Source organism: Pleurodeles waltl, chromosome 3_1 (assembly GCF_031143425.1).
Source record: "Pleurodeles waltl isolate 20211129_DDA chromosome 3_1, aPleWal1.hap1.20221129, whole genome shotgun sequence".
NCBI classification, from domain to species: Eukaryota; Metazoa; Chordata; class Amphibia; order Caudata; family Salamandridae; genus Pleurodeles; species Pleurodeles waltl.
Genome location: NC_090440.1, coordinates 1,901,476,715 through 1,901,765,072, shown reverse-complemented (window position 1 = coordinate 1,901,765,072; position 288,358 = coordinate 1,901,476,715). Strand labels below are relative to the sequence as shown.

At 45.6% G+C, this 288,358-nt stretch overlaps 1 protein-coding gene and 1 long non-coding RNA gene across 3 annotated transcripts; both read left to right on the top strand.

Moving 5' to 3' along the window:
• The first annotated feature begins 155,690 nt into the window (after positions 1-155,690).
• On the top strand, positions 155,691-284,287 carry LOC138285732 (uncharacterized). 2 transcript variants are annotated; one of them, XR_011201635.1, is made up of 9 exons: positions 155,691-155,817; positions 160,394-160,467; positions 160,659-160,703; positions 161,456-161,529; positions 161,755-161,808; positions 161,904-162,034; positions 241,657-241,743; positions 279,530-279,595; positions 280,689-284,287. It is a non-coding gene; the product is annotated as an uncharacterized lncRNA (long non-coding RNA). The 2 variants fall into 2 exon arrangements; XR_011201636.1 differs by lacking the exon at positions 161,456-161,529.
• Positions 198,217-202,170, top strand: FZD7 (frizzled class receptor 7). The gene has a single exon (XM_069226048.1). The coding sequence runs from the start codon at positions 198,948-198,950 to the stop codon at positions 200,592-200,594; it is 1,647 nt and encodes a 548-aa protein (XP_069082149.1). The 5' UTR covers positions 198,217-198,947; the 3' UTR covers positions 200,595-202,170.
• Positions 284,288-288,358: the final 4,071 nt, after the last annotated feature.

Genomic DNA, 288,358 nt, shown 5'->3' with positions numbered 1-288,358 from the left:
ATTGGTGACTCTGGTTACCCCAACCTGTCGTGGCTACTGACCCCAGTGAGGAATCCCCGGACCAGGGCAGAGGAACGGTACAATGAGGCCCATGGGCGGACTAGGAGGGTGATCGAGCGGACCTTCGGCCTCCTGAAGGCCAGGTTTAGGTGCCTGCATATGACAGGTGGATCCCTAATGTACTCACCGAAGAAGGTGTGCCATATCATCATGGCCTTCTGTATGCTTCACAACCTGGCTTTGCGACGCCAGGTGCCTTTCCTGCAGGAGGATGGTCCAGATGGTGGTGTTGTGGCAGCTGTGGAGCCTGTGGAGAGTGAAGAGGAGGAAGACGACGGGGACGACACAGACAACAGGGACACAGTGATACAACAGTATTTTCAATAGCACACAGGTACGAATCAACACCGGCATTTTACATGTACTTACAGTCTCCTGCCTCTCTACTGTTTGTGTTTCCCCCCAGTTTATGTTAACTGAGTTGTGACTTTCCTTCCGTTTTCAGAGATGTGGGCCCCACTGCGTGACCTCTGCTTTGTTTCCCCATGGACTACAGCTGTGTGACAGTGGTATGTTGTCATCACAATGTAACTGTACATTTTGGCACCGTTATGTCTAATACATTTGTTCAAAATACAAGCAGACTCCAGATATTTTTAGTGCAATAAGTGATTTTATTAAAGTGCTAAATTTAGGGACATGGTTGAAAAACGGTGATGGGTGATGGTGGAGTAATGTCCATGGCAGAGTCCAGTTTTCAGTCTCACAGGTGCATTGTCCATATGCCTGTGGAAGGATGGAGCAGGGGCAGTTTAAGGTTGGACAGGGTGACAATGTGGGACAGTGGGATGACATCAGGGGGTATCCTTTTCTGGCGGGGTTCTTGGCATCCTACTCTGTCTTCTTCTGAGATCTCAGGCCCCGCTTGCGGGGTGGTTCTTCTTCTGCAGGAGGTGGGGTTCTGGTGGCCTGTCGTTGTGTGGGGGCCTCCTGTCCACTAGCGCCGGCAGAGGTGGTAGCCTGGTCTTGGTCCATGCTAGTGACAGGGGCCCTTTGTGGTGCCACATGGTCCCGCAATGTGGTGACTATCTGGTTAAGAGCCACGACGATGGTCCCCATTGCGGAACTAATGTTTCTCAGTTCTTCCCTGAACCCCATGTACTGTTCCTCCTGCAGTACCTTGATCTCCTGGAACCTGGCCAGTACCGTAGCCATTGTCTCCTGGGAGCGGTGGTATGCTCCCATGATGGAGGAGAGGGCCTCGTGGAGAGTGGGTTCCCTGGGCCTGTCCCCCCCCTGTCGCACAGCAGCCCTCCCAGTTCCCCTGTTTCCCTGGGCCTCTGTCCCCTGGACTGTGTGCCCACTACCACTGCCCCCAGGTCCCTGTTGTTGTTGGGGTGGTGGGTCAACCTGGGTGCCCTGTAGTGGTGGACACACCGCTGATTGACGTGTCCTGGAGACAGAGGCATGGGCCCGCTGGGTGTGAGCTGTGATGGTGTTCCCAGAGGGGGTTAGGTCTGCTGTAGCCTGTGGCTGTCTGAGGGGAACCGACTGTCCTGAGGTCCCCGATGGGCCGGGCTGGTCATCTGGGTCCAGGGAGACAGAGCTGCTGTCATCACTGGGGGCCTCTTCTGGGGGTGGGATGGACATTTCTGGACCCTCCTGGGTGGTGTGGTGGCGTTCGGGTCCTGCAGGGGTATAAGAGTATGGTTATTGCTTCTGTGTGTGCCATTTCGTGAAATGGGTGGGTGGCCGTGTACCCCAGTGCTGGCATTCCCTTGTGGGGGCTGTTGTGACGGTGGCTTGTGGGGGAGATGGGTATGTGCAGTGGGCATGCTTTGGTGATGGGTGTCCATGCTTTGTGGACGCATGCAGGGCTAGGTGTTGGGATGGGTGGGTTGTGATGGTGAGCCATTTGCAAGGAGTTGGTGTGATTGGGGTGGGGGTGAGGGTGGGGGTATGATTTGGCATGCAGGTGGGGTGGGGGGAATGAAGTAGTGAAGATTTGACTTACCAAAGTCCATTCCTCCGCCTACTCCTGCGAGGCCCTCAGGATGCAGGATGTGCAAGACTTTCTCCTCCCATGCTGTAAATTCTGGGGGAGTAGGTGGGGGTCCGCCGCCAGTCTTCTGCACCGCGATGTTGTGCCTTGATACCATGGAACGCACCTTCCCCCGTAGGTCGTTCCACCGCTTCCTGATGTCGTCCCGATTTCGTGGATGCTGTCCCACAGCGTTGACCCTGTCCACTATTCTTTGCCATAGCTCCATCTTCCTGGCAATGGTGGTGTGCTGCACCTGTGTCCCGAAGAGCTGGGGCTCTACCCGAACTGTTTCCTCCACCATGACCCTGAGTTCTGCGTCAGAGAACCTGGGGTGTCTTTGGGGTGCCATGGGGTGGTGTGGATGAGGTGTGGGGTGGGGTATGTGTTGTAGTTTGTGGTGAGTGTGTTGGTGTGTGGTGTTTTGTGCGTGGATATTGTGTGGGTGATGTAGTGATTTGCCTCTGTGTGATGGTCTACTCTATTCTGTGCTGTCTCTCTCTGGCCTTCAGTCGCAATTGTGGTCGTAAGGGTTTGTGGGTGATGTGGGTGTGTGTTTTATATTGTATTGGGTGTGTGGGAGTGGTGTGTGTATGTGTATCAGGTGTGTGTATTTTGAATTGTCCAATGTGGTAGTGTTTTGTAAAGGTGTGTGTATTTTGACCGCGGCGGTGTGTACCGCCAATGGAATACCGCGGTTAAAAGACCGCTGCGGGGATTTGTGGGTCGGAATGGAATGGGCGTATTTCTGTTGGCGTGACAGTGGAGGTTTGGTCATCGCCAGTTTTTCGCTGGCCGTTGTTGTGGCGGACTTTTGTTGATGTCGGGTTTTTGGCGGTTTGCCAGTTGCGGGTCAGAATGACCGTGGCGGTTTACCGCGGCGGTGTTATGGCGGTCTTCTGACCGGCGGTAAGCGCCTTTTACCGCCAAGGTCAGAATGACCCCCTATGTTCATCTCCAAGTCCAACAAATACTACTTTACACTTCTATCCGCCATGATGGAATACACCCTAAATTAGCATCGGAGAACCCTCCTCATGGGGGTCTAATTTTATGCGTGGCATAAATCTAATCCATGGCCCCTCCAAAACACGGTGTGTTCTATATCATGGTTACCTCCTCCTACAGTTATCAATACCGTTAATTCAGTACCTTTCCCAATTCTATGTTGGGACGGTAGGCTTCGGATTATGCTTTTTCTTCCTTTATTGACAACACACAGCAGCCAATAGGAAACAGTAAAAACAGTAAAGCAATACTACATTTCCCAAGAGTCTCACAGCCTCGCTATGATCCCCAATCAGGGCCAGCCATCCACTATATATATCTCAGTCTCTAAAGTCCGTCCTCTTTCTTTTCAGAGATAAGTACTGTTATTGATTTACTATTTATGTGTTCTTTACGGCACGGCTCTTTGCCTTCAGGCGCCCCTTTTTTCTGTTCCGATTTCTAGTGCTATCCCCGTTTCCCTTGCGTCCGGCCTTACTTCGGCTGAGTATTGCTTTGCCAGTGAGGAGCTTCAGGGGAGGCCGTGCTACGATTGGGGAGTGTTCCTCTCTCTGCTGCAGTGATCGCACATGTGCACAGCTTGTTTTTTTATTTTTCGAGTCCTGTGGACGCACGTTACACCGGCAGAGAGAAGACATGTCTTCAGCTATCCGCGCCTCCTGTCCTATGCCCGAGAGGGCTGTGATGACTCTTAAAGAACCTTGCTCTAGGGGATTAGTGCCGGACTCCTACGCATTCAGGAATTTTACTTTGTATAACAGTAAGGGCCTGTTTGACCCTTTTGGCACCTGGGTTCTCCCCCCACACAATTAATTCCAGTGCAATACCGGGACCCCTACCCTGTTTAAGTGTTTACACTTCAGAAATATGGCCCAATTTGCTGAAGAAGACCAATAGGGGGAATATGCTGGATATTTTGACCAGCATATGGAAGAGCGCCTTGTGGAAGCTCTTGACTTTCACGTGCAGGACTCAGTAAATAAGGCATTAGTGAAGGTCTTATGTCCTTTTTGCACAGCCTATATTTAATTTTGGGATCAGACGCTTTGGCGCAGGCTCGGGAAACCCCACCCCAGTTGAGGTCAATACAAATGGGCCTGGCCGGTCAAATTTTGACCCCTTTGAGCAATCCATTAACTTGGTAATGAACAATCATGAGTATGATGCCTTTCAGAGTCAGAGCACTGCTCCTTTTTTGCAATCAACTTAAATACAACCGATGAGTCCTCAGTTTTGGATTCTGAATAGAATTAAGGTTCTGAAAAGCAAAAAGGCAAGCGTAAAATGCAAAACGCGACACACAGAGAAGTCATCCTCTCCTCCCACTCCTAGTAAGAACCTTCTTTTTGATCCAGATTATATTGTGCACCCCAGGTCCTCAGAGTGGACTCCTCATCAGGAAGTGGCAACATACGTGCAATCACGACTTAGAGTGTGCTTCGAGAAAGATATTCATAATACTTTACGATCAGAATGCCCTCGCCCTGCGCTTGCAGGAAAAGTTGCAGAGAACCCAGAATTAGACCTGCACAAGGTGACCTTCCTCTAAAAATACACAAAGGATCTGAAAAAAGTTATTGACAGATCCTGGCGTGTGTGCCAAGACAAATTATTGGACATTTCGTGCCCCCTTACCAAAATCCTCCATTTGGCAGTGCAAGCCAAAGAAAAACAGGAACCTATTGAGCCAGACATTTTGTTGGAATGGGCCCAACGGGCCATATGTCTTTTAGGGAACGCTAATTGTTCTATCTCCACAGAGTGACGGAATCGCTTCTGTTACGTATTGAACCGAAATTGCAGAATTAGCCCCATCTGATGCTGGCCCAGCTGCGAAGGATATTTTGTTTTTGCGACAATGGATAAAGCCCAGACTTAAATTAAAAAAGTTTTCAACAGTGGCCTTTTTCACCGGGCTGGGTACTTCATGGGTCGAGCGTCTGCCCGATTTGTATCCCAGACCTCTCGTCTATACCAGAGAGGCAGAGGAGACTCTGGTTATCAAACCAGTACCAACTTCTATCCAGCCAGAGGCCGCGGCTACAGAGGACGCAATCCCAGTGGACCTCACAAAGGAGGATACTACAACCAAGGTTCCTCTCAGACAGGTAACAATTATTCCTTCCGGGGAAGTTATTTTGGGGGGAAGAGTGAGTATGTTTGCTCAAAAATGGTAATTGATTACACAAGATGCATGGGTACTAGACACAATAGCAGGTTATCGTCTAGAATTGTATTTGACTCCCCATCAGATTCCCCCTCCTCTCAGTTTCTCCCATCAAGAGAGGGTCTTTATGGATCAGGAAATAGAGGCCTTTCTTCAAAAATGTGCAATTGTCCCTTCTCAACCCCACCCCAGAGGGTTTATCAGTACGATCTTTCTGGTTCACAAGAAGGAAGGAGGCTCCCTCTTGGTACTCAATCTGCTGCATTTCAACGCTTAGATTGTCTACTGACATTTCAAAATGGAAAGCATTCATCTTCCCTGGGACCTCTTGTTAAAAGGGGACTGGATGGTCCGCTTGGACCTCAGAGATGCGTATATGACCATTCCTGTTTTGCCCCCGATCGCAGATTTCTTCAGTTATTTTGGAAAAATCAATGTTACAAGTTTTCAGCCCTTCCATTTGGTCTTTTCTCCTCCCCTTGGTGTTTTACCAAGGTCATGCACCCAGTTATGTAATGACTCAGAGAAAAGGGTGTACATCTGAAAGTTTATCTCTACGACATCAATTCAACTCCTCCAGGATCTGGGGTTCATTATCAACATGGATAAATCCCAGTTGGAACCGGTTCAGAATATAGACTTCCTGGGCTTCAAGCTAGATTCCTTATTGACTCAATTAAAGCTCACTTTAACCAAGAGACTAACTATCAAGAAGGAATTGAAGAGAGCTTTATCTGTTCCTTTGATTTCCTTGAGGGTACTTGCCTGATTGGTAGGCCTCCTAGCATCGTCTATTCAGGCCACTTTTCTAGGTCCGTTACACTTTCAAGCTCTACAGAGGTTAAAATTCTTCACCTTCACAGAGGTCTGACGTATTCAGAACTGATTGTTCTGTCACAGAAAGCTTGGACGGAACTTCAATGTTGGCTGACTCACATGGATGCTTGGAATGGCAAGGCGATATTCGCCTCGGTTCAGGAGGTAGTCATAGAGTCAGATGCCAGCAGATAGGGCTGGGGAGCCAGATGCGGACTGATGGAGACTGGGGGGACGGTGATCCCTGGACAAACTTCAACTGCACATCAATTGCTTGGAGCTTCTGGCGGGCTCCTTTGCAGGAAAGACCTTGTCCCCATTCAAATCAAAATGTTGTATCCTTTTGGACAACATATCAGCGGTAAGGTACATCAACAAGTTGGGGGGGACACTGTCTCAGATGCTAGCGGAAATTACGAAAGATTTTGCCATTTCTGTCTAGAACATCAGATTTCTGTGACAGCAGAATATATCCCGGGCAAAGTGAATGTAGTGGCGGATTGGAATTCAAGATATCTCAGGGATGTCAGCAATTGGCGTCTTCATCTCAGAGTATTTCGGTTTCTGAATCATCTTTGGGGCCCGTGCACGGTAGACCTGTTTGCATCCCACCTGAATGCACAACTTCCATGCTTCTACACTTGGAGGCCAGATCTGAGCGCTCTCAGCTCAGATGCGTTTCTCCAACCCTGGATGGGAGAATTGAACTATGATTTTCCTCCTTTCTCCATGATGCATTGAGTTCTGTTCCAGGTCCTTGTCAGAAGGCAGAGTTGGGTCTGGTGACCCTGTGCTGGAAAGCTCAGTCATGGTTTCTGGTGGCGCTGGCCCTATGCTGTGCCGCCCCGGTTCGAATCCTCCTGTCTGGAATCTCTTATTGGAGCTGATGGGGTGTCCACATCCGCTGATTTTGGAGGACCAATTGTCACTCATGGCTTGGAGGATTTCAGGGTTTAGAGCAAAGCACAGGGATTTCGGAAGACACTAGATTTTTCCTTTCTTAATCCTTGGCACCTAGTACACATAAGAGATATGCCTCTGCCTGGAGGCGATGGTTGGATTGGTGCGGTCAGAGGGGTGTGGATCCCTTGGGGGCCTCAGTGCAGATGATAGCGAAAGTTGTATCTAATTTAGCAGCACAAGGTTTAGCTTGCCGAACAATTAACAACTTTCGGTCAGCTATTCCAGCTGAACACCCTAAAATAGACGGTAAATCAGTGGAAGAGCATCTGTTCATTTGCAAACTCCTGCATGGTGTTCGTATGCTTCGACCACCTCTACCAAAGTATTCATCTCTTTGGGATGTCAATTTAATTTCAAAAGTTTTGGTGGCCTGGCCGGACAATGAAGGTCTTTCAAGAAAGCAACTATCAGCAAAATTAACCATGTTACTTTGTTTAATATCATGCTGGAGAGTCTCTGACATCAAGGCTTGGACATGGCAGGTAGAGTTTTTACTCCTACTGGATTCTATTTTTTTATTTTTAAACGTATGAAATCAAATTCTAAATGTATTGGTTATCCAAGTTTTAGAGACAATTGTAAATTGTCTGTGGTGAATTGTTTAGAGGTATACAAGATGTTACTCAAGATCAAGCTGACCAATTACTGATTTCCTTGCAAAAGCCATTTGGTCCTGTTTCATCAGCAACTCTGGCGAGATGGGTCAGGTGATTGTTGCAAGAAGCGGGCATAGATATTTCTATTTTTGTGCTCATTTGGTACGGGGAGTTATGGCTTCCAAAGCTTTTAATTCAGGGTCAAGTTTGGAAGATATCATGACAGCTGCAGACTGGTCATCAGACTCTACTTTTAAATTGTTCTATCACAAACCAATTGTAGATGTTGCTTCTGGAGTTATCGCTCAACTTTAAACTAGCATAATCCCAAGTCTCCGGTCCTGACATAGAATCAAAAAATTTCTAGCTGGCACGACAATAATTTTCAATTCTATTAAGGACACTGAGGGGAGGATTATCCCACCCTAGGTATGAGTAAAATAACAAAATACTTTGTCATCTGATTGAAATCTATGTATATCCACCCGCTATTTTCAGACATGATGTACTGGTCTAGGATGTTACTGCTTTCTTATCTTTTGCCGATGAGAAAACTACTTAAAAGAACTACAGAGGATGTCTTCTTCAGACATGGAGGATGAAGAATCGATTCTATTTGCACCGGTTGTGTGGTTTCAGCTCCCTTTAATCAAAAGGACATGGTTTGGTTCTGGATTACAATGTTCATGGCGATTGGTTTGTTAATCAGTTATCCTTGGCATAGATGTGCAAAGAAAGAGGACGGACTATAGACCTAGATATATATAGTGGATGGCTGGCCCTGATTAGGGGTCATAGCGAGGCTGTGAGACTCTTGGGAAATGTAGTGTTGTTTTACTGTTTTTACTGTTTCTTGTTGACTGCTGTGTGTTTCATTAAAAGAAAAAGCATAAGCCTCGCCTCCGTGTCCTTAATATAATTGAAAATTCCTTGTTGCGCCAGCTAGGAAATTTTTGATTCTCTGCTGTTTAGCCCCTCTCTCACTGTGCTCAATCTCATTGTGAACGGTTGTTTCCTCATTTTCCTTAACTCATCTACATTCTCTGCTCTCATCCTATAATAAGATTTTTCCAATATAAACCACTTGAAATCGGTACTCATTTTCATAGTCTTCTTATTCATAAGGTATTCCCAATAAACTTTAGCTTCTTGATTTAGTTCCTCAGGAATTTTTCAGCATCATCCAAGGCAGTGTTTTCTTTTAGAGTTTTTTTCTAATTCCTCAATCTCTCACTTTTCAACAATCACTACTTCCTGTGCTGTCTCAGTAATCAATAACATCCAGTCTCTGCTACACCAATTTGTTATGAAGGTTCGTTTCTAAATAAACTTTCTATTTTCTATAAATAATCCTGGTTCATTTCTAACCTGAAGGCCCTACCTGGATAGTTCCTGATTTCACATATTCGATTAAGAAATCCACATACAGCTCAGGTCTTATCATTTTTTTCTTTAAATTCAGTATTTTATTTCGTTTATCACTATCATTTGAGATGATGGTAATTTTACTTCCATTCCTCCCGTGGGTGCCAATAAGTATGTTCAGTTGGTCCTCACTAAACCCAAATGTTTTGAAAGCTTCCATACATGCAGTCCATTCCAGGTGTATCTCTCCAACCAAATGGTTGTATCGAACTTTAAATAATAACAGACAGAGGGCCCGTCACTACAAGGGGATGTAGCACTGTATTTTACCAAACAAAAAATTAAGAATTCCCCTTAGGTACACACTGTAAACGCATCACTTCTCCCAAACACACACATACATACCCCCTGATTAATGCCTTAGTACAGTGACCAGTACCACAGCACCATATAAATCACATATTTGTAGACATGGGATATAAAAATTCTCTTTTTAATTTAGCAATTTCATTAACAAATCAGTATTTCTGCCTGACCCCAACAATCCAGATTATATAAAATACAAAAACAAAATTCAAAATCCTGAATCCTTCCCCCCACAACGCACATTATTTTCATAAAATCATAAAACAAATCCCCACAGAAAATATAATAACCGGGAGACCCACATAAGACTACAAACCATTGTCTATAGACATGTACTGATTCACATAATCGTTCTGCATACTAAACGATCATTGTATCTATATTTCAGAATGGTTGCAGCATGCTACAGCGGATCCAGTATTACATATACGTTGACACGTTTTGGTGGCCTTCACAGTTTTATTGCCACCTTCTTCAGGACAGTAATATGATTTCCCATAAGCATTAAAATTATCTGTTAAAAACCATAAGGTAAGAGCATATTATCATCCCCACATCCTCCTCAACACATCTCCTCTCAATATGACATGCTTGGATAATATAACACATAAACATATAAATTATACCAAGTATTAACATATTACTGAAGGCTGTAGTTATACACCAATAATATCCCATGTATTTGTGGTACTGGTCCAGATGCACAATCATTATCCAACTGCTAATCACACACTTCTCATAAAACCAACCAGTCTTCTTCATTTATCCAACCCATTAATCAGACCATCTCATCATTGTTCACTTCTTATCTCGAGTCTTCCTTTAGCACAAGCACACTGGAACACCAGAAGCAACACTTCTGTTTTTTTGTACCATATTGTTAGCGAAAAATGTGTCCTGTCGTCCAAAGTGGAAGCGAGGATGCATTTTGAGCTAACATATAGTGCCACGTACTGGTTTTGCATTTCCCATAATCATGCATACTTTTTTCAAACTTTCACACAATTACTCAAAAGCAAAATGCGAACTTCGCACGCCCCATACGTACTCTGACAGATTCCATAGCCAAGCAGCTGCCATTTACACCAGTGAGAGCTAATCTTATGTCTTCCCTCGCCACAACCACATCCTAAGTCAAAAAGGCCCACAATCGTTGTGTGACTTATTCATAGCCCTTCATGAGACAAAAACTGCCAATTAAATGTGCAACCGAATCCTACCCTCGGCTATCCCACATCTGTCCATGTGGCACAATACTTGGCCTTTCTTAGATCACACCCGCCTCGTACTCCAGTGAGGTCTCCTCTTTTTCTCCCCAGCATACAACTCGCCAGTGCCCTGTGCAGCTCAGTCCTACCCCTTTAAAGCATACAACATTCCAGTACCTCTGTGCAGCCTAATTCTACCCTTTCATAGCATAAAATAGCCTTACATACCCTTATTACGCCCCCTACTAGCATGCACCTCCTAAAAACACCTGTGCAACGCATATGCGTCATGGCATATAACATCCCAAAAATCTGGTGGGCGCCATATATGAATGTTGAGTCTTCATTATTGTCTTTATTTTTGTGCTACCAGAATATTGTGGCAAAATTCTCGAGGATCAAAATGACAATAAGATAAGTATGTAAACTTTACTCAACATAAATGTACCTTGGTGGCATATGCATATATATCTTCAAGGGATGGAGATATGAAATTAGTAATAGTACATCTATACTTACCAATGTATGCTTACATCGAAGATATTTTAGTTACTGATGTTTTTGCCACAATGTAAAAAAACAATATTCTGACATACAGTTGCCCCATGTCTCTGAATTCTACCCTTTGACAGCATAAATCATCCCACTCCATCTGTGGTGCCTAATCCTACACCACTCAGCATCTAATTACCCAGTACCTTTGTGCACCCTTTACCTGACCCTTTGTAGCATACAATACTGCAAAACAACTGTGTGGCCTAATCCCACCCCTTCCTTGTTTACAACACCCCACTGCTCCTGCCATTCCTTCTAGCATACAATGTCTCAAAGCCCTCCTGCATAGCTTAACAATACCCTTGTAGGAAGTTGGCTCTGTATGTGCTATTTCAAAGTAAGGAATAGCATGCACAGAGTCCAAGGGTTCCCCTTAGAGGTAAAATAGTGGTAAAAAGAGATAATACTAATGCTCTATTTTGTGGTAGTGTGGTCGAGCAGTAGGCTTATCCAAGGAGTAGTGTTAAGCATTTGTTGTACATACACATAGACAATAAATGAGGTACACACACTCAGAGACAAATCCAGCCAATAGGTTTTTATATAGAAAAATATCTTTTCTTAGTTTATTTTAAGAACCACAGGTTCAAATTCTACATGTAATATCTCATTCGAAAGGTATTGCAGGTAAGTACTTTAGGAACTTCAAATCATCAAAATTGCATGTATACTTTTCAAGTTATTGACAAATAGCTGTTTTAAAAGTGGACACTTAGTGCAATTTTCACAGTTCCTAGGGGAGGTAAGTTTTGGTTAGTTTTACCAGGTAAGTAAGACACTTACAGGGTTCAGTTCTTGGTCCAAGGTAGCCCACCGTTGGGGGTTCAGAGCAACCCCAAAGTCACCACACCAGCAGCTCAGGGCCGGTCAGGTGCAGAGTTCAAAGTGGTGCCCAAAACACATAGGCTAGAATGGAGAGAAGGGGGTGCCCCGGTTCCGGTCTGCTTGCAGGTAAGTACCCGCGTCTTCGGAGGGCAGACCAGGGGGGGTTTTGTAGGGCACCGGGGGGGACACAAGTCCACACAGAAATTTCACCCTCAGCAGCGCGGGGGCGGCCGGGTGCAGTGTCGAAGCAGGCGTCGGGTTCGCAGTGTTAGTCTATGAGAGATCTCGGGATCTCTTCAGCGCTGCAGGCAGGCAAGGGGGGGGTTCCTCGGGGAAACCTCCACTTGGGCAAGGGAGAGGGACTCCTGGGGGTCACTTCTCCAGTGAAAGTCCGGTCCTTCAGGTCCTGGGGGCTGCGGGTGCAGGGTCTCTCCCAGGCGTCGGGACTTTAGGTTCAAAGAGTCGCGGTCAGGGGAAGCCTCGGGATTCCCTCTGCAGGCGGCGCTGTGGGGGCTCAGGGGGGACAGGTTTTGGTACTCACAGTATCAGAGTAGTCCGGGGGTCCCTCCTGAGGTGTCGGATCTCCACCAGCCGAGTCGGAGTCGCCGGGTGCAGTGTTGCAAGTCTCACGCTTCTTGCGGGGAGCTTGCAGGGTTCTTTAAAGCTGCTGGAAACAAAGTTGCAGCTTTTCTTGGAGCAGGTCCGCTGTCCTCGGGAGTTTCTTGTCTTTTCGAAGTAGGGGCAGTCCTCAGAGGATGTCGAGGTCGCTGGTCCCTTTGGAAGGCGTCGCTGGAGCAGGATCTTTGGAAGGCAGGAGACAGGCCGGTGAGTTTCTGGAGCCAAGGCAGTTGTCGTCTTCTGGTCTTCCGCTGCAGGGGTTTTCAGCTGGGCAGTCCTTCTTCTTGTAGTTGCAGGAATCTAATTTTCTAGGGTTCAGGGTAGCCCTTAAATACTAAATTTAAGGGCGTGTTTAGGTCTGGGGGGTTAGTAGCCAATGGCTACTAGCCCTGAGGGTGGGTACACCCTCTTTGTGCCTCCTCCCAAGGGGAGGGGGTCACAATCCTAACCCTATTGGGGGAATCCTCCATCTGCAAGATGGAGGATTTCTAAAAGTTAGAGTCACCTCAGCTCAGGACACCTTAGGGGCTGTCCTGACTGGCCAGTGACTCCTCCTTGTTATTCTCATTATTTTCTCCGGCCTTGCCGCCAAAAGTGGGGCCTGGCCGGAGGGGGCGGGCAACTCCACTAGCTGGAGTGTCCTGCTGGGTTGGCACAAAGGAGGTGAGCCTTTGAGGCTCACCGCCAGGTGTGACAATTCCTGCCTGGGAGAGGTGTTAGCATCTCCACCCAGTTCAGGCTTTGTTACTGGCCTCAGAGTGACAAAGGCACTCTCCCCATGGGGCCAGCAACATGTCTCGGTTTGTGGCAGGCTGCTAAAACTAGTCAGCCTACACAGATAGTCGGTTAAGTTTCAGGGGGCACCTCTAAGGTGCCCTCTGTGGTGTATTTTACAATAAAATGTACACTGGCATCAGTGTGCATTTATTGTGCTGAGAAGTTTGATACCAAACTTCCCAGTTTTCAGTGTAGCCATTATGGTGCTGTGGAGTTCGTGTTTGACAGACTCCCAGACCATATACTCTTATGGCTACCCTGCACTTACAATGTCTAAGGTTTTATTTAGACACTGTAGGGGTACCATGCTCATGCACTGGTACCCTCACCTATGGTATAGTGCACCCTGCCTTAGGGCTGTAAGGCCTGCTAGAGGGGTGTCTTACCTATACTGCATAGGCAGTGAGAGGCTGGCATGGCACCCTGAGGGGAGTGCCATGTCGACTTACTCGTTTTGTCCTCACTAGCACACACAAGCTGGCAAGCAGTGTGTCTGTGCTGAGTGAGAGGTCTCCAGGGTGGCATAAGACATGCTGCAGCCCTTAGAGACCTTCCTTGGCATCAGGGCCCTTGGTACTAGAAGTACCAGTTACAAGGGACTTATCTGGATGCCAGGGTCTGCCAATTGTGGATACAAAAGTACAGGTTAGGGAAAGAACACTGGTGCTGGGGCCTGGTTAGCAGGCCTCAGCACACTTTCAATTGTAAACATAGCATCAGCAAAGGCAAAAAGTCAGGGGGCAACCATGCCAAGGAGGCATTTCCTTACACAACCCCCCCCCAAACGAAAGAGGATGAGACTAACCTTTCCCAAGAGAGTCTTCATTTTCTAAGTGGAAGAACCTGGAAAGGCCATCTGCATTGGCATGGGCAGTCCCAGGTCTGTGTTCCACTATAAAGTCCATTCCCTGTAGGGAGATGGACCACCTCAACAGTTTAGGATTTTCACCTTTCATTTGCATCAGCCATTTGAGAGGTCTGTGGTCAGTTTGAACTAGGAAGTGAGTCCCAAAGAGGTATGGTCTCAGCTTCTTCAGGGACCAAACCACAGCAAAGGCCTCCCTCTCAATGGCACTCCAACGCTGCTCCCTGGGGAGTAACCTCCTGCTAATGAAAGCAACAGGCTGGTCAAGGCCATCATCATTTGTTTGGGACAAAACTGCCCCTATCCCATGTTCAGAGGCATCAGTCTGCACAATGAACTGCTTAGAATAATCTGGAGCTTTTAGAACTGGTGCTGAGCACATTGCCTGTTTCAGGGTGTCAAAGGCCTGTTGGCATTCCACAGTCCAGTTTACTTTCTTGGGCATTTTCTTGGAGGTGAGTTCAGTGAGGGCTGTCACAATGGATCCATATCCCTTCACAAACCTCCTGTAATACCCAGTCAAGCCAAGGAATGCCCTGACTTGAGTCTGGGTTTTTGGAGCTACCCAGTCCAGAATAGTCTGGATCTTGGGTTGGAGTGGCTGAACTTGGCCTCCACCTACAAGGTGTCCCAAGTAAACCACAGTTCCCTGCCCTATCTGGCATTTGGATGCCTTGATAGAGAGGCCTGCAGATTGCAGAGCCTTCAAAACCTTCCTCAGGTGGACCAGGTGATCCTGCCAGGTGGAGCTAAAGACAGCAATATCATCAAGATAAGCTGTGCTAAAGGACTCCAAGCCAGCAAGGACTTGATTCACCAACCTTTGGAAGGTGGCAGGGGCATTCTTTAAACCAAAGGGCATAACAGTAAACTGATAATGCCCATCAGGTGTGGAGAATGCTGTCTTTTCTTTGGCTCCAGGTGCCATTTTTATTTGCCAGTACCCTGCTGTCAAGTCAAAGGTACTTAGAAATTTGGCAGCACCTAATTTATCAATGAGCTCATCAGCTCTTGGAATTGGATGGGCATCTGTCTTGGTGACAGAATTGAGCCCTCTGTAGTCCACACAAAACCTCATCTCTTTCTTTCCATCTTTGGTGTGAGGTTTGGGGACTAAGACCACTGGGCTAGCCCAGGGGCTGTCAGAGCGCTCAATTACTCCCAATTCCAGCATCTTGTGGACTTCCACCTTGATGCTTTCCTTAACATGGTCAGACTGTCTAAAGATTTTGTTCTTGACAGGCATGCTGCCTCCTGTGTCCACATCATGGGTACACAGGTGTGTCTGACCAGGGGTTAAGGAGAAGAGTTCAGGAAACTGTTGTAGGACTCTCCTACAATCAGCTTGCTGTTGGCCAGAGAGGGTGTCTGAGTAGATCACTCCATCTACTGTACCATCTTTTGGGTCTGATGACAGAAGATCAGGGAGAGGTTCACTCTCTGCCTCCTGATCCTCATCTGTTACCATCAACAGATTGACATCAGCCCTGTCGTGGAAGAGCTTAAGGCGGTTTACATGGATCACCCTCTTGGGGCTCCTGCTTGTGCCCAGGTCCACCAAGTAGGTGACCTGACTCTTCCTCTCTAGTACTGGGTAAGGGCCACTCCATTTGTCCTGGAGTGCCCTGGGAGCCACAGGCTCCAGAACCCAGACTTTCTGCCCTGGTTGGAACTCAACCAGTGCAGCCTTTTGGTCATACCAAAACTTCTGGAGCTGTTGGCTGGCCTCAAGGTTTTTGGTTGCCTTTTCCATGTACTCTGCCATTCTAGAGCGAAGGCCAAGTACATAGTCCACTATGTCCTGTTTAGGCTCATGGAGAGGTCTCTCCCAGCCTTCTTTAACAAGGGCAAGTGGTCCCCTTACAGGATGACCAAACAGAAGTTCAAAGGGTGAGAATCCTACTCCCTTCTGTGGCACCTCTCTGTAAGCGAAAAGCAGACATGGCAAGAGGACATCCCATCTCCTTTTGAGCTTTTCTGGGAGCCCCATGATCATGCCTTTTAATGTCTTGTTGAATCTCTCAACCAAGCCATTAGTTTGTGGGTGGTATGGTGTAGTGAATTTATAAGTCACTCCACACTCATTCCACATGTGCTTTAGGTATGCTGACATGAAGTTGGTACCTCTGTCAGACACCACCTCCTTAGGGAAACCCACTCTGGTAAAGATACCAATGAGGGCCTTGGCTACTGCAGGGGCAGTAGTCGACCTAAGGGGAATAGCTTCAGGATACCTGGTAGCATGATCCACTACTACCAGGATATACATATTTCCTGAGGCTGTGGGAGGTTCCAGTGGACCAACTATGTCCACACCCACTCTTTCAAAGGGAACCCCCACCACTGGAAGTGGAATGAGGGGGGCCTTTGGATGCCCACCTGTCTTACCACTGGCTTGACAGGTGGGGCAGGAGAGGCAAAACTCCTTAACCATGTTGGACATATTGGGCCAGTAGAAGTGGTTGACTAACCTCTCCCACGTCTTGGTTTGTCCCAAATGTCCAGCAAGGGGAATGTCATGGGCCAATGTTAGGATGAACCCTCTGAACAGCTGAGGCACTACCACTCTCCTAGTGGCACCAGGTTTGGGGTCTCTGGCCTCAGTGTACAGGAGTCCATCCTCCCAATAGACCCTATGCGTTCCATTTTTCTTGCCTTTGGACTCTTCAGCAGCTTGCTGCCTAAGGCCTTCAAGAGAGGGACAGGTTTCTTGTCCCTTACACAGCTCCTCCCTGGAGGGTCCCCCTGGGCCTAAGAGCTCAACCTGGTAAGGTTCAAGCTCCAAAGGCTCAGTTCCCTCAGAGGGCAGAACTTCTTCCTGAGAAGAGAGGTTCCCTTTCTTTTGCTGTGTTGCAGTTGGTTTCCCAACTGACTTTCCTGTTCTCTTGGTAGGCTGGGCCATTTTTCCAGACTCCAGCTCTACTTGTTCACCCCGTGCCTTGCATTGTGCTCTTGTTTTCACACACACCAGTTCAGGGATACCCAGCATTGCTGCATGGGTTTTTAGTTCTACCTCAGCCCATGCTGAGGACTCCAGGTCATTTCCAAGCAGACAGTCCACTGGGATATTTGAGGAGACCACCACCTGTTTCAGGCCATTGACCCCTCCCCATTCTAAAGTAACCATTGCCATGGGATGTACTTTTCTCTGATTGTCAGCGTTGGTGACTGTGTAAGTTTTTCCAGTCAGGTATTGGCCAGGGGAAACCAGTTTCTCTGTCACCATGGTGACACTGGCACCTGTATCCCTCAGGCCCTCTATTCTAGTCCCATTAATTAAGAGTTGCTGTCTGTATTTTTGCATGTTAGGCGGCCAGACAGCTAGTGTGGCTAAATCCACCCCACCCTCAGAAACTAGAGTAGCTTCAGTGTGGACCCTGATTTGCTCTGGGCACACTGTTGATCCCACTTGGAGACTAGCCATACCAGTGTTACCTGGATGGGAGTTTGGAGTGGAACCTTTCTTGGGACAGGCCTTGTCTCCAGTTTGGTGTCCATGCTGTTTACAGCTATGACACCAGGCCTTTTTGGGATCAAAGTTTTTACCCTTGTACCCATTGTTTTGTGAAGAGGCTCTGGGCCCACCCTCCTGTGCAGGTTTTTGGGGGCCTGTAGAAGACTCTTTACTATTTTTAGTTTTGGTTGTCTCATCACCCTTCCCCTGGGGAGTCTTTGTGACCCCTTTCTTTTGGTCACCCCCTGTTGAAGTCTTGGACACCCTTGTCTTGACCCAATGGTCCGCCTTCTTTCCCAATTCTTGGGGAGAAATTGGTCCTAGGTCTACCAGATGCTGATGCAGTTTATCATTGAAACAATTACTTAACAGGTGTTCTTTCACAAATAAATTGTACAGCCCATCATAATTACTTACACCACTGCCTTGAATCCAACCATCTAGTGTTTTCACTGAGTAGTCAACAAAGTCAACCCAGGTCTGGCTCGAGGATTTTTGAGCCCCCCTGAACCTAATCCTGTACTCCTCAGTGGAGAATCCAAAGCCCTCAATCAGGGTACCCTTCATGAGGTCATAAGATTCTGCATCTTGTCCCGAGAGTGTGAGGAGTCTATCCCTACACTTTCCTGTGAACATTTCCCAAAGGAGAGCACCCCAGTGAGATCTGTTCACTTTTCTGGTTACACAAGCCCTCTCAAAAGCTGTGAACCATTTGGTGATGTGATCACCATCTTCATATTTAGTTACAATCCCTTTAGGGATTTTCAACATGTCAGGAGAATCTCTGACCCTATTTATGTTGCTGCCACCATTGATGGGTCCTAGGCCCATCTCTTGTCTTTCCCTCTCTATGGCTAGGATCTGTCTTTCCAAAGCCAATCTTTTGGCCATCCTGGCTAACTGGATGTCCTCTTCACTGGGGTTATCCTCAGTGATTTCAGAGGTGTTGGTCTCTCCTGTGAGGGAACCAGCATCTCTGACTATTATTTTTGGAGTCAGGGTTTGAGGGACCCTGTTCTCCCTAGATAGGACTGGTAGGGGGGAATTGTCCTCCAAGTCACTATCCTCTTCCTCTGAGTTGCCACCCTCAGAGGGGTTGGCCTTTTCAAACTCTGCCAAAAGCTCCTGGAGCTGTATTTTGGTAGGTTTGGGGCCCATTGTTATTTTCTTTATTTTACAGAGTGACCTTAGCTCCCTCATCTTAAGATGGAGGTAAGGTGTGGTGTCGAGTTCCACCACAGTCACATCTGTGCTAGACATTTTGCTTCTAAAAGTTGGAATACTTTTTAAGAATCTACAACTGGTTCTAGAATCTAATTCAAACTTTTACAAACTTTTAAACTCTAAAAGAAATGCTAAACAGGATCTAACACAAGGCCCTAGCAGGTCTTTTAAGAATTTAGAAAACTTTTCAAATTGCAAAAATCAATTTCTAATGACAATTTTGGAATTTGTCGTGTGATCAGGTATTGGCTGAGTAGTCCAGCAAATGCAAAGTCTTGTACCCCACCGCTGATCCACCAATGTAGGAAGTTGGCTCTGTATGTGCTATTTCAAAGTAAGGAATAGCATGCACAGAGTCCAAGGGTTCCCCTTAGAGGTAAAATAGTGGTAAAAAGAGATAATACTAATGCTCTATTTTGTGGTAGTGTGGTCGAGCAGTAGGCTTATCCAAGGAGTAGTGTTAAGCATTTGTTGTACATACACATAGACAATAAATGAGGTACACACACTCAGAGACAAATCCAGCCAATAGGTTTTTATATAGAAAAATATCTTTTCTTAGTTTATTTTAAGAACCACAGGTTCAAATTCTACATGTAATATCTCATTCGAAAGGTATTGCAGGTAAGTACTTTAGGAACTTCAAATCATCAAAATTGCATGTATACTTTTCAAGTTATTGACAAATAGCTGTTTTAAAAGTGGACACTTAGTGCAATTTTCACAGTTCCTAGGGGAGGTAAGTTTTGGTTAGTTTTACCAGGTAAGTAAGACACTTACAGGGTTCAGTTCTTGGTCCAAGGTAGCCCACCGTTGGGGGTTCAGAGCAACCCCAAAGTCACCACACCAGCAGCTCAGGGCCGGTCAGGTGCAGAGTTCAAAGTGGTGCCCAAAACACATAGGCTAGAATGGAGAGAAGGGGGTGCCCCGGTTCCGGTCTGCTTGCAGGTAAGTACCCGCGTCTTCGGAGGGCAGACCAGGGGGGGTTTTGTAGGGCACCGGGGGGGACACAAGTCCACACAGAAATTTCACCCTCAGCAGCGCGGGGGCGGCCGGGTGCAGTGTCGAAGCAGGCGTCGGGTTCGCAGTGTTAGTCTATGAGAGATCTCGGGATCTCTTCAGCGCTGCAGGCAGGCAAGGGGGGGGTTCCTCGGGGAAACCTCCACTTGGGCAAGGGAGAGGGACTCCTGGGGGTCACTTCTCCAGTGAAAGTCCGGTCCTTCAGGTCCTGGGGGCTGCGGGTGCAGGGTCTCTCCCAGGCGTCGGGACTTTAGGTTCAAAGAGTCGCGGTCAGGGGAAGCCTCGGGATTCCCTCTGCAGGCGGCGCTGTGGGGGCTCAGGGGGGACAGGTTTTGGTACTCACAGTATCAGAGTAGTCCGGGGGTCCCTCCTGAGGTGTCGGATCTCCACCAGCCGAGTCGGAGTCGCCGGGTGCAGTGTTGCAAGTCTCACGCTTCTTGCGGGGAGCTTGCAGGGTTCTTTAAAGCTGCTGGAAACAAAGTTGCAGCTTTTCTTGGAGCAGGTCCGCTGTCCTCGGGAGTTTCTTGTCTTTTCGAAGTAGGGGCAGTCCTCAGAGGATGTCGAGGTCGCTGGTCCCTTTGGAAGGCGTCGCTGGAGCAGGATCTTTGGAAGGCAGGAGACAGGCCGGTGAGTTTCTGGAGCCAAGGCAGTTGTCGTCTTCTGGTCTTCCGCTGCAGGGGTTTTCAGCTGGGCAGTCCTTCTTCTTGTAGTTGCAGGAATCTAATTTTCTAGGGTTCAGGGTAGCCCTTAAATACTAAATTTAAGGGCGTGTTTAGGTCTGGGGGGTTAGTAGCCAATGGCTACTAGCCCTGAGGGTGGGTACACCCTCTTTGTGCCTCCTCCCAAGGGGAGGGGGTCACAATCCTAACCCTATTGGGGGAATCCTCCATCTGCAAGATGGAGGATTTCTAAAAGTTAGAGTCACCTCAGCTCAGGACACCTTAGGGGCTGTCCTGACTGGCCAGTGACTCCTCCTTGTTATTCTCATTATTTTCTCCGGCCTTGCCGCCAAAAGTGGGGCCTGGCCGGAGGGGGCGGGCAACTCCACTAGCTGGAGTGTCCTGCTGGGTTGGCACAAAGGAGGTGAGCCTTTGAGGCTCACCGCCAGGTGTGACAATTCCTGCCTGGGAGAGGTGTTAGCATCTCCACCCAGTTCAGGCTTTGTTACTGGCCTCAGAGTGACAAAGGCACTCTCCCCATGGGGCCAGCAACATGTCTCGGTTTGTGGCAGGCTGCTAAAACTAGTCAGCCTACACAGATAGTCGGTTAAGTTTCAGGGGGCACCTCTAAGGTGCCCTCTGTGGTGTATTTTACAATAAAATGTACACTGGCATCAGTGTGCATTTATTGTGCTGAGAAGTTTGATACCAAACTTCCCAGTTTTCAGTGTAGCCATTATGGTGCTGTGGAGTTCGTGTTTGACAGACTCCCAGACCATATACTCTTATGGCTACCCTGCACTTACAATGTCTAAGGTTTTATTTAGACACTGTAGGGGTACCATGCTCATGCACTGGTACCCTCACCTATGGTATAGTGCACCCTGCCTTAGGGCTGTAAGGCCTGCTAGAGGGGTGTCTTACCTATACTGCATAGGCAGTGAGAGGCTGGCATGGCACCCTGAGGGGAGTGCCATGTCGACTTACTCGTTTTGTCCTCACTAGCACACACAAGCTGGCAAGCAGTGTGTCTGTGCTGAGTGAGAGGTCTCCAGGGTGGCATAAGACATGCTGCAGCCCTTAGAGACCTTCCTTGGCATCAGGGCCCTTGGTACTAGAAGTACCAGTTACAAGGGACTTATCTGGATGCCAGGGTCTGCCAATTGTGGATACAAAAGTACAGGTTAGGGAAAGAACACTGGTGCTGGGGCCTGGTTAGCAGGCCTCAGCACACTTTCAATTGTAAACATAGCATCAGCAAAGGCAAAAAGTCAGGGGGCAACCATGCCAAGGAGGCATTTCCTTACAACCCTCCCTAGCATACAACGTCCCAGTACTCCTGCGTGGCCTTGTACTAACCCCCTAGCTCCGCACGTCCCAATACACCTGTGAAGACCATTCTCTCCTGACTCAACACTGCCCAATAACACTGAGCAAAAAAGGTGCCACATGACACTGTCCTAGGGACCACTACACTCAACATGCCATATTCTGAGCTGGCAAAGGGTCGTCGAAGCTCACACGGCTGATGCATGTTAGAGCTCAACCATTCCCCAGAGGGTTTCTTTGTGGCTGTGTTCCTACCAAGTGTATAGCCTGATGTGTCACCGTGGGGGGCTATGTGTTGCTACAAAGCACCTGTCATCTAGCAAGTGGGTACCATTCCTCTGCGTGGTGTCTGTTGTGGGTATTCAGCTGTTGCATAAGGGCAACGTTTGGGCTAGCTTGGCACGTGTGCCTCCTAGTGGTTGTCTGCTCAGAACCGGAAAGGTTGACCACATATCCTTCCTAAAACTGCCTACTTACTTTTATTCCCTTTCACCGTGGCCCTGGTTGAAATGATGCAAAACGTTAAGTATGTTCTGGTGTCAGATGATGTCCATCACACACTTTTCTGTTGCCATAATTGCACCACTTACTACCCATCTGGAGTATCACTGCATAAACGATCCACATAGAAAAAGAATGATTAACAGCAGTGCGGGTTTAGTCGCTCGTGTGCCAGTGGTGGGGGGGAAGGGGAGGGGGGGGTGATTGTTTTGCGCACGTTGCTCTGTGTCTGAGGAATGCTACTTTGGTACACTGACAGAATGCATGGACTTTCCACGCCATGCTGTGGAAGCTACCAATTAATGCAAATAAGAGGGGTGAAGGCAGCTCTCAAGAGATGAATGCACAACACCAGTAATGGTGCAAGAGTTTAGCCGACACAACGTCTACCCTGCTTGCGTGGTGGAGTGTGGAAGTGTGGAAGCTGCTGGATTTTTCAGTTGTACGGTTTAGTCACTATGCTGATGTCACAGTAATACAGTATGTGTATGTGTGAGGGAGTGCGCACATACGTGTGCATGCATGTGTGTGAGTATGCACACAAACTGTTCTCAACTTTCATACAGTCTATGCTTGTATTCTGTGCAATGGGTTAAGCAATAGTGTCATTCAGAGCCCTTGATTGTGCTAGGTGATGTGTACCTCACACGCCTAGTCCGCCACATTCACTTCAGTGAAAAGGCACTGCCAGAGTGGCACTGATCATGAAGGTATGTCAACCTTGCATATTTTCTAGGCCGACATCTTACATACCGAGTTAGATTGACATATCCATGGCATTCGTGCATGCATGTTCTGTAGTAATGTAAATAACAAGCATTGGTAAATCCAATCGATCTGGTGTTGGCTGCCACCCTTTTGATTTGTAAATTCTTGCTTTGTTTTGTAATGGTTTTTGTAAACCATTGTTGTGGGAGCTACTGGCCCTTGGAAAATGTTAAAAACTGGAAATAGCAAAAATATATAAAGAACAGTAGGCCATAATTCACAGTAAAGTTAGCTAAAGGCTGAAGTTGGATGACCTACTACCCCATGCTGAATGTTGTTGTAGATGGAATAAAAACATGAATGACACAATAACAGGCTTATGTATGAAGAGAGCTGGCTGAAAGACCTTATAAATATATTATACATAATTTTACTAAAATCGAAAGTCTTGGCTACCCCCGACCTAAAAGGTGATAATGGCATCCTACATCCTCAAAGTTGTCTTACTATGAAGTTGAGCTGGTTCTCTATTTGCGACATTGAATTTACGATTCCTATGTTAAAGTACCCTTGTGGATGGTGTATAATGGGGGAACTGACAGAACTGAAACGTGTGTTGTAGACAATAAAAGCGGTGCTCAAACAGGTAGTTTGAAATTGCATGGGGCACTTCATTTTATTTCATGGAGGCACACACAAGCACAGTTGAGATTTTATGCTGCTCGAAAGTAACTCGAAATATACGAGAAGGGGTGATAAACTCCTGGAATTGAAAAAAGAGAAGCATTGGTGATACACAAGCTACATAGCTTGACGTCTCATGACATAAATCTGGAGAAAGGGAGAACTAGACATGCCTAGCTCTCCCAACTGGTTCTGCGATATGGCTGAATTGGAGCAGAAAATGCTCGGATGGTAGGAAGACAAATGGAAAATAGAGAACATGTTATTTTTCGTTCTCCTGAATTGAATTTTGGAACAGATATTTTGGACAGTGAACCATGGCCTCTCTGCAGGCCAAATGTACTATTTTTGTACCGGTGACAAACTCGGTCATTCACTAAATTTGCGGCTTTACAACTGTTAGAATGCATAGTACTATTGACTTAACTGATTTTAGGAGTCAGTCGAGCTTTACTGACTCCCAAAACAAGTTTTGAAATAAATATGAAATCACAATTATTTGAAATGGGCATTATTAGTTGCGTCCTTTCCAAGTTGCAAATTTGTAACTTATCTATTAATGGTTTGCGACTGAAATTCCAGTTGCCAGCAGTTGAAAATCCCAAATTGGCATAGTCACCTAATCGCAAAAGGGAAGAGCCCTACCTCTTTATGAATTGGGATCAAGGTTTCATGGGGAGCAGGCAGTGGGCCCCTGGACATATTCTCAATGAAACTTTAAAAACAAATTGTTTTTTAATAAGAAGCAGCCCTGAATTATTTAAGGAAAATGGGCTGCTGTAAAAAAGTTTCCTTTATTTTACAAACAATAACAAACATGGTGGTCTGCTAAGCACTGCAGGCCACCATCCCCTTAATTTGGAGCAATCGAATAGAGTTGCAATTTATGATTTACCTAATGAATATTAATTAGGTATGTTGGATTGTGACTGAATCCGAATTCTTATTTTGCAAGCCAACACATAAGTACATAGGATCATTGGCAAAATAAGTTCACAGGACCAAAGAGACTCCTCACAAAATTGCAACTGCTTTTTTGCTCCTAGCTTTAGTACATCTTGCCCTTTGATTCAAGTCTATATGTAACTTTGTTGGAATATGTGAACTAATGAATGGTAGAAGTGCACAGATAATTAAAGAAAATTTGTGAAGGCAGTTGTTTATGAGGCTTTGGAGCTCAGGTTTACACACTGCCTGCTTCACGGAGTTGTCCAACTGATGCAACTAGAGTACTATGTTTATGTCATTTATAAATAACTCTTCTGTGTTTGGTCATATTTGTTTTTTCCTTGCTTTATTGGCTTTTATTCATATCGTTTTTTTGGCTGATGGCAAAACAAAATTGCAATTGGGATAGTTCTCCATTTATTTAACTGACAAATTTACACTCACACTTTAATGTCTATATGTATTAGGGTGTGTACATAGAAACAAAACTCTCACCTGTGAATATTAGCATTGTAGTCCTGCACATCCACACATCTACACATTGGAGCTATTTAAGCTTCAGTGGATAACGTTATTCCTTTTTAGGTCTCGTCTGTGCCAACGCATACACTGCACGCACTCTTGCTTGCAAGAGGTATTATATATGACAAAGGATGTGCAGCCCGCCCATGGCTTAACACTTGTTGGCTTCATTGTCACTCTTATTTGCTGCCTTCTAATTGGCTAGCGTGTGCTGGCTTCACTTACTCTTTTTTTGGCTCGAGAATGGATCAAGTACTTGCTTCAGCTTGATTACTGTCTTCACTAATTACACTATGATTGACGTACTACTTTTAATTTTTCTTCTTGCTTGTCGTTGTTGTTGAACCTCTTGCCATTGGTAAATACGTTTTACTATCCCACACCCTTCAAAGAAGCCCTTTTCTTCTTTGAAATGGATATTTGTGACAACAGATGCTACCTGCTTTTATTGTGACCACATATATTATACCTGCTTCCAAATGTATTTTTACTGACATAAACACGAGTGCAATTGATTTCATTATGTTATAGTTTTTTTTGCCAAATGTCATATTTTCACTTTTTCACGCATGGGGAGATTAACTGAAATGCTCAGAATTACAGTGATGTTGTTCTGAGACATAATAAACATTGGCAAAGCCAATAGGTCTCGCCTTTGAGACCATTGACTCTGCCGTTGCCTATTGTTCATGCTGTACAGCATGGGCATTGCGGACTTTGGCTTTGATTTGCACCTATGCTGTATAGCAGTGTGGCTGCAGTGCAGCGCGGCTAAAACCGAATAATAAAAAAGGACTACGATGCATCCAACGCTATTGCATTTTAAAAAAACACTCTAGCTGCGCCATAGCACATTTAAAAATAGTTCAACCCACACTGTAAAGCATCTGCGTCTCTGTGCAGTATAACTAATAAACATCACCTCAGCCAATAGCTCTCGGAGGTGAGACCTACTGGCTTTTTCAATGCTTGTTTAAACTGCTTATGCTGTCAGTTTGCAAATCTGTTGACATACCAGCCATGGGGAGCTTAAAAATACACTAAAAGAATATCAAATGTATAATTTTTTTCTTAATTTTTTTAAATAGTTAGAGGCAGGGGAAACAGGTTGTGTCCTTGCTCAGAGAGTACATAAAAATGAGTAAAAAGGGAAAACTGGGACCCTTATACATGAACCATGAAGGGGTATTTACCTTATAAATTGATAGCTGCTCCTACCTTCATGCAGGGAAGTGCCACCACTCCCTTGCCATCCACATCTTTTTGCAGTATTATCACCACAGCTGGCAACATCCCGGTGGTGCTCTTCCGCCATGCCTTTTTTACTCCCACGAGAGGGGTAGCCCTCCGCTGTCCCTGGTGCATCACGCAGTGCAGAGATTTTCCATGCATAAAGAAGAGTATAGCCATGCCATGGAGCAGAGACCTTACCTGGTACATCTCTGTAAACGTTTCACTTTAATTTGGAGGTACAGGGATTGTAGTGCAGGCACTGTAGTGGTGAGAACACCCTACCAAGCGTATCAATTCCAGGAGTGACCAGAGAAGCAGGTGCTTGGCTCCAAGGTACTCATACACCTCTCACCAAGATATAAGGGATAGTGTAGTATATGTATTGAGTCGGAGAGTACTCTCTCTGATGCGACCGCATTCCACATTCCTTAGAATGTTTGCTTTTGTATATCTGGTGAGAGGCAGTTATTCTTCTGAACCTCTCACCGGATGACTGCCGCAGCCGTCGCTCCTGTTATCTACTTCTTGCAAAGGAATCCTGAATAAACACCTCTTCAAATACCGGCGCCTGCAGAACATTTTCATTTATCTTCGCACCAGTACTACAGATAGGTTGAGTCACGCCCCTCATTATTACATAGTCCTTCAATAGCGGCTCAGAAGGTCCTCTTGGGTAATTATGAGGATACCCGAGAGGGATGGGTTCCATTAAGTCTACTGCAGATTTGCTGAAGTGGCTCTGAGGGAGACAGACCCTTCCTTGTCCGAAGTAGAACATTTGCTACTGCATGGACCTCTGGTTAGCAGTGTGTCATCATTCTGACTTCAAATTCAGCCTAGATCGCCAATGCCTGCAGACCAAATGTCATTGATTTGGAAGCCACAAAAGGTAGGTAGTGCCCATGGGTCAGGAGGATTGGCCATGTGCATGGGACACCCAGGATAAGGACCATCGTCCCACTGGATTATACAAGGTGTTAATATTCTAGGCAAAGGAATTATTTCACTGTTCTTCCTTCAAAAGGTAGCTTCATTTCTACAATGCCTATCTCACTATTGGGTTCAGTAGTTAGTTATGCCAGGTCTTTGTCAATTAGAGTAAGTATGATTTTCACTTCCTCCGTGTAAAGGTTAAGGAATACCCATGTTTGTCCCGTAATGTAGCAATGTATCAATTTCATTACTTGGGTCCATAATGTGTTTGTATATTGCTTTGTCTTGAATGATCGTTTAAGCTGCACGTATTAGGTCCTGTGTTGGTGAGTTTCAAAAATGGTAATAATTATGAAGCTATAGTGCTCTCATACATTTATAGAGGAGGTTTGGGAGGATTTCTTATATTTTTGCCTACTGCTCATCAACCTCTAAACCCTGTAGCATTCATACTTGAATATTCCCTAGATGCTATTATAGCACATGGCTGAGTGACCCTTATGGGTTCCTTAAACTAAAGAATTCAAGCTACTTAGGTAAGTTAATAATCCAGCTTTAGATGATATCCTATATTTTCGTTTAAATTACATATGGCTGCATTTCACATGGTGTTATGGTGTGAAAACAAAATCTTATTAAAAAAAAAATATTAAAATTTCCATAAAATTTGTACCAACATAACAGGTATTATGCAATGAAATAGTTCACATATTCAATGTGCCATTGAAAGTCTTGCTTAAAAAACTGCAGCTTCAATTCCTGGATTAATGTTCTACCTCTCCCAAAGCAATTAGGTTCAACTAATTTCCAACTGCTTTAAGAATGTTCATACTTGTTTTTATAACTGATAATTTCATTACTCTGAGCCTTTCTTCCTCGTTCCTCGTTCGAGTCCTTAATTTTGAGGAGCCCGGCTACTCCAACACACTTTTCTCTCCTAGTCCTACCTCTCTTATCCTGAAAAAGAAGAATATGTCTTATTCCTCCACTCCCAGAAATCGTGTAATAGTCAAGTCACTTTCTGAACCCAAAATGCCACGGTGGGAGGGTGTGCCGCTTTTAATGACTGGAGTGAGTAAGAAAGATTTGGAGCATTGGAATCACCTGTAGGTAATTAAAACATTCTTTCTTTATCTACTTCGTGGATCCAGTCCTTAATTTTGACGCATAAGCACGTTTTCATAATTTCTGGAAATACAGAAAAAACAGAATAAATGGGCAGAATAGAAATTTATTCAGTTCAACGGAATACCAACAGTTACGAATTCACTGCTGCTGAAAATACTTTTGCTGCAAAATCCCCAGAGCCCTCAGTACCACACTGAATCCTATAATGTTTCACAAGCATTAAAGGTTCAGCCGCCCTGAACGTCCGCCCAAGAAGTGGCCGTGCCTCTAGTTGATGTTTCTTGAAACCCTCTCTTTCTACCTTAGGCCGAGCAAAGTAAACCTTTTTCTGAATAAGCACAAGCATTTAAAAATCCTTACATTCGGAGGTCTTTGAGCTAGACCTCCCAATTCCGCCAATATCCTTCCAATTGTAATTGATACCAGGAAAAAAAAGCTACCAACTCGAAAACCACAAGGAAACTGACTGTGGTGGTTCAAACCTCTGTTTCTGAATGGAATCTAATACCAAGAATATATCCCAATATGGAACCTGTTTCTTCAGTGCTGCTCTGGTTCGAGGAACATCCCTCAATGTTCTAAAAACGTAAACTTCCAACTCGCCTGCTCTATCCCATGCATCTCTGTAACCTCTAACCACTAACCATGGGGTCGTAAGGTTTCTTACTGACAAAGCCAACGAAACCCCTAGCTATAGGAAATCTAGAATTGTTACCTCACTACAAGATAAAGGGTCACAATCATTATTTAAACACCATTTCTGGAAAGAAGACCAATGATGAGCATAGGCTCAAAGGGTAGAATGTCTCACGGAATATTAAACTGCCAAGTCTAGCTCTATGGAGAAATGTTTTTTCTGCTAGCCTAGCCTCTCTACTTCCAGCCCATCGACTTTAGAGGAGAAAGAAATTCCCTGGTCACCACATGGGATAGTAAAGGAGGCAATAAAAGAGGCAGAATACACTCTTGACTCTCCCTCGTGTGATGTAGAAGAGGGAAGCAGGGTGGGCTGGGCCAAAAGAGAACTACCAGCACCACCCTTGTGTTTCCCTCTTTGTGTTCATCAGTACTTCTGTGATCAAAGGAAACAGTGAAAATGCATAAAGCAGTTTCCTCTTCCATGACCATTCACTTCCCAAGCCCTACTGTTTCGAATCTTTTTGTTTTTTGACAAAGAGATCCACCCCTGGATAACGCATTGTTACACACATCCTTTTGAAAGTCCCTGGACGTAGACAGAATTCCTACAACTACAGAAAAAACAATCTCGGCATGCCCCCTACCACCTCCTTGTTAAGAATCGCAGTTAAAGAGGTCATTTTGTTCTTCCCAGCGACAAATCAGAACAGCTAGGGCTACTAGAGAATGTGAGCGGGAGCTCCTCTAGTATGTTTAAATAACTCTTGGTTGTCAGAGTGTCTGTACTGACCACTACATAGGTATTTGGAATCTTGATTGCAAGGATGGCCAGCCTGCCCACCTCCCGCTCCTTCCAGTTCAAAGAAAGCAGCTGGTCCAGATGTTACCATCTGCCCTGTATAATTTCTGAGTCCACTATGGCCCCCCAGCTAAATTCACTGGCATTGGTTGTTATCAAATTTACTGGCGGATAAAGGAGGAGAATAACCCTTGTTAGGTTGGCTCGCGTCAACCATCAAACCAGCTCCTCCCGCATTTCTTGCATCAACAAGACTGGTGACTGAAGACCTACAACTTTTGGATCCCAATGAACAACACATGGTGACCCAAGGTCCCACAGCTTACCTTGCCCAGTGAACAACAGCTACAGTTGCTGTCATGTCCCCTTGGACTTATTGCAATATTTTGATTTTAGAGACTCTTGAGTCAACATGGGTTGAATATTTATTTAGATTTTTAGAAACTCTGCCTTTTGGAAGAGAGACTAATCCCTTTCTGGTCTGAAGTCTTGATCCAATGAATTCAAAGTATTACACTGTGTTCAGGAACAACTTCTCCCAATTTATCAGATACCCATGTTTCTGAAAGAGAGTAATTACTTGACCCAGTTGAATGGGCATCACACAACCATTTGTCCTGGTCAAGGGCAATTCCTTTTTTGTGTAACAAGGTTACCAGTGATGCTTTTACTCAGTGCTTTAAATGGAAATATAGAGTTGCAGATACTCGCAGACATAATGGCAGAACACAGAATTGAAAATATTTGTTCTGTACTTAAAAACGGAGATATTTCTAGTGATCGTCTAAAATAGGAGCATAGAGGTAGGCATCGTGAGGGCCTAGTTTCACAATGAACTTCTTTAGCTAGACTAGGGGAATAATCTTCTGCAGACAATTCATCCTGAAATGGATTGCTACTACCCATTTGTTCCTCCTTTTTTTGTTCAACATTGGATGATTGCCTACTAATATGTTCTGCAGCGGAAAAAGTATTGTGTAAGTGTCTTGCCATTATTAATATCTTGGGACTGGAACAATAGCTTTTTTTGCTAATAGATCTGCCATAGAGCTTCTGCTGTGCCCAGGTTCCTTAGGGCAGTGTAGGAATCAATACTGGATCTGGGGGCCTGGATGCAAATTTGATTGCATAACCTTGGCATACAATATTCAACACCCACAGACTTGAAACGTCGTCCATCCAAATCTGAAGAGTCTTGGCTACATCCTCCATAAGGACCCTCTAACCCTGCTTCTGACATATAGGCCTTCATTACGAGTCTGGTGATCTCATGACTGCCAGACTCGCAGTGGCAGTCCCACCGCCAACAGGCTGGTGGTCAAGAGTGCCACATTATGAGTGTGAGCCAACCCACCACATCCCCGCTGATACCGCCAGGGTGGTTCGACCCGCCGGGCTGGAGAATAGCATCTCCTACCCGATGGTCCATTGAAGACTGCCGGCAGTATTGGGAGTTGGCTTTCCACCAGGGTTTCCGCAGCAGTATCATCGCCACGAAAACCCTGGCAGAAAGGCTACCAGTGATAGGAAATTTCTTCCCTGTCACCGGCAGATGACTCCCCCCACTCTCCCACCAAGCCCAATACCCTCCACCCTCCTCCATACCAGAACCCCCTACCCTTCCAGTACATCGCCTTCCAGCCCCTCCCTGCATACACGCAAACGCACACAGACACCCACACATACCCCGCATACACGCATTCACTCACATGCATCCATACACGCATTCACTCACATGCATCCATACACGCACTCACTCACATGCATCCATACACGCACTCACTCACATGCATCCATACACGCATTCACTTCAACATTCATACACTCGTTAACTTCAACGTTCATACACATGTTCACTTCAACATTCATACATGCATGCACTTCAACATTCATACACACATGCACTTCAACATTCATACACGCATTCACTTCAACATTTATACAAGCATTCAACCACACATATACACACCCATACACACATGAATACACACTTACATTTACACACGCAGACAACACCCACTCACACATGCCCACACAACACTCCTCACCCTCTCAACCGCCTCCCTTGTCAGACGCCTGACTTGCCTGGTGAGGAGGTCATCCGGCATGGAATGGGCACTTCCACCGCCAGCAGTGCCCCACCATTAGGACACAGCCAGGCCGTATTACAGGTTGTAATACGGCTGGTGGAGTCCTCTAGACGGGGCCAGTAGTGGAACCACCCATGCGCCCCCGACCGCCAGCACGACTACTGCAGGATTTCTGCCCAAGATGTGACAGAAATCCTGCAGTACTCGCAATAGGGTGGTCGGAAGACCTCCAGCACTGGTGGTCTTCTGGCGCCCGCCGCTTTGATGGTCTTGTAAAAAGACTGCCAAAGTCCTAATGAGGGCCATAGTTTGGAGACCTAGCTTTTGACCAGCAGGTGGTGAATTTTAAGAGCCCTTCTTGGCTGAACCTCAAGGCTAAAAACACTTTCTGTTTTTGCTTGCTTACAATTCTAGTATGATGCAAAAATTGATGAAAATGTCTGATTATCCCCATTGTTGGGAAATGCATGTTTTCTAACATTGAAATGGCCACCATAGCACCCAACTTTTCTCCACACAACATTTCTCCATAAAAAGGAATTTTCAACACTGCAACTTTCTATGGTTTATCCACTTTCCATTCTCTCATCCATAATTGTCATCTGACCAGAACTACCCCTCCAGCAACCAAATAACATGAATTAAGCCCATCACGTTAAACATCAGAAATGTATCAAGATTGTTGCTCCATGCTAGCTAAAAAATTTGAACAATTCTCTCCTTCTTGCATTGTTTTCACTAGTGTTTCAAAGCCCTTATCCAAAGACTGGACACTGATAGCAAAATGTATGGCTAAGTCTTTTCAAGCAACACTTGCATCTTCTCATCTACGACATCGGAAGGAGAAGAATCCTCTGGACTCACCAAATTCTTTCCAGACAGAGTTGCCAGCTTTGTATTCTTCCATAATATATAACATTTGCATATATCTTGGGAAGCCGGATGTTCAAGCCCCCCCAAACCACCCCACCCCCACTCCTCAAGATCAAGGACTTCACATTTTCATATAAATGGAAAGCTGACCCAGATTGATTGTCACACCAAGGAAAGAGTTTTGAAACACTCTGGTCTTCAAAATCAACAGAAGGGAAATCCAAATTATTCCTCTAATCAGTCAAAATGTCATCTACTTTTCTGCTACTAACATATTTGCCTTTAAAAGAAGGTTCTGGATGAGGAGAAGAGGAACAAGAAGAAGAGGAATCAGCTTCATCTTTGCCTCAGATTTTTTCTTCTTTGACCTTTCAACTGTCAAGGCTTCCTCTACAACCTGCTTCACCGTCCTCTCAATAGTAGATTTACTGCATGCTTTCTCTGATGTGCCAAGTGAATGGACCTCCTACTGATTGATCTTCTAGATCTGTCACTGTCGTCATCATCAGACAAAGATAAGGCCACCAGCTATTTTTTCCTCCAACGCTCTTCCATTCCATCGTTCTAATGTGTACAAAGAAGCACCAATCCTCAGAGAAAATCATTAAATACCTTCCTGTAGGTCACATGAGCTACTAAAGAATCTCCAACTGGATTTGCTATCACCAATAAACACAGTTCATACATACATTGAAATAAAAATAATTCCTACTGGTTTGCATGTAAGTGGATCTGTAACGTAAAATGCATTAGGTGGGATCTTGCACTACTCACTCATGGACGACCCTCTCCTCATTCAACTGAGCAAGACACCTGTCATCCTGGATGCATATTGGATAGGCAGGGAAAAGCAAAAATGTCTCCCAAACATTTCAAGCCATGGAAGCCCCATCTGGAAGCTTCAGTTTTACATTGCTCCTATAAATTTACTGGGTTAAAGCTGACCTGAATTGCAGGATCGGTTCGCCTCCTGTCTGCCCTTAGTGCCTCACACTGCAATGGCAAGCAGAGGGACTCTCCAGTTGAGGGACCACTTGCACCACCTCAAAAACTTGCAGAATCTTTAATTCAGATTTTCCTAGCTTTAGTAAAGGAAAGTCTAGATTTTATTAAAGAAACGGAGGCGAGTATTATGCTTCCTTTTCTTGCTTTATTTTAAATAGCAGCCAAGATAACCAAACAAACTACATATCCCATGAAACATAGAGAAAGATGTCAATGATGAAGTCATAAAGAACAACCAATAGAAAACGTTCAATCACAATAATTATCTTAACTGCGAACAACAAGTCCTCTTTTCTTGCAGGAGCAGATCAAAGTGGACGGAATAAAGGAATAATGATCAAAATAATGGAAAAGGCCATTAATAACGTGAAAAAGTCTTTAGCAAAGTCCAGGGAAGAAGGAGGAGACGGCTTCAGGTGGTTATCACAACATCCGGAAAGCGTTGACCGATGATCATGGGAGAAACCAGAAGAAAGATCTTCCAGAGGAAGGGTGTTCGACACAGAATCAGCATCTTCAAGCAGAAGCGATTGGTGCAGGGGAAGCCGGCACTGAAAAAGAAAGGGTGGGTTAATAAAAGCGGTGGGATAATACTCGCCTCCGTTTCTTTAATAAAATCTAGACTTTGCTTTACTAAAGCTAGGAAAATCTGAATTTTATTACAAGAACGGAGGCTCCTATTATGCTTGTTTAAAGCATATTAACAACAGAATCAGCCATCGAAGAAATAGGTTTGCAATAAAACGTCTTAAAAGTGGAAACATTAGACCAATCTGCCGATCTAAGAATGTCTTCCAATCGAGCTCCAGCCAAAAGAGCTTTAGAAGCCATAGCACCTCTGGTAGAATGTGCTCCAAAAGAAGCAGTGTCAATACCCGCAAGGGCCATAACCCACCTAACCCAACGAGCAAGGGTAGGAGAGGAAACGGGTTTATGAGGTTTAGAAAATGAAATCAGCAACTGGGGAGAAGAGGACGTTCTTAAATCTGCAGTTCTATCAATGTAAACTTTTAAACATTTAGCAACACAGAGTTTAGGATGCAAAGGAAAGTATGGGTAATGAATCACAGAAATGTTAGTCTTAGTTCTTCTATAAATCCTAAAAGACACATTAGAAGGGGAAAACTGGACAGAGGAGACGTCCAAAGCTCTAACATCAGAAACACGTTTCAAATAAACTAAGCATAACAACATAGTTAACTTTGCAGACAGACACTTCAAAGAAAGCGATTCATTATCAAGCCAAGAATTGAATAAATCCAAAACCAAATTCACATCCCATAAATGTGTGTATTTAGACGTCGGAGGGTTAGAAAATCTTACTCCCTTCAAAAGACAGCACACCAAAGGATGTTCCCCAACAGGTTTTCCATCAATTCGGATATGTTTGGCAGAAATGGCAGATCTATAAGTATTTACCGTTCTATATGCTTTCCCTTGGGAGGCTAGAGATGCTAAAAAATTAACGATTAAAGTCACATCGGCTGAAAAGGGATCCGAATTCCTATCCAAACACCAGCCACACCAGACCAACCAGGCAGACCTGTAAACTTTAGATGTTCCTGGGGCCCACGAATGGCGGATATACTGGGCAGCTTCCTCCGAAATTCCGGGGGTTCTCCAGGCTGACCCGAAATCTTCCATGCTACAAGAGTTAGAGTTTGGTTGAGAACCATATCGTGAGGACGACCCTCTGGATCGAGAAGGAGCTCTGGAAACGAAGGAATCAGGACCGGACGATCTATCGATAATTCCAGAACCGAAGGGAACCAAGGCTGTGTCTGCCAAAAGGGGGTCACTAATACCAGGGAGGCTCGTTGACGACGAACCTGGGCCAGGACTCTGGCTATCATCGCAAAAGGAGGAAAGGCATAATTCAGATCGAGAGACCAGTCCTGGAGAAAAGCATCCGTAGCGAGAGCTTGAGGATCCGGTCTCCAGCTGTAAAACTTTGGGAGGTGTGAATTTAACCGTGAAGCGAACAGATCTATTGACATGGCACCGAACTTTGAAGTAAGACTGTTGAACACTGAAGGATGAAGCTGCCAATCGCTGGAATCTTTTAGGTAGCGTGAACACCAATCCGCTATTGTATTCATTTTCCCTGGTAGATATTGAGCCGTGACCGATAATTTCCGAGGGAGACAAAACTCCCAAAAGCTTTTGGCTAGATCCGCAAGGGGCTTGGATTTCGTTCCTCCCAGATGATTGATATACTTTACTGCGGAAATGTTGTCCATCTTTAAAAGAATAGAACAACTTACCTTGTCCTTTGCGAACGTCTTCAGAGCAAAGGAGCCTGCAAGCATCTCTAAACAATTTATGTGCAAGACCGACTCCCTCTCTGACCATACGCCTCCAGTCGAGACATTGCCACATCTTGCGCCCCAACCTGTCCGACTTGCATCGGATTCTAATACTAGATCTGGGACCGAAGAGAAAATAGCTCTTCCGTTCCAGGCTTCTAAATGATCGAGCCACCACTGTATCTCTGCACGAGAGTCTTGATCCAACAGGTCTATATCCGAATACTGAAGACCCCTGTGGAGATGGTGAATCTTTAACCTTTGAAGAGCCCTGTAATGTAACGGACCTGGAAATATGGCCTGAATGGATGAGGCCAAGAGACCTACAATTCTCGCTAGAGACCGAAGAGAAAGATGGGAGAGGCTGAGGATCTGTCGTAATTCGTGTTTTATTCGAGTCACCTTCTGATGCGGCAGAGATAGAGATGTAGTTTGAGAATCTATGAGGAAACCCAGAAATTCTACTTGAGTGGAGGGAACCAGAGAAGACTTTTCCATGTTTACCAGAAAACCAAGGGATTGTAACAGATGAAGGGAAATATGTAAGTGATGCAACAGGGTATCCTTGTTCTGAGCCATTATGAGAAAATCGTCTAGATAGATGATTAATCTTATGCCCTGGGCCCTTAAAAAAGCTACCACCGGCTTCATTACCTTTGTGAAGCACCAAGGAGCCGAAGCGAGCCCGAATGGAAGAGCTTTGAACTGGAAAACTGAACCTTCCCATTGAAACTGAAGGAATTTCCTGTAAAAGGGATGGATCGGAATCGCAAAATAAGCATCTTGAAGATCCAGGCGAACAAACCAATCGCCCTCTAACAAAATGTCCCTGAGATGGAGGATCGTTTCCATTTTGAAATGGTTGTAAACAACGTAGTTGTTGAACAATTTTAGGTTTATCACTGGCCGAAACTTTTTGTTTTTCTTTTGGACCAAAAATATGGTACTGAGAAAACCGGAGGGATGAAAGCATGTTTGTTCTATCACATTTTTTGAAATCAAAGTTAAAATTTCCAAATTCATCAGGCGAGATTGTTCTTGAGAAAATCTTAGAGGAGGAGGTGGGGAAGATTGGCTGGGAATCTGATAGAGATCTATGCAATACCCCTGAATGGTTTGAAGAACCCAAGGGTCCGCTGTAATTCGATACCAATTTGAAAGAAAATGGGCTAACCGACCTCCCACCGGAAGATGGCCAAAATGTAAAACTCTTACCTGAGACTTGTCCCCCTCTCTGGCGGTAACCTCTGGTCCTGAAACCTCTCCCTCTTTGAGGATAGAATTGAGGTCTGAACTCTGGGGAGTAGAAGGAGGAGCCTCGGAAACTGCCACCACGGTAGGTGAAGCGGCCGGTAAAGCGGCTCCTTCCTTTACCGGCCCTGCCAAAAACCCTAGAGTTGAAGATCTTCTTCATTGAGACTTGAGCTTTATCCAGTGTTGTAAAAGTAGAAACATATCTACTGAGCTCTTTAATGAACAAGTCCCCAAAAAGAAGACCGTTAGCCTGAAATCCTTCCTCTCTGGATGCCAAACTGCCCAATTTAGGTTCAATTTTGAGCAAAAGACTCTTTCGTCTCTCCTGGGAAATGGCAGTGTTCGCATTTCCTAATAAACAAATTGCCCGTTGGGCCCAGTTGGACAAGGCTTCCGGATCAATTTGTGTACCCTCCAGCCTGGCATCTTCCGCTAAATCCAGAATTCTGGTTAAAGGGCCAACCAAATCTAAAAGTTTGTCCTGACACACGGACCACGCACGGTCAACCCCTTTTTTCGGATCTTTTCCAAACTTAGAGAAAAATAAAAGCATATTAGGATCTATCACAGGTGTGGAAGTTATGCTGTGCGGAAGGGAGGGGCGGGGACATTCTGATCGCAATTTATTTCTTGTAGCTTTGTCCAAAGAATGTCTTAAATGACACAAAACGTATTCCGCCACATGATCAGAAGGGAACCATTCGGTGGAATTTGGGTGGTGTATCAAAGTGGGATCAAACATTGGTTCCCCCAGAGCATCGAGAACAGTATAATCATAAACACGAGAAGAACTCGAATCAAATGGAAACATTTTCTGCCTTTTCTCCAAAGGCCCTTGCCAGAGATCATCAGGATCCTGGATATCATCATACTCCCCATCATTATAATCCATGTCGTCATCAGTATCCCTCAACTGCGTTACTTTAAGAGGAGAGGGATCCGTTTCCACCGTATTAAGCTCCTTACGGGGGGAAGGACCAGCCGCCTGGGGAGAGTCATCAGCGCTTGATTTCGCTTGAGCTTTAGAAAAAGTGCGCTTTTTGCCCTTGACAGTTTCAGAAATATCAGAATTCTGAGCGGACAATTTTTTAAAAGATGATTCCAATTTTTTGGACATCTGTAACATAGATGTAGATACAGCCTGTTGAACCGTATTCTGAATAAAAGAATTCAAATCTGCACGCAAATTGTCCAAGTCAACCCTACTGGAGCTATCATCTACCTTTTTAGCCATTACTAGCTAAGAAAATAAAGAACTAGCTAATAAATAAATGAAGATGCCAGGCAGGAAGTCCACAAATTGAAAGAGAATGCTAAAAAATATTCAAAGGGAAAAAAGCAGTGAAGAAAGGGTTAAGTTTCAAAAGCTTGAAGTAAAAGGGGGCGTGGAGAGGAAGACACTCTCAGAGGAGAAATGAGGCGTGTCCGGTCTCGAAATTCCCCGAGCCGGAACAGACGGAAGAAACCTCTTCAAATCCGCTGAATAACGCAGTAGACAGAAGAGGCAGAAACTCTCCAATGAAGGGAGAGTTTCCCGTGACCACAGGACTGCCGAGCTGCTCCGAGGTAAGCACTGAAGTGAAAAACGCTTACCTCAGGAGAGCGAGGCGGGAGAGCCGAACGTTCGGCTCAGCCGCGAAGCGTGACGCGAGCGCTAAGAAAAAACGGCATTTATAAACGTTTTAGGCAATAAAGGGAAATGTTTAAAAGGCATACATTTTTTAACAAAGATATATAAATAAACGAGTGATGATTATAAATAATTCAAAGTATTAGAATTATAACAATACACAAAAGATAAATGTAAGGTGAGGTAAAAGAACTTATCTTGACTGCGAGCAGCAAGAAAAGAGGACTTGTTGTTCGCAGTTAAGATAATTATTGTGATTGAACGTTTTCTATTGGTTGTTCTTTATGACTTCATCATTGACATCTTTCTCTATGTTTCATGGGATATGTAGTTTGTTTGGTTATCTTGGCTGCTATTTAAAATAAAGCAAGAAAAGGAAGCATAATAGGAGCCTCCGTTCTTGTAATAAAATCCAAACGAGATGTCAATAGACTGGGGAAAAATTAAATGTAATGCTGGTGTCCCTCCCCATGCTCCTCCCAACTGCTAGCATAGCCTCTTAGGAAAACAGACTAACAAATCAGGATTTGGTAAGTGGAGCTCTATATTCAGAGGGCGTTCTCCTTTTTTTCCCAAATAAGAGAGGTAGGACTAGGGAAGTGTAGTCTGCTGGCATCTTCCCTGCCAACAATAAGAGCTCCACTGTGCCCCTGAATTTCAGAAAAAACATACCAGAAACGACTCTCTTACCCCCTTAAAGTGGATTATTCAGATCAATTATTCATTTTTTTTATTAAAATACCGCTCTTCATGCACTCTCTCTATGCTAAAACAGAAATAGAAATGGTAACATCTGGAGCACTCAATCACATAGATAACAACAACTGACAAAGCTAAGACGTCTAGCTTTTAAGTGCTGGATCGTGCAAACACAGCCACACACAAATCTGCACAACCTATTTGTCCTGTGCCTCTGTGCAAGCTGTCTCTTTCTGTAACTTATATGTTTGAGTTTTGTTTTTATTCCCCAAAATTGTGGTGCTGTTTATTTCTTCCCTATGCTTGTGTTGCTGCATGCCACCAGCACCTCAAGCTTGGGGAAAAGTAAACCAATCAGTGGCGGCACCAGAATTCCAACAGCTACGTTCTGTGACTCAGAAATTATGAGGAAAACATTTTTCTCATTTTTGAATTTTAATGTCCATATTGCTGGCACAGTATTTTGTTATATCGCATAATGATTGATGGGTGGTATTTCTCCTGTCACATGAGATGAAATGGGCACTGTATGTTCTGGGACATAGGATGTATGGCAGTTGGCTCTTCAATGCATATATGACCTCGCTGGCCAACATTGTCAGATTATGCGGCCTCAACGTAATTTCCTACGCAGGCGACACCCAACTCACCCTTTCACTGACTGATGACCCCTTCACCAACAGAACCAACTTCCACAAATACATAACAAGCATCACTGATTGGGTGAAGAACAACTGCCTGCAGCTGAACACAGACAAGACGGAAGTACTAATCTTTGGCAACAGCAGCAACACATGGAACAGCTTCTAGTGGGCATTAGACCTGCGACACGCACCCACTCCCTCCGACCATGCCCGAAACCTCGGAATCATCATTGACAACACGTTAATCATGAAATCACAGATCAATGCCATCTCCTCCGATTGCTTCCTCACTTTGTGCATGCTACGTAAGATCTTCAAGTGGCTACCCCTATACATGAGATGCACCATGACACATGCCCTCATCACCAGCTGTCTGGACAACGGCAACATCTTCTACGTAGAAATCCCCACACACCTTCTACTGTATAGAGACTTCAGACCACACAGAACACCTCAGCTGACTCATCCTCAGCCTTCCCCGATGAATCCACATCACACCCCGCCTCAGGCAACTCCATTGGCTCCCCGTACAAAAAAGATGCCAATTCAAGGTGCTGACCAATGCAGAGAAGGCTTTACACAACCAAGGACCTGTGTACATTAACCACCACCTGAACTTCCATCAATCCTCGAGAAGACTACCCTCTGCCTCCCTTTCAATTGTGCAAACTCCTGCATTTACCGAAGAAGTAGAGGACGCCCCTTCTCTCAAGTCGCAGCAAAAAATCTGGAACAGCATCCCCACACACCTCTGGACCATCACCTCACTTCCGGAATTACAAAAGGCCCTCAAGATCTGACTGTTTGAATACGCCTCAGTGACCTGCAAGCACCTGGATAACCTATTGGGTGATTAGTCCCGCGTTATAAATCCTGATTGATTGATTGATGGACATGATTCTTCCTGAGTTGAAGCAAGATTGACTGCACTTCTAAGTTCTGAGTGAATAATATAGTTACCTTATGAATAACATAACCTTATGAATAATATAAATCAAAACCATTGGATATAGTGAACAGAGAATACTGATGGTGGTTCTGTAAATATATATTTCTGCCTCAGCGGAAAAATGTTAAATGTTATTGGATTAGATGTTGAAGTAAATAACACTTTGATGAGCTCCCTTTGGAAACCATCTCTAAAAACGACTTCACCTTAGTCTGTATAGTTAGTAATACATGCTTGAAAAACCTATATATGGTCAATTTTTTTCCATGATTTCTGAAGCTCACTCACTATGCCTTTATCACTTATGACTGCTTTTGCTACTTATCTGAACACACAAATAGTTTAACGTAGAACCCTAAATGGCCAAGGATATGCCCAGACATGGTTCCCTTGATCACTGTGCAAGAGGATCCAAGCTATACCTCACTGACGAGACCTAATAAGTCTGAAAATGGTCTGGGTTGCTTGTGTTCTGTTGTGGAGGGTGTTGGGTTGAAAAAAAGAATTTAAAAAAGCCAGCCTCAGACAGGTGGGGATGACAGGGAAAGCTGGCAGAGCAGGGAAGCAACACCAAGAGTGTGGAGGATGGAAATGTGAGGGAGGCAGTAGCCCACACAGTACAGAGCAGGAAAACATGCACTCTCGTGGAGTGCTAAAACCAACAGAAAAAGGTAGTGCTCCGAACTTGACGAGTGGAAGGATACAAGCTATCCAGTCAAAACAATGGTAAAGAAGCAATTGTCCAAAGGAGGGGCACTCACAAGAAAAGGACTGAAAACCACTGAGAGTATCAAGAAAAACAACCAATGGTGAGCAATGGGCTGACACAAATCCCATTGTAAGTATTTGTACTGTTTGCAACACGTCTTTAACAGACAACAGTGGGTGAGGCCTACGAAAAGGTGTGTTATAGCACTTAATTATTTACAAAATGAAACACTGCATATGCAGAGCTTGTACGTTTTCTCAAATTCTTTTAATTTGAAGACTTTTGACAGCAATTGTATGCACACAGCCTTATACAGGAAATGCCTGTCTTGCCAAATTAGCATGGCGCAACAGCCAAACTCCATTACAGATGCATAATAATTGTATTACCTATTTCCTTTGCTCAGACATTCAAAATGTCTATAATTCTACTAGGAATACCCAGTCCTCTTCTATTTCCAAATGATTTTGGCATGAATGTCAACCTCATCTAAAAAGGAAGACTTTTTTTAGTTTAAGTTATTCATTTAGTGGTCTGGGTTGGTGCCTGTCTCCGGGACAGAAACACCTGATTGAGTAAAGAAGATAAAAGACCTCTTGACGCAGACAATGGACAAAGAGATACATTTTCATTTTTACTACACACTTACAAATGAGAGTTAAAATCATACAAAAAGCAACCAAAAAAAGACACGGAGCATTTACCTTTGGCGCAAGTAGGATCATTCAGTGAATTAAATGCTTGTGTCCATGATATGAGTTTATCCAGCAGCTCACATGCATATACCCTGGCAGATTCACAGGCATCTCCTCAGGAAAGTTGAAAAACTTGGATCCAGTGAGCTAAGACAATAATACACTGTTATCACTGTGTTTGTAGTACTCTGATGCTGCAAACTGTGGGTCAGTATAACACTTAAGGTTCCCAAGAAGATCTTCAAATGGCTCCCCATCGACATTCACAGAACAGTCACTCAAGCAGCGGCATCTGCCGCAAATCACAAGGGGGGGCAGGAGAAATAAAATAATAATAAAAAAATTTTAAAAAAACTTACCTTTGCTGCTGCCCCCACCAACCACCTCACTTCTCTTTTCTCCTGATGGTGTCCCAGCAATCACTGGGACACCAGCACAGGCTCCCCCACTCAATCCTGGTTCTGCTCTCATGCTATGCCTAGCATGAGAGCAGCACCAGGATTGGTCTGAGTGGCTTGTTCTGCAGCAGTTTCTCAACGTAGTTGGAGAAAGCAAAGTGTCCATGTCAGTTTGGCCGGCCTAAGGCGGCCTGCATGCTGGGCTACAGGCAAAGCACTCCATGCAGAATCCAACGCTCTACCGACCAGAAGACTCCAGACCTTGCAACCGACAGGCTCACCCTCAGACTCCCACCCCAAACTCACAGATCTCCATTGACTTACAGTCCACAAACAAGCACTCCTATAACTCCTCACCCACAGATACAAATCTTACACAGCATTGGCCCACTTACCTCAACAACTACATGAACTTAAACAAACCCACCACATACATACCAATATTTCAAATCTGGGAAATGGGAGATTTTGAAAAAAAAAACATGGGGGAAATTAATTTTCGCAGTTGGCTTATATTGAAGCAGAGGCAATTTCAGCCAGAAGAGAGAACAAATAAGCAATTTTCTGCTTCAAAAATTGGGAGTCTGAATCAGGTCTGTTGGCATGCATCCTACCAGACACCTCCCCTCAGTAGGACTCCTATTTACACACACCCTGTGCAAACGCAGAACCAGATCCGACTGTCGTGCCTTTTCCTAGCTCACTCCTAAAGCCTAAAGTGACCTGCCTGGTACATTAGAGCCTCCTTCTTGGTTCTTGAATTAGGCAAGAAACTGAAGACCTGGCTCTACACCTAGCCCGACCCTGGCTCGGCCCATCCAACTCCTGCTTCAGCGCCAGGATGACTTCCCGGGTGACTTGTGTGCTATACAAAGACACATAACATAACATATGAATAGCACATTATTACTATGTGAACTGCTGCTTACCTCTGAAGGTAAATGGTGTTTATTGTGCAAGGCATGCACATGCTGAAATCGCGCAACAAAAAAAAGTTCAACCTCTAACTCCCTACAGAACTAGAATAGCATTCAATAGCTTTCTGCAACACATTTTAGAATGACAGAAACTTTGGGTAATGTTCGTAAGACATCGATCTCGGGAGCTTTATATTACTGTCAATATCAATGCTAGGGTTGTGTGGATAAATATGGTGAATTTAAAGTTGTGCAAAAAACAAATATTGATTTTAAGACTTGTAAAATGTTTGATGCAGCTTGCCTACTATGATAATAAGGAGAGCTGTGGTGAGCTTTGGAACTATCGGTATATTATATGCAAGTGTAGCGCACAAGTGTGTTTTAGAAGTATTTTTTACGCACATTCTAAAAAGAATTGTGTAGAAAAACAAATCAAAAACAACTTTTGGCGGCTGATACAGCGCTAATGCCTCCGATGCCTAGAGGGCGGCTCCCCGAGTGTCACTTGTCACTTTCAAACAAAACCGCTAGAGGCCAAAAATAAATCTTTTGTTGCTGACGCTAAATAACTGAAAATGCAGCTAGAAAAGTTCCATTAGGGTCCGGCTTTCAGCAAAGCAGAGAGAAGACAAAGCCGGGCTCCGCCCCCCTGCTCTGACCTCTGACCCAGGTTTGAGATGTCACTGCCTTCCAGGCCTCCACTCACTGAAGCCTGGGCGCAGGCCCTTCCTTTGGGGTTCTTCAGGGGGAAACCAGTTTAGGATCTGAAACAGGGAGAGTTCGCCGATTAATATTCATGAAAAGGCCTTTTGTGCCTTGCTGCTTTTTGTCATGGAAGATAAGGTTGAGAGGGAGGAATATTTTAACATGTATACTGCCACCATCCCGAATAGCACCTTTCGGTTTATGGGAATGTACAGGACAGATCGTTTTGAAGATTTTTCTTCGCACACTGGAGAGATAGTGAGGCGGTCCTCTGCACGCACGCTTCCTTATTTCACACAAAACAGCATTAACATTGTGTGTCCAATTTTCCAGCACTGATGTGCGTATCTGAAGTGCCGCCCTAGGAGCCCTTCTCTGGGGCCCTCCTTCTAGCGTCAACGCCGAGAATCACTTTATACAACCAGAGCCCAGGTCTCCATAGATCTGCATGACTGCATATCTGCATATGGATATATCTTCATGACCAGAGTAAAATCTGGTGTTCCCACATAACTTTCTGAAAATGATGCAGCCCAAATACAATTAAATAAAACGTGTGGTTGAGCCTGTTTCGTGTGATGCGCCCTGTGCCATTTCTGCAACTGGGGATGTTAATTCTGCACCCGGAGAGTTAACGTTAGTGGAGGTCCTGAGGACTCCAGGGGTGCAGAACTAACAGGGTTTACGGGTTGTATCATGAGATTAACTGGGATTACGATCTGAGTCCTGAAAATCCACTGGGTAATGAGGGATTAATGGGTGAATTGGTAACTTCAGGTCTGATACCCTGGTTATTCCTGTTTCTCCCTTGCAGTTTTCACCAGAGATTTTGTGTGTTTACAGAATCGAAGGCCCTCATTTATGGGGAATTGTCTCAGGGCAGCGCAGCCCTACGCTGCCCTACTTCAAATTGAAAGAGCAGGAATGCTCTGTATTTATTCAATACAATGCATTCCTGTCCTTTCCCCCTGCGCTGGTGCGTTTTCGGCAACCTTGCACCATTGCAGGCACCCTTGCACCATGGTGTAAGGGTGGCTGTGCTCTCGGCAGAATGTTTAAGAGCAGGAAGGGGCACGCTCCTGCACAGAAACAATCCATAGAGGTGCTTTACTCTCTCTGTGTGTGCTGCATAATGTAGCACATTTAGAAAGAGGAAGAAAAAACGAGGAGAAATAAAGATATTTTGTTCTCGTTACACCTGCCCAAGGGAGGTTTAAGATTATGACACATTCCCAGGTTTACAACTCCTTGTAAATCCAGAAATTCACCAAAGCCCATGGGAGTTGTATGGGAACACCCACCGCAACGCCCATGGAACGCCTCCCTTACGCAGTGTAAAGTGACTCTGTGATTTGCCCTGCGTTGCCTTACTCAAGATTTATGAGGCCACTCGAAACCACGCAATGTGGCTTTGTGTGGCTTTATAAATCTGACTCAGAGCCTTGCTTTGGAGTGGCATGGACAACTCTGACCACATCATCAAATTTTTTCTTATACTTTCAGCCATGCTGCATTGCATCTGCACTGCTGCATGACATGCCTAAACAAAATGGTCAAAGCCAATAGCTCTCTCATAGGTGTGAGGTACTGGCTTTGCCAATGCTTGCTTTGTAATGGTTGCAATGTTATTCCTAGGCCTGATCACCCTCTGAAGGCTGCAGTGAGGCCTTGCCACGCTTACTAACTCTTTTTGGCACACTCCATCAACACCAGGTCTAGCCGCACCCGTTCGCAGAGGATCCATATTTAAAGTGCAAGCCATTTTTGCACCATAAGCCACGTTTTAACAACACTTGATGCATTAGATTTATTGTGCAGTTTCAGGATTTTTATTAAAATCATTTTATTTCGAGTTCAGTTAGCACAAGCACAACAAACAGAATGAATTGCAAGTGTATGTGAGCTCATATCTGTTATGTTATCAGTGTTTTTATAGCACACTAGTTACTTGTGAGGGTATCCAGGCACTATATACACCCTGGGGGCGTACTCAAAAAGGCAGGTTGTCAGCTTCTTGTGAAAGTCAAGAGGAGAGAAGGAGGCTTTGATGTGTTGTGGGACGTCATTCCAGGCTTTAGAGGCCAGCTATGAGAAGGCGTAGTCCCATGATCTGCTTTTGTATATGGCTTGTATGTGTGCTAATGATATATCGATAGAGCAAAGGTGTCCGGAAGGTTGGTGGAAGTGAATAAGGCTGTTTAGGTAGGTAGAGCCAGTGTTGTGGAGAGCTACTGGAAATTGGAGGTCTGTTGGAGGAGTTTAAAGTGTACGCGCTTGTGTATTGGATGATCTGCATTCACCTTGTGGGCTGATTAGTAATCCCTGTGTATCAAGGGTATCCAGAGTCTAGACTGCTGGTGATGAGGGCTTGGTTGTTTGCTTTCCTGCTGTTGTCAGGTATCCACTTGAAGATTTTGTTCAGCATCCCTAGTGTGTTGAAGCCGGCCCGGACCACTGCATTGCCGTGGGTGCTCCTGTCCAGTTTTTTTGTCTGAGTTTTCCCATTTGTGAGCAGGTAGAAGGGTGAGCCCAAGGTCTGTGGGCCATCAGGTGGAGTCCGATGGCGAGGTGTTCTTCCTGAAGACTACCACCTTCATCTTGTCCAAGTTCAATTGGAAGAAATTGGATTTCATCCAGGTAGCTACCTCTGTCATGCATGTGGCAAACTTGTCCTTGGTGTTTGGTTTGAGAGGGACAGTATCAATTACATGTTGTTGGGGGTAAGAGAGGATGTTTATGTTGTGAGCTTGTATGATGATGGCCAGAAGGGTCTTTTAGATGTTAAAGAGAGCTCTTGGCTGAGCAAGGAGCCCTGCAGAACTCCGCAAATAAGATGTCATGCTTCAGATGTGTAGTAGACCATTTTGACAGTTTGGGTTCTTCCAGTCTAGAAGAAGTTTTGGTCTAGAATTTTAAACGGGAGGAACACAATATGACAGAGCTAAGTGAACACAGAGAGGGAAGGATTTACAATTCTTAACTCCACATCTAAGTACATTGAAGATATAGATATCATCAAGATGGGTATATGTGGAATAGGGTATAGAAAATCTTTGTCCATTTATATCTGGGTCACAATATTGTGACCAGTTGATTTTCTGGCTTCAAAAACACTCCTGCACTGATGCAAGTTCGGTCGGGACTACTAATTAGCATAATGATGGCATCATGGCACATTACATCACATGACTTCCTGGCCACTAATAACATCAGATTAGGCCTGGTGACAAGATAGAAAGAAGTGCCCTTTAAGGTCTGTGGCCACCCTTAACTTCATTCACATGTGATTTTACCTGCAACCATACTAGGGCAGTGCATTATTGTTGGTAATAAGCTTCCTGATCAGGCAACTAACTTTGACCTCTTAACCAGTTCAATCACAGCTTCATTAATAGTTGTAGAATGGCTGCAATAAATTAATGGGATCAATTGATTGGAGCACTGAAAACTGTAAGCTACTTCCCAAATCAAGTATGGGTGTCAAATATGCAAATGCACGTTGCTACAAAATTTCTCACAAAATGGCCATCTTGAAAAACTAATAAGAATACATACATTTTTGCCTGGACATCTGAGCATGTCAAATAGAAAATACAAAGGGGTGTAAAAATACAGAATTAAACAAAGCTTGGCTGTCAGGAGCATCAACACGAAATGCAGTACTTTTGGTCACAGTAGGAGAGGCAGGGGCGTATCTTTGGGGTGTGTGTGGGGTGGTACACCCCGCTAATATATGTATTTTTCTGATAAGTAATTGAGTACAGGTGCTTTCAGTCGGGTATTGTGAGATTTCAGTTGGATTTCAGCAGGAATTTTTACATACACACAGACAAAAACACTCACTCTCTGCTTTGTAAGTCCTACAAAATAATGGCTATTTTGCAAAATATTGTTTTCTCTCTTAGTATTCCTACCAATCTGCATTCCTCTCCTTTTCCGGTGCCCCTTAGGCCCCTTTCACGCACCCTGCTTGTTGAACAAAATGGTTTTACACATTATATGCCAGTCTGATTGCCAGAAAATCTAAAGCTTACACCCCTTCAATTTTACTGACCAAGCTACGCCCCTGAGGAGATCGTTAGTCCGGGGAGAAGTGGGGTAGGGGGTGTGGATCAAGGTGATGCACATAGCCTTTAGGTACATATAGGGTCCTTTACATTTAGTTATTCAGAACATTTTATATTTTGAATATAGAGTTCATATTTTTTTTAATATTGAATGCATATTTCAGTAACATTCTTTCATATTTCTGAGATGGAAGCTAAAATTGTGAATGTATGCTGTACCTTTCCTAAACCTAGATGGTGACCACAGAGTGAAAATCACATTTCACACTTACCCTGATGGTCCTTGCTTCACAATGGCTATTTTTGTCTGCTTATGTCTCACTCAGTTTGAAGACTTGTTGTTGGAAATTGCCCTCTTTGCAGGTTTACCCCCAAACCTTTTGCCCTTTTCCTATTTTCTGACCCTCTTCTTGTTGGCTTTAGGACTCTGGCCACTTTACCACTGATACATAATAATAATTATTATTATTACAAAACATATTTTAGACGTATATAAATTGGCTTACATTTTTTGTTACAGTGGCCCTCATTACGAGTGTGGTGGTCTTAAGACGCTGCCGCAGTGGTGGTTCGACCGCCACATTAGGACCGCGGCGGAACCGCCACGGGGCGATCGCCACCACCGCCAGGTTGCCACCAGTCAATAGCCTGGCAGTCTCGGCGGTCGTAATCTGCCAGGGCAGTGCTGCCCTCCGGATTACAAGTCCCCTTTCCTCCAGCCTTTGCATGGCGGTTGGGCCGTCATGCAAAGGCTGGTGGAAATGGTGTTGGAGGCCTCATGGGGGCCCCTGCACTGCTCATGCACTTGGCATGGGCAGTGCAGGGGCCCCCATGGACAGCCCTGTCATGCTTTTCACTGCCCGAATTACGGACAATAAAAAGCGTGACGGGCACTGTCGCACACAATGCACTGTAACATTTCCGCCAGCTCGATTACAAACCAGCGTCAATATTGTGGTGAGCTTCCCGCTGGGCCGGCGGGAAACTCGTAATAAGGCCCGCAGAGAGATGGCTGCATAGGCGGTCATCCCAACGCAGGATGTTACCGGTAGCCTCCGCCGCCCGCCAAAGTCCTAATGAACCCCAGAATATCTAAAAACGACTATAAAATAACTGCAAAATTTAAGACTGGTAGGAATTGCTCTGATTTTAGATTTTCTAGGGTTAGGCAAGATGAAACCCAGAGATGGCACAGTAGCAAGATTTGCTGTTGCAGATAATGAAATGGCTTCCTTGCCACACCAAATTAATGCTTAACTTTAAATCTTGTCTCAAAAAGAGCTACCTCATATATACCAATCACAGTTAAGTACAGGCATCATGGAGACTCTTGGGGGGCAAACCAATAAGCCCCTGGTGGGCACTGGGGACAAAGCAGGGGGCAGCAGCCAGGACGGCCAGCACACAACAAGGCAAGTAGCTCCAAGGGCAGTTCCTCCTGGTAGCACCCCAGTGCCTAGGGACCCCAAAGTCATGGAGCAGCTGGCAGAAGGACAACAAGCAGAAAAGCAATTCAGATGAGTCCTTTGTGCCACCCAGCAGAGAGCAGGGCAACAAAAGAAGAGCAGTCCAGATGGTCCTTATCAGCTCAGCAGTCCTTCTGGCAGAAATTCAGTCCCAGTTCCCAAACGTGCTATAAAAACATGGGGCTACAGCCCCTGTACTTATACTCAAAATGTCTTTGATCTAGGGGGCACTTCAAAAGAACATTAGAAGTGCACAATACCCCCCTTCAACCACAGCCCTGGTTCAAGACATCAGTAGGGGGTAAACAAGCCCTTTGGTTTAGGGCAGGACACAGCCTATACAAAAGTAAGTGTGCCCAGCCTCCCTCTCTCCCAGCCCAGGTAGACCACTCAGTATGCGGATGTAATCCTGTTACACCTCCACCCTCCTGTGTCATGGCTGTCTGGAAAGTATGCACAAAGCCCAACTGTCAATCTACCTTAGATGTGGATTGAAGTCAGGTTACAAAGCACAGGGAAATGTCCACTTTCTAATAGTAGCATTTCCACAATAATAATAATAAATCCACCTACACCAATAAGCAGGGTTTCTCCAAACATATCAAGCATGCCCAGGCTACTCCTCACAGATCGGAAATTACCACATATACATATATAGGGAAATACCCAACGTAAATGTATGAAAGGAGCAGCACTCGCAGTAGTAAAAAATGAAATAGGCTGTTTGTCACTACTAGGACATGTAACACATAAAAATAAATGTCCTACCTTTTACATGCACATCACCCTGCCCGTAGGGCTATCTAGGGCCTACTTTAGGGGTGATGTAGGCGTAGTATAAAAAAGGAGTTTTGTGGCCTTGGCAATTAGTTTGACTTGCCAAGTCAATGTGGCAGTAAACTGTGCATGCAGGCCCTGCAGTGGCAGGCCTGAGAGAAGTTTGAAAGGCTACTTCTGTGGGTGGCGCAATCTGCGCTGCAGGTCCACTAGTCGCATTTAATGTTCACCCCCCTGGGTATATGGTATACCATGTTACATGGGGCTTACAAGTAAATTAAATAAGACAAACAGGTGTAAACCAATTATACCAAGTTTTAGGGGGAGTGCACATGCTCTGCTATGGTTTGTATACATTAAAGCTCCTTAGTGCAGAACTTTAAAAAAATATTGTCTGGACGGAGAGACTGTCATTTAAATAACACTCATTGATATTGAAAAACAATTATGTAAATCATTGGTATGAGGGGTGGTAAGCAAATAGGGAATTCACTAACAAATCAGAAAATTAATTTTACTCAGTGCTCTAGAGCATGTCCTCTTGGTAAGGTCCCGCATGTGGTTGGCCACCCCTGATGCCACCCGAAAGGGCTGCTGCATGGTTTCTTCTGACTTTTGTATTCTCATGTATCACAGCCACGTATTCACCTCTGTCTGATTCCAAAAGAGAGTGGGCCTGGTAGCCTTCATCTTTCTAAATTCTTTATCATAATCTCTTCAGGCCAAACCCCCAAACTCATCATGCGCACACACTATGCCATTGTGATAACGAGCCAGGTGTGCCCCCATTGTAGGGAATTTTGCCCAATGATTGCATGGACCATTATGAAACACTTGACCCAATTTATCAACGTTTCCTCCACCTTCTTTTCGTAAGGCCAAAGCGCGCAGTCCATTGAATGCGCACGTTCTTTATACCACATACTCTACTTCCTGTTGCGAGTAACCAAATTTAGCTCACATACTTCCACATAACTTCCTTTCCATATCTTTTCTTTCAGCTCTATTGACACATTCCTGCCCAATTGGTCATGTTTAGAATGCACATCCCCCAAGGCCATGCTCGACAGAGGTGCAACTGTACCTGCTGGCATAGAGTCCTGTATGGTGAGTGGTGCCCCCACTGTTGGCTGCACAGCCTGTGACACACTTACTGCACTCTGCACCCCATCAGCTGGTGTTATCTGTGCAACCTGCGTGGCTACTGCAAACCCATCACTAGATATACTGTGGGTGTGAGAATGGCCCCAGCTTGCTGACCCTGCACACTGTGCACGCCAGCTCCATCCAACTTCGCCACCAACCTCGTGGCTCTCTCAACATTATTGCTCTCTGAGACTCCTGCTAGTGCGCCCTCTGTAAGGGTCATGGATAGCATCCCTACCTTTGACAACAATGGTAGTACACTGGATAGATTAGCCACCAAATCAGGCCACCCCTGCTTACCCCTGGCATCACCCCAATTGCCATATAACTATTGCTAGTCTGTAAAATGCTATTGTTCACCGTAGGTACCACCACTGCTGCCACACCCTGCCCTGACTCAACTGGGCCAACAACCAGAGTACCAGGTGGCCCCAAGTTGCCCTCACCACAGCTAGCCTTCTTCAAACTCTGCCTCGGTACAGGTGAAATCGCCAAGTTAGGAGGGAAACCTGGCCTTCTAGGTCTCTATGCCGGTGCAGCGTGTTAAGGTGCCTGCACACTCAATTGGGCAGGCAGGCGCAGTAGCACCAGTAGCTCGTCCATTGTGTCTATCCTGCACATCAAATGATCCATGCCCACTCCTGAATGTGGACACTTGGCGTCATACCTAGAACCTCCAGGCATGTTGTCCAAATAATGGCACCCCACAACACCAGTTACAGAAATGCTAACAATAGTAGCACACCCCACTCAGACACACTTCCCCACAGTAGCAGCGCTCCACGCTCTTTTTAAAATCACCAAACTTCAACTATCCAACATAAGTTCCCTGTGTTCTGCCTCACGGCAACAACCAAATGCCACGAACCAAAAATTCTGCTACCAGTCCTAGTGATCGGAGGGTCCATTCACTGCTGTCATCCTCACTCAGTATCCTTTGTTTATGCAAACATTTATGCTAGGCATTTTAACCAAGTGAGCCACGGTACCTCTGGCTTAGACAAAGCAACAAACAGCCCAAGGCTGTTGCGTGATCCCAAAACCTGATATTTTGACGATAATAATGCTTATGCACCTACGAAGCTGCCATCAGAGCACCAAGAGAGCTTATAAGTCAGATGGCAAAACAAGTAAAGCTCCTGAAGGGCAAGCAGCAAAGAGTATAAAGCTGTTGACGATTGTCTGCAGTCCCAGGTGCCAATGTATGCAAGGCAGGCAGCAGGGAACAAAGAGGTTTGCTCCCCTGTTGTTGCCCCTTTCAACAGGGGGCCCGTGTGCCACCTCCTTCCTCCGTCCCCACCAGAAAATTAATTGGTTTTGATATCAGAACTGATCACAGGACCCTTTGTGATATTTGTTAAAAGTAAAAGGGTAGACTGAGTGTCAGGTAGGATAACTACATAGTTTATTCCTTTTCATGAGTATGATTTTGTAATAAAATACATTCCAGAATTAGAAAATGGCGTAACTGATACTCTTTCAAGGTTAGTCCCTACAGAGGTTAATGAACAAGAAGAGTATGACCAAATTGATGAGGAAACAGAATGTGTGTGTGAGGTAGAATGCAATATTATTTCAGAAGAAAAGTGGCAAGAGGAGTTGAAATCTGATACTTCTTGAAGTGCTGCAACTGGTACGGAAGGGGTGGAATAATAGTAAACAAGGGTCAAATTGTTGAAAGGTGTATTGGTGTGTAAAGAATGAATTATCTACATGCAACAATCTCCTATTTAGGGGAAGTAGGCTTATTCCACCATTTAAACTCAGGGAAAAAATTATAGCTTTGGCATATGAGTCTCATCAAGGTATATCAAAAACAAAAGAAAAAGTGCGATCAACATATTGGTGGCCAGGAATGGACACTTAGGTGGAAAGGGTTATATGTGAGTGTTTACGGTGTGCACTGAGTGAGAAATCAAAGAAAACTAGGGTACAGCCTATGTTAATCGGAGAACGTCCAACAGGTCCATGGAAGGAAATTGCATTATACATTTTAGGTCTGGTTCATGGGAATGAACAACAAATGTATGTAATTGTGGTGACTGACAAGTTTTCAAGATGGCCAGAAATGTGTTTGGCAAGTGCAATAGAAACTAGGCAGGTTACTACATTTTTAAGAGATCTCATAGCAAGGGAAGGATAACCAGATGCATTACTCACAGATGATGGTGTTCAACTACTATCCAAAGGAATGTAGGAGTTTCTTGAGAAAAGAGGAATAAAGCACAAGAAATGTGTACTATATCACCCATTGATGAATGGTATGGTTGAGTGGCCTAACAGAGTACTCAAAGAAGTCATTATGCTGGCAAAGTCAAATTAATTATACTGGAAAATGGAAGTGGGCAAAAAATTTAATGTAAAGATTCGCAGCACATAGCACAATGGGAAAAACTCAGTTTGAACTATTTCGGGGAAGGTATCACAACACTCTATAGAACATCCTTGGGTTAATATGTATGAGTTGAAGTTAAGTAACAGTAAGATTGAAGATGATTGGTTTGAAAGAGAAGCAGAAAAGGTAATAAACAGAAAAACGTGTTTTAGCAAAAGAAAAGCAGTAAAGAAATCGGAGTTTTTGTTGGGAGATTTTACAGTGATTAACCGCACTGAAAAAAGTGTTGACTATCCAAAATTCCCAAAGCTGATCCAAGTAATTAAGACTTTTAACAACGCTGTTTTGAATTGTTATGGAGAGGAGGTGGAGTTGTATCTGCTATGTAGCCTAATAATAAGTCTCAGCCAAGTGTGATGTGTAGAAGACTTTTCCATCTTAACATCATTCCTCTTACTGTAACTGCGGTGCAAGTTAAATTGCATTGTGAGTGCACGTTCACATGCTTTTTGTCAAATTGTGAAATGGCTTTTGTGGTGCTTTCAACCTTGGCTAGCGTGTCATCAAGATAGTGTTTCCAGATTAGTGAACTCGACAAGTTACTGCCGGGTACTTGAAGAGTCTTACTACGGCTATTAGCTCTTTTGATATGATATGATATGGGATACTTACAAAGGACAAACATAGACCCGATAGTCTCTTGGAGCTAACAGCAAGACAAAATGCTAGAATGGTTATGTAATGGAAAGTTAGTTATCAAACAGACATGCATTCAGCTGTTTTCTGAAATGGAGCTGAGAGGGGATAGACTTGAGAGAGAGTGGCAGACAACCATGGGACCAAGGTGTTGAAGGACTTTCCACCAAAATATTTTTTGGAACATGAAACCTCTCAGAATGAGGGGTGCGAAGGAGGTAAAAATGAGATCTTACCTGATTTTTACCCTGGATCCGCCATCCCAGTGAGACCTGAAACTGAAGCCAAAGACACCATTTTTGTAAGACAGGCATATGACCTGGAAATAGAGACAGAAAAAGGACAAGGTCAGGAACCCAACACAAGGCTAAAAGGAAGCCTTGACGAACCTACTGGTGTGACCAGGAAGGAGTCGTCGTCGTCATCCGATACTGGGCACCAACCTGGTTTAGAGAATGCCTTTGGAGCCAATTTCTGTAGGCCTAACCCCCACGACGCGACGGGAGCCAGGATAGAAGATATCGGACGTTCATGTGTGCTGATCAGTAGCAATGCAGCAGACAGCTGTTTGGAGTGACAGGAGAGCCACCGGCAGGACGCTTTACAACCCACAGAGCTCCCAGAGTTTGTGAGCACCTCCGGTTTCCATTGGGACAGAGGGAGGGAGCTGTCACTGGGAAGGGTTGGGGCTTATGATAAGAGGCACCCTCCTAAAATTGAGGTCACCACACCAGGGGAAAAGCACCTAAAAGTTAATGCGGTTTTCCAATCAACCTAACGTACCAGTTTCGAGAGACATGATACACTAAATCGGCATCTCCTTCGGAAAGAGGGTCTAACTTTTCAGTTTCTTATTTTTTTGTCTTTGTTTGGCCACTCTTTATATTTGAAAACAAATCTGGGGAGAATATGGAATGTTTGTTTTTTGTTTCACTTATATGCTTTGCTGTTCTCACCCAGTAAGCCCACCCAGAGTCAAGAGAGTACCTCAGAGTCCACAACACCACAAGTTAATATTAACGTACATGGTTTAAGGAAACTATACTGTGACTTACTTGAACCAGAATTTACCTGATGTTTCCTTTTGTTGAGGGTGCCAGTGGCCAGAACTCTGTATATACCTAAAAGGGAAGAAGAAAGAAGAAGATAAAAGAACAGAAAAATAAATCACCTCTCTACATATATCTGCTTAAAATAAGCTAATGATACCAAACAATCCCCTGATGGAGTCGTAATTAGCATGCCAAGTGGCACAACCATTAATGGGAGTGAGGGAGATGAATGAATGAATTGAATGTGCTAGGGTATACTTGGTAATTTTGGATTTCTGGAAGTTAGGGAAGGAGCCAAAAAGCCATTTGGGAACAAGACATAAGGTTTTAAATCTAATTCTTTTATGGATGGGTAAACAGTGCAGGTTGGCGAGACTCGAGGGAGCGGAGGATAAACAAGGCACTGAAGTAGGAGTCTGGCTGCTTGATTTTGATTTATCTGTAATTAATGCATTTGTTTGTTGCAAATACCTAGTAAAGGGTGTTACAATAATAAAGTCTGAGTCCAATTAAAGAAGCCATTGCATAGGGAAGGAAGAGAAAAGATATGCTTCAGTTTCCAAGGATGGAAAGTAGGCTCAAACACCGGTGGAGATTAGGACATACATCTTAAATGTAAGACTTAATTTGACTTCTAAACTTTTGACAATGGCCTTTATCTGGAGAAAGGGACCCAGCACCAAAGGCCAAAGTAAAGAAGACCATATTGAAGGGTTACAATCAGCCACTAGAATCTGTTTTGTTCATGTTTAATTTAAGGCAGTTGTCGCATATCCATATTTAATGGAGCATAAACAGTCTATCATTGATTCACTTTGAACAAACGTCTGTCCAACTGAAAGATCAGTTGGATATCATTTATGTAGATGTAAAAATCACAGTCAGATTTCCATAGTAGACAGGTCAAAGGTAGAATTTAGATGCTCAATAAATAGGGAGAAAGAATGGAACACTGAGTATTAAGGTAGACTGGAATGAATGCAAAATCATTTAAACACTGCACGTTGCTTAGGAAGGCATTTGGCTAGGTTGAATCCCTTGATACGGCACCAAACCAGCCTTGAGCTCAGGATAATATGGTCCACTGTATCAAAGATTGATGACAGATCCGATAAGCTCAAGGCAGATGGAATACTGCTATCAGCAGCCATTCGAAGATAGTCCTTGACATGGGTCAGAAATCATTGTTAGACTTAATAACTGACCTTGAGATGGTTTTTGGCATAGTATGCACTGAGTTGGGCTGAAGGGCATTTTGCACCCTCGCTACGAGAATGGAGTCATCAGTGTAAAGGAGCAGAAAAATAAATATTTTGAGACTGACGTTGAGAATTAGTGGATTGTATTGTTTTATTGTCTCCTCTAGTCGAGTCATCTCCTCTCTCGGCGTTCTAGAAGACTTGAAGGATGGTGCTGAGGGTATATTTGCCCTTACTAGGCTATTGTCAAAAAATTATTTTTAGAGTATTTCCCTTTTCTTGTGTTTTTTAGTATAGATGTGTGTAATGACACCCACGCCCTCCTGGAGTTGTGGAACTCATTACAATCACCGGCACATGCACCCAGCCTTGCCTTTAGGTCTCTATATAAGGTGGCAAGCAATCTTTTGTGTGGATGAAATGGAGCTTCAGTATGTCATGGAGGACATTGATTTTCTCCTACAATGCTGTGGTGGTAGTGGGGCTGCTTGGGTGTTGAAGATGGCTTTATCACGGGTGTTTTTGATTGTGGCAGCCCTTCTTGCTTGTTCATAGGAATGGCTATTTTATATAGGGACTAACTGTTTCGGCAATTGCCCTTTAACACTGTAATAATGCCTGTAGTTGTGACATCATTCGGTAATTGCGTGCGTTGTGACAATTTCAGGTTTCTTTGAGATTCAATTTCTGTACAGCTATATTTGTTCTTCAGAGACATCTTAGTAATGAGTTCACAATCCTGTGTGCGTGCAGTCTTGCTGGCAAGTATTTTGAGCACAGAGTAGAACTCTGCATTTTTTGATCTTAAGGTGCTGATGATTGCATTGTGAACAAGGCAGCTGTTGAGCTGACTAATAACCTTGGTTCTGAGTTATGCTGCTCGAAGAGGTTTGTTGGTTACTGCTGTTGAAGCCCTTACTTCTAGGTGATTGTGCTGGGCTCCTAAATAAACCACATTCTTGGCTCACATGGCTCTATGGTTTATTCTGAAGCCAGTTGTTGCTTTTTGTTGTGTGGTTGCTAGTTTACGTTTCTGGCCTTGGGCTCATTTATTTTTCTGCCCTGGGCCTATTTTCAACATGTTTAGAACAATGGTCTTAGTTATGGATGTTTGGCATGCTAGTGCTAGGTTTTCATCACATAATTGTTCAACATGCTTGTTGCAGGTCCTGCCATAATGCAATCTGACTGGCTAGCCCATTGTAGGATGTGGATTCGCTTAACAATTTTCAAGCTGTTTCTGCATACTATGATTTTTCTAACGTTCATGCTCAACCAGTTGTGTATCTTGTTCCTTATGATTTTTTTATTTTCTGATTCTGCATTTTTGGGACTCTGATTATGAAGAATATTCTCAAGTCATTGATTTCTAATTGCTTTGCTTTATCTTTCAATCTAACTGGCCATGGAAGTGTGTCACAGTTTAGGATCAATCTGATATCTTTAAGGTTTTAGTTTACTTTCCACATGGTGTTTCCCATGAGTCTGTTTCCTTCATGTCCGTTGTTAGATTCCTTGATGCAAATGACAAGCACTGCCCCAGTCGGGGTGGCACGGTGCTTAGGACCCGGGGCCTCCATGGCCCGGGCCCTACACGCCGGTCTAGCATTGTCCGGCCATGTACTTCCACCCTCTCGCCTTGCGAGGCGAGGGGGCGGAAGGAAGCTGGGAGTCGCGGGGGCGCGTCACTTTCGACCGCCGGCACCGCATCCATTGGGGGTATTTAAGTACCCCCCAGATCAGGCCTCAGACTTTTTCGTGGATGTAGTGTCGGTGGTTGGAGCAGCGATCAGCATCGTCACAAGGAATCGGACCTGGGTCGCTGCTCACCAGCATTGGGCGCCTGTGTCGCCCTGCAGCCCGGAGCAACCTTTATTTGGGGCTTTCCTTTGACACCCGTTTCGCCGCTCACCAGCCTTGGGCGCCCGTGTCGCCCCTGATCAGCCTTGGGCGCCGAATCGCCCCTGACCAGCTTTGGACACTGTGTCGCCTCTGACCAACTTGGGCGCCAGTGTCGCCTTGACCTGTCCCGATCGGCTTTGGAGAAAGCTTTCACCCTCCTCGGTAGGATCTCTGCAGCGGCCATTCATACTGTCAGAGGCTGTCTGGGACGTAGTGGCTACATTAGGGCCCCTGTGTTGGTTCTAGGCTTCAGCATTTACCTGTAACTCCTTGATCCATTAAAAGGGGCTAACACCACCTTGTGTAGGCCCTGTGTAGGTTAGGCTCCTGCACACATTGTTTTCATTAATGATAGAATAATAGTCACTAGTCCGTTTTTTATAAGTCATAGACATTCGTCTTGAGTCTCTCACTCAACCCTAGCATTCCATTACTGTACATCTCACTTGCCCCCCTAGTGCCATCCATGCTCTGCCTTCCTGACCTTGCGGACTGCTGAGATCATTTTAACAGCTCTTACCGACATTGGCTCCGGACCGGGCCTAGGAACTTGGACCAGGAATTGCGGATAAGTGTGGCCATTTAGGGGGAAAGTTGTGTTACTGTGGTGTATTTCAGTAGTGCATACATAATTGTCTGTGTAAGCGGATTTATAATTTTGATTTAAGGCTAACCTAGGGTATTACTTGCCTCTCTGGGTCCTGGCTTCTGGGAAAAGTAGGTTAGGTAAGAGGAAGGGCAAGGACCCTGAATTGTCCCAATTGTTGAAATTAGTTTTGTCAAAGTTGGGCAAGGGATGTTCCGAGAGCTCGGACCCTGAATCAGAGAGAGAAGAAGCCAGGGTTGTTGGTGACCATCCTAGGCAGTCTCATGTGCCTCCCGTACTGCTTTCTCACCAGTCAAGCACAGAGCTAAGAAACAATCCCATTCCCTTCCTGCAGAAGGGCTACCTGAGTTTGTGGAGCAACCCACACCCACTGTTCCGTCTGACGCTCCTATCCTCGCTGCTCTTGCTGAAATATCACAATCACTCGCCCCTAGCTGGAGTCCTCTAAGGGGTCCATCACCTCAAACTAATTTTAACCCCTCCTTGGTAGGGTGTCCGCCCAAGGAGCGGGTGTACCGCCAACAGATGCACAGGGGCTCAGTACCATCTTGGTAGATAGTAGGCAGGTGCTATCTGCCTTGTCCTCAGCTACTCCAGGGGGTACTGGATATCCCTTCCACCCCTGTCCCACCTACCACCCCCTGGGCTCCTTCTGATACCTTGAAGAATGCCATTGCTGACCTCAGGCGACAGATCAATGGCATAGTTGTGTTGCGTTTCATTGGGGCGGCAGGTCCTGGTATCAAGGGCTGATGTGCCATTCAGTCACAGGGCACGAAGGAGCCTCCCAAGATGCTAGCAAGATAGGTGGTGTTTGTGGTTCAGTGGGCATCAGGCAGGATATATTATTATCTTGGCCTGGGAAGCTAGCGCCACATGTGCCTTCGGATGTGAAAGACAGAATTTGGAAAGGGGAGTTTGTCAATATTTTCTCACTAATTAGGGCTAACAGAAGGAAGGTGGAAAAGAAAGAAAAGGATGGTAAAGGCACATCATCCAGGATTCCCGCCCTCCGTGTAGCCCCATCCCGCATTGCAGTAACATGTTGTCAGCCCGTAAACATCAGGAGGTAGTGGCAAAGAAGATTGAGAAGGAAAGGTTGTTAGGCAGAATAGCTGGCCTCTTCCTCTCGCCTCTGCTGGTGGAGTTTGTCTGCTTGCCACTTGGAGTGGTTCCCAAGAAGGAACCTGGACAATTTAGGCTGATTCATAACCTTTCGACCCCCTGGGGCTCCTCAGAGAATGAGGCAATCGATCCTCAGCTGTGTTCGGTCTGTTACGGTAAACCAGACTCTTGTGAGGCTGTGTAACCTTGGCGGGGGGCTCTCCTGGCAACGACTGACATAGAGTCTGCTTTTCAGCTTCTCTCAGTGCAAGCTGATCATTACCATTTGTTGGGCTTTCAATTTGCGGGCTTCTATTGTTATGATAAATGCATGCCAGTGGGTTGAAGTGTGTCTTGCACGTGCTTTGAACAATTTAGCTCCAGATTACAGTTGATTTTCACCATGCACACAGGCCATAAGCACATTATTCATTACCATGACGATTTCCTGGTAAGAGGCCGCAAAGATTCAGAGAGGTGTTTGTGGGCTTTAAGAGCGTTGAACTCCATGTTTGAGGATTTAGGTGTTCCCATAGCCCTGGAGAAAACTGCAGGCCCTTCAATGTGCCTCTCATTCCTTAGCATCAAGATAGATACAGTGGCTGGTGAGTGTTGTCCCCCTTTGTATAAGATAATGGCTTTAAGACAATCTATTGATACAGTATTAGTGCAGAAGAAGGAAACCTTGCATCAACTACAGGTTTTGGTGGGCCAGCTCAACTTCGCCCTAAGAATTATCCCCATGGCTCGCCCATTTTCACGGTCCATTGCTAGGGCAATGTCTGGCCCTAAAGAAAAGCATCATTACACCCGGCTTTCTCCTGAGGTCAAGAGGACCTACCGATCTGTGGCCTTCTCATCCCCTGTATAGTTCGACTTTGGGCCTTTTTACTGATGCAGCGGGCAGTGTGGGGTTTGGAGCTATATTGGGCGCTGACTGGTGCAGAGAGGACTGGCCGGCTGATTGGCATGACAGAAGCATCACAAAAAATGTGGCTTTCTTAGAATTATCACCTATTGTGGTTGCAGTGACGGTATGGGTGATGGTGTTCAAAGACAAATGATCTGACACAACAGTAGTTGAGGCCATGAACAGGCGGGGAGCCTCATGTAGGTTTGTCTTGAGTTTGCTGAAACATTTGATCCTGTTGTGTTTAAAGCTTAACATTACATTTCATGCCAGGCATGTTCCTGGAATTCATAACATTGCCGATGATGCCTTATCTTGCTGAATGATGCAGGAGTTCCAGGAGTTCCACCCTCAGGCAGCGGAGAAGATGATGGAGTTCACAACATATCTGTGTAGGATTGGAGTCCCGCCCTCTTGGAATTATTGGCAGAGTCACTAGCAAAACACACTCTGGGTCATATGAGAAGTTATTTAGTCAATTGTAGACAGTCCCCACAGTATAGACACTCAGGAGAGGTAAATTTGGGTTTTTGAGGTAAGTATTTATTAGTAATTTGAAATAAGAACTGATGAAAAGTCAGTACGACGTTTAGCGCCAGTTTCTTCTCTGGAGTGGTGAATATCTTCCTTCTAATCTGTGTCCCTTTTCTTCCTTTCCTCTAGGTGGCGTACCGGATCGTCCTCGTCAGGTCCCGGATGTGACATATAAGAAAAAGGGAACACATACCGCTGGTGAGTGGAACGGACGCCCTATACCACGTCTTCTACTTATATGTTTTACTGGGAAAAGGTTTAAGGAGGGGGGGGGGTTTTATGTGTGATATAGGTGCCAGTGAGGACTTCAGGGCTTGTGTATATTCCGTACTTTACCCTTTTGTGCTCTCCCGGTGCTCTCTAAAGTGCCCTTCTCTCCTCCCTCCCCTCACCCTGCCTTCCTCCCTTCCCCAGCGTTTCTCCCCTTTTATTGTGCCCCTCGGTTTGTCCAGAAGGACCGTACCTTGTAGAGCCACGACCCTCCAGGGTCGTGGCTGGCTCTGTGGAGGTCCTCTCGTCGGTCTGGGCTGGTCTCCCCTGCTTCCGGTCGGGCGCTGTTCCTCTGGGTTCGGGTTCCGCCGCTTCCAGGCCACTGGGGTCCTCCTCCGATGTCCTTGTCGCCGTCTCTCTCTTCCTCCTTCGGTTCGCCGCCGCCGCCGTCGTTCTCCTTCCTCTCTTCCTTCCCGGCTCCTCCCCTCTCGACCGGAGCTTCCGTCTTTTGGCCGCCTGGTGGCCAATCCGGAGCCTCCTCGTCACCGGAGGTTGCCGAGGCAACCTCAGGACGCTGGCCTCGTTGCGGACGCGTTTCCAGGGGAACCTGGGAACGCGGCCGTAGCGGTTCCGTTTCTGCCGGTTCCCCGCTGTTGCCCGGGGCGGCCCGGTCACACACCCTTCCCCAAGAACTGTCCTGTTCCAGGACAGGCGAAGACAGAGGAAATCGGGACAGATAATCAGCGGGGGCCTGGTGAGATCCAGGGACGTGCCGAACCTGAAAGGAGAATGGTTGCAGTTCAAGGAACCATCGCAGTATCCTGGAGTTAGAATCTTTATGCGCAGCCAGCCACGTAAGAGGAGCGTGATCCGTGAATAGTATAAACGGCTGCCCTAGGAGATAGTACTGCAAACAGTCAATGGCCCACTTGATAGCCAAGCACTCTCTCTCTATAATTGGATAGTTACGTTCCCGGGAAAACAGTTTTCTACTGATGTAGACCACCGGATGGTCAAGCCCCTCGCTATCTGGCTGAGTCAGAACCCCTCCAAGCCCAACATCCGATGCATCAGTGTAGAGGTGAAACGGCTTCGTAAAATCTGGGCAGTGTAGGATGGGATCGGAGGTTAAGGAAACTCTCAACTGTTCAAAACTCGCGTTTTGCGTCTCCGAAAAAGGCAAAAGTCGATTGGGATATCGTTTAGTGAGTAGGTCCGTAAGAGGTGCTGCTAAGGTGGAGTAATGTGGAATGAAGCGCCGATAATAGCCCACTAATCCTAAAAAGGAGCGTAATTCCTTTTTCGTGTGCGGAAGAGGGGCATGTAAAATGGCATCCACCTTCCCATTTTGAGGTTGTAGTGTACCCTGATTAATCCGATATCCCAAATAGGAGATGTCGGTTTTACCTATCACACATTTCTTGGGATTGGCCGTCAAACCAGCAGTTTGAAGGGCTTGGAATATTCTCTGTAGGTGTATTAAGTGGTCCTCCCATGTTTCACTAAATACGACTACATCATCTAGATACGCAGCGGAGAATGCAGGATAGGGTTTTAGAATCCTATCCATCAACCTCTGAAAGGTTGCAGGGGCTCCATGAAGCCCAAAAGGCAGTACTGTGAATTGATATAACCCGGACTGGGTAGAAAAAGCTGTTTTTTCTCTATCTGGAGGAGCTAAGGGAATCTGCCAATACCCTTTAGTTAGGTCGATAGTAGACATGTATTTTGCTTTCCCTAGTTTTTCGAGAACATCGTCCACCCTAGGGATGGGATAGGTGTCGAATAGGGAGTTTGAGTTCAGTTTGCGGAAATCTATGCAAAACCTGACGCTACCATCAGGCTTCGGTACTAGGACAACTGGTGAACACCAGGGACTAGTGGACGGTTCGATGACCCCTAGGGATAACATTGTTTTGATTTCTTCTTCGATTATGTGTTTTCTAGCTTCTGGAATACGATACGGGCGTTCTCTGGTGATCTGCCCGGAGCTTGTGCGTATTTTATGGTGAATTAAAAACGTCTTTCCTGGTTTCTCTGAAAAGAGTGGTTGCCATTGTTTTAAAACCTTAAGGGCTTGTTGCTTTTGCCCTTCAGGTAAAATATCGTCTACTATGGGTAGGGTACTTTCAGTATCGGGGTTGGTAGGGTAGAACTCGATATCTAGGGTCTTGTCGGGACACACAAACTGACCCATTTCTACGGAACGTTCAGGTTGTGCGGGGGTCTCCCATTTTTTTAGCAGGTTTACATGATATATTTGTGTTTTTATTGGACGGGAGGATATTTCGATAAGGTAGGTGACAGGGGAAACTGCTTTGATTACTCGATATGGGCCCTGCCATTTGGCCAGGAGTTTATGGTCGGAGGTGGGTCTCATTATTAGGACCTGGTCCTCGGGTTGGAAAACCCGTAGTTTACTTCCTTTGTCATAATAGGACTTTTGTGTTTGTTGGGCCTGTTCCAGGTTTGCGTGTACGTCGGTCCATAAGCTGTGTAGGTGGTTCCTCAATTTTTCCGCATATTCTAACAAAGGAGTCCCTGCTTCCTCAGCCTCGGCCTCCCAGGATTCTACCGCCATGTCTAAAAGGGACCGAGGTTGGCGTCCGAAGACCAACTCAAAGGGGCTATGCCCCGTGGATGCTTGCTCATGTGTCCGTATGGCGTACAACACTAGGGGTAACTTTTGATCCCAATCCTTCCCTGTCTCATTGATAGTCTTTCTCAGCAGGGTTTTAATGGTTCGATTATATCTTTCGACTAATCCGTCCGTTTGAGGATGGTAAACGGAGGTTCTGATCTGAGCTATCCCCAATGTTTTACACACTTGTTTCATTAAGGTGGACATAAAAGGGGTCCCCTGGTCCGTGAGGATTTCATGTGGAAACCCAAGACGAGAAAATACGTTAATCACAGCTTGGGCCACTGTCTTGGTTGTCATACTAGTCAGGGGAATGGCCTCTGGGTATCGTGTAGCATAATCTACAATGACTAAGATGTAGGTGTGTCCTTTTGACGAAGGAATCAAAGGTCCCACTAGATCCATCCCTATTCTTTTGAACGGGATATCGATGATGGGAAGGGGTAGGAGAGGCGCCTTCCTAGGCCGACTAGGTTCGGTTAACTGACAACGGGGACATTGGGCGCAATACCTACGTATGTGGGCGTACACTCCAGGCCAATAAAACCTTCTGAGCAAATATTCCTCGGTGTTTTCTCTCCCAAAGTGTCCTCCCCCTGGGTGATTATGAGCTAGTGTAAGAACATGTTCCCGATAGTGGGTAGGTACCAGAAGTTGGCGTTTACGTTCTCCCCGTCGTGTGGTAGTAACCCGATATAATAAGTTTTTTTGCACTATAAAGTAGGGACCCACCTCTTCTGTCTCCTCTGTTACTGCCGACCTCCAGGCATTGTTAAGGGAGGGGTCCTCTCTCTGTTGTTGGACAAAAGTACTAGGAACTTCATGAATTTCTGCCACTATCTCTCCATAGGTGTTGTCACCTTTCGTCTTCCGATAGTCCCCTTTTCCCTGTCGTTTCTCTCTTCGTGACAACTTTCTACGATATAGCGGACACTCAATATCACTCTCTGAAAAAGGTGCCTCTCCCCACCAATCCTTAGTTTGTTTGCTATCTCTGACGTAGTCTAATAGTTCTTGGAAGTGGATGTAGTCTGTCCCAATGATGCATTCCTCGATTAACCGGGGCATTATCCCCACTGGGAGGAAGTCCTGATAGGGTCCCCACCTGATCTGGAGTACCTGTATAGGATACTGGGCCTTGTCCCCGTGTATGCAACATATAGATACCCATTGTTTCTCTTCTATATCATTATTTATCAAGTCTTTCCTAATTACTGATTGGCTGCAGCCGGAGTCAACCAGGGCATATACACTTTTCCCGTCCACTTGTATCATCATTTTAAATTTTAGGGCGCCCTTCCCAGTACATAACACCCTTCGCCTTGTCATCCCTATCTCCATGGGTTCTCCCATTTCTTGTTTCTGGGGACACATACGTGCGATGTGTCCCCATTCACCACAACTATAACATTGGGGTCCCATGGTAGGCGGGCCTTCAGGAATCCTACGTGGTACTAGATAGTCGGGTGGACTTTTTACAAATGTCTTTGGGGACGGTAGAACTGGTTTAATGATACTTCGCGTGGGACAGTTTCTGACATCGGTGGATCGATGAAAAGCACAGGCCAGATCGATGGCCGTCTCAGTATCCACTTTTGGGTGTTGTCTTATCCAGTGTTTTGTGGATGGAGGTAGACCATCTAGATATTGTTCCAGTATAATGGTTTTGATGACTTCCTCCCGACTATCTCCAATATGGCCTAACCATTTTAATGCTAGATCCTTCACACGAAAATAAAAGGTTCTAGGGTCTTCGTTGGTGCCCCATTTGACTTTACGAAATCTCATCCTGTAATATTCTGTGTCGTGACCCACCCTTTCTAGTATACTTGTTTTTATGTCTTGATAGGGGTTGACACCACCTGGGTTAGCGGCTTGATATGCTGATTGTAAGAGCCCGGTGAGCAGGGGGGCCACATATTGTCCCCATTTATCTTCTGGCCATAGGGCGGAGGAGGCTACCCGTTCAAAGTTGGTGAAAAAGGATTCCGGATCCTCTCCCTCCTGATACTTCTGTAATACGGAACTAGGTACATTCGGATGTACCTTACTAGCGGCGATAGTCTCCGTTAGTTTTTTCATCGCACTTTCATGGACTAACTGGTTGTTCGCCAGTATGGTCGCCTGGCTCTTCAGCGCAGATTGTAAGGTTTCTCGGTCTTCTTTGGCCTCTCTCTGTTGGGCCTCCCATACTAGTTGTAAGTGTCTTTGCCCTTCCGCTAGTTGCTTAATCACGGTCTCTAACGATGGACTCTCACTCATTGTGTATACTGTCTGGACTGTTTTATGGAGAGGGATTAGAAACAAAATCCCACTTCTGACACCACTGTAGACAGTCCCCACAGTATAGACACTCAGGAGAGGTAAATTTGGGTTTTTGAGGTAAGTATTTATTAGTAATTTGAAATAAGAACTGATGAAAAGTCAGTACGACGTTTAGCGCCAGTTTCTTCTCTGGAGTGGTGAATATCTTCCTTCTAATCTGTGTCCCTTTTCTTCCTTTTCTCTAGGTGGCGTACCGGATCGTCCTCGTCAGGTCCCGGATGTGACATATAAGAAAAAGGGAACACATACCGCTGGTGAGTGGAACGGACGCCCTATACCACGTCTTCTACTTATATGTTTTACTGGGAAAAGGTTTAAGGAGGGGGGGGGGTTTTATGTGTGATATAGGTGCCAGTGAGGACTTCAGGGCTTGTGTATATTCCGTACTTTACCCTTTTGTGCTCTCCCGGTGCTCTCTAAAGTGCCCTTCTCTCCTCCCTCCCCTCACCCTGCCTTCCTCCCTTCCCCAGCGTTTCTCCCCTTTTATTGTGCCCCTCGGTTTGTCCAGAAGGACCGTACCTTGTAGAGCCACGACCCTCCAGGGTCGTGGCTGGCTCTGTGGAGGTCCTCTCGTCGGTCTGGGCTGGTCTCCCCTGCTTCCGGTCGGGCGCTGTTCCTCTGGGTTCGGGTTCCGCCGCTTCCAGGCCACTGGGGTCCTCCTCCGATGTCCTTGTCGCCGTCTCTCTCTTCCTCCTTCGGTTCGCCGCCGCCGCCGTCGTTCTCCTTCCTCTCTTCCTTCCCGGCTCCTCCCCTCTCGACCGGAGCTTCCGTCTTTTGGCCGCCTGGTGGCCAATCCGGAGCCTCCTCGTCACCGGAGGTTGCCGAGGCAACCTCAGGACGCTGGCCTCGTTGCGGACGCGTTTCCAGGGGAACCTGGGAACGCGGCCGTAGCGGTTCCGTTTCTGCCGGTTCCCCGCTGTTGCCCGGGGCGGCCCGGTCACATCAATATAGATTATTCCTGCGCACCCTCAAAGTGTCAGACATGTTTTCAACTGAGAGCATTTGCCTCTTTTTGGGTAACATTAGAAACCAGGGCAAACCAGTCTCTTGTGCGAGGGCTCATCTCGCAGCAATACGTTTTTTCACAAAATTACATTGCAAAGAGGTCCACTTAAATTCCTTCATCATTAGCAGAGCAGTGGCTGGCAGGACCCCCCTTGAAGGCTCTAAGAAGAACAACAGACGCCCCCTCACGGCCCACTTCTTAGGACTCCTGCTTTTTTTTTTTACCGCTATAAGGTCTGTGCTTCCCCATTGGAGGTGATGTTGTTTGCGGCAGCATTTATGGTAGCCTTTTATGGTGCTTTTCACTTGAGGGAATTAGTAGGATCGTCAAAGAGGGATTTTACAGGGGGCTGCAGTCGGCTGACGTCCGTAAAGGGCCTGACTGGTTAACGATTTGGTTATGGAAGGCGAAGACTGATCAAGAAAGAAAAGGGACAGCCATCAAACTTAGGGCTGCACATAGTTCTCCCTATGCCTAGTGGATCGCTTGGGGTCTTACTTGGCGGTCCGCCCAGCCACAGGTGCCCCAGCATTGTTCCTCCACATGGGTGGAGATTGCTTGTCGCGTTACCAGTTTTCTGCAGTTATGGCTGCAGGACTAGAGGCAGCTGGAGTTGAACCAGCGGGTTATTCGCCACTTTCATTTCAATTCAGGGCAGCTACTGTAGCGGCAGGTAATGGTATGTCTTCAGAGGAGGTGAAAACAATTGGCCGGTGGTCCTCCATGTGCTATAAATGTTACATTCGCCCTGAGTTACAATGACTGTGTTTCATTTGTTTACAACATACTCATGCTGTTTTCTTTTTGTTCAGTAGTATGCCGTCTCATGTGGTAAGGGTTCTCGGTCACTCCTTTGTCCGTCGAACAGCCTATGGGTTGCAACTGCTCCGGAAGCCTAAGCCGGTGCCCCTTCGTGACGTATCCTTCCAGTCGTGTGGGATTGGTGGCCTGCGTGTTACTCAGCTGCAGCAACTGGTCAAGATGGCAAAAGGGAGTGAAGGAATCCAGTTCCAGGACCTCATCATTATACATATTGGAGGCAATGACTTGGTTCGCATGGGGGGCAAAGCTCTCAGGGAGGCAATTTTAAAAACAATTGCTCAGTTGTCAAAGGAATTCCCAAAGGCAGCCATTGCATGGTCTCACATGGTACCAAGTCGCAACTGTAACTTGGGTCATGACATAAAATCGAGAACAATGAATGTGTCTATGCGATGCCTCAATTCTGAACTGGTGAGGTTGTGCCCTGGACTAGGGTGCTTATGGAATATCCCACACAGACTGTTAAACGGCGCAGACATGTTCGCTAAAGATGGGGTGCATTTATCCAACGGAGGGACAGACTTTTTCTTTGAGGATATTTGGGCCTTCTCACACAGTTTGTTTGGGGGTGGGGAGGGCGAAGACCACTGGGCTCCTGGTCACCCTCGTGGCATGAAATGAGATACTAAATTCACCCTAAGCAACAGAGGGGTCCCCTAGGCAGGGTGCCCTGGATAACACCAAAGGTAGGATCCTGCATTCCTGAACCAACCGGCGGATGTACACGCCAGCTTGGGGGGGCTACAGTGCCCAGATCGCTGGGGTGGGCACAGGCCTCCTGCTTCTGGCCATCCCGTTTCACCCCCATACCAAATTGGTGTTGAGGGGGTGGAACCCTGAGCACAAGGACTCGGGAGGGTTGGGAACCCCACCCCCCAATGGATACAGGTGAGGTACGGTTCACCTGTGTGGTCCAGTGGAATTCGGGAATGCGGGAGGATCCTTGGTGTTATGGGCGATATCATGATTAATTGCCGGATATAAATTTGCTTTGTACGATATGTTTAATTATCAGTTAAATAATTCTGCACAGTGTTGTTTAAAATTCTAGTGTCATTTGTAAATAAACTCTACCAATGTCAAAGTTAATCAGGATTTGTCAGTTTTCGTTTGGCGGGGGTTGGTCGGGTCCTATGATTCTGGGTGCTAGGAGTTATGGGTGCTACTGTTGTGAACATTTTTGTGTTTGAAGTTTGTGCATGAACAAAGGGGGGTTGTGTAATCTCGTTCCTGTTAGGTGTATGAGATATGATAATTCCTGGTGCTTTTGTAGGTCCTGGGCTGTGTCCCTTGCCTGGGTGTTATGACCCAAGCTGTCTGCATCCTCGCATAGTTTTCGCTCTGCTGTTCGTTCTGTATTTTAGTCTTTTCCTGTAATTTGTTGTTTGTCTTCTGTTGAGAATTGTTTGTTCCACGGGACCTGAATTATTTTCCGGAAAGTTGTAAATGTTGTCAACTGGCCTTGTTTGTTTTTGTAGGTCTTTGGTTTTCTGATCTGTGAGTGGGAATAGGTTTTGCCTTATACTCAAGGTCTGTATGAAACTTTGAAATACAGGTGTAGTTGATAATTAAGGGTAGACGTCCAATATATCATCCAGCAAGCCCTCTGTCAACATAAATAAGGGAGGGGCACAGGGCTAAAAGTGGACCGGTCCCTCTGGGTCTCAGTCCCGGTAGTAATTAAAAACAGGCATTAAAACGAATCCCTATTAGGCCCTATGTCCATGTCATTAACTTTCCAGGAAAAAACACTGATCGATTTTGGAACAATGAATATGAAAAACGTTAAGGTAAACAGCATCAGAGATTTAAATAATCTTTATGTTTTGCATGTTTTACTTGATTTTGAAATTCGTTTGCAATTTCCAGGATGAAGTGTGTCTGTATCTTTTTTTCGTGTAGCATATTACTTATCTTAGTGGAAATTTGTATCTGAGTCTCCTCCAGGTGTTTATAACGAGCCATGATTGGGAGCTTTTAAGCGGAGACTGAAGGTAGTGTGAGCTTCTCACAATGCCTGTTAGTGGTTCAGAAAGGTGTCCAGAATGCATGGTCATCCAATCCGTGGTCTCTCTGCAGAGTGCACAGGCAGTAGTCATGTATTCCAGTTGTCATTGATTCAGTACAAATGAGTATGAAGGAGGTACCCAGTTGTCAAAATGTGGACAAGGTAAAAGTAAAGAAAATGCAGTACTTAAAAGGTGAGTGGGTGCATTGTGTGTGGGTTAAAGTGAAGCAGATGCGAGGGAGTGCATTCAGGTGACAGTGAAAACAGCAGGCTGAGAGGAAGGAGATGATCTGTAAGATATGAATGAAGGAGATGCGGAGAGGAAAAAGGGAGGTTCATGTCTAATATAGAGTGAGTGATTGAGATATTTTCAATATTATTTACCACACAATCATTCTTGTTATTCATTTACCTTAAACAGCTAGCAACCATTGATAAAGTCAGTAGTCCTTACTGGTTTTAGTTTTATGTCTGTTGTTGTGTTCTACATGGGGGCACAATAATAGAAAGCCAAGAGCGACATCAAAATACTGGTTGAATGGCAACCTATAGAAATCACAGGCATTCAATCAGATGGGAAGTTTGTAACGCTTCATTTAATGGAAGGGTCGTCTATAATGTTTAACAGGAATGCATCTCATCCTTGTTTCTGAACCGAAGGTTAGAAGGATCAAGTCAAATCCGTGGTGGGATATCAGGTGTTAAGCAGAATTAAACATTAAACAAAACACTTGGCATTCACTGTGATTATGCAGTCGGTGTATACAATGTCAAGACTAGCTAATTTCTCAGCGTTACTCAAACTTACCCCAAGGCACCTTCCCAAGTTTAAAAGAAAGCCAGGGAAATGTTTCACAGAATTAACATTCCCAGGGGATAAAACCAGGAAAGTGGATTCATTGTTTGAAAGGTAGGAATGTAGTTACATTGGATTTACACATAGAGTGGACTGTGTGTGTGTGGGCATATCAAAATGCTGAAAAGCTTTTGGATTAATGTATTAGTCTTCTGATAAAAAAAAGACCATTCTGTAAATGATGTGGTGAGTAGAGAAAGAAAAAAAAAGGTGAGAAAAGAGAGGAAATGAGTCAAAGAAAGAGGGAGCTGGCGAAGATGGAAAAATCATGTTGTGGTAATTGAATGATATTGACTAATATAGGTAACACATAGCAAACTAAATTGTCAGTTTCTCATTCAATGCAGAAAACATCGATTTCTGGTGCATAACGCTGCCTTACACGTTCATAGGAGCTGAAACAGGTTGATGAGGGAATGCTGCACCCACAAGCTAAAAGTACTTTGGTATTTCTACTTTTAGGACCCGGATGCCCCGAGTAGGCCCCCACCCCAACAGCCATCAAACGTAAACCGACAAAGTCTGATTGTCTTTGGCATTGGGAGAATTTATTATCAAATGACACTTGTGTAATACACACTGTGAGGATTAATTAAATCATACTATAACTCATAAAAACACAACATATAACCTGTGAATCAAAAATGATTACACAATCATAATTTTTATAACAACCAACCAAGGATCCAGCTGTGTCCTGAACCATGGTTGGACCACACAGGTGATCCGTACTTCACCTGTAACCCTGGGGGTGGACGTTCCAACACCTCACCGTACCTTATCCTCATGCTCCAGGTTCTGCTCCCTTCCAAACACCAATCCGCTATGGGGGTGCTACAGGTTGGCCAGGAGCGGGAGTCCAGTGCCACCCCAGCGATCTGGGCACTCTAGCCCCCAAGCTAGTGTGTACATCCATTGGTTGGATCAGGACTGCAGGAGCCTACCTTCATTGTTATCCACGGTACCCTGCCTTGGGTAACCCTCTGTTGCTTAGGGTGCATTTAGTATCTCATGTCATGATGACATGCCATGTTGCCCTAGCTCGCCCCAACTCATTTCTAAGGGATAGGCGGAAATGACGGTCATTGCCCACAGCCGTCCACACCGCATTCACAAGAAAGGCTGAGGCCTACTCAGGAGGGTACTTAAATACCCCCCCCCCCAGGATTGCAGTGCCGGCTGGAAGTGATGTGCCTCCCACGTGACCCCCAAAATTCCAACTCTTCCGCCCCATGGGCTCGCGAGGCGAGAGGGCCGATGTTCATTGGCCAGCAACGTAGGACTAGCGCACAGGGACCAGGTCACGGTGGCCCGAGACCTAAACGCCACGCTTCCCCAATGGGTCTGCCCTCTGTCATAGAACCCATATGCCCCCAGTAAGTCCCCGCCCCAACACCCGTCAAACATAAACTGACAAAGTCTTATTGTCTTTGGCATTGGGAGAATTTATTATTAAATGACACTCGTTAAATACACATTGTGCAGGATTAACCCCCAGGGTCCCTGGGGTGAGCTGGTGTCGTCCACGCACACGGTTCCCGTGTGCCCTGGACAAGACCAGCTCGTCCTGCACCCAGCCCAGCCTCCCACCCACACCTCCCAGTCGAGGATGGAACGGGAATCCCTTCTCCTTCCACCCCCAACCACCCCCCCTCGGCAATCTGATGACATCAGCGTGCTCACAGCGGGCCAACATCATCAGACGCTGCCGAGGACGCACTGGATGCCATTTGCTTCCAGCGTGTCGACAGGAGAGGACTTCAAAAGGTAAGTCTTGCTCTTTTGGGGTGTTTTGTGGGGGTAACAGACACAGGGGGAAAGGAAAGAATTGTTCCTTTCCCCCTGTGCCTGTTTTCAGTGGATTCCTGCTCCACGATTGCGGGCCGTCCCCGTGGTTGTGGAACAGGAATCCCCACTAGGTACCAGGGATTTCCTTTGTGTTTTATTTTGGGGAGCGAACCCTTGGGCAAGGGTTGCTCCCCTAGGGGGGAAATTGCAAATCCTGTTTTGGCCCCCCCCCTAGGGCAGGTCGGCCGTTTTTTTGGCCGATCTGGCCTGGGGGGGGGGGGGGGGGGGGGGTGTTTGAAAACCACTAGACTACCAGGGATTGTAATTTTCCTATGTTTTTGGGCAGCTACCCCTTAGGCAAGGGTCGCTGCACCGGGGGCAATAATTTTTTATATGTTTTGGCCCCCCTGGGGCTAGACTGGCCATGCTTTTGGCCGATCTCGCATCTGGGGGAGTCAAAACCCATTAGGCGCCAGGGTTTGTGTGGTATGTGTGTGTGTTTTGTGTGTTTGGGGGCACCCCTTGGGCGAGGGTCGCCCCCCAAAGGGGGGAAAATTAGTATTGGCCATTGCTGACCCCCTTGGGGGCAGATGGGCCTGTTTTTTTAGGCCCATCTGCCCCCAAGGGGGGCAGAAACCACCAATACGCCAGGGATTTTTTTTCCCCCCTTTTTTTGTCTTGTGCTGGGGGTGCCCCCTTTTGCCCCCTTTGGCAAGGGTCACCCCCTAAAGGGGGCACAGAGCTGTTGGTCATTTCTGCCCCAGGCCAGTTTTTTTACTCCCATCTGCCCCCAAGGGGGGCAGAACCCACTTAGGCACCAGGGATCCTGTGTGTATGTGTGTTTTGTGTGTTGGGGGGTGACACCTTTGGCATGGGTCACCCCCCAAAGGGGGCATGTTACTGATAGCCATTTCTGCCCACCTTGGAGGCAGATCGGCCTATTTTTTTTTTAGGCCTTTCTGCCCTCAAGGGGGCAGAAGCCACCAAGACGTGAGGGATTTTTTTTTTTGCTCCCCTTAGTTTTTTTGTGCTGGGGGCGCCCCCTTTCATCCCTTTTGGCAAGGGTCACCCCCCCCCCCCAAACAGGGTACAGAGCTGTTGGCCATTTCTGCCCCCCTTGGGGGCAGATCGGCCTATTTTTTTAGGCCTTCAGAAGCCACTTAGGCACCAGGGACAATTTCTAAGTTCTTGGTGGTGAGGAGTTTGTCAACTGGTGAAGTATTTGTATTTGTGATTATAACAGTTTATTCCTTCTTTTTGTTCTAGTTCAAAGCTTTTGCTTCATTTGCTGTGGATCCTTGCAGTTTTGGCAGTAGTTGTCCTGCGGTTTGCACAGTTGCATGTTTTAGGTAAGGAAAAGCAATTTACTCCAAAGGAGTATTGTTGACATGCATGAATGACATGTTTGTAGGTACAAAATGCAGTATTGTGTGTGAAATTGTCCTGAGATTTGAGCACAATGATATTTGCGTTGTCATATGTCTAATTTGCTTTTTTCTTTTTAGTGGGATATCATTGGTGATTGCTGTGTCTGTGCAGAGTAGTTGCTGGTGAGTAGCTTTTTCAGGCAAGTGAGTATGGAATTAAATTGTATATGCTGTCAGAAAGCAGTACAGGATATGTGTAAAATTTCCAGGTCTACACTTGTAGGGATTCCAGTATTGACCCTCCTGATTGTCTGCCGACTTTTGGAGTTAGCGAAAAATTGTGTGGGAACTTGGTAGATGACTGTTTAACAAAGTTCACCATTTGTACGTAGATAATTTCTACACTGGAGTGCAGTTGTTCAAGGAGTTGTTTAGAGTGGACACTGTTGCTTGTGGCACAATCTGTTCTAACCGGAAAGGCTATCCAAGGGAGCTTGTCTGTAAACAACTTAAGAGGGGACAGTGCAGTGCCTTGCGGAATAATGAGCTGCTAGCTCTGAAATTTTCAGACAGGAGGGATGTGTACATGCTATCTACCATCCATGATGAGAGTACTTCCCCTATGACTGTTTGGGGTCAGGTTTCCAGAGTGCGCAAACCTGCATGCATTTTGGACTACAATAGGCAAATGGTTGGTGTTGATAGAGTAGATCAGGAGTTGGAACCTTACACTGCTCTTTGTAAGTCTTATGTGTAGTATAAAAAGTTGGCCCTACATTTATTTCATTTGGCAACGTTTAATGCTTTTATTGTGTTCAAGGATTGGTCACCTGAGTCAAGGATGAAATTTGGTAAATTTCAGGAGTCAGTGATAGAGAGCCTTATTGTGGTGGAACAGGCAAGAGTTCCTAGAGTAGCAGTGGTGGAGGATGTGGCTAGATTGAAAGATCGCCACTTTCCAGATCACATTCCTCCCACTCCAAAAAAAGACTTACCCACTAAGAAATGTAGAGTATGTGCCCGAAGAGGTATCCGGAGGGAGAGACGGATGTACTGCCCCGTTTGCCCTTCAAAGCCTGGGCTGTGTGTGGCCAACTGTTTTAGAAGTTACCACACCCAAAACAATTATTGGAAATACCGTGAGCATAAACTGCCTATTTTATATTTTCATATGTTCAGTTGCACGGTTGGCATTACTGTCATGTATTTAGTTGCAGCTTTTGTGTTTGTAGTTTTGTACTTATTTTATAATTAGTTAGTGGTTCTTTGTTGTTTATAAAGAAAAAAATTGATGGCGGTGTGGGTGGGGTGGCGCTTGGCTGGCGGTGTGTGTGGGGTGGTGCTTGGCTGGCAGTGTGCGTTGGGTGGCCCTTGGCTGTCGATGCACGTGGGGTGGCGCTTGGCTGGCATTGTGCGTGGGGTGGCACTTTGACTTGGCCAAACGTCAGTCCACACATTCCCATCAGCTAGTGTGACTGCTGTATCAGGCATGCGGGCATATGTAAGTGATGGGCTCTTGAGTGGCGCTGTCTGTCGATGCAAGGGTTGTAATTTGCTGGACCAGTGGCTGGCGGCGTGAATGGTCTTGTGCATGTCATGTATGAAAGGTGTGTGAATGGACTGTAAAACGGTTAGTGCCTTGACGCGGCTTTACAGCTCACGAGCTGTGAATCATTGGTTCAGTTTTTTGGCCTTTCAGTTATTAACAGTGCATTTCACTTTTGTGAAATCTCTTGTTAATAACATTTGATCTACAGAACCATCATTCACCCTCATGCCAAATCCAACCAGTATGTGGTGGTAAAAGTTACAAAACCTGCTCCGCTGTAATCAGGCGTTGCAGCACACTTGTGACACGCTAGGTGTCTCAGGTGGGACCCTGATGATGAAGCATGGCACCAACTTGGTTGGTGGGTGAGGGGTCTTTTTTCACATAACCTGTGTGTGTTTCCTTTCACAATTTTAGTCTTTGGCACATCACAGATGTACGCGGACACATCAAAATAATATATTACAAAACTCCCTGTGTTTGGGAGGAGGAGGCACCTATGTTTTTGGTCCTGGGTGCGGCCTTCATCTAGGGAAACCTACCAAATCCAGACATTATTTTAAACTAGATACCCCAAGGAGTCCAGGAGGTGTGGCTTGCGTGGATCACCCAACATTTTCTTACCCAGACTCCTCTGCAAACCTCAAAATGTGCTTAAAAAAGCATATTTTCCTGACTTTTCTTAGTAGGATCACTGCTCCAGCACAAAATTCCTGCTACCCAGCGTTCCCCCTCAGTCTCCCAAGTAAAATGACACCTCACTTGTGTGGGTCCCCAAAGCAGAGTCAGCCTAAAGATGTATAAAAGAAGAATATGTGCTTATCAACTCGCTGTGCTATCCCCTCAATCGCTACGAGTCTTTTGCCTTTTTCTGTTGCAGGCACCTGGCCCACCCACACAAATGAGGTATCATTTTTATCGGCAGACTTGGAGGAATGCTGGGTGGAAGGAAATTTGTGGCTCCTCTCAGATTCCAGAACTTTCTGTCACCGAAATGTGAGGAAAAAGTGTTTTCTTAGCCACATTTAGAGGCTTGCAAAGGATTCTGGGTAACAGAACCTGGTGAGAGCCCCACAAGTCACCCCATCTTGGATTCCCCTAAGACTCTAGTTTTTTTAAAATGCACAGGTTTGGTAGGTTTCCCTAGATGCCGGCTGAGCTAGAGGCCAAAATCCACAGGTAGGCACTTTGCAAAAAACACCTCTGTTTTCTGTGGAAAAATGTGATGTGTCCACGTTGTGTTTTGGGGCATTTCGTGTCTCAGGCGCTAGGCCTACCCACACAAGTGAGGTATCATTTTTATTGGGAGACTTGGTGGAACGCTGGGTAGAAGGAAATTTGTGTCTCCTCTCAGATTCCAGAACTTTCTGTCACCGAAATGTGAGGAAAAAGTGTTTTTTTAGCCACATTTAGAGGTTTGCAAAGGATTCTGGGTAACAGAACCTGGTGAGAGCCCCACAAGTCACCCCATCTTGGATTCCCCTAGGACTCTAGTTTTTTAAAAATGCACAGGTTTGGTAGGTTTCCCTAGGTGCCGGCTGAGCTAGAGACCAAAATCCACAGGTAGGCACTTTGCAAAAAACACCTCTGTTTTCTGTGGAAAAATGTGACGTGTCCACGTTGTGTTTTGGGGCATTTCCTGTCGCGGGCCCTAGGCCTACCCACACAAGTGAGATATCATTTTTATCTGGAGACTTGGGGGAACGCTGGGTGGAAGGAAATTTGTGGCTCATCTCAGATTCCAGAACTTTCTGTCACCGAAATGTGAGGGAAAAGTGTTCTTTTAGCCAAATTTAGAGGTTTGCAAAGGATTCTGGGTAACAGAACCTGGTGAGAGCCCCACAAGTCACCCCATCTTGGATTCCCGTAGGTCCCTAGTTTTAAAAAATGCACAGGTTTGGTGGGTTTCTATACGTGCCGGCTGAGCTAGGGGCCAAAATCCACAGGTAGGCACTTTACAGAAAACACCTCTGTTTTCTGTGGAAAAATGTGATGTGTCTTTGTTGTGTTTTGGGGGATTTCCTGTCACGGGCACTAGACCTATCCACACAAGTGAGGTATCATTTTTATCGAGAGACTTGGGAGAATGCTGGGTGGTAGGAAATTTGTGGCTCCTCTCAGATTCCAGAACTTTCAGTCACCGAAATGTGAGGAAAAGTGTTTTTTTAGCCGTACTTTGAGGTTTGCAAAGGATTCTGGGTAACAGAACCTGGTGAGAGCCCCACAAGTCACCCCATGTGGGATTCCCAAAGGTCTCTAGTTTTAAAAAATGCACAGGTTTGGTAGGTTTCCCTAGGTGCCGGCTGAGCTAGAGGCCAAAATCCACAGGAAGGCACTCTGCAAAAAACATCTCTGTTTTCTATGGAAAAATGTGATGTGTCCACATTGTGTTTTGGGGCATTTCCTTTCGCAGGCGCTAGGCCTACCCACACAAGTGAGGTATCATTTTTATCGGGAGACTTGGGGGAACTCTGGGTAGAAGGAAATGTGTGGCTCCTCTCAGATTCCAGAACTTTCTGTCACCGAAATGTGAGGAAAAAGTGTTTTTTTAGCCAAATTTAGAGGTTTGAAAAGGATTTTGTGTAACAGAACCTGGTGAGAGCCCCACAAGTCACCCCATGTGGGATTCCCAAAGGTCTCTAGTTTTCAAAAATGCATGGGTTTGGTAGGTTTCCCTAGGTGCCGGCTGAGCTACAGGCCAAAATCCACAGGTAGGCACTATGCAAAAAACACCTCTGTTTTCTGTGGAAAAATGTGATGTGTCCACGTTGTGTTTTGGGGCATTTCCTGTCGCGGGCGCTAGGCCTACCCACACAAGTGAGATATCATTTTTATCGGCAGACTTGGGGAAACGCTGGGTGGAAGGAAATTTGTGGCTCGTCTCAGATTCCAGAACTTTCTGTCACCGACATTTGAGGAAAAAGTGTTCTTTTAGCCAAATTTAGAGGTTTGCAAAGGATTCTGGGTAACAGAACCTGGTGAAAGCCCCAAGTCACCCCATCTTTGATTCCCCTAGGTCTCTAATTTTAAAAAATGTACAGGTTTGGTAGGTTTCCCTAGGTGCTGGCTGAGCTAGAGACCAAAATCCACAGGTAGGCACTTTGCAAAAAACACCTCGGTTTTCTGTGGAAAAATGTGACGTGTCCACGTTGTGTTTTTGGGGCATTTCCTGTCACTGGCACTATGCCTACCCACACAAGTGAGGTATCTTTTTTATCGGGAGACTTTGGAAAACGCTGGGTGGGAGGAAATTTGTGGCTCCTCTCAGATTCCAGAACTTTCTGTCACCGAAATGTGAGGAAAAGTGTTTTTTTAGCCACATTTTGAGGTTTGCAAAGGATTCTGGGTAACAGAACCAGGTGAGAGCCCCACAAGTCACCCCATCTTGGATTCCCCTAAGTCTCTAATTCTCAAAAATGCACAGGTTTGGTAGGTTTCCATAGGTGCTGGCTGAGCTAGAGGCCAAAATCCACAGGTAGGCAGTTTGCAAAAAACACCTCTGTTTTCTGTGGAAAAATGTGATGTGTCCACGTTGTGTTTTGGGGGATTTCCTGTCGCAGGTACTAGGCCTAACCACACAAGTGAGGTATCATTTTTATCGGGAGACTTGGGAGAGCGCTGGGTGGGAAGAAATTTGTGGCTCCTTCCAGAACTTTCTGTCACCAAAATGTGAGGAAAAGTGTTTTTTTAGCCACATTTTGAGGTTTGCAAAGGATTTTGTGTAACAGAACCTGGTGAGAGCCCCACAAGTCACCCCATCTTGGATTCCCCTAGGTCCCTAGTTTTCAAAAATGCACAGGTTTGGTGGGTTTCTATACGTGCCGGCTGAGCTAGAGGCCAAAATCCACAGGTAGGCACTTTACAGAAAACACCTCTGTTTTCTATGGAAAAATGTGATGTGTCCACATTGTGTTTTGGGGCATTTCCTTTCGCAGGCACTAGGCCTACCCACACAAGTGAGATATCATTTTTATCGGGAGACTTGGGGAAACACTGGGTGGAAGGAAATTTGTGGCTCGTCTCAGATTCCAGAACTTTCTGTCACCGACATTTGAGGAAAAAGTGTTCTTTTAGCCACATTTAGAGGTTTGAAAAGGATTTTGTGTAACAGAACCTGGTGAGAGCCCCACAAGTCACCCCATGTGGGATTCCCAAAGGTCTCTAGTTTTCAAAAATGCATGGGTTTGGTAGGTTTCCCTGGGTGCCGGCTGAGCTACAGGCCAAAATCCACAGGTAGGCACTATGCAAAAAACACCTCTGTTTTCTGTGGAAAAATGTGATGTGTCCACATTGTGTTTTGGGGCATTTCCTGTCGCGGGCGCTAGGCCTACCAACACAAGTGAGATATCATTTTTATCGGCAGACTTGGAGAAACGCTGGGAGGAAGGAAATTTGTGGCTCGTCTCAGATTCCAGAACTTTCTGTCACCGACATTTGAGGAAAAAGTGTTCTTTTAGCCAAATTTAGAGGTTTGCAAAGGATTCTGGGTAACAGAACCTGGGGAAAGCCCCCAAGTCACCCCATCTTGGATGCCCCTAGGTCTCTAGTTTTAAAAAATGTACAGGTTTGGTAGGTTTCCATAGGTGCTGGCTGAGCTAGAGGCCAAAATCCACAGGTAGGCACTTTGCAAAAAACACCTCTATTTTCTGTGGAAAAATGTGATGTGTCCACATTGTGTTTTGGGGGATTTCCTGTCGCAGGCACTAGGCCTAACCACACAAGTGAGGTATCATTTTTATCGGGAGACTTGGGAGAGCGCTGGGTGGGAAGAAATTTGTGGCTCCTTCCAGAACTTTCTGTCACCAAAATGTGAGGAAAAGTGTTTTTTTAGCCACATTTTGAGGTTTGCAAAGGATTCTGGGTAACAGAACCTGGTGAGAGCCCCACAAGTCACCCCATCTTGGATTCCCCTAGGTCTCTAATTTCCAAAGATGCACAGGTTTGGTAGGTTTCCCTAGGTGCCGGCTGAGCTAGAGGCCAAAATCCACAAAGGCACTTTGCAAAAAACATCTCTGTTTTCTATGGAAAAATGTGATGTGTCCACATTGTGTTTTGGGGCATTTCCTTTCGCAGGCGCTAGGCCTACCCACACAAGTGAGGTGTCATTTTTATCGGGAGGCTTGGGGGAACTCTGGGTAGAAGGAAATTTGTGGCTCCTCTCAGATTCCAGAACTTTCTGTCACCGAAATGTGAGGAAAAAGTGTTTTTTTAGCCAAATTTAGAGGTTTGAAAAGGATTTTGTGTAACAGAACCTGGTGAGAGCCCCACAAGTCACCCCATGTGGGATTCCCAAAGGTCTCTAGTTTTCAAAAATGCATGGGTTTGGTAGGTTTCCCTAGGTGCCGGCTGAGCTACAGGCCAAAATCCACAGGTAGGCACTATGCAAAAAACACCTCTGTTTTCTGTGGAAAAATGTGACGTGTCCACGTTGTGTTTTGGGACATTTCCTGTTGCGGGCCCTAGAGCTACCCACACAAGTGAGATATCATTTTTATCGGGAGACTTGGGGAATTGCTGGGTGGAAGGAAATTTGTGGCTCGTCTCAGATTCCAGAACTTTCTGTCACCGACATTTGGGGGAAAAGTGTTCTTTTAGCCAAATTTAGAGGTTTGCAAAGGATTCTGGGTAACAGAACCTGGTGAAAGCCCCCAAGTCACCCCATCTTGGATTCCCCTAGGTCTCTAGGTTTCAAAAATGTACAGGTTTGGTAGGTTTCCATAGGTGCTGGCTGAGCTAGAGGCCAAAATCCACAGGTAGGCACTTTGCAAAAAACACCTCTGTTTTCTGTGGAAAAATATGATGTGTCCACGTTGCATTTTGGGGGATTTCCTGTTGCAGGCACTAGGCCTACCCACACAAGTGAGGTATAATTTTTATCTGGAGACTTGGGAGAGTGCTGGGTGGGAAGAAATTTGTGGCTCCTTCCAGAACTTTCTGTCACCAAAATGTGAGGAAAAGTTTTTTTTAGCCACATTTTGAGGTTTGCAAAGGATTCTGGGTAACAGAACCTGGTGAAAGCCCCACAAGTCACCCCATCTTGGATTCCCCTAGGTCTCTAATTTCCAAAAATGCACAGGTTTGGTAGGTTTCCCTAGGTGCCGGCTGAGCTAGAGGCCAAAATCCACAAAGGCACTTTGCAAAAAACACAACTGTTTTCTTTGGGAAAATGTGATGTGTCCACGTTGTGTTTTGGGGCATTTCCTGTCGCAGGCGCTAGGCCTACCCACACAAGTGAGGTACCATTTTATCGGGAGACTTGGGGGAACATAGAATAGCAAAACAAGTGTTATTGCCCCTTGTCTTTCTCTACATTTTTTCCTTCCAAATATAAGAGAGTGTGTAAAAAAGACGTCTATTTGAGAAATGCCCTATAATTCACATGCTAGTATGGGCACCCCAGAATTCAGAGATGTGCAAATAACCACTGCTCCTCAACACCTTATCTTGTGCCCATTTTGGAAATACAAAGGTTTTCTTGATACCTATTTTTCACTCTATACATTTAAGCAAATTAATTGCTGTATTCCCGGTATAGAATGAAAACCCACTGCAAGGTGCAGCCCGTTTATAGGCTCTGGGTACCTAGGGTTCTTGATGAACCTACAAGCCCCATATATCCACGCAACAAGAAGAGTCCAGCAGACATAACTGTATATTGCTTCAAAAATCTGACATCGCAGGAAAAAGTTACATGAGTAAAACATAGAGAAAAATGGCAGTTTTTCCACCTTAATTTCAATATTCTTTTATTTCAGTTGGTATTTTCTGTAGGAAACCCTTGTAGGATCTACACAAATTACCCATTGCTAAATTCAGAACTTAGTCTACTTTTCAGAAATGTTTAGGTTTCTGGGATCCAGCATTGGTTGCACACCCATTTCTGTCACTGACTGGAAGGAGGCTAAAAGCACAAAAAATCATAAAAATGGGGTATGTCCCAGTAAAATGCCAAAATTGAGTTGAAAAATTGGGTTTTCTGATTGAAGTCTGCCTATTCCTCAAAGCTAGGAAGCTGGTGATTTTAGCACCACAACCCCTTTGTTGATGCCAGTTTCGGGGGGAAAAAAAACAAGCCTTCTTCTGCAGCCCTTTTTCCCATTTTTCTTTAAAAAAATACATTTTCACTGTATTTTGGCTAATTTCTTGGCCTCCTTCAGGGGAACCCACGAAATCTGGGTACCTCTAGAATCCCTAGGATGTTGGAAAAAAAGGACGCAAATTTGGCTTGGGTAGCTTATGTGGACAAAAAGTTATGAGAGCCTAAGCGCGCCCTGCCCCAAATAGCTAAAATAAGGCCTGGCACCTGAGGGGGGAAAAGGCCTGGCAGCAAAGGAGTTAATTAAATCATATTAGAACTCATAAAAACAGTACAAATAACCTGTAAATCAAAAATTATTAAGCAATCATAATTTTTATAACACCCAACCAAGGATCCGGCCATGTCCCGAACCACAGTTGGACCACACAGGTGAACCGTACCTCACCTGTATCCCGAGGGGGTGGGGACAGTTCCAACACCTCACTGTACCTTGTCCTCGTGCTCCAGGCCCCCCACACACCAATCCACTGTGGGAGTGCAACGGGATGGCCATGGCCACACCAGCAATCTGGGCACCCTAGCCCCATCAGTTGGTTCAGGACTGCAGGAGCCTACCTTTGTTGTTATCCAGGGTACCCTGCCTTGGGTATCCCTCTGTTGCTTAGGGTGCAGTTAGTATCTCGTGTCACGCCACAAGGGCGACCAGGGGCCCAGAGGTCCTTCGCCCTCCCCACACCTGAACAAACAGTGAACAAAGGCCCATATGTCCTTGATGAACGGGTCTGTGTCCACCTCCGATAAATGCACCCCGTCCTTATGGAACGTCTGTGCCTTTTAGCAGTTTATGCAGGATATTCCATAAATGCCCTGGTCCCTGGCACAACCTTGCCAGCTCAGAGTTCAGACGCTACACAGACACATTCATAATCCTAGCTCTTATCTTGTGGCCCCATTTACGCCGGGGTACCATGTGGGGCCATGCAATGGCAGTTTTTGGAAAGTCGTTGGACAGCTGAGCCACTTCTGCTAAGATTGTTTCTCTGATTGCCTTATGCCCAAGTCGAACCAGGTCAATTCCTCCAATATGTAGCACGATGAGGTCCGGGAAATGGAGTCCCTCACACCCTCTCACCATCTTGATGAGTTGTAGCTGAGTAACCCTCAGACCGCCGATCCCACATCACTAGAAGGACACATCACGAAGTGACTCCGGGTTAGGCCTACGGAGCAGTTGCAACCTGTAGGCTGCTCGCCGGATAAAGGAGTGTCTGAGCACCTACACCACATGTGGCACCATGCTACTGAAACGGAAGAAAACAGCGTGAGTGTGTCATAAAGGCCTGGGGCATAAACACAAAGAATGTAATATGTATCATTGCAACTCAGGCCAAATGTACTGCCTAAAGCAACCGGAGGGCCACCGGCCAATCGTTTTCACCTCCTCAGTGGACATGCCAGCACCTGCCACCACGGTAGCTGCCCCTATGCGAAAATAATGTGGCAAATAGCCCGCTGGGTCCACCCCAGATGCCTCTAATGCGGCAGCCATTACTACTGAAAATTGGTACTGAGACAGGCATTCTCTGACCCTGCGAATGAATAATGATGAGGCACCAGTGGCTGGGCGAACCGCCGGATATGACCCCAAGCGATCAAGTGGACATAACGGGGAACACTCTGTGGCCGTTAGTTTAATGGCCGACCCTCTCCCCTCCTGATCGGTATTGGACCTATGCAACCAAATCGTTAGCCACCCTGAACGAATGCGAAACATCATCCAACGACAGACCCCTGGTAAAATCACTCTTAGATGAACCCACTAACTCATCCACCCCGAATGCACCATAAAAGGCTATAGTGAATGCTGCCGCAAATAATGTCACTTCATATGAAGAAGTACAGACTTTATCAAGGCCGAACAAGAGGGTATCTAAAAGGGGAGCATGAGGGGATGTCTGCTGTCCTTCTGAGGGCCCTCCAGGCGGGCCCAGCCAGCCACTGCTATTTTAATGACAAAAGAGTTTAACTGGGCCTCTTTGCCATGTAATCCTGCGAAACAATGGATAGCAGCTAGATGAGCCCTTGCACAGGAAACTGGTTTGCCTAATTCCCTAAGGTGCCCCAGGAAGAGACAAATTGCCTCAGTTGAAAACCAGCCAGGCACATGAAGAGTACGCAAAAATTCTCTATATTCATGAAATGATCTTTCATAGGGCCTCCTAGTTTGACTCACTAAAGATGCTGCCACTAATTTGGAGAGGGCGGGACTCCAATCTGCCACAGATATGCTGGAAACTCTCATCTTCTCCACTGCTTTCTGTTGGAACCTCCGAAAATCCTGCATTGATGAGTGAGACAAAGCATCAGCTGCACTATTATGGACGCCGGGGACATGCCTTGCCTGGAATGTAATGTTGAGCTTCAAACATAATAAGACCAAATGTTTTAACAACCTAAGGACCAACCTACAAGAAGCTCCTTTCCTACTGATAGCCTCAACTACTGCCATGTTGTCAAACCAGAAGATTACTGATCTGTCTTTTAAAACCAGGGCCCATACTGTGACTGCCACGACAATGGGAAACAACTCCAAAAAGGTCACGTTCTTTGTAATGCCCTGATCATGCCACTTGGTTGGCCAATCCTCCCTGCACCAGTTGGGGCCCAATATAGCCCCAAGCCATACACTCCCAACAGCGTCAGTAAACGGACTTAAAGTCGCACTGGATACAGGGCGGGTAGGCCATAAGACTTCCCTGATAAAATGTTCCAGAAAGGATGCCCAGATATGCAGATTGTCCTTTACTTCAGAGGAAAGCCTTGTGTGGTGGTGTTTCTCCTTCAGGCCAGACATTGCCCTAGCAATGGACTGCTTGAAAGGGCGAACCATGGGGATAATTCTCAAGGTAAAGTTGAGCTTGCCCACCAAAACTTGAAGCTGATGCAAGGTGACTTTTCTCTGGGTTAAAATTGTGTCAATAGATTGTCTAAATGCCCTTATCTTATCTAGCACTCGGCACTCGCCTGCTGCAGTATCTATCTTGATGCCGAGAAACGTCAGGCAGGTCGCGGGAACCGTGTACAGGCAAAAGCCGGAAAGCAGATTCTATGTCTGTTTTCGCCAAGAGGGCCCCTGGCCAAGTCTGTGCAATCTCTCCAGAGCATGGTCAACTGTTGAATAATGAACTGAACATAGCTGGGGGGGTCAATTGCCTCATTGACCGAAGAACCACGGGGGCCGAAAGGTTATAGATCAGCCTGAACTGTCCCTGCTCTTTCTTGGGGGCTACTCCCAGGGGGGAGCACATACATTTGCCCAGTGGTGGGGGGGATGGAAGGGACCCGCTATTCTTCCCAACAACCTCTCTTTCTCTACCTTCTTAGCCACTACCCCCTGATGCCTCCGGGCTGACAAATTGCTGCGATGCAGGAAGGGGGCTACCTTAACGGCCAGGATCCTGAAACCAGAAGAAAAACCTTTGAACAATAACTCTGCTACATATTTTCGGGGGTACGTCCGCAACCATGGAAGGATTCCTGAAACCTGTATGGGTGTGGGAAACACATCCTGAGTTTGAAGGCTTACTCCCTTCTTTACCCTTCTCTTTGGGCTTCTTATTACATTTGAATTCTAGGTGGGATGCATGCCCGGAGAAGGAGCAATTATGTTTAAACTTGCAAGACCCCACCGAGCGAGAGCACACCTTCCTGTTGAATGCCCAGTAGGATCCCTTTTTGTTGCTTGACTGTTGGTCCCGAAAAGGCTGTTTCCCCGTTATCTTGCTGTTCATGCATTCCAACCAAACATTTACTTCAGTCTGGTCCCAGGCTATATCTGGGTCCTCGACTTTCACCCATCTAAAGTCCCTATTGTACTCCAGCCAAGCGTTACCCCCATAAAGGTGATGCGCTTTCAAGATCTCTTTGATGGTGCCAATTCTGATTTCTTTTCTATCATAGCATTCATGTAAACGTTAAAACCTAACAGCCAATTCGTAATACTTTCTTCCATCTTAGGTTTTTTGTCATTCAATGATGAACCCTTACCCTCCTTATCCTTCTGGTCCACTTCCCTTCTCTTTGCTCTAATCAGTAAGAAAATATCCAGAAATTCCCCCTTCCAGATCCTGTCTTTTACATCTGTAGGGACATGGGACACCAACTTCCCCCACGGGATAATAATATATCTTGCCCAGCGGCTCCCAACAAACATGCACTCCCTGTTGCGCTTGTAGTGTTCAGTGACCTTACCTGTTCCTGCTGCCGACGCGGCAGGAGACTTCGGACCCAGAGACGGGTTGCCACTCTGACGCTTATCCTTGGTACCCTTGCCCACTGCCCCAGTCAGAACCAATGCAGCCACGGCATTGATCTGCTGCTTGAGCTCAGTCAATGCATTCTGCACCATATCTGCAGGGGCACAGGGGGCGGTAGGTAAGACTGGGGCAGAAATGCCATCTATCAAAGACAGTAGCTGGGCTGCTGACATTAACACTTGTGCGATTGCACCGTGCGTCTGTGCCTGAGGAGTAGCCGTTATGGGAAGGGGTGTTACACTCTGAATTGGAGCGGCAGCTGGAACAACTGGCTGTGCAGCCGGGGGCACATGCATTTGACCCTGAGCTGGAAGGGGCGGTTGAACTGGGGGCGTGGAGGGCCCAGGCTGAGAAGGAAGTGACCCAGAAGCAACCCCAGGAGTGTTTGCAGACAGAGCTACTGTCGCCTGCCAGATATCCCCGAATATCGTTGTGAGACCCAGGGCGATGGTGTTGGTGCAACCCTGACCTCTGGCTGAGATGCTGCTAACGAGGGGCTACAAGGGGAGGGATTACTGTTGAACTGAAACCCCCCCAAAGTCCTGATGATGGAGACGGCGTGGGCGCCGCCATGGGTGGCACCGCTTCAGAGGTAACTACGGTGGGCTGCTCCGCCAAGCCCCGGGCCCTTCCCAATGAGGTAGGTGGGGCTTGTTTCTTAGCCTTGCGTTTGACTGGGGAAAAAGCAGCATGGGGGGACATGAGAGGGCCTGGGACAGTCCCCAGCCACGTCAGCCTCTTCCTTGTCTGATTCTGAATCTGCACTCTCCACCCCACCATCCCCTAACTTTGCAAGGACTAGTCTCAATAAGTGCGACAATTCGGTACCTTACTATTCCTCTTCCCCATCCTACCTCTACCTGAAGCCATGACCAGTCTAAGATCTGAGACACACTTCAATAAACAGGCAAACAATTTTAAAAACGATTTTTTTCTAAAAACAATTTTTCTCCAGGTGAGGTTTGAACCCTGGTCACAAGCAATGTTTACCCAAACAACTAACCACTTTACCAAGCCCAAAACAGCTAAACCGTAGACCAAGCACTACCGGAACACTTAACACTTTAAGGCCACCTCACCCCCCCAAATTCCTACACCAACCCAATTTCTAGAGCGCGTTCCTGGGCCCAGGCCAGGGACAACGAGTTTCGTGATTTCTGTAAATTGAACTGCACCGCCCAGTTGGGTCAAGGAAGGCAGGCCAGCGGCAAGTGAGGCAGTAATTCAGAAGCTAAAATTAACCTTTGCTCCAGTAGGCCTGTGAGGGACAGAATTAAAAAAAGGGGGGACTAGGATAGGTGAACACAGGCTCCCAGCCTTACATGCAGGTGGCCGAGTGAGCGTGGCGATACAGGCGGCCGGATAAGAACAGCGGGCCTCAAAGGATTTCCTGGGTCCCACCAGAATACAAGCGTGGCCTTGATGTTGTCCCCAGAGGGAAGACGGGGGCTCAGGACTTGGGCTCTGATTAACACTAAACAAACGGCGGGCCCCAGGACCTGCGTGGGCACCGCCAGAAAGCCCAAGCACTCGATGTTGCCCCGCGCGGGGTCTGACGAAGGCCTCAAGGTTCTGGAGAGTGGCGATGAAAAAACAACGGTCAGCGCCCACAGCCGTCTGCGCCGCATCCACAAGAATGGCTGAGGCCTAAATACCCCCCCCAGGATGCGCGCCGCCGGAAGTGACGCGCCTCCCGCGTGACCCCCAGAATTCCAACTCTTCCAATCCCCTGCCTCACGAGATGAGAGGGCAGAAGTCCATTGGCCAGCAACCCAGGACCAGTGCACAGGGCCTGGGCCATGGTGGCCCCAGGTCCTAAACGCTGCGCTTCCCTAATTGGGGGCGCACTGTGTCAGAGTGGAGAAAAATATAGAGACCACTAACACAAACTCAGATTTACAGAAAGAAGAAATTATTCAAAGTGAGAATTGTCATCACAAAAAGACATTATAAAACAAATGGAAAACAGCCGCCACTAGTTGTGCAGATAATTGCATCACAAATTGCGTGCAGGAGTGCCCCAAAAAATATTCACAAGGCCCATTCAATGACAGTCCAGTGTTTAACTGGTAAAGGAACTTTCCTCTTCAATCCACAAGTGGCTGGGTGTGGATAGATCTACACCTCAGCTGTACACATTGGCTGATCCTTCAGAGCAAGACATCTAGTAGGGGGCAAGTGGTGATACCAGTTGTAATCCACCACTGGTTCACACTGCTTAAAGGGGTGACTCAGAGGGTTTGTGGGGATGGATGAGAGTGGTGACAGTGGAGTGAAAGATCCCTGGGCATTCGAAGTTCACCCACATTGCCCTGAAACCTGACCTTCAGCATGCTTTGTCCCACCCACCCTGGTCTCTTTAACTTTAGGTTTAATCCTATTTGTTACTCCAATTTGTAGTGATAGCTATGGTTATGGTGGTTGAATTTACAATGGTGTTGTCAGTGTTGACTACGTAGTTAAATGATTTTGGTGTTTAAATGTGGCATATTGCTCTGTTTCACGGTTTTAATGTGTGCAGAGATTTTGAATGTCTATCCCCTCCTTCCTCTTTTGAACAAGTGACTTGTGGTCTTTGCTAAGTTGCAATTTGTTGGGATTGGTGATCTAGGCTGTCATACTGGTATTGGTTCCCTTGGCCTAGGCCAAGTGTTCGTAAAGGCAGGCAGGTGAGTTAGGTGTCCATGACCTAACTTTGAGAAGGGACAGGACCATTCCTCACTGGATGCAGAAGTTCCTTGATTAAAAGATGTTATTTTAGTTGTGGCTGTCATTCACAGTTGACAGTACTATTTTATTTTAAGCACACAAAGTGATGAGCACAAAAATGAATACCAATTTTTTGCATTTTTAATATGTAGTAAATGAAACCATAACTTTTCCAACTTATTCAACTCATGAATTTCTTTGGGGTTAGAGGTAGAGTGTCTTGTCTGCATTGTGCCCACCTTTGATAGGATCCGGAGGCCTCCAGACGGCCCACACTCCCCCCGCCAGGAATGCACGAGACGACAAGCTTTATTCGTTGGAAGAAGTATCTTTTATTTTCAAAAAGTCATCATATAAAATAACTCATAACTTCAACAAGCCAAACATCAAATAGCAAGTATAACAAGGTTAGTCAATAAAGAAAACATTTTTTATTTACATGTTACTGAGAAATTACTTGTGACCATAAGCAATCTGACAGGATCCCTTCCTGTCCTGAACCACCATATTGGACCACACAGGTGACCCGTGTCTCACCTGTATCCGTAGGAGGGAGGGTTACCCTGACTACCCTGTACCTTGTCCTCCAGTTTAGGGTTCCGCCCCCCCTCCAAACACCAATCAGCCCTGGGGTGTAATGGGGGGAGCCAAGAGCTGGAGCCCCATGTTCTCCCCCAGCGATCTGAGGTCTCTTACCCCCTGATCTGGTGTGTACATCCGCTGGTTGGCTCAGAACTTCAGGATCCTATCCCAGATGTCCTCCTGGGGGCCCCACCTTGGGGACCCCCTCCTTTTGTTTCTAGTCACATTTTTTATCTCAATTTCCGCCACAAGGGCGACCAGGGCCCCAAAGGTCCTTCGCCCTCCCCACCCAAAAAGAGGCTGCGGGCAAAACCCCACATGTAACGGATAAATTGATCGGTTCCCTCGTCAGACAAATGCACTTGGTCGTTGTGAAACATGTGCACGCCTTTCAGCAGTTTGTGGGGGATATTCCATCCTGGAAGGCCTGCTGCTGCCACTACCGTGGCTGAGCCAATTCTAAAGGAATGGGATGAGTATCCTTGCTGATCCACTCCGATTGATTTCAGGGACAATTTAAAGACTTCCGCAAACTGGTAGCGTGACAGGCAGTCTCCGCAGGGGTGAATAAAGAAGGCCGGAGACTCAGCCATAGCGCGCACCGCCATATAATTGTTTGTGATTAACACAGGGCATAAGGGGGAACCAGGTGCCTCACCGAGTGTGATGCGTGTTCCTTTCTTCAGCTGGTCGGTCTTTGATTTACGCAACATAATGTATAGCGCCCCCTTGCAAACCATTACGTCTTTCTGCTGTAGGCCCCCCAAGTGGTCACCCTTGGAAGAGCCTACCAACTTGCTGATGCGGAAAGCCCCGTAAAAGGCCAAAGTGAAGGCCGCCGCGTAAAGCGCCGCCTCGGCGGGTGAAGAGCAGACGGTGTGGAGCGCTCTTAAAATCCTTTCTAGCAAAGGAGGGGTGACGGGACGCCTGGCATCAGAGCTACCCGGAGATCCCTTGGCCCAACCCCTCAAGGCCTGTTTTATGATAAAAGTATTCAGAGGCCTCTCCAATTTAACTATTTTTGCGAAGAAACGTATCGCCGCCAAGTGGGCCTTCGCGCATGACACAGGACGCCCTAGGCTACGCAGATGTTTAAGGAACGTCCCCATTGCTGGCTCAGAAAATGTGTCTGCAATATGCAGAGCATGCAAGAATCGCCTGTAAAGTAAAAAACTGTTCTCGTAAGCTGTTTTTGTGCGTGGGGCCAAGGATGACGCTACTAAGTCTGGGAGGGAGGGGCACCAATCTTCCACAGAGATTCTGGGAACTCCGTCATCTTCTCCTTCGCCTGGGGGTGATACCGCAAAAAATCCTGCATTAATGAACGAGACAATGCGTCAGCTGCGTTGTTATGCACCCCAGGCACATGCTTCGTCTTGAACGTGATGTTGTGCTGAAGACAAGCCAGAATCAGGTGTTTCAAAAGGCGCAAAACCAAAGGGCATGAAGCCCCTTGGCGGTTGATAACATCCACCACCGAAAAGGTTCTCAGACCAGAAAATTACCACCCTGTTCCTGAACTCCTTTGCCCAGATGTTTACAGCGACCACGATTGGGAATAATTCTAAGAACGCTATATTCTTGGTCCAACCCCACCTGACCCAATCTCTAGGCCAGTCTGCCCTACACCATAATGGGCCCAAAATTGCGCCGAAGCCTATGCTACCCGCGGAGTCAGTGTATAGGCCCAGCGTAGGGCTGGGTATTGCTTTCTGCGGCCAAATGACCGACCCGTTGAATGTCCTAAGGAACAGATCCCACAACCTCAGATCGTCCCTAACCTCTCTAGACAGCCGGGTGTGGTGGTGTTTTTCTTTTAGCCCCGTCATTGAGCGAGCTATTGACCTAGAAAAGGGGCGACCCATGGGGATGATTCTTAGTGCAAAGTTCAGCTGACCACCAGTACCTGAAGCTGGTGCAGGGTCACCTTTTCTTGAGACAATATAGCCTTAATGGACTCCTTGAAAGCCAACAGTTTATCCAAAGGCAAGCGGCACTCCCCGGCCATGGAGTCAATTTCAATCCCTAGGAAAGTGATTCAAGTAGAAGGGCCGACCGTTTTCTCGGGGGCAAAAGGAACCCCAAATTCTTCGAACAAAGCGATTAAAGCTTGAAGGGCCCACCTGCACCTGTCAGAATTAGGGGGTCCCAGAATCAAGAAGTCGTCCAGGTAATGAATGACCTCCCGGTGTCCCGTACGTTGTGAGAATACCCACTGAAGAAAGGAGCTGAATTGCTCGAAATAACTGCAAGATATGCTGCAACCCATGGGCATGCATTGGTCGAAGTAATACTCCCCCCTGAATTGAAAACCCAGCAGGTGGTAGTCCTCGGGGTGCACGGGAAGCAGACGGAAGGCAGACTCAATGTCGGTTTTTGCTAACATAGACCCCCGGCCCAGCGCTCTCACTTTCTCAACCGCATTATCCACTGACGCGTAATGAACTGAACATAGCTGCGGATCGATGGCGTCGTTAACTGATGACCCCCGAGGGGCTGAAAGATTGTGGATCAATCTGAACTGACCTGCTTCCTTTTTTGGAACCACCCCCAACGGGGAACACACAAAACCAGATAGTGGAGGGCACCCAAAAGGACCAGCAAGCCTGCCCAGGGACCTCTCTTTCTCTATTTTTTTTGCAACTACCGAAGTGTTCTGTAAGGCAGATATTAGGTTCTTACAGTGATCTACCAGAGAAACATTAGGGGCGGGAATCCTGAAGCCAAAGGAAAAACCGTTAAGAAGTACCGAAGCCGCGTCAAAAGAAGGGTACGCCTGTAACCAAGGGCGTAACGCTTCTAACCTGACCGGGGAGGGGAGAGGAGAATTAATTTGATGGTTTACTGGGGTCCCGACCCCGCTCTTTAGATTTCTTAATACACTTGGATTCAGGATGGGAAGGGTGTCCACAAAAGGAACAGTTATGCTTGAATTTGCATGTTCCTGCGGGACGTGAACATGTCTTTCTGTTAAATGCCCAGCAAGACCCTTTCTTCTCACCGGACAACTGGGGCCGAAAGGGCTGCCTCCCTGGGACCTTGTTGTTAACACATTCGAGCCACACATTCACTTCTGTTTGATCCCACCCAATGGAGGGATCCTCTACTTTCGCCCAATGAAAATCCCTATCATACTCCAACCAGGCGGACCCCCCGTACGTGTGTTGAGCTTTCAATATCCTATTCAATATCCTATTGGCATAATAAATCAAAGAGGTGCCCAACTCTGGTTTTTTCTCCAACAGGATTGACATAAAAACGTTAAAGCCAAATAGCCAATTTGTGATGTTTTCTTCAATTCTTGGCTTTCTTTCACTATAGGAAGATGATTTATGTTCCTTCTCCTTCACTTCAATCTCCCTTCTTTTAGCCCTTATTAAAGAGAAAATGTCCGCAAAGTCTCCCTTCCATATTGTTTCCCTCGTTTCTGCGCTAACGTGGGCGGCCAGCTTACTTGGTCTGGATAATAACGAGTCTGTCGTCCCTTCCTTGGCCGGGATGTCCGGACTCGGAAGCTTGCTTGAGTTGGGCTGGACGTCCTGAACCGGTGGGGGTGATGAGAGACAAATGCTCGGTGCCGGGGCGACACACGGGCTATTGTTCGAGGACTGCAGCGGGTTTGAGGAGTGCGCTGCAACTAGGGAATCTACCTGGCGTTTTAAATCAGCTACTGTGTTTTGCCATGACACGTCCGCCCCCCATGGTGTAGTGGGTGGTGGGGTGGTGGTAGTCGGTGCGTTAATACCGGCCAATAGCTTAGAAACTTCCATTAGCGCCAGCCTGGATGGCTCTTGATCTTGCACCCGGGAATCGTGCAAGCCCACAGGCGGTGGACCCGACGGCACGGGAAAAGCTACCCCCTGATGAGGTGTGGGAGATGGCCCGGGCTGAACTGTAGGTGCTAAAGCCGCCAAGGAATTACGAATATCTACTAGGACCCCTTCTATACCCACGCCTGAGGGGGCCGTGGAGCCCGAGTTAAGAACTTGTGGCGTGGGGGGTGGCCCAGTGAGTGGGGCCGCGGCAGCGGGCACGATCAACTGTTCTGAGAGGCTAGTTGCTGCAGGGGGTGACAGAACGATGGTGGCCGGGACCGCTGCGGGGGGCGTTAGTATGATGGTGGCCGGCACCTGCGCTTTTGCATTCCTTCTACGTTTAACCGGGGGGAAAGCCGCGCTGGGGGCCACATGGGACCGTTTAGGGCGGGAACCCTTCTCCATGCCCCCATCTTTTTTAGGAGCCTCTATGGCCACACTGGATTCCTCGCTCCCCAATTTTTCCAAAACTAATCTCAGCAGCTGGGACAACTCTGGGTCGCGCTCCCTCCCTTTTTGGGTGCAGGCCTTCGTAAGTGGCATGGTGACCTGCTCTTATGGCTAGTACCAATTGTAAAGGACTGTCTAATTAACAGTATAACCCCACCCTATTTTTTTTTTTTTTTTTTGAGGGGGTACGACCTGAAAAGAAATCAAATGCAAAACAGTCAAACACAGGGATCCATAAGACACTCTCCCAAATGTCCACAAATTGAAACCACCTTAAGCCTGTGTGCCACCTCACATAAATCAATGACCTGAAGAAGCCACCAATATTGTTTAGTGCAACTGAAGGTACCTCTGTGGGCATCTATGCGCAACGTGCACGTTACAGAAAGGGTTCGATGTCAGCAGAGGCTACTCAGCTATGAAACTTGTGGGCCAAAGCACACTAAACTGCAATTCAAATTATCAGTATATCTACCCTTATTTTACAAGATCCCCGATAAAGACTAACCTACTGCCAAACTAATGGTAGAAAACAACATCTTGGGGGGGGTTGATATGAGATATTAACATTTCCGTCATGCAAGTGAATAAAGAGTGAATGCGAAAACACATTTTCAGAAATCAAATGAATCCACAAGCATAATTCCACCATATACAAGAATGTCACCCTTGAGAAACGCCCCAAGAAAACCACCGTGAAAATTAAATATGGCTCAAATGCAGACAAAGCACAGTGCACTGCCGTCCTTTAAAGTGCGCGCGTCATGTAAACTACAGCAAGAGATGAAATAACTTTAAACATGCATTCAAGGAGAAGACCTTCGATGAATACAAAGACAACACTGTTGGACGCGCGACTCCGCGCGCGCCGAGAATAAAGCTTTACGGCACGAAATTCCAATTAAAACAAAGCTTCCACGCAACAGAAACCAGATCAGTTTACTCATGAAATGTAAACACATAAAACCCTGTCGGCGCGAGCCTCAGCGTACTCAGAGGACACCAATAAAACAACACCCACATTAATGCGCGTTTACGAAACTAAAACACAGTTTGCGGCCGTTTAAATACTTACGCAAAACTTGCTATGCAGCCCAGGCACGGAAAGATGAAAACACCACGGAAGGACGAAAAAACAGCTTGCGGCGCTCTGGAAAGGGGGTTCCGTAAGAACTGCACAAGTAAGTCCAGAGGCAGGATCCAACACAAACGAAGCCGGAGAGGAGGTCTGTGAAACAAACGCGGGCCGCACGCCAGGTCCCGCCGCCGCACACAAGTAAAGAAGGTTTATCCTTCTTGGGGGGGCCTTTAAATAGCCCCCCACAAGTGCGCGGCGGCTGGAACCGGCGGACGGCCAACGTCGGCCCCACGACATGCCCCCTGTGGCATGACTTCCGCCCCAATGCCTTGCGAAGCGTCAGGGCGGAAATCCGGCCGACTCCTGCACCCCCGGGAGGGAGGAAAAGGAGGGGGGGGGAGTGCCCCAGGGCCTCTGAGGCCCCGTCCCCTAATGGGCCGCACCCCCCCACTATGGGGGTGCGCTCTACTCTACTAGACTACTCATGATTCCTTCAGGCAAAAGATTGTTAGCAACACTGTCGGGGATTCAGTAGTGAGCATGACATGCCCGTCTCTCTCCCAAACGAATCCTAAGGACATGAAATAGGGAATGAATATCTAACTACTCTTAGACAGCACTCACAACTTGTACGTTGAATGGTAAACCTGGTTCAGCAAAATACCCATCTGGCACCGGGTCTCCTCCCATCCAACTACAGCAAATCTTGCAAAAGCTACCAAAGTGTATAGAAACTATATCAAAATAAAGCGTACAAGGGTAGTGGCGGTGAAGGTGCCGCACCTCCGTAATGTAACAATTCGTATTCAGCAACAAAGTCAAGGAATTAAGAAACTGGTGCCAAGATGGTCGAGTGCCCAACTACCCCGTGGGCACTGAAAGTTGTGTACCGAGATACACAATGACAAATAGTGCAAGATGACCAAGGCACACAGAGGTGCAAAGTCCAGCAAAGTTTATAGGAAAAAGGTATCCCTGGTAGTATGAATCCAGAAGCGGAGAAATAAGCGCTGATTCCAAGTTGGTGTTGAACAGTGTCGTTTATTCACAGACAGAGTTTGTCGTAGGTAAGATTCGTCTTGCAGAAAAACAGCCAACACGTGTTTCGTCACACAAGTGACTTTATCAAGGCTGCAAAACATTAATCAATACACAATGGTATGTATAAATGTAAAAAAAGTCTGCGTTGTGTCAGCAAAAATGTTCTTAAGGAACTAAGATGTGCCCGTGATCCGCTTCTTATAAATGTGTGTATAGAACTATATCTGTCCATTGACAGGGTTGCACTGGGACAGTAAGCAGCCCTGGGCACCGAAATAAAAGTGTCCCCCTTTAGCGAATCAGGGAGCTAAAAATGTAGCCCGCTTATACAAATAGGGTAGTTTTGAGCTTGTTAGGACACAATGTGTAGGTAGTTTACAATGTATGCATGCGTTTATGCTTCCTACAGGCAGTGTTTGTGGTAATATCAGGGAAATGAACAGTAAAAAACGGCCAATCAGACTATAAAACAGGCTCACAAACCTCCAAATATCCGACCCCATACCCTGACCTATCAAACTATCCCCTCGGGCACTGCCTGATTGCCCTGCAGACCAGTCCGACCCTGTCTATTGATCAGATAGATACGTGAGCTCTGCCAGTGAGAAACATCATATTCACTTTCAAGAGGCGGTGTGGGGGTACTTCTCAACCGCCCTTTCCCTCAGAGTCGGGCTGAGCTTCGTTCATCCTTCACAGAGACCCACCCAAGCACAAGGCAGAACTCTTTTTCCCCAATTTCTCCTGGAATCGGGCGTGACCACACAACACCTCCACTCCCTGGAGATTAGACTGGAGCACCTCTTCACCTCTGACCTCTAATGCTGGACAAATGCCTGCCTGCTGTCCACACAGATGGCCAACAAACAACACACACTTAAATGGCATTGCCATGAACTAAATTGAGAAAACACCATTGAATGTTGCTTATTTGAATAACGTTTGCAGCAGCCTCATGGCGTCTATAACAACGGGATTTCAATGGCAAATCGTCTAATTTATCTGTCATCCCCAAGGCTGGGCTAGAGAAGTAAACTGAGCTCCCACCAGCTTGGGGTTTGATTCTGCCCTGATCTTGCCCCAGAAGCGAATTCCACAAGAACTCACAACGTCTGCCCGGCGCAGACACTTGGAAATAGTGCCTAGAAGTGAAGCTACCTTTTGGCCAATGTTGGCTCTGCAAGGCCCTTGACATGTTGTCCTCTAGATGGGAGGCTAGCTTGCCTGCTTCTCATAGAACAATAAAAAACATACATTATGATAAGTATGCTTTAGTCCCAGTTCAGATGACGGTGCACCTGTTACCAGGAGATTTTTTAACAAATTGTTTTCACTTGTGTTCGTAGGTGCAGAATGTGTAATAGCATCCGAAGGAGTCAAATGGGACCTCGGACCCACATCTCAGGGCTTGCCAAAAACGTATCATGCCCTGGAGTTGCCCCGACTTTCTACCGGCTTAGTGTGCCAGGCACGAGAAGGCGAGTCTGGCAAAAGCCAAGAACTAAACCTATGGGTTTAAGGCTATGTGACGTGGATGCTACAAGCCCGGGCAGAATGGCACAATGTTCTCATTACAGGAGCACACCGTTTACTTTCAGTAATGCCTTGTAGTATTATGCTGATGTGCGTAGAAAGCGTCCCTGGAGAGGGGAGTCCATGGGCTGGGTGAGAGGAGATGTTTGTACGCCCTGGGCTGGCAGAGTCATCGGCGCCTTTTGTGATGGTGATGTCGACCTATTAAAAGCGCGATAAGTATGCGGCTAATTAAGAACGGGATTATATTTCTAATTACCTCCGCAGGTGAGATTTGAGGCAGCTTTGCTGCAAACAATGGAGGGCATTAGGGCTCCCTTTGTAATGCAGTCATCAGCTTAAAGCCGCTCATGGGGCGCACACGGAGGTCCACAGAATGTGCCATTAAATGCCCTCAGCTGGGAGGGGGTTTGGGTTACAGAGGCTCACCGCCGTGGAGCGCAGGTAGAGGCCAGTGACTCATCTAGGAGAGAATTTTAGGAGTTGGAGACACACATGGGGCCACAGCTAAAACTAGAGGGGTCACCTACAAAAGTAATTTGAGTGCATGAAAGATGCTTAAATGTTTAAATCTGACTACCCTTATATATATGGATATGCATAAGTACACATACATACAAAATCAGATTTAAACATTTAAAGCGAAACAGTGCTGCTTTGTAGTGAAAGGTAGCTGGGCAAATTAATGTGTGTTGCAAGGTGCAGTTCATGTTTTATTTTCAGTCATTTCCTGTCGCATTCAACGGCTATGTTGACGTTGCATTGGGGGTGCCAGGAAAAACAGAGGTGGGGCACGGGCCCCATCTAGCAAATCTCTAGAAACTCCAGTGACCACTGCATTCTGCAAGATGGCTGGTGTCATCCGACTCAATTGTTGGCCTTTCACCTAAAAGTCGTGGGTTCTAAACCTGGCTTCAGCCCCATAATTAAGGACACGTATGCGGAAATCACCATTTCTCCTCCATGCTTAAATTTAGTATCACAGTGTGTGTGGTAACAAACACGTATACGTGTTCATCACGCGGCCCGGACGACGTTCCAGTCGCGTCCTTGTTTATGGATTGTAGCTTGTAAAATACAATACGGTTGCCACTGTTTGGGAGCTGGGAACTATGTTGTTCCCAGCTCTGACTTTGTTATCATACTACAAACTTTTGCGTGGCTACCAAATGGCCCCATGCCATTTGTGACACCTTCACTTAGTCCAGGCTTTTTACGCAACAGCACATTACACTTTGGTGCATCTTATTTTTTTTTACATGTAAATATAATGTGTGTGGCGTAAAAAACACACATCACGCAAATGTATGTTTTCCGAAAAGCCAGGATTTGCTGACGGTCATGATTAGGTGGTAACTTTACAGCCATGACTGTGTCTCCTTCAGTGCTTTTTTTATTTTTATTATTATTATTATTATTATTTTGTGGCTTTTAGGCTATTAACAGTTACGACACGTTTATGGTTAGAAAACGAGGCAACCCATGAAATAAAAAAAATAATGACTCCATGTCTCTTCCACGCCACGTGTGAACCTATCGTTAGTGCCACAGATGCGCCACAGATGCAGTGGTAGTGGAGAGCAGGGGTATGGGGGTGTAGTGTTTTCACACTATGTTGCGGCGCGCGGCTGCACGCGCACATAAATAAGAAACTGGAGGCGGTGTTGTGGTGCACGCGGGCCGGCCGACAGGTTACTCTCTCGCTCAGCGAATGAACGTCACGCCTACTGGCCCCCATTTATTATATCCCTTTGCCTCATGTGACCGGTGGGCCGCATACATTATGCACACTTCCAAGGGGAGGAGGGCTGGCCTCCTCTGCAAAAGAAGATCATTCAATGGTAGTGCTCGCGACCAGTTCAGTCACTGGCGTGACACTACATTCCTCCCTAAATTAAAGAAAATAACAAACAGGCATACAATGGAGACAGCACTACAAAACATACCATTATATCACCTTACATCAGATGATCTCGCAGATTCTGAGACGGAGCAGGATTACCTCACAGAGTATTCCTGGTGAGTGTGGATCTGTCAGTAACAGCATCTTTCCCCTGATCACTGAAGGGTATCCAACTCCCTTGGCTCCCTTTAGCGGGGTTGAAAACTTGCACAGGGGAGGAAGATGGTATTGGCAGGTGGCGGTTGGAGTCAGGTAGTGATTCCTGGTCATTGTCAGGCACAGGAACACTAGGTTCAGTCCTGACTGGGGGAGACTTAGGATAGAACCTCTTGAACGTGGAAATGTTCCTGGTGATTGTAGATGTCCCCCATTGAGCCACGATCATGGATCCACACCTGCGCACAACGGTCCAGGGACTCTGGTCAAATGGTAGGTGAAATTTTCTCCCTGGAGACTGGTCTTTGAGCAGTACGTTGTGTCCCACATGTAAGTCTGAGACCTTAGCACACTGCCGGCGACTAGCCTTTTGATTTACGGTGAGTCGCCTCTGGTGCACCTGGAGATAATCTATGGCTCCGGGTCTCCAATGACGATAATGGGGTACAGAGACAACTACCGCCCTCCCTAAGGAGACATGACCGGGGGCTTGACCAGTGGTGGAATGAGGAGTCTGTCTATAACTTTGCAGGAAGGAGTAGACAGCGTATTCAATGGATTACCCGCAGGCAGAGGCAATCTGGACAACCTTGATTAATGTGTGCATAAATCGTTCGACTTCCCCGTTCACCTGGGGCTATCTAGGTGTGATCTTTTTGTGTTGGATGCCTGTTGACTCAAAATAAGACGCTAGTTCATGGCTCTGGAAGGGAGGGCCATTATCAGTTCTTATTTCCAAAATTAGTCCATGAGTGTCCAGGATTTTTTAAATCTTGACATTACGACTTCGGCCCTCAAAGCTGAGATGACCTCTACTTCTGGAGTTGCCATTTTTCTGTACGCGGGGTGGCTTTTGAAGCGGTCCCGTTGAACAGCGGGAATAGGGGTTTGTGGTTGTGGTCACTACGAAATGTTAGCCGTATACATAGAGGTAAAAATGCTTGCATCCCCAGTGTACTGCAATTGCCTCTTTTTCAATCTGCAAGTACCTTTGTTCGGTGTCACTCAATAACCTGTTCGCAAATGCTACTGGTGACCACTCATGATTGTCTTGTCTCTGGAGCAGTACCCCTCCCAAACCCCTTGGACCGGCGTCAACAGTAATTTTCATTTTCCTTTGGGGGTCAAAATAGGGTAGGCTGGTGTCTCTGGAGAGGGCATCCTTGGTAGCTTCAAAAGCAGCTTGTTGATTAGGTCCCCAGCCCCAGGGTTCAGATGTTTTTGTCAAACTCCTGATGGGTTGAGTCAATGCAGAAAGGTCTTTAATAAAATGGCCACAATAATTTACCATCCCCAGGAAGCTTTGGACTTCTGTTACAGTCGTGGGGGAGGTGCCCTTTTGATGTCTTGCACTTTTTCTGGATCTGGTGCAACGCCATCTGCCGAGAACACATACCCCAAGAATTAGATTTTTTTTGTGAGAAATTCACACTTGAGGCAGTGGATGTTCAAACCAGATTCCTTGATCCGCTGGAGTACGCCTTTGAGCCTGGCATGATGCTCTGGGATGGTTGTAGCGTGTACTAGCATGTCATCACTGACATTGATAACTCCGGGAAGGTCCGCTAGGAGCTTGTGGATCACGTTTTGAAAAACTTCAGCAGCACTGGATATGCCAAAGTTTAGTCGCTTGTAGCGTCGCAGTCCTATGTGTGTTGAGAAGGTAGTGATATAACATCACTCTTCTGCAAGAACCAGTTGGTGATATCCTGAGAGTAGATCAAATTTGGAGAACCAACATGCTCCGCTCAGTTCACCAATCAAGACATCAATCATGGGGGTCAAATGTCTTTCGTGCTTGATGGCGACGTTGGGAAGGCACACTTCCCCTGGTTGCTTGGGCTTCTGCGCTACTGGGCCCGGTGACCCGTTCAACGATGCCGGCTGCTTCAAGTATGTCCGACTCTTTCTCCACCTGTGGCCTGAGGTGGAATGCAATGCGCCGGTGCCGGATTGCTACTGGTTGTATGGTCTCATCTATGTGTAGCCGTATTTCTTTGCGTTGCAAACAGCCTATACCATTAAATACATCTTGGAACTGATTGGGGATGTCCGCCACCGATTCTTGGTGCACTCCAAACGTAAATGTGACGACCCCTGGCGCTTCGGCCATCTGGCACCCTAACAGCATCCCATGTCCATCTTCTGCCACATACACTTGAGCATCAACAGACCGCGGTCCGTAGGTAATGGATGTCTTGAAACTGTCTTTTAGAGCAGGGGTCTGCTTTGTCCATATGTGTAAACTTTCACTCTTGCTGCCTTTAGGTCAAGGGCAGGAACCATCCGGCGGTAACATCTGATGCTAATATGTTTATGAATGCTCCTGTGCCAATTGAAGATTGAACGGCAGCCCCTACGGTGGACAGGGAGTGAATGGCGTGTTCCTCAGCGTCGTCATCGTCCATGTCACTGTCTCTTTCAGACATGCTTGTGGCAGCATTGACGGTGGCGTTTTCTGTTTGTGGGTTGCTCGATCGGCACACTTTCACAAAGTGATTGAGCTTTGCACAGCCTGCACACTTTTTTCCTTGTGCTGGGCAGTCGGTGGGTCGGTGCGGTGGCCCTCCACCGTACTTGCATTGTCTTGACGGTTATTTCTGGGCCTTGTTTTGTTGGGGGACTGCATCACGGTGATGATTGGTTCCTCTTTTACGGGTCTTTGGAGCGCAGCCTCCATATGGGATGCTCTGGCCTTTGATCATTTTTTTGTGCGCCCCATCGTAAGGATGTCGGGTAGAGATCTCCCAGACTCTTCTAGGATTCTGTCTCGTAGCATCACCGACGCACACCCCTGGATTATTTGACCTCTAATTTCTTCGGTCTCGTCTGCGAACGTGCAAGTACTGGCTAGATCCTTGAGTCTCATATAAAATGAGTCAATCGATTCTTCGACTTGTTGTCTGGCCTTCCGGAATATGAATTGTTCGTAATCTGTGTTATCCATGGGTTCAAAATGCATGCTGAGGGCTGCTATTAGGGTCAGGTGTGTCTTGGGGGTGGCCTCTGTAAGATTTTTTGAGATTTTGTAGATATCTTTTCCCCCTAGGTGCAAGGTCATGGCTCTCTTCTGGGCGTTCTCAAGTTTGGTGGCCTTCCACGATAAAAGGCTTGACTGTTGGGATGGTGGACATTTTGGATTAGTGTGAGCTGTGCATCATGCAGTCTTATCCCCAGTGTGTGAATTGGAGTATACAGTGCCTCACCTCCTCAGTATGTTCACCTGCAGCAGTGGTGAGGGAATAATTCCTATTGTGTCTTGATGTACTAGCATTTTCCCTTTTCTTCTGTGTAGGATTTGTTTGCCAGTCTTTATCTGCAGGTGGATGAGCGACACAGAGCTTCTTGTCTCTTATTTTCTTATTTATTTATTTATTTTTTGGAAGCTGCTGTGGCCGGCTTTAGAATCTGCTGATGCAGGTCCAAGCTTCTGCTTGGAGGCGTCGGCCCGGTTGCATTGTGACGAGTGTGTTAGGACTGGCTCCGTCTCAGCAGCTGGCAAGAAGACGGAGATGGGGACCTCGCAGTGTAGGACTCGGAAGGCGCCAGCAGGCCCTATCCCCAACACAGGTCATACACCACCGACAAGACAATTAATTCGTTGGAAGAAGTATTTATTTAAATACTTTTGTTTAAGATCATAATATCATTAAATCAACTTTACAATCATGCAAACATCTTATGCAAATTATTCTATTAATCGTTTTCACTGCACATCCTAAATCTACACAGATACGTATATATTTATTATTTTTGTAACCATACAATTTTTGACAGGATCCCTTCCTGTCCTGAACCTCCTTTGGACCACACAGGGACTGGTTGTCACCTGTATCCCTAGGGGGGGCGGTACCCCTGCTTACTCTGTTCCTTGCCCCCATGATCAGGGTTCCGCCCCCTCTCCAAACACCAATCAGCCAAGGGGTGTACCGGGGCGGCCCAGGGCATGAGCCCTGTGACCACCCCAGTAATCTGGGCTCCTTTCCCCCAATCTGGTGTGTCCATCCGCAGGTTGAGCCCAGGACTTCAGGATCCTATCTCTGTTGTTATACCGGGGCCCCACCCTTGGGGTCCCCTCTGTTGCTTCAGGTTACTTTAGTCTCTCTTCTTCCGCCTAATCTAAGGAGAGGGTGGGTGGGTCAAAACTGCAGCAGAAGGTCCGGGCCGCCGCGCCAACAGGAAAGAAGGCCGAGCCTTCCGTGGGGGTGCTTTTAAGCCCCCCCACTGGCTTGCGGCGGCCCAGACCGGTTCCGCCGGTACGTTGCCCCAACGCTCCAAACTTTAGGAGTTTCCGCTCCCACGTCTCGCGAGGCGTGGGAGCGGAAGCCTCGGCCAGCCTGCGCACAACTAGTGCGAGGGTCAGGCCCCGGCGTCCCCGACCCCTAAGGGGTCGCGCTCCCCCCATGTTGGGGGGGCGCTCTTCCATAGGACCCGGAAGGCGCCAGCAGGCCCTATCCCCAACACAGGTCATACACCACCGACAAGACAATTAATTTGTTGGAAGAAGTATTTATTTAAATACTTTTGTTTAAGATCATAATATCATTAAATCAACTTTACAATCATGCAAACATCTTATGCAAATTATTCTATTAATCGTTTTCACTGCACATCCTAAATCTACACAGATACGTATATATTTTTTATTTTTGTAACCATACAATTTTTGACAGGATCCCTTCCTGTCCTGAACCTCCTTTGGACCACACAGGGACTGGTTGTCACCTGTATCCCTAGGAGGGGCGGTACCCCTGCTTACTCTGTTCCTTGCCCCCATGATCAGGGTTCCGCCCCCTCTCCAAACACCAATCAGCCAAGGGGTGTACCGGGGCGGCCCAGGGCATGAGCCCCGTGACCACCCCAGTAATCTGGGCTCCCTACCCCCAATCTGGTGTGTCCATCCGCAGGTTGAGACCAGGACTTCAGGATCCTATCTCTGTTGTTATACCGGGGCCCCACCCTTGGGGTCCCCTCTGTTGCTTCAGGTTACTTTAGTCTCTCTTCTTCCGCCACGAGGGCGACCAGGGCCCCACAGGTCCTTCGCCCTCCCCACCAGAGAAGAGGCACCTAGCAAAGAACCGCATGTCGGCTATGAATTGATCAGTACCAAGATCAGACAAATGGACCAGGTCCCTGTGAAACATGTCCGGTCCCTTCAATTGCCTATGCGGAATGTTCCACAAACGGCCTGGACCAGGGCAGAGTTTCGACATCTCTGAATTGAGTCTCCTAACAGACACATTGATTGTCCTTGGCTTAATTCCTGGACCCCATTTTTTCCGTGGTACCATGTGGGACCAAGCAATGGATGCGTGTGGGAATTGTTTAGCAAGCTGTGTAATTTCCAGAAATATGGCCTCCCTGAGTGCCTTTCGACCTAAGCGCACCAGATCGTTGCCCCCGAGATGAATGATGATGAGGTCCGGGGAATGGAGCCCTGCACCTCCACGAGCCAGGTCCACCAACTGTTGTAGCTGTCTAATTCCTGCGCCGCCAACCCCGCACCACCTGAACGCCACCTCTAAGCTCGCCGCCGGATCCGGTTTACGGAGCTGCTGCAACCGGTATGCCGCCCGACGAACGAACGAATGCCCCAACACCCACACCACACGAGGAGCCATCTACTGAAATAAAGGAAAATTGCGTGAGAAAAGCGAGTAACCGTGCAGACAAGACAAATAATCACTTCTTATACTAATTCTGGCCTAATGTAGCGTTTATAGCAACTGGAAGACCATCTTCCAATGGCTTTCACCTCTGAGATTGCCAAGCCAGCTACCTCTGCCAAGGTGGCCGCGCCAATCCTGAATGAATGGGGGGAGTACCCTCCCGGGTCGACGCCTGCTGTCAGTAATGTAATTTTTAACACCTCCGCAAATTGGTAACGTGACAAGCAGGCCCCATTAGCATGCATGAATAGGGCAGTGGAGTTCTCAATGGGGCGTACCTTCAAGTAAGCAGCTAGATTGGCTACAGGGCATATTGTTGACCCATGCGCTGCCCGAAGTATAATCCGCGCTCCTTTACCTAACTGATCAGTTTTTGATTTACGCAGATGTATAGTGGTAGAGTTACTATCGACTGTTACATCGCGCAACTGAAGGCCCCCTGCGTGGTCGTTCGTGGAGGCCCCTAACAATTCCCCAATGCAAAAGGCCCCGTAAAAGGCCACAGTGAATGCCGCTGTGAATAAGTTAGCCTCAAACTGTGAGAAAGTAACCAGGGTGACTGAGCTCACCAATTTTTCCAATAATTGCGGGGTTATGGGTCGCCTGGCGTCTGTTCTGGGACCGTCTGCTCTAGACCACCCCACTAGCGCCTGCTTAATAACAAAGGCATATAGCCTAGAATCTTGCCCTCTTATTTTGGCAAAAAAGCGTATGGCTGACAAGTTGGCTTTTGCGCAAGATACTGGTTTACCCTGGGTCTTTAAATGCTGCAAAAAGGCACAGATTGCTTCTGATGAAAACCAATCTGGAATGTTCACCGATGCCAAGAACCGTCTATAATGCAAGAAAGCCCTTTCATAAGCCCCCCTAGTGCGTTTTGCCAATGAAGACACTACTAAGGCATTTAATGCGGGACACCAATCTTCCACAGTGATGTTGGGAACTCCGTCATCCTCATCGCCGCCTGTGGGTGGAACCTTCGAAAATCCTGCATTAATGATCGAGACAAGGCATCAGCTGCATTGTTATTCACCCCTGGAACATGCTTTGCTCGGAATGTGACGTTGAGCTTCAAACACCGCAGCACCAAATGTTTCAGTAATCTCAGTACCCATCTGCAGCTAGCTTTCTGTCTATTAATACTCTCTACGACAGCCATGTTGTCTGACCAGAATACCACGGATTTGTCTCTTAATATGTCGCCCCAAACCGATACAGCGACGATGATGGGAAATAATTCCAAAAATGCAATATTTTTGGAGAGTCCTAGGCCCACCCAATCACTTGGCCAATCTGCCCTGCACCAGGCGGACCCCAGGATGGCCCCGAACCCCACGCTGCCTGCAGCGTCTGTGAATAGACCGAAGGCGGGGCTATCTACCGTCTGGTGCGGCCAAATTACTGCCCCATTGAAGTCCTGCAGGAAAGCATCCCATACTCTAAGATCCTCCTTCACTTCAGCTGACAGTCTGGTGTGGTGGTGTTTCTCTGTTAAACCAGCCATGGACCTAGCTATGGATCTGGAAAAGGGGCGGGCCATGGGTATGATTCTCAGGGCAAAGTTCAACTGTCCTACCAGGACCTGCAGTTGGTGAAGTGTGACCTTAGTATGGGACAGGACGGTCCGGATGGATCCCTTAAAAGCCTGGAGCTTATCTAAAGGAAGGCGGCATTCGCCCGCTTCGGAGTCAATTTCTATGCCCAAAAAAGTGATACAAGTGGAGGGGCCCTCAGTTTTTTCCTGCGCAATTGGGACCCCAAATTCCTTGAACATGGTAGTTAGTGACTGTAAGGCCCAAAGGCATTTTTTAGACCTAGGTGGACCTAGGACCAGAAAATCGTCCAGGTAATGGATCACGTTATCATGATTGGTACGCCTGGTGAATATCCATTGTAAGGCTGAACTAAACTGCTCAAAATAACTGCAGGACACACTACACCCCATGGGCATACACTTGTCATAAAAATAGTCCCCATTAAACTGAAATCCCAGGAGATGGTAATCTTCGGGGTGGACTGGCAAGAGCCGGAAGGCTGACTCAATATCTGTTTTTGCTAGCAGTGAACCGCGCCCCAGAACCCTCAGCTTCTCCAGCGCCTGATCCACAGTAGCATAACGAACTGAGCAGAGGACCGGGTCAATAGCGTCATTTACTGAAGCCCCCCTAGGGGCTGACAGGTTATGAATCAACCTGAACTGACCAGGGTCTTTCTTGGGTACTACCCCTAAGGGGGAACAGACAAAGTCATTAGCGGGGGGGACTGGAAAGGACCAGACAATCTGCCTAATGTGCGTTCTTTGGCAATTTTTCTTGCGACCACTTTGGGGTTCCTTACAGCAGACAGCAGATTCCTGCAGTGTTTTAGGGGGGGGACCCTGGAGGCTGGAATCCTAAAACCCTGGGAGAAACCTTCGATCAATAATCTAGCAGAAGCTTTGGCTGGGTAAATCTTCAACCAGGGTATAAGTGCTTCCAGGTCAATGGGCGAGGGCAAGGCTGAATTATACATTGGGCTTACTCCCATCTTTAACTTTATCCCTTGATCTCTTAAGGCATTTAAACTCGGGGTGGGAAGGATGCCCACAAAATGAACAGGAATGTCTGAACTTGCATGTCCCAGCGGGGCGTGAACATGTCTTTCTGTTGAAAGCCCAACATGAACCTTTTTTGTCATTCGCGTACTGTGCTCGAAAGGGCTGCTTGGTGGGTAACTTGTTATTAACGCACTCTAACCAAACATTCACTTCTGTCTGGTCCCACCCATCGCTGGGTCCTCCACCTTTGCCCACCTGAAGTCCCTGTCATATTCTAGCCAATTGTTTCCTCCATACTTATGGTGTGCCTTTAATATCTTATTCGCATAGAATATCATAGCGGTCCCAGATTCTGGCTTTTTCTCAAGCATAACTGACATAAACACATTGTAACCGAACAACCAATTTGTAATGTTCTCCTCAAACTTCTGTTTTTTCTCGCCAAATGCTGATGATTTTGTATCCTTTTCTTTTGTTTCTACTTCTCTTCTCTTAGCCCTAACCAGGCTAAAAATATCTACAAATTCCCCTTTCCATATTTTCTCTTTTATCTCTGGAGCCACGTGCGCAGCTAACTTCCCTGGCCTGGACAGCAGAGTGTCCACCCCTGACCCTTCAGCAGAAGCAAGTGGTTTTGTGGCACTAACGCCTTGTTCGCTGCTCTTACCATGCTCTTTTTCCACCTGCGGAGTCTGCGTGAGCGAGCCCGATGCCAGGCTGACACAGGGACTGGCTGACGACACCTGCAAAGAAGGAACAACGCGCGCCTTTGCCAAAGCTTCAACCTGGCGCTTCAGATCTTGCACTGAACTCTGAAATGACTCGCTAGCCCATGGAGTTGTGGGGGGGGGGGGGTGGAGGGGCAGGAGGTGCACTCAGCTTAGCCAACATCTGAGATACTTCCAATAGGGTCTGGGTTGTTGGATCTTGAGACACTCCTGGCGGGTTAGGCTCACTCCGCCCCAGCTCTGACGTTGTGCCCCCCACCGGTGTCACCCCTTGGGTACTGTAGGACGTAGTTGGGGCTGCTAATACTGCTAAAGACCGCCGTATGTCAGCCAGCATGGAATCCACCCCAATGCCGGGCCCGGGACCTCTAACACCTCGATTGGTTGAGGCACTGGATTAACTCCTGTGACTGAAGTAGATATGGGGGCTCCCAGGGGGACTGGATCCACTGTAGGAGGTGGAGGGGGTGCCTGTATTACACTTTCTTGTTGGACTGCTGCTAGCTGCTTTTTGCTCCTACGTTTGACTGGAGGGAAAGCTGCGCGTGGGGCTACATGTGCCCGACGTGGGCGAGAAGGCACCTCCCCGCCATCTTCCCCCTCTGAAGGGGCGTCCCCCCCTTCTGAGTCACTGTCACCCAATTTTTCCAAAACTAATTTTAAAAGCTTGGCCAAGTCGGGGTCAGTTCCTTTCCTTTTCCCCAACCTCACCCTAGTTGATGCCATAATCTAACCGTAAGATGACAACTTAGTGAACCCGGATGCAGCAGCTGCAATACACTTACCCCAAGACAGATACCCCTGCAAGTGAAATCTTTTTAAATAACAGTCCTTTGGTTAAATTGCAAAACAGATACCCCCAAGACAGGTACCCCTGCAAGTGAAATCTTGTTAAATAACAGTCTTTAGGTTAAATTGCAAGTTATTCAGGTTGATAAATATTAAACATCCTGTAAGACCTGAAAATAAATTGTGTTAATCAACACCCTCAAAATTGAACAAACGTGCTGCATACACTTTCCAAACCCAATGGTGAAGGCTTTGATGTTAATACCATTTACTTTGCACAGCATATATAACTAATAATAGATTAGTGTAAAGGGATCACCACTACCACACTGTTACGTAGGTAAATTGAATTGGTACCCAAAAGATATCCACACACGCCTAATAGCTGCACCCCCGGGGCCCCAACACCCTACACTCATTTTATCGCACCACAAAACGTGTCTTTTAGCACCCCCGAACGGGAAATCCTGTTTTTTTTTTTTTTTTTTTAAACTGCGCGTTACCCACTTTTCTAAAAACTGCGCGTTACTAGGGGGACCCCCTAACAGGTGAGCGCGCGCACAGTCAACACCACTCCTAAACACGGAGCCCCGTCACCGTGCGCTCACTCACCTCTTTTGTTGAAACAATGGGCCCCGGGATCTGCCGCAAGCTCCTTTTCCTCCCTGCTGCCTGTTCTGCTGAACTCGAAGTCCAAGAGTCCGAAAATTGAGCCCACTCCCTGCCGCCCGCTCTGCTGCGCTCGAAGTCCTTGTGCCAAAACAGGAACGTCCACGAATCTGGCCCGCGACCTGCCGCTCCCCTAATCCGCTCCTCCAGGCGGTGTGAATGCTCGACGTCCTCGTGCCGGCTCGAAAATGCTCGCTCCGCTCCCTCAAAACTGCAGCAGAAGGTCCGGGCCGCCGCGCCAACAGGAAAGAAGGCCGAGCCTTCCGTGGGGGTGCTTTTAAGCCCCCCCACTGGCTTGCGGCGGCCCAGACCGGTTCCGCCCGTACGTTGCCCCAACGCTCCAAACTTTAGGAGTTTCCGCTCCCACGTCTCGCGAGGCGTGGGAGCGGAAGCCTCGGCCAGCCTGCGCACAACTGGTGCGAGGGTCAGGCCCCGGCGTCCCCGACCCCTAAGGGGTCGCGCTCCCCCCATGTTGGGGTGGCGCTCTTCCAATCTTGCATGCGAGAGCACATGTCGGGTGGGGCCACACGGGGCTGATAGGCCGGCTCGAATGAGTCAGGAAGCCGGCTGCTGCCGTGGAGGCCGCAGATGCAGGACGAGAGCCAGAGAGAGGTGATGGTGCACAGACATGCACGTGGCACAAGCACCACCAAATCTACGTAGCTGCCATAGCGTGGTGTTGACAAGTGAGCGTTTCCTGGCTCCTCTTCGCCAATTTAGTGTTTTCACATTATGTTGTGGCACGCAGCTGCATGCGCATATAAATAACACACTGGAGACGGTGTTGTGGTGCATGCGGGCTAGCCATCAGGTTAATCTCTTGCTCGTAGCGAATGAATGCCGCGCCTTTTATTATATACCTTCGCCTCTTGGGAACTGTGGGCCACATACATTATGCACACTGCCAAGGGGAGGAGGGCTGGTCTCCCCTGCAAACGAAGATCATTCAGTGGTAGGGCCCGCGACCAGTTATGTCACTAGTGCGACACTACAGGGGGCAGTGCTTAATTTGTAAATAAAAACGTGCCAGTGCCCAAAGCCCTCCTCTTAAACATGTGGCTGCTGTAATTGATTGTGCGAACAAGGAATATTGAGGCAGCGTAATCCTGAAGCCATCTCGGGCCTCTTCAACCTACTTAAAGCCGCTCCCTTCCCCTTCAGTTCACTCTTGCAGCTTTCTGCTTTTCCCATTGTGACGCTTTTTCGTTTTTCTCTTCCTCCGTCTTTCCCATATGTGTTTTGCTTGCAGTAAATGCTTGAAGCAGAAAAAGAAGTGCAGGCGCTCCGCACCGGAAACAACACGCACAAGTTAAGCACTGTATGAGGCCCACTGCATCCCAGCTACGGTTTATGTTAATAACTACCTGGGGGAAGGGACTCGTTTTACCTACGTGCGTTTAGTCCCACTGCACCCTTGCAGCGCAACAGCTCCACGTTATACAAATGTCTGCGTTTGGTTTTATTTAAGTGGACAAAGCCAGCAGGGGGTTCGAACCTAATATACAGTGTCGGACATGTACATGGTTGTGTACACTTTCAATCCCAGGCGTCGGCTGACAGTGACGTACTGCACACCCGGGTTTACCTCTCGAAGAATCCGCAGGGATTGTTTTGTGGTGGACTATAGAGCATTAAGATTGTGGCGGGGAAATTTCCTGTGCCTTGCGCCAAGCTGCAAACTACCCGCACAAGAGAAACAAAAGCAGCAGAGCGGGGCGATTTCCGGTATAGGATACCGGAGTAAAATGAGCAAACTCCAATTGGACAATTCAATGCTTTCCTCCACCAGTTTTGAAACATGAGTTATTTTTTGTCGTCGCTTTTTAAAGCCACCGAATGCTTCCGTGGCTATGCGTTCTAGAACTGGGATGATCTGATCTCCTTCACATATATCTGGTAATCGTTCCAATATGTGTGTCATGGGCACGTTTCTATTAAAAAAACACAGCGCTAAATTCATAACATGTGCCCAAGAGAAACGCCCCAAAGACATGGCGACCTAAGTGGTGCTCTGAAGAACGTTACCTAGGTATTGTATTTATACATAAAGAGACTATGCTGCATATTTTGTCCTGACTTTCTGATAATTATCTAATTATGGCAGTTCTGACTAAGTTTGAAGGTTACTTTGTTGATCTGAGCAAGATGACTGCCACTTAAATCCCGGCGCTCAACACTTAACCACACATGGGTAATCCTGGACAAAGCAACTCCTCCAGCTAAGCTTCACTGATCTCTTTTTAAAATGTTATTAGGTTTGATACTGACGAAAGGCCTAGGTGGCCATCTGGAAGACAGTATGTGATGCTAAGCACATAAAATCTGTGTAGAAAAGCTAAACTGGCATATTTCTTACGAATGTGTATTTTTGATCCGCGAACAAGGAAAACTGTATCCACGGGCCAGTTTATGACCTACTAAATGGAAATGTTGTGTTTTTCTTTTTTTAAATAAATCACTCGATTGCATTTGTCAGGTGGTAAAGTTTTGTATGAAGCTGCTAAATTCAATGTCTGAGCCTGTTGGTATAGTAACGAACATTAAAATGTTTATGTTCTCTTTTTATAGCATTTTTTGTATTTTAAAGTTCTGCTTATAATGACACTTCGTTATCTAATAGACTATATATTTAGGTAGGTTTGGCTAAAGTAGAGGCACTAAGACAAGGGATAAAACAAATATATTAAAAGTGGGCATCTGAGTCTTTAACAACGGCATCTATGATGTGCAGCGCTTGGAAACAGCAGACCTCTAAACCTCTGTATAACTTCAAAAATATTTCGCGCATCATATGTGCACGTGAACCATCAGAAAAGGGTCCATGAGTTGCACTAACGATTGTCAAATCTCCCTATTTAAGGTGGAAGCTAAAGACCATTTAGGCAAAAGTTGACATGTCTCTCTTTTTTTTTGCTTTGTTTATCCTAAAACATTTATAGTTCTGATGCAAGTCACTGGGCAAAGGCAAAACACACTTTCTGCTGCCAGGTCTCCCCCTGTGCCCCAAATGCTTGTTGCCTGTGCAGATGCTGTTTGTTTTCCCCCCGTCTCTTTTGCCTATTCAAGATCCCCCTCCCCCACCCAACATTTGCCTTCCTCCATTTCCCCTCCCCCACCCACCGCCCAAGAAAACTTGGTAAACAAAAGGCGCCATTTTCACAGCAATTGGGACTAAATGCAATTATTAGGCAGGAGGTCTTGGGTCAGGAGGGATGCAGGGGGTGGGGGTAAGGAAGGGGTGGAAGGGTGATGGGGGAGGAGAGGGAAAACCTGTTACTGCCTGAAAAAAGGATCTCAGTGCGAAGCGTTCTCAGTTGTTGATGGATACTTCGTTTACAGTAACAGAAATCTAAGCGCATGCATTGTTTTTTCTGACTATAGTACAACAAATTGGAGTTTTTATCCTGATGACAATACGCGCTACCTAATGGCCCATTCTATAGTTGATCCAAGGGTAGACATGGGCCACAACTCTTCTGGTGGGTGTTGGTTTAGTAATGCCCGATGGAATCAATGAAATTAGTGGACGGTGCAATTATGTGAAAAAGCGTTTTTTTTTTGTTTTTTTTTACGAGGACAGTAATTGTATGGCTGTGGCATTTTCTTAGATTCATATAAAACGGAGGAGTCTGTTTTGTTCGTTTTTTTAAAGCTAGGCCTCGTTTTTCCCTGGCCTGGGCCCCAGCGAGGTTAGCATGGACCGAGGCAGATCATACTTTTAAATTTTTTAATTTGGGAAACACGTGGTTCATAATGTTAGGCTGGTCTAGCAGTGCCCCCTTATCGGACGGCCGGAGAAGGCAAAAGACTCCCTCCTCCCGTCATGGCTTGGAGGCCCATCCACCCCCAATAAAAACACAACTATCAGAATAAGTAACTTTGTGTGGTATTCGGACTGGAGCTCCTGACATTTATAAACTTCTGTGCCAGGCGTGCTGGGGCAGTGTGTGTGCGTGTATATTTGTGTGTGTGGGGGGGAGGGGGTGGGGGGGTACGGTGTTAGGGGGTAAACAATGGTGTCATGTTCTTTGGAAGGAGGAACGGGATTTAAAAATCTCTTAAAATTACTAATAAAATAATGTATGCTTTAAACAGCTGCCTGGTGTGGCCCTCCTTTCAGTAGTCATGCTCGCTCTGGAAAGCGCATGGCACTTCAATGAGCATTTCATCTAAAATATACATTAGGATCACTTGTGTTCACTGGCATAACGAGAAATGATGCCCCCAACTCTGATCTTTCGGGCAATTTGGTAACCCCGTGATGGCCCCCCCTTACGCTGTCGGCTAAGAGCGATAGAAAGGCCTTACGAATAGGGGGCGAGCTCCAAGCAATGACGACCCCCCAACCCCGCCAGCATTGCAAGGACCGCAGGGGCATATGCCGAGCACGCCCCTGCCTGTCAGTCAGTGAGTCTGAGGTTACAAAGCCCTGGGTGTGCTACAGTTTGTTGTGTTGTTTCTATAGTAAAGAAAGTCAGCTTTACATGCTAATTTATACCGATCAAATCTACAAGAACTAGAAAAAGGCAAATCCATACAGCTCTGCGGTGCTCAGATTATTAACCGGCCAAGGACGAGTCTTTATTAACTAGGAGTGAAGAGACTTTTTTTTTGTAGTTTTACGTATCTCGAACATGGCACGTGGGCATTAGAGCACTTTATGTGAGGGCAAATTATACCTGATTTTTTTTTTGCACGGGGAGATTAAGGGCCTCATTTAGAGTTTGGCGGATGGCACAAACATGACGTGTATCCCGTTTTACAAATTCCATAGATCTCGGAGACCACCAGAAGGCCCTCACCCCAACAGAAGGCCCTCACCCCAACACCGGTCATACTCAGACCGACAACTTTTTTTTGTTGGAAGAAGTTTTTATTTAATTTACTTGTTAATAACATAACACACGTTTTTAATCATAAATCACTTCAAGAAACTTTTCAAAGCAAATCTACAATAGCATAACTGTATTCGTACATTTCAATCTGTAACCATAAATCAGTTGTGACAGGATCCCTTCCTGTCCTGAACCTCCTTTGGACCACGCAGGTGAATTGTACCTCACCTGTATCCATAGGGGGGCGGCACCCCTGACTTCACCGTTCCTTGCCCACATGCTCAGGGTTCCGCCCCCTCTCCAAACACCAATCTGCCAAGGGGTGTAACGGGGCAGCCAGGAGCGGGAGCCCCGTGGCCACCCCAGTGATCTGGGCTCCCTACCCCTAATCTGGTGTGTACATCCGCCGGTTGGTCCAGGACTTAAGGATCTTATCTCTGGTGTTTTATTGGGGCCCCAGCCTTGGGGACCCCTCTGTTGCTTCAGGTTACTTTAGTACTTCTTCTCCAACCCAAAAAGAGGGAGAGGGTGGGTGGGACAACTGTGAGCATTCCGGTCGCACACTCCACTGTGCCACAAAGAAGGCCGAGCCTTTCTGGGGGGGGGCACTTATGCATCCCCCCACTGGCGCACAGTGGTTCTGACCGGATCAGCTATCGTAGCCACAACGTTTTCCTCATTGAGCTACTTCCGCTCCCACACCTCACGAGGCTTGAGGGCGGAAGCAGCTGGCCAGCCCGACGCACAACTTGTGTGGAGGGTCCGGCCCACGGCGGCCCGACCTCTAAGGGGCCGCGCTCCCCCCATATTGGGGGGGTGCACTTTTCAATAGATCTCGGAGACCACCAGTAGGCCCTCACCCAAACACCGGTCATACTCAGACCGACACCTTTATTTTGTTGGAAGAAGTTTTTATTTAATTTACTTGTTAATAACATAACACACGTTTTTAATCATAAATCACTTCAAGAAACTTTTCAAAGCAAATCTACAATAGCATAACTGTATTCGTACATTTCAAACTGTAACCATAAATCAATTGTGACAGGATCCCTTCCTGTCCTGAACCTCCTTTGGACCACACAGGTGAACTGTACCTCACCTGTATCCATAGGGGGGCGGCACCCCTGACTTCACCGTTCCTTGCCCACATGCTCAGGGTTCCGCCCCCTCTCCAAACACCAATCTGCCAAGGGGTTTAACGGGGCGGCCAGGAGCGGGAGCCCCATGGCCACCCCAGTGATCTGGGCTCCCTACCCCCTAATCTGGTGTGTACATCTGCAGGTTGGTCCAGGACTTCAGGATCCTATCTCTGGTGTTATCCCGGGGCCCCAGCCTTGGGGACCCCTCTGTTGCTTCAGGTTATTTTAGTACTTCTTCTCCCGCCACAAGGGTGACCAGGGCCCCAAAGGTCCTTTGCCTTCCCCACCCGCAAGCAAACTGTGAGAGAAGAACACATATCAGACATAAATTGGTCTCTGCCTGCATCTGACAAGTGTACCATATCCTAATGGAACATCTTGGGACCCTTCAAAAGTTTATGAGGAATGTTCCATAATCGCCCAAGACCTGGGCATAGTTTGGCCATCTCCGAGTTGAGTCTCTGAACTGACACGTTGATTGTCCATGATTTAATGCCTGGGCCCCATTTTCAGCGAGGCACTATATGAGACCAAGCGATGTCCGCGTTCGGGAATTGTTTAGACAGTTTAGTAATATCCAAAAAGATAGTTTCCCTGAGTGCCTTCCGTCCCATGCACACCAAGTCATTGCCACCAAGGTGAATAATAATGAGATACGGTAACTGGAGTCCCACGTATCTTCTAGCCAATGTGAAGAGTTGCTGAAGCTGTGTGATTCCCATTCCGTCAACCCCACACCATCGAAAGGCCACGTCTTGGCTTGCTGCCAGATTAAGCTTACGGAGCGGATGCAACCTGTAGGCCGCCCGCCGAACAAACGAATGGCCCAAGACCCAAACCACATGTGGTGCCATCGACTGTAATGAAAGAAAATTGCATGAGAAATTAACACTGAAATTGCGGATGTAGTGAAAGGAGCACTGATCATATCAATTCAGGTCTAATGTAACGCTTATAACAGTTAGATGCCCACCTACCGATGGATTTTACATCCGCTACTGGCAACCCCGCACCGGCTGCTAACGTAGCTGCACTAATCCTGAATGAATGGGGGCAGTATCCCAGCGTGTCAACTCCCGCTGCCCTTAGTGTAACTTTTAGTACCTCAGCGAATTGGTAGCGGGATAGGCAGTCCCCATTTGCATGTAAGAAAAGCGCGGGGGACCTTGCAAGCGGGCGGACCGACAAGTAAGTTGTTAAGTGACCTACTGGGCATAAAGGCGATCCGTGAGCCGCTCGGAGTCTAATGCGAGCCCCTTTACCGAGCTGATCTGTTTTTGACTTACGCAGCTGTATTGTTACAAAATCTAAACTGAGTTGCACATCGGCCCACTGGAGACCGCCTAAATGGTCACCTTTGGAAGCACCTATTAGTTCGCTAATGCAAAAGGCCCCATAAAAGGCCACAGAGAAAGCTGCTGCGAATAGTGCAGCCTCAAAGGGCGAGGACGCCACTGAGGCGATTGTGTTCAATAACTTCTCCAGTAAGGGGGCCGTTATAGGACGCCTAGTGTCTGACTTGGGACCTTCTACTCTGGTCCACCCATCCACCGCCTGCTTAATAACAAAGGTGTTTAACTGGGAATCTTGATTTCTGAGTTTCGTGAAAAAACGAATGGCGGACAGGTTAGCTTTGGCGCAAGAAACTGGTCTAACCCTGTCCCTCAAATGTTGTAAGAATGCACGGATTGCATCAGCAGAAAACCAATCTGAAATATTCTGAGACTTTAAGTAATGTCTGTAATGCTGGAAAGCCTTCTCCTATGCCCCCCTCGTAAGGGAGGCTAAGGATGTTACTACAAGAGCTGAGAGAGCGGGACACCAATCTTCCACAGAGATGCTGGGAACTCCCTCATCTTCTCCGCCGCCTGTGGGTGGAACCTCAGAAAATCCTGCATTAATGATCGAGATAGAGCGTCAGCAGCATTGTTATGAAGCCCCGGCACATGTTTCACATGGAAGGTAATTTTTAGCTTTAAGCAAGTCAATACCAGGTGTTTAAGGAGGGAGAGTACCATTCTACATTCTGTCTATTGATCGCCTCCACCACAGCCATGTTGTCAGACCAGAAGACCACTGACCTGTCCTTAAATTTTTGGTCCCAAACGGAGACGGCGACAATAATGGGGAACAGTTCAAGGAAAGCTATATTCTTAGTTACTCCCATGCTGACCCACTCAGCTGGCCAGTCAGCTCTGCACCAGGAGGATCCCAGTATGGCGCCAAAGCCTACGCTGCCTGCTGCATCTGTGTTAATCCCCGGGTGGGGCTAGAAACCGGAGGGTAAGGCCAAATAACTGCCCCATTAAAGTCATGTAAAAATACATCCCAAACCCTTAAGTCCTATCTCACCTCCAGGGACAGTCTAGTGTGATGGTGTTTCTCAGTCATACCAGCCATGGCCCTAGCAATGGACCTGGAGAAAGGGCGAGCCATGGGGATAATCCTCAGAATGAAATTCAGTTGACCCACCAGGACCTGTAACTGGTGAAGGGTGACTTTATTCTGTGACAACAAAACTCTGATGGACTCTTTAAAAACAGGCAGTTTGTCTGTGGGTAAGCAACACTCCCCAGCCACTGAATCAATCTCAATCCCTAGGAAGGAAATGCAAGTGGAAGGGCCTTCGGTCTTGTCCGGGGCCAGAGGGACCCCAAACTCCCTGAACATAGCTGTCAAGGCCTGAAGGGCCCATAAGCACCTCGCAGACCGCGGGGGACCTAGTACTAAAAAATCGTCCAGGTAATGTAGCACATCCTTGTGGCCGGTACGTGTGGTAAAGATCCACTGCAATGTGAGCTGAACTGTTCAAAATAACTGCAGGACACACTGCAGCCCATGGGCATACACTTATCGTAGAAGTAACCCCCTTTAAACTGGAATCCTAGTAAATGGTAATCATCAGGATGGACTGGGAGAAGCCTGAAAGCTGATTCAATATCCGTCTTTGCTAACAAAGCACCGCGCCCTAAGACCCTCAATTTCGACAAGGCATGGTCAACAGTAGCATAGCGGACCGAACAGAGTAGTGGGTCGATAGCCCCATTCACAGAGGAACCCCGAGGAGCAGACAGATTATGAATTAACCTGAACTGGCCTGGCTCCTTCTTGGGGACTACTCCCAAAGGAGAACAGACAAAATCTGGCGTGGGGGGAAAAGGAAAAGGGCCCGCTAACCTACCAAGAGCTTGCTCTTTGTCAATCTGTTTAGCCACCACTCCAGGGTTCCTTAAAGCAGACACAAGGTTCTTGCAATGTTCTAAAGGGGGGGCACTGGCGGCAGGTATCCAAAAACCCTGCGAGAAACCCTTTACTAGTAATTCTACAGATTCTTTTACTGGATAATCCTGCAACCATGGGAATAGTGTGTCAATTTTTATGGGGGAAGGCAAAGTTAAACTAATTACTGGGCTTACCCCCATCCTTGACTTTTTTCCTTGATTTCTTAAGGCACTTGAATTCGGGGTGGGACGGATGTCCACAAAAGGAGCAGGTGTGCCTGAATTTGCACGACCCGGGGGGGGAGCAAGCATATTTTTCTATTAAACGCCCAACATGACCCTTTTTTATCACTAGAATATTGCGAACGAAAGGGCTGCTTCCCAGGTAACTTGTTATTCACACATTCCAACCAAACATTCACTTCAGTCTGATCCCACCGAATTGTTGGGTCTTCCACCTTTGCCCACCTGAAATCCCTATCATACTCCAACCAGGAGTTCTCCCATACATATGGTGTGCTCTTAATATTTTGTTTGCAAAACAAATCATAGAAATACCTAATTCCGGTTTCTTCTCAAGCATGACAGACATAAATACATTGAAACCAAACAACCAATTAGTAATACTCTCTTCCACCTTGGGTTTTGTGTCACCAGATGAAGAAGCCTTTGCCTCTTTATCTTTGGTTTCCACCTCCCTTCTCTTTGCCCTCATCAGAGCGAAAATATCCACAAATTCCCCCTTCCGAATTTTTTCTTTAACTTCAGCAGCCACATGTGCAGCAAGCTTACCCGGTCTTGACAATAGTGTGTCCAGCCCTGCCCTTTCTGCTGATGTGCTACCTTTAGAAGAATCGTTACTCAATTCAGTGACCTTACCCTTTTCTTTTTCCAAGGGAGCAGCAGAAGTCAGAGTACCCGGTGCCGGAGTGACACTCGGGCCCACAGCCGTCACCTGTAATGGGGGAACACTACGCGCCGCTGCCAATGCCTCCACCTGGATCTTAAGCTCTAATACGGAATTTTGCAGAGAATCATTAGACCAAGGAGTCGTAGGAGGGGGTGAGTTGCTGAGGTATTAATATTAGCTAACAACTGCGACACCGCCATCAGTGCTTGAGCAGTTGGGTTTTGTGAGGTTACCTGCTAGGGAGGGGAGGCCTGTGCCTGCTCAGCGGATGAAAAAGTTGCTGGCGCTACAACCTGAGTCTGGGGTGATGGTTGAACTGCTGGCCCCGCAAAAGGCGCTGACAGGTTTGACAGTGACCTCCGTATGTCGGCCAACAAAGTTTCTACCCCTATAATCTATACGAGCACTGCATTATCTCCCCCTGAGTGAGGCACGGCATTGGTGTTCTCAGCTGTTGGTGCAGTGACATGAACAGGGGCCTGTTGTGGTAGTATAACAGCCGTCGTGGATGATAATGGTTGCTGAGCGACTGCAACCTGCCTTTTATTTCTCCGCTTCACTGGGGGAAAAGCCGCTCATGTAGCTACATGTGTTCGCCGCGGGCAGTTAGGACCCACGCCATTGTCCTCAATCTCAGATGCTGCATCCCCGCTATCTGAATCCCCATCGCCTAGCTTCCCCAAAACCATTTTCAATAGCTGAGTCAATTCTGGGTCGCTCCCTTTCCTCTTACCCACCCTTACGCGGTTGGATGCCATTACTTAATGGCTTTTACAAAACTCAATAAACTGTACTAGGTAAATTTTATTACCCCCCCACAACCAATTCTCCCTGCGTCAAGAATTCCTACTTTAGCTATAAATGGTTCTGTGCAACAATTATAATTAATCAATAATCAAACTGTTATCTCAACAGTGCCTCACCACCGCATCCACTGTAAGCAGGTTAACACAATCATTAACAACAGCCTTCCTGTATATATATATTTTTTTTGGGGATAAAATTCTCAAGAGACACTGCAAGAGTTCACATACACATTAAAAACAATATGACCGTTACTTCGATGTTGGTGCAAAAACACAGGAGAAAACACGTACACAAAGATATAAATTAATATTGACACACTACTGGCTTTCACACAACCATCCTGTGGAGAAAACGCACGATATGGCAAAGAGCGAGTACATCGATTGACCAAGCCGACCCCACAAACAAGCTGCCTTTGGGTGTAGCAATTAAACCGGTGCGCAATGCTCCCCCTGGGTTACTTATTTTAAACGGCTAACTGAAGTGCGAGCCGCCGAACAATGTGTGCGCGCTAATGAAATTAAACTGCACTGTGCGCGGAGAATGTGCGGGCACAATTATGAAAAGGGGCGTGGCAGCAAAAAGCCCGACTGTTGACTATCGGTTGAATCCTCCACTTTACGGAGGACGAGAAGCACGCTGCGTTACTCCCCTGAAAAAAGGGAATCGCCTGCCGACCCGCGTGTAAACACTCACCTCGGAAACTTAAATTGGTGGCACGCCCAAGCGTGGACGAAGCGCAAGCAGAGAAGGCGCGTCAAAATGCCAGCGCCAAAACGAAACCCTGCACCCCTCCCTCCGCGCGCTGACCGAGCCTGAGTCTAAGTCAGCCAGCACGAGCGGGCAGGCCAAAAAACCTGTTCCTTGCTGCGAAGTATACGGGTCTCGCGCACCCGGGCCGACAGCTCTTCCTGGAACAAGGATTCCTCTGGCGCACCCGAGCCGACAGCTCTTCCTGGAACAAGGATCCCTCTGGTTATTATCCTACAACTGTGAGCCGTCCGGTCGCACACTCTGCCGTGCCACAAAGAAGGCCGAGCCTTTCTGGGGGGGGTGCTTATGTAGCCCCCCACTGGCGCGTGACTGTTCTGACCGGATCGGCTATCGTAGCCACAACGTTTTCCTCATTGAGCTACTTCCGCTCCCACACCTCACGAGGTGTGAAGGCGGAAGCAGCTGGCCAGCCTGACGCACAACTAGTGCGGAGGGTCCGGCCCACGGCGGCCCCAACCTCTAAGGGGCCACGCTCCTCCATATTGGGGGGGAGCTTTTCCATAGGCTATAATGGAATTGTAATACCGCAGATAGGATATCCGTCACTTTTGTGATGGAGAATCCCGTCCGCCAAACTCTAACTCATGCGCTAAGTGATTTGTCCAAGATTATAGGATGTTGAGCTCCTAAGTTGGGGTGGCAACCTATTGGCAAATCGGAATATGTCCACTTGGGACCCTTTGTGAATATAAAGTTGGAGAGACGGCAGTTTTCCAGAGGGGGCACTGCCAACTTGTAAACAAACTTTTAAGAAAAAGTAATATATATTTAAATAAATGCAGTTTCCTTTAAGGAAAATGTGCTGCAGTTAAACAGAAAAAGTTTACTTTATTTAAACATAATCACAAATATGGTGGTCTGGTGTTCCTAGCATAACACCATCCCTGTGACTGTGGCCAATCACAATGGGTCACAAATTGCAACTTGCCTACTGAATATTAATTAGGCAGGTGTTTCTGCCACCACCTGTGATTCAGTATTTTGTGAACTGAACTATTTACAAATAGGTTCGTTCACAAAAAGTCGATGCACAATTTGGGACCTGTTTTTGTGAATGTCATCTTTGTTCATCTTGCCCCTTGTTCCTTTACACTGTCTGTTATGAGTTCTTTTTTATAGCATATAGTGCCTACTGAATCACCTCTAGGTGTGCGCAAGAATTCTGTTGCTGTAAAAGTGCCAAACCGAGAGTGGCTCTCCACTGAGCATGGAAACATGTACATGTTCAGCTCGAGGAGAGGAGAGTTGGATAACCACGGATACACAGTCCTTGGCCTCCCATCCTCAAACTGCCAGCGCCGTCGCCTCTGTTCTGACCACTGTGCTAGAGCTTTGCCTGTAAAATGAACTCAAAAAGAGAACATGTGCATAGGAGGTACCACTACAGATGGTTAAAATGCTAAGGTCTCAATTACGAATGCCCCAAAAAGTTTGACACTACTATTTGCACAGATGTAAGAATTATGAGTATGTCAGACATTTCCCACAGTTGGATTTTCACGTGGTAAAATTTGCTATTTCTAATCTGCCAAAATTCACTACATGAAAAGTGGCCTTGTAAATAATGAGATATGCCGATATCAGTCCAGTAAACTACAAAATCTGCCTGTTATATCCCATTTCAGGGCAAAACTTGTAACTGTCACTATATATCACATTCACTAAATGAAGATTCCAGGGTATCGTTATTTATCCAGTGCAATAAATAACAATAGTAACAATATATGTTGAGCGCATAACATAATCGGAAGTACATTAGTAAGGTTCACTCCTTTTATTTGAAATGTAGAGCTCTTATATATAGACTATATAATTATATATCATTAACTTATACATTCATTCTGATGTTAACACAGGTGGCATATATCCACAGTTACAACATAAAGATAACTTTGTGTCACTCTATAGAATGGAGCCAACTTGACAACTTTCAGCCAGTGCATTTCGTGACAAACTACGCTGCGTCTTCAGGGCTAAAAAGAAATAATACACTTATTTTCATTTTAGAACTGAATTCATTAAAGTTGAGCTAAACAGTTGGCTTAATTATACCTGTACATCATTGATTCATATTAATGGGGAAAACATTCCTTGAAAACAGTAAAAGATATTACAACTACTTTGCCCAAAACGCTTTCAGACAAAATATAATTCACAATTGCTGTGGACGTTTCTTGAGATAAATTAAGATCCCAATAAAATAGACACTGAAGCTGCAAAACTACAATTGACACAATTCTCTCTAGTGCTTACACTCACCTAGTTTTATATTTCTGGTGTTTATCATACGGAAAGGTTTCCCAATACACACCAGTAAGTGGGTTGTGTGTGGACAAGTTGATTATATGTAAAGGTCAAAGTTTTTTTCCCAGGTATTCTATATCAATAAAACACAAAAAATTATATTTAAATACTAAACTCGAGATATGTATTGCCAAGAATTCCCGCAAGAGTGATACAATTTCTAGGGTTTACCTCAATCTAAGAAAGAAAAGGTGAGCATGGATCGAGAGTAGGCCTGGGCGGAGCTCACAGAGTTTCATTCCGTGGAATTCTGCAGAGTTGCTGAAAAACTCAGCTGAATTCAGCTGAGTTCTGTGGGCGGGCAGAGTATTGCTTGGCCATCCCAGGTGATGGTTAGATGAGCTGTGGTGCCTTCAGCTTTCATTATTCACACAGTGACTAGAAGGCTCTCTCTGGAGAAACAATATGGAGACACATTGATCTCTTAGAGAGAGCTGGTATCTAGAATGGTTAGCTCTGCCCCAGAAACTATTCTAAACACTGTCTTGGTTTCCCTAATGCTCACTGTCCGCAGCCTCAGCTCCGGCTGTTCTCCTTGACAATTCTGGTGACTGTAATGCTGACTGTCTGCAGTATCAGCTCCAACTGTTCTGCCAGGCACAACCAAAGGTTCCCCTAAAACCATTTTTACTTCATTGCACTCTGCTAGCGACTTACAGTATCCCAGATGCTGTGTGAAACACCAGCCCGGCATAGTCACTCAACTAGTCAGGTGCCATCCACAATAGAATGGCTGATCTCCTTCCCTATCCCCACCAACTGGCAACCCTGTATTGCTTACAACCTTGTGTACATACTTACACAGAGTGTGTCATCAGAAATGAGGATAGTTGTGTTCGTAAGCCAACACATTCAGTGCACTTGCATTTGTGAAGCCTGCCTCAAAATTTTAAACCTAGTTTCAAACTAGCAAAATAAGTGCCTTAAACCAGCCCACCTTGAATTCGAGCCATTCAGAACAATTTTACTCAAACTTTGCACATTTTATATACTCACACAAGCTCCTCACACCACCAGAGGCACACTAAGCTTAGTCAACAGTGTTTTGCCCCCTTACAAGGCTCTGCATGCCCTTTACCACACCTAGCTTTCGTTCAGTTACACTTGACAAAGCACCAGAAAGCACTCCTCTCAGCCTGAGGCAGGCCATCATTCTAAATGCACAATGTGATGGGCACTACAAAAAACAATGAATACCCAAACTATTGAAAGTAACACATGGATACACCTTCCTTGGCACTTACATGATTGCTGACACAGCTCAGGAGAGCAGCAGGGTGGGCAGTTGGTCAGTACCAGGCAGCTGAAATCCAGCAGGCCCCCTCAGCAGGTGAAGTTCGATGGGCAGGACGTTGGGATGGCTGGTCCCAGTAGGGACGAGGGCTGCTGCGCAGCATCCTGAAGGGACGAGGGCTGCAGGATCTGACAAAGGGCCTCAACCTGTGGGGCTCACAGCACGGCGAGTGTTGGGGGTACACAGATATGTAGGAGTGCCTACTGTGGGGCGCCGGGGAGTGATCAGGAGCTGCAGAAAGCATGTCTGCTACCCAATCTCGGACCTCCGGAGCACGAATTCTGCCAGTGACAGACGCATGACCATGGTGGCAGCACTCTGTCTGACAAAGCTCTCGCTAGAGACAATGGGCCAGCCATGCAGCATGGCAGCTCATTACCCGGGCGAGCAGTGCAATTAGCCTTTGTCAAAGCGAGCCCTGTGGCATGGTGTTCTCAGGGCCTGTGCGCGGTTTAGACCAGTCTCTTCCAAGGTGTCACTTCTGGGGCAACTGGACAGCATTTCCGGGGTGGGCCATTCACTTTTTAACCAATTATAGAGTTAAGAGACCTTGCCCCTCCTACTGTTAGTTAGGGGTGAGTAGCTTGGGTGTCGATAAACTGTAAGAGCTTTGGCAGGTAGAGTGCTGCCACCATGGTCACGCATCTGTTGCTGGCAGAATCCGTGCTCCGGAGGTTCGTGATCGGGTCGCAGACATGCTTTCTGCAACTCCTGATGCTGAGCTGGAGACTTCGGTCGGCTGTGTTTTGCTAGCATGGCGGTGCTGCTGTCAGCAGTGCCACCTTACCGCTGTCCGCTGCCATGACCATCGGCGGTGTTCTGCCAGCTTTCTGGCGGAATGCCGTCGGCGGTCATGATACGCTTTGCCAGCTGGTAGCCACGGCGGCAGTATGTTGGCGGCCGGCGGTCAATACCGCCAATGTTGTAATGAGGGCCTTAGTGTTTGCATTATCATGCATTTGGAGGTGACTTCTGAAGCCATTATTGCTTATTATTTTGAAAACGGACTACATTTTTAGGGTCGAAACTGCGTTGGATGCGCTCGCGCATGCGTATCGCAGCGAGACGCTTTAGTGTTTAGAAAAGGTCTCGGAGCCCTGTCCACGTCACGTCAGTGTTTTTCATTGGTTCGTGGGCTTGCCTAATAAAATCTGCTTGCTTTCATTAGCCTTTTCCGGTGGCTAGCCCTCCTCGAGTGCATCGACCAAGTACAGAAAACATGCGAGGCTCGCTGTTTTCTGTCTGGCTCGTGGACTACTTTTTCTCTAATTTACTAGCATGATTTCGCTTGGCAGAAGTCGAGTGCTTTACATAGTTAATTGCACTTTTTCGGGCTACGTACATAAATGCACTTTTACCGATTGGTGAAAAGTCGGGCTAGGAGTTTACAACGCTATCAGCTCTAACATGAGGAAACGCGAGACACGTTGCATTGCAAATGCTTGTTTTAAACATGTTGTAGTATTCTTGGTTTTCAGTTTAAAATTGAACTCTTATTATTATAAGTATGTCTGTTACTTTCACTATGCAAGGCACTGATTGTTAGAATATTAGCAGTCGGCGAAAGAGTCTTCAGCACATACGGATGCGCTGTGCACTACCCATCAGCTGTTAAGTAAAGTTCCAGTCCAGGTTTGAGTATACCCTGAGATAGGTCACTTAAGTCAGGTGCTCTTCATCAGTAGTCATTCCAACCAGTATATATACTAGGAACGTTTTGTGTTTCCTTTGGTACTGGATCGATACAGGTTGTAGGAAAGTGCCCCTTTTTGACATGGTCACCCCCATTTTTTGCTTGGTATTCAATGCAATTTTGACTGAAAGTTCACTGGGCTCCTGCCAACCAGGTCCCCAGTGCCAGATTTCTTTCCCTAAAACTATGCAATTGTTCCCCAGTTGACAATACCTTTAGTCCCCCCTATAAGTCAATAGTGAATGGCACCTAGGGCATGGGTACCAAACAAAGGTCCCCAAAGGCTGTAACATGTATTGTGCCACCTTCAGGGACCCCTGACCTAGCACTTGCAGACTGCCATTGCAGGCTGCATGTGTTGGTGCAGCTAAAAGTGAAAACACAACATGGCACATCACCTGTGTGCCATGCCCCCCTAACACTGCATGAAATATATGTAATCACCTCTGCAGCAGGCCTTCCAGCCCTAAGTCAGGATGTCTTACATTGCATGTGAGCATGAGCAGAGCATGAGCAGATATGTCCCTTCTATGTCTTTGTCGATTCTTAGACATGGTGAATGAACAGGGAAGCCATTTTAAGAACATGTGCTGGACACCGGTGACTACGAGTTCTTACGCTACATGGCGGCTTAACTGAAAATAGGGATGTTTAGTATCAAACATCTCATATTAATAAACCTTCAGTGATGCCTGTGATGGATTTAGTAATACATGTACCTAGAGGGTACCTTAGAGGTGCCCCCTGAAAATTTACCATCTACCCGTGTGCGGACTGACCCGTTTTACCCAGCCTGCCACCACCAGACATGAGTCTGACCCCCCCTTAAGGGTGAGAGCCTTTGCTCTCGGGCAGGCATAAACAAAGCTTGCTCTGGGAGAGGTGTTTACACACCCCACCCAACAGAATGACCTGCAAACCTGAATTCCAAGACAGGGGGGCATCATGGAAGCCCACCACCCTTGGTATGCAGGTCTGGCTTCACATACAGGAGAGATGCTGACACTCTTGCGCTAGGGCCCATTTGAAACCTGGAGAGGTGGGAAATGTAATATTCAGATAGGTGTGTCCCCTTCTCAGGTCAGTTCCACCCTTAAGGTGGGCTGCCTGATGTGATCACAACATTTAGAAATCTGCCATCTTGGTGCTGGCAAATTTAGGAACTCTGGGACAGGGTAATGCCCACTTCTCACAGGAAGTGATCAAATAAGGGGTGTAGTGACCCCAGGGGTAAGTAGCCCATTGTCTACTACCCTACATTCCCTAAAACATCCTTAAATTCAGAATTTAGGGGAGGCCCTGGAACAGGAAATCAGATTCCTACTGACCTATGAAGAAGAAGGACACTCAAAAGCGACAAAAGCAAAGCCTGAGGAAGAAGTACCTTACTTGGCCTCAACCCTGCCGGCCTGTCTGCTGTTCCTGCCGATTAGTGCAAAAGTCGACTTGTCCTACAAGCTGCTGTGCCTCCAAAAGCATGGGAGACCTGCCTGCTTTCAACAAAGGCCCAGGAACTCCTGTGGAGCAGTGGATTTTTTCCCCTGCATCTTGCAGGCACCCCAAGACAACTGCGAGGACCTCGGAAGACAGAAAACTTGATACTGGATGGTACCACTGCACCTGTGCTGCCTAGCCGGAGTTGAAGTGGAATGTGGTTCCCCAGCCCTCCAGAGACAAACCTCACCTTGGACTTGACTACTGTGGACTCACCAACACAGCCTGCAGTCTCTGCCCACAGGCCCCCTCAACCGCGAGTGCTCCTGGTGGCGAAAACCCGACGCCTCAGTACACCTCTGCACCCGTTGCACCAGGCCCATAGAGAAGGGGACTGAAGGTATCCCCTTGTCCCCAGAAACCTTAAGATTGGAACCCACTTGTTGTTTCCTCTTGACTGGATCCCAAGTCCTCACCTGCAGCGTCTTTTCAACTCGACCGATCCTCATAGAGTAACACTGGGCACCTAATGACGTAGTACACCTCTGCACCCAATCGCTCCAGTGCCATGCGGTGTGACCCGCTGGTGTGGTCATGATCCTTGCCCAATACTTACCTAAAGTCAAGGAGATTGGCCTCGTAAGTCGCTGTACTGTATCTGTTTTGGCGTCTTTGTTTTTCCTATGTAGGATAACATTGCAGCTTCCAGAAATTGCACTGTCGACTTTTCAGAACAATAAAGATTTTTCTTACAAAACATACTTACCTGATCGTATTGATTCTGGTGCCAAAACATATATAAAGACCCTTTTTATTTTTGTAAATTGATGTGGATCTCCAACTTGAGTTGTGTGCCTCATTTATTGGCTTTGTGCGTGTTTGCGGATGTCTAACACTTCTCTCTGATAAGCCTGAGGCTGCTTGACCACACTACCCACTAAAAATAGTGCCTTGGGGTTGCTAGAGCAAGCCTTTGTTCACTAGTAAGGGAACCTCTGGACTCTTTGCACAATATATCTCATTTTGATATATCATATAAAGAGCCAGCTACCTACGCGGCTGCCCTGCAGAAGATCCCTTTTTATCATTTTTTAAGATGAGAATGCGGCCTGAGCCTCTGAATATCAATTAAGTTCAGTTAGTATAGCATAACCTTATACACTGTTTTATCTGGTTTTAGCCTTTATACCCCAGTTGATGTACTTTTCGCTTACAAGCAATTTATACTATTCTGGTGAGCAAGATCAACATGATCTTGTTTAATTGAAAACTGACAAATCGATTTGTAAAGGGCAATATAATTTATTGCATACCATGTGTCACATTTAATTGGGTACTCATGCTCTGAGAAATGCATAGGACTAAACAGGGAACATTACTGCTTGAAATTTTACCAATGGTGTGACCCCATCAGAATAATTGTAGGTAAGCACTCGACCAAAGTCCCTGAACAACAGGTAATATAATTTTATGTATCATTGTCAGAAACAATAGAGATCCTTTTTAACCCTTTTTTGGGAGTTCTCTGGTAACCTGCTTAGTAGTATTCCAGCTTAAGGAAATTTATCTCATGTAAAAAGACCTTTAACCCAGATATCACCACATGAACAGGAAACCCCATTAACTCTTTGTGTACGGGGAATACATTAGCAAGACAAGGGCCACTTGTTTGATCCTGCTATGTATTTGTAGAAAGGATTTTATTTTCAAAATTTTATATCTTTTTATACAACATTTTGCATCAAAGGTGAGCGTTTTTTCTTGCAGGATGGTGTACAGTTTGCCAAGGAAGGTAATGCAATGTTTCTGGACAACTGACTGGCGTGTTGTGGCCAAAGCACCCGGCATGGGGGTGGCAGAGAGAATTCAACTATGTTGGTGTGTGGTGGGTGATGTCATGATTGGCAGGAACTCTTCGGGTCCCTTGCAGCATCCTTTTCTAGCAAAACAATGGGTAAAACATCAGGGTCACAGGAACCTCAAGAAGGGCCGGCAGCAAATTGTAAGGAAGTTGCAGTGGCGTGTAAGGCTGGGGGCGGTCACTGACTAGCAGTTCTTACCGGTCACCACCCTTGCAGGCCCAGGCACAGCGAGCGTGACCTAGCACAGGCCCTTTTGGGGACAAAGAGGTTGGATGCAGGGGCTGCGCAAGGTAGGTATCCTAGGGGCAGCCGGTCCTCCTTCACAAGAGCTCCCGGAGTGGGAGAGGGAAGATGGGGACCTCCCATAAGGAGGCTCCCATCTTCTGGACTGTTTTTTAAAGTTTTGTTTGCATAGGAACAAAGTATTTTTGGTGATGTGACTCTAATGTATTAAAGGCTCTGTTAAAGATAGGCTTCACTTGTAACTAACATGTAAATAGGAAATGTGGTTAATGTACAGAACTATATTATTTGAAAAAATGTTTTGTGTATGCAATAAAATAAGAGCTGAGATCTTTCGAGCTCAACTTCAAAAGGTGGTCTCAGGCGAAGTCATTGGCAGGTGCCGGGCGGGTTTGGGCAGGGTAGTTGGTCACTTTAATCCTGGCGACATCGGCGCCTCCCTGGCCATATGCATACAAACAGTTTTGCAGATTCACTGAATGAGAGAATGTCCGTGTATGGCCAGATGCATCAGCTTTCATTATGACAACTACATGCCAACTGCAAGACCTCACAAGGCCTTGTCAGAAAATGGGTGTTAGTCGAAGAAGAGCCAATGGGGTCAACTGGAAAAAAGGAATTGACATAGGTAGACTATTCATTTCAAATTTATACACCTGGAAATCTAAATACAAGTTACAGCAGCAAGCTCACTTTCATGACAGCTGGGAATTGAGTTAGCTTCCTGAGCGCAGAAATAGTCATCTTTGTACAATACAGCCAGAGCTCTTTTACAGTGAGTCATATTCTCATACCACCTCAAGCATTAGTAGAACATACATAAGGAAGTGTACAATTTGTACAAACCAATTCGAGAGTTTGGGTTGCGGCACAGGCAATAGGTACGCGTTGAGCATTGCTTTTTACAGTATTTGTAGTTATAGGGTGATTCCATAAGGATGCCTATGAAGAATATCAGTGTCACCCATAGAAATAAACTCCTTTAAACAATCAACCGCAATTTTACATGACTAGCAGAATATACGTGCAGTTTGGAGGGACCTCCAAGAGAGAACTGTGTGAGAGTAATCCGAGGAGTCTAGCCTTTTTTCTGTGACACGATCCTAAATAAAAATGTTTTTAGTTCATTCAATAGCAATACGGTGCTTAATGCAAGATTGTAAACAAGATCTTCACTGTATCATGATCATATTTTCTTGCTCTCTCTGTACTCGAATATATTTGATATTTCATGCGGTTTCTTCAAATATTAGGGTTAGTATTCATCAATGTATTGTATGTTGAACTATATTACTTTCTGTTTTTGATTAAAGTCAGGTCAAAATTTGTGAAGTTTAAGGATGTTGTTAGTAGAGACCTTCCTAATGGAGAGGTGCAGCGGCTGCTCCCGAGATCACGTGATCTTCTGAGCCCTCGGCGGTGGTCCCCGGAGGCGCCATAGTCTTGCCTTTAAACAGCCACGAAAAACACACAGTTGGAATCATAGAAAATGAAATTCTTAGCCCAGGAATGAGTCTACAACACTCGTGAGCTATATTTGCAGAGTTTAGTATTGAACCCAGACAGCACACCATACATTAATTAACAGGAGAATTTGAGGAATTTTAATTCCGTTGTTGACGCTAGAAACCGTTGTAAAGTGCGTGCAGTGCTGCTCACCAAGAATATGCAAACTGTCGTTCACAGTGTTTTAATATGGATGTCAGTGTCAGGGCCGCACTGGTACCTAAATGCGACCCTGGCAGATTTCGCCACGCCACCTCCTCTCTGTGCAGAGGCTTGAGTAAGGCGAGAGGCCCAGACTATAGCAAGGAGGATCTGGGGTGGCACTCAACCCATGAACTGTTTTTTTTTTTTTTTGAGGAAAAAAACGGGGTAAATGGTGCATTTTAGAATACATGTTTATCATACACTAATTTTCCTCGCTTCAATTTCCAAAACATTGTATCAAATGCTTCATTTCCCTCCCCCTGCACCCTCACCATCTTTCAACACATGTAAGTTTTGCTTTTAGCCGTTTTTTTTTGGGAGAGCCCAGAAGCCTCCACAACAACAAAAGTTTGCAAGCAGCATGAAGCAAAGCAAAAATTGTCAAAGCCAAAAAGGCTGGCATCCAATGCAGACCTATTGAGTTTGCCAATGCTGCTGATCATATACTGCCTCCCCCACCCCATGTCTAGCTCTCATGGAAGTACAGGCAGTGCACAGGTGCGCATGGAGAGGCAGATGAGCAGGGAGTACACTGGTGACAGAGAAAGATTTGTGCTTGCAGAGTAGGGCAACAGTGTGCCTTTTCTTGCATGCCGGGATTTAGGGATAAGAGAACACACTTGAGATGTCTAACAGTGTTGCAGTGTTTTGGATTAGGATATTTTAAGAATAAGACATGGTGGTCCCGTTGATACCAACAATGTAAAAAAACAACAAACATCCATCCGCTGGGTATATACCCCTTCATGGGTCACTTCAAACATTAGGGACCTGTCAGAAAGCCTAAAAAATGGACAATTAAAGTAAATTTATAAGAGTGGCCCTAACTCTGGATATTGCACATCAAATGATTACTCAATTTTGGAGAAGCTTAAAGAAAAACAAATGAGGAACTGTTTCAGCAGCCCTTCTGGGGTGCAGCAAACTGTCCCTACTGCCATATGGAGTGACAACAGGCAGCCTGTTGACAGCTGTAACCTATCAGAGCCCCTGCCGTAGCACATTCCCTGCTCTGTCGCCTGCCCCTTGCATCTGCCCCTTTGCAAGACCACTGGGGCTAAACGGCTAAATTGCTGACATCATATAACTGTGTGAAAAAATCAACTTTAATAAGACAGGTGAGTATCACATTAAAAAAGCCCTTGGCAGATGCCTTGCAATCTGACCAGTAGCGTTCCACCGTCTCTAAAGGGGCACACACTCTTTCATTTCAACAAACGTAACTCCCCAACCAAATGTTTCTACCCTTCTGTAGCCGACATCTTAAGCTATATGTAACCTGTTAACCTGTACCTAACTTTGAACTCTGTAGCCCATTTCCCCCAAGTTGATCTGCCATCCAGCAGTGTACCCAACTTCGTTTCTGTCTATATACAATCTCATCTCCATAACCTGCCACACCTGCAACTGTTCATCATTGAAATCCCCATATCACATCATCTTCCCCATCTACGCACCTGTCACACTCAGCCAACTCTTCTTCCCACGCACCACACCAACCACCGAAATCAACCATTTTAGAGGGTGGGGGGGGCCTCAACTCAACAAGTGCCCCCATTCACCTCTGTCAGCTGATGTGCCAACTTACCAAAGAGGCCCAATTCTACCTCCCCAGCTACTTATCCCCTAAGTCCCACCTCTAATGTAGACTTAGCCAATCCTAACCCTGCAATCCTTGGACTACACTATCTGACTGGAAACTCCAGGGGGCAAGGCTCTAAAGTTGTCCCTCAAGACCCCATTGTTTGAGCTCCCCAGCACACACTCCTTATCCATTGCTCAAAGGTCAGTTCCACCGCTACTCCAACTTTGTTGCTGTTTTCCAATCACAGGATGCCCCTGTCGTCATCAGCATGGTGTCCTGGGGAGTAGAAAACATTTCAGTTGTGCCACCGTAAACTTAACTCAGAGTTTAGAAACTTTGTCCACTTTGACCGAGACAAAGTTTCCAGAATTTTCCAGACTTTGGGACAAAAAGGAGACGAACATGAGAATAGGTTGGTGCCAGGTTGGGATGTTCATATAAGAAAGCAGGGTATTTTTACAATGTGCAGTGTTGTGGAAATCATATATCTGTATCTCCCTGCAAAGCATTGTGGTGGTGTTTCCCTAAGAAGGAACTGGAGACATGGAGAGATAAACCTCATCACAATATCACAGCTCTCCGGTAAACGTGCCTCGCTTCACTTCATTTTAGACTTTGACATAAGAAAGGCCATGATTCTTTTTCATGCAGTTGGTGGACGGAAACCACTAATTCTCGAGTAGAGGTGCGCTGCAGGTAATTAACCCAATATACCACTATGAATGTTTGTTTTTCAGAATGTTTCTACCTTACGTCACGGAGAAACACATGCACGTTTATTTATTTACTTATTCAGTGATTAAGTTTGAAGGATAACAGTGAGCTGTACAACAAATATTATTTCAGTGATAAGTAGATTTTCACAACGTAAGCAGAAAGTATAGAAAAGTACTTTTAGAACTGTTTGTTCAATTAGAGTGAGAAATGTAATCATCCTAGACATGTTTGTTTCTGCCAAGGACTAGCAGGCTTTGGTAGGTAAGAATGGAATGCCTGGGTTTTCTTTTGTTAAAAATGGGGCTTAATTCCTTCCTTGGTCACAGGAACCTCCGGACAAGAGATGGAGCAGGAACTGGACTGCACTCAAGAGTTCCTGAAGGAAAAACCTGACAGCCTCTGCAGGCCAGTGTGTCACAAGGTGCCACCAGGGGCGTAGCTTCTGGAGGATGTTTGGGTTGTTACACCCCCTAATTAATGTATGTTGTGCTAAATAGTTGGGTACAGGTGCTTTCAGTCGGGTATTGTGACGTGTCTGTCGGATTTCAAAAGGATTTTTAACATGCACACAGATAAAAATGCACACACAAACTGTTTTGATAGTTTTAAAAATGTTGGTTAGTTTACAAAATAATGTTTTTTCCTTCACTTTGTACCCTACCAATCTGCATTCCTCTTCCTTTTCACTGCCCCCTACGCCCCTCCTATTCACCCTGCTTGTCATATAATATATTTTAACATTATATGCCAGTGTGATTCTCGGGAAATCTGAAGCCCCCCCATCTTACTCTCTAAGCTTCACCCCTGTATAAACATTTAATTAGTTGTACTATATGCTTAATGCAAGCAGACTCACTAATTTGTATTGTGTGTTTCATGAAGGTCGACACACAGAGGACGTTAACAGAGGGCAATTCGTACCATGACTGCAAGGAGACGCTAATCCCCTAAATGTATAGTATCCACATACCATGCAAATTGTAGCTGGCACACAGTGCCCTATGTTTACTGTATGCTTCACTGGAGGCCTTCAACTTTCTGAACAGATGCAGCACAGAGTCTGGGATTACACAGATCTTGATGCCTGTGCATTCAAAACCTTTTTGAAGAGGTTCGCACCTGTGTGTCTGTCAAGAGCATAATCACTTAGGCTATAGTGAGGTTGCTCCATTTAACAATTAACTACTCGGTTACTAAAATTTCTCCTCAGTACATGAAAACACAGGGTGGTGACGTGGAATATCACCTAAGTGAGAATGGTGTCAGAATTTATATTTTCACTCACTCCGCCTTTTATAAATTCCTCTCAGTGTGAAAAGCACCCGCTCTAGAGATATGTCTTTAAGGGACATGTCACTCACATCGTAAGTGTACATACTCTGTGAGAGATGGAAGTTTGTACAACTCTGTCCTGCTGGTTGTGTCCTTTGGGAAATGAAAGAGTACACAAAGGCCTTCTGTGGAAAGGGAAGCTTGCTTTGCTATTGTCATTCTGTCCCCATTCTGAGAGAGAGCAAAGCTTGCACTGCTGCACCCGATTTGTACGTGTCCTGTGATGAGAAAAGCTTGTGGTGATGCTTCCCTAGCTGTGAAGGGTGGTGGGGGGCTTGCATTGTTTCTGTCCAGGGGGTATCTGTCTATGAAGAGTAGTGTTTCTTCGCTGTTGCTCCATCCTATAAAAAACAATGGGTATTTTGAATGCCCTTGCATAAAATACTGGCCAGTCAAAAGCTTTAACTGGTCCCGTGATAAAACTAGCTGGGGAGCTTTGCCTTAGAGATGCTGGTTTCAATCTCAGCTTGGATTAACTGTGTGACTAAGAGCAATTACTTTTCTTCACTCTGTTTCTTTTTCAGTGATGTTCACATTTGAGAGCATCTTCAAATAATTCAGCTCAAGATGTGCACCGTACTAAAACTCTTCTATATAGTTTAATATACTATGTTGCTCCATCTATACCAAGAATAAAGGCATTTCATAGGAGGCACAAGACAAGCTTTTGTCTCTTGGGTCACTGATAATATGTCATCAGGGCAGAAGAGGGAAAGAATATGTTATACATCCATGATCTGAAAGACTTAGGCCCTCATTATGAATCTGGTGGTCCATGGATTCTGGGGCTTGGCTGTCACTGCCTCACTTCCTCTGCCCAAATTGGTGCTGGAAGTGAGGTAGGAGATGCTTTCATATTGGGCGCATAGTACACCTATGGTCTCCCACTGTCCTTACCCAATCAGCTGCGAGTGTGGCTTGAGCATGGACTGTTACATAGAACAGGCTACGATTACAGTGAGTCGCCCTGGGAACATGCTGCATGTGCCAACAGCATCACCAATAGCACTTTGCAAGATCTTTCCAAAGTGTGGGACCTGAGGAAAATTACCCTATCGCCCTGGCCCTCTTCTAGAGCCTTTCTGCCTTTTTGTCATAATCAACTACAGGTTAAACAGCCCAGAGATGCCTTTCAAATGCAAATGCAAGCATCTCCTTTTAATGAGATAACATTAATGCTTCATGGAAAATGTGCATTTAAAAGTACATTAGTAATCAGGCAGACCCTGTTAATCCTGTCTAGAGACAAAGGGAAAGAGAAAAAGGATGACCTGTCACTCCTCTTTGTGACCCCATCCTAGGAGGGTTTGTGTGATTTAGGTGGCTCGCTTACACCACCACTGGAACGTGCCCTTTGTTAAAGAAGTGCAGCTCATGCTGCCCAGCGAGGGCCACCACTGCTGTTCTTAGTACAGAAGGACACAAGACTGAACTCTGTACTGATTGAACAATCTGCTTAGTGCAGCCATTCCAGACCCGCAGGACTGTGAGGCCCACAGCCATGATATATTTTCAGCAGAGCTACTGACTATATAAATTTAGATTCATATTATTTTAGTTTATCTAATGTGGGCTTTCTAGCAATTTGGTAGTATCCTGGCCCTGTGGATGAGCACTGGATGGTCCTAGTGTATGCAGAAGTATAGACAAACTGTACATACTGCACTACTTGAGTACCATGTCAAGTATATCCAAGCATACAGAAAGATTATGAGTACAGTTCTATTCGTAACCTGTGTTTGCCTAGTGCAGGCAAACACAGAGATGTCAGCAAATACTGCTCTACCTGTACTTTGTGCTAGAGGCCTATCACCAGCACACAATGTGGAAGAGCATGTCTCTCATCCTCTTTACATAGAACATGGCAGCAAAGTTGTTGGTCAATATGGGATATTTCCCAAACCTGCACGCCGGATACACATTAAGACGAGGGATATCCCCTCTCATTTCCAGCCTCTTTCTTCATTAGAATATTGAGTTGGGGCCCATGGTCAGTCATTCTCAGTCCTCCTGAGCCACACTCTGGGATTTGGTACAGGCCATGAGGCAGGGTCTCATGAAGGTCTTATCAGAACCACCATAGGTTGTGCATCCTCTGCTGTTTCCATTACTTGGCAAGGTGTGTGTTATTCTGTCTCATATTACAGCCTGGCTGATTGAACCAACCGCACACAGGCAGCCATGAGCCCTTGAGCCTTGCAAAATCATCAAGCAGAAGAGGCTGGTCATCAAAACGTGAGTGATAGTCTGCTTTGAAGCTCCTATAGAATCAGGAAGGTATACCTTTTCTATTGATATGTTTAACAGAGCCCATCAGAAGTTGTGAAAATTAATTACAGATTGCTTTGCTTGGTTTATTAAACAGCTCAGAGTACAGTAGAGTGGAGATAACAGCGCTCTTAAGTGCTTTTCCAGTTCTCTGGATCAGCCAATCTTTAAAAGTAGGGATGTGTAAATCACCCCCAATACTGATGGGACACACAGTAAATATTCCCATATTAGAGAAGTGAGATACTAACTTCAGGTGAAAGGATCTGAAATTAGATAACCTGTAGTATGCAGCCAATCTTCCAACTGATGGCAAAAGCGTTCTGTGCTAGAGTTCAAATTTTTAGCCTCTGTGTTGGAAGGTGGCAATTGGTTAGGTATGTTCAAGCATAGACTAATGGATAGTAAGTCCAGAAAGAAAAATGTGGAGCAGACCTCCAGATTAGGCTCAGACAACAAGATCTAATGCTTTCCATGATAGAAGCTTCTCCACCTTCAGAAGTAGCTCTGCAGAAACTGGAAAGTTGCAGAGGGGAGTATGGAAGAGCGTGTAAATCCCTGCTCTGCTACTGATAGGTCCATGGCCGCTCCTGAGTTGTCTCCTGTATTGGAGATGGAGACTTCCCTAACTGCCCCAATTAAGGTGCATGACTGTAAGGGGTGACACACTCACCACACATCAGCTTTTGCCTTCTGGGCATAGCATGTAGCAAAGGCCCACCATCCAATCATAAAAGTCTGTTGGTAGACCTGGAAAATCTCATGCTTTACCTGTTGTATATCAATCAAATGACGAAGAATTACTGAATGCCACTTAATAAGCAGAATGTAATATTGTTATTTATATTAGCTTGTTGGGTTTATTGGGGATTTGGTGGGTAATGTTTCTTAATTGTATATTAATGGGTGTTAATTTGTTAGTTATGTTAAATGTTTTGTTACTTATAGGTACATTTTAAATTAATTATGCACTACATTTTTAGGAGTTGGGTTTATTGGGGAATTAAGTGGGTAGAGGTTTTATTTACTTATATATTAATGTTACCTGACTATGTTATATATTTGGTTGGTTGTTTAATTGTTTATTCCATTTATAATTTATGGATTAATTTTTTAATATGGGTCGTGGTGCTTACTGGGGTATTTGAGTGGGTAGATTTTGTTCAGCATATATTAATTGACTAATATGTTATTTTAAAAAACATATTTAAATTGTTATTTGTTTGTCTAATACTTTGTTGAGGTGTGCCTAAACAGTTCATTCATGGGTGGATAGTTTTTTTAATGAAATAATAGAAAATGAGATTAATTGATAAGGTGTTAAATATGTGAACTTTGAATTGGCAAGTAAATATTTTTTATTTTAGTTCACAATTTGTATTTTACATTATGTTTTTAAAACATTATTTTATTGGGTTTTTGGTATTTTGTGGGTCTGACTGTTTTTATATTTATATTGTACTCTATTTAATCCTTATACTTGCTAAACATTACATGAAAAATGTTTTGGAAATAAATGTTACATGACATACAGATTTTTTATACTCTTATGACTTATGGGTGACTTTAAGGTGTTCTGTTTATTTTCAGATATTATTTACTAGTTTAATACATATGTTTTTATTAATATAGCCTTTTACAAAATACATTCAGTTACAAAGTAATTATTTTTCAAGTTTAAAAATCTATTTTACATTGAAAATATATTATTTGGATGTAGTAAATATAACCAGGCACATAAACACTCTTTCTGCAATGGTTGTTAAACTGGAGGTAGAAGAGTAAATCTGACTCTTCACCCCTGCCTCCAGTGTTTGCACTTCCCCAATGTTTGTTAGATTGGAATTCAAAAAGTAATGCACCTCCCTCCTTTACCTACCCATATGCACTTTTCACAAAGTATGTTAGACTGGAGGTAGAATATTAAACCTGAACCTCCACTGTATTCATTTTCTCCAATGCTTGTTAGAATAGAGTTATAATGGTAAATATGACCCCTCCTTCATTGTATGTACTTCCAAATGTTTGCTGGAATGTAGTTATAATGGTATATTGGTAATATACCTGACGTATATATTTATCTCCACGTCTGTTAGACTGAAATTTGATTCCATACCCTCACCCTAAAACTGTATGTATTTTTCCAGTGTTTGTAGGATTGTACTTACATTAGTGTATTTGAATACTTTCTTGTTGTCCATGTTTTTGGACTGGAGTTTGTGTTTTTTATTACTTTCAATAGAAAGAATTAAGGGTATTTAATGTGGAAGTATGTATGCAAAAAATAATTTTCATTTCTTAAATTATATTTTGTAAAAATGATTTTTACATGTGTGTCAATTTGAAATATAGTTTTAGTGACTTATTTTTAAATGTATATTAATGGTTACATAATTACATATTGTTTTTTTAAAGAATAAGATTTATTCATGTTGGTATTTGTTTTATTGTGTAACATTAATTATTAATGTTATGTTTTATTTAAGAAGCATAGTCTTTTAATCAATATATGCATGTTCATGTTTCTTACAAATTAATTTGTAGCATTTTAACAGTATTTAAAAGTTACATGTATTTGTATGAATTTAATTTTTAAAAGTATAAAATTTAAATTGATGTTTTTATATTATATACATTTCTATAAATATATTAGATTTAAATAACTCATTTTAAATGTACATTAATGTCAAATACATTTGAATATATACTTGCATACATTTACATACATGCATACATATGCAATGATGATATTATGGGCCACACTATATTTGGAGACAATATTCTTGCACCGTACATTACAAATTTGTAAAGTCAATGTTTTGGTCCTCAATATTTTTCTGCACAATATTTCTATATAGCAATATTTTTGGGGGCGATACTCCAATACAGCTAGTTAGAGAGTGAAGACAAGCAATCACAGTAACTAGCATTGGCAAAGCCAACAGGGTTTGCATATGTGAGAGCTATTTGCTTTGCCAATGTCTTTTAGCCATATTGTACGGCAGCGGGGCTGCGCATGGCTAAAAGTTAGTGGCACGGCGTAGAGTGGCATTGAGGACAGTGGTGTAGAGGGGAATGATGTGGAGTGGCATAGATTAGAGTGGCCTGGAATGGAGTGGCATGGAGTGGTGCAGGGTAGAGTGGTGTTGAGTGTCATACAGTGGATTAGCATACAATGGAGCTGTGTATGATAGAGTGGTGTAGAGTGACATAGAGTCGCACAGACTAGAGTGGCATGGAGTGACGTGGCAGAGATTAGAGTGGAGTAGACTGCCGTAGCATAGAGTGCTTTAGAGTGGCATTGTGAGGAGTGGCATAGAGTGGAGTGGTCTAGAGTCGAGTGGCCTAGAGTGGAATGGCACAGAGTGACAGATTAGCACTGTGTGGGTGGCATAGAGTGGCGAGTTGTGGAGTAGAATAGAGTGGTTTGTTGTAGAGTAGAGTGGCATAGAGTGGTGTGGAGCAGAGTTGAGTGAGGCAGAGTGAAGAGGCATGGAGTAGAGCGGAGTGGCATAGAGGAGAGTGGCTTAGAGTAAAGTAGAGTAGAGTGGCATAGAGTCCAATGAAGTGGCATAGAGCACCATAGAGTTGCACTGTGTGGAGTGGAGTGACCTAGAGTGGCGTGGAGTGCAATGGCATGGAACAGAGTGAAGTGAAGTGGAGTGGAGTGGCGTAGAGTGGAGTGGAGTGGTGTAGAGGTACGTGAAGTAGCATATAGTGGAGTTGCGTACAGCAGAGAGGTGCAGAGTAGTACACTTGTAGTAATTAAAGCAGCACTAGAGACAGCAGATAGGGTAAAAGCAACATAAATAAGAATCTTTGTGCCTGTAGGAAAGCACATTGCATGTCAACGACTAATACTGAACCACTTAGAACATTTAAAAAATAGTGCATTGCAAAAAGGTGAGGAAGAACACATGTACTTGGGAGACACTTCTGGGAGGAGCTAACACGAGAAAGGAAGGAAATCCTATGGAAGCTAAGCAATCAAAACTTGCAAATGAAAGTGGCGATGAAAACAACTAATGTTATGGTGTGGGCAGTGTGTAAGCCCACTGAATTGTAAACAATATGTCTTGCAGCACAGCACATGTGCTGTGTAGGTGAGACCTAAAAAGGGAAAGTGGACGCCTAACACCTGCTGTATGCCTTCAGAGTCCGCACTAAAGAAAATTGCCAGACTGTGCACATACTTGAGGGCAACTATGCCTCTTGCTGCTGCATACTCGCAGTCACATAAGGAGCTGTGAATGTCCATCAATCATCACCTCCATTTTAGGCACAGTTCAACAACGTTCACAACTTTCTCATCAGTCATACCTTTATAGTTTACCGCTGGCAAAAAAAATGTGTTTAGTCTGCATGATCACATGATCCCAGTTCAATAAATCTAATCACTTTACTCCATAACTCATTTTATAGGAGATTGTCAGAGGACTAAATGCTCCCGGCTGACTAAAATCTCCGTAGAATGGCGATCCCCGGTCTTTTCCAGTGGATCGCATGTCTCCCCACAGACCCGGATCCTCCAGCGGTGCTTCGACCTCAGCCGAACGGGTGCATGACTGGAGATGTAGTGTGGAGGAGCGCACGGTCCGACTCGAGGAGGTGGGGCCTGCGGCGCAGTCGTGCGCCTCCGTCGGCAGGAGTGCCTGATACCGCTGCGGAGAAGCGAGCAGGGTCCAGCTGACTCACGCCGCTCTGCCGGAGCGGGAAGGGTCTGCGACACAGACTGAGCTGCACGGTGCCAAGTGTGGCCACGCATGGGCACTGAGCACCGAAGGCGGCCTATCGGTGGTGCATGTCAGGCCGCGCCGCTCTAGTGCTGCTCGGCCCGAAACCCGTGGTTGGGCACATCCCCTTGCGCGGACCGACGGGCACCGGTCGAGGTGAAGAGAAGTGCAGCACGGAGGTGCCGCACTGAGAAGACGAGACTGTGGGCACAGGACTTGTGGACTGTTTTGGGGATAATAGGGCCCTGAATTGTGGGCGTGTGGCTCCGTGGCTCCGTGCCGCTTGGCCCTGGAGTATGGGACGTGGCATTCTTTATGATTAAGGACAGGCAGGGATCGACCCCTTACATAAGTGGCGCAACAGGAAAGAGCCCGGCAACACCCATGCGACCTCACAATTGTTGACGCGGACATTACCTGCCTGATAAGGGTCCATAGGAACAAAGTTCATGATGTAGGATGACTGGACCCTGATGTCACTGTAAGGGGTCACTAGCCTGAGCGTTGGAAGACCTCTCCCCGCATCATTCCTTTAGGCAAATGCACTTAAGGTGAACCCAGACAGGAGGCCCTCCCCTGGAGACCTTCCCTACTATCGTAGGGGTCGATTGGGCAAGCCAAAGACACCGAGAGCACCCACGGGGACCATGGACGCACCTGACGCCCCACCTAAAGAGCAGGACATGACCTTCCAGGCGCTGCAGCACATGGAAGTTACTCTACACAACCACACCGCAGTTTGAGAGGGTGTTGCAGGCCATTATGGACACCAAAACCCCCCTGGAATCGAAAATTGGTGAAGTAATAACGGATGTCAACCTACTCCTGAGTGACCATCGTGCGCTGGCTGACCAGGTCACAGATGTGGAAAAGGATCTGGTTGAGTTGCCCCAGCGGTTAGAACACTGCAGGAGAAGATGCTCCATCTGTCGACGGAGGTGGATGGACTGAGGGGCAGGGCTGAAGATGCAGAGGGCAGATCGAGACGGAACAACATTCGTCTGGTGGGGTTCCCGGAGCTGGCCGAGGGCCCTAATGCTGCATTGTTTGTAGAAAAGTGGCTCACGGAGACTGTCTTGCGGAACAAAATCCCGAAATTCTTCTCAGTTGAACGGGCCCACAAAGTCCCGGGCAGACCACCGCCGCCAGGAGCACATCCTCGCCCCATGGTTACTTAGGGCCATATGTACAAACACATTTTACCATAGACACAGAATGGGTAAAACCCTTTGCTACATCTGGCCCTTAATTACTGGGATAGGGACCTAACACTACAACTATTTCGCAAAATAGGCCCTCTGCAATTTGAAAATTTGAAAATGCATCGATCATGGCCTATCTAGACTTCCACGCGGAAGTTCAGAAGAAAAGTGGTTCCTTTTACCAGGTAAAAGAGCGCCTCCGTGAACACAACATTAAATATGCGCTCCTGTTCCCTGCCAAACTTCGTGTACAGGACGGTTCCAAAGTGCATATTTTTACCTCTCCAGAAGATGTTTGGACCTGGCTCCATGCCAAGGGCCTGGCTCGGTCCGTGTGGTCGGAGATCGCGGAGGAGGGCTGGTCGTCCCCCAAGGTGAAACGCAAGCGCTGGTCACGCTTGGGGATTAAGTCCACTCCGGAGCAAGTGGTGGGAGAGTGCTCTCGTCTGCTACGGGAGACAACGTGATTTGTGGCCGACCCCCCTAGCGGTGATGTCAGATCAAGCAGACACTGAACCTGAACATGAGTCCTGCTCTGACTCTGCGGACTTTCTCCTGGGTCCGCTTCTCACTCCACGCTCGGCTGATGACATTTGAACTGCACTACTCGTCCTGGCATCTATTTGGCCCACGATGAGCTGAGGCCCTTGGATTTCCACGTAACTGGCAGCGGGAGCCATTGTTGATCTGGTGGACGGGAGGTGTTGGACACATAGCACAATTCCGAGGCCTCCCCCGCTGGGGTACTGAGCAGCGGGTGGAGTGCGACCATCCGCAGGGCTGGGAACTTGAACCTCTAGATATGGCCTATATCATCCACGCCCCATTCCATATGGACCTGTTCAACCTTATGCCTGCTTGCAGGTTCTGTTTTGCCCTTGCATATTCAGCGCTATTGTTTAATATTGCTATTTTTTTCGTTGTTTTCCGATGGGGTTCTCACATTGATCTTTCATGGGTTTGTTTCATCACTGCTACATATCACACTCATCCTGGAAGACGGTAAGCACGCTGTAGGCTCTTGGGGCGAATACGTCAGAGGTGAGATGTCACGGGCGCTCCTTGGGATCATCATGGGCTGGGTCCCTTGTGCTCCCCCACCAGCTAACCTCTCTACATTTCCATACAAGGACAAACACATATCCCAAGGTACAACGTGCTTACATGGAATGTGAGGGGGATGGCGACACCGCGCATGCGGCAGCGCATAGACGCATATATGAAACGACACCAGGTGCATTTTGCCATGCTTCAAGAAACACACCTATCAGATGCCACTCTGGAAAAAACACGAGTAAACTGGAAGGGGCAATTGTTTGGCACTGTGTCCACGTCCTTTGCCCGTGGGGTAGCGATCTGGATCACCCCACGGGTGCCTTATGTGGTCGCTCACACGCAGATTGATCCTGATGGCCGATACGTGGTGTCTGAGGGCATCCTGGATGGTTCACCACTGTCACTAGTGGCTCTATATACTCCCAATACTAATCAACACAGCTTTCTACTCACATTATCAGTGGGGCTACTCCGAGATCCAGCCGTGGACAGCATTTGGGGTGGGGACTTTAACTGTGCACTGGATATTCACATAGATAGGTCCTTCCCACCACTTCCAACCACCACGAGTAGTCGGATCTTGCGCTAGCTGGAAGCCTGGACGTTGAAGAACGGCTTGTGTGATGTTTGGCGATTAGGACTCCCGACACAGCGCGAATATTCCATCTACTCCCCTGTCCACAGTTTACACACCAGGATAGACATGCTCCTCACATCGCCGGCAGTGGTACACAAGATACATGCGTCAGATTATCTGGCTCGCACCATATCAGACCATAGCCCGCTGCGCGCAGTACTGGGTTGGGGTCGACCATGCACACGGATTCCCACACGGCGCCTGCAGGTAGAAGCACTATCTGATTCCCCCCTTCTGTGCTGAACTTGCCCAGTGCTTATCCACTTATTTCTCCCTGAATGATAATACAACGTCCCACCGCGCAACTGAGTGGGATGCCCACAAGGTAGTGGTGGGAGGCCACTGCATGGCTGCCTCGGTGGGGGTTTGGCGGGTATTGGTTAGAGAGATGGCGGGGTTGCGTCTAAGCTACGAGAAGCGGAGATTGCAGTAGCTGGGAATGAGATGCCAGTGGAAGAGCTGCACTCGTTGAGGGCCAGTCATAGAGAGGCTGATACCAGATTGAGTAAACATGACTAGACACTATATGACACGTCAGTATGCGGAGAGAGATAGGGCGGGCCGCTTGCTAGCCTGGCTTGTTCGACAGACTTCTCAGCCCTCGCTCATAGGAGCAATCAGTTTAATCTCAGGGAAGATAGTCAATTCTCAAGTGGAAATTAACGATGCCTTTTATGCCTACTACTGGTCCTTATACTCGCCCCTTCCTTCTTCACCTGCAGAGCAAATGGTTGACTTTTTAATGTCCGTCCCCCGAAGACGCCTGCAGACCACACAGGCAGACGTATTACATGGCCCACTTGGTATAGAGGAGATTCGCCTATCGCTGTCACAGATGGCCCGTAACAAGGCACCTGGGTCGGATGGCCTGCCAGTGGAGTACTTGACATCCCAATCTAATCACCTTTTACAGCCATTGCTTCGAGTGTTCAATGAAGCATACGATTGGGTGCAATTGCCAGACTTGATGAGCAAAGCTCTTATAGTAGTGCTCCCAAAACGTGGCCGTGATCCTCTTGATGTTCGATCATACCGCCCTCTCTCCTTGCTCAATTCAGACTGCAGTTGTTGGGGAAAGTTTTAGCCAACAGACTCCTTCCCTTTTTACCACACCTGATCCATGAGGATCAATCGGGGTTCATACCCAGTAGAAACACCTTCCTAAATATCAGGAGACTACTTCGTATAGTACACAACAACAACCCAGAGTCTCCTCCCCGGTGCGGTGGCCCTGTCACTAGATATAGAAAAGGCAATTGATACGCTGAGCTGGGACTTTCTTATTGGTATGCTAGAAGCGATGGGATTTGGCGCAGGATACATTAAATGGATCAAGACAATCAATAGGTAGGGGCACCAGACAAGGATGCCCGCTGTCTCCCCTACTTTTTTGCAATAGCCATGGAACCGCTAGCTGTCAGGCTACGCATGCGGGCACATCTATGGGGCATCCCGGAACGTAATACACATCATATTATTTCTTTGTACGCAGATGACGCCCTGATATATTTGCGAGATCATGCTATCTCCATGGTCGGGGTGATGTAGACACAACACCTTTGCAACCATCTCTGGCCTACGGGTCAACTGGTCCAAATCTTGCATTTTCCCTCTTTCCCCTACACCATTGAAGCTCCGCTCGGCCCTACCAAATTATCAACTACCATGGTGCCACTCTACTTTTAAGTATTTGGGTATACAGATATCATTCTGCAGATGATCTTAGGGAAGGCAATATAGACAGGGTTCCTCGCTCAGTCTGCGGCTCTTTACCATTCTGGGCGGCTCTTCCTTTATCACATATGGGACAGGTGGCCATCGCAAAAATGCTCATCCTCCTGAGATTTCTAAATTATTTCACAGCACTCCTGATTGTCCTGCCTCGCCCATTCTTCAAGTCCCTGCAGTCAATAATGACTGACTTATTATGGGGCAGGGACAGACGTAGAGTAGTGCTGTCCATAACACAATACCCACAGAAGGAGGGAGGACTAGGCATGCCCAATCTCGAACTGTATTATGCGGCTGCCCAATTGCAGTGGCTGTCCTCATGGCTTGGTGAGACCCCCTCAGCGGAAGGTACAGCGATAATGAAAACACTAGCGCCGCTTTCGGTGCTAACTTGGCTGTGCCGTTCACCACACGGCTCCATTTTACTAGATGTTGCCAAATCGTGCTAGCAGCAATATGTCCATGGCAGAGGCTCCCTGACGCCATATTCTCCTTTGCTCCCATGGACACAACTACCTAGGGCCCAAGCTCTGACAGAGCATCATGACATGTCTCAATGGCGCGGAATGGGTCTGGTGAACACAGGAGAGTTCTACTCAGGCTCCACACTGGGGTCTTTTGGTGAGCTTATGGAGACCGCAGGGATTCATGCCAGCCCCTTCCTAACATACTGCGCAATCAAACACTTGCTGGGTGTCACGTGGGCACAGGGTAGTGCTGAACGGCAAGAATCACAACTACTTACACTGATCCTCTCAGTTGGAAGTACAAGGGGCGCAATATCAAGATTATACCCGACACTATTAGCTAGGGTTTGCCCTGAACTGAGGCGCGCTAAAGCCCGATGGGATGAGGTACTCCATTTCCCCCTCTTCTCACAACGCCTGGACGGCGGCACTATCTGCTATCAAAAATGTCTCTCGCAACACTAGACTCCACTACACTCAGTTTAATTATGTGCATCACTCTTATTTGTCCCCATCCCGCATAAAACGGATATACCCGGGATCGGACCCGCTATGTCCCAGATGCGCGCAGGCCATCAGCAGATTTTTACCATATGGTGTGGAAATGTCCCCCATTAGCCACAGCCTGGCAACGTATCACTGACACTATAGCCAATATCACTGATCATACTCTGAATATGGAATCCGAGTCTTGTCTGCTAGGTCTGTGCCGCTGTGCCAAAGGGGACAAACAGCTACACAGCTTTATCGACCTGGCCTTTATAGTGTTTAAGCGCTTGATAGCAACTCATTGGAAGGCTCCACACGCTCCGGGATATGCCAACCGGTTGCGCGACCTGCTACAATGCTCTCACGTGGAGGCTCAAACACTGTGCCAGTTACAATACAGAGGGCTGGCCCAGGGAGGCTCTGAAATATGGGACGCTATTATTGTTAGTATGGAAGCTAAGAACAACATACATAACATAACACCTTGAGCCTTATGTGTATCACATGGTATTGAATAGACAAATAGTCCCCTCCTACCATTGGGTCGCTTGTGCCTTGTCAGGGGTAACCTGCATGTCTTACCCGCCATACATTATCAGGTAGCAGCGGATACCGCGCACGTAGGACACTAATTAAGATATTGCCTGCTCGTAAAAGGACTGGCCAAGTCAAGGCTAGAACAGCCCCCGACTGACAAACTTGCCCAATATATCTAGGAATGTGAAATTGGTAACTAATGTGCCCCTAATACATAAATAGATACATTATTATGTCCCTTGTACCGGACATGGGTAAGTCTCACCTCCCCACACACAATACAACCTCAATAATCGATACTAATGAGGCACAGTTCATTGTTATGTTTTCATGGTAGATCTGTATATGTATTGCACTGTATAAGTTTATATAAGTGCACATGACTACCTGCCCTTGTGGGCAACTGTTCTGACAATCTTTACTATGTTCAATAAACAGATTAAAAAAAAAAAACAATGGCACATATGCCTTCTTTCTTCACAAACACTCAAGAACACCACAAGTCCCCCTCAAGCCTATATTGCCCACCCACTGCCCCTTAAGCTGCCAGTGTTTCAAACTCCTGTCACTGATGCCACTGCCATCTACCTCTGTCCTCCTGCAGATGCCTCCCTCTGTCTGTGCTCAGACTTCACAGACCAGGCATGTGAGGAGGAGTGTACACAGTACATTTTATTATAGACCTTCTGGGGGGCTGGGTGGGACTTGCCTGAGGCTTACGTCGCTGCCTCAACACCTAGTTGGAGCACATATTCCACCTGCCTGCCCACCTTAAACATTGCTGGTGCCCTACTAATCCATTACCTCCATGGAGGACAAACCACACTGCCTCACCAGTGTCCATCTGTATGCACTCCCTGTCTGCTCTATGCCCTATCATGTGCCCTCTCTGCATATGCTACCTCTCTGCCTCTCCCTCTTCTTTTGCCTCCCACTCTGGCCACTGACTCTTTCTCATACCTCATCCACCAGTCTGTGTCCATTCAGCTGCCCGTCCTGCCTGTGACAGAGTCACCTGCATGGGCCAACTCCTTCCAGTCAGTGCTCCCTTCTGTGTCCCCTTGCAGGTGTTCCTCCTGCGCCTCCTGTCATCCTCCTAATGCTCTGTCTGATACCCTTTCACTGCTTCTTTTATTAGTGCTCTCTGTCCCCTCCTTTGCTTGGGCTCGCTTACCAGTTCTTTGTAGATGGGTCCTCTAGTTAGAAGCAGACCTCGTACCCTTAAGTACACATTTTTTTATTAGCTCACACATATACATGACAAGTAAAACAGATGTCCCACTAAGAACGTGGGGAGTGAATTGCTACTGATTTTTTAAAATATTTTTGTACATTTTTAATGTAATTGTTGGTGGACTTAAATCACTATTCAAATAGGCAACCTGCTTATGTAGCTTAAGCATGCCATTTTGGTCCTGAAAAATTGCCATTGGTCCTGCATAGAGCGAAGCAGGTAAGAAACATGTTGACCACATCCTTTTGAACATGAATATATAAAGGGAGTGCTCCTGTTCTGGTTTTTCTGTTTAAGAAGGCTCCCTTGAGCCAACGAGCTGACGAGCTCTGGTTGAAGCACCTGCGTGCCAGTGAGTGGTACACAAACCTGAGAGGACTTTTGGCAGAATTTCCAGCAACCCCACAGACAAAGCTGCTCTCTGCTGATGAAGGGCTTACCCAGAAACACTTGTCCAGAGATTTACAGCATTTGCTGCACCTACTAAAGTGAAAAACTTTAGTTTACTTTATGGATAAAAAACAAACGTGTACTGCATTTACCATGATGCACTGGGGCCGACTGTATGCTGGAGTGTGAGCAGGGTGCTCCCTTTCTTGTTTTTCTATATAAGGGAGTGGGTCAAACAGGCAATCTCATTGGGAGATCAGGGATTTTAAATTAAAATAAAAAATGAATCAATCCAGACATCAAAAATAATAGGAACGAAAAAACACAGACTAAAAGTAAGATGCCATTGATAGAGAGGCTTGAACCATACAATCAAGAAATGTGAGACCATGTCGAGATCCAAGCAATTGCAAGCCAATAGGAAAAACAAGCTTTGGCAAAACCAATTGGTCTGGCTTTGGCTGCCAATCTTTTAGCTTTGTCAGCGCATGATTTATTTTGCCATTTGTTTATAAAACATTGGAGGAGCTCTTGCCAATATTAAAAAATATATTAAAAAAGCAAAACTATTGTTTAGTTAAAAGCACACTTAGTGTGTGGATGTGTTCCTTGTGAAAAACCTGAATGCTGTCACTCACAATGAAGTTGGCCAATGGCTGAAGTGGGCTGAGCCTTTTTCACCAGGCTGTATGCTTTAGTGTGTGGAAAGAAAATGTGAATGCCACAATAACCGACCAATTAATGAAGAAGGCTAGCTGAAATAATCTATAAGTCACTATATGATACATATAATTTTACTAAAATCAAAAGGTCCTGATAAATGTGAGACATAATAACAAAGCTAAAGGACAAGTAAAAAAACAGTAGTACCAAGAGGATGTCAGATTGAAGTTTATAACAACATATATCTAAGACAGCAAGAGAATTAGAAGAATTATGTGAAGAAACTGAACTGGCACATTCGTTTTCACAATTGTGTTAAAATGGCTTATTCTCAAAGCAGAGACAACTGTTGATTTAACACTTAAGGCCAGACATAGATGATATACGAATAATAAGAAGAGTGCATAACGTTTAGAGGATCTATAAAAGTAATTGTACTCAACAACTTTCCCAGAAGTCAATATATTTTTTAATTCTCGGATATACTCACATTTGAAACAACTCACCAGAAAGCAAATTTATCTTACACATGTATAGGTAGCTTTAATGAACAATGGAATAGCGGGTTAGATGCATTGTTAATAGAACAGAAGTAGGCATGCGGTGGCGCTAAACGTTTATGTTCCATGTCAATGTTATTTTTTAATTAAAATCTTTATGCAATTAGAGGGGAGCCATTAAAGATTTGTATAAAGGAAATTAAGAAATCACGTTTGGTTTGGCTCAAACATCCATTCTTCCATTTTGGTTGCCACTGGATTTGCCTTTATTCAAGTTAGGTGTAGACTCTTGCATTAGGGAGCAAAAGATTTCAGATCGGTGAGTGTCATGTCAACGCAACAGGATTTGTTAGTTAACAGTGTGGTGACTGTTGTTGATCTGCAGTTGTGTGCGGTTGTTTGAAATAGTGCCATCCTACAGGTCAATGCTGATATGGTCATAGTCATGTAGGTGACTAGTATGATCTGTAGGTAATGCAGGTCTATCAGTACAATTGACCTGAGAGTGTTTATTGTACCCAACTGTATGCATGTTGTGAATGTTGGTACCAAAGTACCTTGGTTTTGAGTAAGCGGATGAGTGTTTGTGTGTTTGAGCACATGCAGTGTGTCACTTTTATAAAAACATCTTTCAAATCCTTTATGCATATCCTACGATCTGTGTTTTAGTGCCACCGTTTTTACTTTGCGTGCTTTGGCATGTGTGCATATTTGGCTTGGAGCTGGGACTGGGGGAAGTTGTTTGGATATATATGTGAGTGTATGTTTGTGTGTGTGTGCGCGCTTGTTTTGTTACGGCACAGTTCTCTAGATATTTGGCATACTTTTTAGAATTAGTGCTTTGGGTTTGCAGCATTTTACCTTACTGATGCCTCTGTGTTATACTTTTTTTAGGTCTGGTACATATATATATAGCAACGTTTCCAAAAACTGTGAAAAAACAAACCAGCACTGACAGCCAAAAAGCTGACAGCCAACGGGAGACATATTGGCCTTGCCAATGCTTGTTTGCATTTGCAGTTTGTCACATGTAGTCCATTTCATGGAAGGGGAGGCGATATATGTGTGTCCATATATGAATCATTGTGAATGCTTGTGCTGATTTAGAGGTGTGTTTATGTGTCATTGACCAGTATTCGTTGACTACAGTCCAGCTTGTTTTAGGCCTCCTGGGGTGTCGTCCTTCCTCATCCCGCCTTCCGAACACGAGGCTAACTTAACGTTCCTCCTCTCTGCCAGTCCTCTGATGGCTGCCATTGGCCAGACTGTCTGAGATTTCAACTAAATGATATTCAGAAACCCACAAGTGTCAAAATAACAGCCACCCTGAATGTTGTTTGCTAACAAAGGCATCAGACGGGATAGTATTGAACTATGCGGAATCTGGACCCACAGCACTGAGAGGCCATAATAATGTCAATAAGCGCTATAAAAAATGTCTATTGGTTTAAGAAACATATCACTGCAAGTTCCAAATCTATGATTTCCTGATATAAAGTATACAAATCATACTTTTCTAAAGTTAAGATTCCAGCCTGCTCTGGAAAGTTAAAACCGCGGCTGCCCGTGAACCCTCACGGTCCAGTGCCCCCAAAACACATTTCTTTTTAGACATGTTTGCACATGCCAAGCTTTCTATAATCCGCCTACCGCCGCCTGAGAGCATTCCTGCCTTTTAATACTAATTACAAACGCTTTCTAACAGTGAAACGACTGTAATCCAGTGCTAATGAAACGCCTTTAGGAGAACATAAACACCGCGCTGAGGCTGAAGGTTTTGGGGGGTCGGTGACCTTGAGGAGGGGTCTCGCGATCTTATCGATCCCCCTGCCCCTGCAGGTGAGCTGTATCTGGTGTCCAATCCCATACGGGTGACGGGCAACTCTCTCATGGCCTTTCAAGGTGATGGGCGAGCGGCCGACACAAAGCTGCCCCATTAGTCAAAGCTCGCCTCATGGGGGAGGCGGCGTGTCACATTTCGGACAGGGGATATCTCGCTTTTGTCTCACCTGTCTGCAGTGCGGCTGACGCAGGCGTCACCTGCACCCCACCTGGGAGTCAGTTTTGTCATTTCATAAACCCCCACCTCCCCCAGCAGAGAATCTCATCTCCAGAGGAAGGAAGAACGGGGCCACAGGTTAAGCACCCTTAACCCTACTGCACCTGCTTCCTGTTGCGTTCACACCCTGTATGCCAGGAGACATCACACCTCAGAACAAGAAACTGGCTTTTTTTTTGCTTGTTTACTTTTCACCATATTTTATCCGGTTTTCTGAATTCCCGACGACAATGTTGGTGGGTACCAGATTCTCAGAAATGAAACACTACTTAGTTAAATATAAAAAAAAAAAAACACTGTGCTAATTTTCGAGGATCCGCATAGTGCCTCATGCCGTGCTGGAAACTTCAGAGAGCTATATTAGTACGCAGATGATCTCATGTGGCTGGATACCGGTGCATGTTGGCCCTTCATGAATGAGTTCACCCCGAGCTGTTCGATCACATAACGATCACATGGTTACAGTTACATAAAGCAACAACTGTCCAATGAGGTGGATTGGTGGTGTTGGTGGAGGTGGGGGGGGGGGGGGGGGGAGGGGCTGTTTAATCTCCTACATGCTGTTTTCGTAACAGCTGTCCAATCTGACTCACGTCTGTCCGGGAATGGGATCCAATCTGAAGTGGCCGCTGCCCACACAACCCCCCACATACGTCCCTGAGTCAGTAATGTGCTGTGGAGATGTTTGGGAGGTCGGCCCCTCAGTTACCACCCGAAAGGGCTTGGCGTTAGACAGTATGCGTGGTTCCGATGTTTGGATCTTGGAAATGTACCCATCCTGGTCCCCACATATTTTCAGGGGCAAAATCCAGCCTTGTACATTCTCCTGATCACAGTTAAGTTTCCTGAGTGAGCCTTCTGTGCCACCTAATACACTTCAGTGCCCTAGCACATGGTCGTAGTGTCGTTTTGTGACCTCGTACAATGATGTGATGAAAAATTCTTGACCTAAATCACCCTGTGGGGGGGACACGTTGCACTATGTGTATCACAGAGTAGAGGAGGTCCTGTTTTTCTTCATTGAGGACCAAGTGGCAATAAAATGACCCACATCATAGGCGTGATTACAGAGCATATTTAAAAATAATAGAAGAGTGTGTATCTGATGAGGAGGGGACAGCCTACGTACATGCCCACAGATATGGTATTGGTGGTACATCTCACAAATGCCAGATTTAAGAATCCCAATAAAAGCGAGACATGTCTGTCGAATAATACTTTATATATTGTAAACAAGGATTTGCCGTTGTGCACAAAGTATTTTCTTGGTGATTTGGGAGCTGGATGATCAAATCCCAGAAATAATCTATTTTAGCATAGCGTCTGAGCCTCTGTTTCTTGATTCCCTTTGAGCAAGTCTGCCTTCCAGGGTGGGGGGTAAGGAGTGTGGGGCTTTCCCCTGGAAGTGCTTGCTCCTTTTCAATATAGATTATTTCCCTCCCTAAAGTCCACTGACTACAGGAAATACCTTGCCGGTGACCAAGTCTAAAAATCTTCAATTAAGGCCATTTCAGATATACTCATTCTAGCATTTATTCTGTCCTACGTATATTCTACATAGTAAACAAGGGCCGCATTCAATGCATCCTTGGTGAAACGTAATGTAATATGAGGTACAGTTTACAGTCTATGCCCATTTAATTCTTAGCTTCTCTGCGGAGACTGGTAACAGGAGTTTTGTATTCTGTCAAAAATTTAGCTGGTTTGACTTCAAGTTTAAAGCTACTGCAACATTGACGAGGATGTAAGAGTCAGGAGTTGTGTGCTTGTATGCAGTCACGCCCGTCTGTCTATTTTACTGTATGTGCTGCAGCGTGTGTGTGTCACAGTGAAAGCATGAGTGTGTGGGGCTTTCTGGGAACCAGTTTGTTCATAATGGTGGCCATGTGGGCAATGATGGCGGCTATCTAAAGAATAATGAATGTCATTTTTACAGTGTAAATGGGCATCCCTGGAATAATGGTGGTGAACCCAGACATGAGGGTAGCCTTAGTTGAAAAACAGAGAAGATGCATAGGGTCTGAAACTAGAGGGTCACTTGACGATGGGAGGCTAAATCTGTAAATAACAATGTGAGGCAGTATCTGTCCCTGTGTGGTACTAATAAACGACAGTACTAGACAATAATGTAAAGCTGATATTTGGAGACCCAAAATTCACCATTCAGATTCTGGAGTACGAGGGCTTGCCCAGTAGTTCTGACGCCACTCTCTGGAAGAAATGATTTCACTTTCTTTTGAAAAGAGAGCTTATGCCAGGCAGTTTTTGTTTATTTGGCAATGTATTCCTTGAGGATGATATTGGCGTTCCTGGTGAATCCAAGTGACTTGGCATTCAGTGGAAGTTGGGGTTCGAAGCCATAAATGATCGTTTTAGTGAGCCAGGTTTGTACTGTTTCTTGTTTGTTGTTCTTGGAAAATAACAGGAAATATATCTTGGCTGGGCTGAGCTTCAGGTAGGTGCTGAACTTCGAGATCTGGATGACGTGCAGGCAGTGTTTGAGGCATTGGATGTCTGAAGCAGAGATTTTTAAGCAGAGTTGTGCATCATCAGCATATTAGTGAATCTTGATGTTGTTATCTGTGAGTAGAGCATCAAGTGACGCATGCAGAGGTTGAAGATGACAGGGAACTGTATGGGACCCCAGGGGACTCCACAGGTGAAAGGGATCTTTTGGGACCTGGAGGTGAACAAACCAGTGATGGTTGGAAAGGTAGTAGGTGAGCCAGTGAAGGACATTGCTGGGGAATCCAATCCAATAATCCAGCACCTTGTCCAAATCTGATGCATACTTGAAAACCATGCTGGAGGCCTCCTTGTTGGGACCCTCTGATTCCTTTCTGACAGATATGCCTGGGCAACTGGACCATAACCTGACCCCCTGGCATAAGCCCATCTCCCTACTGCACCCCAGGGCTAGGTGATGAGCTGCAAAAGCAATTACAGATTCTAAGAACTTCTTGATGCCTAGTTGTTTTAAGTGGATACCATCACTATGAAAAAACTGCTCCCTTCCTCAAGCAATTATGGTGATGGATTTGAATCATTCCATATTAACCCTTTGTGTACTGATGACAGAACAGTTCCGTCATCAGCAACGGAGGGTGTGTGCTAAGAACAGAACCATTCTGTCCTCACTCCCATGCACGGGAAAAGTGCTAGCCCTCCCCATGTGGGCAGCCCAATTTCACCCCTCCACAAGGGATGGCAGTGGAAGCACTTCCACTGCCACCCCCAATCCCTCCTCCTCGGTGATCCAATAATGTCGGCGAGCACGGCACCCGCCAATGTAATCGAAATCCGCATGATGCACTGGAAGTCATTCAGCTTCCAGCACTCGGAGGAGGTAGGTTTTTGCTGCAATGGGTGGGGAGGGGGGCAATTTCACACAGAGGCATTGGGAGAGAAGATAGAGTTTTTCCTCTCCCCTGATATCTCTCTGCAGGGCATTCCTGCTGCAAGATCGCGCATGGGTCGTTATCGTGCAGCAGGAATGCTACCACTAGCAGCAGGGATTTTTTTGGTTTATTAGTTTAGCAGCCCCTTGGTCCAGGGCTGCTCTGAAACAAAAGGGTATTGTTTTGGCCATTTTCTGCCCCCCAACACCCGGGGGCAGATCAGCCCTATTTAGAGGCCCATCTGCCCTGGGGGCCAGAAAACCCACTAGCGCCATGGATTTTTTCAGATTATGTTTGGGGGCGGCCCCTGGGGCAAGGCTCATTCATATGAGGAATAAACATTTTTTTTAAATTACTTTTGGCCATTTTCTGATCAGCCCTATTTCGAGGCCTATCAGCCCCTGTGGGGGAGTAGGAGGGGGCAGAAAACCCACTAGCGCCAGGGAGTTTTTAAATATTATGTTTGGGGGCGGCTCCATGAGCAAGGGTCACCCCTATAAGGGATTATAATTTTTTCTAATTACTTCTGCCCATTTTCTGTCCCCAGTGGGCAAATCGGCCCTATTTGAAGGCCCATCTCACCCAAGGGGGACAGAAAACCCACTAACATCAGGGATATGCATAGGTTTATGTTTGGGGGCGGCCCCTTGGGTAAGGGTTGTCCCAGTTGGGGGGAGGGGGGAAAGGGTATGTCTTTTTATTTACTTAAGCTCGTTTTTCTGTTCCCCTTGGTGGCAGATTGTCCATATTTGAAGGGGGCCAGAAAACTACTAAACACCAGGGAAAGTTTTTTTGTGTTTTTAGAGTTCAGCTGGCAGTGTGTGTGGACTAGCGCTTGGCTGGCAGTGCATGTAGACTGCCATTAGGGTAGCGACATAGCATTTTATAATGTTATCTGTTTTATTTCTTGTCATTTCAATTTGTGATTGTGTTGTTTTATTTCTCCTTTTTATTCCAGTTCAAAGCTTTTGATTTCCTTTGCTGTGGTTTCTTCACATGTAGATCTGCAGTTAGTGTAGTTGTGTGTGTTAGGTAAGAAAACATTTTTTGTACTATTTACTATGAATTATTCTCATTTCCCTGTATGAATGGGTTTTTGTAAATGGTGTAATAATAGCAGCATGTTTAGTTTTTGTTTTATTGTGTGTGAAATTATCCTTGGATTTGCTCACAATGGTGTATTGTGTTGTTTTGTGAATATTTTTTTTGTTTTTCTTTTCTAGTGGGATATCATTGGTGCTTGCTGTGTCTGTGCAGAGTAGATGCTGGTGAGTCTAGCTGTCTCTGGCAAGTGAGTATATAGGCCTTTGTGATAAAGCCATACTTTGTTTACTAGTTATTTTACACAGTGTTGGTTGTTGGAGATTTATATGTTAAGTTACTTTTATTAGTAAGGATTATAGCTATCTGAAGATGACAGCTCAGCAGGTTGTTGGTATGCATTTGGAATCTTCCTCTGACCATAATTATGAGACTGAATCTGCATCAGAAGCAGAGGAGGAAGTGCAAGACTCTGGCAGTGAATTTTCTGTCCACGAGGAACCATCTGATGATGAAGGCACTCTCAGTGGGGAGGAAGTGTTGTTGGAATGCTTTTTGAAACTTCCTATGACCATGATTATGAGACTGAATCGGCATCTGAGGCAGAGGAGGAAGTGCAAGATTCTGGCAGGGCATTTTCTGTCTGAGAGGAATCATCTGATGATGAAGCTACTCTCAGTGCGGAGGAAGTGCCTCTTTTTGTCAGGCTTGTACCTTTCTGCAGGAGTGAAATGGACACGACGTAGTTCCCAACTTCCCTATGAATTAAAAGGACTCCTGAGCAGCCACATCTGAACCACCAGGATGAAGGGACGAACCTTGAGCAGAACCAGGCCAGATTTTCACCTTGTGATGTCGAGTGTTTTTTCAGTTTCTGAAAACATAAGAACAACCCTTAGTACTTATAACTCTCAGATTGATTCCTTCCAGTTTTGTGTAACCCACATTTGATTAACTAGTTTCCCTCCTCCCTTTTTAGCTGTTGGTTCCTGTAGACTGAAATTCATCATGCAATAATTCTAGAAGACAAACTCAAGACAAAAATGTCCACAGGTAATAGTCGCACATACATGCAGACATGCCAGTTTGCAACATCTACCTAAGTGTATAGGCTTTACGAATCTAGATAATTAAACATCAGTCCTTTTACAGTTAATCAAGGTTCAAATAATGGTTCCTAGGCTTAACCGCCATTCATCTCCTGAAATCATACGCCTCATTATCATTAATCTAGCGATGAGTCACTCTGCAATATGTAATGTCATTTCTTTCCTCTAGGACAACAACAAAAAATGGTTGACTTCACTAGTCATTTCAACAGGATTCCATCAGGTAAGTATTTCTTTCTTGCCATTAGTACAATATGTAAATGGTACCTGAATGTATAGATTGCCACTTTAATAATATATTTTGATTGTCTTTTGCAGATTGCCAACAGATTACAGAGAACTGAAGCAGGGAAACTGGCGACCCGACAGGGAAGAGGAACCCGCCACACGAGGATGCAGAGGGCTTGGGAGGAAACACAAAGAAGACAAGGACGGAGCTTCAAACACAGGTGAGTACGGGGGAGGGAAACTGATGACGAGCAGTCATCATGGTGCAGTGCCTTTTAAGTATCTCTGAGTGTGACCTCCTAAAATTTCGTATTGATCCTTAAAGGTGTTTAATAATTATCATTACTCATAAGGATTTAGAGCCATAAATTTGCGTTCCAGAGGTATTTTCTTGTCCAGTAAACAATTATTTTTGATGCAAGCCTCAGGTATCTCCAGATGATGTTTCAGTAATTGATTAATCCAGTGTGAGAAATAACATTATAGCGTATCATAGTCCATCGTATCATAATATAGCCAACACGTGTTTTGCTCTATCCTGGCCTGCGGGCCTAGGGCTTTCTCAAGGCTCTGTCTACATGTATAGAGAGACGTTTGTCATTCTAAATAGGTCAGTAACAACATGTTCATTAACAACAAAATCCCTTAAGTCTGGATGCCGGTTTATTGTGACACACAAGGCAAATCACTCAGCGAGCAGTTCCGGAACATACTTGGTGAGGTCGGCTGCACCATGTAGCAACTAAATTTCCTGGCTGGAATGCATGCGCGCCCGCTTTCTGCTACCGTGTTTTAGTCTATGAACAGTGAAGTGTGGCGCCTTAAGGGCTACATGCTCCACCCTTAAGGAGCCACCTACCAATATGTGTGTGGTGCACTGAACGCTTTTAGAGGAGGACACTGATGTGCCGGTAGTACAGCAAGAGGCATCTGCATTGCAGCCTTATGCTGCAAGGCTTCCCAATGCTTCCCAGTGGAAGAGCTGAACTCTGGGTTGACCCAAACTTGGTACAGCTGGTTTTGCCTGCCTTTGCTGGTGTCGTAGGGTGAAGAGTGAATACTGAAAACTTTTGGCTATACATTTCTTTCAGTTGTTTATGGACAATGTATTTTTGGATGAGAATGTTAAACAGATGAATTTGAATGCTGAACAGAATTTGAGGAACAACAGTGCCAGATGTAAGTCCCACTCTAGAGCTACCCGGTGGACTCCCACAAATCTATATGAGTTGACGAAGTTCTTGGGTTTAACTTTTTAGAGGGCTTGATAAGGAAACTGTCTTCATATTGGTCTACTAGCCCCTTGATGGCAACGGCTATATTCCCTGCAGCCATGAGTCATGATCGGTATTTGCTTCTGCTTCAGATGCTGCATTTTGTTGATAATGCTTTAGCGTTGCCGCAAGATCACCCTGATTGTGACCATCTTTCTAAGATTTGGCCTTGATCACTTTGCCAATCGTTTTTCAGAGATCTATGTTCAATGGGAAGAAATAGCTGTCGACGAGTATTAGGTCCTGTTCAAGGGCTCTTTGTTTTTTAGGCAGCACTTTCCTAGCAAGAGGGCACATTATGGAATTAAGATGTATATGCGGTCTGAGAGTAGGACTGGATATGTCTATAATTTCTGGGTGTACATCGGTAGGGATTTCAGTATTGACCCCCTGGTTGTCTATCCACTTTCGGAGTTAGTGAGAAGATTGTGTGGGAACTTGGTAGAGGACTCTTTAACAAAGGTCGCCATTTCTGTGTAGACAACTACTACACTGGTGTGCAATTGTTCAGGGAATTGATCAAAGTGGACACTGTTGCTTGTGACACAATCTGCTCTAACCATGAAGGTTACCCAAGAGAGCTTGCTGGTAAAAAAAAAGTGAGAGGGGACAATGCAGTGCTTTGCGTAGTGATGAACTAGCTGTGAAATTTGCTGACAGAAGAGATGTCTACATGCCGACTTCCATCCACGATGAAAGTACTTCACATGTGACTGGAGTCAGGTTGCTGAAGTGCACAAACCTGTGTGAAGTTTAGACTATAATAGGCACAGGGGTGGTGTTGATGGAGTAGATCAGAGGTTGGAATCTTGCACTGCTGTTTGTAAGGCTTACATTTTGTATAAGAAGTTGGCTATCCATCTTTTCCACTTTTTAATGATTTTGTTGAATTTAAGGATTGTTTTCCAGAGCTAAAGATGACAGTTGTTCAGTTTCATGAGTCTGTAATTGGCAGCCTTGTTGTAGTAGAAACAGGCAAGTGTTCCTAGAGTTTGACTGGTAAAGGATGTGGCTAGATTGAAAAATCAACACATTCCTCCCACGTTCAAAAACGTCTTTCCCAGTAGGAGATGCAGAGTCTGTATGCAAAGAGGTGTGCGGAAGGAGAGTCGTATGTACTGCCCAAACTGTCCTTCTAAACCTGCGCTGTGTGTGCCGCTTATTTTAGAACGTAGGACACGCAAAAGCATTTTTGGGACCTACCATAAGCATAAAAGTGAACTGCCTTTTCTATAGTTTTTTATTTTTTGCTCAGTTTCATGCTTTGGATTAGTGTTATGTATTTAGTTACAGCTTTTTTGTTTGTAGTTTGTATTTACTTACAGTTAGTTGGTGTTTTCTGTTTTGTTAAAAAAAAATTGATGGCGGTGTGTGTGGATTAGCGATTGGCTGGTGGTGTGTGTGGGTTAGCGCTTGGCTGGTGGTGTGCGTGGATTGGCGCTTGGCTGGCAGTGTGCCTGGACTGGTGCTAGGCTGGCAGTGTGTCTGGACTGGTGCTAGGCTGGCAGTGTGCGTGGACTGGTGCTTGGCTGGTGGTGTACATGGACTGGGGCTTACCTGGCAGTGTGCGTGGACCGGTGCTTAGCTCATTGTGTGTATGGATTGGTCCTTGGCTGGTGGAGTGCATGGACTGGCACTTTGCTGGTGGTGTGTGTGGACTGGTGCTTGACTGGCAGTGTGTGGACGGGCGCTTGGCTGGCAGTGGGTGCGAGCTGGCACTTGGCTGGCAGTATGTGAGTAGCGACTTGCTGCTGGTCACTGCACACACTGCCAGCCAAACACCAGTCCACACACACAGTCGGTTTGAGGTTTGCAAGGGATTCTGGGTAGAAAAATGTGGCAAGAGCCACACAAGTCACCCCATCCTGGATTCCTAATGGTATGTAGTTTTAAAAAATATACAGGTTTGCTAGATTTTCCTCGGTGCCGGCCGAGCTACAGCCCAAAATCCATAGCTAGGCACGTTGCAAAAAACAGTTTTCAGTGGAAAAATGTGATGTGTCCATATTGTGTTTTAGGCTATTTCCTGTCACGGGCACAAGGCCTACCCACAGAAGTGATGTACTATTTTTATCAGGAGTCTTGGGGGAACACAGAATAGTTGAACAAGTGTTATTACATATTATTTCTCTGCTCTTGTGCTTTCCATATGTAAGACAGTGTGTAAGAAGTCATTTTGAGAAATTCCAACGAATTCACATGCTATTATGGGTACCCACGAATTCAGAGATGTGCAAATAACCACGGCTTCTAAACTTCACATCTTGTGTCATTTGGGAAATACATAGGTTTTCTTGATACATATTTTTCACTCTGTAAATTTTACCAAATGAATTGCTGCATACCAGATACACAAAGGAAACCCATTGCAAGGTGCATCTCAGTTAATGGCTCTGGGTATCTCGGGTTCCTGGTGAACCTTCAAGCCCTATATAGCAACCAGGAGGGTCCAGTGGACGTAACAGTATCTTCAGTGCTTCATTTGTAAATAAAAACGTGCTGGTGCCCAAAACCCTCCTCTTAAACATGCAGCTGCTGCAATGAAACGTGGGTGCACAGAATACTGAGGCAGCGTAATCCTGAAGCCATCTCGGGCCTCTTCAGTCCATTTAAAGCCAGTCCCTGCCCCTTCAGCCCACTCTTGCAGCTTTCTCCCTTTGTGCTGTTTTTTCATTTTTCTCTTTATCCATCTTTCCCATATGTGTATTTTGCTTGCAGCACATGCTTGAGGGAGAAGAATAAGCACCGGCCCTCAAAAATAAGTGCCGGTGCTCCGCACCGGAAACAAGCACAAATTAAGCCCTGAGTATATTACTTTAAAAAAATCTGCCATAGCTGGAAAACATTAAAGATGAAAACGTAGACGGAAATGGCTGGTTTTTTTTCAACTCAATTTTAATTTATTTTTCTTTCAACTGTTACTTTCTATAGGCAAACCTTGAAGGATCTATATAAATGACCTCTTCCTGAATTCAGAATGTTGTCTACTTTTTAGAAATGTATAGCTTTCCAGGATCTACCATGGGTTTTACACCCATTTATGTCACTAACTGGAAGGAGGTTGAAAGCACTAAAATAGGAAATCGGGATATGTCCCAGTAAAATGCCAAAACTGTGTTGAAAATTCTGGTTTTATGATTCTAGTCTGTCTGTTCCTGAAAGCTGAGAATGTAGTGATTTTAGCACCACAAACCCTTCCTTGATGCCATTTGCAGGGAAAAAAGCAGATGCTGTATTCTGCAGTACGTTTCCCCCATTTTTCCTAAAAACCCCAAGGTTTAGCTGTATTTTGGCTAATTTCTCGATCCCTTCCATGGGAATTTAGAAACCCTGGGTACCTTTAGAATCCCCAGGATATTCGAAAAAAAAGGATGCAAATTTGGCGTGGATAGCCTATGTGGAAAAAACGTTATGGTGGCATAGGCGCAAACTACCCCAAATAGCCCAAAAATGGCTTAGCACGGGGGAGGGGGTGGGTTGGTGGGGGGACCCAACAGCGAAGGGGTTAAAAAGATTAGACATGTAGCTGTTCAGATGCTTATTAAAAGTATACTTCTACAGACGACCAATGCCTCTAGGCTCTTCTCAGCATAATATGGAACTAGTCAATAAGGCATGTCTGATTTTAGAAGGTCAAGGCAGTGCCGTCTGCCATAATGAACAATATCATTCCTACTAATGTGTAATACAATGATGGCAGACAACATAGATCACCCACCTAAAGTTTTTTTGACAACCTCCCTCAATTGCAGCACTGAGAGAACACAGACACCAAACCACCTCATCTGGAAACCAGCCTTCAATGGTCACTGTTTTAAATAACCTGCTAGGAAAAGTGTCTACTGCTCGCTGAACTTAAGAGTGACCAAAGACCCAGGCTAAGCCGGGGGTCAATGTGCAGAATCATGAGGAAGAAACAATGTCATTGGTATTATGTCAAAACAGTCTACCACCATGCTACGTCAGGTTTGGGTACAAATAACTTGTGTAACAATCTGATCTCCATCTCCCAATCCTTTTTACTTGTCTTGGCTTCAAGACCCAATCTGAGGCAGAAGTGACTGCTTCAATCCTGAAGGAGTGAGGACTGAAATTTGCAAGCTGATCTGAAGCCTGGAGAAAGGAATGCCATTGTTATGGACAAATAGTGTAGCACCCTGGCAATTCGATGACTGACTAATGTACATCCAAACACCACCACAGGGCAGCAAAGGTGATCTGCTTTTGAAGGACTATCTATTCTCCCTTCCCAATTAAGTTGTCTTAGAGGCGGGGAGTTGGGACTGCCCCAACACAAGTCGCCCTTTGCACCTGCCACCAGGTTCACTAACACTCAGTGCACCATAAAATGGCATCCAGAATCCTGCCTTGAAGAGCACTTCATATGAGGAAGTGCGGTTGGCCAGGAGGCACTGCACAATGTTAAGCTGTTTGTCCATATCAACCGGCTTCCTGGCAGCCTTCCTTGTGCTCTTGAGTCCCTTCCAATCTTTCAGTGATTTTCGACTGTTAAATGAGTTAGTTACTCAGTCACCTCCGTTGGCCTGACAAAAGAAGCCAGTGCTGGGATGTGTTTATCTGCATATGCTGTCAACATCCCTTCCCCTCTAAGGTGCCCATGAAGCTGATCCAACGCCCTTGGCACCATCAAGAAAATCCAAATAGCAAAAGAGTAGTGGAATTCCTCCTCATAGGTTTTCTTGGTCTTAGGTGTTAGACTCACTGAAATAAGTTTTGGCAATACTGTGCGCAACGTTTCCAAGGATGAGTGGGGAATGGAGTGTGGAATGGAGTGATTTCCTGTGCTGATCCAAGGTGACAGCACCTGCAATCCAGAATCTTAAAATGAGGCATAGGCAGCATTACTCATTACACCAGGAACATGTTTCCCATTAAGCAGTATGGTATATCGCAAGCAAATAAGCACAATCTCTTTGAGAAGTCTTATCACCATCTTGCACTTAGCATGTTACAGAATAATTGAATCAACCACAGATACACTATGAGACCAGAAGATCACAGATTAGTCGTCAAAGCAGTCAACTCATACATGCAGAGCCATAAGGAAGGGAAACAGCTCAAAGAATTCCACATTTCTGACCAGACTCAAACCATTCAAAAGATCATGTCTGTGACCCTAAAATGACCCCCAAACCTACACCACTGACCATATTGTTGAACAAACACAATTTCCGACACCCCAGGAGCAGGCCTGCTACACTGCCATTAAAACTGTCCAAAAGGAGGCCCAAATGAATAAGTCCTGCCTGATCTCTGCCTGGTCATATGGTACTTTTCTTTTAATCCAGACATGGCTTGGGATATTGATCTTGAAAAGGATAGCCCTTTTGTATGATGTGAAGAGCAAATCTGGGCTGCCCATTCAATACCTGCAGCTGATGCAACGTGCCCTTGCTGCCCCCCCAAGCAGGTTCTTCTTAATTTCCTGAATGCCACCACCTTCTCAGGCGGCCGACAGCAGGCTCCCCCACCAAATCAATCTCAATGCCAGGAAAAATAAAATTGTGGATGGTCCAGTATTTTTGTCACTTGCCAGGGGAAACCCAAACCTTGCATTAATTTGATAAAGAGTGATAACTATTTCTTATGCAGCAGCCTCGCTTCAGCCCAAAAAACAAGAGATTATCCAAGTAATGTATAACCAGGTCAGCCTATATTTCTGTTTGAACAGCCATTAAAACAAGGTACTGAGATGTTCAAAGTAGGAACGGGAGGTAGCATAATCCATGGACAAACATTTGGCAAAGGTAAAGGAAACTTCAAAGTGAAAACCCAAGAGGCAGAGGTCTTGAGGGTGGACTGATAACAGATGGAAGGCTTGCTGTATTTATACCTTCACCAGAAGGCCCCTGTACTGACAGACCTAAGCACTGTTATGGCATGGCCAAGAGAAGTATATTTGACCGAGCAAAGTGCTGGATGTATAGCATCGTTCACAGATTCACCTTTGGGTGGTGCCAAATTAGTATTGATATGAAATGGCCTTCTTAGGCACGATCCTCAAAGGGAAACACATTATTCAGTGGCTGTAAGGCAAATAGACAGGTAACCATAACCCTATCCACACTTCTCTTTTTTCAAACTTTGTCCTGGTTGCTTCTTTATTTGCTACAACATATTTTTGGTTCATAAATGATTTCTTCCTTTCCACACTCCAGGCAGGGATTCTGAAACCGTAGTAGCCGTAGTGAAGATGTTGGGCCACTTTTGAGTTATGTTATGTATATCTGCACATTGCACTATCACCCGCTAAGGAATCCTGGCATTGAGCAAGTGTGTGTGCCCAGCTCTGCCTGTGTTAGGTTGGTTTTTTTAAAGGTCAGGCATTCAGCTTCTTCCAGAATTCAAGAAGGGTGAAGGGGGCTCTGATGTGGAGTCGGAGGCCATTTCACACTTTTAGAGGAATGTAAAAGTACGCCCGTCCTCTTGATCTGCATCTGTGTATGCATGGGATGTGTGTGAGTAGGACTCTTATGGAGCGGAAGTGTCTGGGTGGTTGAGGAAGTAAATGTGACTGTTCAGGTAGATGGGGCTTAAGTTGTGTAGTGCCTTGTATCTGTGTATAGGAGTTTTATGAGCACATTTGTGTATCAGGAGGCAGTGGAGCTCCCTGAGGTGTGTTGTGAATTAGTATATTAGTAAAGCCAGTGGATCTTACCTGCATTTCAGCTGGAAAAAGAGGAGAAGCTGTGCCTGCACGTCACTTTTGGGATCCTTTCTGCTTGACCATCTTAAAGCACTTGAATTCAGGGTGCATTGAACACCCACAAAAGGAACATTTTGTTTAAATTTGCATGTACTAGTTGGACGTGTACAGGCTTTTTTGTTATATGCCCAGCAAGCCTTTTTTTCTAAGCCCTGACTGAGATGCCAGAAAGGATTGAGGCCTCACACTTTTACTATTTTTCAACATCATACACTTCAGCCAAGAATTCACATCTGTCTGATCCCAATACATTTTAGAATAGGAGGCCTTCCTCAACTGGAACGTCTTGTCATACTTGCAGGAGAGGGTCTTTTGGCATGGTTACCTCCTTCACCCCCCACCACACAAACACACATTTTGCCTGGTATTGATGCTACCTTTACTGAGACTGTGCTGGGATTCTGCTAACCAGGCCCCAGCACCAGTGTTCTTTCCCTAAACTGTACCATTCTTTCCACAATTGGCACACCCCTGGCACACAGCTAAGTCCCTAAGTCCCTTGTAAAAGGTACCAGGAGTACCAAGGGCTCTATGGCCAGGGAGGGTCCCTAAGGGCTGTAGCATGTATTGTGCCACCCTACGGGGCCCCTCATCCAAGCACATGCACACTGCATTACAGATTGTGTGTGCTCGTGGGGAGAAAAATGTAAAGTCGACATGGCATCCCTCTTCGGGTGCCATGCCCACAAACCACTGCCTGTGGCATAGGCAAGTCACCCCTTTAGCAGGCCTTACAGCCCTAAGGCTGGGTGCACTATACCACAGGTGAGGCTATAGCTGCATGAGCAATATGTCCCTACAGTGTCTAAGTCCATTCTTAGACATTGTAAGTGCAGTGTGGCCATACTTAGTACATGGGCTGGGAGTTTGTCAATACAAACTCCACAGCTCCATGATGGCTTCACTGAAGACTGGGAAGTTTGGTATCAAACTTCTCAGCACAATAAACTCATACTGATACCAGTGTTGGATTTATTGTAAAATGCTCACAGAGGGCATTTTAGAGATGCCCCCTGTATTTTACCCAACCCTTTAGTTTATTACTGCCCGGTCTGTGCCAGCCTGCCACTAAGTTTATGATCCCTTGGGATGACAGCCTTTGTGCTCTCTGGGGTCAGAAACAAAGCCTGCACTAGGTCGAGGTGTGTCAAACCTCCCCTCTACAGTAACTGTAACACTTGGTGGTGAGCCTTAAAGGCTCAGATCGCCTGTTACAGTGCCCCAGGGCACTCCAGCTAGTGGAGATACCTGCCACCTGGACCAAGCCCCACGTTTGGCAGTCCAGCTGGAAAATTAGGAAAAACAAGGAGGAGTGACCACTTCAGCTGGGACCACTCCTAAGGTGCCCAGAGCTGAAGTGACCCCCTCTTTGCAGAATCCTCCATCTTGTTTTAGAGAGTAGGGACCAATAGGGTTAGGAATGTATCTCCCTCCCCAAAGAGAGTGGGCACAGGAAGGGTGTAGCCACCCTCAGGGGCACTAACCATTGGCTACTGCCCTCTCTCCCCTGTAATGCCCCTAACTCTAGTATTTAGGGGCACCCCTGAACCTTACTCACCAAATTCCTGGCGACCTCAGAAGAAAGAAGGACTGCTAAGCCGACCCAAGCAGTGAACGCTCCAGATGACAACTGACTTGGCCCCAGCCCTACCGGCCTGTCTGCAGCTTCAAAGGCCCCTGCTCCAAGAAGGAGATGCATACTGCAGAACCAGCGACCTCTACAAACCCCCAGAGGATGGCCTGACCAGCAGAGGACCAAGAACTCCCGAGGACAGTGGCCCTGTCCAGAAGAAATCACTAAAAGGATTCCAGAACCGCCCCAGATCCGCGAGCCCTGTCCACTCTGCATCCGACGCCCACGGCCTGAGTCCACCTTGGGTTTAACCCATCCTGACCAACGCAACAACGCCTGCAGGCTAAATCAAGAGGATTCCCCTGACTGGGACCCGATCCGACGAAGATTCCCAATGCCTAAAGGTACCCCTGCATCCACAGCCCCCGGGCCTTGGGGAATCCAACTAAAGGTCCAGCAACATCCAGCGGGCACCTCTCCTTCCTGTCCAGTCTTTGGTTTCCTGGAACTGACCCCCTGGACCCAGCCTGCAGCATCTTTTGTGACCCCTGGGGTCCCAAACACTGAAAAGCATTGGACGTCCATCTCTCTCTTTGCACCCTGCTCCCGGCTGCCCTGTGCCGCTGTGGATTTGTATTTGGTGTGTGTTCTGCTTTCCTTCTTATCTCGTATCAGAGCTTGCAGAACATATCAAGAATGCACTTCTGAGTTCAAAGAAGACCTTTATTGTTGTTAATTCTTCCCCACCCACAAGTTCGTAAGAGACGAATTAATAGATTTCAAGCACACGTTCAGATGAGTAAAAGTATCGCAGCAATGAAAACAAAATATATCACAGTACTTCTCAGTTGCAATGTACACAGCAGGTTATATATATAATGCAAAGCAAAACAAATACTTCACCGTGTGAGAAACTATTTACAGCTTCATCTTTCTGGGGTCTGCAAGTTGATGACTCCGGTCAACTGCGAGAAAGAGATTATCTACCCACACGGGAGACTGGCAACTGGCACCAAGTTCCAGCCCGAAGTCCAGCAGATTCGAATCTAATTCTCTGTAGCCCGAGTCATCCCTACAAAAGCGTGCCCCCTCCTCTCAGACTCGGGAAAACTACGCAAGCCTTTGGAGACTGGCCAGATCTCCTAAACTTCTCCTCTTCCCAAGCCTGAGCAGAAAGGAAAACACCAAATGTACTCTCTCTTATCAGGTCTAGTCTACTGTGCGAAGAAAACAGCTTGGTTCATCTTGTGGAAAAACACAGCTTGGAAAAATACAGCTTGGATTCTCAACTGCAATGTCTAACTCCACGTTAAAGGCAATAGGCAGCTAACCTAGATATCAAATGTAATGTCTAATGTCATGTCAAAGCCAATAGGCAGCTGAGCTGAATACAAAATGTGATGTCTAATATCATGTCAAAGCCAATAGGCAGCTAAGCTGAATACAGAATGTAATGTCTAATATCATGTCAAAGCCAATAGGCAGAATACAGAATGTAATGGCTAATGCCATGTCAAAGCCAATAGGCGGCTAAACTGAATACAGAAAGTAATGGCTAATGCCATGTCAAAGCCAATAGGCGGCTAGGCTGAACACAACATATAATGTGCTACTGGTGAACATTGAGCAACTAATATGCGCAGTGGTGAAACACAAAGTCATTGGTCAAACATAATCAATAGCATCACATTCCACCCTATGACCAATGAATTTTTGTTTCACATATCTCTTGTTTAAAAAAAAAAAAAAAACATCAGCACAAAAAAAAAACATTATCAGCAAATCAAATTTGAATGATAAAAGCAATCCCTGTAAAGCAATGAAAGTGGATTAACATATAGATCTCATAACCTTTCACATCAGATACATCTACACAGAAAAGACTGAAACTTTTATACTCTGAATGAGATTATAGTGTCTCTAAAATAGCAATTTGATGTAGCATGAGTACTACTCATGTAAAGGTGCACGGTCCACCTGAAAGGTTTGCTGGAAGGTAAGTGAAAGTCAGAGTTCCACACGAGAAAACACAGACAGTTAACTGTTAAGGTTGCTTAGTTCCAGTGGAAGAATGCAATCAAACAAATTGAACTTTAACTGAAGGTGCCATTTGCGCAAAATGGATCCATGGTGCTTGTACTGTACTCAGTCAGGTTCAGGTTGGGGGTTCGGTCTCTTCCCCGACCCCAAACGCACACACCCGAAGGGGGACCACACAGCACACTCAGGGACAGTGGCGAAACGTGGTAGGATCTGCAAAAGAAAAAAGTATGACTTTTCTTGCAAATAACATTTGTCATTTGAAATGTACCCTTCCTCTTTTCCCTGTTTTATAATCAGTAGGACGTTTGTGGGGCCCTTTATTATAATTTCTGCAGGTTCTGGAGGGTCACTTGGGTCTTCAACCCACACCTCAGCACAGGGGTTTTTATCTGCTGCACCACAGCTTCCCTTTTCTTGCACTGTCAGAAGGGCTGGGGCAGACTCATTCTTTACCAAACCTCCATTCACTGCATTTTTGACAAGTTGGGCCATTCTGTCTCCAATTTGTATGAATGAATCAGATTATTTTCTAGTTATCAGCACAATTTTAATTTCTCCTTGGTAATCTGCAGCAATCACTCCCCCTAAAACCTGATCAATTTGCCATTTCTGTTCTGGTAGCTTTCCTCTCTCTGTGACTGCTTGTGGGACAGATTGCTCTTGTGCGTGCTGCACAGTTTTTAGCAAATCTAGGGGAATGTGCATCTCTCTCATCTCTGCCCACCTGTAAGTGTCTTTTTCTCTCAGCGGTTCACATTTCTGGTGCACCCACTTAGCCATCCCCACTAAGTCAGAATTCTGGGTGTACACTTCTCTCTCTGAATTATTCTCTTTAACATCTGCAAGGAAATTGAACCAGTTATGCACAAGCCATGTGGAAAACCAAACGGCTAAACCATTGGCAATGAACCAAGAATCAGTGTAAAAATGACACATCTCACGCAGCTCTTGCTTTAAAATCTGACACACATTGTACAACGCTGTTCCTTCTCCTGTGCCAGAAAACAACATTTCAGTCAATGAATCATTAGTTAAACAAACATGCTTTTTATCCTCAGTGGACATGAATTCAAATGGTGCACTCAGTTTCACTGGTGACTCTTTTACCTGTGGTACTCTAGCCCTGTCTTGCAAGTACCAGATCCAGTGTATAATCCTAGCTAGGGGCACTCTTTTCTTCCCCTGTTCCTGATTTACATGTACATCAGTGTTTCCCTCTTGCACTGCGCAAAAACCTAAAGTCTGAATTATTTCATTTGCCAAATCACAAGCGCGCAGCTGTATATAATTTTTCCCAGTGACCATATACCAAAGTGTTAGGATTTCACTCAGATGAGGGCTATTCTGTTTCCAAAAATCAAACAAGCTAATGAAACTCGGTGTCTCTTGCTTAGTGCAAACAGTAAGAAGCTCTAAAATCTTTTGTTTTACTTGTGCATTTTGCGATGCTAACTCGTAAATCACATTCTGAGCTCCCGTGTTATCAGTTAAGGAATGCACTTTGACTGCCAAAACACCTGGCTCACACGGAGGCTCAGAGTAGCTCGAAGCTGTCTTAACCCCCTCATTACTGGAACGGGAAAAGACAGATTCTTCTAAAACAGCATTTTTATAACTTTCAGCATTATCTTGCATTAATGTATTCTGGCTAATTTGCTCACGTAAATTCTTATTTTCATGTTCCAACTGCCTACATTTCTCCTGCATTTCTCTGTAAGCAGATAAAAGTATCCAAAACCTTCTGTCAAAAACAAAAGGATCATCATTGCTTCCAAAAGGCACATTTTCTAAATATGCTTCATCACAGAAAGAAAACATATTTCTCACAGCACCATCAGGCAGTTTAACTACACATGCATTTTCAAACATGGTCTGCCGTGCTTCTGTAATTCTCCAAACAACAAAAAACAATTACACTTTTAAATTGCGCACGTAGAAATCTATAATTCGACCTTACCCCACTTCTGGTACCAAAATGTTCTGCTTTCCTTCTTATCTCGTATCAGAGCTTACAGAACATATCAAGAATGCACTTCTGAGTTCAAAGAAGACCTTTATTGTTGTTAATTCTTCCCCACCCACAAGTTCGTAAGAGACGAATTAATAGATTTCAAGCACACGTTCAGATGAGTAAAAGTATTGCAGCAATGAAAACAAAATATATCACAGTACTTCTCAGTTGCAATGTACACAGCAGGTTATATATATAATGCAAAGCAAAACAAATACTTCACCGTGTGAGAAACTATTTACAGCTTCATCTTTCTGGGGTCTGCAAGTTGATGACTCCGGTCAACTGCGAGAAAGAGATTATCTACCCACACGGGAGACTGGCAACTGGCACCAAGTTCCAGCCCGAAGTCCAGCAGATTCGAATCTAATTCTCTGTAGCCCGAGTCATCCCTACAAAAGCGTGCCCCCTCCTCTCAGACTCGGGAAAACTAGGCAAGCCTTTGGAGACTGGCCAGATCTCCTAGACTTCTCCTCTTCCCAAGCCTGAGCAGAAAGGAAAACACCAAATGTACTCTCTCTTATCAGGTCTAGCCTACTGTGCGAAGAAAACAGCTTGGTTCATCTTGTGGAAAAACACAGCTTGGAAAAATACAGCTTGGATTCTCAACTTCAATGTCTAACTCCACGTTAAAGGCAATAGGCAGCTAACCTAGATATCAAATGTAATGTCTAATGTCATGTCAAAGCCAATAGGCAGCTGAGCTGAATACAAAATGTGATGTCTAATATCATGTCAAAGCCAATAGGCAGCTGAACTGAATACAAAATATAATGTCTAATATCATGTCAAAGCCAATAGGCAGCTAAGCTGAATACAGAATGTAATGTCTAATATCATGTCAAAGCCAATAGGCAGAATACAGAATGTAATGGCTAATGCCATGTCAAAGCCAATAGGCGGCTAAACTGAATACAGAAAGTAATGGCTAATGCCATGTCAAAGCTAGGCTGAACAAAACATATAATGTGCTACTGGTGAACATTGAGCAACTAATATGCGCAGTGGTGAAACACAAAGTCATTGGTCAAACATAATCAATAGCATCACAGTGTGATCCTGTGCCCACCCCCCATAACCCCCCACCGGTGCTGACCTAAAATCCTCAGCCCTGTTTCCTGGAACCGCGGCTACTTACCTGCAATTGGCTTTCTGCCAAGCACCCCCAGTCCTATTAGGATTCCATTGTAAACCCAATGCCAACTTTGACCTCTGCACCCAGCCGGCCCTGTGTTGCTGGTGGTGCACTTTTGGGGTCAGACTAAATTTTGACCTGTGGACATTCTAACCCTGAAGACTGGAATTGTCAGTCGTGTACTTACCTGTTTCCTGTGCTAACATTCTCCCCCACCCCCCCGGACTCCATAGACTCCTATGGAAAACTGCACTGTCAACTTTTAAACTTGGAAAGTGCTACTTACTTGTAAAGTGCTTTATCGGCAAAACCTAAACAAAGTACATTTGATACATTTGCTTGATACTTACTTGCAACAAAAATTCTTTGGTTCTACTAATAAAGTAACAAATTATATTTTTGCTATATGAAAACAGTTGGCCTGGAATTAGTCGTTGAGTGTGTGCCTCATTTCTTAACCATGTGTGTGTGCAACAAATGCTTTGCACTACCCTCTGATAAGCCTAACAGCTCGACCACACTACCACAAAAGAAAGCATTAGTATTATCTAATTTAGCCTTTGTTAAGCCTCTGGGAAAGCACTGGACTCTGTGCACACCAGACCTCATTTTGGTATACAGAGCCAGCTTCCTACAATACTCTTTCCACCAATACCCACTGAACTCTTCCTGGGTGCTGACTAACCTATTCTGATATTAAGACATCTGAGGACCCCACACAGGCCATCTTGCCAAGACAATAGACTGGTAAATAGTAAAACCCTTCACTCAATTAGCTAGTGTTCATGGTCCTCTGGTTTATGTCAGTTGTGAATAAATTCTTTAGAATCCTTGATGTCTTCATTTATCAGCTTCTTAGACAACAAATCAAAAATGTCAAGAAAACATTTCTGATAAATGCAGTCCCATTATATTTCTAGATAAAGGAACAGAGCCAGCTACCCAGATAGTTGTGACTCATTTGCTCCCTAGTACTGCCTTGGGACGTCTGACCCTGTATCACTACTTTTTTTTAACCAATTGTTATTGTTTTTACATCAACTTAAGCAGTACAGAGACTGGACATCTCCTCAACATATATGATTTCCATTTACTGCATGCGTAATTTCAAAAGGGTCAAGGCATGTTACATCACAATGAGTAGCACAGTAAGAGACTTTGGTTCAAGCTTCCATAATCAACTAAACTTATTACTAACATACTGTATAGAACTAATAGGTTATGACATGCATGTGCATAAAGAAACACTGCATGTTGAAGCAAGTGGCCATTCAGCACTAGTTGGGAGGAAATAGGCCAACGGATTCAATTAGTAGCAGATAGGTAAGCACAACCCCATATCTCTGCTGGGGGAAACAGGCAATGGGGAACCAGAGACTCTGGTGTGGTGATCATCCACTTTAAGTGATAAAGAATCCAATGGGAGGGTGAGGAGGGGCGAGGTATATATGGCTAGGGGTGCGGGAAGGGGAGGAAGAAGAGTGAGATCTAGGATTCTTCAATGAGTGTCTGCAATTCAGGTATGAGCGTGTCCCATGCCAAGGCAATGGGGTTCTTGCATAACCCTCTCACCTCCTCCCTCCAGAGCACCAGAGATTCAGCTTTACCCCATTTCAATGTAGCTGCTGCCCAGAATGTTGGGTCGGTAAGGTGCGCATCTTTTCACCTCATGGCAATAGCTTTTCTGACCATACGTAGAGCTAAATCAATACATTTGTTGATACCACTGCCTGACTTTCTACATTCAAATAATCCTAAGAGGCCTGCCTCAATGGTACAGAGGTTCTCCCGTCCGGTGACTGCAGTCAGAATATCATTGACCGACTTCCATAGTAGCTGCTCCTCTAGGTACGTCCAGAACATGTGTCCGATATCAGCGTGTTGCACATTGCATCTCGGGCAGTGGGATGGGCTACCAAATATTCTGTGTAGGTGTGAGATATGCCCTGTGTAGAATATTATGCTGTATGTATTGGAAGCGAGCATTGCGTGAGACTTTATGCAGGTAAATGAATATTCAGTCCCATTCTTTCTGTGGAACTCACAGCTAATATCCCGTTCCTAAAACTGTTTAACAGGACGCATCTGCCACTACCCATCATGTGGATTGCATGGAACAGAGAATGTGTTGCGGGTTCTGGGTCTACAATCTGCCAGTTTCTCTGCAGTTCAGCTAAAAGGATATGATGAGCTAGAAAATGACCTACTGGTAGATCGTGTGAGGCGCTAAACTGATCAAGTGGTATGGGGATAGTGTCTTGAAACAGTGTAACCACTCCCTCTGTTTCCCAGAGCTCCAAGCCTTCCCCTTCTAAGGAGCTCCCTGAGGGGCATAATGAACTAATATTAATTTTGACCATCTTTGTGACATGCATGTTTACTGCCCCAAATGGGCCACAGTACTCTTTCTTGTTGTGCATGATCTTATAGGCTGATTTGCTATGGGGGTAGGGCGGTGGTTGCTTTGCGTGGGTCTCCTGACCTCTGAGGGTGTTTGACCTCAGGGGCCCCTTATTGTTAATTACAGGTGTCAAAGCAGGTGTGGTACCTTAAGAGGGCCGTAAGAGCACTAGCAGTTCCTTGATAAAATCCAGACTTCCTGTTACTTGGGTGATGTCTTCTCCCCTCCTCCAGGAGCCACTCTTGTCACCTGGTTTGGCCCTATGAACCTAGTAAGTTGTTACCCTAATGGGGTTGGACCTCGGATTCTAATAAAAATGACCAAAGTTGAACAATCAGATCTCAGGTACTAAACATGAAGTTACAAAGAAAACCCCAGAGCAGTTACTCTTCTTGAAAAGATGAACAACTATTGAAGGCAAAAACTCTGGAGCAAATGACTCAAATGATGAATAAGTCAATCCCCCACATTACTCCACAATAAAAAAACAATTGCCCCCGTCACCTGCTAAATTTGTGGCAGCCACTGTACCCTCAGGCCCTGATTCACAAAGGGACTTGTGACTTGTAAATTTACGAGCACTGAGCATCCACATTCGGGGTTAAATTTCAACACGGCAGTGCTGTGTGGAGATTCTGCCATAAATGCTGAGATTCGACCCCGAGTGACTCACCACTTGTAACTTTATGAGTTGTAAGTCCCTTTGTGAATCAGGCCCACAATTCCCCAGGCAATCAAATGCATGCAAATTGCACATAGAGAATTCCTCTCGGCGGTATCACTCTGGGAGAAATTCCATAATGAGGGCACCAGCCTTCCAATTTCCAGCAAAATGCACACCATACATATTCCTGTGTAATCTCCAGGTTTACATTTACCCATTACTAGTGCTCCAATGCACCAGCCTTTAATGAATGCACTTATTTGCCTTTACTACTTTGAGTGAGAGGCTATTTCATGCATTTACTAAATTTTCTTTTTAATAATACGTCCTCCCTGGAGAATCCTCTTATGATTTCTAATTCTAGGAGTACACTTCGCTGAAAACTTCTGTTACTTTTACCGAGTTTACACCTATTAGGAGTTTGAAGCACAAATTCCTGAAAGTAAGAGACTAGTGCAAACTGCCATTTATGTCTTCGGCATGGCTGGCAACACTCCTCTCCCTAGATTCTCCATTCAAGGGAGAACACCAGCAGTGCACAAACTGCAATTCCCCAAAGCCTATTTTATAAAGAATTATTAGGAACCAATTATATTTACCTGCAAATTGTTTCTCATTCTGCAATGACTCCTTTGCATTGCTATAAGCGACCTGCACACCATTAGGGATTCACATGACCATGCGATTAATTCAAAATATAAAACCTGGCAACAAGGCCTGGAAATCAGAAATCTGATGCATTTATTTGTTCTTCTTACATGGCTGCATTCCCATGGACTTACAGTTGCAGTTCACTGGGAAATTTACAATTTCCTTCTGTGAAAATGTGTCTCAAAAGAGCGCAGGACTCTAGAAATATCAATTATTTAAAAAGCAAGGAACTATCAAAGATACAGGCTGGTTGCTCTCTTGTCATGCTAAAAGGCTGCATGAGTAAACCTCATCTGGTTAGCGTAGCAGAACCGTAAATAGTGACTAATTAGGGAGGGACCTAATCCCTAAGTATGTTAGGGAAGATCAAGATTTAATCATGAAAATGGGCCTTGACGGACAATCAATTTGGAGAGGCCCGTGGCTTCCAGTGCTGCCCTGGGGCTCTCAACGGAGCTGAGTCTAATTGAGTCAAAGGCTGAAAAATCGACATTTGTTGAGTCCCTGAAGAAGCTCTCGCTGTAAGGGCAATCCTTGGCATGCCTAATAACCGAAGCTCGATTTACTGAGTTAAGTGGTCCCCAGCGTGCCCTATAGTGAAGTCCCACCCCTCCTGTCCAATCTGTGTTTCCGTCAATTTCCCATTCTGTATCAATAAAGACTTTCCAAGTTCGATAAAAAGCTGCCTCCTCCAGATGAGTTCAGTACATTCAATTACAAAGCATGGGGCAGATAATGCTGTTTAGCAAATGACTTAACTTCCTTCATCGGCTGCACAGATAAAGTAAACGGGTTTTATCTGCATGTGCCCATTTTAGGCAATAATGCACTCATTTCCAGGGAGGGCACCATTGATGTTAGAGTGTGTCTTTTTTTTATTCTCTATCAGAGGTAAGATTGAGTTATTAGTGCAGCCTGGGGCCCGGGGGGATTAAACCCAGCAGAGGGCCAGCAGACAGCGGTAACTCAATCAGAGCCTGCCACGATCTTAAAAGAAAGGCCGGGATTTGGTAAACAGGAACTTGAGGAATTCTTTTACACCCTTAAAGCCTCTTTCAAGGTCTTATGTTGATAGATTTAAAGCGGCTTATTTTGTTGACCTGATCTAACAGCATTTCTCCTCTTGCACCTTTTGAAGCCGCGGATTAATTTTTGTTTTGAGTATGAAGTAGTCAGGCACAAAGCGCAAGGAAAGAAAAGCGTTGGGCTTCGGTATCGTAAATAAACTCGAATGCGAACATTGTGACATTGTGTCGTTTTGGATCCAAAATGCTAATTTTTTCTTTCCATTCGATGCTCCCTAGCCGCGAAAACAAAACTATATTTCGGAGAAACTTCCTATTCTTCTAGCTAATGTCACCTCTGGGGAGAAACGCGGGGATCATCCGGGGGACGTAACTGATGCACGTGCAAAGCGCTCCCAGACCTACGGGTGGAGTTCTCGTTATAGAAAACTGCAAAAAAGTAACAAACTAAAGCACACGAGTCAATTTTATTTGAAAGGGAGTTCCGCAGTGTTTTAGAAACGCCTGGTAACATTTGTTTCAATTAACAATTCAGCATTTATTCTGTAGCAATTTAAAAGGATTAAAAAAAGAAAATCACTTCCCACTCTTCCTATGTTTTAATTAATTGTGGAGGTGAGAGCTCCATTTGTATCTTTCAGTTTTGTGAGAAGATAAAGTCACCAAATCCCTTTAGGGGCTGTCGCCCTGGGTAAACAACACGTTGATACCCTGTGGCAACTCAAACGTGAAAGTGTAGTTTTTGTATCGCGCATAAAACCGGTGCATCTGTTTACACCTGTCCTAATTTCGGTGGATATCGGAGTCGAGGCGCCGGGATTAAACCTCAGGACGTCCGGTTCCACAACAGAACACCCCACTTGCCGGGTGGACCATCAGTAAAACATGGTCTACTGGACCTATGAGTCTGTAGCTGGTCTTTAGTGCAAGATGGAGGTGGCATCGGGGGTGGGACTTTCAGAATGCGTGTGGGTAACGTGTGCATTAAAGGTTGTGGCCCATGGCACGTATTTTTGTTCATATGCGATCTTCAAGTTAACTCTCATCTCCAAGAGAGGTTCACTGCATCTTGCAAGGATATTATTACTTCAGGTACTGATATGGCACTATAAAATTGTGACCAAAGACAACACAAATGCTGTCAACAGAAATTGTAGTATACGAAAAAGGGATGGGGGAATGCTTGAGTTAATCTCATTCACTGGTAACCACTCGGAGCAGCATCCCAGTCCATCGTTATTTTGCACACCCTGACACCTCAGTTTGGACCCAGCCATATGCAAATTACTTTTGACCCTGCTGCAGTGGGAACAGTCCAGCCCGAACTGCCAGGCCAGGTCTTCCATAAAATAGCTCTGATGCACCTCAGCGTGCATGTGGTTACATACATTTAACTTCTTCTGGATGGTTCATATGTACATTGTGAGAGGCAATCGATCCTTAAGTAAGGTCGCAAACTCTTAGCTAACAATATGGTTTGGAGCTATATTAACTGCCTGGCAATGCCAGGAGGGAGGCTTACTTGGGAGGGTACCCAATTGAGCAGTATGGGTCAAGCCAGGGCCAAGACTAAGTGAAAAACAATGTCTTCAGTTTCTTGTGAAGTCCAAGAACCGAGGATGGTAACAAATGCTAAAGAGAATGGCAGAGAGTAAAAGAGGAAGAAAAGAGAAAAATAACCAGAAAACAGCAAGGGAGGTCAAAAGCCCGAGGCAGAGAAAAAGGTGAGAGGAAAACGATGAATGAGAAAAATAAGAAATGCACAAAGTAGTGTCAAGGAAAAACTGAAAAATGCACAAAAAAGTGGCAAGGAATGAATGAGGAAGAATGCAAGAAGAACAGGGTCTAGCAAGGAAAGGGTGAGAAATGCTCAAGAGAGTGGCAGAGAGTAAAAGTGGAAGGAAAGAGAAAAAGAACCGGAAAACAGCAAGGGAGGTCAAAGGTCATCAAGACAGAGAAACAGGAGAGAGGAAAACGATGAATGAGAAATGCACAGTGTAGCATCAAGGAAAGACTGAAAATGCACAAAAAGGGGCAAAGAATGAATGAGAAAGAATGCGATGAACAGGGACTGGCAAGGAAAGGGTGAGAAATGCTCAAGAGAGTGGCAGAGAGTAAAAGAGAAATGAAAGAGAAAAAGCCTACGAGGTCAAAGAGGCAGAGAAAATGGTGAAATGGAAGACAGCAGGAGACTAAGAGAGAGAAGCAGACGGTCAAGAAAAGAAAGAGAGGAAGTTGAGGCGGAGAGCCTCGTGACAGCACTGGAGGTGGGCCCGAAAGGGCTGGGCCTGGTCAAAGGACCAGTATATAGGTTTAAGGGCACAGGAGCAAGGCGAGGACCAGACCAAGCACATGTACACATCACATATTGTGCATGTAATGATAACAGGTGTTGTGTTTAATGTCTATTATTGGTGAAGGGTCATATTTAGGCTGTGCCTGTTTGCCATTTATGACAGAGCAGTTGTAGACCCTCTGATTGATTAGATAAAAATATAAACTGCTAAAGTCTACTTTATCGTGGTCACTAACCATGGTCAAATAGCCGTACCAAGTCTGTGTTTTTAGAGCACTGACATGCAGAGGTTTGTCTGGTAAAAGGCAAGCCTAGACACAGGCCTAATGGCTGTTAAATGGACACTGCCCAACAATGCTTGTCACGACCCTATACTCTCAGTATGACTGACAGTGAAGGGCCCAATCAGGTACCCCCGCTATCACCCCAAAAATAGACAATAAGCCAAGAATCTCCATCAATATGTCAAAGCCTGTGTTTAGTGATGGTGGGCACAATTGTGCCAAGTCCCAGAGGCGCTGGGGTCATGCCCACTAGGAAGGCACCACCAGTGGCAGTTTGATCAATATTGAGGGTCAGGCCAAATTGTGCATTGAAAAGTAAAATGTGTATCAAGGGACACTGGGAGGGGCGGCAAAGAGTGCAGTGATCATGCCAAACAAGGCGAACCGCTGCATCATAGTGAGTGGAAAGGAAAGCTACTCATCAATCACAAATCAATCGACCAGAAGGGCGGGAGGGGCATTAGGTCAAAAAACTACAATGGTCTGCAGATAAAGGTTGGCACAATGTCAGAGAACACAGGGGTCAAATTGTGGGCAAATCTTTGTAACAAAACGTCCCTACGCATATTGAGGCTATTGCCAGATAGTAATCCGAGGTTGCATATCTCTCACATTGGGACTGTCCAAATCCTGCAAGCAACAGGGTATTGATCCCACCTTGCAAAAAACAACATTCTGATCTCGCGACCATCAGCCTAGGTGTGTCTAAGTTGCGCTTCATCTGTCTTGTTCGCCTGGCCTTCACCAACAACCAGCAGGGTCATCAAGAAACCACAAGCCCTGGTCCTGATGTGAACCAGGCATAAGTCTCAGTATGAGCAGAAGACAGATTGAACCGACATCAAGGGCACAGATTCATGGGCTATCAAGACCCTTATTTAGTGCAATGCATTTAACTGTCAAAGAACATTTACAAATCCTTGCATTGTTTGTTATAAGGTTCTTCCAGGAGGATAATACAGCCTGGAATGAGGAGAAAATCCAGTGTGCTGAAATGCTCTAAAAAAATAAAGGTTTCCAGACCAATCTATGCAGCAGTGTAAGAGTTCTTTAATGGTAATTATCATTCTAGTGTGCACTCGTTTTGGCAAACCTAAGCAAAACAGATGCATGGGCGTTTTCCTTATCTACCTTCAAGATGGCAGTCTTTCTACTCCGCATACATAGGCAGTTGGGTAATATATCCAAATGTTCCACAGTGTCATACACAGCACCCCCCCCCCCCCCCCCAATAAAGAAGAACAGGCCCTCATTTAAAGTTTAGCAGATAGGATACTCCTTTGAAAACGTGCCTGATATACAGCCCACCAAAATCATGGTTGCCCTACTCTATTTAGACTTGGGTGAACAGCCATGTTGCTGATGGTGAAGACTTCGCTGACTACCCTGGTGAAACTTTTAATCAATGGCCTGATGGATTTTAGGGTGTCGGTCAAAGTACGGTTAATCTTCTGAATTAATTAAAGCATATGTTCCATCATCCTTTTTTCCTGTACAAGACCACCAGGAAGAACTTGGCAGTGTGATTATGAAAGCAAAGCAATCATTGGCAATGCCTACAGAGGCAGAGGAGCGTCGCCCCACTGCTTGTGGGGAGAAGAAAAAATAAAATGATAATAACGGGACATTATTATTTTATTTTTATCTGGAGGAAGGATGGGGGGCGGGAGGAGGGGTGGTATGTGCACCACAAGTGCGGATGTCTATTTGACCGACCATGTCTGCACAGCCAGGAGGAGAAAGTGCACAGGATTCCATTCCCTGTGTGAGCACCTAACGAGGCCACTCACAACAATCATGACGCTGCTGTCATACTGGTGACAGCAGCATCGTGATTGGCTGATGGGAATATGGGAGCCTGTGTGCTTTCTGGAACAGAATGAGGCTGCTCTGGACGGAGATGAAGCCGTCTCCTGACGAATCAGGTCAGTGTTTAAAAAAAATAATAATAATAATTCAAGCCACCCCAGTGGAAGCCGCCATTAAATGCCTATAGGTATTGACTATGTGAGCTATCAGCTTTCAATTTTTTTAGCCATGTGCACAGGAGCACGGCTGCTGTGCAGCATGGTTGAAAAGTTTTTTTTTAAAGCACTTAGGTGAGACCAGTGCTGGCCATGTCATGGCATTTTGTTTTAATTGCTGGCGGGAGGGCAGGTTGGGAGGCATCTCAGAGGGAGGGATTGTAGATGCATCCTGCACCATCCTCCCACCCGCAATTAAAAAAGCGATATGACTCAACCAGTTCCGGCTGCTTCACAGTGCTTTCTAAAAAAACATTCAGCCACAGTGCACTTCTGTGCAATATGGCTAAAAACTCCGACACAGCCAATGAGTTGCGTAGGTGAGGTCTACTACTTTTGCCAGTGCTTGCATTTTATGGTGAGCTGAGGATGGGGCAAGCAACAATACTGGGGAGGGAGGCGGGGCAAGCAGCAAATCACAAGGGGTACGAGGTAAGCAGGGATGTGGGAGGGGGTGAGGGCAGGGCATGCAGTAACTAAAGGGGGGCTGGGCAAGCAACAGCAGGGGTGGGGAAGGGGGATGGAAGGGATGGGATAAGCAACAATGTGGGAGGGGGAATGATCAAGCAACAATGTGGGAGGGGTGCCAAGCAACAACACGGGAGGGGGCCGAAGAGACTAGGCAAACAATCTAAGAGGGTTGGAGAAGCAACAGCGAGGGAAGGTGCGGAAGGGAAGGGGCAAGTAATGGGACAGGAGGGAAGGGATGAGCACCAACACAGGAGGGGTTTGGAGGGAGAGGCCAAGCAACAATGCTGGAGGGGGTGGGAGCGAAAGGGCAAGTAACAACACAGTAGGGATGCGGTAAGCACAATGGAAAATACAGCAATCAACAATGTGGGAGGATGCTAGCAACATTGTGGGGCAGGGGCGAGGGGCAAGAAACATCATGGGTGGGAGCAAGCAACATCATGGGCGGCGCAGGTGGGAAGCATCAAGCAATATTGCAGGAGGGGAGTGGAAGGGAGACAGCCTGCAAACACATGCACTCTTATGGAGTGCTCCTGTAACGCCGCGCTCAGGCGTGGCGTCTCTTTCTGTCATCGCGGATGGAACGCGCTACTGACACTCGGAGCGCCGTTCCCCGCGTTTTTTGACTACACATTCTGGGAAGCATATATTTCGCTCCCGGTCACGCTACACTTACCTGTAGCCCTTTTGTTTCCTTCTTTTTGTCGGTGGGTTGTCTGGTCTTTTTACCGTCTCTGTCTATGTTGTGTCCATCTTGTCTTCTTCGTGTTTTTGTCCCAGCATGCTCTGTTTTTCTTTTATATTACTTTCTTTTTTCTATAATGGTCTATGCGCTCTTCCCAATTCAAGATGGTGTTCTTTCCTTTCCCTGTGATGTAACTTCCCTTTTCTCAGTATATAAGTCAGTCAGTCTTGTTCCACCTTGCGTTGCAAACACTTCCTTCCGGTTGTGCTGTTCGCTCCTGTTCTTTGTTCCTGCTTTTTGCCTTGGGAGATTTTTGCCTATTTTTGTTTCCTGTTGTTTAGTCCTGTTTTTTTCTTGTTTTTCTTCAGGAGTTCCTGGTTGAGGTTTTTTCCCCAGTGTTGTTTTTTTTTTTCCCTCTGGGACTCCTTCTGGAGGGTACGGTCTGCTTTGGCGTAGCCTGTCAAGCGGCACTGTGTCTACTAGAAGGGGTTGCCCTTATCTGGGAGTATCCAGAACCTGTAGAAGACTTGGTGTATTCGCCAACCCAGTATCCAGAGGTGAGAAGTCCAGCGCAGTACGTAACAGATTGCAACGCCAAAAGACTCCACGTTGCGAGATCGCCATGGAAGATCCACAGGGAGAGGAGTAAGAAAATGCTCAAGCCATGTTGCAGACTGTCCAACAACAAGCCCAAGAGTTACAACAGTTACGGGCAGAGAACACTGTGATACGACAGGTCTTGTCTTCCTGATCAATTGACATACCACCCGTATCTGCCTCTACTCCTCGATATTCCGGAGATCCTCTAAAGATGAAGGAATTTTTGGATGCCCTGACGGTTTTCTTTGCCTTTCGTCCACTCCAGTTTTCTTCGCATAAAGCTAAGGTGGGCTATCTGATCAGTGCCTTGTCTGGTCCGGCACTTGCTTGGGCGACTCCTCTGGTTTCTGAAGAAGATCCAGTCCTGGCTAACTATTCTGCTTTCCTGACTCTTTTCAAACAAATGTTTGAGAGACCTGGGTAGAAGCAGCAGCTGAAGAAACCTTATGTGACATTCAGCAGGGTAATCAGGATGTTCTGCAGTATATAACCCGCTTCAAACAGCTGGCAGCTGAAACCTCCTGGGTGGAACGCACCCTTATAACCCTTTTCTGCCGTGGCCTGCGTGAAGAAATTAAAGATGAGCTTGTACATTCTTCTCCAGCTTGTTCTTTGAAGGAATTAATGGATCAATCTATGAACATCGAATATAGACTTAGAGAGCGCACGATGGAGAGACGTAGAACGCAAGCTCCATACCAGTCTGGTACCTTTCGTGCTAGCAGTCGGCGAACTGAAGATATTCCATCCGAAGCCCCTCCAACTCCCCCTGAAGAACCCATGCAGATAGATCTGGTTCGTAGGCCATTGACGGAGTCAGAATGGGAAGAACGACGAGGAAAGGGACTTTGTCTGTACTGTGGTAAGGCTGGCCACCTGATCCGTAGTTGTCCGGTACGTCCCTCAAGACCTGCGGGAAACGCCAGCTCCCGTCCCCTGTAAGGAGGAAGGAGACTAGAGGAGCTGAAGTACCATCAATATGTTCCTCCAAAGAAAGCATGTCCACCCTGTTTATCCTCTCGGTCAAGTTACGAAGTTCACAAGATCAAGAATAACACCTTCTGGCTCTCCTTGATTGTGGAGCCAGTGAACTCTATCTGGATGAGACCTGGGCTACGAGTAGAGGAATTTGCTGCATTCTTAAAAAGACTCCTGAGCAGGTTCACACAGTGGATGGCTCTCCGTTAACCTCAGGACCTGTGGTGGCCTCAACTCCTACTCTTTGTTTGACATTTGGGGGGCATCAAGAACATGTTGCCCTTGATCTCATAGACTCACCAAATCACATCATGATTTTGGGAATACCCTGGTTAGCCCGACACAATACCTATATCAATTGGGAAAAAAGAAGTATATCCCTAACGTCTCCATTTTGTCAACAGAATTGTTATTCCACTACTTCTTATTGGACTCCCAAAAGGTCCTGTCAGTCAACTAAGGATAACACTAACTCTATCAATATGATCCAGGGAGTTCCAGATTGTTATCAGGAATATATCAGGATTTTTCAGAAACCTAGTAATCCTATTTTGCCGCCTCATTGCAGTTATGACTGTGCTATTCCTTTAATACCTGATGAAGTCGTCCCCTTTGGTCGAATGTATTCTCTGACAGACCAAGAAAAGAAGGTGCTAAAGGAATATTTAGACAATAACTTGCACAATGGTTTGATTGCTCCTTCCACGTCCCCGGCTGGGGCTCTCCTCTTCTTCGTCCCAAAGAAGACCAAGGATCTGCGTCCTTGTGTTGACTTTCGCGAACTCAACAGAATAACGATTAAGGATCGATATCCGCTGCCTTTAATCAGAGATATATTGGATGCCATTCAAGGAGCCAAGATGTTTACCAAATTAGACTTACGGGGTGCCTATCATCTCCTTCGGATCAAGGAAGGAGATGAATGGAAGACAGCTTTCCGTACCCCTTTTGGGCACTATGAGTACCGTGTTATGCCTTTTGGACTGACCAACGCCCCTTCTGTTTTTCAATGATTTATGGATTCGGTGTTCTCTGGTGTACTCAACCAATATGTAGTCATTTATTTGGATGATATCTTGATATATTCCCGTGATCCTGAGCAACATATAAATCATGTCCTGCAAGTCCTGGAAAGACTCGAGAAAAACCAATTGTTTTGTAAACCCGAGAAGTGTGAGTTCCATAAATCTGAAGTAAAGAATTTGGGGTTCTGTATTAATCAACACGGAATATCCATGGATCCTGACAAGGTCAGTGCCATATTAGATTGGCCTTCTCCAACGTCCATTAAGGAAACGCAATGTTTCCTTGGTTTATCTAACTTTTATCGTCAGTTTATTCAGAACTTTGCCCACCTACAAAGTTTCATAATAGAAACAATTAAGAAAGAGAACCTGAAGAAGGGTATCGTTTGGACCAAGGATGCTGAACGTGCGTTTCAAGAATTGAAGACAGCCTTTACCAAAGCACCCGTGTTGCATCATCCTGACAATACCAAGAAATTTATCGTTGTGACTGATGCCTCAGACAGAGCTATTGGGGCAGTTCTGCTACAAAAACAAGACAACGATGGACTGGAACATCCTATCTTTTATCTGTCTCATATCCTATCAGAGGCTGAACGCAATTATTCTGTACTGGAACGAGAACTACTCACGCTCAAAGTAGCTTGTAAAGAATGGAGGCATTTTATTGATGGGTTCCAGAGAGCCTTTTGAAGCCAGGACTGATCATCGTAATCTCCAATGTCTTCGGAGTTTTCAGTGTTGCAATAGTCGTCAGGCTCGATGGGCTTTCTTCTTTAGCCAGTACGATTTTGTGATCACGTACATACCTGGTTCCCAGAATTCAGTGGCAGATGCCTTATCCCGCAGATATCCTGACATAGCCCAGAACTCCTATCCACCTCTTATTGAGTCTATCAGAATCATCGGAGCTACTCAATCTTTTCAAGAACGCGTTCAATCCGAGTACCAGTTTCTGTCTGCTTCAGAATGGGATAGAGTGACTCCTTTTTTGCAGAGGAAGAAGCAAATTGAAGGAAATATTGCAGTAGTTATGTGAAAAACAAATTATAGAACCAGTGGAGAGTTTTGATTGGGTAACACCTGTTGTGATATCTCTTAAATCTAATGGTGAATTGAGGAGGTGTTTAAATGAAGCAATTTAGATCAACATGTTTCCGTTACCTAACCTGCAAGTGTTAACGTCACCCTTAGGTGACAAAGCAATATTTTCGAAAATAGATCTCACAAGTGCATTCCATCAAATTGAGTTAGAGGAGGAGTCTAAGCATTGGACAGCTTTTACAACTCCAGAAGGCATGTATCAATACCGCAGGATGCCCTTCGGTCTGGCAAGTGCATTGGCGGTGTCAAGAGAGAAATGTGCAGAATATTGTCTGGCATACAAGGTGCAAAATTATTTCAAGATGACATTTTAATCTTTGGGAAAAACAAGGAAACTCATAATGTGGCATTGCATTCGGTCTTGTCTGCACTTAAAGATAATGGGTTGCCTGTTGTTTTGCTCTCATTTAGACCAAGAGGACACTATGGCAAAAGAATGTAACACTCTTAAACTAATTAATGAATTCATTAAGGCACTTTCCACATATACTAAATAAAAGTCACACAAATATATGAGAATATGCATATAACTCAAATGCAGCAGAACATCTATATATACAAGATGAACAAATATATTAAGTGGTCAAGATTTAAAAATAAATATGCAATATATCAACAGGTCATGTATGCATTAGCTAAATAATCAAGATTGAAAATGCATCACCATGGGGGTAACTACCATCACCCTTGCCAGCCAGACTGGAGGAACCATTTGGTCAGTCAAGGCAGGAGACCTCCCCGTGACCCCAATGGGATCCTGGGCAGCGCGTCCGCTCCACCGATGAGTTCCTGTCTTAGCACCAAGTCTCTCAGTCTTTTATACCTTAAACAAGCTAGGAGAGCATTCTAGAGCACACTCCCTTCTGTTATTAAATCAAACTCTGGTTGTAATTTGTCTGTGTCGAAAACACGCAAAAAGAGCTGGATACACTCCAAATGGTTGTTTTGAGGCAGAAATGTACATTCCTCTGATAATACATTCTGAAAACATCCATTTTTCTGGGTATTGCTCACCATTTCTTTGATAGACCACTGACAGTCAGTGTGAAACAAAATAATTTGTATGGCTCCCCCAGCCTACAAACATGTGATAATGATCCTGTTAATCAACTAGACAGGTAATTCCTTAAAAGATGTACTTTAGGCAGTCCGTGAGCTAGGTGAGTTGGGCGAATGGATTAAATATAAAAGAAAAACCCCCGGTCTGAAAGCCACACGGATACTAATAGAGTATCTATGAGAGATATGTTTATGGTACTGTTGAAGGATGGTGTAAAGAAGAGATGGAATAGAAACCAAGAGTCTGTGGGAAATGTATTGAAAGTAAGGGCTGGACAGGAGGGGAGCAGAAAATTAATAAGCAGGATAATAAACAGGCAAGTCAGAGCAGGTCAGAGACTCAGGAGGAAGAGAAAGAGAGGGAGAAAATGTTTTTGAAAGGGTGAATTAGGAGGAGGATTTGAATACTGATTGGATGATTGAGGAGAACAGGGAAGGAGAGGAATCTCATGGAGGAATGTTAAGTACCAAAAGAAAAATTAAAGAACATTTTTGGTGGCCTGGACTGGATGGCATGGTGATACATTGTAAAACGTGTAGCATGAGTGATAAAGTAGTTAAACCTTTGGATGTACCTTTGACAATGGTGGAATTACCTGATGGTCCGTGGCAAAAACTGTCAATTGATTTTATGTGGCCTTTCTCTACTTTGTTGTCTATGGACAATCATGCCATAGTTCTAATTGACTATTATTCAAAATGGCCAGAAGTAAGGATGGTAAATATTATCACCACTGATACAGTGATAGTATTTTTAGAAGATTTTTTTGCATTGGAAGGTATCCCTGGAGTACTGGTTTCAGATAATGGGGTGCAACTTGTATCTAACAAAATACAAAGTTTTCTTTTAAAGAATGCAGGTATTAAACATGTAAAAACAACATTACACTGCACAGAGAGTAATGGTCAAGTAGAACGATTTAATAGAGTAGTAAAAAAATATATACAATTGGCTATTAAATTAGACTTAGTCTGGAATAAATACTTCAAGAAATATTATCATATAGAGTCACGCCTCATGGGGTAACAGGCAAAATGAAGTTTGAATTGTTGAGAGGGAGGAAACCGTCTACTAAAATGATGCCATGGTGGCTGAAAAAAATGTATGGAGAATTCAGTGGTACGGAACAACATCAGGAAATGAGGATGCAGATGGAGAGATTCCAAGAACATACCAAATTGTGTCGGACTGCTAACAATACATTTCTTATGGTGGAAACTGGAGAAGTTTCCACCTGGAGAAGTGTGAGTAAGAAGTCCAAGATTTGTTGAGAAAAGTGCTGCGGTTTGGTCGGAACCTTTGAGAATTGTAAAGTTCATGGACAGTGCTGTAAAACTGGAAGATGGTAAGGTCTGGAATTTACATTGTGTGAGCAAGTGCCAGCAATAAGGGAATGGATGGACCACAAGTAGTGTGGCTGGTGATGATGTAGGTGGAAATACTGGATATATGTTGGGTGATCATGTTGTTGGTAGTGCGGACAGTCTACAAAAGAGAAATGAGGATGATAACGGTGGTGTTGGTAGTGTGAATAGTGGCGGAAATAGTGCAGGCATCCCTGCTGGCATATTTCTTAATGTAAATAGGGGATAGCAGCTCCTCACACCTTTATTTAGTATTAAGTCTGTCTTTTGAGATATACACTATGGACCGTGCCAAACTGGCGGCAGATTTATTTGGTGATTCTGGATCCATACACACTGCACATTCTTTAAACATTAGTAAAGTATCAAATGTTGGATTACGAGATAGATTCATTAAACTTGAGAGGTCAAAAAATCAGGAAATTAAACGGTGGTGGGATGGGGCCACATTGAAACACTATGTTAAGCTCAATAGGATACCTAGGGGTTTGAGGTCTCACATATTTCCCACTTTTGATGATTTGGACCCAGACCTTCTTGACAATTGGGAACAGGAATTGATTTCTAGTTCCATGAAACTGATGAATATCTTAATCGAAAACTCAGAAAGAAAAGTCAATAAATTACAGCAAGATATCTTATTCTTAGAGACTGAAATTAAAGATATGAATATGGAGGAGGCTACCTCTAAGAATTATGCAATCCTTAATGAAAAATATTGTATGTCCCAGTTACCCACTGATATCTCATCAGGATAATTGGCTTACCACTCGTAGTAAGGGGTTCTTTAAATGTGGCCGGTGCGGGATGTGCAAATGGAGTAGATCTGGCGTTTCTACTTTTGACAGTTTGTTGGGAGATAGATTTTCCATTACCTCCCACATTACATGTGATAGTTGTTTCATTATATACATGATAATATGCAAATGCGGTTTATATTACATTGGTAGCACTATAAGATCCCTTAAAGTAAGAATTAGTGAACATTATAGAGCCCTGATACATCGGGATGAGCGTTATCCCATTGTTGTACACATGGGCCATTGCCCCAGCCAGACGGACACTTGGACCTTTGAGTTTTTTGGCTTTGAGATGGTTCATGCTAAACCACGCGGTGGTAACAGAGAGCTTCAATTGAGGAAGAGGGAATGTCAATGGATTCTCAAACTCAGAGCAGTAGAAATGGGGCTTAACTCAAATTACGAGATGGAATATTTTTTGGATTGATTAATTATGTTAATACACGTTAATGATTCTGTACTCTATATTATCATATTCGTATATATGTGAGGGTCTCCTTTGTATTCTAGATTAATTGTCAGGGTCATTGGCATTTCATAATGGTTATGTGTTGACCATGTATTCATCAATTTTTATATAACACTGTAAGATCAGATATTAAATGAGACTTTTGTTGCCTTCTTCTTCTGTAAATGTTCGGTATAGTTACTTTTGTTGTATAGATGGTGATCAGTGTTTTATGTATTTTTGTCTAATTAGTCTGTTACTACCATTGTTAACTGGTGAGGTGGGGGCTGAGGCACAAACGTTTGTTATTAATATTTCTAGATATAGATTATAGTGTCTGTATAGGTATACACCATGGTCAGTTATGTAGGATTATGAAATATGGTTGCCTATGGCAGGTTTATAGTTCATGTGCAACACAGTGATGATAGTCACCCTTTTTGTTTTTTCCTTCTGCTTCTTTATGTTGTTCGCAGTCTATTCTATAATCTTTATGCTGGACTGCCTTTTTCTACAACTTCGTGTGGTAAATGAGTGGCCGTGATATCTTATAATTATAGGCTATTGTGATATAATGCCTGTTATATATCTATTAACTGGTCCTTTATTTCTACAAAGATGGCGCCCGCTTTCTGCCGTCCGTAACACAGGACTCAGATGATGTGGTCGCGCGTTTACTTATTACGCGCGCCGGATGCGATCGCGCGTTCATTGGTTATGCGCGCCGGATACGATTAAAAGGTAGCCGAGTGAATTGTTTGTTTGATTTTCGAACTTTTGTATCGGTAGCTTTGGCTTCGCTATGTGTGCGTTCACGCACTTTGGAAATAGGTGAGTGCCAGAGGATTTTGGCCACATACGGTAGAGCCTTAGTTAATAGCATGTGTTCTTATGATTATATTGTCTTAATGTTGGAATTTACGTTTACATATTTGGTATTCTAGGTGTCGAGGATACTTTTTCGTTCCTACATGTGGCCAATTTTAGATGGCCAGGAACGGGTAGGTGCCCCTTGTTTGAAGTATGTGGAGCACATGGTTATATATTAGTTCTCCGTCTTTTGTTTTTGTTTTTTTATATACGCTTGTTCACTGTTCATTTATAGATTGGATGTCACTTCATGTTCAAGCATCGTGGATTTACTGTTAGTGTTTGTACTGTACCCGATTAAGGTATGATGCAGTTTACTTTAGGATTAGAATATGAATATTGTGTGGATTTTGTCACCCAATAGATAGATCGTGTGATGTTCACTGATTTGGGTCATGGTCCACTATGTGAGTCTGGTTCTTCTTAATTCACGGGTCCTTACACGCATTATTATTTTTTGCTGCACTTTTCATTGAGTTTCGGGTAGTAGTATTCTGGCTTGCTCTGGGTTTGTGATTGGTTTCCCTATCTCACCTTTCACACTGGTTCAGGATATACACAATGAACATGATGTTAATAATTTTAAAATTCACAACATAATTAATGATTAGTCATTGATTTTGATATTGACTATGTGAGCTTAACAAGTTAATTTTGCTTATTAGTATTTGGGATATGTTAATTTATAATAGTCATGGTAGCTTTGTATTATGTATTTGTTAAGTTTGATTGAGATAAGTAAATATCTCTTGTTTGATATTTTCTTTCAGCCTTGAGAAAGTCACGGGGAGTATCTACTCCCATGACGAAACACGTGTTGGCTGTTTTTGTGTCATATTAAAGATGGATTCGTCACTCAAAATGAAGATTTATAATTATTGATTTATGTGTACTCTGTTTAAATCGTTATAGTGATTTCTATAGACTCTAATGTTTCATGTGTGCCTAGGTCTCCATTTTATACCAGGCATCAATGAATCCGTGAGGCAGAGCACAAGAGTGAGGACGTTACCCACACATTTTGATGGATATTTGTTGGAATGGACAAATCTTCTTGCTCATATTAATTATTTATAAGTTCCTCTTGAATTTTATATTGTAAAAAAAGGAAAGATGTGTGGAATTTAGAACGTTATATAGAATGTGAGAAAGGAATGTTCGAGGAGGATTAGAGCCAGTGGTTGAGGGACCCTGGGGCGGTTGGAGACTTGCTTGTCACCGCTCTCACTGGCATCACTCCTTTCTTGTTTACATGTGTAAAACCAAATACATATAGCATCTATACTTACCTGGCTGGAGATCCGTTCTTCAACACATGGCCTGATTAGCATGTCAGAGGTGTGCATTGCCACACTCCCACGTTAGGGGAGAGGTGATTGCTGACATCTACCCAGTGCTGGCAAGGACAATGTCCATTCCTACGTCTTCGAGAAGCAGCTGTAAGTGGCATCTAGTGAACAATGGGGATGATGAATATGGTACAAGGGGGCGTCCATGGAGATGGTCATTGCTTATGCTCCTGCATCACTCACTCACCTTGTCAGTGCAAAAAGAAGAGTGGCCACAGCCTGAGTACTTCAGAAAAAGAATGAAAATAATCTGTCCTAGTGCCACAAGTCCACCCCCCCACACCCACCACCCCCACCCCGTGAAGTGCTAAAACCAACTCACATATGTACGTAAAGTTGCAACACTGAGCATACAAGGGCTTCGGTTTTGCATCAAAATTGGTTCTTGAATCCTAGTGTGCTAATGCTGTGGGAGTAAAAACTGAGTCATTCTTGAGTCATAGACAACGTTTCTCAGCTCTCCGGTACCTCTGTCAGAGCTTTGTTTTCTGCCTCAACACTCATTGCACTGATTCCTATATCATCAGTCTAATGATAACAGAAATCCTGCATTGCATCTGCCAATATTTTGAAAATTACAATTTGGACTTTGAGGCATATTAATGTCACAGATTGCTATCAGCTGCAAAAGTGTAAAATAATGTGCATTTGATTACACAAATTTAGCAAGACTTGTACAATATGGGAACACGGAACTATGTATTAACTAACTTTTTAGAGGTGGTAGCTACCGTCCTCCAGTAAGGAACAAGCGTTACGCATCACATAGCAATTAAAAGGAGCGTTTTTCTAAGTAACTTCAATTGGGTAGTGAACCAAGTTAAAACACCTAACAAGAATACGAGTTTCAGTGGCATGGCGTTTTCTAGAAACAGCTATTTTTCCTAGACGTGACGAGTGGCCCTTTTATCAAAACGAACGGCAATATATAACGTTTGTTTTAAAATAACTGTTTCATGTCTATTCAGCGCTTAGCGAGCTTGTCTGGTGATTTATTTCTATGTCAATTTTTATCGAGTTTTTTTTTTAGCTTTGACACCGCCGCTCCTTGGTTGAGTTCTGTGGCGTGGCTAACCTGTCTGTGTGAAGCTGAGGACCCTCGACCTGTTGATTTCACATAAAAAACCCACAGAGAACATCTCTCTTTATTCCAAGTTCTCGGACCCCGCACTTGATGTAGTATCCCTTTGACTTCATTGTGCCAGACGTTCACGGTTTACAACTTTCACACAGCCATAAATCTGGGGAAAAACAAACTCCCAGCCGCGAACTCCCGCCTGCTCCCACTTGGCGCTCTGCCGCCATTCGGGCTGGAAGAGGGAGCCCGGCCACCGGCTTTCGTTGTGTTTTTACCTCAACTCAAAACACTCCACGCGACGTGACCCTTGCAGCCAATCGGAACGCGGCAGTAAAGACAACAAAAATTGCGATTGGCCCCGTAAAAGGACCGCTCACGCCCTCGCCTGGCGCGCCTCCGTCCCACGGTTTATTGAATGGGAATTAAGGGACGGAGGGGGAGGGGCGGCTATTCCCTTTATAACGCTGTAGACACGGTGGGCGCGCGGCTGATTCGAAGTCTCGCAGACTAGGAAGCGGTGCAGCAGCGTTCTTCAAGTATTTGCGGCAGCTGCGGCGAAAAGCATTGCAGCTGCTCCCGTCTGTCAGCCGGGTCCTCATCTAAAGTACAAGCAAACAAGAAAAGGAGACGCCGGGCAGACCATGAAAAGACAATTCACCGACGGAAAGTTGAGTGGAAGGCAGCTTTGGGGCTGAAAGCGACAGCGGCCCATGCTGGACTTATCTTTCTCTACGAGGGGAGCAGAGCGCTGACTGGAAAACCTTCCTTCCTGGACTTACGACCGGACGCTCTAGCTCCACTCTTCGATAGGAGAGTCCTCCGCACTGCCTCCTGGATTGGATGTGCCATATTTTTAAAAACTTGTTTTAACGAAGAGCGCAGGTTCCACGAGAAAAGTGATGCTTTTCCTTAAAAAACAATGACGCTTGGTTCCTCTGGAAGTTTTCAGCTGGAACTTGAAAGTTAAGGAGAAAAGCACGATTTGTCTAGAGCCCGTGAAACTGGACATACTTCCGAAACCAGGCGGCCACGAACAGACCCCCATTATTTGCCAGAAAGTGTCAGGCGTTGTGGAGGGAGCAGAATTTGCTGGACTGATCTCCACCTGAGTACTTTTCCAGCGTCGGCCTGGTCCTGCAAGGACTGCCGTAAACTTGCCGAAGTTTCCCGGAGGCCGGGAAGTTCTCCGCGGGGATGGCGCCTTCCCCTGCCCTGTTGCTGCTTCTGCTCCTGGGGCTCCCGGCCCGCGCCGCCCAGCCTTACCACGGCGAGAAGGGCCTCTCCATCCCGGACCACGGCTTCTGCCAGCCCATCTCCATCCCGCTGTGCGCCGACATCGCCTACAACCAGACCATCTTCCCCAACCTGCTGGGCCACGTGAGCCAGGAGGACGCGGGGCTGGAGGTGCACCAGTTCTACCCGCTGGTCAAGGTGCAGTGCTCGCCGGAGCTGCGCTTCTTCCTCTGCTCCATGTACGCGCCGGTCTGCACCGTGCTGGAGCAGGCCATCCCGCCGTGCCGCTCCCTCTGCGAGCGGGCCCGCCACGGCTGCGAGGCGCTCATGAACAAGTTCGGCTTCCAGTGGCCCGAGCGGCTGCGCTGCGAGCGCTTCCCGGTGCACGGCGCGGGCGAGATCTGCGTGGGCCAGAACAGCTCGGAGGCGCCCACCGGGCTCCCGCCCACCCTTGCCGCCGCCGCCGCCGCGCCCCCGGCCGCCGCCTCGGAGCCGCCGCCCTCCGGCTGCCCGCTGCACCTCCGCGTGCCGCCCTACCTGGGCTACCGCTTCCTGGGCGAGCGCGACTGCGGCGCCCCGTGCGAGCCGGGGCGGCCGCTCGGCCTCATGCACTTCTCGGAGGACGAGGCGCGCTTCGCCCGGGCCTGGGTGGGCGGCTGGGCGCTGCTCTGCGGGCTCTCCACCCTCTTCACCGTGCTGACCTACCTGGTGGACACGCGGCGCTTCCGCTACCCCGAGCGGCCCATCATCTTCCTCTCCGGCTGCTACCTGATGGTGGCGGCCGCCTACGGCGCGGGCTGGGCCCTGGGGCAGCGCGCAGCCTGCCTGGAGCCGGCGGGGCCCGGGGGCTGGCGCACCGTGGCGCAGGGCACCAAGCGGGAGGGCTGCACGGCGCTCTTCATGCTGCTCTACTTCTTCGGCATGGCCTCGTCCGCCTGGTGGGTGGTGCTCTCGCTCGCCTGGTTCCTCTCGGCCGGGCTCAAGTGGGGCCGGGAGGCCATCGAGGCCCAGGCGCAGTGGTTCCACCTGGGGGCCTGGGCGCTGCCGGCCGCGCAGACCATCGTGGTGCTGGCGCTGGGCCGGGTGGACGGGGACCCCCTCAGCGGGGTTTGCTACGTGGGCCTTAGCAGCGCGCCGGCGCTGCGGGCCCTGGTGCTGGGGCCCCTGGCAGCCTACCTGGCGGCGGGCACCGCCTTCCTGCTGGCCGGCTTCGTGTCGCTCTTCCGCATCCGCACCGTCATGAAGAGCGGTGGATCCCAGACCGACAAGCTGGAGCGGCTGATGGTGCGCATCGGGGTGTTCAGCGTGCTCCACACCGTGCCCGCAGCCCTGCTGCTGGCCTGCCTCTTCTACGAGCAGGCCTCCCGGGCGGCCTGGGAGCGGGGCTGGAGGCTGCAGACCTGCAAGAGCCTGGCCGTGCCCTGTCCGCCCCCGGGGCCCGCCCCGCCCGCAGGACCGGACTTCACTGTCTTCATGATAAAGTATCTCATGACCATGATTGTGGGCATCACCTCTGGCGTCTGGGTCTGGTCGGGCAAGACCCTGCAGTCCTGGCAGAGCTTTTATCACAGGGTGAGGGGTACAGAGAAGGGGGAGACGACAGTGTGAACCCTTGGCGTAGAAAACTTTACTCGCTTCGCTGGCTGAGGGCGCACAGAACTTGGACAGCAGTGTGCCCTTTCTGATGGCGATAAACTGGGCTTTGTGGGGTCGGGCCTAAACCGGTGTACGTTGACCACTGAAGTGGGATTCGCTCAGATGTCCCTGAAGGCTGACCTCGACCCTGTGCGTGGAACTGTGATGGGCCTATTCAACAGGAAATCTGATAACTTTAAACCTATTCATTCTTATCCGCTCCTCGCTGCCATATTGTGCATCACCCTTTTCCCCCCATGGTGACTTGAACATGCAGTTGCTCATCAGTACAAGTAACTTGAAGGTGATCCAACAGAACCCTCAGCTGCTTTACAGCCTCTGCAGGCATCCGAGACTATGCCCTGTGATGATTTTGTACCGAACATATTGTTTTGGCTGCAGGGGGTAGTGATGGTTAGAACTTGCTTTATATTTGTGAGTAAGCAGACCTCTGGTGCTGGTGCTTGCTTGACTATCTCATGGGGGCATGGACAACTGCTTATCTGCCAGAAGCACGATACGGATATGTCTTTCTTGGACTCTTGTTAATTTCTAATTGGCCTAATTATCAAAATGTGTTTATATTCTGCGATAGCAAACAAAATGTTGCCAATGAAATTTCCTTCGTTAAACAGTTCCCGATATGCGCGCCTTTGTGGCTCTGTAATGTAGTTTTAAACATTCCTGTCCCGAAGAGTACCATTTCACCCTACAGCCTAAGCAATTTCCCTTTGAGGCTTCTTCAAGTGAAATGGCAAGGCGGATTAAATGTGGAAATTAAGTTTCACTTGCTATGTGGCTATTTTTTGAGAGTACACAGATCTTGCTAGAAGTATTCAGGGGGGCGTATTTCGGCTAATTGGATAGCTATTTCTTATCAATTGTGAGATGCGTGGTGCCATTGGCTGATCCTGATTGGTGGTAGCTCCACAAACAAGACGAAAATCCAAGTAGCTTCGGCTTCATTGCCCCGCTCTTTCATTTTAGTGGCGCAATTATATTTTCACCACAAGGTGTCACCAGTGCGCTTCTGCAGCTAGCCCTAGGCGATGGATGTATTGTAGAAAACTAGTGTCCCAAGGGTTCACTTCCTTTTCGAATGACTTCACAGTCGCTCGTTATGGTTTAATAACACTTGCAACGAATGTCAGACTTTGTTTTACAATTCTATTCTCTTATTTTAGTATTGTAGCATCAGAAGTCTTTCGTAATTTCTCCATCACCAAATACTTATTATTCTATCCCTGTCTGCGTTTTATGACTGTTGCAGGCGTCCAGTTTTCACAATTTGCACACCAGCGGTTGCTTAATATGGATATTTTTTCATACAGTCAGATATTTTTGAGAGGAAATCCCGCTTTCTCTAAAAGAATGAATGTCTAAAGGTAGCAGAACATTTTGTTACACCTGTATATGTACATGTATATTGTAAATAGACTCTTTAGTACGAAGATATATATGTATTTATGATTTTTTTTTACCTCTATTGCCTTGCAAGAAACGCAAGCAGTTTCACAAATATGGCTCGCCAAATAAACATCTTTTAAAAAAAAAAAAATGCCGTATGTTTAATGTCTGCCCTCCATTTGCTTCCATGCGTTCCATTCTGTGCACAGTTGCACTAACCATCTGTAGCAAACGCGATCGGCGTCATACTGTGGTAAAGTAAGAGGCGAAAGTCGTCCACAGCCGCGTGGAATCCGTTTTTATCATTATTATTAATGCATTGTACTGGTGAAGACCATGCAAGAAGCTTCAGTTACACGTATATAACCTGGCATGCAAAAGCCGACCCGTGGCGCGCGCATACACATGCATGCCTCTCCGTTCCATTGGCATCAGGCCGCCAGCATGGACCGACAGTGCCTCGGGGCACCGGTGGTAATACTTGATAGGCTTACACTTGTGTTGGGCTTGGCGTGTATTCTGGCTGCAGTAAAAGGAAACCATGGCGAACCATTTAACTTTAGAGACCATTAACCATAGACATGTTCACAAACTTAAGCTCGTTCAGTTCACTCTGGGCAGTTTCACGATGCACACAACTGTAGTACTACCTATATATAGTTTACCAGGCTAGAAATAACCCATCTCGCGTTATTTTCAGTCGGGTTAACAAGGATGTTCAGTTAACGCTCGCCACTGACGCTTAATGGGATCCTCAGATTACCTGGAGAATCCGGGCATGGCCAGTTGTGGGTCGTGGAGTCTTACCATTACTTCGGGCAGTAGTAATGCTGGTTATTTGTTACAGTTAAAAGCAGCACGGTTGCGGCATGAGGCGCTATATAAAACAAGCTAGTTTGTCATTCTGTGTGCAGCTGGCTCACTAAAATGAATACAGGTGCACGTCCTGCTAGTAGGTAAACTGATCTAGTACGGATCTTGAGAAACATCTTCGTGGCACACACCTAATTTAAACTAGAATATCTGCATATAATTGACGGCCCTTCCCCCGTAAAACTAGTTGCACAGTTGCCCTTTCTTTAAATGCAGTTTTTTCTGTGTGGACAGGTGCCCTTCTCTTCCAGTTACCTTTGGAACAAACACTGGCAGTCAGTAGGTCTAGTGTGATGGTCAGTCTTTTTTTTCCATTGTACGCATGTGGCACAAAAATAAATAGGAAATCACGCAGCCACCCGAAAGTGGTTGCCATATGCTTGCGATAAAAATTACTTGAAAATTTTAAGTAAGCCTTTCATTACTACATTTTATTTCATTATCTGTAATGGAGACAGGAAATCGCCACCTCATTAGGTAGTCAGACGTGCAAGCAGCGACAGTGTACAATATGCATTAGGCGCTTACGGTCGAAATTCAATAGGAGACAGAAAATAATTTCCTCAACTGAGCACCCGAAGTGCAAGCATAGTAAATCCGAAATTGAATTCATATAGCTCTTATTTATTCCCCCTGAGGAGGCGTCGAAGATAGCTGGTATTTGAAGTTAATATGAACGATAAATAGGCCCACTGAGCCAGAATGGCCAGTGTCTTTCTGTAGCTGTGGCCAATGGACGCGTTTTGGCAGTCACTCAAAGTGAAGGGTGGGAATGGATAAAAAGGGCTGGCCTGGAGCCCGTGCTGCGCCATGTCGTGTGCAATGGCAGCAGATAAATTACAGCTTACCTAACCAGTGGATGAGGGCAGTATTCAGATGTCCCTGCACTTATATATTGTGAATGCATTTAATGAAAAAAAAAGTCAAGATGAGAAAACTCGAACCTTTGGCACTCTTTGCACACACTAATTGCACCTATTTGAAATGGGCATAACTAGAAGCGCAATGACGGCAGGGAAAGGTATTGCAACACCTTAATGCTCACAACCGAGCGCGCATCGCGTCGCCAGTGGCACCTGTAAACCCACCCCCGGAAGATACGTTGGTTTTTCGCCCTATCCTAACACGCAACTTCCGCAAATGTAAACTACAGGCCAAGTTTCTGCTTTAGTAATGGTCTGCTCTGTATTTATTTATTTCAAACGTTTGTCACAGCAATAAGAAAGGGAAAGGGAAAGCATGCGACCTCTCAAACGTCCCATGCATGCAATGCAAAGTAAAAATAAAACAAACCAATAAAGACACAGTTTTAATATAGCAGTTGGGATGCTTCCTGGTAGGCACGTGTTAGTACAGGTATAGAAACCCCTTTTAGGTATAGCACGCTTGCATGAAAATTATTCCTGTTTCCACAATGGACTGATTTTAAATTGATATAACCAGAAGATCTAGTTTAAACACTCGGTAATGACTAAAAAACGAAAGGCTAAACAAGATATGAAAACGTGTGATACAAAAGAAAAAAATAAAACGCCTTCACTAATAATGCAAGAGAGACACCGGCTGAAGGAGACTGCGGAAATAAAATGTGACCGTCGAACAGAACACCGGAAGAAGAGGGCTGGCACAGAGATTTTCTATATCAATGTATGTAGTGTGTGTGTTTTTTTTGCTCAAGGCTTTAAAACGGTTAAATAAGTCTATATCTAAGACCTAAATATCGTTTCCTATACTTTGAGGGCCACCGGACTAACTTTTTGCCAGTGTGTGGGCGGGAGTGCTGTAACCTGGGTGTGTTTTGGCTCTCAGCTATAGCCAGATAAGAGAATATATACAGGTAAAAATCAACCATATATATCCGAAAGACTTCAGCGAAGCACCTCTAGCCCCTCCCCCCCTCCTGCACCCTTTCAGCGCGGCCTCATGTTTCACTTGTAAATTAAATCACAGGTCGGGGCAAGCGCCCCACCGAGGGCATGCTTCTGAATGTGCATTTCAACGTTTATGTTCGCAAGGGCACGCAGGGGAGTTACATACTGTGCACCACTTTTTTGGCAGAAAGCATAGTACAAAATTATTTTTTGGAGAAACTGATGCTTTGAGGGACTTTTTTCCTATCTTAATGTGCATTTCCTGATAACAGCCCGCGCAGGAAAGGGCCTTGCAGTGTTTTCCACTTGAAAGAATCGAGTTGGATGAAAGAACCCAGTTTTGGAATTTACGAGCAAGCTCTTGCTTCAGCTGAACGTGATTCTACACATTGCTGCTCTTTTCTAAGCAGAAAGGAAAGGCTCGACTTGCTGCCGAACTCCATTGGTACTTATGCAGGCTTAACGTATGCACCCTGATTATGAATTGGACACCTTGGTAATTATTGCAAGCCAGGGTAAATAGTGCAAGACTTGGTCTGATCACGAGTTAAATGCCGAATGTGATATTTAGGGTGTTCTAGATCCACATGGTTGCAGTCAACACGCAATAGTTCTGCATGTTAAAATAACATGTGGTAAATAACACTCCATTATAAGTATGAGAGGTCGTTATATACCAGTGGAAAATATGTCCAGCCAGAAGCAATGGTTAAGAATTCCTGAAAGTAAGGCTGAAAGAAATGCTGTAAAACAACGAAAAAAGCAAGAACACAATAATGCAAAACAAAAAAGTACATGCACTGTTTGAGCTGAAAAACAAAAAATCGCACTCCTGCATACAATGTGAATGTGTAGTAAATTACCTCAGTCATTCCTCACATTGATGATTCTCAGTCAAGTCAACTTTTTAACAAGCACATGTACTTCTATTACAATTCCCATGTTTCTTACCTAGTATTCCTCTGACCTAGGGACCTTTCATGTCTTCCATTGCAGGCATGTTGAAGATGGTCATACTTTCTGCTTCCCATAGCTTGAGGTGGAGACATCCCAACAGATGCCATGCTTTAGCACTTGTGCTTAGCAACTTGCTTAAGTACATTGAATTTTAACATGTGGAAACTGTTTCTAATGTTCTCAGCATTACATGGATATGTTGATTCAGTACATGTCAACAGTGCCATTAGCTAGTTGGTACCCCCTATTGCGGTACATACATGGTCAGTGTGTACCAAATTACACTGATCTCCCTTAACAATGATGATTCTCAGCCAAGCCAACTTTTTAACCGACTTGTACTTCCATTAGATCCGTCATGTCTCTTTCGTTAGATTCTTACTGTCTCAAGAACTTCTTTCGCATCTTCCACTCTAGACATGTTGAAGATAGTCATAATTTTTTTCGTGACTTGACACAGACCTCTGGTGGCGAACTACCACCAGCTGCTATGCTGTAGTGCATATGCTTGGCGTCTCACTGAAGTACCTACCAGTTCAAGGTTTGGAACTTGCTTTTAATGTTCTCAGCATCATGTGGACATTGATATTGTATGTTATCTCCTTCCACAGGCCTTTTCTTGTTTGTTTTTGGTAGCATCTTCAGCATGAGATGGCACATTAGACGGTCATGTTGTCTTGCCACCTCCTTGGTCAGGACCCACAGCTTAGGATCAGTAAGTTTGTATTCCTTTTGCCTGCAGGGGTTCATGATGAAGAGTTTGGCAGGTTTTTGCTTGTGATGAGTGAGTGATATCAGAGGATGACAATAGACAGTTTTTGTTTTGTTTTCAAGGTTCATTATCCATACAAAATGAATGCCTGTGTGCTCCCACAGAGGAAGAAGTTGTTGGTATGGTTTGGTGGTGTTCTGATGTTCATCCCTGTGTTGCTATGGCTGTGTCTGCTCTCTAAAGATTCTCCCGCCCCCAGAAAAATGACTATGCTTGAAAATGGACACTTCCTGATATTTTGTGCAGGTGCTGTTTATCAGATGTGGTATTTACCATGTGCAGTAAATAGCACACATTCAGTATTGAACACGTGCAGGCCTTGATTACATATTGGTCAGATTTATCTGACTGATCTGAATTCTCAATTGGATGGTATTTACTACATTTGGTAATTGGGGGATGTGTTAACTATATCTCACCCTTTGATAAACTTTGGCATGTGAACTTGCTAGAAGTTGACAGGGGAAAGTGTACGATATTTACAGTGCCATGCAGGCTTAGAAGTGGTAAGCATCACAATCCACGTTATGTTCTAAAAACTCATGATAGGTGTTATATTTCACACTTGATAAATAGCAAACCCAATGGTTATTAGGTGCTATGATTAGCACCTTCGTTCCGACTCACTTGGGATCAGGGCGACAGTAAATACTGATTCCGTGGTACATGGTAAAAACTCATAATCAGTGTTATTTAACACGATATGTACCGATCACTACAGAATTGGTATTTACTCAGTGTGCAAATGTGGTCGTCGTATCACCAAACTTGTTATTGAGGCCATGATGTGCTGCTCTCAAGCATAGTCCATCTGAGAACGAGATTTGTAGGAGTAAAGGCGGTGCATGGAATGCACGCAAACGTCTTAATCATGGGAAATCGCTCACAGCCCTTTGTGATGGTCACCGGCTGGGATGTTCCAAGTACTCCTCCCAACCAAAATGTTTTGCGGTTTTACCTAGATCCAGGAAAGCCACTGCAACCTCTTGTTAGAGTAACTTAGAATCAAATAGGCTTACTACCCAAAAGAGCGACAGCTAGAAATAGTTTAAACTGTTTATCAAGGACATTTCAAGGTGCTCCGTTTCATTCTTTCCTCATAAACACAGATGGTAACTCTGAAATACTGCAGACCCTGCCGGTGATCTGGTCCCATCCGCCACAAAGCGCCAACCTTTGAAATAGGCGATAGTATTGACCACAAAACCCAAGCTGGAGATTCTCTTATTGTCATCTTAAACCAGCAGTTCCAGGGCGCCCTTCCTGGTACCCTCCAACCGCGGGCGCGGTAGTTTATCACTCTCTAAAAGGGGCATAACATTGTCTTTTGTAAAGCATTCGACCACAGCAGCACCTCTTTTAAACCTGCTTGGGTGATCATTCAGAGTATGTTGAAAGCTGTTACAGACTTAAAGCTGCTTACATGTGGAGAGGGCGAGGGGACAGGGGGCTTCTCTCTCTCTCTCTCTCTCAGGTACCCACTCAACGTGTCATCCTCGGCACGGACCCCCATTCACTTTCTCATAAAATGTGGCTCACAACATTAACAGGGGCGCTGGAATTATGAGGTAAAAAAGAACCACACGAAATGGCAGAGGTGACTAAATTCTGTGGCAAGAAACAGCAAATTATGTGGCATATTTTTTTAGCAGTACTATTTTACTGTTGTGTCATTTTAGCATACCCTAATATTTTTTTGGGAAAGCGTTCACCTCGTTAGTACCAGTTCAACAAATAAGTGCAGAAATCAGTAACTTAAAGGTGGCCTGTCGACCATTGCAAAGGGTCTGCCCACACAGCAGATTTTTTCCATAAACTACAAATTAAGCACCGGATGATGAATTATGTGCTAGTTCTTTAAATCCATAACCATGTGAGAATTACTAGAGCTGTAGAATCACATAATTGTCGTGGATGCAACCATAATACAACAGAGAAAAGAGTCCCACTCTCTTTTTACCGAATTTGTTAACATTACTTTTTTTCTTGAACCCAGCAGATCAGCAGCAATAGATGATTACCGACGAAAAAAAACTTGTTAGACGGTTCTCTTTAACTTTAATTTAGTGCCTCCACCCAGTTGTCTAAGCACTTTGTTGCCAATTGTGTAATGGAGAGAAACCATTGCAAAATGACTGTATGCCAACCTATATCTGTTCGTAGCAACCATCCCCTAGACCCTCTATCTAGGTGTATATCATTCTATGTAAGATCAAAACTATAGACCTATATTAATAAAAATGCAAGCCGGTATGAATTCAGTCTGTATGTAGTGAGCAGAGGAGCCTTCTTCAAATAAATAAACTAAAATTGGAATTGAAAAATGCAAAGTTTTCTTCATGACTTTTGCACGACCTCTGAAGGTTCAGACTTCTGGCCATTCTCATTATTTTGGGTCTAAATCACTAACTCTGGCAGAACGTTCAACTCGTGAGCCTCCTCGACCGACAGCATACAAAAGGACAATGTCACCTGAACCTGACAATTGTGTACAAAAAAATTAAACTGATGGTCTCAACTGTTATATTGGCTGAAAAACTGCCTTCATCAGGGGGCGTGGCCTAACAGAGGATGAAGTAAGACGTGCCTTTCTTGCTGTCTGTGCTCCCGGGGGCCATCCGGCATCACCCTAAGCACTTGCGCCACATTTGAGAACGGCAGGCAACATGGTGAGCTACAACCCCCTCTGAATTTTGTGTGTGTGCTTTAGGGGTCTTCATGCCTCTTCTCGGCGATCCGGGCACCAGAGCCAAGAGACGCAACAGTGGGCTGTCAATTCTCCCCCGCTGCCATCTTGCAAGTCCCAGGCCATGAGACGCGGTGGAGTAACACCACTGCGGGACCAGAGGTGGGCCACCGAAGCACCCAAGGTGTCAGGTCGGCGGAACTGGTGGCAATGACAACGCTGAGCCACTGACTGCTTGGAGTATATATATTTATTGGTCGTCGCTTCACTTTTCGTTTCGCTGTCTACAGAAAACATGCCTTCATGCTCCACTTATATATCCTAGGATACGTCATGCACCGGCACTGGTATTAGGCCCATGCATGAGGGGTATCCTAGGGGAACATCCCTGCCAAACAGTGCCGGGTGGGCTGGCACAACTACTAGGGCAAACGCTACATTTCTCCCCAACCGGAGAGAAACAAAACAAACAAACAATAAGCCACGAAAAACCACCGACATGTCACATGGTGAAGATAAGAAAAGAATACATCCTTATAAGCTGAGATCTGCGTGCCTAGCGCACACTAGGCCTGGACTTGTGGGCCAGGAAACATCAGTCTGATACGAAATCAGCATAGCGTCTAGAGGGGCTGGGATTTTGTCTCAGGTGATATCACCCACCCTTGTGTCTCCCAGCTGGCCGTCCGGCTTCTTCGCTGGTGCTCGTTGGCTCGGGCTGCTGGGAACTTGGTGCTTCTCGTGGGTTGGCAGCCATGGTCAAAGCCGTTGGGTGCTGCGCCAAAACGGACGTGCCAGGGCAAGATTGAGTGGTGTCGAGATCATTGGGCTCCTCTGGTGCAGTGTTGCCTCCACTGTTCCACTCCGACTGGGTGGTTGTCGAGAACTGTTTGAAATGAGACACGTTTCGGGTCACAGTCTCTGATCCTTTCTTCACAGTTACCATGGTTCCTTTGACTGCTATCACCACCCACAGGTCGACTTCGAACGGTAACCGGAATTTCCCTCCTGAATGACGGTCTTTGACCAGGACGGCGTCCCCTATTTGGACTGACACTGGGCAGGTTGACCGCTTCCGCGAGGCGTACGCATTGGTGCGCAATCTCAGCTGGGGTGAGTGGTTTTGGAGATCTGGTTGTGCTTCCCACGCTGGGTGGTGTGGTATGGTATCTTTCACAATTGATGGTAAGCTTTTACTCTTGGAGCAGCCACTCAGAACTGAGGAACTTGAATTTTTAGTGATCCAACTGAGTTTAAGTGAGTCTTGTCCAGACTTGAGCTTGGTCACTTAAAAATTAGCATCCTTTAATGTATTTAAAGTCATGGTCCCATGGTGACTGCAGACTTCCCTTAGCATTATCATGATTTGTGGATTCAACCTAAGCAGAGCTTCAGATAATTGGATTTTTGTTCCTGAGCTTACATCCTCTTAGGACAGATGTGATTAAAAAGGCGGTTCATTGGACAATCAGCAAGTCTCTTTTGTTCAGGTATTGCTGTGGCCTTACTCATGGTCACATCTTTGTAAAGGCAACATTGACATGCCTAACAAGGCCTGAATCTGTAGTTTGCATCCAAGAAACCTGACTTACAAATGATTGGTTATTTGAGGGATACTTTGTGTTAAGCTGCCCCGCAATCCCCTCCAAGAGGGGGCATGCAAAAAGAGGCATAGCTAAATTGCCTAGTACCAATTACAGTTGGTCACAAGAAGATTTCACTCATGACTCAAAATTAATCCAGGCGGAAAGATATGCTTTAATGGGAAACAAAATAGTATTGAGTCATTTCTGGTGGTAAATTGAGATATTGCATTTGATCCTTTCCACGTCCACCTGATAGTGGACACGTTTGCTTTTATCACTACTATTATGCTGAGGGGGGTGTGTAAACATATACTATTATATTTCTAATCATGCTTTAGGGTCATTTGCAAGTGATTCTAAAGAGAAAGCATTAAAAATCCCCGTGCAATCTTTCCATCTAATTGTAGAGCAGACAAAAGAGGACAGTTTTTGATAGAAGGTGTAAGGAATAATGAATTTCTAATAGTAAATTTAAGAAAAGAGATTGACACTCCAGCAAATTTTATACATAAATCCTCCAGCTGTTCCATTATTTATAATCCCCATCGTGACAATATGTTGGTTTCCTGCTTGATTGATGTCAGAGTCACCAGATTCTCGGGGTCTGTGCACGTTCCCAACACTTCCACCACAAGACAGCTCCAATACTCTGATTAGAATTGTCACAGAGTCTAAGAGAGTCCAAGTGGGGAAAAGGGGATTAGGAAGGGAACAGCTGGGAAGGAGACATGTAGGAAGCAAAAGGTTAAAACACACAATATCAAGATTATATCATATTAATCAATACTAGGCTATGACTCTAAACATTGTCATTCTGAAAACATGGACAACCTAAGCATAGACTTAAAATGACTAGGCTTCAAGAGGACTGGATACCTGTGAGGAAATCAAGAAAGGTTAAATGCAACTTTCAAATTCAAGTAATATTTTTTACATGAGGATTAGGAAATAATCTGAACGATTTCTAAACCATCATATGAATCGTGTTTGAGAAACTTATTATGTACACACAACATTACATCTAGAACTCTAGCTTTTTTTGTTCTCTCAAAATTGCCGGAACATGAATTGCGCACATTTCAGATTGGTACAAAGGTTGTAAATACCATAGAATGATTGTGCACCATGAATAACATGAATTAGACTCGAGAAATAAATCACACGTCTTGCCAACTCGAAAGCCACCAAGTAAATGCCTAAAAATGGTAGCGCATAATAAACACCTTGATTTTAAACACAGAAAAGGAATAGCGTGGTTTGCCGATTCGAATGTCACCATATGAATGTCAGAAAATGGTAGCATACAATAAATAACATTACACACAAGAAATGAATCGCGCGTCTTGCCAATTTGAATGCCACCATGTAACTGCCAAGAAATAGTAGCGCACAATGAATATCAAGGGTTAAAGCACGAGAAATGAATCGCGCGTCTTGCTGATTCGAATGCCACCATGTAACTGCCAAGGAATGGTAGCCCACAAGGAATATCAAGGGGTAAAGCACGAGAAATGAATCGCACGTCTTGCCGATTCGAATGCCACCATGTAACTGCCAAGGAATGGTAGCGCACAATGAATATCAAGGGTTAAAGCACAAGAAATGAATCGCGCGTCATACCGATTCGAATGCCACCATGTAATTGCCACGGAATGATAGCGCACAATAAATATCAAGGGTTAAAGCACAAGAAATGAATCGCGCGTCATACCGATTCAAATGCCACCATGTAACTGCCAAGAAATGGTAGCGCACAGTGAATGTCAAGGGTTAAAGCACGAGAAATGAATTGCGCGTCTTGCGGATTCGAATGCTACCTTGTAAATGCCATAAAATGGTAGCACACAATGAATATCAAGGGTTAAAGCACGAGAAATGAATTGCGCGTCTTGCCGATTCAAATGCTACCTTGTAAATGCCATAAAATGGTTGCGCACAATGAATATCAAGAGTTACACACAAACAAAGAATTGCGCGTCGTGCCGATTCGAGTATCAGCATGTAAATGTCATGAAAACCGAAGCGCACATTCACACGCACAAGAGTAAATTGTTTATCTTGCAAAATTAGGCCCAAGAACTCGAAATCCTTAGAGAACGGGATCGGGGGCCCAACCCGACCTCCGTCTTACCACCCTGATCAAGAATCACCCAGCCAAGTGAAAGGGCGAGGCCTGGAAGATCAAAGTAGGCCTCTGGAACAGGAGCTCAGGAAGTTGCTGCTGCTCTGCACCAGGACCTCTGAATAGTTTGCACGTGAAGCTGGGCTGGCTCCCTTTTATATAGTCTTAGCCCAGCCCACCAACCACACCCAGGCCTGCTGCAGGGAAGGCTTCTAGAAGGCCCTGGAAGTGGACCACAGCCCGACACAGTCTGAAAGCCTGCAGCAGTACATTACATGTGAACAGTATTTATATAGATGCTGAACATAAGTTTTCAGGATTAAACTCTGCAATGCAAAAGGTTAAATAACATCATATCAGCACAATGCATAAATTATGTTAGCTTGAAATTGTTAGGTTTTTGCATTCTAGTCGCCCGTAGAGCGCGCACTGCCCTGTTGTTGACATTGATATAATCTTAACGGAAGTAGGAACATGGAATTTTAAACATGTAACAGTGGGGTGAAAGAGATCACATGGTAGAATTGATTGGGATTCCAATGCATCTGTAACACTAAAAGAATCACTGACAGCATTATTAGAGGATTCACAGTTTTTGTGTCCTGATCCACTAATTAAGCATGGAATTTATTTTAAAACTTTAGGTACTGCATGTTAAAAAAAAATTTACCCTCCCGTTGGAGACCACACCCTAACCCGGTTATAGGTCTAAACAGGGAATAACCAGATTAGTGAGGATACAGTATCTGGCCTTTTCCTCCAAACTGAGTAAATTAATCAATCTTCTGAAAAGGAGAAGACACAGATTAAAATGCTTTTTAAAGAAAGAAAAGAATGATTATAATTGGGTACAGCTAAAAGAAGAAGCCTCTTGTAAAGATGCCAAAACATACTGAGAAATTATTTCTAATAGCTGAGGCACTAGAGTAAAGTCCCTCCCAGTACCAATAAAGGAGGAAGTTTGGAGAGTCTATCTAGAGGAACTTTATTCAAATAACACCGATTCTGTGTGGCTTCAGACTCCCTCTACTGAACTTTCTTCTTCTTCCCCAGTGTGTCTTGCCCCTCTACAAAAGAGATTGAGAGTATTATTAGGGGTAGGAGGGTCTCAGGCACAATGGGCCCAGATGAGGTGCCCATCACTGTTATCAAAAAGGAGCCCTGGCTGTGGACCTCTTACCTTAATCCCCTCTTTGCCCACTGTTATCACTATGGTGTCACCCCTCCTTCTTGGTTTCTGGAAGCAGTTTTATTCCACTACATAAAAAAGTTCCAAGACCTCTCCGTGGCAGCTATCACCAAACAGCACTGCTCAATGCCGAAGGGAGAATATTTGCTAGGAGTATCTTGGAACATCTCACTCAGTAGGTCGAAGAGGAAAGAATACCCGCTATTGAACAAGCTGGCTTTAGAAAGAAACACTGTACATTTAACATATACATGCTGTAACTTATAGTGGAAAGGTATACTTCTATCTGAGGGCTCAATGTATATTTGACATTCATAGCTTTCGAAAGGGTGTACAGTCCAACATCATGGAAAAAAACTAAAGAAGCTAGGTATACTGTATAGTCTACTTTCATTCATTATCAGTCTTCACTCCTCAACATGGTGTCAGCTGCTTCTGGGTGGGGACTGAGGACTATACTCAATAATTCCAACTAAAAATGGTCTGATTCATGGTTGCCTGCTGGCTCCATTACTTTTCTCATTGTATGTTTCAGACCTCCCCGGGATTCTATGAGGGGATTTATCAACCTTTAAGTTTTTGGCTCAGAGACGGGAAAATATAAATTTTTCCTGTGACTTTGCCCAGGGACTATACCATTTTGAACTGCAGGAAGCAACACTGGCTTCTCTCTCTTCCACATAATTTAAAAGCTATTTAAAGGATACCCCTAGTTCTACCAGTTATTGTTTAGAAGTTATGTACTGTATGTCAAGAAAAAAGCTGGAGGTGGTGATTTCTTCCTGTCGCCCCAAGGTAGCTCAGCAGTACCCGACCTAGAACTTGGACCATGGCCTTCACCGTTTATGGACACTGTTTTGAATGAACTTGCTCCTCTAAATGCGCTAACAGCAAACTGGTTCTCTTCTGGAGAAACAGAGAAAGAGTGTAACCTGTGTAACTGGGGGATCCAGGATCTCAATCATGTGCTCTTTGTCTGTCTTTGTTGACCCTTCAGCGTCGCCACTTTTTAAGGCCAATGTTTTAAAAGAACAATAGCAAATCAACTGCTGCACCACATGAGTTCCTTTTTCATCCAAAAAATGAAGTAATTTGCACATAAGTTTTTACAGTTTTTAATGGTTTCATGAACTTATAATAATATGCATTTAGGTTTGTCACGAGAGCACAGGAATTACTAGATCATCCAAAAATTAAAGTAATTTTCACAACAGTTTTAATATTTTTTAATGGTTCATGAATTTACGTCAGATTGCATTCAGTTGTCTGCTACATGAAAATTAGGTTACGTGCACAAATATTCTTAATATTTTTTTTTAATATATGGTATTAATGTGTTTGACATTCGTTGTCTTGTCTTGTGAAATAACCAGCAGAGTCCATACAAGCAGGCAGCTCCTTAGGGACTTCCTCTTTCTTTCATGCTTCCAGCAAGACATAAGTGCCTTCTTATTCACGTTCTAATGCGTTTTACTGAAATCCTTGGGTTTTGTCCCTCCTAACTGTTGCACTAGCTTCAAAGGTTTTCTCCTACCTGTCACTGCCGCGGGAGCGTGCTCACTGCTACATTTGTGGCTTAATTGATTTCAGGGCTGAGGAGTGTGGTGACTCCATACCACCCATATAGGGCAGAGTGCACCTAGTGATGTGCCTTTCTGTGCTCCGAGGAGGACGCGTATCCTCCTTGAAGTTGACATAGACACGCCTTCAAGACGGTCACTTTCCTTGCCTCTCCAAAGTGCCTCGGAAACCCTGAAGCCCTGGCTAGGGTCCATATCTTTTTAGGGTCGAGCTTGCGTTGCATGCGCTTGCGAGATGCTTTAGGAGTCAGAAAAGGGCTCGGAGCCCTGTTCACGTCACGTCAGTTGTCTTTCATTGGTTCATGGGCTTGCCTGTTAAAATCTGCCTGCTTTCCTTAGTGGAAGGCACACATACATCATGCCTTTTCCTGTGGTTTGCCCTCCTCGAGCGCATCGACCAAGTACTGAAAACATGCGTGGCTCGCTGTTTCCCGTCCGGTTTGTGGACTGCTTTTTATCTTTTGTTCGCAGCGCGATCTCGCTTGGCAGAAGTCGAGCACTTTGCATAACATCAATGATTTTAAGTAGTTAATTGCACTTTTGTCGATAGGTTTCATTACGAGTGAACTGTAGCAGTGCAATCGCACTGCTTTTTATTTCAATGTGGAAAGAAAAATCTGGCTGGGAGTTTACAACTGCTAATAGCTGTAACTCAGAGAAATGCGAGACCCTAGTGCATTGCACATGCTTGTTTTAGAAGCAGCAGATGCCCTAAAGCAAGCCTGTATTTTAGTTGCAGGCCTCTTCAATGTTTTTTTCTCTCAGTTTCAGTATTTAGCAAGCGCGCACTCGCTCGGCCGCTTTGGCCTGGGCCCAGGCGTTGATTACCATCCCACTAAATTTCAAGGGAGATAGGCACTGAGGCTTGACCCATCGTGCACTAGTGCTCTGGCATGCCAAATATAGCTTTGTTTACCCAACCCTTATCTTGGCCCATTGAGGCTTATACTCAGGGACAGCTGTTCACCCCAGGCCGTCTGTGCACTCTATATAAGTCACTGTGCCATCCCCTACACACCCAATGAGGGTAATATACACTACTTCTGAGCACTCCCAAAGCTCTGCCACACTGCAGGCATCTGCTGATGAGTATGCAGAGGATGAGACCGTTTCGGCCCTCCCCACTGATAATGAGCTTTGCGAGGCGATGGATGCCTCCATTCACCAAGCTGTGGCTTCTGCCATCGAACCGCTCGGGAGGCACCTGTTTCAATTGGCTTATACCTACTCAGTTCAACTTAACCTCCCCTTGCCTCAACAACTGTCTAAGGGTGCCTTAATGGGGTTTGACCAGCCTGCAAAAGTTCCCAAAATGCAATATTGAGTCCAGGGTGGGTCTCATGGCTTTATAGAGGGTAAAAAAACAGATTTTATTTTTAATGCTCTGCTCTTCCTCTCCTGGTAACCTCGGCGGGCACCTTATGCACCCCGGGGATATCCCTAGGGTTTGCCGTCTGTAGATGCAGACGATGATGACTCCAGGGATTCCAATGATGAGGCAGCTCCCTCCAGGCCTTGGCATCCATCCCCAATCCTGGTCTCTACATACCCAGTGGACTCACATCAGGGAACCGGAGAACCCTCTGAGATGCTTGACCTGGAGGACTTGGTCCATCCCCTGTCAGCGGAATGGTTTCCTTCTGAAAAAGTGGGCTTGTGGGTAGCGAGCCGTCTTAGTAAGCCTTTGGAAAAAGAATTTTGGGCCAAGCTCCACCTTTCTTCAAAAGTTTATCCGCTATCCCAAGAAAGGGATTGGTAGATCTTGGAAATCGTGCCAAGATAAACCCCTTGATGGCATTGGACCCCTTACAAAAACACTTGAACTAGCTGACGAGGCCAAATCTTCGGGTGCAACTCTTTCCCCCGAGGTCGTATCCAGATGAGCCCAACAAGCTGTCATTTTCCTCAGCAACGCTAACTGTGCCCTCTCTACTGAGAGGCACCTTTCGCTGCACATTAAGGGTGACTCGAAACACGGGGATCTCGCTTCCATAAAAGCTGGTGTGGTGGCACATGGGGGTTTATTTGGTGATTCCTTCATGAAAGAGCTGGCCAAATTGGTGGCCACCTTCAAATCCCTGGAGAAAGGTCAGACCTCTTAAGAAAGTTTTTCAACCCCGCCTTCTTGACGGGGCCGGTCGTGGCAGAGGGCGCTCGACTGGCCGCTTTTATAATTTAAGGCCCTTCAAGAGGACAAGATTATTCCAAGGGACAAGACCACTCTCGATCTGGAGAATTCTTCCTCACCACTAGGGGCCAGCTAGGACGAGGCACCAGACGTTCCTCCAGAAGCCAATTCCAGGGATCCCAGGCCAGTGAGTGTTCATTTCTATTCCCAATTGAAAGTAGGAGGTTGTCTAGCTCTGTTTATCCACAACTGGGAAGCTCTTACCTCAGATGCTTGGGGACTCTAAACAGTTTGAGGCTTCAAAATAGAATTCTGTGGTACCCACATTCCGCATTCTCGTCCATGTCCTCTGGGTTTTCACAGGAGCTGGCATCTCTGATAGATCAGGAGGTACAGGATTTGCTCATCAAAGAGATTATTACTCTGTTTCAATGCCAAAAAGTTGCTGCTGTCACCATCCAAGCAGACTACCTTTCTCGGTTTCATTATCAACTCAATCGACAAGACTCTCAGTCTGTCTTCCAGGAAGATAACGAAAATTTGCAGGGAACTGAGGAAGACGCTATCCAGACCTTCGGCGTCCTTATGTCAAAAGACATGAATTGTGGGCCTCCTATCCTCCTCTGTCCAAGAAATATTTCCAGGACCTCTACACTACAGGGCCCTGCAGAGACTCAAGGCTTTCCACTTACATGGAGACCTCCAATATTCAGAGCAAATTCCTCTCACAGAGGAAGTAAAGACTGAGATGAAGTGGTGGCTAGCCCACATGGGGGTATGGTATGGTCGGTCCATACTTGGCCCGCATTCGGACATTATCATCAAATCAGACGCCAGCAAGCCTGGCTGGGGAGTGTGATGCAGTGACTCCTTCACAGATGGAAAGCAGTCCACAGTGGGGCAAGCCCTTCATATCAACTGCCTGGAAATCCTTGCAGGTTAATTTGTGGTGCAATGTTGGACCAAAGAGAAGGTAAGTTGTTGCGTTTTGTTGAAGATGGACAATTTCTCAGCAGTGCTTTACGTAAATCGTCTGGGAGGCTCCAGATCGAAGGTCCTAGCAGACATGGCCAAGGAATCCTGGAATAATTGTCTGAACAACAATATATCAGTCATGGCGAGTACCTTCCAGGGGCATCCAATCAATTAGTGGATTGGTGCTCAAGAGAGTGGCCCGACACAAGTTTGTGGCAGTTAGATCCACAAGTTTTTCGGTACTCAGTCCTCATTGGGGCCCTTTGTCAGTGGATCTTTTTGTCTCCCAGTTGGATTACCAGATCCCAAAGTATGTCAGTTGGAAGCCGGATCCCCAAGCATCAGTGACGGATGCCTGCCTACAGGATTGGTCAATAGAGAAGGGCTACGTGTTTCCACCTTTCGCCATGATCATCAGACTATCGATTCAGGTAGGGAGACAAGAGGTGGATGTGGTGCTGATCATATCAGTGTGGAGATCTCAAGTGTGGTTTCCAGTTCTTCTGGAACTTTCTTGGGATTTTCCAATCCCTCTTCCCTACGCTCCTGATATTTTTCGTAATCCCCTAGGCCAAAGTCACCCGTTAGTCCGCAGGGCCATCTACCACTCATGGCATTGAGGATTGCCAGGAAAGATGGAGAGTCCCGGGACTTTCACAGGAAGCTGAAAGACTGCTGGCCATGGCTTAAGCCGATGGGACCACAAAGCAGTACATATCTGTATGGTCCAAATGGGTACGTTGCTGTGTTCAACACTATAAGGATATCATGGGGTGCAAAGTTGTCCCAATTATGAATTTCCTAGTGTCATTGGCATCTCAAGGTTTAGCTTATCACCCATTCAGCTCCTACTGTTCAGTTATTTCTGCAAGCCACTAGGTTCAAGGGGCCCCAATGGGAGAACACCCACTGGTAAATTGTTGAGGGGAATTCGTCTATCATTACCTCAGGAACCCGGTACTCCAACCTTTGGGATATTCAAGTAGTGTTGACACTCTTTCAATCTTGGCAACAGAATGAATATCTTTCATGCAGTTGTCAGCCAAATTAGCAATGCTTCTGTGCTTGATCTCCTGTTGCAGGGTCTCACATGTCAGGGCCCTGGATATTTCAAGTCAAGTTTTTACTCTGCAAGGGGTCATGTTTTTATATTTCTAGGAGAACTGAAGCACTTTCTTGAGTGATATCTTACGTGGCTTTCGACAAATATCCCAAACTGCATGTGGTCCGCTGTCTTAAAGCGTATGAACTACTGACAGAGAAAGTACATCCCCCAGGAGAATGTCGGCTTCTGATATCTCAGAAACAGCCTTTCAAAATGGTCTCTTCCCCACCACTGCTCACTGGGGTTGGTTGGGTTATGCAGGAAGCAGGCATTGATTTGCCGCTTTTTGGAGCCCACTCAGTTAGAGGGGTGATAGCCTCAAAAGTCTTCCTAGACTAGAGGATATTATTAATGCGGCTAACTGGTCTTTGAACCCTATGTTTAAAAGGTTTTATTTTAAACTATTGATTAATATGGCGTCTTTGGTAGTGTACAAGTTTGAAAAGAGCATAATCCTCGCCTCCGGTCCTGACATAGAATGAAAAATTTCCTATCTCTTGTAACGGAAAGTTTACATTTTTTTAAGGACACGGAGGCGAGGTTATTCCTATTACCGTCTCAAAAGCTTTGGTATTGAAAAAAATGCTTGTTGACTGTTCTTTCTATCGATGCTTCATTAACTGTGGGTATGTTTTTTCCTATACTCTTCATGGGAATTATTTGTATTGCTGTTTTATGCCAATAGAATCATAGGGTTATGGCTACGTTACTTTGATGGTATTTCAAGTCTACTGGAGAGGTATGTTTGTTGTAGTCTCCCCAGGGCAATAAAGTTATGGAAGTTTTTTTTTTTCAGGCAGTGACTCAACAAAAAGCAAATAAAGAAGATTAGTTCCTCCTGTGGAGTCAAGAAAGAGGAAGTGAATAAGGAGCTGATTGCTTATATTAACTATGCTATTGACTATTGATCGGTTATTATTTGTAGTCTTTTCCTGTGGCATTTTGGGAAAGGTGGTTTTCTTATGGAAGTAATAAAGAAATTAAGGTTTGAGCATAATCCTCCCCTCAGCGTCCTTAATAGAAACTGAAACTTTCCATTACCAGAGCTAGGAAATTTTTCATTTCGGATGTAGTTATTGTGGCTTGATTTGTCACTAAATGTGTTTATTCGACTTCTTTCTTTGCTAGAGATCCTCCAGCACCATGACTTTGTAGTGATGTGCTCTGCAACAACGAAGCAGAGTTCTTGTGACTGAGAGGTGCCAATGTATAGTTTGGTTTCTATGAACTCAGTGATAATTATGAATATTTATTTGGTTGGTTGGTAGCATCCAAATTGCACTCAGAGTAAGAGTAGGTTCCCTACTTTTCTTAACGGTTACTTTATGCACGGCCAATGCCAGCTTGCGAAGTCTGCCAGTAGGTGGCAGCATACTCAACAGGTTGAGAACGGTAGGGTACCCTTGGACCTAGAGTGGTGGCGCAGCCTATGCTTTCAGGTCATGGCTGTGCCGCTATCACCTGCTTACAAGGCAGCTGTTTAAAGGCAGTCGCTGGGTGGACTGTGCCTAGTAATCCCTTTGTGGTTGGCAAAGATTAGTGACGGTTAAAAAACGTTGGTTCATTTTCACCCCAACCTTACATTAATGCCACTTGTTCATATAATTGCACAAAAAAATTCAAAAGTGACACTAAATGCCTATGAGGTTAGATGGGTTAATATCAGTGTTGGGCTGGTGTGTCAAGCAGCCTGACACTGCCAAATGAGTCAGCTTGAGGGGGCTACTGCCTCGGCTTTTTAGGGTCCCATCATCGTCCATGGGACCAAAAGAATCTCGGCCCACACACTGGCCGTTTTCACAAATCAAGACATGTTTTTGAGTTCAAAAGTGAATAAGTGTCTTAGAAATGGCTTCACTTTCATTAAGATTAAGTTTATGGTATGAATTGATACCTTTTTGTTTTTCTTTTATTGGATCACTCCGAGTGACCACCAATTTCTCCAGTCTCTAGCGTCACTCTACTGCGTCCTTGTTTTTCTGCTGCTTTCTTCACACCTCTATGGTCAGTTTTAATGTGGGGCGCCGGGGGTGGGGGGGGGGGGGGTGGGCAGGGTGTTGAGAGAGGCATATCCTCCTATGATGTATTCATTGTTTCTATTCACAATCGTATTTTGTTTCACTTGACGAGGCACACTATTGCGTTTCACTTTATTCTTTCGTACACTTCCGGGTGTTTCAAATACTTTGAATTTCATTCTACGACTCACGTTTCTTCTATTTTTTTCTTTCGGCTTGATCAAGTTCTTTTTCTCTATATAATGATCTTTTTTTTACATCACCAATCACTATTATTTTAGCTTGACTTATAGTTTTATCCTTTTATGGTTCATGTAAATACTCATTTATATATTTATTATTTATTTATTTCCCCTTTTTTGTCTCACTTTCTTCCTTTACTTTGTTCTTTTTCTGACACAATAATTCCTGTTTTATATTGGTCCTTCCTTGTTGTTGATTTTCAGTCTCATCTCTTGTAAATTTTAGTCTACTATTTCATGGCCCTGAGGAAGCCACTTGTCCTGTAACACTTGTTGGCCTGCAAGCACTATAATCGACTCGAGAGATAAATAATCCAATAAAGCACTTTTTGATGACACCCTAATTCTCGTGGATCTGAAGTTAATCCCTATTGACCTCAAAGAGGTCTTGATTTCTGCCTTTAGTTGGAAGAGATGGGGTTCGAGCCCTAAGACCTTTTGAGGTCACAATGTCTCAACTTTACATTTAACCTCTGTATCCCTCTCTGTTTTCGTGTTATATTTGACACTGGCCCTTTTCACTATGGCCCCTCTGCTAGTGGCCGAAATCCCTGTCTAAAACTAATATAGTTTCAATATAGTGAATAGAATCAGTGTTTAATTTGTAAATAAAAACGTGCTGGTGCCCAAAGACCTCCTCTTAAACACGCGGCTGCTGCACTTAAATTTCGGAACATGGAATTCTGAGGCAGCGCAATCCTGAAGCCATCTCGGGCCTCTTCAATCCATATAAAGCCACTCCCTTCCCCTTCCTCTCACTCTTGCAGCTTTCTATTTCCTCCATTTGTGGTGCTTTTTCGTTTTTCCCTTCCTCCGTCTTTCCAATATGTGTCTTTTGCTCGCAGCAAAGGCTTGAGGCAGAAGAATAATCCTCGGCCCTCACAAATAAATACCAGTGCTCAGCACCGGAAACAGCAAGCTCACATTAAGCACTGAATAGAACCAATGAAGAACTCAAAAGAGGTTACATACTTATTTAATGGATACCACCCACAGATTGAAAGTAACCATAGAGGCAGGGCCAGGGTGAGAGCGGTGCGGCCGCAAGGGGTGCTGACCTGGATTGGGGGGTGCCGACCTCAGGGGGGTGCTGTGTTTAGCAATGACTTGTGATTTAAAAACACCTGCAGAAAAGTTCCTTGTGTTCAGCCTTCCGGAAACAATTAAAATGTCAAGATACCTCTTGTGTTTAATGTTCCTGCTAGGGAGAGAGATGGGAGTTTTGTCTAGCGGCAGCTTTGACTCGTCATAAAGTAGCGTAGAGGGTTAATATGCCTGTTGCAAAGAACATAACTAAATTTTATGTGCATAGCTGAGTGGGTTAGAAAAGCCAGCCTTTACAAGCACTTTAAAACAAATGAATGTATGTGAAAGGGGGGCTATGGAGAGATGAGAGGCACATTTGCCTGGTGGTAGTGAGTGAATCCGAGGAGGTGGTCATAGGGTGGAGGGCACCAAAAAAGACTGTCACACAGGGTGCCACCATCGTTAAAGCCGGCTCTGCATAGAGGTATGAAGAAACCAACAGAAAAACAACAGCCCAGTAGAGTGAATGAACCACCATATGGGCTGTTACATGTCATGAATCTTCCGAGTCTGGTAGAAGACCATGTTAAGTCTATTGTCCTTTATTTGTTTGGTACAAATATTTTCACTGGTTTAACAAGAAAAGTTAGAAGTGAATCTATACTTCAAATGGCATGTCTGTGAGTGATTGTGTTTTCGTGGCAGAACGGAAGAACTCATTTTTTATATGCAATCAGCAGCCCACCTTCATATCTTGATTATGGTGTAGGCGCTATCAACATACAGTGTGGGTCAGTCCATTTAATCTGCTGGTTAACTTCACTGGGACTGATTGCATTCTTCTCTTTCACAACAAGCACATCTACACACAAAGTAGTTCTCTTCGGTACCAGGGACTACTATGGAAATGTATGTGTGGTGAGACAATGTTTTCTTTTTAATTTATCCACTGTTTTTTATATTAGAGATGACCCAGCAGCTCCATAAACAATAAAGTTTTACAACAAAAAAATATAGAGCAAAACAAACATTGATAGAGCCAAAAGTCTGTCAGCTAACACAAGACCTACTGGTTTTGTCAATGCTTGTAATGTAAGGCTCTGGGACACAATCTGGTAATTTAAAGATTTCCCCTAGACCTTTGTTTATTTAAACAATTATGTAGGCAACCGCCTGCTCAGTTACTAATATTATAGCAGAAATTAAGAAAGAGTTGAAGAAAGCCACGCTCTGCTTTGGCAAGCACTGCAGAAATTAAGTTTATGCAATAAATAGCTTATTTTATTCTGCCGTTCTAATGCCTTAGGTGTAGTAAACCTGCACAGAATTTGGTAGGGGGATCAGCCTCCTCAGGCTTTGAAAGCGGTGGTCACCCCTTTTTCTGAACTGTGTGAGTTTCTCTCCTTGTTCTTTGAACTTTGAAGAAAATAATAGAAAAAACACATTTGGAATTTCACAATATTATGATTGATTACTTAATGTGGGTGCTACTGCTTCACACCATTTCAGGAGCAAATAGCAGTTTTTCTGAATTTAGGAGTATACCTTTGGAAGAATCTGCCTAAGTCATTCTTACAGGCAAATCTGGTTCTCCCACTGAACCATGTCTTCCTCACTTTTTAGCAATGACACAGAATGTCATCAGTCACTAGTGTTATGCAAGAGGGGTTTAAAGCCTGCTTATTCACGTAGTTTACTGGATGAGACAGTTATCTAGTTGTGGCTGCCGCCAATCAAGAGTTGTGGGGTTGGGGGTGGAGGACTGTCAGTGGGGTGTTGAAAATAATTTTTAAAAACTTACCTTTCTGACACTCCTGCCCACATGACACTCCTCCCTTACCGGCACTGGGGCCCAAACCTCAGGCTCCCAATCCAGATGCTGCTCTCATGCTAAAGCAAGCATGGAGAGCAATGCCGGGATTGGCCGGAGCTGGCTCGTTTGATGCTTGCTCAGGCACAGGGAGCATGTGCCATTTCTCCAACCCAGCTGTGTAAAACAGCCGAGTTGGAAAAATTTAAATGCGCATGTCATTTTGGTCAGCCTAAGACGGCCACCCAAACTGACTTGCACACTTGCAAGTGGCCACCACTCCTCTTCCCTGCAATGGCCCCGACCTGCTCTAGACTCCCATGCCTCAGTCAAGCAGTGACACATAACTATTTGTCACTGCCTGACTGAGCAGGGGAGCGACTCTTCTACGCTGTTACAGAGGAGTCGCAACTGCAGTCATCTTACTGTAATTCAGATAAAACAGAGAATCTGCTTTTCAACAATACACATAATATATGGTCTAATGATTGAGGGCCTCCAGATTTTGCAGATCCTCTGCCTCACATCACTACTGATAAAAATGTGAGAGTCAGGTTTGGCACAGACCTCTCTTTTGATCCGCAAATTCTGTTGGTCGCAGGATCGTGTTTTTACCTCTTACATGCTTTGAGGGAAATTTGGGGAGTTTTTAACCAATGGAGACACAGAAAACAGTAGTGTATGCATTGATTACTGCTAGGCTGGACTAAGCAAATGTGTTCTATTTGGAACACCTGAAGTATCTGATGGATCAACTTAAAATTGTTAACTTAAAATTGTTGAAAATGGAGTGGCTAGATTGAATTTAAAGATACAGCATCTGCAGTCAATTTCAAAACATCTGACACAGCTACATAGGTTGCCAATTCAAAAAATAATTTTATTTAAAGGACTAGTATTGGCCCTTACAGGGTCTTATAGGACTGTTCAAATATACCTCTGTTATACACTGACCCCTATCACTGCAGATCCAACTCACTTTCGTAAGTAGCTGAAAACTTGGTTTGGTTAGTCTTATGTTGGCTGCTGTACTCGCTGGCTTCATCTCAGTGGCACAGTAGTCCTTGGAGCAGTTGTTGCACTATATAAATGATCTTATTCATTCATTCATGCATTCATTTGTTCGTTCATCCATTCATATTTCTGTCAAAAATGTTTCTAGGTTTGCTGGTTCAGATCAAACTTTGGAAATAATTTAATCACCTGGTACGTATATATTATTTCAATTTTACTTTAATGTAGGAGAGAAATTGTAATTATTGTACAGATTTTTATTATAAGGCGTTGAACCTGGCCCTTTTTGTAGAGTCATCCCCAAACGTTTGCCCCCTTCCTCCTATTTTTTCTGACCAGTTGTTATTGGCTTTAGGACTCTGGGCACTTTACCACTGCTAACCAGTACTAAAGTGCATATGCTCTCTGTCTAAATTGTATTGGTGGCCAAGGGCCTGTAAACCAAATGCTACTAGTGGGCCTGCAGCTCTGACTGTGCCACCCACTTGAGTAGCCCTGTAAACGTGTCTCAGACCTGCCACTGCAGTGTCTGTGTATGCAGTCTTAAACTGCCTGTTTGACCTGGCAAGTGCACCCACTTGTCAGACCCAAACCTTCCCTTTTACTACATGTAAGTCACCCCTAAGGAAGGCCCTAGGCAGCCCCATGGGCAGGGTGCAGTGTATTTAAAAGGTAGAACATGTACTGATGTGTTTTACATGTCCTGATAGCGAAATACTGCCAAATTCGTTTTTCACTATTCCAAGGCCTATCTCTCTCATATGTTAACATGGAGACTGCCTTTAAATATATTTTAAGTGCAGTTTCCCATTGGGAGCAGGCCGAGATGGGGGTTTGGGGTCTCTGAACTTACAATGTAAAAATACATCTTTTGGTAGAGTTGGATTTTAGATTGTCTGTTTGAAAATGCTACTTGTAGAAAGTGGACATTTTCTTGCGTAATTCTGTGCTTTAGCCTGTCTGTGGAATCCACATCTGGGACAGTGACACAAAGGGAGCTGGGGAGTGTCCTGCATATCCTGATGAGCCTCCTGCGCCAGAGTGGGGAGGGAACAGCTGACACTTACATCAGAAAGGGCTGTGCCTGTCCTCACACAATACAGACTCCAACCCTCTGGAGTGTCTCTGGGGCCATGCCTGGGCAAGGCAGGATCTTGTGAACATCTGAGACTTTCCCTTGAATTGCCTACTTCAAAAGCAGAAATGAGTATATGTAATGGACCCAAAACCCCAGATTTTCAGATTACTTCTGGATCAAGAGGAACCTTTGCCAAGGAGAAGAGCTTGATGCTTGAGGAGGACCTGACACTCTACCTGTTGCTTTGCTGTGCTGGCGTGCTGCTTCTGACTGAAGAGGGAAAGACCTGGACTTTGCTTTCCGAAATCCTGCTTGTGAAGTTTCTCCAAGAGCTTAGTCTGAGCTTGCCCTCTGTTCTGAAGTCTCAGGGACATCAAAGACTTCATCAGCCAGTGCCTGGGTTTTCCTGGTGGGAGTCCTGACTTGCTAAGTGGTGCCAAATCCAGCCCCTAGGCCCTTAGAAGTGGAACTGGTAACCTGCAGAGGAAAAATGTTCAGCTGTGTGCACATCAGAAAAATTGACTCACGGCCCGTCCTGCGGCTGAACCTTCCCGGGTACCTCGAGGCTGAAGGTGAGTATGTGTGTGTGTGTGAAGTTTTAAAATTAATGTTTGGTGCGTGCGTGCATGTTTGAATGTTCTGAGTGTTGTTAATGGATGTGCATGCATGCATGTGTGTGTGAAAGAATGAGTGTGTGTGATCTTTTAAAATGAATGTTTGGTGCGTGCGTGCATGTTTGAATGTTATGAGTGTTGTTAATGGATGTGCATGTGTGCGTGCGTGTGTGAAAGAATAAGTGTGTGTGATGTTTTAAAATGAACGTTTGGTGCGTGCGTGCATGTTTGAATGGTATGAGTGTTGTTAATGAATGTGCATGCGTGTGTGAAAGAATGAGTGTGTGTGAACTTTTAAAATGAATGTTTGGTGCGTGCATGCATGTTTGAATGTTATGAGTGTTGTTAATGGATGTGCGTGCATGCGTGTCTGTGTGTGAAAGAATTAGTGTGTGTGTGTGTGTTATTCCCGCCCGCCCCCCACCCTCCTAAAGCTGCCTGTCGTCACTGGTTCCCTGCTTGGATAGAGTGCAAACTGACCCCCAGACACCCCATTTCTAACACGAGGCAAAGAAGTTTTCCATTAAATTTTACAAATACTTTTTAGTAATTTCGAGCAACAAAGGTTAAAGGGACGTTGTAGTTAGGAGAATATGTCAGTGACAACATAAAGTTATGAACTCAAAATACCCCCACAGAAATTCACCAGTTTTAATTAGCAGAGCTGACTATAACTTGCACCCCCGCCATGAACTTCTTATGAATTCACATATTAAATCACTCATGACATGTTCTCTGACATCATTTATGACATCACTGATGACATCTCAAATGACATTACTGATTACATTATCCAAGCTTCTGTTGCACACATTGCTCTATAAACAAGTATGGAATTAGTGGTCTGAATGTAAGCACAAAATAGCTCAGAATAATATGAAGCATCAGTAATGCCATCACACATGCAAAGCCCTTAGGTGAAGCAAGCTTGTGTTATGTGCAACATTGACCATACACAATACACTTCATGGGTAGACCAGCTCACATTAACAATCAACCACAGATATAGGGATAGCCCCTACTGCACACAGTGTTCGAATTGTATACAACTGCTCAGGGAAAACCAAGTTCCTCCAGATACTTCACTTCTAATACATAACTAATGCCCTACTATGGACAGCCTTGACCTGTATGAAACCCCTCACTGTCACCAAATACATAAAGCCAACCCTCACTGTGCATGGCCTTTGGTCGTGTGCAGCTGAGGGTTGACATCAAAGCCTGGAATGCGGCCAGGTCTTCTTACCAACCCTTCTAGAGGCTAGCAACCCCACACCGTGCACAGCCTTCGGCCATGCAACGCAGGGGATTGGCCACAGGGCCTGGCATGTGGCCAATCCTAGCAGCCAACCGCGGCAGTCAGCCAACTCCCACCCTAGGCGCAGCCTTCAGCCATCTGCAGCAGGGTGTTGAGCTTTTGCCAAGTGGCGTAGGATTGGCCTTTGGGCCCCAGGGCCAAATATAATAAAAAAGGAGGGGGGCACACAGCCTCCCTCAGTGAGCCTTTTTAGGCCCCAGGGACCCCATCCCACTGGATCCTATGTGTTTTAAAGGGGAGTGGGGCCACCACCCTGAGCCTTATTAGGTGCTGGGCACCCCACCCCACAGGACCCTATGTATTTTAAAGGGGAACGGGGCTACGTGCCCCCCTCCTCAAGCCTTATTAGGCCCTTGGGACCTCATAGCTCAGTTCTGTTTTTTTTCTTAAAGGAAAGGGCGACTGCAGGAGGTGCTCATTACATTTCACTACTTCACCGAAAAGGAAAAAGGCTGCATGCTCACCCCTCTTCCCTGAGCCTTTTTTGGACTGCATGCTGCTCCCTCAGGGGACTTATGCTTCTCCCTCAAGGCTGGAGCAATATCTTGATCTGTTTTCCTGCCTGCACCAGTGCAGGAAGGAAAAAAAGCTATTCGGGCAGGGAAACAGATCTTGTCTGCTCCCAACACGTGGGAGCATTTTAAAGCTCCCTCCTGCTAGGAGCACATTTTGTGTCTGCACCCGTTTGGTGGGAGTTTTGAAAATGCTCCTGCCAGGCAGGAGCAAACACAAGTATCCCTGCCTCTGCCAATACGGGAAGGGAAACTGCTGTGTCCAGGGCATGGCCTCCCCAGTACACAGCATGTAAACCAGCCACAGGAAATGGGGTCCCCAGGCCATTAATGGCTCAGGGAGGGAAACCACCCCCAGTTAATGTACATCATGCCTCTAGGGAATAGAGTCTCCAGGGCCTCTTAAAGGCTCAGAGTAGGGGGGCGCATGGATCACTCCCCTTTTTCAGACATTTTGGCCCAGGGGGTTGACTCCCCGGTGCCTATAACGGCTCAGGGAGGGGGGCACTCCCCATAATCATTAAATTGGACCTCTGGGGCTAGAGCCCCCAGGGCCAAGTGGATCGAGGATGGTGGAGCCAATTGTGGATCGGGGAGGGGGGTTGCATGGCCCCCTCCCTGTATTTAGTAGATCAGACCCCAGGATGGAGTTCCCAGGGCTGAAAGCAGCTCAGAAAGGGGGGGCTGTGCTATCTTTTTTCTCGGCGCTTGCTTTCAAGATTATTCTGAAACTTTCCATGCACAAACTAGTCAACAAGTAGCACTTTTTGGAAAAGTGCTGTGGAGATTCATCAAAGTAATTAGCAAAACAAAAAATACATTTCCTCTATAAACACAATCCTAACTATAACTGCCAATGGCGACCGCCACTAGATAATTTCTATATATTTAATATATAATATATTTTTATAATTGCAATGCAGTGTAAGGAAGCAGGGATGAGATGAAGCCCATGATGACAAATCACTTAAGACTCATTATAATGTAATGAAAATGAGCATCTTTATTTATAAGCACGGGTCGCCAATTAGAATTAAAGTGTGCAGTAAGCACATGATATACTTTCATCTGTGCTTGGATGTGAATTTATGCCCACAATAGAACACATATACAAGTATAAAAAAGCCGGCACCAAGCATCATTTAGGCCAGAAAATAAGTCTCTGTGGCCTTCCTCATTGTAAGTCCTCTCTACTGATGTGAACAGAACCTAATCTTGAGAGTGCACCATTACTTACATAAACTTTATATAAAGAATACTTTATAGTACACGTTTGTATCCCTTGCCCTGTGAATGATACTTTTGTTCACTTTGTGGCAATGCAAGTAGTGGTCTTACTGGGTCTTCTTTTTAGGTCTGGTCTGGAGACAATTTAAGCTGTCTTGTCAGCTTACTTTTTTCCAAAAATGTCACACTAAAAATCACATACACGCATTGAGTCATGCCTCTTCCTCCATTGGCATGTTCACATTTTTTTACATTTTGCTTCTGCCCATCACATAATACGGCATAGGGTTCATGCCTTTGCCATTACTGGTTCTGCTGTGCATACCCATACCATTAAGCCAACTAAAAGCAAAATACCAAACCTGAGCGAGAGGGCTTGAAAGCAACGAAAGACTACCCATTAACATAATTCAACAAATGTCCTTGGCCTGATGCTCACCTGCTGGTTCATGGTCGCTTCACTGCAGGTGTTCATATTCCTCCTAGCTAACATTTCTAAAGTTTCTAAAGCTGTGTTTAGTAGCACGCATGCTGTGCTGTAGCTGTGGTCTCAGAATCACCATGCCAACATACATTGGCCACTCGCAGGCACCTCTTCACAGCACGTTCACACCACGCACTAACACATACTTTTTCTGGACCATCTGTAAATTTTCTCTCTGAGGAAAGAGTAAATTGATTTTACATACTCCTCTTCAATGTATCTGTGTAATTGAAATAATTGTTTCTAGTTGTAACCCCAGCTGCAGCGCTCTCGCCTTTGCTTTCACTCTGAGATGAGCACATAGTTTAGAGATTGTTTTTCATCTCTTCCAGCAGCTTTTTCATATACATTAGTTTAGGTCTCGACTACAGGTGGCTGGCTATTGCCGAAAGACCTGTTGTGAACCGTGCTAAAGGCCATCCGTGAATTTAAAGTCAGCACATTGTTTAGCTTTCTTGTCACTCTCATTTGCTTGTATAGCCTCTTTAACCTCCTTTTGATTGAATGACTTGCATTCTTCCACAGCCACACATTCAGGGAACTACTTTTTTATTTTCTTTGAACAGTGCATGATAATGCATGTATTTTCTTGCTCTCTTCTTCAAGTGCTGCTCCACCCTATCAAATATCCCCGCTCAGGCAGTTGTCATTTGCTGTGAGACCACGACATTTGCAAACAAGCATTGGCAATGCCAATAGGTCTGGCTTTAAAGGAATGTTGTATTTTCATGTGAAGCATTACAAGTAACTAGCAATGTAATGATTATGTATTTTTGTGAAGCAAAGCACTGTAGAATAATATTGGTGTAGGTTAAATGTTTAGGTGACAGCTGCACTGTCAAGCCAGACCTAAACATCCACGTAGGTTAATGACTCCCCTCCTTCCATCTGTGTTGCTGCCAGAGAAAAACACCACAAATTATCTAGTTATCTAAGACTCTTTAATAGCATTACAATGGTATATGTGTGCCACTGAATGTTCAAGTTCAGGCAGCTGGATAAATAAACAGAATGATCACAGCTGCATGGAGGGAAAACACTTTTTTGTGGAAGCACACAATCTTTGACAAATCAAAATATGTACTCCTGGCTCCTAACATGTGGGTGGAGCCAAAGCCCCTCTCTAGTGATGCTCACATATTGTCTGGCGACAGCTGCGCTGTCGAGCCAGACCTTAAAAAGCACTTTCACACAAATAGCAAATCATTTTGGATATACTGCTCGAAGTGGTGCATGCCGTCTAAAAACGGTTAATAAACAGAAAAAAACACATAGCTTCTTCACTCTAATTGCATGCACATATGTGATAACACATGAGTGTGATCACGCATGTGCATGAACACACACTGATGAATCCACATTATTACACTTTTCTTTTGTTTCCAATGCCACGCAGATTGGTAAAAAGCATTTTTGCCCCCGTGCTTCAAAGCATCAGCAATAAGAATTTGAAAAATCCAAAAGGTTAAAAGCGATAGCTATTGGCTTTACCAATGCCTGCTTTTATTGCGCACACAAACCTTCTGTATGTTAACCGACAGTTCAGGAGGCCCTAAACAAAGCTGCAGAGAAATCTGTGTTTCACCCTTCCAGGGTCGATTCAATTAGTATTTTTGGGTTGGCTAATAACATCAATGGTTAGTGCATAGAAAAGGAATACATATTTACGTATTCACATGTATACTGTGGTTTTATGCGAAGTGCTTGAGCATAGATTATTTAATACAGTGGTTCCCAACCTTTTGACTTCTGTGGACCCCCATTTTATCAATACTGGAGCCCGGGGACCCCCACTGAATCATTATTGGAACACGGGGACCCCGTGGAGTCATTACTGATAGCTGGGACCTAATATTATTAAATGTTTTAAGCAGCCGCGGACCCCCTGAGGAGGCTTTGCGGACCCCCAGGGGTCCCCGGCCCACAGTTTGGGAACCACTGATTTAATACACTTAAAGGCATAACACGTAGGTCAACAAAACAATCAAAAAAATAAATATTGGTGTCATAGTGTTTTAAACGGCTGGGATAGAAGTCAGCCAGGGCTATGCTAGGAAAGCGTATGTGGCTGACTTCAGAACTAGGTGGGAAGTTGCTGCAAGAAAGTAGAGGTGGTAAGAAGGACGGAGTGTAAGACCAGAGAGAGCAGGTGGAGAACCAGGAGGATGACATTTAGGAGGGGAACTGGACAGAGGAGGAGGATCGGGCAAAGAAGTAGAACCAGAACTAATAGGAAGAGGGGAACCAGGAGGGCCAGAGTACCAGGTCCACCAGGAAGCACAGAACCAGCTCAAGGAGGACTCGGGGGAAGACAAGGACTAAAAGGTTAAAGGATGTCCAGGAAATCCAGGAAGCTGGGAGAATCAGATCCACAAGGAAGACCAGAAGTACTTCTAGGTCACATGTATTAAGATATGTCCTTAGTTACAGAGGTCACAGCTCTTGCGATTTGTGTTTTATTCTGCTTTTTTGACCATACCCTCTTTAGGACCCCCACTTTTTACAACCCACTTAAAGCCCTTTATTGTTATAGGCCAATATGTGTTGTTGTATGCTATTGTGGCCACTGTGTGCCTCTTTTATATTTTATGCACTCTAAAAACCCTTTTCTACAGGTTTATCAAAAGCTTGTGACTCTGGAGTAACAGGTTTGAATGGCCTTAATATTTCTCTATGCAGTAAAGTAAAGTAGACACACACCCTCCTGGGATTCCTCAAGTGACAGTGCACAGTAGGTGTCAATGGTTGTGTTAGTAGGATTGTCCTGTCCCCCAGACAGTGTGTCAGTCTTACAGTTTCTGTGCCTTCTCTGGGTTTTACAGTCTGACATACAGGATTGCACTCACAGGTCTACTGCTTGAAATTAAACACATGGTGCTGCAGCAGCAGCATTTACAGCAATGATAAGGTGAAACCAGGAGCCCCATGGAAGAGGGCATTTTTGCACAGCTGTAGGAGGAGCCTAACCATTTATTTAGGGTTAAGTGAAGCTTTTTGTGCAATAATAAGCAGTTAGAATCTGTAGCAAAATATACAGAAATATGTGAAAAATAAGTTTAAATCTGATGGAAAAGTATAAATATTGATAGTTGTCACAGTATCCAACCCCAGAATAGCAACCTGCAGATGTATCTTGACCATGAAATCAACTCCCAAACTATCCTTTTTTTTCATTTCAAATAATTTTTATTTTAAGATTGAAACAGTACATAGAAGACTAGTACAATGCTTTGGAATATGAAAAAGGACACATGAAGCATTGATACAAGGTATAATGCACAATGATCCGTGGAAGGTCCAATAGAGTAGGAGGGTAGGTTACCACTCATATGATTAAAAAGGGGGCAGGGGATGGAGATGATAGTGAGAGGAGATAGAAGAGACAGAAGGGATAAAAGGGTGTGGGGCTGTAAGGGAATCGTAACCTGTCTGAGGTGTTAGATCAGTATGATAAGTGTTTAATGGGGAATAACTTTTTGTAGATACATGCTAATTGAGACCATAATTGGCGGGAGGAGTTGCTGTTAAAGTTAGAGTTGTGTATAATAATGTCAGAGCTTCTGGTAAAGCAAACCCATGCCCACCATGTATGGTATGAGATGTTATTGTAGTTTTCCAGCTGTTTGTAGATTGCCATGGAGATCTTTAATCGCTGCCACATTGATCTGTTTCTTGGTGTCCTTAAGAGTTAGAGCAGGAAGCCTCTTTGTTTCATTGTAGAAGGTTTGTTAGCCTTAAGTTTATTGACCAAGATATGAGCCTGTTTGCTTAAGATTTTATTATACTCATATTTAAGGTGTTTCATTTTAATTGTTGGTGAGGGGTGGGTCACAATTGGTGATCATAGCCTTTGCAGTTCATTAACATTAATTTCTGTCTGCAAAAGGTTTAGTTTCGATTTGTGGGTTTTATTTTTGTTTGTCATTATTGCAATCATGTCTCCACAGATAGTGGCTTTCATGGCATCCCATGTATTTCCCATGTCTATTTCTGAAGTAATGCTATCTGTGAAAAAATTGTTTAGGGCTTGCGCATAATGGTTTTGGAGTCTGGGTCGTGTAGCATTTCATCATACATTCTCTAAGACCACAACTTGTTTTTGAACAAGTCCATATTTGTTGTTACGGTAATACAAGTGTTTACCGACATAAGAATGTATTAAATAGTTGGTTGTGTGGACGAGTGAATTAAGTTTTTGCTCACAAAAAGTAGTCTATTCTGGATAGAGTTGTGCATGTGTGAACAAAAGGTAAAGTCACTCCCTGTTGAGTTGTGTAGTCTCCAGATATTCACTAAATCGTTATCTTCTGATAATTTGTGTAGTTGCGTATGATATCTATTTTGGTTGTATCTAAATTCTGAGAGTCTATCTAAAGTGGTGTCAAAAGGGAGGTTGAAATCTTCTGCTATGATGATTTTCCTATCTCAAAAGAGATCTCTTAATTTCTGATTCAGAGCCGACCAGAAGGAGGGGTTGTCTACAGTTGGGGCGTGGATGGTGAGAATAAAAAAAAGAAACAGTTGTTTTTCGTGAGTAACCATCCATCATCCTTGTCATTTAGACTCAGGTCAATGAAGCAGTTGGCTTTTTGGACAATCAGGGTAAATACTCCGTTCTTTTTCTTAGTAGCTAGAGAGCATGTACAGCTATCGATCCATGAGTGTCCCATCCTGCAAGCATCTTTCTCACCTGCACTGGGCTCTTGAAGCAACATAATATCTGCTTTCAGCTCATATGAATAGTCTAGTACTTTTTATGTTTAATAGGATGGCTGAGACCTTTGGTGTTCAAAGAAACAATTTTAAGTGGAGATTGGGCATTGTGAAGTATTGTGTTTTTGGGAATTGCAGTGTCTAGCATGAAATCATCACTAGGGTTGGGGAAAAGGAATAAGAAGAGAAATGGAATTGGAGAAGGAAGGACAACGAGAAAGGATCTTCCAAATGGCCAGGTGGGTAGCAGTGTCTAGCATTGGAAATGGAGAAAAAGAGAGTAATCTTTGACAGCAACATACACATTGTGCTGACAAATAAAAAGAACAGCCCAAAAAAACTAATAAATCCCAAACCAAACCCAATCCTCATATTCCTCCCACCACCCCTGCCACAAAAGTCAAACGGGGGCATGAAGGCCTCATAGGTAGAAAAGCAGGCCCAAAGGTGAAAAACAGGACAAAGCAGGATCACTTCTGCTAACCAACATAAAGTGATAAAAAACAGCTACAGAGAACCTTTTCATGATAAACTTCTTATCATCTAGAATGACCGAGTTTGGGTAGGATAGGCAGAGCCATTGAAGACTTTTTGAAGATCAAGATTGAAAGGACTGATAAATTAAACATGCCAAATAATCATTATGTAACTGATCGCTGACATCTGAATGCTGGCATATGGTGGGGAAATCAGCGAGTAATTTTGGAGTCTGCTACTCCAAAAGTTTTAAAAAAGACTCTTGGTCCTTGGGGCCAACAATGAGTAGGAAAGCAGAGTCTGCACATAGAGTGGTACAACATTTAGCAGACAAATTAACATTCGAGGACTATTTATCTATGGGCAACAGGTAAATAGTGAGGGAATTAATGAATAATTTTAGAGTCTGCAATTTGTTACAAAAACTGCATTAGGGTCTTGGGTTCATCAGTGAATGAGGTGTCAGAGACAGCATATGGTGTGATATAACATTTGGCAAACATTTAATTACAGTGTAGAAAGACATTTGAGAAAAGTCATATGGTGAGGAGGTCAGTGTATCATTTGGTAGTATGCTATTTGTGTCAAAAATAACTCAAGGTCCTTGGGTTCATCAAATAATCTTGGTATACACTCATAAAAGATTTTCATTTTTGCAGGACCTGGGAAGGAAAAAGTGATGTTTAATGATTTGAGCTCAGGGTAGAGTAGTAGGAATTGTTTTCTTTGTTCAACTCTAGATTTGGTAGTCTTGGGAAATTCCAATCTTTTGATTGTTACATAAATAGTTTTAAATGTTTCATCCGTTCAAGGATCATTACCATGTGGCGGTATCGAAGTGGTTAGAAAATAAGTGCTCTGGGTCGGTTGAGTGAGGTACGATGGTGTGTGTTGGGATCCTGTGGGCTCTTTCAATTCCGAAAGTACTATCAAATGTAATTTCCAACACCTGGGGGAGCCATGATTTGAGGAGGGATACACAGCACTTCTCTTTGGTTTCGGAGTTCTCTGGAAGCCCAAAGATCCTCCGGTTCCCTTTTCTGTTTCTATCGTCCAGTGAGGTGAGGGCTTTTTGCAATGCTAGCACTTTACAAGCTAAAGAATGTGAGTTCTTTGCGACTGAGTTTTGTTTATCTTCCGAGGTGCTAATTCTTGATTCCGCCTTGTCTAGATGGTTAGCGAGAACTCCTACATCTTGTCTAAGACCTCCCATTTAAATTTTAAAGTTTTCCATGTTGACTTTGGTCAATTCAGACATGATCTGTAAGGCATTGAGTTTGAGTAGAATTGTTTCAAAGATTTTGGCTAAATACTGTTTGCCTTTGATTGGTGAATCCGATGTTGCGGGATCCTGTTTCGGTTGTTTCTATGCAGATTTTGGTTCTCTCTGGTCCTTTGAGCTTTTAAGATCCTCTCTCTGATTTGTCTTTTGTGTCTGCCATATTTACACAGTTCAGAGAGATCTGATGTAACTGTACTGTTCAGGAGATCTATTCTCATAGGTAGGGTGGGTCACAAAGTTCAGTATAAGGTATTGTTGAACGATTTTTGTGATGTTTTCAGAAAAGACTTAGTTGTTAAATCCTCTGAGGAGGTTAGTGGGGATAGTGAGCACAAGAGCCCACCTCACCTATTGACAGCAGACCTTAACTTCTGTCGATCTGAAATACTCAGTTGCAATACTAAGGTGGGAACCTGAGACTGGGACTGCCTGAACATAGAGGGAGATACTCCTAGTGTGCCAGCGATATGATAGACACTGTATGTTCATTCTTTATATGGCAGCTTGCTTTACTGTACCTCGTACCTATGCACAGCATGAATAGATGAGCATACAGTTCCTGGAGGCTACTTTTAATGGTGGGCGCATGAAGAAAGCGCACTTACTTTGATGGCATGTTTATCGGTGAGATCTGTAGAAACAAGTTCTTTCTTTTCTGACCACTGAAAGAGTTTATTGGGCAACAAGTGTGAGCCTGTGATGCACGTTGTATGGGGTCTGAGCTGCACCCTCCATACAGCACGAACCACTGTTCATTGTAGTTATGTGCTTCATATGGGTGTGCTCCCAGACCATGGTGGATGCTTTAAATACTCAGAATGGTGAGTGTGAGCACAGTGTTATTGAACTTTTAGGTGTGAGCAATTGTTGGGCATTTTGATGTTGATGGAGCGGCAGCCACCATTACACATGTTTTGCTGGACTATATTATAAGCACTTGGTAGGAACTTGCAACAGTCTTTTGGGGTGTTCTATGTGGAGAACACAAAAGTTATGTGCTCTTACCTTGGAAGCTTTGCCGATCTGCGAGGGTTGACGGGGTCTGTTCCTTCCCATAGTTTATATCATTGGTGCTGCATTCGTCATTTTTTGGCAGGCACCATCTTAAGCCTGTACATTTGGCATTTCAGTTTGCTGGTGCTGGGAACTTATGTGGGAATCTAAGGTGGTCATTCTGACTTTGGCGATCTTTTCCTTAGACCGCCGAAGCCGTGGGCGCCAGAAGGCCATATTACGAGTACTGAAAGATTTCTGCCAAAATTTGGGTGGAAATCCTCCATTGGTTGTGCTGGCGGTCGGAGGTGCAGAGGCAGTTCCACCTCCGACCCTGTCCCCCAAAAGGACTCCACCAGCTGTATTGCGACCTGTCATATGGCCTGGTGGTGTCCTGATGTCGGGCGCTGCCAGCGGTGGGGGCGCAGTGTCCCGTGCCTTCAGGCAGGAGTATCACATTGGGCGAGGTAGTTGTCCTCCGCAAGGGGGGGTGGGTGAGGTGTGTGAATGGATGTGTGTGAGTGTGTGTATGTGTCTAATGAATGGAAGGGTGGGAGGGGAGTGTTTGTGCATGCGTTCTTGTATGTCTTTGTGTAAATGTGGTGATGGTGATGAGTATGTGGGTGAATGTGAATGCTGGGTTGGGGTGCATGTGTGCATGCATGTAGACAGGGGTGAGGGTTGTGTGTGTATGTATATTGAGAAAAGGAGGGGGTGGGAATGGAGTGTATGCGTGTCAATGGGGGTGAATGTAGTGAGTGCGTGTGTGAGTGGGGGTGTTGTGCATATGTGCGTGTATGTGTGTATGGATTTGGGAGGGTGCCATCTGTGTGTGTGTGTGCGCATGAGTGGAAGGGTGTTGTGAGTGTGAGTGAGTGTGTGTCAGGGTGTGTGTGTCTGTGGGTGCGTGTGGATGTGTGCATGTATGCAGGGGTGGGGGGTAAGTACAGGGAGTGGGGGTGGTGGGGATGTCACCACTGGGAGCCGGAGGGTTACTGGGGGGTTTGGGGAGGTGGGGGTGAGAATGTTTTAAGGGAAGGGGTGGGGGGCTTTTGTGTAGATGGAGGAATGGGGGAGTCGTCTACTGGCAACAGGAATGCAAATTCCTGTCACCAGTAGCCTTTCCACCAGGGATTTTGTCTCTGTGCTACTGCCATGAAATCCCTGGTGGAAAGAGGACTCGTGATACTGCCAGAAGTATCGGGTGGACTGCCGGGTAGGAGATGCTCATCTCCGGCCCAGAGGGTCCAACAGCCCTGGTGGTAGGAATAGGTAAGTGGCAGTTTGGCACAGGCCAAACCACCACACTGGTAATCTGGCAGTCTTCACCACCGGCCCTTCGGCAGTGAAAATCGCCACCGCGAATGACCACCTAAGTCACTTTTGCATTTTTATTGGGTTTACCAGCACACAGTGGAAAGGCAAGGTGTTAAAGCATGTCGTCGTATGCTTCTTGCCTCCTACAGGTGTCTGTTGATGCTGTTTAGTATTAAAATGTAGGCTGCCTTCTCCCGGAGCTCCGCACTTACACCACCATCTCACATAGCACTTTTATATAATTAAAATATATGTACTTTGGCAGAAAATGAAAAAACAGATATTCCTATCACAAGATATCAAATATTTAAAAGTGCATGAATGTAATCACATTTTGTTGTATTTATAATGTTTGAAACATTGAACACAACTCATTGATATATAAGAAATTAATTATTTCGTCCAAAAAGAAAATGAGGCATGATGAATTTACAACTTTAGCTGTGAGAGGCTTCGGCAAATAAACACTCTAGAAGTCTTTATTCATTAATTGCAAAGGTAAGCTCGCCAAGCAGACCAACATGATCAACTGAGATATAATTTGAAACAATGTTCTTATGCATCAAACTACTGAAACATGCCACCAATGGAGAGGGCACGTGAATTGCCTCTTGAAAGTGGCACTCCACTCCACTTCATGACCCCACCATCATAAAAAAAAATTGCCTGGGTCCCAATTTGTTGCTTGTGGTTAGAGGATACCATTTCAGGTTGTACTTAGTAACAAAAATATAACTCATTAAATTCACAAAAATCACATAAGCCATATTTACAGAATCTGTACAAAGTTATTTTCCAAAATACATAGCTAGACCTCGAATTACCTATAACCCAGCACCCTCCCTGTGCATCATAATATTTTTTATAAACTCTTGGTTTGCCTTTCCACCTGGTTCCTCAGAACCCCTAATACTTCTGGACCAGTCCTGGCCCCCACCTCTGAGCAAGGAAGTCAACCCTTATTGAAACCCAGGCTCTATCCACTTATGCTAGACCCCCCATTCCTCCAGAGCTACCCACCTAAGGAACCCCCAGCACCCAACAGAGACATGGGATGAGCAAAGGGGAAATAATCTATACCACCCCAAAGGGCCACCAAGGATTAAAGTAAACATCAGGAATTGAAGGTTGCTACGAGGTGTACATGACTGACCTTAAGTCCAATAAAACTAAAAGGTTTTGAAATGTTGTAAACGTCCCTTTTGAGGCCCACATGAAACCGCTTTTCTATGTGCCTTATCCCCTGTCAGATGCCAAGGTCATCAAAAGTGGCCCTGCCAATGATTAATTTACTGCGCCACAAGTCAGCGTGACTCACCTACCAACTGGCCGCTCCCCAAGCTGAAACATTAATTGACATGAAAACATTTTATTTACAAACATGCCCTTGCCTGCAGGAAAAGATGGACCCCATCAGTAGGTAAAAAACATGCCTCTCTGAAATAATCATGGGGGTTTCACCTATTTCAAGGTGTCTTCAGACTGATTTGCATATGGCTGGGACCAAAGTGGGGTGATGTTGTGGTAAAAAAAACGATGAATTAAACCCAGATGTTTGTGACTGGGGGTGAATGTTTGCATTGTTCAGCATTCTGGCCATCATCTGTTCTTTATGCTTTTTTAAGGTGTCTTCAGAAGCCTCAGCATTTTTCTTTTCAGGTGCTTTGCGGATTTATTAAAAGCCTGAACAGAGGGACCACCAAATCTGCCTTGGAACTGTGTGGGAGCATGCTATTCCTGTATCAGGTACAGATATAGATAACCATGATATTTTGTTGATTAACAATTCCAATAGATCCCTGAGACCACTCCATCTTAAACACGGCAGACCTTCTAAAACATTAAAGTAGGAGATCATGTTACAGATTGACTACCACGGGGTAAGTGTAGGCTACTCCAGCATCCAGTCACCGGCTCCAAACTTCTACATAAGGCAGGGCCATAGTGAACTTGGTGGGGCAGGAAAACTGCTAATTTACCATGGTCCTGCCATCTAATCAAGCTCTAAAGGTACCTCTTAGTTTCCAAGAGATGCTGTTTGTTTTTGGAACTTTTCTGTATGTTTTTTATCCCTGCATTCATTTCCAGAGAGAAAATGTGAAGAGTTGTCAGAAAGGAAGGAGTAATGACCGGGGCTAAGAAGGGGGGCTTCAGCAGCTGGTGTCAACATCGACCAGCCATGTTGACCTCAGGACACACAGTGAGGGGCTCAGGAGAAATGTGTGCAAGGAGGGGCCTAAGTCTTACTCGTTTCACTTACTTCCGCATAGTAAAGTAGGACTTTAAAAATACATTGAGTACCATTTCACTAAGTTTGTTTCATTATTATTTTTGCATTCCATAAAGAAATGTTCACATTTTTCTGACTTGTCCTTGGATTTCCTAGGTGTTTCTAGCAGATTTCAACTTTTTTCAGGCGTAAATTACAGATATGTTTGCTTATTTAGTTAGGCGCCTCTAGCCGTGGGCCGTAAAATAACATGGACACCTTCTCAAAACGAGTGATTTGTTCAAACTCATGGATGTCATTTATGGGTCGCCGCAGTGACTACTGGCTTTCCCTTTGCGACCCCTGGCACTTCCTTTGAGACCCCTGGCCCCAAAGGAGGCAAAATCAGTGCCAGAAACACAGTAGCAGCTCATCCTTATGAATGCCAGCTGGGGCTCCACTTTCTTCGTTTTCTGTCAATTCTTTATGGCACTAATAGTGAATAATAGCATATTATTCACTATTAGTGTAATAAAAATGGCGTATAATTAGCTGGAATATGCTCTTCCATGGCAGTTGAGGCAAGTAAAAAACGTTTTTAAAAGGATGTTGTGTGCATGCTTGCGGGTGAGAGTGTGTTTATGTGAGACATTGTGCGTAAGTGTGCATTTGTGTGTATGTGTAAGTATGTGTGTGTGAGTGAAAGAGGAAGTCAAAGGGCATGTGATGTCACTTCCGCTACCTCTGGCATTTCGGTGAATTGACGTCGATGTTCCTACTCCATGGGACTTTCCACTGCGAAGATTATGATTGTACCTGCTAACTTCCAATATATAAAATTGTCTGCACAGTACCAAGGCCTCTGAATATTAAGCCTCTGCCTTTTCTTACTGCTTGCAGTCCTTTCTAATTAGAGTTGGTTTGCTAGCCACGTTCTGACCTCGGAAGAGGTTTAAAACCTTGACTGGAGCAGTCTGCGGTTCTTTCCTCATTTATTACTCTAAACATTCACTTATTTCCCGCTGAGAGACCCGTAGATTCTCAGGGAATATTTAATTTAGATCTGAAAACGGATAAATGAGTATCTCCTAATGGTAATTATAATTGGTTGTGGTGGGCTGTAATTAAGTTAGATGAAAAGGTTCGAGAGCTGGTGTGCAGTATCAGGCTGACTAATTAAGGCCAGTTACAACTCATCTCAGCAAGTTTCGTTACAGGGCAAAATAATTGCTAATTTGAGTTTGTCTAATTGACTCCCTGTGAAATCTTTTGACTGATTCTGTGATTGAGAATTTCGCTGCCCGGGTCTTTGGTGCGGTTCCCAGGCTTCTTGTCTGCCTTCCCTTTCCAGTCACTGGGTGTTCTTCTGACTTTTGGTAGGACTAGGCCTGTCCTTGGCAGGTTGACAAAACATGCTTCTCAATTTGGTGATCTTCAGTGGTATGGTGATACGTTTGTAAACCTTCATTTATTTTTACTACGTTTACCTTTTACCGCTCTTGTCCATCCATCTCTGATCAGGTTCCGCCCACATCAACCGCCTGATTTCCTTGTCACTTCCTCCTGATGTTCTTTGGTTAGGATTTGAACCATGGCTTCATCTGTACTGAGGTTTTTTCTTGGAGTTAACGGTCGTTCCCTGAGGAATTAAATTCAGTTTCAAATGTGTGCCTAGGACGATGTGCCTAGAAACCAAAAATATAATGAAAAAAACAATACATGTCTTGGGGTTGCTTGTTTTGCGCAGATAGGGGCGAGGCCTAGTACTTCGGGCAAGAATGTCACCATTGTTGAAGAATTTCACTTATTTGGTTCTAGGGATGGTTGTTAGCCCACTTTTATAATGGCACAGCCAAGCTAAAAACCACATAAGAGTCTCTCAGTTTGTGGACTTGCCAGGAAATGAGCTGGTGTGACTGATGCCCAAAGTTTCAGATAACCTTCCATGAAAAATCGATGCTTGTAGCCTCAATGTGTGTTTTTTTTAACCTATTTTCAGTTTGTTTCCTTAATAGAATTGTTGCATAACTTTTACCTCTACGTACGCAGTCCATTTATTTATGTTGGTGGATTGTAAGACTCTGTACAGGTTACTTGAAAGCACAAGGGCTGGTTATACAGGAGGATCAAAAAAGATAAAGTGGGGTGAGGTGGAGAATAAGAATAAAAAAAGTGCCTCTGTGTGCGGCTTGTCTCACCTAGGTGCACACTTGAGAATGTCCTTTTTTGTAACTTTAGTTCAAGTGTCAACCTGGCCAGATCCTACCATGCCCACCAGCCACCCGCTGAAGTACCCCAGCCAGGATCCACCCTGTGGGCTGCTCGCCTGCTTCTGCAGAACGTAGCACCCCACCAGACAAAATCACCCTCTGTAGAGCACTCCCAATGACAGCCAAACATGCCTGCCTGCTGTTGAGACATGGCTTTCCCTTGCTCCACTGCCTTTCTGGGCGGGAACTGCTCTAGGCAGTGTGCTAGGATGCCGTAAGGATGTTTTCCACCACATTTGGAATCTTGGGTCACCATCCAGAGTGGCTCCGAGAAAAGTGATTGGGGCAGGTGTTGTTAGATGTGAGCTTTTTTACTGGGCCTTCTTAAGAGCTTCCTACATTTGAAACTCAAAAACACTGAGATTTCTCCTCGCTGTCACAATCCCTCCACTGTATTCCAGCACCGTGTCCCTTCTAGTCAACGCTCAGACCACAACCATACCCAGAATCAAATCTTTTAATGACAGTGGAGTCACCCACAGGAACATATTCTTAAGTGTTAATGTTAGCTGCATAAAGAAAAAATAGGTAACTTTATTTGAAAGGCCCCATTTCATGCGAGACCCTTTCAGTGATAGCCAACTAGCCAACTTCCAGTTGCATTCTGGAACGGATAATATACCGTTCAACTTTGTACGAATGGACTCATGATCCCAGCATGCAAGGTGGCGGCTGTTGTAAGATGGTAGTATCTTTGGGAAAGTTATGACCACGCTACCAGACATCTGTTGTTGTGTATATAACATAAATTAATCCTCACTTTACCTTTGAGTCTCCTGTTAGAAAATGTGACTTCTTCAGCCTATTTTTGTCTGAGATATATGCAAAAGTAAACAATTTGAGTAAATTAAAATGTCATAAAAATTCAATTAGGTGCCACAAAAGTTCTCTTGTACATTACAGATTTTTATAGTACATATCACAATACTGTGGGAATGTGGGGGGCGGGGTTGTACAGGACGGGATGGAGGGGATGGGATGTACTGAATCCTCTTTGATTGATGGCCCCAAAGTTAGTGCGCTACTCGTGGAGAAGGTTTGGTTAAAACATTCTGCCATACATTAATTGGGAGGGGTGATTCTGCTGCTTCTTTCCCGAGCTCTGCCAGAAGCCTCCTATACCTCTCTGATGCTCCATCTCTATCATGCAGAGGATTTCTCGGAGACTAAAAAGTTAGCCCTTTAAAACTGAAGTATCATGGCTCAGTACCAAGGCCCCTCTTAAACATCACCTCTAAACCAACAATTAGAGGTAGAGGTTATTTCTACTTCACAGAGAGAAAAATAACCCAATGCCACGTCTTGGCTTACACTGACAAGTACAGCGTGACCAGAGACCGTCTCCAGACCCACATCATCAAATTCATCCTTTCAAGTTTAAATGAGTGAGCGAATGACTCCATAGAGATCAATGTGATGTGAGCAATCTATTCAAGCTGGTCATAAACTACTCGGACAGAAGTCATCCTTTTTTATGAGGATAGAGAGGAGATTTGATAGCATTCTTCAGGAACTGAGTTCCAGATAAATGGACCCTATTCAGAAAACTGCCTTTGGAGATACATTTGCAACATCACACAGTAAATATATTTTTTTTAAACTTTGCCACACAAAATGGACCCTGAATAGGAGACTTGTCCCTGTTTGCAAAGATAAGCTTGTGCCAGGCCCTGTATGTAGGAAGCTGGCCTGGTGTTTGGTATTACCACCTTATACCAGGTATCCCCTATTAGTGAGGTGTAGTCAGTGTCTAGGAAGCCAGGCTCTCTAAAGGTAGCTGTAGATGAGCAGCCAAGACTTATCTTGGAGACATGCAAAGCTTATGCAATACCACTGCAGTCACACAGCACTTACACACATGAAAGAACCACACAGTGTTACAAGAATAAAGGTACTTTATCTTAGTGATGCAAATACCAAAATACTGTACAGACAATACTCTACTGGCAGGTTAGTAAACACACTATTAAATACACCTTAGTAATCAGGAATGGGCATAGAAAGCAATAGAAAACAGTGAAATAATAGTAAACAATAGAGACCCTAGGGGGAGACCAAACAATATACTAAAAAATGCAGACCCCCCACCCAGGTAAGTGAAATTTGTAGAGGGGGGGCTGGAGGAACTAGGAACCCCAAAAGGTAAGTACCAGAGTGCCCCCCAGCGACCAGGAGAGAAGAGGTAAGTACCTGACTTTTCCCAAATCCACAGATAAACTTTGTAAAAGGACTGTGCAAGACCCAAGCAAGACTGCAAGAAACAGAAGATGGATCCAGACAGAAGAGGACATGCAAATGAAGGGGACCAACTCCAGTTCCAGTTGGAGTGTCCGGTTGCCACTATCCACCCTTCTGGTGGTGCAGGACTAGGTCAGCGATGAAGACCAGGAGTTGGCTATGCAGCACAGGAGCAGGGAAGAGTTCCAGAAGTGATGCCGCCGATGTCCCACGTCGGAAGAAAAGTTGCAGTCCATCAGTGGTGTGGAAAAACCACCAACAGTTGCAGGAGAAGAGTTGCAGAGCTGCTGGGGACCAGGGAAATCTGAGGGGACTCAACCCAAGGAGGGGAATCCCAGGCGACCCTCAGCATTGAGGAGAGCCAGAAGTCGAGGATGCAGCCCCCCACAGGCAGCAGGCACAGGAGTCACAGTGAGGCCCACTCAGCACACCTGTAAAGGAGTACCATGACGCTAGAGCAGCAGGCAGGATGCAAAGCATTGCAGAGAAGAGTGCTGGAGGCTGAGCCTACACGTAGCCTGAAGATCCCTTGGAAGAAGAGCTAACAAGCCTTGGAATCTGCAAGAGTTGTGGTGCACAGGGTTACTGCCTTGCAAGGACAGGCAAAGATTCACCACCTCCCAAGTTATAAAGCGGGTAGAGGGGACAGAGGGGACCATTCCAGACCACAACCTGTGTTGCAGGATCAACGCAGAGTTGCAGGAGAGAGGATCAACGTGGCCGGTCGTCGATGCAGTTGGTGCCTGCGGATGCAGGGGAGTGATACCTTCTCTCCAAGGGAGATTCCGTCTTGCTTCTTGGTGCAGACTGATGACTTGCCAGCCTCCGAGGATGCACAGCTCGGGTAATATTGCAGTTGCTGGAAGGAGCAATAGAAACAATGTTGCAAAGCAAAGTTGTCACTAGAGCTGCAGATTGTAGGTTCCTGTGACGGCCAGTTGCGGTTCCAGTGGCCAGAAGTCGAAGTAAATATTGCAGAGGAGTCCTGGTGAAATCTTGCACATCGAATCTGAGGACTCACCCAAGAGGCAGACCCTATATAGCCCTGGCAGGGTGACCACCTATCAGGAGGGGGCTGTGCCTTCACCTGCCTGACCTGGCACCTCTGAGAGGCTCCCTGGGACCTCTGCCCACCTTGGATTAAAGATGACAGAATCAAGTGGCCACCTGGAGGAGCTCTGGGCACCACCCCTGGGGTGGTGATGGACAGGGGAGTGGTGACTCCTCTTTTGATTTCCTGTTTTGTGCCAGAGCAGGGACTGGGAGTCCCTGGACTGGTGCAAACCGGTTTATGCAAGGAGGGCACCAAATATGCCCTTCAAACATACCAGTGGCTTGGGAAGGCTATCTCTTCTAAGCCATGTAACACCTATTTCCAAACGGAGAGGGTGCTGCCTCCATCTTTCAAAGGAAATCCTTTGTTCTGAAATCCTTGGCTTGAGCTGTTCAAGCAGCAGGAGGGCATAAACCTTTCTGTAAGGTGGCAGCAGGTCGGGCTACCTGGGAAAACCCTGCAAACTGGTCGGAGGTCACCCCTGCATGAGCAGAGGTGCCCCCACAAACTTCAGCTCCATTTTCCGTGACTTTGTGAGTGCGGGGAAGCCATTTTACGAGTATACTGGACATAGGTCACTACCTATGTCCTGCTACACAATGGTAACTCCAAACCTGGGCATGTTTGGTATCAAACATGTCAGTATCATACCCTAATACTGTTGCCAGTGGCAGTATTGGCTGTATGATTCCATGTACTCTTGGGGCTCCTTAGAGAACCCCCCAGCTTTGCTCTAACCATAAAATACTGTTCTTTGCATGACACATTCTTTGCAGCAGACATATTAACCATCTGCCCTACCTTAGATGAGTCAAAACTGCCACTAGACAAACCTCACATCTCTCCAGCAGGCACATTAATCACCAGAGTTATAGTGACACTTTTATTTTTGCCTGAAATATGCTGGCTGTACAAAGAACATTGCAGTGCTTTTAAAACTGCTGCACAAAGGAAGTAATAAATATAAAGCACGCATGTATTTCTGTCAGTAGTCCCAACCGGAGAAGTGCCTTTGTGCTTACCCAGGCCTGCGGACCCTCTGGGAATGTGTAACAGACCTCTGAGGGCCACCGACCACAAGTTAGGAGCTGCTGTACTAAACCATACATAGCCACACAAATTCACTTTGCATGTTTTCGTAATGCTAAAATGGATTTTGAGCCACAAACCTGATAGAACCCACACACAAATCTTAGTAAATCTGGGCCACTGTTTTGAATCGTATTGGATGAGCTATGTGGAGCCAGTAGAGGATTCTCATAGTTTGCATGATACAGACTTTTTGAAGCCAAACTTTAGCCAAACATCCCAATGTTAACATCTTCATAGTTTTAACATTTCTGATTCTAAATCTTTGCTGATCAATAGAGCCTCAGAATGTAGGGCAATGAACCACCACTGGGCGACCCCTATGGCCTCTGTTTCTACACTTTTTAATGACGCAGGATAAGTGGTCGATATTAGATGTTCTGCATTATAGACAGAAAAAGTCAAGCTTCTTTTCCATTATTTGCAAAGTAGAATGTTTCCTACAGGTAAGAGCCATAAAATTAAAAATTGTACAAACTTTTAAAGAATTCAGGAGAAGATTCCAACACCAAGGAAGAAAGGGGAATAATAGTAAAGGTAGGAGTTAAATAATGGATAGGTGGAGAGACAGAGAGACTTTCAAGAGAAAATCTATCTAATGAAGCTGTGTAGTGCACAGTCGCAGCTCGCTAACCTCTAAAGGGGCAGGTGTGGCACGTGAGGGAGGGACATTTAATAATAAATAAAAACGTACTTCCTCCGTTGCTGCCGCGGCTCTACTGTGTCCCTCGTCACTGTAGGCTGCAGGCACAGGCTCCCAGCCTGCCCTGCAGCCAGTTCTGACGCTGCTCAAAGCAGCGTTAGGATTGGCTGGGAGTGTCCAGCCAGGGCGCTCCCAGGCAGACTCTCTCCAGCCGGCAACACAGTGCCGGCTAGAGAAAGCCTACTGCGCATGTGTGTTTGGCCGGCAGGAGCTGGCCGGCCAAACACACATGCATTCTGAGGGGAGTGCTCTGTGCACTCCCCTCAAGTGCTCGTCACCCCAAATGCCCCACGCCTTTCCAAGAAAACGATAATAAACATAGCGATAGTTTATTATCGCTTTCTTGAAAAGGTTTTGCAGCTGCTGCTGCTGGTGTGGGGGCGATGCTTCTCTGCCCTAATGGAGGAGCCGCTGGTGTAGTGCACCATGTGGGATGCACCTATCAGTGACAAGATACCTCGCCAGCAGTCAGCTTTAAATAGATGGTAGTTAAGATAAGTGAGATCTGAGACCATTGACTACAAAGTTGATATGGTGAGAGAAGTACATTCTGATGGCAGGGATTATCTAATTGTGTTTAGTGAAAAGCAAAGCTGCAGAGCTCGCTACTACATGTGTTACTTTACATAGTAGTGACAAAAGGAGTTTAACTGGTATCAACTGCAGTATTTGTTGTTTTGGGAAGGGTGGAAAAAATGCAAAAACAAGAACTTAAAAACCTCCTTAGTAATTGTCAAAGAGTTGCTACACAGTACCAAGTTTCTAAGGTACATGTGTGATGAGCTTCTCCATAAGAGGGCTTTTACCTTTAGTTTGTACTCTTGGTTTTATAATGGAATGAACAAGACTACAAGTCCCAGCATTCAAATTAAAATCTTTCTGGAGCATCTGGCCACCATTGACCTGGGAAACTTGGCAAGACTTAAAGTTCAAAGCAATAGTTGAGAAGCAAACGAGCAATACCTGAAAGTTCTGACTCTGGGTACAAGAAACCAAGATCCAAGTCACTTTATTGCACACATAAATGTCTCCAACATAATATTTATGGCCCTGTCAAAATGCAGAAAATATTCATATTCCACTTATGGGTAGGATGCTGTGATTGACTTCTCATAATCTATGAGAGATGTTCTCCATCACCAACAGTTACCATTTGTAATTCAAACCCCCCAATTCAGTTGGCCAGGATAGATATATTATTGCTTCAGGTGCACTATTATGCCAAAGAATCACCTTCCTGAATTTATACCTGCGTCACAGATATTTCCAATTGGTATTTGAGCAGCTTGTCATTGTCTTTAGTGGCTGGAATGGGTTGTAACTATACACTGGACTTGCACCCTGTCCAGTGTTCAGGTATATAGGTGACTATCTTTCTCCAGGTCATTATAGACACTGTTTCAAATCATGCAAGTGTGTGTACTAGCCTAATACGTTTTGGGAGTTGTAGTTTTCTCTTGATTTAATGGAACTACTTGACTAACACAGCTGGGGCCCGATGTACAAAGCAATTTTGCAGTCACAAAAGGTGAATTTCGCCATTTGCGACCGCAGAATGGTCTTGTGTATCCTGTTACCGACTTGCAAAATAGAGATTGCAACTCGCAGTTAGGAAGAGGCGTCCAGAGGGAGTATCTTCCTAATTGCGACTCGCAGGTTCATGTATGATTGTTTTGTGACCATGAAAGTGGTCGCAAAACAATTACAGTTAACATCGATTTCTAATTGGTGTTAACCTATTCGCAAATGGGAAGGGGTCCCCACAGCACCCCTTCCCCTTTGTGAATGGTAGCAAAAATGTTTTTTCAGAGCAGGCAGTGGTCCTCTGGCCCTGTTCTGAAAAAATGATAAAACTTTTCATTTTTATTTGTGAAATGCTGCCCGTTTTCCTTTAAGGAAATGGGCTGCACTTTAATAAAAATGCTTTATTGAAAAAGCAGTCACAGACATGGTAGTCTTCTGACCCCAGCTGGCCACCATCCCTGTGAGTGCGGCCATTCCCAAATGGATTGCGACTCACAAAAAAATGTAAATTTCCGGTCACAATCTGTAATAGTTGTTACATCAGGCCCCTGATATCAACGATTGTAGGTGAAAAGTTCAGGGCAAGAGACAGAGGGGGTCATTCTGACCCCGGCGGGCGGCGGGAGCCGCCCGCCTGGAGGGAACCGCCGAATGACCGCACCGCGATCAAAAGACCGCGGCGGCCATTCTGGCTTTCCCGCTGGGCCGGCGGGAGACCGCCAGAAGGCCGCCCGCCGGCCCAGCGGGAAACCCCCCTCAACAATTAAGCCGGCTCCGAATGGAGCCGGCGGAGTTGTAGGGGTGCGACGGGTGCAGTGGCACCCGTCGCGATTTTCAGTGTCTGCAAAGCAGACACTGAAAATCATTATGGGGCCCTGTTAGGGGGCCCCTGCACTGCCCATGCCAGAGGCATGGGCAGTGCAGGGGCCCCCAGGGGCCCCACGACACCCGTTCCCGCCATCCTGTTCCTGGCGGTAAAAACCGCCAGGAACAGGATGGCGGGAAGGGGGTCAGAATCCCCGTGGCGGCACTGCAAGCAGCGCCGCCATGGAGGATTCCCTGGGCCAGGGGTAAACCGGCGGGAAACCGCAGGTTGCCCTTTTCTGACCGCGGCTTTACCGCCGCGGTCAGAATGGCCCAGGAAGCACCGCCAGCCTGTTGGCGGTGCTTCCGCGGTCCCCGACCCTGGAGGTCATGGACCGCCAGGGTCGGAATGACCCCCAGTGTCTTTATTGATTAAGGGTGAGATAGTCAACCTAACATGGATTGAATCCTTAGCAAAGGTAAACATATCTGGTCAAGGAGCTCGAAAACGGAACAGCGTGTGTTGCAGAAATGGTGCAGGGAGAGTTTCATGCCAATGCAAGGGAGTATTCCTTTTACAGCCCACTCCACTTCACCTGCTCCCGAACATACTGATATATTTCATTGTGACACCTTATTGCATGCAGTGGGAGGAATAAAACACAGAGCCTCAGTACCGGCTCATTCTGCGGCATGGATGGAAATAGGTCTTCCATTTTTACCTAGCAGGCCAGCCATGTGGTGCATTTGAGCATCTGGTGTTTGGCGACTCGGATTTTGCCAATAGCTCAGCGACATCTGTCAAGGATTTTCAGGAGAAAATATAAGCAGGATGTTGACATGGTCATTAAGGCCCGTATTTATACTTTTTGACGCTAAACTGCGCTAACGCAGTTTAGCGTCAAAAACATTAGCGCCGGCTAACGCCATTCTGAAGCGCCATGCGGGCGCCGTATTTATTGAATGGCGTTAGCCGACCGGCGCTGTCTGGTGTGCGTGAAAAAAAACCACGTACACCAGGCAGCGCCGGCGTAGGGGAAAATGGTGTATGGGCGTCTCAAAATGGGGCAAGTCAGGTTGAGGCAAAAAAATCGTCTTAACCCGATTTGCGCCATTTTTTTTTGGCGCCCATCCCCCATCAACATGACTCCTGTCTTAGCAAAGACAGGAGTCATGCCCCCTTGCCCAATGGCCATGCCCAGGGGACCTATGTCCCCTGGGCATGGTCATTGGGCATAGTGGCATGTAGGGGGGCACAAATCAGGCCCCCCATGCCACAAAAAAAAAAAAATATACTTACCACAACTTACCTTTTCTTCCCTGAGATGGGTCCCTCCATCCTTGGGTGTTCTCCTGGGGTGGGCAAGGGTGGCAGGGGGTGTCCCTGGGGGCAGGGGAGGGCACCTCTGGGCTCATTCTGAGCCCACAGGTCCCTTAACGCCTGCCCTGACCCAGGCGTTAAAAAGAGGCGCAAATGCGGGGTTTTTTGCCCCGCCCACTCCCGGGCGTCATTTTTGCCCGGGAGTATAAATACCACGCACATGCCTGGGAGTCATTTTTTAAGACGGGAACGCCTCCCTTGCATATCATTAACGCAAGGAAGGTGTTCACGCCAAAAAATGACGCTAACTCCATGAACTTTGGCGCTAGACGCATCTAACGCCAAAGTATAAATTTGGAGTTAGTTTTGCGTCGAATTTGCGTCGAAATAAACGACGCAAATTCGGCGCAAACGGAGTATAAATATGCCCCTAAATGAGGCCCTCAAAAGGCACATTTTAGGGGCCAGATAATTGCTTACCATAGGATGAAAGAAAGGGACACATCCAACACAGATCTTATTAAAGCAATAACTATCCTAGACTTTTAACATAATCACCCAAACTCCTACCTCACTAGCCCAGGTAGCGAGGAACAACGGTCTGTCTATTTAAATTACCCCAGAAAGCAGCAGGGATCCTGCAGGTTTCAAAACGTCTCACAAGATTGTGAATTTAGGAGGAGAAGCTTAATAATAACCCATGTGAGAAACAGTAATGGGAACCTCATTTGTGCTGCACCCACCAATAACTCAGACTAAAGTTTAGAACAATGTCTATCAAACATCACCTACCTGAGACTAGCTATAGAAGGTAATCTAGAATGTATCTAGAATGGATCAAGAAGTAATGAAGTTGATATCGCCAACCCTAAAGACCTCCGACCAGAGGACTTCCCCTACAATGTATATAACAAACACCTCAAACCCTTTGGGTGGTGAAAACACAGTTGCTTATGCTTTCTAGCTCTACGCAGGAAGGATGTTTTTCCACTACCGACAACAAACAGGACTTGCTTCTTTGCTTGCAGCTCCTAAAAAACTAACTCTAGCTTGTGTGGCTCAAGTCCCCACAATAATTCCTTTACAGGAACCAAAGATCAGCCTGGGAGCGTTCCTAGTCTTTGATGTCTCAGTGACCTAAGGCCATATGTACGAACACATTTTCCCATTGACACAGAATGGGAAAAAACCTTTGCTACATCTGGCCCCTAATGCATCCACTCCAAGGATCTGCATTTGACACCGTTCTAATCCTGGTGAGTCTATTCAGCTTACAAACCTTCTGATGTTGACAAAATGCATACCATCAATTTGTGTAAGAGTTAATAGTTATCTGTCATTAGCACGAAATGACCTCCTTGGTGGTGACTTGGACCACAACTACGCTGGTTATGTCAGTTATCCTAGCCTGACTGTCCACGGTCATGTCCTTCTGAGCTATGCGCCAAGAAGGAGACAGAACATTTGGAGGAGACATGAAAAAACCTTTTCTTTTCAGCTCGAAATGTTACCTGCTTTCAGAAAGACTTTCTAAATGAATGCAGGAGGTGAATAGCATGTTTAAGGCATGCTGGTAGAGCGGTAGGTACCTCTGTGACTGCAATTGTAAACCTATCTCTCTAACCATCTCGTTCTCTCTCTCTCTCATCAAAGCTTTAGCACAAAAGCATTATCACTTCAAACTCAGGACTTTTGCTTTGTCCAGTGAATAACGGCCTATTTTAACTGCACGAAACAAGCTTACCATGTCCCTAAGCACCTTTGTTTGGAAGTGCTTGCACTTTGGGTAATTTATAAGCTCAATTATCCATTAGAATATGGAGAACATGCATGTGGAGTTAAAATCGGTGTATTCGCTTTTAAGTATTACTTTCACATTTCAGTGCTATAGGACTTCCGATGAAGGGATGACGTCATTGCTCATACTAATTATTTCCCCACCTATTGTGCAGGGCTTGTTTCCTGCTTTCTTGTTCAGAGGAGGGCAGCTCCGATAGATAGCACTAGTTGGTGGGCACCATACAGAATTAATAAATGATTGCTTAAGCCTTGGTTCTCGGTGGCACAGGTGGCATCCAGGAGGCCACATTCAGCATCTGGCCTCCATGGAGCTGCTAAAATAACCAACACTTCGGAGAACTTAACCTCAAACCTTTAAGTGAAACTGGGGGTACGTAGGCTACCGAAGTTCCATCCTAAATTAGTTGACAAAGAGACCAAATCCAGTCAATCTGGGGATACCTCTCCAATGATCATTTAAGGAAAGTCTTGCACACAATTAAATCATTGATAGTGAGCAGTGATTTGCTTACTAGGTGGTGAGAAGGCATGTGACTGTGTGAACTGGAGGATCTAAAGGGTGTAGCCAATTTTGTATGTACAGGAGTTAAGCAAGGGTGCTTCCTTTCCCTATTTCCTTTCTTACTGTTGTAGGAAAGTACCATCTTGCCTGGCATGTTACCCCCATATTTCACTGTATATATGTTGTTTTAGTTGTATGTGTCACTGGGACCCTGCCAGCCAGGGCCCCAGTGCTCATAAGTGTGCCTGAATGTGTTACCTGTGTTATGACTAACTGTCTCACTGAGGCTCTGCTAATCAGAACCTCAGTGGTTATGCTCTCTCATTTCTTTCAAATTGTCACTAACAGGCTAGTGACCAATTTTTCCAATTTATATTGGCTTACTGGAACACCCTTATAATTCCCTAGTATATGGCACTGAGGTACCCAGGGTATTGGGGTTCCAGGAGATCCCTATGGGCTGCAGCATTTCTTTTGCCACCCATAGGGAGCTCTGACAATTCTTACACAGGTCTGCCACTGCACCCTGAGTGAAATAACGTCCACGTTATTTCACAGCCATTTTACACTGCACTTAAGTAACTTATAAGTCACCTATATGTCTAACCTTTACCTGGTAAAGGTTAGGTGCAAAGTTACTTAGTGTGAGGGCACCCTGGCACTAGCCAAGGTGCACCCACATTGTTCAGGGCCAATTCCCCAGACTTTGTGAGTGCGGGGACACCATTACACGCGTGCACTACATATAGGTCACTACCTATATGTAGCTTCACAATGGTAATTCCGAATATGGCCATGTAACATGTCTATGATCATGGAATTGCCCCCTCTATGCCATCCTGGCATAGTTGGCACAATCCCATGATCCCAGTGGTCTGTAGCACAGACCCTGGTACTGCCAAACTGCCTTTCCCGGGGTTTCACTGCAGCTGCTGCTGCTGCCAACCCCTCAGACAGGCTTCTGCCCTCCTGGGGTCCAGCCAGGCCTGGCCCAGGATGACAGAACAAAGGACTTCCTCTGAGAGAGGGTGTTACACCCTCTCCCTTTGGAAAATGGCGCGAAGGCAGGGGAGGAGTAGCCTCCCCCAGCCTCTGGAAATGCTTTCATGGGCACACATGGTGCCCATTTCTGCATAAGCCAGTCTACACCGGTTCAGGAACCCCTCAGCCCTGCTCTAGCGCGAAACTGGACAAAGGAAAGGGGAGTGACCACTCCCCTGACCTGTACCTCCCCTGGGAGGTGCCCAGAGCTCCTCCAGTGTGCTCCAGACCTCTGCCATCTTGGAAACAGAGGTGCTGCTGGCACATTGGACTGCTCTGAGTGGCCAGTGCCAGCAGGTGACGTCAGAGACTCCTTCTGATAGGCTCCTTCAGGTGTTGCTAGCCTATCCTCTCTCCTCGGTAGCCAAACCCTCTTTTCTGGCTATTTAGGGTCTCTGTCTCTGGGGATTCCTTAGATAATGAATGCAAGAGCTCATTCGAGTTCCTCTGCATCTCTATCTTCACCTTCTGCCAAGGAATCGACTGCTGACCGCGCTGGAAGCCTGCAAAACTGCAACAAAGTAGCGAAGACGACTACTGCAACTCTGTAACGCTGATCCTGCCGCCTTCTCGACTGCTTTCCTGGTGGTGCATGCTGTGGGGGTAGTCTGCCTCTTCTCTGCACTAGAAGCTCCGAAGTAATCTCCCGTGGGTTGACGGAATCGTCGCCCTGCAACCACAGGCACCAAAGAACTGCATCACCGGTACCCTGGGTCTCCTCTCAGCACGACGAGCGAGGTCCCTTGAATCCAGCAACTCTGTCCAAGTGACTCCCACAGTCCAGTGACTCTTCAGTCCAAGTTTGGTGGAGGTAAGTCCTTGCCTCCCCACGCCAGACTGCATTGCTGGGAACCGTGACTTTTGCTGCTACTCCGGCCTCTGTGCACTTCCGGCGGAAATCCTTTGTGCACAGTCCAGCCTGGGTCCACAGCACTCTAACCTGCATTGCACGACCTCCTAAGTTGTCCTCCGGCGACGTGGGACTCCTTTGTGCGACTTCGGGTGAGCACTGTTTCTCTCCACTTCGTAGTGCCTGTTCCGGCACTTCTGCGGGTGCTGCCTGCTTCTGAGAGGGCTCCTTGTCTTGCTCGACGCCCCTTCTGTCCCCAGACGCAATTGGCGACATCCTGGTCCCTCCTGGGCCACAGCAGCATCCAAAAACCCTAACCGCACGATTTGCAGCTAGCAAGGCTTGTTGGCGGTCTTTCTTCAGGAAAATACTTCTGCACGACTCTCCACGGCGTGGGGGATCTATCCTCTAAAGGGGAAGTCTCTAGCCCTTGTCGTTCCTGCAGAATCCTCAGCTTCTACATCCCAGTAGCAGCTTCTTTGCATCCACAGCTGGCATTTCCTGGGCATCTGCCCATCTCCGACTTGCTTGTGACTTTTGGACTTGGTCCCTTTGTTCCCCAGGTACCCTCGACTGGAAATCCATCGTTGTTGCATTGCTGGTTTGTGTCTTTCCTGCAGAATTCCCCTATCACGACTTCTATGTCCTTTGGGGAACTTTAGTGCACTTTGCACTCACTTTTCAGGGTCTTGGGGTGGGCTATTTTGTTAACCCTTACTATTTTCTAATAGTCCCAGCGACCCTCTACAAGGTCACATAGGTTTGGGGTCCATTCGTGGTTCGCATTCCACTTTTGGAGTATATGGTTTGTGTGCCCCTATCCCTATGTGTCCCCATTGCATCCTATTGTAACTATACATTGTTTGCACTGTTTTCTAAGACTATTACTGCATATTTTGGTATTGTGTACATATATCTTGTGTATATTTGCTATCCTCATACTGAGGGTACTCACTGAGATACTTTTGGCATATTGTCATAAAAATAAAGTACCTTTATTTTTAGTATATCTGTGTATTGTGTTTTCTTATGATATTGTGCATATGACACTAGTGATACTGTAGGAGCTTCACTCGTCTCCTAGTTCAGCCTAAGCTGCTCTGCTAAGCTACCATTATCTATCAGCCTAAGCTGCTAGACAAGGTTTAAGTACCCCTTGGTACTCACTACAAGCCAGTCCAGCCTCCTACAACTGTTCATTAATATCTTGGTGCTGACATTAGAGCTATAAGGTCTTATGCGAGAACATGGGCATCAGACCGTTTGTGTCCTCTCACCATATTTTCCCCACAGCAACAATGTACTATTATCCCAGGATCACCCAAGGGCTCTCTCAGGCTGTCAACTGATGCCCTACAGGAATCTATACACATTTCCTATATATAATAAATTATTCAAAGTAACTGGTGATGCTGCCTGCCAGTGAGTGTGGGAGGTACATTTCTAGGAGCAAAAATTCATAGTCGTTAAAACATATTAAACTGTCTCTGGCACATTTAAAACATAGGAAGAGACATGTTTGTGTCGATGGCTTTGAACTCATTGCATTTTTAAAAATCAAACAATTTTTAGTTTGTAAACTTGTTTTGTTACAGATTCAAGGTGAAGATAGGATTTCGTGAAAACACAAGCACTCCACAGAAATGTGAATGGGGAAAACAAATGACACAGCATTATAAGTAAAATCTTGCATGCATAGAACAATTCAGTGAAATGACTAAACTCACAGTTGATGTGGAACCAACATAAAATAATGTAGGTTTCAAAGCATTTTCCCCTCTGTTAAAAAAGGATATTCTTTTCTATTGAGTTGAAATCTCTGGAAACAATTAAAAATCTTCAGATAGAATGCAGTAGTGACATTACATGTGAAAATCCTGTCTTCCTTGCAGTTTAATCCATGAACATGTAATAATACCATATGTCTCAATGTTCTCGCAGACACCATGGGCCAGATGTAGCAAGCAGTTTTGCCCATTCTGTGTCTATGGGAAAATGTGTTCTTACATATGGCCCCATATTCTTGCCTAGGTTTTCGGGTTACAAACCATTGGAATCTTCATCTGTTCAGTTTGTGTCCTCGAGAAACATTTTTAAACTTGTTAAATCATTCGAGTGGCATTGGCAAAGTAGACTTTTTAGGAATTATAGTAAATTATTATATTTTTTACTAAAAAGATCACTCCTGCTGAGAAATGAGATTTTCCTAGCCTTGGTGTCTGAAAGGCTAGATTTTATTAAAGACATGGAGGCGAGTATTATGCATTTCAGCAGCCAAAAAACTACAAATCCCAGAAACCCTGGAAGAAAAAAGTACCAGATAGCATCACAATCGAGTAACCAATCACACCGCAAGGATGAAGATAACAGTCTTGACTGAGAGCAGCAAGCCCTCTTTACTTGTGAGAGTCAGTCAAAAACTGATTCAGAGCAAAATTAAAACTATATACAAAGTCAGTAGAGCGGAGAAGAAATCCTTAAAGAAGTCCATCAGGAACTTAGAAGGAAAAACTGGCGACCAAGAACTCCGGCACGGAGGAACCAGGCAAGGTTAAACCAGACGTGGATCAGCGGGGTGCAGCGGAGCTCGTTGAAGGTATAGAAATTGCAGAAAGAAGTAATAGGAAGGGTTAATGCAATTGCGGCGTGGTAATACTCACCTCCCTGTCTTTAATAAAATCCAGCCTTTCAGACACCAAGGCTAGGAAAATCTAAATTTTATTACAAGATCGGTGGCTCATATTATGCTTGTTTAAAGCAAATAAATAACAGTGTCCAATGGATGATCAACAGGTTTACAATAAAAGTTCTAAACGTAGAAACGTTTGACCAATCAGCAGATCTGAGAATATCATTTACACTAGCCCCTGCCCAAAAGGCTCGGGAGGCCGCAGCCCCTCTCACTGAATGGGTGCCATAAGAAAGGGTAGAGACACCAGTTAGGGACATGAGCCATTTAACCCAATGTGTCAAGGTGGGAGCTGAGACGGGCTTGTGGTGTTTCTGAAAAGAAATAAGTAATTGGGAAGAGGAGGAAATTCTGAGATCTGCAGTTCAAGAAACATACGTTTTCAAAAAATTACTAATACACAATTTAGGTTGAGAGGGAAAAAAGGGGTAATGTACAGCAGATAAATTCGTTTTGGTACGCCTACTGACTTGAAAATAGACACCTAAAGAGGAATAACGGAAGGAAGAAACACCAGAGCCTTAACATCAGATACCCGTTTAATAGAGACTAAACACAAGACTGTAGTTAATTTGACAGACAAATGTTGCAGTGATAAATCAGCATTATCCAGCCATGTGAGAAATAAGCGAAGTGCTGACTTAACTGGGAACTGGAGGCTTAGCAAAATGTACTTCCTTTAAAAGTCGACAAACCAATGAATGTTCACCAATGGCCCTTCCATCCACTCTGATATGTTCTGAAGAGACTGCAGGCCTGTAAGTATTAATGGTACGATAAGTCTTACCTTGCGATGCCAAGCAAGCCAGAAAATTTACCACTAAGGTTACATCTGCTAAAAGGGGATCTGAATCCCAGTCCAAGCACCAGCTACAACAGGCCAACCAGGCCGATTTGTAAACCCTTGTTGTACCCGGAGCCCAGGATTACTGAATGAACTGGTCATCTTCCTCTGAAATTCCTGGGGTTCTCAAGGAAGCCCTGACATTCTACAAGCTACGAGATGCAGGGAGCCTTCTAATAGCAGACTGTGGGGAAGACCCTAAGGGTTCAAGAGCAGATCGGGAAAAAGAGGAATCAATACTGGAAGATCTGAGGATAGCTCCAATAGGGTTGGGTACCAAGGCTGGGACTGGCAGAATGGAGTGATCAGAACAAGGGATGAGTGCCGTCTGCTGGCTTGAGATAGCACCCGAGCCATAAAGAGGAAAGGGGGAAAGGCATAGAGGAGCGAAGGAGGCCATCACTTAAGGAAATATTCCGCCTTGACGAGATATTCCTTGGGTGACAGAATTCCCACAGACTCCTGGCCAAAAGTTCCAGAAGTTTGGATCTCGTTCTGCCCAGACGGTTTATATACCTGACTGCAGACAGATTGTCCATTCTCAGCAGAACTGAACATTTTACCCTGTCTTTTATAAAGGACTGGTTGGCAAAGGAACCTGTAAGCATCTCTAAAGAATTGATGTGCAGTGTTGACTCCTGAATGGACCATGGACCTCCAGTCGAGAGTTGACTACATCTTGCGCCCCAACCTGTCAGACTTGCATCTGACTCTAAGACAAGATCTATGGTGGCAGAGAAAATCGTTCTCCCGTTCCAAGCGTCTAAGTAAGTCATCCACCAGCAAAGTTCTTCTCTAGACTCGGAATCCAGAACGCCGGGGTCTGAGTAAGCTAACCCCTTTCGAAGGTGACGGATCTTCAACCTTTGCAGAGCTCTGTAATGAAGGGACCCCGGAAAAATGGCCTGAATGGAGGAAGAAAGAAGCCCTACTAAACAAGCTATGGATCTGAGGGAACAGAGAGAGATAGACAAAGCATGACATATCTCTTTCTTTAGCAGAGCTACCTTCTATTGAGGAATTTGAAGCACCAATATGATAGTGATAGTGTTCACTATGAAACCGAGGAATTCAAGACGTTGCATAGGGATTAAAACAGACTGTTGAAGATTTATAAAAAACCCAGTGTAGGAAGTTGGCTCTGTATGTGCTATTTCAAAGTAAGGAATAGCATGCACAGAGTCCAAGGGTTCCCCTTAGAGGTAAAATAGTGGTAAAAATAGATAATTCTAATGCTCTATTTTGTGGTAGTGTGGTCGAGCAGTAGGCTTATCCAAGGAGAAGTGTTAAGCATTTGTTGTACATACACATAGACAATAAATGAAGTACACACACTCAGAGACAAATCCAGCCAATAGGTTTTGTATAGAAAAATATATTTTCTTAGTTTATTTTAAGAACCACAGGTTCAAATTTAACATGTAATATCTTGTTTGAAAGGTATTGCAGGTAAGTACATTAGGAACTTTGAATCATTTCAATTGCATGTATACTTTTCAAGTTATTCACAAATAGCTACTTTAAAAGTGGACACAGTGCAATTTTCACAGTTCCTGGGGGAGGTAAGTTTTTGTTAGTTTTACCAGGTAAGTAAGACACTTACAGGGTTCAGTTCTTGGTCCAAGGTAGCCCACCGTTGGGGGTTCAGAGCAACCCCAAAGTTACCACACCAGCAGCTCAGGGCCGGTCAGGTGCAGAGTTCAAAGTGGTGCCCAAAACGCATAGGCTTCAATGGAGAGAAGGGGGTGCCCCGGTTCCAGTCTGCCAGCAGGTAAGTACCCGCGTCTTCGGAGGGCAGACCAGGGGGGTTTTGTAGGGCACCGGGGGGGACACAAGCCCACACAGAAATTTCACCCTCAGCGGCGCGGGGGCGGCCGGGTGCAGTGTTAGAACAAGCGTCGGGTTCGCAATGGAAGTCAATGAGAGATCAAGGGATCTCTTCAGCGCTGCAGGCAGGCAAGGGGGGGCTTCCTAGGGGAAACCTCCACTTGGGCAAGGGAGAGGGACTCCTGGGGGTCACTTCTGCAGTGAAAGTCCGGTGCTTCAGGTCCTGGGGCTGCGGGTGCAGGGTCTTTTCCAGGCGTCGGGACTTAGGTTTCAGAGAGTCGCGGTCAGGGGAAGCCTCGGGATTCCCTCTGCAGGCGGCGCTGTGGGGGCTCAGGGGGGACAGGTTTTGGTACTCACAGTCGTAGAGTAGTCCGGGGGTCCTCCCTGAGGTGTTGGTTCTCCACCAGCCGAGTCGGGGTCGCCGGGTGCAGTGTTGCAAGTCTCACGCTTCTTGCGGGGAGATTGCAGGGTTCTTTAAAGCTGCTCCTTGGGATAAAGTTGCAGTCTTTTTGGAGCAGGTCCGCTGTCCTCGGGAGTTTCTTGTCGTCGTCGAAGCAGGGCAGTCCTCAGAGGATTCAGAGGTCGCTGGTCCCTTTGGAAGGCGTCGCTGAAGCAGAGTTCTTTGGAAGGCAGGAGACAGGCCGGTGAGTTTCTGGAGCCAAGGCAGTTGTTGTCTTCTGGTCTTCCTCTGCAGGGGTTTTCAGCTAGGCAGTCCTTCTTCTTGTTGTTGCAGGAATCTAATTTTCTAGGGTTCAGGGTAGCCCTTAAATACTAAATTTAAGGGCGTGTTTAGGTCTGGGGGGTTAGTAGCCAATGGCTACTAGCCCTGAGGGTGGGTACACCCTCTTTGTGCCTCCTCCCAAGGGGAGGGAGTCACAATCCTAACCCTATTGGGGGAATCCTCCATCTGCAAGATGGAGGATTTCTAAAAGTTAGAGTCACCTCAGCTCAGGACACCTTAGGGGCTGTCCTGACTGGCCAGTGACTCCTCCTTGTTATTCTCATTATTTTCTCCGGCCTTGCCGCCAAAAGTGGGGGCCGGGGCCGGAGGGGGCGGGCAACTCCACTAGCTGGAGTGTCCTGCGGTGCTGTGACAAAGGGGTGAGCCTTTGAGGCTCACCGCCAGGTGTGTCAGCTCCTGCCTGGGGGAGGTGTTAGCATCTCCACCCAGTGCAGGCTTTGTTACTGGCCTCAGAGTGACAAAGGCACTCTCCCCATGGGGCCAGCAACATGTCTCTAGTGTGGCAGGCTGCTGGAACTAGTCAGCCTACACAGACAGTCGGTTAAGTTTCAGGGGACACCTCTAAGGTGCCCTCTGGGCTGTATTTTGCAATAAAATGTACACTGGCATCAGTGTGCATTTATTGTGCTGAGAAGTTTGATACCAAACTTCCCAGTTTCCAGTGTAGCCATTATGGTGCTGTGGAGTTCGTGTTTGACAAACTCCCAGACCATATACTCTTATGGCTACCCTGCACTTACAATGTCTAAGGTTTTGTTTAGACACTGTAGGGGTACCATGCACTGGTACCCTCACCTATGGTATAGTGCACCCTGCCTTAGGGCTGTAAGGCCTGCTAGAGGGGTGACTGACCTATACTTGCATAGGCAGTGAGAGGCTGGCATGGCACCCTGAGGGGAGTGCCATGTCGACTTACTCGTTTTGTTCTCACTAGCACACACAAGCTGGCAAGCAGTGTGTCTGTGCTGAGTGAGAGGTCTCCAGGGTGGCATAAGACATGCTGCAGCCCTTAGAGACCTTCCTTGGCATCAGGGCCCTTGGTACTAGAAGTACCAGTTACAAGGGACTTATCTGGATGCCAGGGTCTGCCAATTGGGGATACAAAAGTACAGGTTAGGGAAAGAACACTGGTGCTGGGGCCTGGTTAGCAGGCCTCAGCACACTTTCAATTGTAAACATAGCATCAGCAAAGGCAAAAAGTCAGGGGGCAACCATGCCAAGGAGGCATTTCCTTACACAACCCCCCCCCAAACGAAAGAGGATGAGACTAACCTTTCCCAAGAGAGTCTTCATTTTCTAAGTGGAAGAACCTGGAAAGGCCATCTGCATTGGCATGGGCAGTCCCAGGTCTGTGTTCCACTATAAAGTCCATTCCCTGTAGGGAGATGGACCACCTCAACAGTTTAGGATTTTCACCTTTCATTTGCATCAGCCATTTGAGAGGTCTGTGGTCAGTTTGAACTAGGAAGTGAGTCCCAAAGAGGTATGGTCTCAGCTTCTTCAGGGACCAAACCACAGCAAAGGCCTCCCTCTCAATGGCACTCCAACGCTGCTCCCTGGGGAGTAACCTCCTGCTAATGAAAGCAACAGGCTGGTCAAGGCCATCATCATTTGTTTGGGACAAAACTGCCCCTATCCCATGTTCAGAGGCATCTGTCTGCACAATGAACTGCTTAGAATAATCTGGAGCTTTTAGAACTGGTGCTGAGCACATTGCTTGTTTCAGGGTGTCAAAGGCCTGTTGGCATTCTACAGTCCAGTTCACTTTCTTGGGCATTTTCTTGGAGGTGAGTTCAGTGAGGGCTGTCACAATGGATCCATATCCCTTCACAAACCTCCTGTAGTACCCAGTCAAGCCAAGGAATGCCCTGACTTGAGTCTGGGTTTTTGGAGCTACCCAGTCCAGAATAGTCTGGATCTTGGGTTGGAGTGGCTGAACTTGGCCTCCACCTACAAGGTGGCCCAAGTAAACCACAGTTCCCTGCCCTATCTGGCATTTTGATGCCTTGATAGAGAGGCCTGCAGATTGCAGAGCCTTCAAAACCTTCTTCAGGTGGACCAGGTGATCCTGCCAGGTGGAGCTAAAGACAGCAATATCATCAAGATAAGCTGTGCTAAAGGACTCCAAACCAGCAAGGACTTGATTCACCAACCTTTGGAAGGTGGCAGGGGCATTCTTTAAACCAAAGGGCATAACAGTAAACTGATAATGCCCATCAGGTGTGGAGAATGCTGTTTTCTCTTTTGCTCCAGGTGCCATTTTTATTTGCCAGTACCCTGCTGTCAAGTCAAAGGTACTTAAGAATTTGGCAGCACCTAATTTGTCTATGAGCTCATCAGCTCTAGGAATTGGATGAGCATCTGTCTTGGTGACAGAGTTGAGCCCTCTGTAGTCCACACAAAACCTCATCTCTTTCTTTCCATCTTTGGTGTGAGGTTTGGGGACTAAGACCACTGGGCTAGCCCAGGGGCTGTCAGAGCGCTCAATTACTCCCAATTCCAGCATCTTGTGGACTTCCACCTTGATGCTTTCCTTAACATGGTCAGACTGTCTAAAATTTTTGTTTTTGACAGGCATGCTGTCTCCTGTGTCCACATCATGGGTACACAGGTGTGTCTGACCAGGGGTTAGGAAAAAGAGTTCAGGAAACTGTTGTAGGACTCTCCTACAATCAGCTTGCTGTTGGCCAGAGAGGGTGTCTGAGTAGATCACTCCATCTACTGAGCCATCTTTTGGGTCTGATGACAGAAGATCAGGGAGAGGTTCACTCTCTGCCTCCTGATCCTCATCTGTTACCATCAACAGATTTACATCAGCCCTGTCATGGAAGAGCTTAAGGCGGTTCACATGGATCACCCTCTTGGGGCTCCTGCTTGTGCCCAGGTCCACCAGGTAGGTGACCTGACTCTTCCTTTCTAGCACTGGGTAAGGGCCACTCCATTTGTCCTGGAGTGCCCTGGGAGCCACAGGCTCCAGAACCCAGACTTTCTGCCCTGGTTGGAACTCAACCATTGCAGCCTTTTGGTCATACCAAAACTTCTGGAGCTGTTGGCTGGCCTCAAGGTTTTTGGTTGCCTTTTCCATGTACTCTGCCATTCTAGAGCGAAGGCCAAGTACATAGTCCACTATGTCTTGTTTAGGCTCATGAAGAGGTCTCTCCCAGCCTTCTTTAACAAGAGCAAGTGGTCCCCTTACAGGGTGACCAAACAGAAGTTCAAAGGGTGAGAATCCTACTCCCTTCTGTGGCACCTCTCTGTAAGCGAAAAGCAGACATGGCAAGAGGACATCCCATCTCCTTTTGAGCTTTTCTGGGAGCCCCATGATCATGCCTTTTAATGTCTTGTTGAATCTCTCAACTAAGCCATTAGTTTGTGGATGGTATGGTGTAGTGAATTTGTAAGTCACCCCACACTCATTCCACATGTGTTTTAGGTATGCTGACATGAAGTTGGTACCTCTGTCAGACACCACCTCCTTAGGGAAACCCACTCTGGTAAAGATACCAATGAGGGCCTTGGCTACTGCAGGGGCAGTAGTTGACCTAAGGGGAATAGCTTCAGGATACCTAGTAGCATGATCCACTACTACTAGGATATACATATTTCCTGAGGCTGTGGGAGGTTCTAGTGGACCAACTATGTCCACACCCACTCTTTCAAAGGGGACCCCCACCACTGGAAGTGGAATGAGGGGGGCCTTTGGATGCCCACCTGTCTTACCACTGGCTTGACAGGTGGGGCAGGAGAGGCAAAACTCCTTAACCTTGTGGGACATATTGGGCCAGTAGAAGTGGTTGACTAACCTCTCCCACGTCTTGGTTTGTCCCAAATGCCCAGCAAGGGGGATATCATGGGCTAAGGTCAGAATAAACTCTCTGAACGACTGAGGCACTACCACTCTCCTAGTGGCACCAGGTTTGGGGTCTCTGGCCTCAGTGTACAGGAGTCCATCTTCCCAATAGACCCTATGTGTTCCATTTTTCTTGCCCTTGGACTCTTCAGCAGCTTGCTGCCTAAGGCCTTCAAGAGAGGGACAGGTTTCTTGTCCCTTACACAGCTCCTCCCTTGAGGGTCCCCCTGGGCCTAAGAGCTCAACCTGATAAGGTTCAAGCTCCAAAGGCTCAGTTCCCTCAGAGGGCAGAACTTCTTCCTGGGAAGAGGGGTTCTCTTTTTCTGACTGTGTTGCAGTTGGTTTCCCAACTGACTTTCCTTTTCTCTTGGTAGGCTGGGCCTTTCTTCCAGACTCCAGCTCTACTTTTTCACCCTGTGCCTTGCACTGTGCTCTTGTTTTTACACACACCAGTTCAGGGATACCCAGCATGGCTGCATGGGTTTTTAGTTCTACCTCAGCCCATGCTGAGGACTCCAGGTCATTTCCAAGCAGACAGTCTACTGGGATGTTTGAGGAGACCACCACCTGTTTCAGGCCATTGAGCCCTCCCCATTCTAAAGTTACCATTGCCATGGGATGTGCTTTAGTCTGATTGTCAGCATTGGTGACTGTATAGGTTTTTCCAGTCAGGTATTGGCCATGGGAAACCAGTTTCTCTGTCACCATGGTGACACTGGCACCTGTATCCCTCAGGCCCTCTACACTTGTCCCATTAATAAAGAGCTGCTGCCTGTATTTTTGCATGTTAGGCGGCCAGGCAGCTAGTGTGGCTAAATCCACCCCACCCTCAGAGACTAGAGTAGCTTCAGTGTGGACCCTGATTTGCTCTGGGCACACTGTTGATCCCACTTGGAGACTAGCCATTCCAGTGTTACCTGGATTGGAGTTTGGAGTGGAACCTTTCTTGGGACAGGCCTTGTCTCCAGTTTGGTGTCCAGACTGACTACAGTTTCGACACCAGGCCTTTTTGGGATCAAAGTTTTTACCCTTGTACCCAGGATTGTTTTGTGAAGAGGCTCTGGGCCCACCCTCCTGTGCAGGTTTTTGGGGGGCTGTAGAAGACTCTTTACTATTTTTATTTTTGGCTGTCTCACCACCTTTCCCCTGGGGAGGTTTTGTGACCCCTTTCTTTTGGTCACCCCCTGTGGAAGTTTTGGACACTCTTGTCTTGACCTAATGGTCCGCCTTCTTTCCCAATTCTTGGGGAGAAATTGGTCCTAGGTCTACCAGATGCTGATGCAGTTTATCATTGAAACAATTACTTAACAGGTGTTCTTTCACAAATAAATTGTACAGCCCATCATAATTACTTACACCACTGCCTTGAATCCAACCATCTAGTGTTTTTACTGAGTAGTCTACAAAGTCAACCCAGGTCTGGCTCGAGGATTTTTGAGCCCCCCTGAATCTAATCCTATACTCCTCAGTGGAGAATCCAAAGCCCTCAATCAGGGTACCCTTCATGAGGTCATAAGATTCTGCATCTTTTCCAGAGAGTGTGAGGAGTCTATCCCTACACTTTCCTGTGAACATTTCCCAAAGGAGAGCACCCCAGTGAGATCTGTTCACTTTTCTGGTTACACAAGCCCTCTCAAAAGCTGTGAACCATTTGGTGATGTCATCACCATCTTCATATTTAGTTACAATCCCTTTAGGGATTTTCAACATGTCAGGAGAATCTCTGACCCTATTTATGTTGCTGCCACCATTGATGGGTCCTAGGCCCATCTCTTGTCTTTCCCTTTCTATGGCTAGGATCTGTCTTTCCAAAGCCAATCTTTTGGCCATCCTGGCTAACTGGATGTCCTCTTCACTGGAGTTATCCTCAGTGATTTCAGAGTTGTTGGTCCCTCCTGTGAGGGAACCTGCATCTCTGACTATTATTTGTGGAGTCAGGGCTTGAGAAGCCCTGCTCTCCCTAAGTAGGACTGGAGGGGGGGAATTTCCCTCCAAGTCACTATCTTCATCCTCTGAGTTGCCATCCTCAGAGGGGTTGGCTTTTTCAAACTCTGCCAAAAGCTCCTGGAGCTGTACTTTGGTAGGTTTTGAGCCCATTGTTATTTTCTTTAGTTTACAGAGTGACCTTAGCTCTCTCATCTGTAGATGGAGGTAAGGTGTGGTGTCGAGTTCCACCACATTCACATCTGTGCTAGACATTATGCTTCTAAAAGTTGGAATACTTTTTAAGAAACTAAAACTGGTTCTAGAATCTAATTCAAACTTTTAACAAACTTTTAAACTCTAAAAGAAATGCTAACAGGGACTAACACAAGGCCCTAGCAGGACTTTTAAGAATTTAGAAAACTTTTCAAATTGCAAAAATCAATTTCTAATGACAATTTTGGAATTTGTCGTGTGATCAGGTATTGGCTGAGTAGTCCAGCAAATGCAAAGTCTTGTACCCCACCGCTGATCCACCAATGTAGGAAGTTGGCTCTGTATGTGCTATTTCAAAGTAAGGAATAGCATGCACAGAGTCCAAGGGTTCCCCTTAGAGGTAAAATAGTGGTAAAAATAGATAATACTAATGCTCTATTTTGTGGTAGTGTGGTCGAGCAGTAGGCTTATCCAAGGAGTAGTGTTAAGCATTTGTTGTACATACACATAGACAATAAATGAGGTACACACACTCAGAGACAAATCCAGCCAATAGGTTTTGTATAGAAAAATATATTTTCTTAGTTTATTTTAAGAACCACAGGTTCAAATTTAACATGTAATATCTTGTTTGAAAGGTATTGCAGGTAAGTACATTAGGAACTTTGAATCATTTCAATTGCATGTATACTTTTCAAGTTATTCACAAATAGCTACTTTAAAAGTGGACACAGTGCAATTTTCACAGTTCCTGGGGGAGGTAAGTTTTTGTTAGTTTTACCAGGTAAGTAAGACACTTACAGGGTTCAGTTCTTGGTCCAAGGTAGCCCACCGTTGGGGGTTCAGAGCAACCCCAAAGTTACCACACCAGCAGCTCAGGGCCGGTCAGGTGCAGAGTTCAAAGTGGTGCCCAAAACGCATAGGCTTCAATGGAGAGAAGGGGGTGCCCCGGTTCCAGTCTGCCAGCAGGTAAGTACCCGCGTCTTCGGAGGGCAGACCAGGGGGGTTTTGTAGGGCACCGGGGGGGACACAAGCCCACACAGAAATTTCACCCTCAGCGGCGCGGGGGCGGCCGGGTGCAGTGTTAGAACAAGCGTCGGGTTCGCAATGGAAGTCAATGAGAGATCAAGGGATCTCTTCAGCGCTGCAGGCAGGCAAGGGGGGGCTTCCTCGGGGAAACCTCCACTTGGGCAAGGGAGAGGGACTCCTGGGGGTCACTTCTGCAGTGAAAGTCCGGTCCTTCAGGTCCTGGGGGCTGCGGGTGCAGGGTCTTTTCCAGGCGTCGGGACTTAGGTTTCAGAGAGTCGCGGTCAGGGGAAGCCTCGGGATTCCCTCTGCAGGCGGCGCTGTGGGGACTCACGGGGGACAGGTTTTGGTACTCACAGTCGTAGAGTAGTCCGGGGGTCCTCCCTGAGGTGTTGGTTCTCCACCAGCCGAGTCGGGGTCGCCGGTTGCAGTGTTGCAAGTCTCACGCTTCTTGCGGGGAGATTGCAGGGTTCTTTAAAGCTGCTCCTTGGGATAAAGTTGCAGTCTTTTTGGAGCAGGTCCGCTGTCCTCTGGAGTTTCTTGTCGTCGTCGAAGCAGGGCAGTCCTCAGAGGATTCAGAGGTCGCTGGTCCCTTTGGAAGGCGTCGCTGGAGCAGAGTTCTTTGGAAGGCAGGAGACAGGCCGGTGAGTTTCTGGAGCCAAGGCAGTTGTTGTCTTCTGGTCTTCCTCTGCAGGGGTTTTCAGCTAGGCAGTCCTTCTTCTTGTTGTTGCAGGAATCTAATTTTCTAGGGTTCAGGGTAGCCCTTAAATACTAAATTTAAGGGCGTGTTTAGGTCTGGGGGGTTAGTAGCCAATGGCTACTAGCCCTGAGGGTGGGTACACCCTCTTTGTGCCTCCTCCCAAGGGGAGGGGGTCACAATCCTAACCCTATTGGGGGAATCCTCCATCTGCAAGATGGAGGATTTCTAAAAGTTAGAGTCACCTCAGCTCAGGACACCTTAGGGGCTGTCCTGACTGGCCAGTGACTCCTCCTTGTTATTCTCATTATTTTCTCCGGCCTTGCCGCCAAAAGTGGGGGCCGGGGCCGGAGGGGGCGGGCAACTCCACTAGCTGGAGTGTCCTGCGGTGCTGTGACAAAGGGGTGAGCCTTTGAGGCTCACCGCCAGGTGTGTCAGCTCCTGCCTGGGGGAGGTGTTAGCATCTCCACCCAGTGCAGGCTTTGTTACTGACCTCAGAGTGACAAAGGCACTCTCCCCATGGGGCCAGCAACATGTCTCTAGTGTGGCAGGCTGCTGGAACTAGTCAGCCTACACAGACAGTCGGTTAAGTTTCAGGGGACACCTCTAAGGTGCCCTCTGGGGTGTATTTTGCAATAAAATGTACACTGGCATCAGTGTGCATTTATTGTGCTGAGAAGTTTGATACCAAACTTCCCAGTTTCCAGTGTAGCCATTATGGTGCTGTGGAGTTCGTGTTTGACAAACTCCCAGACCATATACTCTTATGGCTACCCTGCACTTACAATGTCTAAGGTTTTGTTTAGACACTGTAGGGGTACCATGCTCATGCACTGGTACCCTCACCTATGGTATAGTGCACCCTGCCTTAGGGCTGTAAGGCCTGCTAGAGGGGTGACTGACCTATACTTGCATAGGCAGTGAGAGGCTGGCATGGCACCCTGAGGGGAGTGCCATGTCGACTTACTCGTTTTGTTCTCACTAGCACACACAAGCTGGCAAGCAGTGTGTCTGTGAGGAGTGAGAGGTCTCCAGGGTGGCATAAGACATGCTGCAGCCCTTAGAGACCTTCCTTGGCATCAGGGCCCTTGGTACTAGAAGTACCAGTTACAAGGGACTTATCTGGATGCCAGGGTCTGCCAATTGGGGATACAAAAGTACAGGTTAGGGAAAGAACACTGGTGCTGGGGCCTGGTTAGCAGGCCTCAGCACACTTTCAATTGTAAACATAGCATCAGCAAAGGCAAAAAGTCAGGGGGCAACCATGCCAAGGAGGCATTTCCTTACACCCAGCCTTGACAAAAGGTCCCAGCAAAGGTCCAACTTATCCAGCAGGCAAGATTTGTCCTGTGCCATGATAAGGAAATCGTCAAGATAGACTGTGAGTCTTATCCACTGACTTCTGAGGAAGGCCACTACAGGTTTGAGAATTTCGGTGAAGCACCAAGGGGCTGATGAAAGACCGAAAAGGAGTTTTGAACTAGAAGAAAGAGTCCCCCTTCCATTGAAACTGAAGAAATTTCCTGTAGGACGGATGAATGGGTACTGAGAGATACGCGTCCTGGAAGTCCAGACGGGCCAACCAATCACTCTGAAGCAGAAGATCTCTGAGATGAAGGATAGTCTCCATCTTGAAATGGTAATACATCACAAAATTGTTGAAGAGCTTTAGGTTTATAACTGGTCAATGTTTGTTGATATAACTCTATGCAGTAACCTTGAACGGTTTGGATAACCCAAGGATCCGAGGTTAGAGATAACCAGGCATCTAAACAAGATCCCAGTCTGCCTCCTACAGGAGGAAGGCCAGAATTGGAAGTCCTTATCTGCGAGTTGGTCTCCTTTAGATCTATATCCCCTGTTGCGGGTTCCACAGAAACATCAGGGATAGAATTGAGGCTTGTACTCCTGGTAGAATTCTTGTTGGGTGCCTTTATTGAAAAAGCCTCTGATGAGGGATTGTTCTCTTGAAGAATATTGGCCGGCAAATCGACCCCTTCCTTTGCCGGCCCTTCCAAAAACACGCTGAGAAAGATTTTTCTTCATAGAAGAATAAGCCTTGTCCAACGAAGTAAAAGCAGAAACATAGCTGCTCATTTCCTTAATAAACGAGTCTCCAAAGAGAAGACCATCTGCATCAGGGGCTTCCTCTTTGGTTGCCAAAGAACTTAGCTTGGGGTCAATCTTTAGAAGAAGGCTTTTGCGCCGCTCCAGGGAGATATAGGGATTGGCATTACCCAGCATGCATATCGCTCTCTGAGCCCAGTTTGAAAGCGCATCAGGGGCCACCTGACTCCTTTCCATCTTTGCCTCTTCGGCCAAATCCAATATCCTAGTGTAGGAAAGTGGCCTCTTTCTAGCATGGTTACCCACACTTTTGGCCTGTTTGTTAGTGTGTTTGACTTTGTCTATGGGGATCCTGCTAATCAGGACCCCAGTAGTTATGCTCACTCCCTTAAATTATGGTTTTAGGATACTGGTAATCCAGTATTTCACAGACAATTGGCATACTGGTGCCCCCATATAAGTCCCTAGTATGTGGTACCTAGGTACCCAGGGCATTGGGGTTCCAGGGGATCCGTATGGGCTGCAGCATTTCTTTTGCCACCCATAGGGACCCCGGCAAAGGCTTCTGCAGGACTGGCAATGCAGCCTGCATGAAAAGGTGCATGCACCCTTTCACTGCCATTTACACTGCACCAAGTCACTTATAAGTCACTCCTATAGCAGACCCTCCAGCCCTGAGGGCAGGGTGTAGAGTACCTGTGTGTGAGGGCATCCCAGAGCTAGCAGAGGTGCCCCCACGACCTCCAGGACCATTTTCCCGGACTTCGTGAGTGCAGGGACGCCATTTTATGCATATACTGGAAATAGGTCACTACCTATGTCCAGCTCCATAATGGTAACTCTGAACATAGGCATGTTTTGTATCAAACATGTTGGAATCATACACCAATGCTTTTGCAAGCATTGGTTGTATGATTCCATGCAATCTGGGGGCTCCTTTGAGGACCCCTGGTATTGCCATTAAAGCCTTCTGTGGTTTTCCAGGCAGCCCCAGCTGCTGCCACCTCTCAGTAAGGGTTCTGCCTTCCTGTTGCTTGAGCAGCTCAAGCCCAGAAAGGCAGAAAAATTAATTTCCTTTGGGAGAGGGGTGTTACACCCTTTTCTTTTGGAGAAAGGTGTTACAGGCTTGGGAGGGGTAGCCTCCCCAAGCCTCTGGGATAGCTTTGAAGGGCACAGATGGTGCCCTCCTTGCATAATCCAGTCTACACCGGTTCAGGGACCCCCAGTCCCTGTTCTGGAATGAAACTGGACAAAGGAAACGGGAGTGACCACTCCCCTGTCCATCACCACCCCAGGGGTAGTGATCAGAGCTCCTCCAGAGGGCCCCTTGGTTTTGCCATCTTGGATTCCAAGTTGGCAGGGCACTCTGGGAGCATCTGAGTGGCCAGTGCCAGCAGTTGACCTCAGAGCCCTCCCCGATAGGTGCTTACCAATCCCACTTTCAGGGGCTATTTAGAGTCTCACTCTTGGGTGGTTCTTCAGATTCGGATTGTAAGAATCCAGCATGAATCTTCTGCATCCTTTACTTCAGCTTCTTACTGAAGAAACTGCATCTGGACCCTCCAGGAACTCTACAACTGCAACAAAAAAGCAAAGATGACTTCTGCAACATTGTAGCTTCAGCTCCTGCCAGCAACTCCAACTGTTTCCCGGTCGTGCACCATCAGAGCGCAGCTAGTCTTCAGCCTGCACCAGAAAAACGAAAGAATCTCCCTTGGAGTGAAGGAGTCACTCCCTTGCTTCAGCAGGCACCTCTCTGCAACGATGACCGGTTGTGTGGGACCCCTTTCCTGACGAGTTGCATGGATCCTGCCTCCCGGGTGGTGGACTGAAGTGCTCCTGACATCCAACTGTCCAACTTTGGTGGAGGTAAGGGTGTGCCTCCCCACGCAGGACAACACCCCCGTGCACCACATGTTTTGCAGTTGCCAAGGCTTGCTGGCATCCTTCCACAAAGTTCTTCATGCACCGTGCAGCTCCAGCCCCCAGCCCTCCTTCCTGTGATGCACAGCTTCCTGCATGGTTCTCCGCCGGCGTGCGACCTTTTGTTGTAGTGCTGCATGGGCCTCCTTTTGCACCTTCTTTGCCTCCATGCTGTGGGACTCCTGTGCGTGCTGCCTGGTCTTCTGAGGGCTCTCTGAGTTGCTTAGAGCCCCCTCTGACACACTCTCCTGAGTAGAGTCCACCAGGTCCCTTCTGGTCCCGGGCAGCACCATTTTCCGCTTACCGCGAGCTTTGGGTGTGCCAAGGCTTGTTGGCAGAATCCAGCAACGCAAACCAGGCCTCAATCATCCATCCAGCAGGGGACATCTTCTGCACCAAGTCGGAACCCGCATCCTTCTTCTTGGGTGCAGTACTGACTGTTGTTCTTCACTGGTGGTTCTTCTTCTGCACCTTCATCCTGGTTAGCAGGGGCTCCTGTTCTCCCTGGACTCTTCAGTGCTTCTTGGACTTGGTCCTCTTCTTCCATAGGTCTTCAGGTCCAGGAATCCATGATTGGTGTCTTGCACTGTCTTCTGGTTCTTGCATAATCTTCTTTCTTGTGTGTTCTAGGAAAGTTACAGTGATTTACTCCTGCTTCACTGGGTTCTGGGTGGGTTCTATTACTTACCTTTGGTGTTTTCTAATACTCCTAGCGCACACACTACACTTGCCTAGGTGGAAAACCGACTTTCGCATTCCACTTTCTTAGTATATATGGTTTGTGTTCCCTCTAGGCCCATTTCTAATCATTGTGATTTTCACTATTTCCACTGTTTTCTAACTGTTTTTACAGCTATTTCTGCATACTAGTGTATATAATTTGTGTATTACTTACCTCCTAAGGGAGTATAGTCTCTATGGTAATTTTGGCATTTGTGTCACCAAAATAAAGTACGTTTATTTTTGTAACACTGAATATTTTCTTTCATGTTTTTGAGTACTGTGTGACTACAGTGGTACTGCATGAGCTTTGCATGTCTCCTAGATAAGCCTTGGCTGCTGAGCTACAGCTACCCCTAGAGAGCCTGGCTTCTAGACACTGCCTACATTTCACTAATAAGAGATAACCTGACCTGGTATAAGGTGTACGTGCCTTAGGCACCCACTACAAAACAAGCCAGCCTATTACACCTAGTTAGAGGGCCAACTAGGTCCAGAAGTCTATCCTGGCAGTTAGACCATGCTCTATCGACCCCTTTCCTGGGATCCTTCCCAAACTTGGTAAAAAATAACAACATTGGAGTCAATCGTGGGGGTATCAGCCACCTTAAATGGAAGGGCTGGTCTAGGACACTGGACTTTAATTTATTTCTAGGCGACTTATCTAGCGCATGTCTCAAATAAAAGGACACATTATCGGAGACATGATCGGACAGGAACCACTCGGAAGAATTTGGGTGGTGAATTGACATGGGGTCAAACATGGGTTCCCCAAAATGATCAACTAGATCATCAGACACCAGGTGAGGGTAAATCACAGAGGGAGAGATTTTCCATCTTTTGTCCAAAGGCCAGTTATCAGAAACATAATTTATCTGTGAGTGAGATGTGGCATCATCTAAAATGTTATCCCCATCACTGTCGGTGTCTCTAAGATTAAGTATATTAAGGGGAGAGGAAGGGAGCCCCAAAGAATTTGCCTCTCGGGTGGGAGGCCCAAATTTAATAGAAACACCTTTGGAAGGCACATAGGGGGGTGCTGGACGTTTCATCCCCCTTTTAGAAGGAACATCCTTGGGGATCTGCAACATTTTAGAAAACAAAGCCTCTAAATTCTTTGAAATGTCCAGCATGGATACAGAAACCGCATGCTGAACAGAGTCCTTAATGAAGGATTTCAAAGTATCCTTCATATACTGGGCTTGCTCATCCCCTGACATAATAAAAGAAGAATTGTGGTAATTTATTAATGAAAACCTGAAAAAAATGGTACAAAATGTGAAAGGATTTACTAAAACAAAAGGAAAAACCCAGGAAAGGCTTCTATATAGAAAAAACCTGACAGGGAAGTGTTAAATCTGAGTGAAACCCAAGAGGGAAGGCCTTGAGAAAGGGGGTGGGAGGGGGCGTGCTCAGAGGCGGTCACTAGCGAAAAACGAAGGCAGCAGCAGGGAAAGCCCTCACCAGCCGCTATGCAGACACAAGCGAGTGTCGGAAAGGCAGTCGCTGAAAAGGTGAGGAGGGCAGAGGCATCTTTGGCTCAGCAGAGGCAGCAGCGCTTGACTGGAGCAACCAGCAACACGCTTCCAGAGGCAGAAATACCTCAGAATAGGCTCAACGAATGTTATAGAACGTTCAAGGAAGACGAAAGCGCACTGCTCACAGCATGAAACGGAAAGCGTAAGCAACGCATGTGGTAAATAAATACAATGAATGAATACTATAAATCAAAACTATAAATACTACACACTATGAAAAACAACAAGTTATAAACGAAAGTAATGTTATGAATGTAATGGTGAATAGAGTACTTATCTTGACTGCGAGCAGCAAGAAAAGAGGGCTTGTTGCTCTCAGTCAAGATTGTTGTGTTCATACTCGACGTGTGATTGGTTACTCCATTGTGATGCTATCTGGTAGTTTTTTCTCCCAGATTTTTGGGGGATTTGTAGTTTCTTGGCTGCTGTTTATTGAAGTCAGAAAAGAAATGCATAATATGAGCCTCCGGTCTTGTAATAAAATTCAATTAGGATTTATGAATTGAAATAGAGACTTACAGATTTTCAGCACCTTTTAAAAGTTGTGAATCTAGACATATCTTTAGAATGAAATTCATTATTAAAAATGCAACAGGTATAATACTATTTATTTCTACCATTCATCCTGCATTTTATCAAGATTTATGCATAGTAATATACACATACTTAACACAGGGTGTGACTTGAGCTTTCCACTCTCGGCCATTCCCACACTGCCCTAAATCACTGCAAAATCCAGATTCTGATTCTGATGAAATTGCATTTATTGCAGAAAATAAGAAAAAACATATGTACAATAAAAAAATAGTTTGTACCATTGTTCTAGCTACCTCAACAACAATAACTACTGAAATGATAGATGCTTGTTGATCCATGATAGACCCAAGCAGACACAAAAGGCGGAGTTTGTCACATAGATCTTGCTCTGTCAGCAGCTGTTGCGACTTTGTCATGAGATAACTCACATGCAACAGAAACTAGACCGGCTCGCTGCAGACCAAAGTATGGTTTCTTGCACGCAGTACGCCTCAAGCAGCATAGATTGCTGTCTATGTGAATGTATTCATGCCACCGTGCTGGCGGTTCTGTGGTGGAGAGATCATTGGTGTTCTACACGGTGGTGCAGCCATGTTAATTGTTGTATGTATTTGTACAGCGCTCAATTGTAAAGCTTGGAACTTCTTGACTACGATTGCACAATCCAGTAATAGATTGGCGTATGCCGTCCTTGATGTTTGTCTTCAGCATTTTGGCAACTCCATTGCTGTTTGAGACCTAACACAAATAAGTTGCTGCTCATGATATGTTTAGCCCTAAAGGTACACCCCAGACTCGGACACCTAGCACGGAAATAAAAGGAAACAGCAAAGATGACCGCGTTCCAGCAGTCTGTAGAGATTTGTTTGATGTGTTCAGCAGCACAGGGACAGATCCTTCTGATTGAGAGGGTGATTGTAGAATTGCTGTTATTCCTAATCAGAATATTGATCCTCTCACCCAACTGGAGGATGACGTCTTATATCTGTATCTTATGGAAAACATGGAGAGGGTTTAACTTTTCATTCCACCCCACCTGCAGGGGCTCCAATATCCTTCATCCCTAAGGCCATTTGGGAGTACAGACCATGTATCACCGTGAATAGAATAAAATCTCTCTTCACAGGTAACAACCCATTCTGCTCACCTTGCTTGCTATTATTAGACTAGTTCAAGACTACGAAAATCTTTTCAAAATTGGAATTGAGATTTGCATACAATGTGGTGCAGATTTGAGAGGGTGGAAAATAAATGTTGTTACACAATTCAGGCACTATGTAAATCTAGTGATGTCATTTCACATTTTCATGTCCCTCTCATATTTCAGCATTTCATGAACTACATCTTCTATGATTTACTGGATACTTTCATTGTTGTTTTACTTGGGCGATATCAGATACTCTTCAACAATATAGAGCTCAACATAGAGCTGAAGCCAGAGAAGCACTGATAGCTGACAAAACATTCTCTGCCAAAACTGACGTGTGTGTATTCTTTGAAATTTGATTTCCCACATTTCTGATTTCAGATGAGTGTTCCAAAAACCACAAACTTGAAATACGTTCCTGGATGACTAAGCCTGTCTAACATCAAGGTGACTTAATTTAATTTCTGACATTGCTGGTGTACTGGTGGTGGGTAAATAGCAGTCCCATGTGTGGGTTCAGACACATTTTGGGAAAATAATACATATCTGTGCAGCCTTCTCCCCGCTGTGCTACAAGATTTTTGTTCGGTGGGGAGGACAGAATTCAGGCAGGGCAACCATCTTCTTTGAGCTCCATGTCTTCTTCTTTGCTGGCCATTCAGCCTGGCCATTGTTTTTAGCCAGTGTGTGTGTGTTTGTCATCGGCTGCCACTCTTTCTTTCTTCTCCATGCACCCTTCTTTGTTGGCCATGCCGCGACCACCATTTTGTGGAGTGTGTGGCCATTTTTTCTTTGTTTCCCATGCCTCCTCCTTCAGTGGCCATGTACTGGATGCATCAGGCACCACCATTTGTGCAGTCAGTATGTGTTTCAATCCTTTTGTTGCAATTTCAAAAGCCATTTTCAAGGAATATCGATAGAAGACGTCAATGCCATTTGTATTTCTTTTGTTTTTCCCTGATGTATTTGTTCATGTGGCTGACTGTAGTACACAGTAATTGTTTTTGATTAATTTATTCGATTTTTGCCTCTCACTCCTGCCTCCCATAGGAGTTCCATGGGCCCTAGAGGGACACCAGCAATTATTTAATTCATTTACTCAATGTTTTCTTGCCTCTTGTGGGGTTTCCGTGTGCCCTGGAGGAACACCAGAAATTATTTAAACATTTTTTTGATTGTTGCCTGCCTCCCTCCCCTCCGTCCCAAAGGATCCCCATGGACCCTGGAGGGACACCAACAATTATTTAATTCAATTAATTTATTTGTGTTTTGCTTGCTCTCTTGACCCATAGGATACTCTTGGGCACTTGAGGGACACTGGCCATTATTTAATTCATTTATCTGATTACTGCCTGCTCCCCCCCTTTCCTGGTTCCTATAAGATACTCATGGGCCCTTTAGGGAATGAGTTAGCTTTTCCTCTAGAATGTCTAGAAAAAAAGTTATTTTATGCATGTACATTATTGTTAAGCATCTGTGATGAAGATGATGAATAGGCTAGATCCCACTGACTTTGGCTTCATTTTATTTTTGCCTGCAGATACAAGACATCATATTACACACAAAATTGAGACAGAGAGAAATCTGCAAAATAGCTGACAGCAGCACGAATGTGCTCTGCTAAGTGGTTCTGCTTGTGCTAAGTTCTAGACCACATAAAAAGTAAAGAAGATTGTCCCATAGATGGAGGCTCTTTCCATGAAAGCTGACAGTGAGGAGAGACACAATCTGCTGACAATGCCACCATCAAGCCCCCCTCCCTCACTTGTCTGGAAAGGCAACATACTTGCTGCATCCTTCTCTGGGCAGGAAGAGGCTGGAAGAAGGATCACCCGTGGATCAACAGCACCACCTCCAAAACCAAAGCCCATGTCCCTCAGCGCTGCAATGACTGCAGTCATGTGGATCAGTGAGTGTGAAATCAAATTCTCCCAGCAACAGGCCGAATCTTCACAAGATATTCCACAACAGGATCCACAATCTACAACACCAGATCTTCCAGAAGTAGGAGAAAAGCAGGAAGCTGAGCTGGCTCCAAAGGAAGAAGGTGTTGTGGCTCCTTTTCCATTGGATACATCAGCTTCACAAACTCTGAAAAAGAAAAGAAAGAGTACATTTGCATCCTTTCAAGACCCTCTTCTGGAGATTTTGAAATGGATTGGAAGCCAATCGAGACTCACCGCAAGAGACGAGTGTAAAGGAAGCTTCCCGAAAGCCTTTGAAGTCAGGAAGGTGATGATGAGTCAGTGATTGTTAGTGTGCAGAGTGGCACAAAGGAAGTACATATCACCTCTATTCAACTTCCTCTGAGCCATACAGTTCCACAGCAACCACCTGCATCCATCTTTCAAGAAATCCAAAAACTCCTGCAGCAACCACCACCATTCCCACTGCAGTCACAGCACGTCCTGTAGAAAGGCTAATACAACCACACAGCTCCATTTTAAAAAGCTGTTTAGGCTTTGCACAATACAAAAGAAAAATTTGTTGTGGTAATCCAGATGGACATTTAGGTAGCGGGGGTCACATGGCTCATCTAAGAAAACAACACACAATCATGTTTAAGTAGCAGTTCAAAAACATACCTGCTGGTGGTGCGAGAGAAGAAGTTGCTCAACTGGTAGAAGAAGGTGGTGGTGGTGAGGAAGAAGAGGAAGTTAATATCATGTGAAGCAGCCCTGTGACTTTCATCCTTAATGGAAGGTCGTCACCCGCAGGAACCTCAGAATGGCACAAGGAACAGAGAGATATAGTCACCTAAAGCTCCAAGAAGCCTACCTGCTCCCTGTAGGTCTCTAGTGGAGGTATCACAAAGAAAACAGCCACAACAACCAAGGCTCAAGACTATGTTCACCAAGGAGTAGCTATTTCACGGAACCTAGGAAAAGGTCCATTTACACAATGGAAAGCTGGTCAAAATATTAGCGTTTGACCTCCTCCTTTTTACCATGAAAAGAGAAGGGTTTCTTAAATTCGTGGAGAACCTCTGCCCAAAATGGAAGGGTCCAATCTGGGCCTATTTTTGCACTGTTGTTGTGCTAGCCCTTCATGATTAAGTTCTGCAGTTTGATTGGGGAAGTTATAAAGGGGTGTGCTGTTTAGTCCACCTCAGACATGTGGACCAGTTGTCAAGCAAGTGAAACAATGTCTAACTGCAGGTCTAATCCCTGATTATGCTTTTCAGGACATTTGGCGGCATGCAAAATTTGTATTGTTCACCATGAAAAACTGCATACAGCTGTCAACATCTTGGATTCATTTCATACCAAAGTCTTCAAAAAGATTCAGCCTAGAGGCCTCAACAATGTATTTGTGGCAATTCACAATGGTAGTAATATTGTCAAAGCCATAGCTGACAGAGGATACTTCAGAGTCCTGTGTTTAAATTGTTGCATAAACATATTCTGCAGGACTTCGGCAAAAAAGAAGTAGCAGTCAACAACATACTGGTCTCCTGTTGAAGATTAACTCATTTTAGTTATTCATTCAAAGCTCAGAAGTGGTTGAGGATCATTAAGCATTCTATTAAAACACCTGTAAAAGCCCTCATGCAGGAGGTGCCAACACATTGAGTCTCATCTTACTACATGCTGCAATGCCTGTTTGAGCAGTAGAGCTCTATCAATAATTATGTAAACCAAAGGAGAGGGGATGCAACTTCCAAAGCCATGAACATGGAAGAGAACAAATGGGAGCAGTAGAGTGGCTGATCCAAATGCTGCTCCCTTTTGAGACTGTGACACAAGAAGACAGCAAGAAGGAGAGAGTCATGAGGAAAGCGACCCCATTGTTATACCTACTACAGAAACATGTGAAAAAAGTGGAACAAACATTTTGAAAAGTCAATGAAGAAGCAGCTGATTTGATTAACAGCTTGATCATTCAGTTGAACACTAACCAAAGGCTGCAAAAAGAGATTGTGTCCTACCAAGAGGTAATCTGTGCTATGAGACTGGACCAACAGTACTGAAAAGCATGATCACATTCATTCGTTTATAAGAATTTCTCATCTCAATTTACAAGCCAAGGATCTTCAGGAAAGCAGGTGATCTAGAAGAAGAGTAACTGCAAACTGAAGGCCAGAGCTGAACTGAACGCGAACCTTCAACCTCCAGAAAAGGCAGTGCTGTTGGCTCTCAGTCTCTGCAGCATTAACCAACATCAAGCCTGCTACTACTAAACCAACAACAACAGTACCAGCTTCACTTCCAGCATCATCAATATTTTGGTTTCATATGGCAGGATTTAAATCAAGTGCAAAGGCAATGCAGATACAGCAAAAGGCAGCTCCAATGACAATTGAGAAGGTGGTCCAAAACAATCTGGATTACCCAACAGAGGTGTGTCTAGATCTAGAATCATTGATCTATTGGGATTCAAAGAAGGAACAATGTCAGAACCCAGTAGACTGGCAATAAAGTACCAACCAAGTCCAGTAGCCAGGGAATCTTTGGAGCATGTGCTACTGGGGCAGTTGTCAAAGTCGAAAGAACCAGTCTCTTGCCTCAAAACATGAAAAGATTGATGATGATTAAAATAAACAAACAATTCATACCAAAAAATTATTTTGCTCCTGAAAACACAATTGTGGATGCGGATAGTTGGTCTGAAATCACAAGTGTGGCTAGTGATCATCCTCCCCCCATGGTTTTGAAGACACTTTCTACTTTCCCGATTAAATACACAACACAACAACAGATGTGACTGCTTTAAAAAATATAGATATTGGTGTGTGGTAGTACAGCTTATGCTTGCTACCATAAACACATTTCAATTGACCATTGTGCATGACACAGCTAGTCAATCAGGGAGGACACCGCAGCTTTTTTGCCAGGGTGACTGAGCGGTGAGAGGTGAAAAACACCAATTCAACCTTTGGTTCAACTGTAGATTTTGAAATGAGCAAAGGTATCAGTGTGAAGTGGACGCCTCCTTTTCATAAAAATAACAGAAGATTCCTCCCATCGCTATCCCTATCCTTTGTTGCACTACCGTGTTGGGCTGCTATTGAACAGTAAAAAGACGGCAATGTTTGGTGTATCGCTTCCATGGGAAAGATAACCACAAAAGTAAATAGACACCACACTTGGAACAGGTAACTTGCATCAATGAATGCCTAATGATGACAATTTATGTGATTGCTGGAATGGTTTTTACAGGTAAAATAAACTTAATATGTAATGTTTGGGTGATAATTTTGGAACAATGCTTGCCTTTCATGTTCCACTGGGAAAGCTACCACTGGGGATTGTACTTTCAGTAACTTAAGTCTATCATCTCTAGGTTCTTCTGAGACCACTCAGTTTACGTAAATTAGACCAGTACTCACTTTTTTTCATTTTCTTGTTCAAAAGGTTGATTTTGTTATGCAGTCTTAAATTACCAATGCCTGTCTACTTCTATGGGAAACAAGAGTATTCAAAGAGGTATGTCCCTGTTGACTCAATAGAGGTATGTTAATTAGGAAAATGAAAATAGCAGCTCAAGTGGCAAACAATAATTAAGTGGTTGTGTTCTAGACATGTACAAGATTGACACAGCTAATTGTTTTCATTGCTTGGGTGATCAGCTGTGTACATGCAGCTGGTTGGCTGTCTGGTTGACTGGGCTCTGGGATCGATACGAAATTGGCTTTTAGTTAATGGTACACCTCTACACAAGCCTATTCTCCACACGGTGATAGTGACTTCTCCTGAACTATGCATACCTTCACTCTCCAATATTGTAATTTTCTTTTTGCACCCCACAGGCTTTCTCTTATGCAAAGAACATCCATGGTGCTCTTGCTCAGTGATTCAGTCCTGCACCCAAGACAGACAATGCCAAAAAATGCAGATATACCATCTATCCATTTGCATACAGCAGAGGTCTTCAAACTGTGGGGTGTGACCCCATGGAAGTCTGTGGCTGCATTCTAAGGGGGTAGGGGTGCAAATGCCTTAAAAAGTTCTTATAAAGGAAGATGGCCTGGAAGCCCAACTTAGTTTATTTTGCGCTTTTACAGGCTTTCATGATTTACATGCAGCCTTTTAAGTGCTAAAAAAAAAATGGAAAATGTCATAAGGTACACAGTATTTCCTACTGATTAGCTGAACTTGCATTTAGTTTTATTTAAGGTTTCTGCATTGTTTACATGCAGTTACTGAAAGTGAAAAACAACACTTACAAAATATTTTGTTCTTTTTAGAAACGTTTTTACCCTGCCGCTGTGGTCAACAACAATTCTGTACTTGCCTTGAAACCTTAAATGAAAACTAAATGCAATGTAAGCTAATCAGTTGGAAATACAGGCCCTCATTATGGGATTGGCAGCAAATGCATTTGCCGTTGCCGTGGCTACCGACCGTCCATGGCATTATGACCGTAGATGGAATACCGCCAGAAGGCTGGTGGAATTCCGTCAACGGTCATGGCGGCGGACGGCAGTAAGGTGCCAGCAGCACCGCCACGCCAGCAAAACACCGACTACCGCATCATCATGTTCCATGATACGGCCTGGCAGTGTTTTGCTGGCGGACGCTGCTGCTGGCAGAATGTGAATGTGTGTATGCGTGTGTGTATGGGTGTGTATGTATATGCGTGTATGGGTGTAAATGTGCAGGAGGGTTGGGGAGGGATAGTGGGGGAGGATTCTGAGGAGGGGAAGGGGTTTAGGGGAGACCCCTATCAGTGCCAGGGAAGGAATTCCCTGGCACTTATGGTGCCTACCGCCATGGTTTCAGTGGCGGTAACGAAACCACTGATACCATGACGGTGGGTGGAGTCATAATGCCATGGGCAGCCTAGTGATGGCCGCCGGGCTGGAGACTGAAGTCTCCAGCCCGGCTTTCGTTACTGCCGTGGCGGTTGGTGTGGTACATTGGCAGTTTGTCCAAAGCCAAATGTCATAATAGTGGAGGTAGGCACTGCCAGCCTGTTGGCGGTAATGCTTCCATAATTCCACCGACCGCCAGGGTTGTAATGAGGGCCACAGTCTTTTACATCATGAACTTTTGTTTGGTTAATGTGATCACTGGAGATGTGGTGAATAGTGACTTGTGTATTTATAGTGCTATGAGTTCCCAGCCTGAAACAGAAATCACTGTGAATATGCAAGCCATTATTGCAAAATTGTATTATACAAAAGGTAGACTGATGCAAAAAAATGGTGTTTTCAATGTATATGTTTTAGTAATAGGTAAACTGTACCTAGCTGTTTGACTCCATAAATTAAAACCTATACTGGTTCCCAGATAGCCTTTACATTTGGTGATTAACCAATTGCACATATTTACATTTCTTTCAGGTAGCAGGCACCCTGGTGAGAAGGCTTCTTTCTTCCTTGCACTCTGTCCCTCCCTGGGCTTCCCATCCCAGGAAAACAACTGCCCACCTCAACACCAGCCCTCCGTTCACTTTCACTTAGAGACACCTTAAGACAAATAATAACTGTTCAGAGACAGGTGTGTTCTTTTTTAGAAAAAATATGGGAACTACTTTTGTAAGATAAAAAAAGCATGGGCATGTGGGTCCCAATAGATCCCTTCCACTTTGACCTCTATTTACATGCAGATGTGTTTCAAGGTGAGTTGAGGGAGTGACAGGGAGGAGGACAGTAGGCCAGTAGACATAGACTTCTGATTGTCCGTGCCCCTTTGGCCTCAAAGGAATGGGGCAGGAGAAAGAGGAAAGTAGTGAGGTCCTTGGATAGCCTCAAAGAAATGGCCCAGAGGAAGGAGCACTAAAATTGAAGCATTTTTTAAATTTATAAATTACAGTGTCAGCTTCCTTAGAGAGCTGCCTTGGGGAAGGTGGGGAGTTATTGGGCCTCTTTTTTTAGGTTTCACCTGCACGGTGCTTGAGCTGTACTTGTGAAATCTATTGTATTTAATATAAATCTTAAAAGGGGCATGCATCCTGCCCCCCTTTGCTTTCCTTGCTTTCATTGGTTCCTGTGCTTGCCACTTACTTTTTCTCCATTTCCATTGGCTGTTGCACTATTCTCTTGCATTTACCAATGCTTGTTCCAAGTGTGTTTGCTCTTATCAGTGTCCCGAGGCCCAAGTACTGTGTTCATCCCCTAGGGCATAGCGTGAGAGAACCAGTACAGAAAACTATGCAACTTATGGTTACGTGTACTTCGTACAGGCATTGAAAGATGGAGCTAGGGCAGAGGATCGTGGACGAGGTGAAATCCGTGGGAACCTATCCACGCACAAGGGACGACATAAGAAAGAGGTGAAATGACCTACATCGGAAGGTGCGTGCAATGGCATCCAGGTACCACATTGCCGTCATGCAGATTGGCGGTGGACCCACCAACTCCTCCCCCACAGTTGTCAACATGGGAGGAGAAAGTGTTGGTTATCCTGCATCCAGAGGGCCTTACTGGAATCACTGGAGGGCTGGACACTGGTAAGTCACCATTACTACCCCACCACCACCCTACACCTGCATGCCATGTCACCCCGTCACCCTGACTCCCTTCACCGAACTCCATCTCAAACACAGAACCACCCCCATAACGACCCTCAACTGTCTACCCCTGCATGCCCTACTCACTGCAAGCACACCCCTCCAAGCTCAGAATGCACACACATGAGTAATGCATGGGCAGGATGTAGCACTTCCAATCCCATAATCCATCACCATACACAAACCAATGGTGGAAGAACAATACCCATCCCATAGGGAAAACCAGAAATGCTGAATATGTAACTGACAATGATTGTAACAAATCTCATACATGTCCACAGGTACCCCACCAACATGTGCCACATCAACCCTGTACTCCATCAGAAGAAGGCTCCAGTGATGACAGCAACTCTGGATATCTGGATGAGTTTCCTGGGACCACTGGTCAGTTGGACACCAAAGCCAACACCAAGTCTACCACAGGGCACCCCACATCGGGCTCCAATGCCACAGCAGTCACCTAACGTCCCCCAACCTCTGTCCCCAGGACACATCAATCAACAGTGTACCCACCGCTACAGGGACCCGAGTCAACGCCACACAGGCAAGATGATGAAGGTCCTGGTGTCAGTGGGAGTGGGCACAAAGTTCAGGGGACACAGGCACAGGGGGCCAGGGCCAGTGGGAAGATAGCTGTGCTCCACGGGGTGGCGCAAACCAGGGAACCGACTGCTCAGAAGGCATTCACACATGTCCTGGTAGCATACCAGAAATGGGCCAGGTACTTACCATCTTGCAGGGGAACCAGAGGCTACA

Excerpts from the sequence above, each read along its gene's own strand:
- FZD7 (XM_069226048.1), top strand. The coding sequence starts at position 198,948 with ATGGCGCCTTCCCCTGCCCTGTTGCTGCTTCTGCTCCTGGGGCTCCCG.